Source organism: Lepeophtheirus salmonis, chromosome 7, assembly GCF_016086655.4.
Source record: "Lepeophtheirus salmonis chromosome 7, UVic_Lsal_1.4, whole genome shotgun sequence".
NCBI classification, from domain to species: domain Eukaryota; kingdom Metazoa; phylum Arthropoda; class Copepoda; order Siphonostomatoida; family Caligidae; genus Lepeophtheirus; species Lepeophtheirus salmonis.
In genome coordinates, this window is record NC_052137.2 from 27,895,376 (window position 1) to 28,183,733 (window position 288,358).

A 288,358-nucleotide genomic window follows, 5' to 3' on the forward strand; every position below is an offset into this window, starting at 1 on the left:
GAAGCTAGAGGACACCTGGGATGTTGATGCCACCATCAAGAGGGCACCCAAGGAGGAGGGCGCTGACTTTGTCAACAAGGCGAAGAAGATGGTTGGGGATGACCCTACCAGGTCCATGAAGGCCATGGCGAGGGATCTGGGCTGCCATGAGAAAACAATAAGGACTCAGCACCCTGCCAACCAAGGATTTGTGGCCTCCTAACTCTCCCAACCTTATTCCTTTGGACTATTTTGTCTGTGGCTATGTCTCTCGACATAGCCACAGACATCCCCATAGAACCAAGGCCAGCCTGATGGACTCCATCAAGGAGGTATTCGGCAACATGGACAATGAGATGGTCAGAAGAGCCTGCGGCCGGTTCAGAGGCTGTATTGAGGTCGTTATTGATGCCAACGGTGATTATATCGAATTAATGGCTACTCTATACCTATATGCTCGTCATAGCTTTGATTTTCAATAAAAAAGTTAAAAAATGTATATTTTGTGTTGTTTCTTGTAGAAAAATATTTTGGCGACAATTTGATCCCCGCTTCCTGTATTCATAATACTGCTTCATAATTTTTTTTTTTTTTTTTTTTTTTTTTTTTTTTTTTTTGCGAAATGTTAAGGGGACGGAGTCAAAAAAAGTTATGTATATATACAAAATCAAGAAATATAAGTTTCATATATATATATTGGTCAATGTTTAGAGGTAAGACAGAGTCTTACAGTCCGAAGCTTGCACCCAAAAGAGTTATCTAAACCCGAAAGAACGTCTTCATATATTATATTTAAAAGAGGACATTCCCACAAGAAATGATTGGCAGTCTCCATTAAACAGCAAAAATGAAATTATCCACGTTTGTCTTTATAAAATTAATTAAAAGATTGATAAAATATCTTTATATCAGTTATAAAATAATTTCTCCTTAAATTTATAGTGAAAAAACGGCAATTAAATTTTCCCTGTACCACGTACAACCTGTACTTTTTTTGTCCATTATATACAACTAAAGCTTTTAAAATACATATTTTAGAAAGTTAGAGCGGCTTTTTCTAATTGGTAATCTGAAAATGACTTTTTATTTTCAAAAATAGTTTCCATTATTTGCTTAATAATGAGAAGGGAACATCGAAATAAAAAGTAATAACTAGTGTGATTGCTCATCAATGACAAAGCGTAACAATCAGGGGTTGCTCCTTGTGTTTTATATGTGTTAGTCCTTGTTGGACTCGGATCAGATTTGAAGATCGACATCAGAGTTATTATTGTAATTACTACCTTTGTATGTTATTGCCGTATAGAGAGTGGGATTTTTTGTTTTTTTCCTTCCTCTCACAGCTGATTGCAGCTGATCCGATAAAACGTCATTACAGATCAGCTGCTTTCTCTCTCAAAGTGAGTATGATAATTTTCTGTTTTGTTTATTTTGGCATACCCGTGGGACATATATTTTGTATCAATGTGTATAACCTAAGATCTATACTTTTTTTAAGCGTTTGCTCATATTTTTTGTGAAGAGGATAGTAATACTTGTTCTTGTCATCTTACGTGTAAAACATAATGTATCTAGAATGGGCACTCTGTAGAGCGCAATCCTTAGTCTAAAAGCATTTATAAAGTTATATATCTTTTTTTTTCCAAAGTTAGTGTCGATTATGCGCTTTTAACGTTTTCTGTTACTTGCTACAATTTTGTACCAAAACAGGGACTTAAATTTGTTTGTAATCCTCCATACAAAAAACAACCCGAGGCAAAAAAATAACCTGCGTTGGTGGAGGTATTTATAGAGGAATTTTTGATAAATTAAAGAATGCATTAAATCAAACTGAAGATAAGTACTTTTTCTGTAATATACGTTAACGAAGACGGTCCCAGAAGTACCCTTCCTGACAAAGAAAACAAAAAAAATATTAGGATTTTGTTTATTTTTTTCAACATAATCTCCTTACAGATTACATTTAAAAAAAAAAGTAATTTTCTAGTGAAACTTCACTAAACACTCATTTAAACTTCTTCACAGTACTGTTTTTGCTCAAGGATGAAGAAACAATTTTTCTATATCCAAATTTCCTAATACGTGTTGTACCACACTTTTTGAAGCATGACAAATTTTCTCCATTTGCAACCATTCATTCACAAAGTTCAGTATTGATGGCTGCGAAACAAATACAAAATAACAGGGCTTCTTCAAATTTGAAACACATGCTTCATAGATTGTGTACTTTCCTATATAGTGATCTTTTAAACAACTTCCGCCATCTCTTAGTCAGGCTGGGTACTTCCGATACCACCCTTGTAAGTTTTGATTTTAACCAATCATCCCTCCAATCAAGTCATAGTGAAAGGTTAAGCTCAAGTCGACGACGACTCTTATTGTGCCGTAGGATAGTCAAATGTGCAAATATATTTTGGTTGAATTGTTACTGTTTTCATATATATATATTTTTCATATTTATTTGTTTGTACCTCCAATAACCTGTTGGTTATTTTAAGCATGATTATTCAATTTAAATAGATTCTGAAGTGTACATTTCCATTGTAGCATTTGATTACTTTTAGTATCAAATAATTTGATTAAAATGGGTCAATATGCAACGTATTATGTACAATACATGATGGGTTGGTATTATAAGTTTAGTGCTTTCAATCAACAAAGGGATTGTTTGAAGAAGGATTTGAAGCCGACAAATGGGCAAGAGATTAGATATTTGGCTTGTCAGAAAAAAGCAAGATATAAAGATAAATTGCATTTGTTTTGAAGGGGGCCGTATTGGGTAGATATAACAATATTACAACATGTATTATATTTACACTTAACAAAATGGTCACGGCTCCAAGACTGATAATAATTTTTACAACAATGAGGTGGTTGTGTTATAATCGCAATTTGAAGCTTTTTTCATGAAATTCAAGTCAAAAATGACTTAAAAGGACCAAATTTTCCGAAAAAACTCCAAACTTCCTGTATTTATTTAGAAATTCATCTTTTAATCATCAAATATAATATCATTTGCAATTGTTTTTTTAAATACTATCATATCTTCAAAGACGACAAAATGGAAGCCAAAATAATTCTGGAGCTGGAAATTCTTGCGCGCCAGAGGACCAAATCCGAGATTGCCAATGACCTCAGGATCAGCTGAGCGGCCATGTATGTTATTAAAAAGCGACTTGAAACCCAAAAATAGTCGTCAGAACGCCTGGGCAAGTTTGGAAACGACCAATAAGAACAAAAACATTGTAAGTCAAATCCGCCTCAGGTCACCTCTGAAGTCTATATCGCACGTTTCGGAAACACTTTGTTCCTTGAATCAAGAAGGAATAAAAGGGGGTTCGAATAGTGTTCGAACAGAATGGAGCTCAAACAGACAAAAAAAAGACTAAGAAATGTCTGAAAGGAAACCTTAAGGCTTTTTGGTCCAAGAACATGTGGCTTCCCAGCTCCCCGGACTTCATCCTGCAGGTTATTCCATTTAAGAAATGGTCGAGGGAGCACCCTGCAATAAGCCTCACAGGTCTCTGAGATATTGGGAGTTCGCCATCAAGAACGTATAGGCTGCCTTGTCAGAAGAGTACATCGTTAAGTTTTATGCATCCTTCAGGAAGAGGATGGAGGCCATCATTGAGGCTGAGGGAGGCCATATTGAATCAAAAATGTCCATTTAAGTTTTAAGACACTACAAATAAACTTTGTTCTCAGCGTCTTCACTAACTAGTTTTTAATCAAGTTTGAAAAATAATATTTAGTGTAAACTTAAATATGACGCATGGGGTCTATTTAATCAAATCAAATAAACAAACAATAACAATAAATTTGTTTGTACCTTAAGTCATCCCACAAATGTCATTAAAAAGCTTATAAATGACTCAAATATTTCTATAAAATATTGAGGTCTACGTAACAGGTCTGCTGAAATGTTTATAGGTTTAACATATTAAAACAAATCGGTCATTTTGCCTCGTTTAAATTTAACAAACCATTTTTCAATAGTTAATAGAATAATTTTTAGTTGGCCGAGCTTTTTCTTTGCACCTCAAAGTAATGCTTCATTAAAACACAAAATTATTTTTTATTCATTTTTTTAACAATTTACAAAAAGTTACCTCCCTCACAATACTGTATCTCACGAACCATTATCCGACATCTGACAAACTTGTACACGTATTGTTTGAAGGTTGATACTAACTAAAAATCATATGATTTAATTCTGGTGCTGCCATCTATGAGTCAATATATGAACTTTTATTATGATCTAACATATATGAAGTAAAAAATAAATTTAGACTTCAACTTATTCTGGATTTTTGTTCAAGATTGTTTTAATGTTGACACACCATAGGTATGATTATACACAAAAAGAGCAAAAGATTTTTGCCAAAATTACAGTATAAAGTCTATTAATTATAGTATTCGGACTGTACAACAGAGGGTCCATGGCCACCACACTTATTGAGAATTTACAACTATCATATAAGTTAGCTGTCCATATTTTGATTTTTTTTAAAGTCAAGTGGCCGTATTAGTATTGGTTTTAGGGGGAAGAAGGTAAATGTTTTAAAATTAGTTTTAAACTTAAGGTTCATTTTGATTCTTGTTAATTATTTAAAATGGATTCAAACTGGACTTTTTATTCGTATTTTTTTATTTCTACAAAAATCCCTATTGCATATTGGATTATTGGAGATTAAATGCTTACTTTTTTTAAAAGAACACGTACTCTTTTCATATTATTCTAAAAATCTACTTAACCCATACAAAGCCAGAAAGTTCATGAATTTATAAAATATCCCCCAAATGCTATGGACAGAATGTAAAAATAGGGCGTTTCAGGGTAAATAAGAACAGTTGGTACTAGTAAAAAACATTTCTTTATTTTAAATTACAACTAGTTGGCCCTTTACCTTTCAAAACGGTTTTTTACTCAAGATATTTTTTTATTTTTGTCCTTCTTTTATCTAAATCATATATTTAAACGTAAGTCGATTTTGATGTCATGTATAAGAGACAGAAGTCAACCTTTGGTTTGGACAAGAGCCGAATCAAGCAAGCGATTTTACTCCAGCCCTAGGCTCAACGTCTTGGACTACTCCTTGTGATCCTTCTTCCTTGAAAATACTTGTAAGGTCTTTTACAAGTCTGTTGATGTTATCAAGTCTGATCTAGTCAGTTTCAATCCATAAGGAAACAATCTATGTGGTTCATTTCTCTAATAGTTGTCCAATGTGTACGTCAATTATGTTATGGTGACACATTATTTGTAACTTATCTATGAAAAATTAACTAAGCATTTAATTGAAAACCTTATCAATTTTTAGTATCGTATTTAATAAAATATATTTAATATTACTTTTAAAACTTCTAATATAACCATTAATTGACAGATTGCTAGATGCACAGATGTGGACATAATTATTTATTTCCTTATTCGGCAAAAAATTTTTTAACAATAATAATTGGCAGGAACCACTTCTAGACTCTTGCTACTAGATATGGTCGTCATAAGCTTTAATTACGGAGTCCAGACTCCAGACGACGATGGAAAGCAGAGAACTCAAAATACTTCCCAAGGAATGTGATGGACTTCTTGGGCATATGAGCAGTGTCATAAATCCACATGAATTTGGATTACCGAAAGTACAGCGAGGCAAAAAATGATTCTTGAAGAACTCAACGTCCCATTTCGTGTTCCACCTTGCCTTTGGGAAGAAGTCAGGTGGAATTATCTTCACGTTGCTGTTGAGTAGCCAAAAGACCATGACTTTGAATGGACTCTTGGTTTTCATCACCAGAGGGATTGAAGAAAATCAGACTGCCACCGATCGTTTTGTGGATTGTTGCTACAATCAAATGTGCAGTTAGACTCATCGGAAATTAAAAAATGGTGTTTGAATTGACATTGATGATAGTGGTAGCGGTGGCCTTTGATATAGAACTTCAGGTTTTGGTCCTCTTTGACCGCTCGGCCCAAAGTCCTCCTGCACACTCCTCTGCATAGTGGTTGGTAACTCCTGCTCTAAGTCATGCAAATATTCATTTTTTAGATTCATTTGTTTTGTGTAAATACAAAAATCTATCTTGGACTTTTATCTGATTAAAACAACAGATGTAATTTAACAAAAAATAGGTAGTTCTACACCTTCTATTGTATTTGTAAGTAGCGGATTCTACCTCCCTAAAAAAACATAAACAAAAATAGTTTTGTTTGAAAAATAATATCTCATTTAAGGTATAAATACAAAGACAAATGCAAATCCATTTCCATGTGGGTTGATGGAGCAAAAAAATATGGATTAAAAAAGTCATCTGTGGGATCCATAAAACCAAAATATGTACAGAACAAAGTATCACATAAAAATATTATTGTGCCAATGACAAGTACCCGTCATTGCTCGGAGTTATTTGTAAGAATGTCCCCTTTGTAATGATCAAAACCAAGTTTAGAAATTACAAATGGAAAAACGATCGTTGCATGTGCTCTATCTTCTTTTTTTGTGGCAACGAGTCCCTATTTATCCATTCTATTTCAGTCCAAACTTAGGATAGGTCCTTCAAATTGTCGGCCCTTTCGTCAGTCAGTACCAGAACACATTAAAAAAAAGTAATAAAAATGATTTACGTCATCAAACTTTATCAATTTTAGAACTGATATATTGGACTATACCGAGTCTGAAATGGATACATGTACTGTATATTCTTTATATTGATGTTCCAGGTACGAGTCCATGGGTAAAGCATTTCATAGACCTATCCCTATACAATTTAATATGTCAAATAGAGGCACAACTTTTGTCAAATGCAACTTTCCACAGAAGAAGCTCGTCTTTTGGAGTGTTCAAACATTGCATAATAGTAATTCTTTTGAATTCATTAATAAGTAAAGAATATCGTGAATATCTTTTTTTTTTTTCCAAGTAATGCATGTCTATTTAATAAAAAATATATATTTAATGTTAATATGTCTTGCATTCAAAAATACAGTCAAAGCTTGTTTTCAGAGACGAATTAATACATGATGTTTGGTACCCACAAAATACAGTAAGTGAAATACAAATGCCAATAAAAGAAGACTATAAACAAGAACATGAGCTATTTTGATCATGCTTCAAACGCCTGTAAAATAAACGGACGAAATCTTGAAATTAATAACTTTTGTAGTTGGTATTTCTAAATGTTTTTGTCTTTTTGTAAGTTTCGACTAAAACACACAAAAGTGCGTCAATAAGTCAAATGGTTTCCTATTTTCGTAAATAAAGGGGGAAGTGATGGGATCAACTAAGGGCCTGATAACTCGAGACAATAATATACTATGCAATGAAAGGAAACAAAATTGTACCATCCTTCGTTACTGTTAATGTATCAAGCAACCTCTTCTTAGAAAAGAAAAAGGTAAAATGTGGCTCAAAATTACTTGATAGTTAGCTAATTCTAGCTCACTTTTGAAGTACATATATAATATTTAGGACTTAACTAGATTCGAATTGGACCAATCAACGTTCAGAACACTGTTAATATCCAGAAATATCAACATCTGATAAAACAAAATACAGAGTAAGTAATACAGGTAATCCCGTGAGAAATAGCTAATAAGAAAAAAAAATTCTTGTGATTTTGCTCCAAATACATATAAACAACGGTCAAAAATGAGTCAATAAGTCAATGATTTTTCTAGTTTCGTAAAGATTTGGTCGACTAAGGCCCTTATAACACAAAATAATAGTGTACAATGCAATGAAGGAAAACAAAATTCTAACACACGTCCTTTCTTTTAATGTATCTTGCAACCTTGCCTTAAAAAAGAAATAGAAATTTGGGCCAAAATATGTTCGTAGTCTGCCAATTTTTCCCACCTATTGAGTTATATGATATACACAGATCAGCTAGAGCTCATCCCAATTCAACCAATCAACGTTCCGAAAACTGATAAGGGGAGAGAGCCAGAAAATTCAACGGCTGATAAAACAAAATACAGTGTAACATGTGGGTCAATGTGGTAACACCGTATTCAATAGATAACAATAACTGTATTTGTTTGGATTTAGCTCCAATCAACATTCAGGAGGGACAGTATATCCAGGAAAATATTTCCAAGAATCAATTGGAAACTCATCTGGTAATTGGTAGCATTGTATTAGGATTTGGACCCCTTCATAATTTGGACGTTACTGCCTGACTACATTATACATATAAAGGTATGTAAATGTGAGGCTCAACTGTATATCTTTATTTAATATTTGAAACAAAGAGATTGACATGCACGGAGTCAGAATCCATGACTTTTAAACAGGCAAAGGAAAAGAAAAATCTAATTTCATTATTCATACAAAAAAAGTTTTTGAAATTGTAAATACAATTTCGGTAAAATTATTTTGCAATTTTTTTTTATGCCAAAATATTATATATCTTAGGGCATTTTTTGCGAGATACAGGCCATTTTAGTTTGGAAAAATGTTATTTTGTGGGTAAAATGGGCTATGTTTAGTCCTCTTGTACTGTGTCATTACATTTTATTTTATGTACCTTGTTCGTAATCATTTACTTGGTCCAAGGCCCCGTCCACCAGGAAACATTTCTGGCCAACGCAAAAAAAAAATTTAATATTTCAGATTGCATCCATACGAAGCTGGTGTTAAAACTATATTTTTTGAAAACGGCTTCTAGAGTGGAATAATTTAAGGACGCTGTTCAACTAGTACAAGTTCTAATTATACAAGTTGCAACTTGTATAAGCCAATTGTACTAGTTAAGAGGAGGAATTAAATTTTACACCACAAATGCAATCATTTTCCCTTCTCTAATAACGATACCCCTTTTGATATATCGTTCATCAACATACATACTTAACCGGTTCAAACTAAGCCAATTTCTTTCACATGCGGACGTGCATTTTTTGAATCCAAACAAAAGAAATATAACCTCGTTTAAAACGTTACCTTGTGAACGGGTTTAAGATGTGCTCAAGAATTTGCAGCTTCTGTGTTTTATCAAACATAAGACAAGATATATGTTTTCATTTTTGTGCAACAACTATCACTTGAACTAGAGTTAAATTTAGATGCACTATGTTTGATAAAAGAGGGAAAAACTACAAAATATTGGACATATCTTAAGCCTCTTAAACTATTAAAAACAAAGTGCACAATATTTTTAACTGATAAATTAAATACTAAACTAGAATAATCACTTGATAGGGTACAAGACCTCCGCTTAAAATCAAATATAATTATGTATATCAATTTGTTTCAAAGTTATGGTCGATTACGTACTTTTTTGTTGTATGTTACATTGACCTTTGACCTTGATCTCTCAAAATTAAATAGCCTCTTACTGTGGTCATTAAGGTGTCCCATAGAAACAAAATTGTTTGGTATAATGAAATCTGTGCTTTTTTATTATGAGGTTTTTCAATATATGGTTAACATAATAAAAATCTTACAAATATCTAGAAAATTCAGCCACTCCTGGAGGTTTAAAGATTTACTCGATTTTGAAGAGGAAAATTACTACAAATTTGATAGTTTCAGCACATGAAAAACTTATATTTCAGTGAATATGACTAATTGTGTAAATTATATTATTTTATTTGACCTATATTTTCATTCTGATACAACTAAAAATCAATATTTTACCTTATGGTATTGTAAACTATATATTTTCGCTTAATTTTTACTTAATTTAGGCATTTTCTACATAAATATACTTATATATAATTAGAATTATTTTTAGCAACTTTAAAGTACATTATGGCTAAAGTTAAACCTACTACTAGAAGCTGTACGCTGAATAAAGCTAACACAACCATCCCTTCTGTAAGGAACCATTTGTGTCTTAAAAATGCATCGGCTGTTGCAATCTGAATGATTTTTGTTATGTTAGTTATATATTGAAAAATCTCATAATAAAACAGCACAGGTATCATGATACCAAAGCATTTTGTTTTTTTGGGATACCATTGTTGGCCCTGTATAATACCAAGTTTGATCAAATCGATTTTTAACTTTTGCCGTAATCCAGGTGACTAACAGATAAAATAACAAAGGCTAAAACTACACCTCTGTTCAACTTGGTTGTGGAGGTAAAATTATAAAAAGAACAAGGGGCTACAAATTATCAATTTACACCTAAAAATACTCTTTTTTAATACTAAAATAGTTTAAGGCCCTCAAACTTCACCAAAGTCAGTTATTTGATTGTGCCCAGCAGAAAATGGTCTTTGAGTAGGAGGAGAAAATTATTATTACAAATATAGATAGGTATAAGTAGGTATACTATTAAAATTGGGCTATACTTTTCTATTGTACACTACTTAGGAACAACTATAAATTGTTGGAATGACTTGCAATTAGTAGTGTTGAGGGGGGAAATATACATATTTTCTTATTATTCAGTTATAGCATCTCTATGGCCTTTATTCAAAGCGTGACTCAGTATTTTTTATTTGTATTTATTTATAATCAAAGTGTAGAAAGGGAAAGCTTTAACAACAAGCGAGAATGATGAATGATTAAGACTCAAAATCTTAAAAGATTATGTATTATTTTGTCAAAATATTACATAAATATTGGAAATTTTTATACATTGTTTTATTTCAATGAAAACACTTCAAAAGAGTCTTAAAAATGCGAGAAAATATTAAATTGCGTTTTCTTTTATTGAAAAGAAGATTTGAAGTACTTAAGAAGCAGATTGTATTAAATCAATAAGAGGATTTCCATAACTATGAACGTATTTATACCTGTGCTGGAGATATTTAATGGAATAATAAATATTAGTGTTGGGGTTCATTATGGAAATCTGAAACCGCTCTAAGAATGTAATTCTTTTTGCAAGATTGAAATAATTTGTGTCAAATTTGTTCAACACGGTTATTAATCCTTTTTGAATAACACTTGGTACTTCAAATATTATGTATATATCAATTTCTTAACTGGATTATTATTAAGAGAATGCCTTTAAATCTTAGACAATGTGTCTTGCTTCCTTCCTGCAAAAGATAGTTCATCCACCCAAGACTTAAAGTAGTAGATGATTACTTAAGCCTAGGAATTTACATTTCTCCTATTTTGAGATTTAAGAGAAGCATATTAATACGCTATATATACTATAAAGGTTGGTTAATCTAAACGTTCGCAAGCCGGGGTGAAAAAAGTATAACGCTTTTGTAACATAATTTCCAACCGATTTTGTTTAAACTTTTACAAAAATCACATCAAATTCACAGAATCCAAAAAAAAAATCGATTGGTATTTTACTGGTGTGACACAGTGCCCTGTCTTGCAGCCAGATCCAAAGTCGATTTTTCATGATGCAGCGAATCCAGGGGAAGACTTTGGTGTGCAGAACACTAATGTAGACCTTGGTGTTGACCTTCAGGGCCTACTTGAAGATGAAGGGCGTCATAACGTAACCTTCGCTGCTTATAACGCCAGGAACCATAATTTGGTGTGGGTACTTAGCCTTTATGATCCACGGACGTTATAAGGACTTTTTCCATACACCTATTGTTCCTGGAGTCATTTATCTGGGTTTGACAAAAACTTTTCTCCTCTGAGAAGAACCAGACAAGATTATTTAGGGGTGGCTCTGCTTTAGCTTGATCAAAACCTTGGTTCCTGTGACCCTTTTCCCCTTGTTTGACGGTGTTAGAAGCTGTCCCTCGCTACGTGTATAGCTGTAATTTCGTAGGTCTTTATTGATAAATTTGCAAAAAATTCACGTAAGTGCACAATGTTTTTGTTCCTGATTAAAAAAAGACAGACTATGTTGTCGTAAGAAAGCATATTGAGCGGCTAACGTGTTAGAGTGACATTCGTACCGGACTTACTCTTCATTTGTATTAAGCCCGGTTTCTATGAGGATGGGATGAGGAAAGTGAAAATTACAAGCGTTAGAAGAACTACCCTTTTTATAAGGAAAGCCAATCGAAAGTTGGGAATCATTAAAATAAGTTTCAAAACATGTGACCTTTCCTTCATGGCAAAATTTTACAAACTTTATGTTCTACTAATCTTAATGTACGGATCAGAGATCGTAAATTCTTGTAGAATCTATTTAATGAAGTCCCTGGAAAAAGTAGTAGTTTGATTTGTGTCGAATTTTCTTTCATTGGTAGATAATGACAACTATTCATGCAAAATCAAAAGACTTGGCCTCATCATGGACAAGAATAGCCCCTAGGGCGCCCACCATCTAATCAAAATCTCATAGGATATCAGATTTAAAGACTAAATAGAACTAAAATAAATCATATTACTTCGGGGGTATCATTTTCTTATGATATATTTTTGCTTTGAGCTTGTATTTTGTACTTCTCAACATTGTTTTCAGTCATAATAACAGTTTAAAGTCCTATTGAGTTTTGCTGGGATAATATTGCCGTGCATCTGCAGACAAGTCGTACCGGACGTTAAACAGTCCCTATATAGATAAATTTTAAAAGTGTGGACTCCACCAAGTAGGCCTCGAGGCCGAGTGAGAAACAAATGGTCCCGAAGCCTGGAACTTTTCCCCAGAAAGACAGCCTGTCGACAATCTTCTAGCATGTGTTGCAGATTGATAAGTATCAGTGGGCTGGTTAAACTAGAAAAAAAGAGGAATTAGTGATAGAGGAATGGAGAAAATTAGTGGACTAGAGGTGCTTACCTCTGACAATCATATTTTATTGGAAAATTTAAAAATTAAATATCAGATCTATAACACAATCCAGCTCTAAGTTGCTCTCGAACAAATTATCAACAATAATATCAGTACTGTAAAATATTGCGTATTTTCTCTACGCTGTTGTCCATCATTGACGCCCACTCAAACAATCACAAAGCTGTCTAAGTAGTTTTTTTATTTATGAAATCTTATCTTTCCAACACCAAATAGTGTAAATTGATCGCACTTATATAACGAGAGATGCACATTACTAGATCCATCTACTGGAAAAATAATGGATTTCATTCTACTACACCTATTAAATACAATTATAAGATAATGACGATAATTATTGTATCTATGAATGATGATGATATCAATGATTATTTACATGATTTTGAATCAAGTCCTTCCAACGCTAACACGAAAATATCCTATGTATGTTGTTGATACGTATTTCATAATGTCTTTTGTTGATAAATAAACGAAACAATAAGTTATACAGTAGTATACATATGCTCCGTTTTCAAAGTGACATGAATTCAATTTATTGTTGATCCCTCGTAGTATGTATATATAAATATTCGCCATTTTATTATTTATATGAATAAAATTTGGCTATCATATATGTACCTATACACATATTCAATGCAATATTATAATACAGTATGGAATGAAATACTATGTAAGATTTTGATATTATGAAATATATGGTATATGCAATTCATTTTAAAAATTCTCTATAAATAAAATGACAATGAAAGTCTGGGATTACTTACTTGGTATGGTTGACTTATTTGGCTAACTACCAGATGATTTCAGGCCTTTTTTTTGTTTCTTTTGGGAGGAAAGTTTGCGTAATATAAATAAAAGTATCGAACTGGAATATAACGGGATGTTTGTAACAGGAATGACAGTTATTTGGAGTTTTAAACTACACCTTTTTGCTTGGCTTGAATTTAATAAATATTCTGAGTCCATTATAAGAATGACATAAGATAAACTACTTGCAACTCAAAGACAATTGCTTCATTATATATGTACAGGAAGATATTTATATTTAATAAATGTTAGACTTATAAGTCTAAGTGAAGGATACAAAAGTTATTATTTATATGTATATGGGTAGTAGATCATTACATAATATATATGCAACAGTGTCCTGACATACAGTAGAAGTCAATAAAAGTCTTAAATGCAATCTTTTAAAGATGTAGGATTTGTAAATCTCTTTGAATGGGATGGATCTCTTGTATATAGCAGACTCGAAAACTCAGTAATGATTCAAAATAATTGCAAATAACAGTAAAAATACCAAAAACCGCTATTCAGAACCCTGGTTTTGAACTGAAATACTCTATATATTTGGATCCGACCCCAAAAATTGTAAAACCCGTTTAAAAAAATGCTGTATTGAGTTGTGAGTCAGTTTTTTTAAGCCGAGTTCTGAGGTATAAGATAAAACCTCAAGTCTATCATTGTCAATCTATAAATTTTTAACACCAATCAATTTGAAAGAGGAATGTAAAAAAAGAATTCGCTTTTTGCACCAAAAACCAAGAAATTATGCAAATTACACAAAAAAATTTATATACAGAACCAAAACTACTCATATCTAAAATGAGGATCCGAAATCCATCGTTGAATACGAGGATTTTCTAAAAAGTGTCCGACCTAACAAAGATACTACACATTTTTTCTGAATTTTTTTAAGGATGACTTAATGATGATAAAATGTATGTATCATTAGCATATCAGTATATATAGTGTACATAAATGAGCAGATTGTATAAGGTATCTTATGTTTCATCACACCTTATTTACCCAATTATCATATTAGTCATTTTAATGACAGTCTAATATCTATAATTGGAACGATTAGTTCATTTTGATCATCTCAAATTAATGATAGAGCGTTCTCATTTTACGTCATCATTCCAGGAGTTAAATTAATATTCAATTCTTCTTTTTTTTTGGTCTGGGAAAAATAATATTTGTGAATATATATTTTTTGTACATAAAAACAAACTAAATTTTTGAGGGGAATATCAATTCAATGTTTAGAAGGCCTCAATGCAGTTTATTTTTCTAAAAAATTAAAATTGTTGTTTTTAAAAATGAACCAATTAATTGTGAAGGGACGTCAATTTTATAAATTAGTTGTTGTCTAGGAAGGGGGATATTTACACAAAGCCACTTCCCGCTACGAAAGTTGAACCAAACTGTTACTATCACTATAAGGTTATTCTTGTTTTAATAGGCCGACTTATGTATAACTTATGTTTTGCAATGATTATGAAAAAATTTTATCACAAGATTTTAAGAAAATTACAATGTTCTACAAGGTTTATTAAATACATCAGTAATCAATATAAAATAACACTAAGTAAGGCTCCGGAACTACGAAAAACAGTTTATTATTTTTGTTCAAAATTTTACTTTATTCAACAACAGACTCTCCTTCAAGTGTGACTCATTCATTCCAATATTCCTCTCACTTTTGATATATATTTTTAAATATACATTTTACAAGTGTATTTTCCTGGTACAGAGTCTCCAAAATGATTATAAATCCACTGTTTGGCTTCAAGAGTATTTGTACCTAACAAAAAAAGTGCTTAATCAACAACCAAAATTCCTTTCTATCCATTGTCTTAAAAATTACAAATCTGGAGTCAATAAAACAACTTTAGCTTTTAAACTAACGGTCAGAGTGGCATAAAGTTATGACACATACTGTTTGAAGGTAATTATTAACCGGAAATTACGCGGGTCTGTCAACCATGTTCCCATACATTTGTCAGACTTATTGAGATAAGTCATATGCGCTATATTTTGTAATATAGAAACGAAGTTGAATTCACGAGTATATTCATAAACCAGTATTTAATTATATTAGGAAATGTATAGTTTGTTATACCAAATATGTTATGTACCTAGAAGTTGCAATCGAAAATTAAAAGGGGCCCTTATAACTAAGAATTTACAATACTTGAGTATACATATATAAATGTTGTCATATAAATAGATAAACGTGATTTTTTTTAATTATGAGGACAAAATCTGTTCATAAACGTTGTATGATGTCATGACAATTAAAGCATATCTACACTATTTATAATGTCAAATATTTAAACAAAAAAAATATTGTATATTGGTATTATCTAGTGTTGAGGCTGATTTTTGTTCCACTTTGGTCATGATTTTTTCTAGGGCAATTTGTACCAATATTTTGGTTCATACTGCGATCTTAGACTTTAAATTGAAATTTAATACGGTTTTCTTTAGTTTCAATATATCCACGGGGTTTTTTCGGCCTCAGTAGATGAATCAATTTTCTCCCCATCCAGATTTATGAGTTGTACAAATGTGAGTTATGTAACAAGTTTAAATTCATATTGTAAGTCGATGATCACAATTTTGAAACACAAATGACGTCATCCATAATTCATTTGTAGAATAGGCCTTAGACCTAATGAAAATAATGCAGACCGAATTTTTCTTTGACACGGTTCCAGACCAAACTACTTTAAAGGACGGAATTAGTTTGTTCCACCAAAAATCTTCAAGGTTTTAGATAGATCTAGGATTTTTGGACAGAAATCCGACAAAAAACATTTAAATGGGTAACAATTGATATACGAGTTATACAAATGGTGACTAATGGTAATATGCAAAAGCTTTGGAAATTATACATTCATTATTATTAGAGGAGGGGGCATTCAAATTTAAGGTAATATTTTTTATTACGTAGATTATATTTAATTAAAGCCTTCTTTTTTAAACTTGAACAAATACCTACTTTGTCGTTTCAGAAAGAATAAGAAATAATTACGGTTTCATGGCATTTTTTTAGTATTTCCTTGACGCTTTTTAAAACTATTTTAAACCTTTCTTTCAATACCATTTTACTAATATTTTCACAGCTGACATTTTTTAAAGGAAAGATTCTCTTTTTAAAATGACCTTTTTTTTGTTAAAAGGTCAATACTTGAACAGTTTTATATGGTTTTTTTATATTTAAAAAACAAACAAACATGGAAACCCCCAGTGCAACTCTCCTTAATTGGCCTGCTACTTGCCGAATAGTGAGAAGAGGTTCATTTTTCTACGCAATCGTATTATGTATTTATTTAAATATTGATTATGTATTGATAAAATATGATAATCCAAAATTCCCTATGGAGAATAATTCAATCATATAAAAAACAACAAAATTTCTTAAATCTGAGAACAAATTCAAGGAGCAACCTTGTTTTCTCGGTAATAATCAACGACTTCTACATACTTACAATTACAATCAAATACAGATATAAGAAATTTGGTTATAATAATAATACGCTTTATACTGGGTGAGTCAAACTAACTTCCTTTTTTCAAAGGTCAATAAAACAAGCTGTGTAATTCAGAAAGGTTTTATTTTTGTTTTATAATGGAAATAAATCTTTAAAGTTTTGTTTTACATAGTTTTAAAGATCACACCAGTTAAACGGCGTCCTACAGAATCCTCACACTCGACAAACCGTTTTCTGGTACTTTCTATAACCCTCACTAGCGTATCGCCGGCTATACTGGTCACTTCGTCTGTGATATTGGTCTTCAAATCTGCCAGGCTTCTTGGGTGGTTTGCATAATCTTTGGATTTCAAGTAACACCACAAATAAAAATCACAGGTAGTTAAATTCGGTGAACGGGCTGGCCATTCCAAATCTTCTTGAAATCAGGCGTCCCGGAAAGTGTTCTTGCAAAAAATTCGTTGAAGCCCTTGAAGTTTGCGCCGTTGCTCTGTCCTACTGAAACCAAATCTCCCTGAGGTCTAATTCTTCAATTTGCGCGACAAAAAAATCAAGGACAACTGAACATAACAGTCTAAATTTACTGTAGCTGGGACCTCATTCTCTTCGAAAAACCAAGGGCCAATAATTCCAGCTGAGGAAATTACACAGCACACAGTAACCTTTAGTGACTGCAATGGTCTTTGCTGTAATTCTTGCAGATTGGTATCAGACTAGTGGCGTATGTTTTGTCTATTGACGCTTCCCGCCGCATTGAAATGACAGAAATTAAATGACTGCATTCCCAAGAAAAAATTACGCCTGCTTCTTTGAAATGAGACCACGCGCACTCCTCCCCTTCAACTACACACCAAATGCCACAAATTATAAAAAAGGAAGTTAGTTTGACTCACCCTGTATTAATTTTCCTCTCAGATACCAATTTTTTACTACATAAAATAAACGTAAAGTCCACGTTTTTTTCACTTTTTTGTTACCCACTTCATTGGAATTGAACGAATGAAAATGAACCATTCCAAAGAAAGAGTTTTATTTTTTATAGGAACAAATCGTAAACAGACGACAACATTTTATTCTGTTTCTATTTAAATTCATTTAACATTTATCTTCAATGAATACGGATACATATCAAGAGTGCCCTTAAAAAACACTTTTCTGAAAGATAAGCTAAAAATACTCGATAATTTGACAAAAACAGGATCTAATCAAACACTGATTGCCAAAAATGGGAGTTACAAAAGTTAATTTATTTACATATGTAACACAAAGTTGTGGTTCTTTTATATATAACGTATATAAGAAAAATCCGGATATAATCGACTTTTATCTATTAAAAATAGCCTTTTCCTTTATCCCAATTTGACAATATTAGGCTTTTATTATTATTCTTTAAAAAAAGAGGACATTAAGCCTTAATAGTGTCGGTAAGAATAAGGTATTTATACATTTTAATTCCTGCTTTTTTAAATTAATTTTTGTTTCTCTAAATTATTAATTTTCATTATAAGTCGATTTTTACACAGACTTTTAATAAATTTATTTAAAAAAGTCATCTCGGTGGGTGGAAATATGTAAAAAGGAGACATATCCTTAGAAAGAAGGACGGTTGATCACATTAACAATTTTAAGTAAGAGATCAATTTCTTAGCCAAATCAAAATAGACCATTCGGCCAAATACTCAATTACCGTTATTTATCAAATACTGTCCTAATAACATCAAGTATAAATGTAAAACTTAATGTCCATGACTTACCGGGTGATACTAATTCAATAATTCATCAAAGTTGCGTGCTTGAAATTAATTCATATTGTGGTATATTAAAGCATAAACAATCGGTTATAAAACAAAACAAACATGAGATATCTAGCTTAGGTACAAGTCGAGAAAATGACACTTGAACGTCATTGGCGAATTTAATTGCTCACTTTAAGCAGTTGGACGTCTTCTTCAGGACCACCGTCTACACCATCAGCAAGTCGGGAACGTTGGAAAAGAAAACAGCCAGGTCACCCCCTCAAGTCCACGAGGGTCCATGCAAGAGATCCTGGGGTTTCACACCAGACTCTGCAGAGAGATATAAAAAAATGGATGAAACGAGCTTTGTCAGTGTGAAGAGGCCTTTTATACCAGTAATGAGAGAGAAACCCATCTCCTCTGTTGCAAGACTCTTTTGAATGAGTTTTTGAGTTTCTTTGAACTCTATTTTGACACTTCCGCCCTGATGCCAACCCCCTCGACTACATCTAATGGGTACATGTGGAGATGAAGGCCGGCTGTGTCCTTCATCCAAACACTGATATCCTCATAGCCACTGTCAGCCAGAACTGGATGCCATGACAGAGGATAACATCCGCTGCGATAATAAGATTTCAGTTATTCAAACTAAAAATTGAACCAAATTAAATATGACTCTGATATGTATGGTAAAATAAAATATACACTTTAAATATATGTGTAGTACTATGTTATTTTGTTGCTCAATATGCTTTAAAAATGATGTAATAATAGTTGTACATACTATGACGTCATATGCTCATCATAAAGAATAATTGTATCCACACGGATATGTATATTTGGTAGAATTCCTTTTTTTTTTTTTTAAAGTTATGGAAATAGAATTTAACAGATACCTAATTCAGACTCAGTGGGGGGCTTCATAGCACTCTATTTCCAAGGATCCTGGTGTAGGACCCCCTGATGAAGTATTTAAATGCATTGCTTTAATTATATTTTTTAAAAAGAAAATATCCATATGGAAATACAACTATATTTGATGGTGGAATTGAGTCCTATAACTTGGCTTGAAGTAGTTTAAGTCATAGTAAAAGGTAAATCAAATACTTTGGTACAAGAAGCATGAATGAATTATGTAGGCTTATATATTTTCTGCATTTTTTAGTGTGTAAGGTTTTTGTTGTTGTTAACAGGGCTATGGAATCGGATTCAGGCTCGCGGGATTCTTAGGAAATGCACTTGTCTAAGTTTAGTATGAGTTTGCAGTCCTGTATTATTCATAAAAGTTTATTCAGGAAGCCCTCAGTTTAGAGACGAATAATTATTGTTTTATAAAGCAACTGCGGACTTTGTAAAGTAAAGGATAGTTGCATAGGTAATGAATGCGATTGTTTCATTCTTTATTCATAAATTTTCCCCTAGCTCCAGAAGTACAGCATTGAAGGATGCAATCATGAAAAAAAAAGCCTTTGATCCCATAAACAAAGATCGTTCCATGTATTCCTCGGATCTCTGTGTCCTTCTGTCCCCATTAGTATCAATGCTATTGTCATAAGTTGGAGTTATATTTTGAATAAAAGAGATTTTCCCTATTTTGAATTCAAAATTTTATAATTTTTTTCTCTTATTATACTTTTGGCTTCGTCCTCAGATTTGATCAAATGACCTTTATAAATCCTCCTTTTTTCAACTTAAAAATTTTAAATTTGTGTCTTGCCCTTTTAAAAAAAAATATCCTTACCGTTCTCAATTTCAATATTTTAAGTTTTTATTTCTACATTAACATTTCTTCTTCTAAATTGATAATTTTTTATTTGCCATGATCAAAAACTTCTTCATTTCATTTATTTGTGAGGAAAATGATATGTATTATTATAAATGACCAGGTCACCAAGAAAAGAAGGATCTTCAGAGTATAATCCTTTTATCAAGAAGAAACTGGCGTGTGTAAACACTTGTTGGTTGTATTTCTAAATATACATAATTGAAACGAAAATGTTTAGTTTTGAAGATAATATTTACTTTCCGTTAATAGGAAATCAAAACTATATTCTTTCAGTTTTTATTACTCATACACTATATGAAGACCACTTTCCATAGTAGGAGAATGTTATTTCTTCGTTTTTTTGTAATGTTCATCAAGATTGGTAGACAGATTGCAATATGCATATCAATATATCTATCCAAGTGTGTGACATAACAAATTCAGGACTCAGACTTGAATTTCCCGTTGGACTCGGGACTTGATCTTGAATTTCAATGCAAACTCATGACTCTATCTTGAAATTCAAGTCGGTTTCAGGACTCGCCTTGAGATTTCAGCGAATCCACAGACATGGTTGGCAACCTAAACAGCCCTTTTATCTGCTTAAGTTATTGTGATTATTATTTATTTCTTGAGGAGATAACATTGAAGTATAAAGTGTACTCATGAGTGTGTGTGCTCATGAATCATGGGTGGACTATTGCCTTTAAATATTGCAGACAAATAAAATTTTGCCGGATATATGTATATTTAATGTTTATGTATGGTTGTAAAATTTTAATTTAATTGAAAATGATGGTGAGATAAATAGCTATTGTTCCTATGCTATATATGTCATAATGGTAAGTAGCTAATGAGTGCTTTTTTGGCGAAAAATATTTATTTATATTCATTAATTATCCTTATATAAACACAACAGAAACATTTGCCTGTTATTAAGCTTGTTGGTTATTCAATGAGTAATTTCCAATATGAGTAATCTGTCACGTAAAATGAGAATTAATAGATAACGAAGAAGTGATTAACACTACTTCCATTCGAATCGCTGTCGTGTTTTGATTATTTTTTAATTTATTTAAAGTACTACAACGGTAAAGCTTCGAATCAGATACTTCTATGTTGTTTTTATATTATGATCATTTTTGAATATAATTAATAAAAATATTTTAAACAAAAGAATAAAATAAATTTACCTACCCATATAATATATACATCATGCCGTCATCATATGAGGAGATAAAGAGCTATAAGTGGAACGAGGAGCTTTCGAGGTCCGCCGTAGTCATGGCATTGGTTAATAATGGAGGTGAAATCTCCAATTCAACGATTGTTTCAACCTTAGAAGTGAATTTACGGACTGTTCAGCGTATCCGTAAGAAGCTAGAGGACACCTGGGATGTTGATGCCACCATAAAGAGGGCACCCAAGGTGGAGGGCGCCGACAGGAAGGTCAGGGACACCGACTTTGTCGACAAGGTGAAGAATGTGGTTGAGGATGACCCTATCAGGTCCATGAAGGCCATGGCGAGGGATCTGGGCTGCAATGAGAAAACAATAAGGGACTGTGTATCTGAGGATTTAAGGACAACAGGCTGATGAAGTCAACAAAATTGCTCAACAAGCTCAAGCACCCAAAGCAGCTCGGGATGCTGTGGTTTTTCTCTGATGAAAAGAATTTCTCTCAAGATCAGAAGGTCAACAAGCAGAACAGCAGGTGGATAGCCACCTGCACCAGCCATGTGAGGAAGGTAATGAAGATCAAGTTCCCTGCAATGGTTATGGTGTTCGGGGTGGTCAGCAGTGAAGGTCATATTATGCCTCCCCACATGTTTGAAACGGGTCTACAGGTCAATACAGAGGTCTACCTGGATGTTATGGAGAAGGTGGTTCTGCCCTGGATCCAAGCTGTGGTCGGAGACAGGCCCTGGGTGTGACAACAGGACTCAGCACCATGCCATGTGTCCAAAATCTCCATGCAGTGGTTAACCGAGAACTGTTATGACGTCGTAACCAAGGATTTGTGGCCTCCTAACTCTCCCGACCTTAATCCTTTGGACTATTTTGTCTGGGGCTATGTCGAGAGACATACCAACAGACATCCCCATAGCACCAAGGCCAGCCTGATGGACTCCATCAAGGAGGTATTCGGCAACATGGACAATGAGATGGTCAGAAGATCCTGCAGCCGGTTCAGAGGCCGTATTGAGGCTGTTATTGATGCCAACGGTGATTATATCGAATGAATGGCTACTCTATACCTATATGCTCGTCATAGTTTTGATTTTCAATAAAAAAGTTAAAAAATGTATATTTTGTTTTGTTTTTTGAAGAAAAATATTTTGGCGACAATTTGATCCCCGCTCCCAGTATCTATTTATCACACTATATTTCTTAATTGAATTAAAATATACAACCTTACATATATATATATCAATATTTGAAAAATATTTTTTCGGCAAAATGTCCCTAATGGTCCGTTCGGAAAAATATAGATTCGACAAATTATCCTTCGGCGAAATTTCATTTTGTAAATTGACCTAGAACCTAACCCTTCATAAATGACGAAGAATAACGCTGAGGATTTGTTGGTGAGTTATATCTGTAAGTCCTTTGTTGGACTAACAATAGAATTGCAGGATCGAAAACAAAGCAATTCCCGCCAATAATCTTGCTTGATACAGAGTGAGAATTATTTTTATTTCCTTCCTCTCATAGCTGCTTGGAGATGATCTAATATTACATCATGACAGTTAAGCTGTATTCCTCCCAACCATTATTCAAATTATCAGGGTTACCAAGTTCATTATCGGTTTCTTTTTCTTTTCTTTTTTTTCAAAAAATTCTTATAATTTACAACCCTAGGTATTAGATAACTTCCTTTATTAATGAAGATCAGACCTCAAAAGTCTTTTACTTTTTTCCTATAATTTTCTGAGTGGGTGGAATTTATGGTGTCAAAATATGTAAGTAATTGTGTTCATGGAATAATGAAAGACAAAAGATGGTATTGAGATGGGCTGGGTTGAGCTTTGCTCAATTATCTTATCGTGTACCTAATACATATTATATAAAAATCAATTCTTTATTGAAGAAAATTTATTATATATTTTTAGCAGGTTAATGAGGGGTGGGTCATGTTTCGTCACGATAGGTAAAAGTAGAGCTGGAAGCATTCGTACTTGTAACTCGAACTTTAATTACAGTTAAGCCTCATGGCGACTCGCTTTTTTTAAATACAAATATGGGTGTTCTTTTGAGTTACATAATGGTAGAAAACGACGATTTTCATTATTTTAGTTACATTTCCGACAATCGGCCTTCCAGAGCATGGTGCATTTTTTACTGGAATTACTGGAACGGAATCGACTAAACCAAAAATGCACGTAATTGACTGTTACAGTAACAAGGCCTTAAACAATATTCAAGTTTTCAGCCGCCTGGTTTGCATTCCACCTTTATCGAAGAAAAAATGTAAAATATGGTGTTCTTTCTCTTTGGTGGTGTCTATCTTTGAGCACACTCAAACACCTTGAAAGTTTTTTTAGAACGAAATTTTACCTTTATAACGCCAATTGGCGTAACACTAACACACTTATAAAACTTATGTTGTCGCACCCTGTATATGCATAAGTAGTCAAAAGTATTTCACTCTCAGAATCCCTCCAGGATGTAAACCTATAAGAAATACCCATGAAAAATAAATTTCTATGGAAATTTACAAGTAAATTACTTCATAATTTAAGCTTCCTTAAAGTAATTAATTATACAAAATATAATTTGAATATTCACTTAAGATTAAGTTTGTAATAATGTATGTCCAAAGAAAACACTTGTAACAAATCTACTAATGGATATCTAATTGTAATTTCATCTTCTAATGAAAAAAAAGCTTGAATAATTTTGGGTCTCTCAGGAATTGTATGCAGAGACCAGCCTAAAAAAGCAATAACTATGAGCTGTACTACCTGGCATTGGACAGAGTAATTAGGGGTCGGTTAAAAGAAATTTTTTGCTTTAATAATATAGAAGATAACTCCACTTGAAGCCCTCAATATCACTCTCCGTCTTTCATGAGAACACTCACACGTAACTACTGAATACTTATACCAGTTGAGTTCTCTGCTCAAGACTGAGAAATAAGAATAAATGTTTCAAAAAAGAAGTTAATATGTCGCCTCATCATTTAGGTGCCTGTTACCAAACTAAGCCTTTATGAATAAGAACCGAGATCTAAGACCGGAACCGAGACCGATAAGGCTGAATCGACACCGAAACCGTAGAAATGAAAGAACTGAGACCGGGACGAATAGAACTGCCGAACATGAACTAGGCACGACCTTATACATGGGCTAAAAAGTCCCAGACTTAATGAAGAAAACACGTTTTATGCGTTCAAAATTGGCAGTTTTTTTGTTATATGAAACAGAGTCCCCATAAAACTTTTCAAGCAATTACTTAGCATAAACAGTATTTTCACATCAAGAATTGTGCAAAATTAAAACAATAAATTGTTTTAGATCTATTGTTTTGCAAATAATAAAAGTAGCGTATCACTTTGCTCAATAACTCACAAACTAAGGAACAGATTGACATGAAATTATGAAAGCTGTTTTTTGAAGGTAAGTACTAACTGAAAATGAGGTGAATTGAAAAAAAGTACCATCTATTTGTGAATACCGGCACTTTTTAGTTATTGTATTTTAAAGGCATTCATACAGATAGATAGACGAGCTTTGATTTATTAATGTAGACTTCATCCATGAATCTTCTCGCATCTCACTTAAGGACAATTTCCCAGAAATTGAGAAACTCTATAAGGAACATTCTACAATTTCATTCCTTGTTGTTGCTTTTTTTGTTTTTTAAAGAAGATTTATCAGCCTTGACATCACACACTTCATTAAAAATGAATTCATAGATGATAATTTCCTCCCTCGTTAACTTTTATCATAACTCAATTTCAAACTAACTTATTTAAGGCACAATTCAAACTTTTAAAACCTTCATTATTCATCATTATTCAAACAAAAATTACATTCTTATAAAATGTACGTATATACATATTATACATGCTATGTAATATTTCAAATGCATTTTTTTAAAAGCTAAAGCTTTAGGCCCAAAAAGTTAAATCACCTCACTTGTTACCTATAATAATGCATTTCTGGTGTTTGTGTAAATTACAGGTAATTTCATTTACATTTCTATGATACATGAAAAAGTTGAACGTATACTCGAATGTACTTAATGTATGCATAGATTACTCATAAATTAAATAGGTGTAATTATTTTTATTTTGTTTAACCTACCTAGTAAGTACATACATATATTAGTGTTGAGACTCTGTCCAAGGCCGATTTTTTATTTCGAATTGGCCTTAAGTAATTTTTTAAACTAATTTGCACCTACGTATATTTCTGTGTACAAACTACGATCTTTGACCATAGAACAATATGTAATCATTTTCAAATCGTTCAGTAATTTGTTCGCTCTCAATAAATGAACTGATTTTATTCTCTATCCTCATTTACGAGTTGTACAAATATATATGCTCAGAATTTTGAAACATGTCGTTAACAATTCATCCATAGAATTGGTTTGGACTGAATTTTAAATGAGACTTCTTTTTTTTTAAGACTGATCCATCTAGACCTAATTTTTTTGTTTTTTTTTGGGGACAACTCAAACCCAATTTGTGAAATGTTATAACAGCCTGAACACAGTGGCGATGAAGGCTGTCTCCATGGCATACCACAGTATTAATATGGCAGCTCAGAGTATTTAGATCGGAGATGCAATGGACATTATTCTCCAATACGCCTCAGACTGCAAAGTCCAGGAGGTTAAGGTCAGGTCTGGAGGAGGAGATATGCGTAATGAAACCTAATACCAAAAATAACGAGGACAATTGGAATTAAAATCCTTCTACAAGTTTTGTGGATTTAACCTCATATGAGGTCATTGTAGATCAATATTCACAATTTTGAGTGACACATCACTTCATCAACAATTCATCTATAGAATCTATTTGGCCCATTCTAACGGATTTTTTTCTTTAGGAACAATCTAAATCGATTTTCTCTTCCAGACCGAACTTATTTAAAGAACCGAACTAACTCAGTCCACTGAAAATCATAACGGCCTTAGACCAGTGTAGTATTTTCAGACAGGAACCCAACCCTAGGAGTTATGTGTATTTATAGTTATCTAAAGCTGTTCCCTACATAAACACGAAGGCTTTAATGTATTTTGAATGAACAAAGAAAACGATACAAAATTATGTTATCTACACATTTTATAAAATGGGATTTATTACAATTAAGAAATGGGGAAATCAATTCTACACACGTACAATCGGAAATGTCTTTATGATACCTGTATGATGCAGCTATGTTTCTACATTATACATTTTATTTCTTCTTAAAAAGGTGATTTAATAACCTCTCCCAGCCCCCCCAATGAATCATATTTCTTTAATGAGCTATATCAAGCTAATAAAACACGCAAGTCCTTTAAAATGATTTTTTTTGCAATCTTTTGTTAACTATTCACACCTTTATTGTATCATCCAACTTTTCATTAAAAAAGAAAAAGAAAAGAGGCCCGAAATTATTGGGTAATTAGCCAAATAAGTCAATCATACCAACTTATTATAACTTATTACTTCGTTTTAACACATTTTTTGTTAGTGAGGTAACACCATGTTGAACTTAAAGGTAGGTCAAACAACCGACAATGCATTGTATTCGTTCCAATGGCTTCCAACACCTCTTGCTCAAGGCCAAGATCAATCATGAAAACTAAATCAATAATAACTTGATTGAACAAACTTCCTATGCAGTCTGCAAGTCAACGATTGGACAAACTGTCTCGAGCCAGTAAGTTACATAGATGTTGTGAGAAACACAATTTTATTATCATGACGTCAATTCAAAAACTTTTAGAGACCAGTGCAGTTCCACACATCCAGAATTACTAAAAAAAATTAGATTAACAACATCTTTTAATATTAAGAAAGGATTTTGGTAACTTTTAGCCCTCCATACGTTCGTCAATCCCCAACTTTGCTTTATCTTTTATAGGATGTGTTACAAATTATACCACGTGTACAGGCTTGGACCCATTTACACTATTTTTATTCGTCCGATCACTTTTTTTTTAAATTCTGTTTTGTTCATAACAAAGATCCCTACGTGTACCAAATAAACTATAGAAAGATTTTTGATATTTTGAAAACTTATAAGGAAATAAGATCATTAATTAGGTTGATGATTATTTGTTGTAAATTAACAAATATAAATGACTGGGAAAAAAAATTAATAAAAACAAATTTACTAAATACTATTAAACTTATATTTCAGATACTAAAAAATATTTATGACATACTATTCCATTTGGCCATGTTTTTTTGATCAGTGTTACAATATTTCATATCAAAATCATTTCGTTTATTACTTTACAAAACCTTGATCCCTTGTTTCTAGATCAAAATTTCTTATAAATAAAGAGAGATACCTATCAATGATGTTTGGTTTGTTACGGAAACTATGACCAAATTGGCTTTCATATTTGACATTATACAGGGTTGATCTTACCTTGTGGTACACATTTTATCATTATAAATTTTTCAGGAGTAAAATGTAAACAAGGGGTTTTTTGAGGACATCTATTTAACAAAATCATCAGAAAATAGTACAACTTTTATTCAATATGTGAGCCTGCAGCTCTAATAATTGCCTCAATAAGAGGCCTAAATCCCTTGCATACCTTGACAATGTAGTCATACTCAAGCATAGTCGACATCCTCTGCTGCAGGCGTCCCTAGATAGAGTAATCCAAGGGATTCTTATCTGGAGAGGAGGGTGGACACATGTTGGTGTTCCAAAAGTCAGTAAAGTTGTCTCTCAGGAAGGCCTGGGTCTTAACGGAGCTCCGTCTTCATTAAAGACAAAATTCTCCCCTACCTTTTCTCTGGTCCAAGGTAGTAGTTTCTTAACCACAAGTTCGATGTAAGCATTTGCATTGAGCCACTCCTTCCTCTTGACAAAAATGGGAGCATAGACTCCCCCAGACCATGGTACAGGCTGATTTTTTTGTTCTGAAGACATGTCTCATTCAAGCTCCTTGAATATGGCCTAGAGGGACAAGTCACGCGAGAGAACCTTTAAAATTGCATTCATGGGTTGAATGTTATAACGACTAATGTTTAGCTCGCAAAAATATATTTTATCTTTTATAATCCATGATGCTACATAATATAATGACCTTTAATATATTAACCTTTCAACTAGGAGATGATTTTGCATGAAATATAAAGAGTTGGTTTATGAATATTATCTAAGTAATCTCACTTTTAAATGAATCATGCAATAGGGATTGGTATTATTTGTTTCCAACTTGCAAAACTTGACGTCCTAAGATACTCGGCATAAAACACATTTCGGAATAAATTATTGAGTCCTACTTTTCGTATACGTGTGTTGTCTATATACATAGGCTAAATTGAGTAAAAATAATTAAAAAAGTTATGAAGAAAATGATACTTAATCAAGGCACTGTTTTTTTGTAGCTCTCTTAAGAAATATATATTAAAAAGAAACTATAAGCAAATTAAATTTCCTTTTAATATACTTTTTTTAAAGAATAATAATAAAAATAAATAAATAAAGGTTTAAAAGCCAAGTTTGTGTACTATACTAACTATGCACATCGGGGTATTGTCTTTTTGACTTTTTTTTCAAAAATGATTTCCTGTAAACCCAATGAATGAACTCGTACTTACATATGGCATTAATTTCCTTTATTTAATTATAATTTTAGAAAAAATCACCCATAAAACGTTTTAAAGGTCCTTGTTATAAATGTCGTAATATTTAGAACCCCTAGTTTTTTATACTTTTGGGCCCCCCAAAAAACCAATTTTTTTTTTTCAATTTGATATTTTCATAAAAAAATAGTCCTTACATCAATATTGTTCGATTTTTTTTTTTTTAGGTCATTTGTTTAAATTTAGAATCTTCCTAAAAATTTTAGCAATAATTTTTTCATAAATGTTCATTATCTTTTCTAAAAAATAAATAATTATTTGTCAAAAACAGATAGCACACTCTGGATGACGTCAGCATCATATTAACCTCCCTTCCCCCGCTCGAACAAATTCATTCCGACGCCGCTGGTATAATCACATATTTATTGGTAGTTATGTAAAGATCGAGAGTAACCTTGAGGGTTTGTTTCAGAGTTATAATTGTAAGTTCTTGTTGGACTGAGAGTAGAATTGAGGATCGTCATCGGTGTAATTTTTTTCCATCTCCTTTTTTATTTCCTTCTCCCCCTCCTCCCTTGTCACAGCTGATTGTAGCTGATCAAATGAAACCTCATGAAATCTATGGTTCTCTCCTCCAGATCATTATTCAAATAGTCAGGGGTTCCATGTCGATTTTCAGGTTCTTGTTTTTTTTAATAAAAGATTTGTAGGAATTTTTTGTTAAAAAAAAGATGGATCATACCTGAGATTCATTCTATCCAATGACTATATTACTGCTATTTTGATCCCTGAAAGGTTTAAAAATTAGGATTTATTTTTGTATTTATGTATGTGATTCTTATGTTTGAAATGAAATAATTATAATTTAATCTATATTCAAAACTATAAATATATAAGTTTATAACATAAATTTAAAACTCATTTTATGTGTGACATTTTTTGCTCAAATAACTTCAAACATTAAATTTGAATGAAACTTTAGATAAGTTGCATTCAAAAATTGTTCAAAGATTTGATATTGGAAAAAAAACATTACCCTACATTGTACATACACGCATGCACAAAGGTTAATAAAAACTATTTTAAAAAGACGTGCAATTTTGCAAAAATATAAGAAAATAGTACAAAGTTCAATGTGCATCAAAATATCATTTTGTTGTATGAAATTACAAGCAACAATGGATGTGAAGAGATAAAAGTTAATACTTTATTAGTAATATATAATACATGGTAAGTATATACGTGGCCAACGGTATTTATTTAATCATCTGTATTATGCAAATTTTGAGAGGTTAAGAGGGATTATTTTACAATTTTCCTAGGAGGTTTGTTGTAGAACACATAAATGGCTTTCGATTGCATAGAAAACATGTTCTAATCATCATCATGATCATACAATACGACAAGGAGAATGTGGTTGGAGCGCTCTTCTGTGCGGAATTACCCCAGAAGGACATCGGGAAGCCGACTGGGGCCTCAAACAAGTCGATTTACAATACCTCCAATATTGGTAGATGTTATAAATCGTCGTGCTCGAGGCCCCAGTTTGCTCCCCGAGGATCCTCTTCACGTACTATGTGCTCATAGTGACGACTAGGATCATGTTGTTCTTAGCAATTAACAGCTAATTCTGTGTTCTAGAAGATTGGTCATAGAGTGTGAATGAGCGAACATATTTGGTGTATATGTTTTTTGATGAATTACCTCCGTAATAATGTTGAACAGAGGCTATGTCTTGACTCTGTTTCTTTGTTTATTGGTTCGTCACGAGCAAAAGTTACACATAGATTTTATTCAAACTTTGTACAAAGATTATAAATGATCAAAGAAAGAGGCCAATAAAATTTTGAGAGGTCAAGGTAACAAAAAGTGTGAAAAAAATACATAATCGATCATAACTTTGGAATTAATTGAAATACATTGCTCAATTTAACTTTAGGATGAGGTTTTTCGCTCTGTCGAGGTTCCACACTAGTTATTAGTTAAATTAGTGTGTCGCCTATTTTCTTAGAGTTAATTTTGTATTGGTCCTTATTTAGGAGCAAGGACGGCCATCCAGTCCCACTTATTGGTCCGCAAAGTAGGTAAAATTGATTCCTTCTGACCTCATTGAGAGTATTTTTCCTTGTTTTAATAACTCCGTTACAATAAAGAATAAATTATATAACTAAGTAAAAACACTAAAATATGTTCGTTAAATATTGCATTATAATGAAAACATGAATACTATATTTTGCAAAATATGTGCACTGCTCTTAATACATATCACATATATCATATGTGGCTTTAAAAAAACCATCTACATTAGTAGGAAAAATTACATGGATGGACAGTTAAGTACCGTTCTTAAGACTAGACGTGACCAGACCGGCCGACGAAAAAAGGATCCACACGGTACACACTACATAAAGTATCTTCAGTGTGTCAACTATGATGGCACACCCTGTACTCTGTATATATTTATTAATTAAGCTGCTGATCTTTCTACATTTGCAAACTATTAGTGAGATGAACTTTGATCTGTAGAATTCAAATCTATGCTGATTATACTAGTACTATTCAATAACATATAAATAGAAGTTTAAAATTTGGAGTTAATGAGATATCGTCAGTGAAGAGATTTTGCCCATATTTCTTGTGAAGAAAATGTTGAGAGATGCAATGCATATAATATCCTTGTGATAAATTTATTTGAAACACTTTTATAGTGACTAAATTACTTTATTAGTACAAAATTAGTTTTTATTTGTTTTTTCTTTCTCTGTAATGAAGAAATTTAATAGAGACGATTAGAAAAATGACAAGGATATTAAATTACAAAGAAATTAGTTTGTAGCTTCAACAAAGTATTCGACTAAATAAAACAATTTACACATTGATAAATTCCTTTTGAAACCCATTTAGCTCTTTTTATTCATTATCTCGGCCTCAGCTTGTTTGTTTGCCTGTTTGTAAGAAAGATTAAGGAAAAAGTTATAAACCTAATTTGTGAAAATTTGTATAAAGATTATCAATCTTAACAGTAAGAGAGCATAAAATTTAGATAAGTCAACCTAACACAAAACGTTAAAACCTCATAATGGACCATAAATTTAGTAGAAACTAAGATATCTAAGTCAAACTAGTGTCATTTTTAAGGTATAATAAAGGTCATAATTCATAAGGTCAAAGATCAAGGTAAACAATATTCAACATTGCAAAGTTTTGACTAACAACATAACATTAATTTTAATTTGTATGGGGAAATGGTTTTAGTTGGAGGTTTTCACTCTACTGAATGCACCATTTTAGTTTATCGTTAATACCATAGCTTTACAGAGTGCACAGCAAGAAATTGAGGGTCAAATAATGAAATATTGAAGTGTTATTAATTTTTTGATAAATTAATTTTTTTCAATCAAACCTTTTCTAAATTGTACATATGCCTATGAACGTTCAAAATACAATAAAAGATTGATTTTCCATCAATCACAGCTTCAACACGGCGTAGGAAACTATTATATTTGACTCGCTCATGATGACTGCCTTCAACGAGTCTTGGTTGGTGCGGATAATAGGATTGACCTTATTCTTAAGAACGGCCACAAAAATATGTCCAACGGACTCAGATTTTTAGTGTGGCACGTAATTCTTTATAATTCATGGCCTCAACTTCTTTGCTTGCTCCAGCCTTTGGATTTCTATGCTGCTAAATTTCTTTCTAATATAATATTTATAGTTTATACCATTCAAAGATCTTCAAACTGTGCTCTGTGACACTTTCGTCTCGCGGGAGTGCTGTCTGGTCGACATTTTGGGGATGGTGCGGATCTTTAGCCTTAAATTTTCCTTAAAATGTTTACTTAAAAATAAAAAAAGAAGGTTTTACCATTTCTGCACAAGTGCTTGGTGTCATTGCCATCGCTTTTCTTGGCTACAATCACTTAGAAGAAGAGCGTACACACGGTACACACAATTCTTGAAACCAACCCCTTTTTTTTGTACTCCTGTACAAATACTAATTTTTACAAAATATTAGGTTGGAAAAAACTAATTTCGTATTTCCCGCCTCTTTTTTTAACTAAGTACATCTTGTTCATTATGGGTCACATCGGATCATTCGATAAAGTGTTGTAAATTGGGAGTATATAATTTCAACGCTTTTTGGACACTATTACACAAAGCCAGTTCAGTCGTGAATTATCTAGCGTCAAGTATGGTGGTCTCAAGGACTGACATTTTCAATATTTTACATTTTTACTATCTGAAAGGGGAAAAAACGCGTCGAAAGTGACCAAGAAAATTCCCCATGTATAAGGGGGCAATACTTTTATGGTTTCTTTTGCACGACAGGGGTTCAAGTGATATTTTTCCAATAAATTCTAAGAACAACTCCACCGTTTGAATCTGGCAATCAAACAGAAGAATACAGCACTGTTGAATAGGAGACACCAAGACAACGACAGGCCGTAGAAGCTTTGAAAGCACGGATGGGAAGTTCTTATAGATCAATCCGACAGTCCAGACCTAGCACCAACTATTGTACTGACAAATATCAAATTTGGCAACTATGTTTAATTTATATTAAATGTTAATTTTTAATAACCATGGGCTTATTTCATTTTTTAAAATCAACCTTATATCACTTACAATAAGAGAGTACAGATACTTCATGCAATCCTCAATTTTGACACCCTGTAGATATATATCTTTTAAAATAATATATACCTAATAATTTGAAAGTCAGCAATAAATTACTCACATAGGAAGTTTGGAAAATAACCGTTGTAACCTCAGTATTTTATGTAAAACGAAAGATCAATTAAAAAAACGTAGTCCTTGAAATAAAATCATATTTTATTACATTAAAATAAGATCATGGAATTAGTAGCTCTCAACATGATTCAAGGTTGATTTACATTATTTTCTTACTTCAGTAAGAGTCATTATTTTCCTTAAAGTCTTCAAATAGGTAATTAATTTATCCCCTTTTTTATAGGTATGTAGAGAAGATGAGGTATTGTATTTCTTATCCTTGGTTCAATACTTTCATAAATAAAGGATTATTTACCCCTAAATATATTTAGTAATAACTAACCAGGAAGGTGAATCAAAAAAGGCAAAAAGGAAATAAGTGTACACAGTTTTTGACGAAAATATATTCGTTGTTTTGAATGAAAGGCTATGAGTCATATTGACATTTTTGCTACAAGAGGATTTAACTACTGCCAATAAACATCTTTGGAGATGGTCTTCGAGTACCATAATTGTTTTACGAGTGAAGTTAGTCCTAATAAAACCTGTATACTAACAATAATACAAGGTTACACCATAACGCTTTTTCGACTGATGTTTGACTTCCACCATGTTTTTAATAGTGATGTTATAGAGTATAACTGTTAACAAGAGTAGCTGTATATCGCCTTCCTTGACCGTTACTGTAAGAGTACCACTGTTATACTCTATGACATCAAAACTTGTGTGTTTCTTTCCCAGCAGTCGGTACGGTACAACAAATTGACCATTCTAGCAGGACTACAGATTCTACATGATGGACTAATCTTCCATTTCTATCAATCTGGTTGTATACGACAATTTAAAAACAAAATTAAATGAACTCGTTGCTCAAAAATATGACAATGTAGACGACAAATATAGGTCCTTGGTTAGCAAAGTTACCACCGTAGCTTCGTTTTATCGAAGGAAGTATTTTTAAAAAAAAAGTTCATACTTTCAGATACCAGATGACATTTTTTACACACTCCGGATTTATTCTTCTTAGAACTATGAGCCACCGAATAAAATACACCGATTTTCAATCTTAAACTAAGATAAATTGAGGTTTAAACATGATAAAGACATTTCAGAAATGGTTTTGAAATCTTTTAAAACTATACTTTAGAATAAATATTAGCCATATATCTTTATTTTCAATAAAGGCTTAATCTTAAAACTATTTTACAATAAAAAAAACTTCATGACCTTTTTCTGAATGCCATGAGGCTAATAGAGAAAAACTAAAGTAATATTTAGTATCAAAATGTCAAAACCTACTCAGCTCAGTAAATTTTGTTCTTGTGGCATTTTTGATGTTGAACAATGCACTTAACTAGGATAGTTTTTTTTTTTAAATATTATTATTATTCAATAAATATAAGCATCTGACTACAAAGTACAAAAGAAAATTTACTTTTATAAAACTATTTAAAATGATTAGCATAATAAAGAATTAGTTAAACAACAATTTATTAATTAAATAAATAAAAAATTTGCTGTAAAAGGGCTATAGTTGAATATAAAATTATTAAAATTTTAATTTTCCTACCTTGTTAAAAGACATAATAAAGTTTATATTTTCATTGTCTCTTGAGTTCATGGAACGCACAATCATCCACTCCAGTCTAACAGAGAAAAAGTAAGTTTCTTTCCATACTTTTCTAAGATGAGATTAAGAACCATTTTTATAATCGGATTCCCTTTTCGACAGGAGTAGAGAAGATGAAATGAGATTTCTACTGAGGTCTTACAAAAGAAGAAAATAATATTTCATTTGTTCGTATATAGGTTAATGTTTGTTAAAATGATAAACATTTCTTACAAATAAACAAAAATGTAAAATTAAATATTTTTGATTTATAACCTATTTGGATCTTCTAATAAAGATATTTTATAGAGCATATGTCATCCCTCTAAAAACAATCATGTATTTCAAGTACTATCTCAAAAGGTGTGTGTCATATTCAGGTACTGCTTGAAACATCCTGACTTTTGTAGAAGGAGGAAACATAACATATTCTCTGAGTGTTTTATATGAACAACATACCCCACTCAGCACTCCTTTATAAAAATATGTTCACGTCATCATATTTAATCCGTTTCTTTAAAGAATGACTCTGAATTTCATTTGAATTTCTTGAATTGCATTCCATTAGAAAAAAAGTATCATGAGTTTTTCTCTTTTGAACACTAGCTGTATATATTTACATTCAAATCATGACACATCTCTTAGATCCTTGGGTACCCATATGTACCAGGTGGTCCATTGAAATCTGAACACTTACTATTTCAATAATTTATTTATTTTGAGTGATCAAAATTAATTCATACACAATTAGTTAGAAGAAGAAGAAAATTGAGCTCCTTAGCTTAGATATATATCGAGCAAATTAAGCATTAACGTGATCGATGAATTTTTATGCCCACACTCCTAGAAGTTGGCGTCTCTAGGACGTAGGCCCCGTCAGCATGACCGTAACGTTGAACAGGAAGAAGGGATCTGTCAAAAAGGCTAAACTGGACCCGGAGAAGTAAAAGAAAGTAGGCCAGAACCTACAATCCATGAGGATCCATGTAGAGATCTCTGGTTTTCACAGCAGACTGTCCACAATGCCATCAAAAACAAGAGTGGAGAAGCCATTTTTGACACCAGCAATGAAATAAGCCCATCTCCTCCGTTGAATGAGTCTTATGAGTTCTTCTGAACTCTATTTTACACTTTCGGCCCACACACAACCCTGATGCCAACCCCCTCAACTACACCTTTTGGGTGCTTGTCGTGGAAAAGGCCTGTAGTGTCCGTCATCCAAACATCGAGGCCCTCAAAGCCACTTTCAGCCAGCACTGGGACACCATAACAGAGAACAACATCTGGATTAGGTGCTAGGCTATCCGCAGCCACCTAAAAGCCATCATTGCCGCTGAGGGCGGCTACATTAATAATTACGTGACCTCGGGCTCACATCTATTTATATAATTAATTTTGCTGAAATTATGCTGTCAATTAAAATATCTCTTGTTGAACTTTAAAATTCAGGGTGTTCAAATTTTAAAGCACCACTCGATATGTAAGTTGTAGTCACGTTGTTACATAAATGTGGCCTATCAACACACGAAAAAAAACTAGAATGATTTTTCTTAAAATTAAGTGTGAATTGCATGTGATTTCTTCGTCGAATATTCGTTCATTTCTATTAGTAAATTATTATAATCAACCCTTTATTTCTGTCTCAAGTTACACTTAATGTAACCAAAATTGATCGTCAGAATAAAAGAATGAGAAACGGATAGTTATTATGTATTTGAAAGGTCATATCGGGGCCAAAACAAGACTCTTAAATCGAATATAGGTTCTAAGCTATGATTAAAATTCTTGTGTATTTTAATTCATCCCACAAATTTTAATATAAAGCCTTTGATTGACTAAAATATCTCCACGGAATATTGGGTTGTATTTATGTATGAAGTAAAAAGAAAAATTGGGATTTTATTGATTTCTTGAATTTTGTTCCAGATTGTTTATATGTTGATACACAACAAATATAGATGTTCATTAGGATGGGTAGCTTTGAGTGGGTTCGATTAACTTTTTTGAAAATTTGAGTATCGGGATAAGTTGGACATTGATATACTCATCATTTATGTAAAATATGAACTCGAGGAAGTGGGTTTTAGAAATTTCCCAATATACCAGTATATAACTACACTTTTAAAATTTGTATTTATAATTGATTTATTTGTTGAGGAAAGTACACTTTGTTGCAAATACAAGATCAGACTACTTTTTTTTTATTAAATTGAAGTATTATTATTTTGCTCTTAAGGCATTAAATTGAAAATAAAAAAATTGATTTCTGCAACATTATAATTTTCTCAGTAAGAAAAAAAACTTGAACCATTTTAAAACACTAGGGTAAGGAAAAATAACAGACAATGCTCTGCAAGAATCAAATTTCATGCAAATAATTTACTAAATATGTATAAATAAAGCTTCAACTTAATTTGAAAACCTTCAAAATACGTTCAATCGTCTTGAAATTTGGTATGGAAACATCTTTTATGATATTACAAGTTTAGTAATAGACGATCTTTTCAATTCACTCAATAATTCAAATCAATTCAATCAATTTATGTGTATGGGGTCTGTTGTAGGAGAATAATACTAAAAAAGATTTGATTACCACTCAGAGGGTGTAAAAAAAAGGCAGTTTTTTTAATCGTGTTACTGAGTCTAAGTCTAATTCAATATTAGAATAAACGTACCGTAGAGCGAGCTCTATATTTTTTTCAATTTTCGTATTTGTCCTTAATATGGGATTTAAAATCCCTCCCGTCCAATCAAGTCCCGTCTTGTATCTGTTATGGGTCCTTCAAAAACGTCCCAAATTTCAAAGCACTCTCTACAAATCATAGTTTGTACTAACATTTCACTTAAGTATCTCAGTTAATCATTTGAATTACTTGAGTAAAACTATAAGCATTTTGAACACGTCTGAATATTTTGCCAATACTTAAATCTAAGCCTTATTTAGACTAATGATAAAAGATTTATTTATTATGGTGTTAAATAACATCACTTATCAAAGTTATGTTATTTATGTTTTGCGTCTGATTTTGAAGATTTCTTGAAATTTAGGAGAGGACCGGCTGCTAGGTCTGGGGGTTTATATATCATTTTAGGTTGTTGGGTTTTAGTTCAGAAAATGTATATAATCTTGGGTTCTTTCGTATATAATAAGGTAATTACGAACAATGACAATGTTATTTTATATACTTTTTTGATTCAAACATATATACTAGTGGATACAGTCTTGTGCTATATATCACATACACATTTGAAACACTTTTAAAAGCGTATATTTTAATCCATTACGTTATTGGTGGAGTTTTCAAAACGTCAAGGAATTGTAGGAACCCTATTTCACAATTTATGAGGTAAGTTTTGCAAAGGGTAAGGAATGTTAATGTTGAATTTCAGTCAGAGCATTATTGGTTGCAAGCTTCTTTGTTTAAGATCAAATACAGTAGTCAACTGAACTCTTAGAAATCGGAATCATTAATCAAAGTAGCTATAACAAGTATTAATGAAGTTAATCTTACAGAAAGGGATTCATCAAATTTGGTGAATAATCTGTTTAATTAAATTACTTATGAAAATTTTAAACATGGTTTTTTTAAAGTTCTCAATAGAGCTATGTAATCAAACGTGAAGGGTATATAAATGTCTTAGAAAAAATGGGAAAATGGCAACGCTATGGTTATTAGATTTAAAAGTTAAAAAAAAACATTATTTCAGCGCCATCTATTATCCAACAGTCCTCCATTTCCCATTACTTGCACCGAAACATACTTACTTTCAGTCTTATTTTCTGTTTTTCATAAGCACCCTCGCACGTAAATACTCAATAAAATAATACTTATATCAATTCATATGACGTATTCTCTCCTCAAGAACAAAAGGATCATAATTAATAAGAGTTTGATAAACATATAGTAGGATGACTAATGAGTACCTACTTTACTCTCTAGAGTGCCCATTAATGAAAACAAAAGAAAAACATTTAAAAATGTCAGCTTTCATATTTAATTCAAATCTTATCATATGCCGAAAATCCACATGAATTATGATAAATAGGGTTGGCATTAAAATGTGGACTGTTAATTAATGTTAATTTTCTCATTAATTTAGGAAGGTTTAGTGAATATTTTTGACATTCTGTTTTAGCCATTCTTTGTACATAAATAAACTATAAGAAACATTGCGTCATCTCGTCATCATGAGTGAGCAAAAAGCCAAAAGGACGTGCATCTCAGATCTCCCGGGTGCTGAAGCTGAGGTGGCTAGGGTTTAGGACATTGCTAAGGTCTCTAGGAGCCTAGTTTTCAATGTGATCAATATAAAGGATGAGATGAAAAAGAGCTCTCCAGGAAAGCAGAAAGTGAAATATCATTGAAAGGGGGTCCAGAGTTCCTGTCCAGCATAGAAAAGAAGATGAAAGAAGCATCCCACCAAATTGATTAATCTCCTCGCTGACGGATTCTACTTAACTGCCGGGACTTTTTTTATTTTTTTAATACAAACACCTAAAAGTCCGAATTAACGATCATTGTCGGAGAAATTTGCTAAAGCATAGAGTTCTTTATCGATTATATCTTCCAAATTTGTTGGAATGGGTTTCTTGTTGCATGTGCTGGACATGCACTTTACTGATGATGGCCTCTGCCATCAAAGCCCTAGGAAAATTCAGATCTGTGGCCACTATCCAATCGGGTTTTGACGTCAAGACTAGTAAATTTTTTATTATTTTTAGTTCACACATTAGTACCAGAGGACTTATTTTATCACATGTGTACCGACGTTTCTATTTTCTGGCTACAGAACGTGCAATTTATACTCCCATCCTCATTATTCAACTTATTCATATAAATTGATTAGGTAGTAATCATGTAGCAGGAGTTATTTCTGCTTTGATGGGGTAAAAGGGTTTCCAAGCAGTGTTTTTCTATCGATGCCAGACCTGAGGAGACCTAATCTGTCCAACTGTTTGGTTACCAGTTTTTCCGCTGAGGTTTCTCCACCACATTGTAGTTCCATTATTATCCGTTTATTTTTAATTGAGTCCACAGCTATGAAAAAAGGAGTTGATGGTCAAAAACACATAGTATATTTGTTCTTGTGAACAAGTGAAGTAGTCCTTTTGGAGGTTGTAAAGCTTGGAAGCAAAACATGAGTTAGATTAATATTTTGTTATATTAAAAATATTTATCTGATTTATATATAAAAACATGATATACAGTTCGACGAAATATTCACACGCCTGCAATATTTCATTAATACGACAAACACATATATACTTTCCATAATTAGTATTGCATATTACTTTAATTATACCCAAATCTATTCTACCTCTTTGTGGCCATACAATGTATACAAAATAATGTCCTTAAAGAAATTGTCGATATAGTCTAAATAAGTAAAACGTTTATCACCTCTTGGCATTCATCTTTTGCTTTTTTTTCTTCTTCTTCTTCTTAATCTCATTAATTTCCTTTATTATATTTTTTTTATGCTGATGAGTTTTTGTACACTGAATATTCTTTTGTGTAGCATGTGGAGAAACATGCCATCTTAGACATCCTCGACAAATATACAGTGAAGCCTATATAAAGAAAAACTATGCTTAGCGATGAGAAAAGGAAAAACAGTTGTTGCGCCTACTCTTCCTTCTTTTTTATTCATTATTTCATGGGTCGTCGTCGTGTTAACTTCTTCCTCTGAAGTAAGCATTCTCGACAACCTTTGGTGTAAACTGTTTTGAAAAGGCGCAAAAAAATAATTATGTATAAGTTTAAATATTGCTTTAATATTTTACCATCACTAATGCTATTTTAAATGTAGAAGGTTCTACTCTTTATAGAAGTAATTCATTTTCTCCGACCAAAATCATATATGAGGCAGCTGATATTAACAAGAGTCTTCATTTAGGAGTAATGCATGTCTCTCTCGAACCTTCTTCTCGCACGAAAATCCCCTCTCCAGACTCATAAGGCAATAGTAACGGAAGAAATGACCGCTTAGTGCATATTATCTCTTAAACTAGGTTAGATATTTTGTAACAATTCTAAATGCAAAAACTGGATATGGCTCCTTGGTGCATTAACATGCTCAAAACAGGTTGTCGTTATACCAGGTTTTACTTTATTTATATAATTGTTGCTTACATATTCTAGACCAAGGATGTCCAACACGTAGCCCATGGGCCGCATTGTAGCCGGCTGAATGTTTAATTACGGCCCACTACTCATTCTCACTTGAAATAGTATTTTTGGAAAAATTATCGCTCTAGGGAAAAAAAATTAATAAGGAAACATCAAAAAATCCAAAAAAATTTAAGGATTTCAAAAAAATACTGCAGATGCCCCTGAACAGGGTTACCAGATTAGCCTTTTTTAAGCAGTTTGGCTATGAAAAATTTAATTTGTCCCTAATTTAAAATAAACATATATTTAACAGTTTAAAAGCCATTTTTCATGAAATTTAACTTAATAGGCATATTAAAATATTTCAAGTGGCAATACGGCCCATTATATTAAAAGTTTGCACATCCTTGTCGTAGACTTAAGTGAGTGTGGGTTACTTTTTTAGAGTGACTAAGGACACTTACATGAGGAAACAAAAAGTTATTTTCCAGGTCAAAAGCGTTTTCAGAAGCTATTTTCAAAAAATATGTGTTAAGGTGACGTGTGCATAAATGTATTGTGTTTCCCTCAGAAAACGTTTCCGTGTGGGGAGGACCAACTTTCTATCTTTCATGAGTACAGAACCAAATGATAATTGTATACTTTGAGGTTCTCTCTTCAAGAACTAAAGAATAATGAACATAACATTTTGAGATTAAAAAATACTGGTCAGATTACAAACTATGTAGAAGAAAATATCACGTCCAAACAAAGATTCATATGGAAGAGAGGGATTAATAGAAATGCGATGCAGGGATTTCGTAACTAAAAAAAGTATTTGTTCTTTGTTGATGGAGGATTATAAATATTTAATCAAATTTTAAGGCTTCAATATTTAAAATTTTTATTTATTTATTTGGTTAATCCTGCTTGCATTTTTAGTGATGGGATTGTAGAGAAAAGGGGACCAATAACTTAGACAAGCATTTAGTTACGACTTTATTAGGTCATTTTAAATTACAAGGATTCATTACGCAACGAAATGACAGTTAAATCAGAAGTAAACAAGTTTTGTTTTTATGCATGTCTCTAATTGTAAAATGTTGGAGCAACAAAAAACAGTAATAAGGCAACGCATGTGTGATTTCCTCCACGTCAGTGTCAGTGCCGACCAGGCTTCAGAGATCGTAGATATCTCCGTTCAACCTGCATACAATATCAAGAAGTCCATTAACCATTAAATGCATTTTTTTGCTTGAAAATATTTTTTTCTAATGTGAAACGTTTCACAGAAGTAATATAATAAAAAAAAATGATTCTTGGATTTTTTTTTTCTAATTAATAATTACTTACTTTGTGTAACTGCTGATGCAAAATCATACTAATAATATCTGTTCGCACTTACCAATAGGATTGTTTCAGATATAAAAGAAGTTGCCATTTGACACATTTTCTTTAAATAATATATAAAAATGCGGTTTTTTTTAGCAATGTTGTATTTGTTACATTTAAGGGTTATGGATAGGAAAAGTGTTGAAAGCCAAGAAGAAAGAAAACTTCTACAGTAACATCATGGCAGACTTCTGGCCTGCCTCCATACGGTCCTCCTCCAGCTTTGACCTCAAACCTTGCAATTTGTGGTGTCATAGAGTATAATGACTGCCGCATCTCTCATCCAAGTTTGGATTCGTTCCGAGCTGCCATCATGATAGAATGGAACGCCATAGACCGGCCTTGATTGTTGAAATCTGCTGATCTGTTCACCAGGAAGTAGAGGCTGTTATTAATTGTGAAGGAAGATATATTGAATAAAAGTATAAACGTTGAATTTAAACAATTCACAAATCATTTTTGACTATCTTTTCTTGATTTCCATAATGACAATGTTTTCATAATTTATTCATGGATCTGCAAGTTTCGGGTCCCTGCTCAGTATATACTCCCCATTCTTTAATGCTACTAAACCTTAATTTAAATTTGTTACCTTGTTTTTTGACATTTATTTGCAGTGGATATTGATACATAAAAAGTTTCTTGTCCATTTTCACGTCGAAGCTTTAAAATGGATGGGATCACTGATCAATCAACAAACGAAAATGTTATGTATATATTTTCACTTCCACGTTTTCATCCCTTGCCAATTTATTTATGATTGCATGTACATTGCACATGCATACACACGAGAGCCATCATCATAGTATAAATAGTCAAAATTGTATGTATACTAGACTGTCTTGTTTTGGGTCTAATATATTTATCCTTTGCACAAAGACATTTTCTACTGGAGACAATTAAAAAAACTGACTTTACGAAAGTTTGAGACATCCCAGAACATTTTTGGAGTGGTACAGACCATTACAGTTTGGGAAAAATGTATTTTTAATCAAAATTGGCCATTTTTAAACATATTTTACCACGATGCAAAAATTGTTATCTGTATATTTTTAATATTCGGTTTATCAGTTTAAAATATTATGCAAATAGTTTGTAATCATTTAAGGGGTCAAAGATGTGCTCAATTATTTGACGTCTCCGTCATTTATTAAAAGATAATATTCTTCTATTTCATTCAACAAATATTACTTCAATTAGAGTTAAAATTAAAAAGGTTGTCCCCTCAACACAAAACCCAGCTAGAATGATTTTTTACGGCTTACCATATTTTCATGATGACAGCTCAGAGCAAATCCAAAGTTGGATGAGAAGTGCGACACACATTCTTCTCCCAGACGCTCATAACTGCAAAGTCCATGTATCTAGGTCAGGGGTGGAGAAGGGCCACATGGAGGTAGGCTAGAAGTCAGCCATATTGTTGCTACAGAAGCTTTTGTTGTAAGTACTCCGGACAGAGATGCAAACAGTCTCCGCCGTCTTCCAGGGACAGCCACTAGGGCGGAAGAGATTGCACACGTATTGCAAAAAACTATTTTCTTTATATTTAAGCTGTCGTTTGGTTTCGTAATAAAATCTCGTCATTTAAAAAAATTAGGATAAAAATATCCCCATCAACATAAAATAAATCTCAAAACAAAATCAAGAAAAGGAGAAAATCCCAATTTATTTATTACTTTATACCTAACCAGAGGTATTTGAGTAATTTATAGACTTTGTATTCAAATTTGTGGGAATTTTAGCAATAGTTTAGAACCTTTATTTGATTTAAGCGCCCCCTCAAACCCCATGGCCCTTTTTCAAATCAAATTTATATATTTATCATGTTTTTATTGTGACAATCAACTTTGTCTTCTTTTTGTGCAAATTGACGCACGCCCAAAAGGTTTAATAATTAGAATAATTTGATGATATAAATTGGTAATAAGTTGTGGAAGAATACAAATGTAATCTAGACTCAATTTTGAAAAAAAAACAACATTCTGGCTTACTTTTGTTTAGACATTCTATTCATGTATATTTAAATATGATTATTTATGGATCATAAGTGGGGGAAATTCATCTTAGGAAAATGTTTTCTGTAAATATCTTTTGATCTAAAGGCTGTCCTATTCTTGATTTTTGTTCAAGATTGCTTTTATATTCACGCACCACATATGTGACATTTTATAAAACAAGGAATCCGCTAATTATTTAGTGCATCTTAGATACTTTTTTTACTCAACCCATAATGGCCTTTAACACAGTATAAATCGCGTGAGAGGTCTGTAAGTTTCCCAAGGACCTTTTTATGATTGTCCTCAGCAAAAAAGTGTTTTTATGCATATGGAGAAAATAGTTCCCTGAAATTTGGGACAGTCTAATAGACATTGTACACCATCAGACACTAAATCATACAAACAAGAGGATCATTTGCATTAAATTTATTTATGTATAGGACTTGATTTAATGCTAAGTAATTACTTCGACAATTATTTGACGAATAATGTTTGTAGAAATCCATTAAAACGTTGTATAAATAGAAAAAGAGGTGAAATACAAGCATGGTCTAATGATGAAACTGAAACTTGATTCAGGCATAATTGAGCAATAGATTTTTAAGAGCCATTAATCAAATACACTAATACATGGAATTGCAAGTTTTTGTACTATTGGCAGATTCATTTTCTAATTTGGAAGAAAACCTGAGTAAAAAAACAAAAAAAACTTGTAAACTTGTGAATTGGGATCAAGATTGAATTGCAAAAAATATAGCTCCAATAATCATTCGGAAAATGCAAGGCCCTTTTTTTGCCTTTATGTGGAAGGTAAAAAGAATATTTTCAATGTGCCCTTCGTTTAAATTTATTAAATATCGTTTTTTTAAAGAATATTTTATATGATTATGATGTTTTTATGGTCTTTTTGAACGAATTTCATTTAATAATGTTTTTTAATAAATTATTTATATTTTTCAACTGACTCTTTTTCTAGAAAGGGTCACCTTTTTCCAAAAAGATCGACCCTTTTAATTTGAAAATGTAACTGGTGTGAATTGGTTAGAAAAATATATCGGCTGTATTCAAAAACATAGGCAGCCATTTATTTATAAAAAACATGGGGGACTAACATTTATCATATTCAAAGATGAATAAGAAACATTTTTCGAATAGAAATGCATTTGTTCCTCAAAGTAATTTAAGCCCACCTAATGGTCCAGAAGATTTCGCGAATCGATTTTGGCCAAAGCCTTTTCATCTATCTTGTCCAAAACTAAAAACGCTTTTTACCGTCCTCGTCCTGATTCAGATCATCTACGATGCCCTGCCATTTTGTTTGTTTGATGATGAAACGACTGAATAATTAATGTAGTTTATTGATATTAAAAGGATGGTGGAAACAGAATATCAAAAAATAATTACGAAACCTTTTTATGGTAGCGAGAAAATAAACATTAACTAATAGTCCAACTATTGCTTATATATTATTAAAATATATATAATATATATATATTAATTAATATATATATATACTATTGGATATAATAAAAGAAAAAATGGCGTCTTTATTCCAGGTATCTAGAGTTCCATGCCCGAATTCAATAAAAACTTACACTTATAACTAGTGATGTAAATCGTGTATACTTTTTAAAAGGTCGCCCGCTTTTTTGGAATATGTAATCAGAAGAAGAATTTTCCTTTCTTGTTTGTTATTATTATTTAACTCCTGAGTATTGAACTTCGTTTCTTACTTCTTTCAAATATATTCAAACCCCAATTGACCGATGTATGCTCATAAAAGACGGGAAGTTATAATTGTAAGTCCTTCTTGGACTCCGATTATAATTGAGGATCGACATTGGAGTAATTCTTGCCAATGTCATTTTTCCCATACCTCTCTTGTCACAGCTGATTGTAGCTGATCTAATGAAACGTCATGATATCTAAGTTGCTCTCCTTCAAAACATTTTTAAAATTGTCAGTGTGATCATGTTGATTTTCGGTTCATTTTTTGTAACACGCCCAAAATACACACGATTTTCATCACTGCTTATTACCAGAGCTCGACGGTCATAAAATGATCCACTAGCCAACATGGCTAGTCATATATTTGTTTATTTTTTTGGTAGCCATGTACTTTGTATATATAGAGAGATATTTGAATGGCTTGGATTCGAAGGAAACCCCCTATACAATACCGTTTTGTCCAATCAGATGCTAGGAGAAAAAACGATATACAGAATATATGGAATTGCAACTTTGATCAGTGCTTAGAATACCAGTTTGTTTAAAAGCATTTCCAAACTACACAGGAAGTGAAATATTGCAAAATTTGTCTTTTAACAATATAAATTTTACTTAAGAATCACTCTTAATATTTGTTTTCAATGTCTCTTCGACGTATAAGACGTTGACTTCAAATAATACTCATTTATTTTAACACAAAATTGCCTGTGTGTATGCAGCTTTAAGGTACAACAATACGAAGCTAAACAGGCTATATACATGTCACACTGCCCTAGCCAATTAGTTTTTTATTAGCAACAGGCTAGTGTGTCTGTCGAGCCCTGCTTATAACTCCTACGTAAATCCTCAGAGTTACTCTGCGTCTTTCATGGACTCTTCAAGAATAATGATAACAGCTTTGGTATATAAAAACTATGTATAAGTAGCAATTACAAAAAGAGAGTGATCTTCAAATTTCATATTATTTTAACCTCTGGATATTTCACAACAAAGACAAGTTCTTGATTGGCGGGAAGCACTCCTCCCCAATACGGATGTTGCTTGTAATTTGAGATATGAATGTATCATTTTTGTCCATGTAATAATATTACTCTTTCTTTACAACTCTTTCACCTGATTATTTTCTACCTACATAGGTATATTTTGATGAGAAAATAATAAAAGTTTTTATTATCATAGGGTGAACAAGGTAAAATATTTTATATTTTATAATTGGCATCCCTCATGATGATGTCGCGAGTTACTTCTTCATAAAATAGATAAAATATAAAAGAAATATTATTTTCATTTTTTCATCATTATTATTTCGTCAAAAAGGAAAAAAAACTGATTTTCTTTTCACATTTTATCATAATTGAAGACTCTCAATTAAATATCTTACACCTTACAAAGATGCTTATCAAGTCAAATATAGCTTCATATCATATTTGATGTTATAGAAGTTAATTGGTCTATTATACGTATGATATCAATCCTTCATCGTCTACATAATGGGTTATTCCATGTCACTTTATCGGATGTTTAATTATATATAATTATATTTATATCCCAAGGACTGATAAGACCGGTCCTAAGACTAAACTGGACCGAATAAATATGGACTGACACAACACTAAAAATAGTGAAATATTGAATGTCAAATTGAGCCACCTAATAAAAATCTTACTGTTACTACATATCAAAAATATAGACCTCCAATGCCTAGTCTTAATATATACCTTGTGTTAAAATATATTAAAATTTGTAATTATATCGTTACATGCACAGTCTCTTTTCATAGTGTAGATAAACGGGATATGGCCGTTTAATGCAGTGACAAAACTTAAATAATGTGGCTGTTAGACCATGTTTGACTGCGTTTTCATGGTACGTCAGAATTGTTGATGTTGGTTATTGGAGGCCTAAACAACCAAATTATATTTTACAATGTTGAGGAAAAGGCTGAACTTTTGCTGCATATTTTGATGTCAAAATGGAACCAACAAATAAAAGAACGTAAACCTTACTGTCTATTAAAAATTTATGCCCCTATTCCCTAGTTTATTTATATATTTTCCCTTAAATTGATTTAAAAATATGTTATTACATCGTTATACCATCTTATTTCCATACTAAAGGTAGTACCCCCACATTCCCTTGAGTTTTTAGGGGTCGACAAACAGATAAACTTTGCTCTAATAAAATAAATGATGACTCCGACACAAATCTTCAGTGTTAATATCCGTTTTTCATGAGGACACTTACACGTAATTACTCTATACTGAGATGTTCTTTCTTTTAAAAAATATAATAACAGTCCACGAGTTCAAATGAGGAAGAAGTCTGAAGGACTATCTTACAAATAATGAAGACTAAAATAAAATCCACTGTGGAGAGGGGTGTTAGACGTCTTAACCGAGTTTTAGGTCTTTAACAATAGACATTTCTGTGTCTCTAATTGTATTTTGGTCAAAGCGAGTGAAGCGTACTCTCGTACCAAGAGGGAAAATACTTGCAATTCCACTTGGATCCAAAGTTAAAAGATTCGAACTCAAAGTTTGAGACTCACAAATACCCTTTATATGATATTATTATTTAAAACACAATTTTTCTTTGAATTTGATTGAGCTATATAATTTACTGAATCAGAGCTGGCAACTAGGACTCAATTTGCACTTAATTCGGACTCAAAGTAAAAAGACTCACAACTCGGATTGTACTCCAGATCAACTACTCGGAACTTGACTCAGACTCATAAAAAAATATTGTTTGAACAGAATTTCAAGTCCCTATATATAAAAAGGACGTAGATATGAATATGTGTTCTCACGTCCAATTCCTAGACTAAACCTTTCAATATCGTTTATTTTATCAAATATACATTTGAAAATACATATAATATTTGTGTATGATTAAATGTTGTTTACTCTTTTAGGCCATTATTTTTAGCATACATATGATTAAAAAATATGTTACGTATTCAGTTATTTTAAATAAAAAATTCCATTGTTTCCCAGCTTGTATATGATTATATCGATTATAAGATTATACTTTAAGCACACGAAAAGTAAAATTTTGATATTTGTCAAAAAGGAGTATGGTTCCATGAAGAAAATTAAAAAAAATATTTTTCAGAGATAATGTATAAACAAAATGGTCGTTCCTCCATTAATCAATCAATGAACCATGCATCATCAGTTGTGCTCTGTCAATATAAATAAAATATTCAAATAAAAGAGAAAATCCTAATATATTTTTTTACATCATACAAATAGACCCACAGCCCAATATTTCATAGACATATTTGAGTCAATAATAGGCTTACTATTCAAATTTTTAGGATGAGTTAAGATACCCATAAATGTGAAATATAGTTTAGAAACTTTTTTTGATTAAAGAAACTTATTACGTACCCGATATGACTCTTTTTAAATAAAACCAATCAATTTATGATTCTTTTATTGCGACGATCAAGTTGTTTAAGCCTCTATATAGGACGGAATACTGTAGTCCCGTCCGGTTAAAGAATACAAACATTGAACAATATACAGCTTATAATCTGACTTATTCTTGCGTCTGAAATTTGGCATTGCTACTCGAGATTGCAATTTGTTTCTAATCAGAGCATCTTTATAACTAGAGTTAGTTACACTAGGTGAACACATCTTGAAACCTGTTGAAACAGCTTGAGATATTCCATTCAAATACTTTCGATCTGTACTTGGTTGAACAACTCCATTCTTTAGCAAGTTAGGGAAATTATCAGCAACTCCACAAAAGGCACAATAGTTTCATTTTCACAATAAACTAATAGTTTTCTAATATGCCCGAAATACTATTAGCTCTAATTTGCTTTTTTATTTTTCTATGTTTTGTATTATTAAACTTAATAAAAAGTTAACTTTTCAAATTCATTTTTGTACCACGGTTTAAATCTGTGAAAACATACATAGATTCTTACAAAACTCCATATGATTAAAATTTTTAGCTTAGCTTCTATATTTATAATTTGTGTAAAAGAACACAAATTTTGACAACTTTCACGTTTGCCTAGCTCAAAAATAAATTATGGGCGGGGCACCCTAATGTGTATTCATGCTTTTATAAACTACTATGTAATTCTTGCTATAAATATCCTGACATGAGGCTCACTGTCAGGTTAGTATGACTTCTATGTATTTATATAATCACATAAATTCACAGTTGTAGTACCCAGCAATGCCACGAGTTATTAGATCTCGACGAGCATACCAATTTTGCTTTAATAATATAAAAGATAACTCCTCAACATATCCATGACGTTACTCTTCCTGTTTCATGACGTCATTCACATGTAGCTACTCACTCAATATTAAAATGTTCTCTCTTCAAGAATAATAAAGTAATATTAGCAGCTTGAGAAACAAAAATGATATGATTTGATGATCCAGGGAGTACTTGAACTCGTTGATAAACTCCATTTAAAATTCATTTTTTTTAAATTTTATGTAAAGTACTTTCCGATATTTTTTTTTCTTTTTTAATATGAGTTGAACTAAAAGCCTTCGAGATTGAATACATTCTGTTGACTCGTTTCCATACATACATTCATATATACATAAATTATTTTTTACTCACTAGGTGACTCTTAAGTTGAATGAATGTTACTTTTTACAGACTTTTTCAAGAGTATTTGCTAGAATTTCTTGAAAAAGAACAGATGTTTCACTCAATTCAGTCAAATTATATCAACTCACTGAATACTCAAATTGTATATCATGGAGACATAATGAAATGCCTTTATTACCTTAATAGAACATCCTTCTAGATTGAAGGAAGCAAGAGTTGATATTATTATTAATACCCAGGAGTGATTTGATGTGCCATTATAGTTATTATGCATCCACTTCCTTCGTTAATTCTTTGAATAATTCTGGAGCCTCTTTTATGATTCATGTTGAGTTCATCTAATCAGACATAACATCCAACAAATCCTAAGCGATATGGAAAGAATTAGCCAAATCGATAACGCGATTGGGAGTAATTATTCATCTGAACTTAATATCCACAAGTTTGCGCCTCGGTCGTTCCTAGAGAAGGAAATATACTTAGTGTATATGGAGTTCAACGACAATTCCTTTGTCAAATAGAGTAATTGTAATACTATAATGTTTACTTATACTTTATTAGTGCAACTTCATCTTACCAATTACAGAAACTTTAAAAAATATTGAATACAAGTGATTACTTTATACTTAGATATTATCTCTTTTTCAAGCATAAAATAATAATGATAACAGCTTTGGAAAATAAAGATTAAACCCTGTTCAGGTATGAATAACATAAAGTCCAATGTCATACTTTTGGGTACTCCAATGAAATTACAGCACAATGGCAGACTCATTCACAAACAGATATGACGCTATTTTACCCTTCTTCCTCCATATAAAAAAAAGGTAGCCCTAAAACAAAGTCATTAACATATTTTTTGTGTTGTTTTTTAATGGTCAATACTCAGCTCTTTCATCCTCTGATCCTTGCAAGCTCATTGTTTTTCCATCAAGACAAGGGAAGACAACTATTTTGTTATTTGTTTTCTTTTTTTTCAAAAAATATCTAAAAAATACTTTGTTTCTTTTGTGTTATCTCTCTGTCATCTCAAACGCAAGTCGTTTGACCCTTCATTAACACTTCAATCTTCACTTTTACTAACTCTCTGTTCTTTTGTCTTTGAAATATTCATTGTCGGCTGAGTAAAAGTGGCTTTTCGGATTATAAACAAAAGTCCAAATACTTTTGTTCAAGAATCTTCCCTTGATGCAGCAGTATTAAAGTAATTGACTTGAATGCCTAGAAGCTGCTCTTTCACGTTAATCAAGTCAGTTCATAGACACACTATCATAGATCAATAGATTATAATTTTTTAAGCATGTTACTAAGTAGAAGTGAAAATTGTATCTTTTTTATTAGGTCCAGAGCGGAAAAAACTCATTAGTTTGGATGTATGTGTAAATACGTAAATATGTTGGTTTTTCGTATTGTATAAATAAAGGTGAGAGGTCGCCAATCCAAAATGAACCCAATTTTGATAATAAAAAAAGTAGAAAACGGGACCAAAACTTGCAGTAGTATGACAAAATGACAATAACGTGATCTTTATGCAATCAAGATAAGACAAATCAAAACTAATTTGTGATATGTTTAAATACTATATTTAGCTATATTTTTTGTTCAATATGTCCTCCTTCACAAGCAATAGCAGCATCGACACCCAGCGAACAGATTGCAAGCTCTGGGCAATGAAGTACATGTCCATGCCGTACCCCGCTGTCATGTTGGCAGTTCAGAGGAAATCCAAATTTGGATGAGAGATGCAGCAGATATTCTTCTACAAGTCGCCTAAAACATTAAAGTTTGAGGTCAGGCTGAAGGAGAGCCACATGGTCAGAAGTTACCCATACTGTTGCTGCAGAAGTTGTTGTTTTTTATTGGCTGTATGGAGTTGTAATGGACTTTTTGTTGTAGTAGTCAGTCTTAGTTGAGAGGCTAACGTTCTCTGCAGCTTTCTCGGCTCTGACACAGCGCTGAGGAGATGGCATGCGCGTTGGCTTTTTTGTTGTTGCTAAGATATTTTACACTAAGATGCATGCTATAAAAACAAAGAGATTTTCTAAAAACAGCATAACTCTCCAAACCCACAGGATACCAACCCGGGAGTCTGAAATTTTTTATGGCTTAGCTAAAAACAACTTGTTTCGGTAAGCTAACTACAGTTTATTTTTTTCTTAAGGCTGACTAGAGTCATTATGGACGACTTATCATCAATTAGCCGAGCAGTTCACCTACAGTATGTCCAAAAATTGATGGTGGTATTAAAAATATCTGTTTTATAGTTTTAAAAAAATATGTTTTCGGAGTAAAACGAAATTTGGCTGATACAATCATTAGGCAATATTGAATTTTTCTGATGCAATAATGTTCGATGGTTGCATCATACATCAGTATGAAAGGGCTAAGAAAATACAAAAGGATGTTAGTTGAAATTCAATATCCGAAATGGAGCACACATTGGAGACCATGGCCAAGGCTGTTGGGATGATAGAGGGTGGATCAAGTCAGAGAGACGTTGCTCAAAGCTTATAGATTCCTCTCAGGACCATTTTTGAATTGGTATAAAAATGTGAAGGACTGACAAACACTTGCAAATCAGAAGGGTTGAGGAAGGAAAATAAAGATTAGCAAAGTTCCCACACTGGTGATTTTGAATTTTTTACCAAAAAGAGGCAATTCACAAGGAAACTTGCAGCAAGATTGACTGCAAAGAGCTATCCAATATCCAAGTCATCTGTCCACAACTACCTTAGGCACTATTTGAATGTTTTGCCATACAAACCTCGTCTGCACCCCAAACTTTCAGAAAACCAAAGAAAGGCCCGGCTTCAATTTTGTAGTGAACGGAAACACTCGACTGCAGATGACTGGAAATGTATCTTCTTCAGTTATGAAAGTCCATTTAGTCTATTTCATGCTCCAAATCCCCAAACAGATCGGTTTTGGGCAAGAGATAAGGGAGATGTGGACACACTCTAACTGTGAAATTTCCTCTGAAAATTCAGGTTTGGGCCGTTATCAGCCACTAGACAGTGTCAGATCTTCACCAGATTCCACGAAACCAAACTGTGACGGCCGAGTACTACGTAACAGAGATCCTCAGCAAGTCTCTGATGTCAGCTTTGCCTCGTACTGAAGAAACTGGACCTCCTTTGGAGAGGAAAATGTTGTTTGACACATCAAGAGCCATTTTCCAGCAGAATAGTGCCCGTGCTCACCACTCCAAAAAGGCACAAAAGTGGTGCTCAGACAACTAGGATTCTTTCTGGGGCATAGTTCTGCCAATAGTCCTGATTTGTCTCCCATTGAAAATTTGTGAGGCTTGTTCCAGAGGGAACTCAATAAAATGCGCCAGCAACTTCAGAGGGTGGATTAAAAAAAAACATAAAAGCTTGGGAAATTTTTTTTCCAAATACTTTGAATAATCTGTATGAAGGCATGCCGAAACGCATAAAAAATTCCGTCGTCATAAAAAAATAAATTTTTCCGCCAAAAAAAATCACTTGTTTATGTTATTTCATGATTTTTTTAAAAACCACCATCAATTTTTGTACAAATTGTGGGTGTATTACAACATATTAGAAGGGTTCTCTCTGGCATGTATCTTAATCATTCAATAGTCTTATGGTCCAAATATAATATAAATTGCAATAAAATTACACACGATAATATTGTCTTGTAATTAAGTTACTCACAATCATATTGCTTAAAATGATGTTGTTTCACGAGGATATTACCCACAACTAATTTGTCTCACAATGATAATGTACAAAACGATTTTACCACCCAATGATATTACTCCAATGTTTGTTGAACACTAGATGGCTCTGAATGGAGAAGGACGGACGCTGGAATAAGGGCAGAGGGAGAAATGCCATTGGGCAATTTCGACAGTATGTTTAAAAACGGACAAAAAACTTTTTGAAAAATTATTGAGTTAAAATTTTTTGAAAGGGATAAAATTTTAATGAATAACCTTTTGTTTATTTAAAAAAAATGATTATTAGTCTTGTTTCCAAGGATTTTGAGAAACTTCTTTCATCGATTCCAGATATTTTTTTGGCAATTCCCCGGAAATTTATAGACTTTAGTATTCTAGTTATCCTCAATCTATAATAAGTTGATTATCATCTAATACACATAGTAATAAGACGTCAACTCAGCCAGTTTTATCATGATTTTATTATTTTTCATTCTATTGGTGCTCAGTTCTAAACAAAATGTTAGACATTGTGGATGTGCGCAATACTCATTGTTGTAAAGTTCGGATTTATTTTACAAAAAATGGAAAACACAGTAGGGCAAATGTAATTATTGTGGCAAAAATTTAATATCTATAGGCTCAAATACAACTGGACTTTGTGAACATTCAAAGAGAAAACCTGTAATCAACGTAGTTGAAGATGAAACATCACAGAAGAAAACAAAAGTTATTAAAAAATATTTCAACCAAATAACAAACCCTAAAAAATATCTTAATCAAAAAATTGTTAAGATGTGTTCTAATGATAAAATGTCATTTAATTATATTCCTTTTAGTGAAACTTTGCAATTTGTGTCCCAGAAATCTAGTTATATTTTATCCAAGTGTGAATCTGAAATTAGAAAAAAAATTATTGAGTAGGCAAAGACGACACAATTCTATCAAACAAGAGATTTTAGCAATAATAAAATTGAATAAGAACTGGGCAATATCATTCAACGAATACACACAAGTATTCGAAATCAGCAAGTCACGACTTTGCATTAAAATTAAAGGAAAATGTTGATTTTTGTTCGCATAGGCATTCATATTATTTAATCTAAGAAAATTAAAATTTTGATTTTCCTTTCTACAGACGTTAAATGAAAATTAATCTCCTACTAAGCTTCACAATAGACTGAAAGATGATGTTCTTCAGGTTTTATTTTGTTTAAATAATCGATTTTGTTTGTTTTTCTTAAGTGACAATTTTTAAATTGTGACATTTTAACTTTTTATGACAACACACACTTGTTTTATTTCGATATATATAAAAATTCAAGAAATATGTGGGACAAACAATGAACTTTTTGACCCATTTGTTCTGCCGCCACTGCGGGGAGGGCATGTTTCCCTCCTCTACTTATATTTTCATTTTCTGTAACACCGATACGTCCAAGGGGGGGGACTACTCACATCCCTGACTAGAATATTGTTGTTCAACAGGATTGTGTTATTTGCTGTGAAAAAAGGAAAATATATTATTTTCAAAATTAGGACTTTTCTGTCAGAATTTGAAATTAAGCATAACATCTAAAACTCCTACTAACGCCCCAGGATCTCACCCAAATTGACTACAAATTAACCGTAAAATATATTTCTATATTCTTCATAAGTTTAAAAATAATGTATATGCCACTTGTAAAGGGAATTGTAATGATTTAAATTGTGTAATAATATTTTTACTAATTTGATCTTATTAAAAGAAGAAATTTATTTTGTCTCTATAAAAAAAAAATAGAATGGGCACTCGTTAGAGCATAAACCTCTGCTCAAAAAAATTGTTTTTCCTAAAGGACTCAAAAGAAAGACTCGGTAGAAGGAAAGCATAGTTTTTCCTTCTCGCTACTGATTGCCTTAAAATTGTCAGCTACCTTCAGATCTATTTGAAAGGTCTTGTATGGGTTTTATTTATTATTTTGTTGGTAAATAATTTATTATTTGTTATTAGTACCCAATAATTGCAATATATTTTTCATAATTTTAATGTCAAATGTGCAGTGCTACAGATCAGCTACAGATCAAAAGTCTCTAAGCTTCTTGTTCATGAAAAAGTTAATCAAGTTAGAATTGCAACTATTTATTTTAGAATCCATGGATTGCGACTAATTTCAAATTTATTCCATCACTTGTTTGAATGTTATAAAATTATATATCATTAGGGAGAATGATATCTACGTTATTTTTGATTGGTACAATATGCATACAATTTCATCATTTAGGAAGATGAAGTGCATTAGAAAAGTGATGATGAGGAGTCCAACAGTTCCTCAAATATTTTATAAAAGATATGGATCGGACCCTTTATCAACTTAAGATTGAGAGTGATAATGAGAATTTTAATGATATCAATCTTTAAATAATTATTATATTTATAATTTTCCTATGTCAAAAAAACAACCTATTGTTCGTTCATATTGTATATTCAGAAAATCGTCCACTCTCTATGTATATAATAATTAGTGTTGGGTGTCAGTCTAAAAAATCCTAGACCGGTCTGAGACAGTTATATTTTTTGTTGGACCGAACTAATAGAGAGTACTCTATTAATCTGTAAATGAGAAGCTTATTTGTTCCCCTTGTATTTAAGTCGTTGTTGTTGATTTTTTGTCTGTCCACTTTTTCCTAAATTTCTTTGATTTTTTGTAACAATTAACAACAAATGAAACTATTTTGAGTTATGTATTTCGATTTGTTGGCGGAGATAATTACCAATACTTGGACTAACTTTCTCTTTTTATTAATATATTCAATATTACATGATCTAATTTGTATCAAACATAATTATGCAAAAATTATATGAATATGACAATATTAAATCTAATTTTTGAAGCATAATTTAAACATTGTCATTATGAAATTCAAGAGAAATTTTTTTTCTATCTGTCGTTTTCAAACACGCTATCAAATACTTATAATTATTATTAAATAATTTCAGTTATAAAATAAACTATCGTAAAAACTTATGTACGTTTCCAAAGTCTTCTAATTAACATTTAACGACTGTTGAAACGGCTTCAAAAAAAAATATGGCTTCCCAGTTCCCACATACACAGCAAAATTATGTACAATAATAATTAAAAAAGAATAATTGCTCGAGTAATTAGTCAATAAACTGATGACTCAATTGTTTTCATAGTGCAATGTTTATTCAAATTTAAATGCATGATTAAGAGCCTTCATGTGAGTATTTTTATAAATTCGGTATGAACTTGAATCTAGTCTCTCTAGGGGCTGTGTAACAGGGGAAGCTATGGGCATTTTTTTTTTTTTTTTTTTTTTTTTTTTGAGAATTTATAATGGTCATATAGCTAGGTTGTCCATTTCCCACAAAAAGGACATGTGACCCATTTAGTGGTATATGTATATCTACCTATAATCTTTATATCTGTAATACGCCCTGGCCCACAGGTTGCGTAGGAGAACTGCTGGACTCCAAGGCAAATCGAATTTATACACCGCCGCATCCCTGAGCACCAATGTACCCTTCTAATATGCCAAAATATACCCCGTCCTACAGATTATACAGGTGAAGTGCTGGCCCTCGAGGGAGTTTAAACTATACTGCCGCAACTTATACAGCCTGTGAGCCAGGGAGTATTATAGATTATAAGGGTTCCATCCTGGTACGTTTTCTACAATTTGAGTAGAACATTTTTTCAACTCAAATTTATTTCCTACAAAAAAAGGATGTTGAACCGGATCAAGTTCGATTTTTTTTTATTTTTATGTACAACTAATTTTACAACAAGACCGGTCCAGACCGAAATGGAACCGAATGATTTAAAATTATTACGGTCTTAGACATAGGCATAGTTTGCAGGAGAGTCGGGGGATAGTTAAAATTCTTGAATTCAACTTAATGGTTTGCATCTTATTAATTGTTCGCATATCGACCTGGAACACTGGAAATATCAGGATACCTACCCATCAAATAACCCTAATTGTTATTCCTGCAATTCAGAAAGAGAAACCGCTCCGCACCTTCAGTAGGAGTGTCCAGTTTCAAAACTTGTTTACTCTACTCTTGGACAGCTGATAAAGGAACACTTCGGAGACTCAATAAGTGGAAAAGACTTTTTCACACTAACTTCCAATGACAAAATATATCATCGCGCAAAAATCATAAAAATTCAATTCCACATCTACGCCATTAAACTTATTTTCAGAAACTTAATTGGTATTTTAAATACAGTTAAACATAGGTTTTGAATATTTTTGTGTGTTTTCTTAAATGTTTTAATTACGATATTATGGTATTCTGTAACATTTCCAGTAAATCAAAATCTTTGAAATAAATTCTTGAGATGAAAAAAAAAAAGTTGTTTGCAATAGTAATGGAACAAAAATACTCAGAATTTGCTTGATTTGGCAGACCACTGATTGAAAAATTATTACTTATAAACTAGATTAGTAGGTTGGCTTAAAATTTCGTAAGGCAACATTGTAAAACACATTAATTTAGTAAAATTCGACTTAATTATTCTATGTAGTTACCTTTGAGGGCAATACAACGGTTATTGCGGTCATAACATTTTCTTTTAGTCTCAAAATAGGCCTCAGTTTTAGCAATTACCTCTGAGTTTGTTCCAGTGAGTATTTTTTTTAGGTCTACAAAGTCACTGAAAATCAGATTTGGAGAATACAGTGTATGAGGGAAGTAATTCAGTTGTATAATCCATGCAATTTTGCCATCGTTTTCAGTTATTTGTGACACCGTGCATTAACTTGATTAACTTCATTCTTCAAATGGTCCCTTTTTTGTGATTTCATACTTCAAACGCTCCAACATTACATTCAAAGTAATCAATGAATATAATACCATGCTCATCCCAGAATATAGAAGCAATAGCCTTCCCAGCCAAGTTTTCTTTCCACGCTTTGGAGTTTGTTAATCACGATCAATTCACTTGGCTGACTGTCGGTTGGACTTCAGAGTGTACATAGTGATAAGGCCACATTTTGTCTATAAAATTAATATTTACTGCAGTTGAATTTCGCTAGAAATTACTCTGAATCATGAACACGTTGATGGTTTTGATTGATTGTGAGCTCTCCCGCCAAAAACATTGCATTCAGATTTGACATGTTCAAATATTCATACACAATATGTCCGTCAAGTTCCTTTGATATCTGTCGAGTCTCAGATTTGTAGATTTGATTTCGGTGGGATTTTGCGGTAGAGTACTTTAGCGGGAAAAAAAATCAAGATTCAAAATTATTTTATATTTATAAAAACAAGTAATTCCTTAAATTCAAATTTAATAATAGAAAAAAAAGGCCTCCAAATTTATTTTTTCCTTAATACAGGTTCCTACTCGTTTAATTAATATTTTAATTTCAACCATATAAAAAGATAAATGATGCTCAAATGCTCAAATTATTTGTGAGTTTTTGTAAGTATAAGGTCGGATCTCCTTCATAAAATTCATTTTTGGCGTGGTCATAAATCCCCAATCATAAACAACAACTTCAAAAACAATTTCAAAATAAATTAGGTATAAACATAATGTATGAAACAAACATTGCTACATTACTCAATGTCAAGAACAGGCCTGATAATAATCATATATTTACAATTACATATCAAAAATTATTAATAACCCAGTATTTCTACGAATTACAGGTAGCATTCGTGTTAAAGAGATTACCTACGTTATAAAAATTGATTGTATCTACATAAATAATAGCTGTCTATCAACTTGCTTCAAAAAATAAACTGAATATTTTTTCTATAAAAATGATAAATTAGTCTATTTACAAGGAGCTGAATGGTTCTTGTCTCAGTAGAGTTGTAGAAAATATGACCTCCCGGTACGCTAAAAAACTCAAAAATTACAATTTGTTTTCCAAAGCTGTTATCATTAATTATTATTCCTTAAAAGTCTAGATTTAGTATAAACTAATCACTAGTATATGTGCCCATGAAAGATGGGGGGGAGTAACAATGATAATTTCTTAGGGATTTATAAGTGTAAGCCCTTATTGTTCTGAGAGTAGAATTGAGGGTCGACATCAAAGTAATTCCTGCGAATGTCCTAGATAGATATGAATTGCAATTCTCCCGAACATTCTTTCAATAGTCAGTGTTACCATGTCATTTTTTTAAACATGCCTGAAGGTTATATTTTTTATAACTCTATACATCAGTGTGCCAGTCTAGGAGTAAATCAAGAAGCATTTTTTGGGTGACTAAATTTAAAAGAAAACTTGATCCCAATCCACTAATTTATTCCTTAGAAAAGGACTCCACAAGTCAGAGATGGGGGGACTCAAACTTGGAATTGAGTTACACCTAAGTCTCATCACGTCGTTATTTTATTGGTTCTTGCAATCTTTCACCTAAAAAGGAACAGAAAAAGGCCCTAAATCAATTAGTAATTAGAAATTAACTATACTCAACTACAGAACTATTATTATTCAATAACTCGTGGAAATAGTTCACGCCTGAACAGGAGCTAATTCGAATTCAAACGATCAAAGTTCAACACACAATTTGGGGGGAAATAAGTATAACCATCGACAGCTAACAAGAATATATATTGTAAGTATTTATGATAGTGGTAACTGCAACTTCGACTACCATTAAAGAAAGGTTGGATCTTCATTTTCTTGGATCCGAGTAGGTTTGGATATTTAGACGTGAATATTCGCCTAAATTTTGGATACTTGAACTTTCAGATCAATATCCAGAACGAACATTAGAGGGATCCTTCTCTCGAACGTTATAATAACTGTACCAAAAGTTTGAAAAAGATTCAAATTCGAACCGGACTAAGGATACAGTTTTTCTGACTCCGAAAGAATGAATAACTCAATGCTATTACTATTAGAACCTAATTATTAGTTATTGTAAGACAACCTGTCTCCCAAATAGAAACAGAATTAAGTCCAAAATCATTTGGTAGTTAAGCTGTTCATTCAACTGTAGAATTATTATCCAATAGTTTTAGATGATTGTTCACAGCTTACTAAAAACTAATTCGAATACAACCAATCAATATTAAGAAAACTAATAAAAGGTAAAGAAGAAGAAACATCGACAGCTGACATCCAAATACAGTCTAAAATTTTGTGTTATTGAGGTAATGTCATGTGGAATAACTACGGGCACTGTGGTACATCGCTCATAAACTCAAGAACACATTATTATTGTACAATAAATTTACTCATTGATTTTTAACGAAAAGAAAACCACGTGATCAATTTTTGTACAAAGCGACCCTTTCTCAACAGGTGTCAAAAAGAGATCAGAGGAACTCAAAAGATTCATTCATAAAAGTCCTTCAACGGAAAGAGATGGGTTTCTTTCATTGCTGTTGTCAAAAGTGGCCTCTCTACCCTAACAAGGCTCTTTTCATACACTTTTTTATAGCTCTATGAAGAGTCTGGTTCCTTATGGACTTGAGGGAATTTAACTAGACTGTTTTCTTTAACTTCTCTGGGTCCAGTTTGGCCTTTATGATAGAGCTCTTCTTCCTCTCCAACATTTCGGACTTGCTGACGGCGTAGGCAGTGGTCCTGGAGACCCCCAACTACTTGTAGCTAGAGAGTTTTGGTTTGTCCTGTAACTAATTGTTTATCCTTTAATATATTGAAAAAAGAATTAATTTTAATCACTCAACCTTAATTAATTATTGAATTAGTAAATATTCATATTTCCATGGATCACCCGGTACTAACAAGATATTTATATGCACAAATCATTTCCTAGTCTTATATGTATACTCAGAGACTGAAATACAGTCAAGAAATAAAGTCAAGTGACATGAAAAACCAGTACCATTATTATTCATAGTTGAACTTTAAAATATAATAGTTAAATATATCCAGAATTTGTCAAATAAAAATAGATGAAACATGACTATTATATATTAGGTATTAAACGACTTGATTGCATGATACATTCTTAATTTACTCATAAATTAGAATAGAAAACAAGTTTTTTTTTTCATAATGTCTAAAACAGGTCCTACCCCAACAATTGCCTTTGAACAATAATAAGATCTAAGTTGCAGTGTCCTGGTAGTAATTCAATGATTAGTTATTTTAGAGGATTTATGAAATAATACGTAGACGTAAAAGATGTGTGTCTTGCCTTAAATTAGATTTGTTTGTTATTATATAACTGTTGTGCGTCTCTATTTGGATGGAAGCCATTATGCAACGTTTAAGCTGACTTTGAACACAGGTATGTCAACAAATCATACTTATTGCTCACAAATAAGTCACTAAAATGCATTTCTTGGAAGAGAACGTCCCACTTCTTACTCAAGATATACCTATCTAGGTAGTTTTGATTAAGGGACTCTAGATATCTGTATTTCTATTCCCATAAAAGTCAATTTTTCATTTATATGTACAGCCTATATTAATAAAACAAAGTTTATCTTAGAGAAAATTAAAAGAGATAATATAAGCAGGGGAGTCCGGAGGGTGAGGGCTGGAGGGGATATACCGCCCCCCCAAAAAAAAGGAATTTTTTATTCTTACAAGAAAATTTAATAAAAATAATTTTTCACTAAATTTGAAAACAAAAATGTATTTTTTGAAATTCAATTAAATTTTTAAAAAAATTCCCAAAAATTTAATTGTCAGTGAATACCTTTGAAGGTTTGAAATTTTTATTCGAAAAATTTAATATTTGAAAAAATTTTGCAGAAAATTTTATATATAAATTTTTTTTTCTATAGATTTTACATCTGAAATTTAATTGTAGAAATTTTTTTCATAAACATTTTTTGAAAATAGGTGTGGATTATTAAAATTATTTTCCCAAAAATTTAATTTCTTGACAATGGCTTTGAAGTTTTGAAATTTTTATCCAAAAAATTTAACTGATTTTTTTTCTAAAAATCCAACCCCCTCCCCCTTGAAAAAAAAAAAAAGAAGAAGTTATTTATATAAGCCTCTGGGCACCCCTCCAGAAAGAGGATTTTTGACAATGATATTAAAGTTGAGCGAACAGTTCAACTTTAATATTTTTTCTTCTCGGAACCTTTTACTTAATACCTTTAAAAAAAGATACAAACCTACATGCAGCAAAAATAATTTTTAGAATTATTCGGTCATTATTCTTAGTTTTATATGTAGCAGAAGAGTTGAAAATTAATTTTTAATTTCTTAATATCCCGGGCAAAGCCGGACAACCCTACTCCAAATGATTGATTAAATTAGAATACGTACTCTTGTTAAGCTGTAAACAATTCCTAACAAAGATTCAATAATAACAAGATAGTTCAAGAGTACGTGAAACGGTGTAGTGAGTACCTTGAAGTTAAATGTTACTATCATTCAATAAAAGAAAAAGAATGAACCAAGGCTAAAAACCACAACTTGTTACAAAGTAAAATCGAAAAGTTTAAGGGATAAGATTAAGTGAATCCTACTTAAACTCCCCCCCCCCCCGTAGTAACAGACTAACCTCACTTGGGAAGAGTAATGCCCTCCCTTGGGCTCTCCTTATTTAACCACCATTGCTCCTTGGACAGAAATGAATTGATTAGAAAAGGTTATATTATATGAGTCAAACAGCCTTGTAAAAGTCAATTTAATTCGACAAACTTCTGCTCCAAGGGATTAAGGAAATCCATGTCATCAAAAAAAAAAAAGCATGGGCGTAATTATTACATTTCAAATACAGTCTTGATGGAACTGTTTTCGATAATTATCCAAGAAATCTTAATTACATATATAGAGATTTTAGATAAATTTGATGATATCATCAATGAGTCTTGCCCCATTCGAAATTATAAATATCCATTCCGTTCATTAAACATTCGTGGAGACATACGTACATATACATTCAAATGTATTTAAGGGAATACCTAAAACTGATTAGGTTCTTAAGGCAGAAATAATAATTAATTTTTACTAAAGTAGATATATGTGGTGAATCATCATAAAAACAATCTTGAACAAAAATCAAGTAAAGGAGAAAATCCTACTCTTTTTTTACTTCATATAAACATACACAAAGACATATTTGAGTTAATTATAGCCTTATTATTCAAATTTGTGGGATAAGTCAGAATAACCAAGAATTTTAGCTCTAGCTTAGAGCCTTTGTTTGATTTAAGAGACTTTCACAGGCTCCGATATACCCTTTTAGCTATAACCTATCAATTTTTCATTCTTTTAATGTCTTGATCAATTTTGAGTACTTTAAGTGCAATTTGAGGCACACTCAAAGGGTTAATAAGAATAATTTGTTGATAGAAATGGACGATAGTTTCGTCGAAGACTACGAATATTATCTAAAGCCAATTTTGAGAAAAATCCTTCTATCTTATTTTTGTGTTAAGGGGCCACATATGGAGATTTTATTGTTTCTAGGTATGACATGAAATACAATGAGCTCTAAGTTACTAAGAAACTAATTGCACTTCAAATAATTAGTATTCTTTGAGTAATTGAAAATTGAATTTTTTGGGCATGTAGGATTTTTAAGTCACGAAGGCAAGTGCTTTAAAATAAGTTGATTCCCCTCCAAGAAATAATAAAAAAAGATAATAAAAAAGTATACAGCTTCGAAGTGAGGCACACCTTTTCACACTATGTTTAAGAATCACATGACGATTTAAGTAACTCACGTATTACATCTTGAAAAAAAAAACAGTTAAGGGATTCCTGGAATTTTCCTCAAGAAGTTCATCAAAATATCTTATGTATAAGCATTATTTTTCATATTAAATAATCGGCTCCGATTCACTAGTTACACAATATTATACCACAGCGTAATCCCACTCATTTCTGCTGGATTTTTGAGCGTGTAGAACTAGTTTCTGCGGGTCCAGGATAGATCGTTGCGGATTTCTATTTAAAAATAAATTGTCCGAGGCCCAAATTACAAGCTGGGTAGAAACAGGATAATAACTTACGCCAAGGTTGATTTTAGAGTATGCTAATATAATACTAGACACCTTTAAGCCAAGGCTCAAGTTCACCTGCTACTATTGGGGTAAAAGAAGTGAAAAATTGATACATTGTCACAAAAATAAGTCTATAAGGTCATATTTTGTCATATTTTTATGAAAAAAACCACCCATTTATTAGATTGAAATAGTCAAATATATACCTACATCTATAAAAGAGGCCTGTGATTGATATGATATTGGACTTAAATATATTTCAGAGGCTTGCTTTTTATATTGGTATATACATATTTCACTATTTAAGTCTATTAAATACTTTTTTTTCCAATAAAAATAGACAATTTTTTTTTTAAATTTATGTTATGTCATAGAAATAACTTCTCAGTTTTTTTGCCTCATTTGTAAGAGGTGCGTTTGAGGCTTTGCTTACAAGGATCTAGTATAATATGGGCAAATTGACCAAAATAAATAAAAATATAATATTAAAAAAAAAAAAAAAAAGAGTAAAAATGTACAAATATATTAGGTATTTTTTAAATTATATTATTGATAAAATAATAGTCCATAAGCCTTCACTGATCGGACCATGTGTCCTCTATTCTAGAAATCAAAGTATGGTCATCATATAACAAATATATACATAGTAGTTAAAAATATTATATATAAAAAAAAACAAGAGTAAAAATGTACAAATATATTAGGTATTTTTTAAATTATATTATTGATAAAATAATAATCCAGTGATCGGAACATGTGTCCTCTATTCTAGAAATCAAAATATGGTCATCATATAACATATATACATAGTAGTGGGAATACCTGGGATTACTAGGAATTATTAGACGTCCACATACAAATAGACAAACTTTGCTTCAAAAATAAACACTTCATTATCTTTATTATATCACGCAACCTTTCATCCGAAGATGGAAAAAAATACAAGTCCAAAATCAATAAGTAGGTAGGCAACTCTTCCCAGCTATGGAACTATAGTTCAATAGGTATTGAGAATTGTTAACAGCTTAACAAGAGCTAGTTCTTATTCAACCAATCAACGATTAAATCACTGATTAGGAGAAAAGAAGGAAACACATTCCGGAAATAGGAAGGAAAGGTCATTGTTTCCACTCAGGTCCACCCAAAAAAATGTAATTACTAAGCTACCCTTTAATGAAATATTCCGGACACCACTGAAATCAACAGCTGCTGTGTTAGCTAGGTAACACTGCAAGATACAAAATCAATCCTTTGTTGTTTTTTTCTTATTTAATTCGATGCACCTAAGCTTTAGCTACACACGCTCGTTGCTACCGTTTGAAACGCAATGTCTTTTTTATTTTATTTTTATATGAAAATGGTAAATTGTTTTGCTAAAATAGTTATAAAATTTAAAAAAATATTCAATTGCAAAACCGGGACAGATCTAATTCTGAATAAACTGGATATTGTTCTTATATGCAAGTATAAAATTAATAAATAAATTTTTACCTTTCGATTGAGATGGTGTGATCCTGATTTCTTTTTAAATCTAGAAAAATGAAAACAACCTTTACGGGTAAAAAAAATTTTATAGTCCACAGAGAATAAAATTTAATTTACTTCAATAAGCATTGATAGCTGAATAAATAGACAAAATATATATTGATTAACAAACCTTAACAACCTTTATAAATATTGATTTTTTTAAGGGCCTATTTTTTTTTTTAATTAAGAAGTTTTATGTATTCACTTTACGACAAACTATGATTTTTATCATTTTTATCAAAAGGGATAAAAATAGTTTTTAATAGTTTTATCGTACATTTTTTGTACCTACAAGCCATTTTGTTTCACTAAAAAAAAGATATACATATAAATAATTTATATTTATTAAATCTGGAAACATGTAACTACTAAATATATTTTATGGTTTTATAGATTATATAGATCTTACAAGGCAAAAAATAGCACAAAATCATATAAATGATGGAAATAGTGTTGGGACAATTAATCAGAATCGAAGAATCGGGTGTATTTCAAGGAATCAGTTATTGGAAAATAATGTTGAATTTAAGATTCCGATGCTTTTTTACTATTATTTATTACTTTTCTTAGTTATGAAGTTAAGAAATTTTTGCATTTTACTAGAAAATGTAATATTTGACATTTAATTTTTCAAATTAAAATTCGAAAAAATCTAATATTCGATTTTTCCCCCTGGTTCCAACTGATTGCATAGTGTGCTTTCAATAGACGTATGTATACATCGAAATTTTGGAGCATAACTTCATCATTATTCCAACAGAAAACCCCAATTAAATGCGTTTTATAGCAATAAAAATTGCATATTTTGATTAACAAAGTTCAATGGAAACATTAATTTTAAAGAAAAACAAGTAATCTCGACGTATACAGGGTTGAGCAGCAAAATGTGGACACTAGAGATTCCCTTAATAATATTTCATTATTTTTTTAATTTTCAATAATAACAAAAAAAAAATTTATAATACATGTAAACAAGGCCTTTGCAAAGTTGATGATTCAATGTGGCCACCTTCAGCATCAATCACAGCCTTTACACACCGCCGGAAGTCTTTAAAGGAGTTGATGACAAACACTTCAGACAAGTTGTCCCACGGTGGCTGCCTTCAGTTTATGTGGAGTTTTGTTGGTTTCCCTCTCCAAAGTACCTGACACAGCAAAGTCCAGCAGGTTCAAATCTGGCGAGGAAGGTGGCCACATTTTAGCATCCTTTAATAACACCTCTAGCTAGTCAGTTTTTGTGCCTGACAAAGAGGTTGCAAACCCTACCGTTTTTGAACCCCCTTTACGCGAGGCAGATGCGGTATCGCTGTTCCCAAAATTCTTAGCAAAAAAAGAGTGAGGCTGTCTGTAACGGACAATGGCCATGCCTCTTCCTCAAAAAGGCAGGTTAGGAACGGGGAGGTCTTCTTATTTAAGGACAGGTCTCCTCCCCCCGTCCCTCCAAAATTAAACCCTGCTAGTAAGAGTGACATCACCGTTAATCAGCGGATCTTTGAAACCTCGGATGGTCCAGAGGGTGCTGAGGCGGTGGAGGGGCCAATGGATATAGCCACTAGCCCAACCCCAGCGGGCCCCCTACAGAATGATGTCACACCCGTTGAAAATGTTCCTACACCCCAGCTTGTTTCACAGTCTCCTACCCCACAGGAAGTTAGGGTTGAGAGTTTAGAATTTACTGGAACACATAAAAGTGATGAAGAAAATGATGGGCAGGCAATCTTCAACATGAGTTAGATTAATTAATTAAACCTTTAATGATTAATGAGTAAATTCAAATTAATTAACCATCCACGTTTTGTTGCCCATTCCTGTAAACAGCATTTATTTATATTGTAAGGCAAGGTGAAATATCGTAAGGAAAAATAGATTAGACAAAAGTACCCAATAACCCACGTTTCATTGCCATCATAGTTCATAATAACTTTCCCCACGAGGAATCTCCTGTTTCAACGGTAGAAATCAATGAAAAAGGCGGGAATATTTATTATTTTTGTACTTCTTCCTCCTTTTCTGAGTCCTTCAAATGTTATGTTATGTTACATAACTTATGTAAGTCACAACGATTACTCTTGAAGCAAGCAAACATTTCCCTTCATCTGATGAAGATCATATTAAGTTTCCAACAAGTTATTTCTTGTTATAACTTTAACTACATACATATTTACTATGTACAGACATAATACATCGCGGAGAGACAAAGTAATTTGACTCTTTATATTATGAAAATAGTATAAATTATATTCCTTATACAAATATTTTATATATTAGCTATATAAAAATAAATCATCAAGAAATAGTTTATAATAGGACACTTCAATCCACTTAATATCATAATTCATATTATATATCAATAGAATGTTTTCACACGGGGTTCAGGCTCCATTTTGGGAGTCTAAACAACCTATTTTACAATAATGAAACCCCTTTTTTCCTTCTGGAAAATAGTAAACTATTGGATGTCAAAATGAGAGAAACAAATAAACCTTAGACCTTACTATCAAAATTTTATCCTTCTATTGCGTAATTTAATTATTGGTTTTTGGAATTAAAAAAAAATCCATATCTATTCACAAAAATTTAATGTTTAAGAAAAAATATCAGAAATTAAATTTCAAATATTGAACTTCTTAGAAAGAAATTTCAAAAATTACCAGTTGTTCAAAAAAAATTATATTTTTTGGAAAAAAGATTCAAAAATTCATATCTATTCGCAGAAAATTGAATTTTTGGCAAAAAAAGTTGAAAAATTAAATTTTTTCGGAATTTTTTTGGAAAATTATGTTAAACTTTTTGAAAAATTCTCAGTTGTTCACAAAAAGATTAAATTTTTCGGGAAAAAATTTCAAAAATCCATAGCCATTCACAGAAAATTAATTTTTTTGGAAAAAAAATTGAAAAATTAAATTTTTAGAAAACTTTTTTTGGAAAATTATAATAAAATTCAAATATTTTATTTTTGGAAAAAAAAAATCAAATGATAAATTTCTTATATAAGCAAAAGTTCCTTAATTTTTTTTTTTGAGGGGGACGGCTACGGCTCCTCCAACCCATCCTCTGAGGACGCCCCTGCATTTGCAAACATTCTATGGAAATTATGGAGAGGAATGGAGGAACATCATTTAACAAACTATTCTCGAAACATTTCATTTACATAAAATTATGTAGATGAAATATTAAAAGGTTATAAATATACCGAAAAATACAACAAACAAAAATAAACACAAGAACTGAGACCGATGAGCAGTACATTGCAGTCTCGGTTCGACTTTATTGGTTCCAGTTCTATCAGTTCAAGAACCGGAACTGCTTGATCTATAAGATATTACCTGTCTATCTGTATTAAAAATATGTCAATATATCTTTATACCTTTTTATTTCCATGTTGTAGATAAAAATTAACTATCATATTGGAAACAGTAAGATATTTTCCTCTAATTATCCTATTTTTCTTGTTCATAATCGATCAAAAAAAAAATTGCCATTTTTAGTACTAATTACTTTGATTTAATTCAATTATCCGTGTTTATCATTACGATCAAGTATCAAATCCAAGTATTAAATCTATTTTTATTCTTGAAGCCATTTGATGAAGTCTCATCAATATTTATAATATTAAATCAAGTAAAAGTAGATATCATGTACCAGTTCCCAAGAGGACGTATCCTTCAAATATGATGTAGTTTATGACGTCAGTGAAAATACTTGATTGAACCTTGTCATTTATTGCATCACAGTTGAACAAGACACTATCTTATAAGTTATAGGCTCGAAGTTGATATTTAAATTGTTAAAATTTATAATAAATTCGGAATAAACTCCATCAAATGGCTTTATGAATAAAAAAAACTTAATACTTGCTTTGAATACTAATTGGAAGTGATAAAAATCCTGTGTATAATGGCATGTCAAAAAAGAACAAAATCAACAGGTATCCCTCAAAATTTGAAGAATATTTTGGAGGAGGTCAGCTACAATCAGCTTGACCAGAGCCATATAAGTAGAGTTACATTACCAAGCTATCTGCTTTGACGATAGCTGACTTTCTCATGTGTTTGAATCACGGAACAAAACATTCAAAATGTAATACTATATTTTAGGCGAAGAACACTACAAATAATTTTGTTAAAACACCCTTCTTATGCCCTCTGGTGGTGCCGTGGATTGCAATAATCGTTCTGGAGCTGAGGGAATTAAACTTTTTTCATTTCCAAGTGACGAATTCCTTGGAAGGCAATGGGTACTAAAAATGAAATGAAATCTTTGGAAACCAACTGATAATTCTTGATTGTGCGCTAAGCATTTTGAAACAAATTAATTCATAAAGAATTCGAACTCTCAATCTATTCCAACATTGTTTAAACATACAAAACCTAAATTTCCAAGGCCCACCAAAAACTCCAACAAACCCATTTTCATTCCGGAGAACAATGGTGCAGTTAAGCAAATTTAATAATTAAGGAAATCTGAAGCAACTTTTTTAGATCAAATTTCAGATAAAAAAGATCTCCATAGTTTCAGGATCATACATACTTTACTCCTTATTTGGAACCTCCTACTTCCGAAAATGGAGAAATAAACTTAGTGGAAATAATTCTAATTTCATCAACAATAGAAAATGAAACTTCTTATAATGATAATTTTGTTTTTGCATTAGTTACTTTATCTTTAAACAATAATAATTGCGTGATATGGTTTGTAGATATCTATCCAGAGGTAAAATATCTAAAGGATATTAATACCAACCTACAAATCTAACTTAAATTCTATGGAACAGAAATAAAGGAATTAAACGAGATTAATAGAAATACAAGGTTATACCATAACGCATGTACGACTGAGATGTAAGACTTCCACCACGCTTTTTAATATTGACGTCATAGTCTATGAATGGTTGCAGATTTTTCCAAGATCTGTTTTTCGTGCCCAGTAGTCGGTACGATACATCAAATTGAAAATTCTAGCAAGCCCGATTGTATGATGGTCTAACCTTGTAGTTCTATTAACCTTGGCAATTAAAAAAGAAGTTGAAGGAAAAGATCTCAAAATTTGGGACGCAGAATCAAAGTTTAAGTCATTACAATTGCGCATCTCTTCGCTATTTAATTTAGAATTTAAGTTGCAAATCTTCATATTCCAGAATCCCCCTTGGTATAATAAAACCATGGAGAATTCACTTCAGTTAAGATTAATTGAGAAACTATGTGTCGTCCAATTAATCTATTGTGCCAATAACTGTTTGGATGAATTTGCGAAAATAGAGGTTTAATTCAAAGTAATGTTTACAAAAATCCCTATGAAATGTTTAAATGTGTCCAATTTTGTTCTTGGTCATCAAGAGGGCGAAGACTCAAAAATTAGAATCCTCTTGGAGGCCATCTAGCCTCAGTTCTAAAAGTATGACAATTTCGTACTTGGCGCCATTCAAAAGAACTGACAAAATACTATAGTTTGATGTTTGTTTTGTTTATGTGGGATCAAAAGTAACCTAGCAACAAGCAAATGGCAAAGGGTGCATGATCTCCTAGAGGCACAAATATGTTCTGAACAGGGAAATGATCACTTCTTGGCTGAATCAGGAGCTCAGGCCAAGGGAACCTTCAGGACCAAATATCCATCTCAGGTCATGGGTTACGACGTCGTTGCGTCTGACGACAGCAAGATGCCTCCCTACTCCTTTAAGGTCAAAGATAAAGTTAAAATAGACGTCTACTTCAAGGTCCTCTGGTACCATGTCTCGACCAAGGTTAAAGAGCACGTTTCCCGAGAGACAACTATGTGGTTACCCAAGATGGAGCCCCGGCACACACGTCCAAGAAGGTTCAATATTTCTGCAGGGGGAACATAATTACCTTCTGCCCAGTAAACTCTAAGTATACGTCCTCATCCTACGTGAATCCCCTGGAATTCGCTGTTTGGTGCGTCTTGGAGGGGAAAACGAACAAGACTTAACACCCGAATGTCGAGGAGTGGAATAATTTGTCCTCGGACTTCATCAAGGTTAGCTGTGCTACTGTTCATCCAGAATGGAGGGTGACAATTTGAATAAAAAGTGTAGAAAATTGTTGAATTGCCAACTTTGAAATTAAAAGTTTACTATCAAAATGGCACAAAATAAAAATACGGATAAGTGAAAACGGCATTTTAATTTTTGAGTCCACGCCCTGTTAGTAGGATAACTAGAGAAAAATATCCTGTTTTTCCATTGTAGTAGTTAATTTTTATCCATAATATGGAAATAGTAGTGAATAATGATATAATAACATATATTCAATACATTTTAAATTAATATACATGATAAAACTAGGCATTATAGAGATATATTTTTGATACAGGATCAGGTAATCCCTATTATTTGTTGGTCCGATTTTAACTTCCAATAACTCCCTACTTTTCTTTAACAATAATAAAAAAGGGTTTATTATAATAAAACTTCCTTGTTTAGGCCCCAAATTGCCAACATCAACAATGCAAACGTCACATGAAAACGCTCTATTGTAAATACAATTTTTATTTACTGTGGCTGATAAATTGCAAACCAACAATTTTAACTGTTGCCTTTATAAACATAATTTATATTTTTTCAAACTTGAGTCTGGAGAAGAAATAAAAGCCAGCCCGCATTTTTCTTTCGTTTTCTTTCCCCCTTCTTCTTCTTTTTTTGTTTGATGCTCCTCTGCAATGGACTACAGAGGCAGGTTGTTATTATTGTAATAATAAAACGCTTGCCTACGAAAATAAAGAGAGAATTTACTTTAGTCGTGTTTATCACGTCGTTAATCGCGGGTGTGGATGTCCGCTCGGTGAATCCTTTTGTACATTTGACTATGGCGATATTGAATTTGAAATAATTTTGAATATTTATTATAAAGTACATCATACATTATTCCATTGTTGATTTGTTTTTCCCGCCTACTCTGTCATCATGCTTCTCATGTGTTGTTTCCGTGAATCCTCTTCGAAGAAAAAGAATGAGGAAGGGATCTATAGTAAGAAGGAGGAACAGAAGTCGATTCAGAAGCAACAGCAGTCCTCGAACATAACTGAGGAGGATTCCTCGACATGGAATCCTTGCTCCAGTCTTTTAACGTCGAAGGACCCCATTCTTATCGATAAAAAGAGGCTTTCAATCTACTCTTCCTCTTCCACCTCTTCTTCTTCGGATTTCGGATTCAAATCCGGATCCATTAAAACTGGAAGAGCATATGAAAGACATCCAGGAGCCAAAAAGCTCTTGAAACAGAAAAGTAGTGATTGTGTTGGTATTCCAAAGGCCATTTATGATAGTACGCCACTGCCGCCGAATCAGCCTCCTGCGTACTCCTCACAAGGTTCAACTCCACAGCATAAAGGTTGGTCTCTTTATAATATTCCTTCTATTCAAGTCCTGGTCATATTTACGTGCTACTCAATTATCATCATCATGTCATTGATGTATGGTTATTTTTTTCTCGGTGGTTGTATACAGAATTAAATATATGTGGTGCGTCAACTTAAAAACAACCTTTTTCAAAAATCTAGAATAACGGGAAATCCACAATTATTTTTTTAATTAATACATAAAAGTTGTAACTTGTGTAATTTAATTGTACAAGTTACAAAACATAAATGAGATGAATAATTTTAAATTAATGATGTACCTGTATGAGGATCATGCAATCATTGAATATTCTAATGGATGTTCGATCATTAATGGTGTGTAATTTTTGTCTATTTTAATATTTAAATTATTCAAATATAAGTATTTTTTGGAACATTATGAAGTTCAAATGCCCACATGACTCATAAATACATAATAACCATGTAATTTGAGCAGATCAAAATGAAATGATAGTAACAATTAGTAGTTAGTGATTAGAGTTACCTATATTGTAATTACAAAATTCATTTTAAGGTGAAGAAATTGTGACTTCTAAAGGTTTGCTTGACTAGTTGCAACTATTTCATAGATATATTTGAGTCGATTATTGACGTATTATTCCAATTTGTGGTACGATTTAAGATAGTCTAGAATTTTAATTATAGTTTAGAGCCTTTATTTGATTTCAGACACTTATTTTGGCTCCGAATGGCCTCTTTCATATAAAATCCATTAATTTCTACTTCTTTTATTGTGACAGATCAATGTTGGATACTTTAAGTGCAATTTGCGTACATACAAAGGGGTAATAAAAATAATGTGTTGATCGAAATTGACAAATATTCATGGAAGAATACAATTGTAATACACACTCAATTTTAAGAAAAGTCATTCTAGTTTGTTTTTGTGTTGACATACCATAATTTTCCATCAAGAAGCCGCATTTCTTTCCACAGAAGCGACCTACATATGTATATCAAAATATCTAGACCTACTTCTATATATTTTTTTAAATAACTAGTCTATGAAACCTTAGCAAATATCGTAAGTGCGTAGCAGATATTTCTATTAATAAAGACAATTGCATCTTTTAACCACGAAAGGGTCAATGTATTTTTTTGCGTGCCATATTCTGAGGTAATTCTACTCAAAATGGGTTTACCTGTTGTTTTTGATTTTTTAATGTAGGTACATAGCGAAGTGGTTGTCGCAGTTATTGTTTTTGAGTCTGCGAAATATCTACAATGTATAGCAGAGATCATCACTTGGCGGATCGCAATACTTTATGCACGCGAACTTTTTAAAGAAAATATTAATATTGATTCTCATTTATACTGTGTGAGACCTTTGTCTTACTGGACCTCTTTGAATTCTAATTGAAAACCAATTTTAATTCCTGCTTACTTAAAGTATCATCAGTCCTACCCATAGAGGCGACAAGGTATTTCCTTGTCAGTTTGGCAATCTGAGGCAGTAGCATATTAAAATCTTTAGTCTTCTCTAATGAACAGTAGCTTGAGGAAGTGGTATCTTATTTTGAACGTAGGCTAGAGGAAAGCAGTTGATTGGTTAACTTTTTATTACGTCATCAGATTTGAATATAATTTATTCAGTTGGGAATCCAAATGGTTAATCAACCAAGTTCTTAAACTGTGGCGTTAAACTAAGAAGTATTCTATTCAAATATGATTTATTTTACACATCATAGAACTAATAATTAATTTATGTGTATTATGTATTTGTTCATAACAGGATTCGCAAATGTCACCCATGACCCGGGTTTAACCCGTGCAGTATAATATACATTTTGCTCAAGATTTTGCCATGTTTGTGTAAAATATATTTTCACTATTTTAAATAAAATATATTTGATTGAAACTATTTACAACACAATTTTTTATAAAAAAACTAATTATCAATAATCTATTTCCTGTGATTCTCACAGCATTCGATGGCAATATTTTAACATTACTTAATCGTTTGGGGAGTTTGTAATGTACCAGTTCATAAGTACTGAAGACTTTTCAATGGAGCTGAAGGAAGGAATAATAGTGGGTGATTGCTGCATCAGTTCAATGAAACCGTTAGGCAAAGAGCATCTTTTATTCAGAGCTTTCCACGAGCTTAAAAGATGAGTGTTCATGGCATTAGCTCCAAAAAAGGATGATGGTAGTGGTGGACCTTGTGCCTCGAATGAAATTAAGACGCTGATAAATGAGGAATCCTTCTTATTTAGCCAAGTCTAGGCTTCTTCCACCTGTTTGCCATTTAAAAGCTGAGCTTGATATTAGGTTTTACCTAGGGTTTTTGCCAACCTTGGTTTATATGTAAGGGATAGTTAAGACTGAACTTTTACTCAAATGTTAAAATATTGTGTTGCGTAAGGTTGCTCTCATTTGGACTCATTCTTCATCTGTACGTGGGTTTGTAAAGATCCAGTTGAATCCTCTTACCTTAGAGTCACTGTAGAGTGTCCTATTGATTTATGCTTTTGCCAGGCCCGTGACTAAAGGCCGGAGAATGAGGAATATAAAATCTGGTCGTCATATTTGTCGAAAGACCGTGTTATTTGTCAAATTTCTGCTTTTGAATTTAAGAAAAAAATCAAATTTTGTTTTTTTCCTCAAAAAAACGTCATTTGTCAAAAAATTATTACATAGATTTTTTCAAAAAGCCCCTTGACACGGCCCTGGATTTGTTTAACATATATCTACCATCTCCTTTATGATTTATGAAGTATTGCAAATGGTTTGTTTTATATTAGGTATGCCAACATATTATTTTGGTTGGTTTTACATTGTTGGCATTTAATTTGCATAACCATTCATAATTAAATGAATGGTTATGTCATACTAGGTGTACACTATACTTATATATTATCTCTTCTTTTCCTCGAGGGCTTTTTGCATAAATTAAAAGATTGTGATCCGCTCTCTGGCTGTTTTTACAACTCGAATGATAAAAAGAAACATAAATACACACATATACAATACATAAAAGATGTATGAAAAACAAATCCGATTTTTGTATGTTATATTTATTATTATTATGACTTGACTTTACAATAAATACAAAATCATATCAAACTTTGATATATACATACAAATATAATAATATTTATTGCATTTACTATAACGTACATCTTGGAATGGAATGAGTATTTTGTTTGAAGTCCAAAACCTGTTTATGTACAATGTATGTACATATTTGATGCTGCTAAGTCATACATACGTATCAATACAAGTTATATACTTACATCAATGCCTTAAACTGCAAGAACTTCACATATATGTACATTTCCTTGAGAAAAACATGCAAATTGTTTTTTATTGGAATTACATGAATGTACCTTTGCTAGAATTTAGCTGGTATACACTGGTGTTGTTCGATATACCGGCACTATAATTGTAGCAGATCTCATTCCCTGGAAAATCCCAGTATTCCGTTAGTAAATAAAAAATACCGTCAACTTTCAGTTTTTATTATTATATTTTAAGAAACATTAATTAATTTTATGCTAGCCCTAATCATATAACCGCAGAGCCCTTTGCCAACACTCTCGACATGTACCCAAAAGGTGTAGTCGAGAGGAAGGCCTGTTGTGTACGTCATCTAAACACCAAAGCCCTTAGAACCATTGTCAGTTAGCAATGGGACTTCATGATAGAGTATAACATCCGCAGGGGGTGTTAATTAAAAAATTATATCGTGTTGAAGTTTAAAATTCAAAGTATTCAGATTTTAATGGACCACTTGGTATATGTATTTTCAATGGTCATGTTCTCCATTTTAATAATAACATCACCAATAGTGTGTGGGTTGTTTTTTAGAGCCGTTTTTTAAATTCTGTTTCCCCTAACCAAAAATAAATAAATAGTAAGTGAAGAACAAGCTAATTTTTGGTGAATTATATATAACTGAATGAAACTTAGATTTTGGAATAATTAAATGTTCTTTTCTTTTCTGGAGAATTATATTTTGGTAGGGGGGTTTTGTTTTGGGAATTTTTTCGAAAAAATTAAATCCAAAAATTAAATTTTTTAGGAAAAAAATATGAAAATTAATATTTCAAATATTAATTTTTTTGAAAATAAATTTCATAAAATCCAGTCATTCACAAAATATAAAAAATTTCGGATTTTTTTCCCAAAAATCTATAGTTATTCTCAAAAATTTAAATTTTTTACTAAAAATTCAAAAATGAAACTTCATATTTACAGAAAATTAAATTTTTCTCAAAAAAATTTCATAAATTAAATAAAATTTTAAATATTGAATTTTCTTGTATAATGGAAAAAATCTTTAATTTGAGGTAAGGGTTACAGCCCACCCCCGTGCACACCCTTGGTAACAATATTCTTTGTCTTGTTTTGGCCAAAAGTGCACTTGGGACTCCCTTGCGATTTTTTGTAAGAATACCTCATTCAGCATTACTTACAGGTAAATGTGTGTTCTATAAAACCCTACCTCCTTATTAAATACAACTAAAAATTTAAGATCCCCATTTGTTGTAGTGGGTTGTAGCTTTAATGAAACAAAACTGTTTTAATTTATACATGCGTTCATCACCTACTCAAAGCCATGATAAACTATTACTTACTTCAATGAAGGTGCTTTGTATATTATTTATTTAGGTGTGTGGTGTAGGCTCTCATTAGTACTGATCCTCCTTTCATAGTCAACATTAACTAACAATTAAATTATTAATGTGTTTTTATATCGATTCTTCTCCTTATTAAGGCTCTGTCTAGATATATTAAGCTCTTTAAATGCTTACTGTTGTTTTGTAGAGTACATATTGTCAAGTTACCGTACCAGTCCTTAGATTTTTCTTAACACATGTGCTGGAAAGTTATGGGTCTAACATAGGAAACACGTTTGTTTTTACGTTCACAATTGGCTTTTTTGAATATTTGTTTTATGAAGTGGAGTCCCCAAAACACTTTTCAAGCCATGACTTAGCTTGAACTGTATTGTCCCCATCAAGAAGCAGTATAAAGTTAAAGCACGAAATAGTTTTTGATCCATTGTTTTGGAAATAAAAGGAGTATCGTATCACTTAGCACAATAACACAGAAACTAATGATCAGATTGTCAGAAAATTTTGACAGCTGCCGTTTGAATGTTGGTACGCACTGAAAATGAGATGAATAAAAAATTGCCTTATCTATGTGCGAAGCCCGGGAAGCACAGCCCATGTGTTATATAGAGTCGTTGAGATAAAATCTGCGCTTGCGTGCACCTACAATTTTTTTATGATGCGGCTCTCTGTTGGTGTGTCTTTTTTTTGCGGTCAGAAACGTTGTTGTGTCAACAAACATTGTTAAAGTTTTGGGAATAATGACGACAGCTACTTCTGGTATCAAGGAAATTTAATTTACAGAAGAGCAACGCTGTGACGATGATTTTTGTACCCAACAGGCCTGAATTGTGACTGGCGCCCCAATCTTGTCATAGATTTGTAAGGCTCTTTTGTATACTGATAATCCCAGAAAAGTTGCTAAAATGGCTGAGATGGGATGGAAATATGTCCCTCTAGCAGTCCGTATCTTAATCCGATTGATTATTTTGTCTGGAGCTACGTTGAATTTAAAACATATCGAACGTTGCATACACTCAAGGACTTTCTGATTGCCTCCATCAAGGAGGACCAACATACCAAGGAACTACCTCGTCAACACCTGTTCATCCTTACGGGCCCTGATTTTATGATTGATACTAGAGGTAGATAAATTAAATGAGCTCCTTTTCAACATTCATATGTACAATTCAAGCGAATTTTGAAGTAAATCCACCGAAAAAAGTGGCCTCAATGACAATTTAAAGATTTTGGAAAAATCCACCGATTTGATCTAAACACACTGTATATTAAAGAGATAGGGTCTCCTTAATGATTTAAGATACTTTGTATTAAACCTATTTAATCAAATTAGGATTTGTACAATATCTTTCTTTCTATTAGAATGTTGCGTTTATCTATAGTGTATCTAAAACATTACTTTTTTAAATGAAGAAGTAGTTGTTCACGTGTAGACATGGATATGTATTTAATTTGTTCATCATTGAATTATAACTGTGTTATTTAGTCTATAAAATCTGTTTTTTTTATAATTTATTTATGTTTTTATTAATAAAGTATAGGGTAGTTGTAAGATTTGTCTGTTTATCTTATCCAAAAACTGGGATATTTTGAAGTTCATCTTCGTGGTTATTATGAAGAGAGTAGATGGGATGGATTCATAACAGGAATATCCTCTTACCATTAGCTATTTTTTTCACACAGATTCGTGAATTTGATGATTTTTCTATGTAGGGCGAGCGGCAGTTATTTAACAACGAACTTTGACCGCATGCGACAGCAATGCATGCGCAAGTAGGGCAATTTTTGTTGTTTTAATGGCTAGCCAGGGGTGTTTGAGGTCAGTTAAAAAAAGGGCATGGATCATCAAAGTATTTATTCCACAGTCGTAGAATGCAGAGTTTCCTTGTTGTCGAACTGCGCACGAAGACAACGTTGATATTGTAAACTTCTTAAACCAGAACAAATGCTTTATCTGCAGAGTCAGGAAGGAACCGAAAAAGTATGTAGGTGATAAATAATCAACAGCAAGGCTTCTGATCACAAGTTGAGGTCACAGGGTTTTTTTTTTTTTGACTTTGTTGACCCCAATGTTTAGCCTCCAAGCTCACCGGACATCAACCCCCTAGACTTTATTGTATGGTGCACAGTTGAGTGACACACCAAAAGATCCTCCTGCAACACAAAATCCGAGCTGATGTTCATGATCTGGGAGGAGTTCCGGAATCTGACAAGTGGGACTGTCATCAATACTTGCTCCCGTTTCCCTTGGTCTAATCGAGGCTATTGTTGTTGCCAAATGCAATTATATTGAATAATATATAATTTTATCTATTCAGATTTCCTTTAGCAATTTTTTTATATTATTAAAGTCGGAAGAGTGAGTATAGGAAAAAATCATGAAAAAGGAAAAATTGTATTGGTTGTTAAATAGAGGTCGCACCCTATACATCGATATTTTTGAAAGCAATTTGTGATATCATAAGTTATACTAATATTGCTGTGTTATATGTGAAAAGCGTTGACTGAGTAAAAAAAGTTGATCATGAGAAATGTTAATGTTTTCCTAAGATACATACAGTTAAATCTGTATTATATAAGAATAAAAACTCTTTTTTTCTTTCAAATGAAGGAAAATAGTGACCTATTGGATGTCAAAATGGGACAAACAAATAAACCTTAGACCTTACTGTCTATCAAAAATCTTTCCCTCCAATGACCAATTTTATTATATATCTCTGACCTTAAAATGTATTAAAAATACAGTATATAATATTAGAAAATCTTATTTCTATGTTGTACACAATAAATTAAATATTGCAATGTAAAAAATAAGATTACTAATCTACTTTTCTCGTCACAAATTAATCAAAAAAAAAAGAAAAAAAGTGCACAAATTAAGCTATTTCATGCAGATTTTCAGTATATATTACTTTGATTATATTTAAGTATCATTGTTTATCATTGTATCAAGTAGAATTCAATCAAAGTCTCCAGTTTTTTTATATATTCATAAAGCCATTTGATGTATTTTGATGAAGATAAACTTGAAATTTGTTCATTTTATGTAGTAAAAATACCAACACCCGAGATGTCGTACCATTCAATTATGATACAATGTATGAAGTCAATGAAAATGCTCTATAGTTCGGAATTGTTTATAGCTTAACACAGGACTGTTGCAATTGAGGGTGAAGGGGACAAATGTATCACCACTATTCACCTGCGGAATAATTGAATAAATCAAGCCATTTCTTCGAGATTTTCATAATAATTGGATTCCGTTCATTTATCAGTGTTTATTAATAGCATCAGGTAGTGTTGAGTACCCAGGGGTTAAGTTTACATCTATTTGATGAGTTTTTATTTAGATTAATAGGAAATTTGTATTTTAATATGTAGTTAAAATACTACCTATGTGACCTTCAATAATGATGCGATTTATGACGTCAGTGAAAACAATTTTTTTAGGTGTTTTCACTACATAAAATTGACACATTTGCAATAAATACTTATGAAACTTTATTAAGTGGCTTTAAGGACTTAACATCTGCATTGAATACTACTTGATGCCAATGATAAACTGTGGTATTAAAATAAAATAAAAAAAATATGCATAGAAAATCCTTTTTAAATGTATATGTTTGTGCAAGTAATTATAATTGTTTAGCGTCCCAAAATGGCCGACTTCTACAATACTGACGTCACGTGAAAATAATATATGATTGTGTATCAATATTTGAACCCGGATTGCATTGTCTCATACAGAGGGACAGCTCTGCGTGTATCTCCTTTTTTTCTTCAAATGTGTATCTATTTGTTAGTCATGTAGATACAATATAGACATTTTACACCTGTGAAAAGGGTTAGCCTATTTAGTCTATGATGATGATTGAATATATATACATTGTGGTGCAGGGAAAGCCTTTAAATCCTTATAACAAACGAACTAGATGGCGTAGAACCAAAAACAAAATTTGAAAGCTACATTTAATAACATTCAAATATTTATAATGAGATACGCCTTTCTTCATAACCGTGGCTAAACGGCGCCCGAAGCTTTGGTATGCCTGGGTGACCTTGTGCAGATTCATCTTTGCCATTGTACTGTTAATTGACTTCTTCAGGGCCTCCACAGATGAATGATACTTAGCACAGTCTCATGTTAAACCCACTCTTATAGATAAAAATCGCATGGGTTTCAGGCCCAGGCTCTTCGTTGGCCCAAAATCTGAAGGATTTTAATGAAAAAAGATCGGAGTTCGCCCTGTTGGATCTATTAGTTTCACAAGCCAGAGTGAGTGATGGTATAAAGTGACATCAGCTAATCCAGTAGGATGTTCATTATCTTTGTATCATTGGGGGTCAAAACTACCAGAATTGAAATGTCTCCGGCTATGAGCCAATTCCCAATTGAGGTAAGAGACTGCAAAAGGTGTATGAGACTCATTTCCTTCCCTGTCGGAGCAACAACTTGTAGCCTTTATCCAGTCCGAATTTGAATCCAATGGATTTTGAAATCTGCTCCTTTATGGCAGATACACTCTGTAAGAATCCCCATCCTAATTTGGATGTACTGAAAGTCTCCATAAACGGAGGTGGCCCGTGCCTACTGTGATGTCTTGCCTAATAGACTTAAGGCTGTAATGTATGCATAAGGCAAACATTTGGAATGATGTTTTTGTCACCTATCTTCTATATATTAAATGCGAATGTCTGTTTCCGGTAATTGCAGCAAAGGAATAGATTTTGCTGAAATTATTCATGTAGATTTTAAGGCTCAAGAGATGGTTCTGGTTACCCTTTTTTGGCCTTGAAGACCATGGCGGCTTTAAAATAGCATTTTCCAAAAAAACGAATTTTTTGACTAACAAACAACTACATCATATAAAACAAAAAATAAAAACCTTAGAATTTGAAGAATAGTTCTCGCTGCTATGCACAATTTTTTTTTATATAGGAAACATTTACGGTTACAAACTATAGAAATAAAAAAGATACATGCAAGTATTCATTTTACAGTATTTAAGGTCCACCTTGTATGGCCTTACTACATTCAACATCAGATGACTGTTAATGGAGAAGAGAAGATAATAAGTTATATTAAAAAAAAATGTGTACATTTATTACTCACACAGATGTGTGTTGCCTTTAAAGATTTTTTTTTTTACTCACAACTTGATGTATGTATGTAGATTTTATTTATGTTAGTAGCTCAGGTGTATATCTACTTTGTACAATATTTTCATACTATGTGCATATCCTTGAATCCTATGTACAATATACATATAAATCTTTCCATTTTAGAAAGTTAATGATATTTTATTATAATTTAAATCAGTATTATTTTATATCATCATCACTTAAACATATATTTTATACATATGAAACTACTAAGACTAACGATGAGAGACGATTTCTTTGATGCCTTATAAATATATATATATGTGAATGCATCCATCAATAAAGTAGCCACCTACGTACTCTTATGCCCGTGTATACTAGTGATGAGACTCGGTTCGAGACCGATTACATTCATGCATGTTTTTAGCCTTTTTTTCTGATTCATATGTGACAGAGATTTGAATCTTTCGAGGGAAATTCCGAATTCCACTTTGTCTTCAGAATTTGATATCCTTTGAGTTTTAGCAAATTGATTGCACAGTGTGCACCATGGTTGCTATTCTAGTACGTCAATTAGTCCCTATAGCTAACTGAGAAAGGAGAAATAGGTGTACAAATTAACAGCTGGCAAAACATTTCATCTAAATCCGCTCACACTAAATAAATAAATACTAGAAAGCTGAATATTTTTTTCTCAATTAAGTTTTTCTATATAAATTACTACTATTTATATAATTTTGCTCTGTTTTTAAAATTATATCCCGTGCGCTGTACAGAGTGGCCACAAAACTTACAGAAGCACGACCTATTTAAGAAACACGTGATTTTTATGGAATTAAGAAAAAACAACTCAAACCTAGTTTGGGATATGTTTATATATTTACCTATACTTTTTATTCAAAATGCCCTCCTTCACAAGGAATAGGAGCCTCTATACGCTGGTGAATAGATTGACGGGTCTTGACAACAAAGGCCGTATCACGCTGTCATGATGGCAGCTTGGAGCTAATCAAAATTTGGATGAGAGGTGCGGCAAACCTTTTTCTCCAAGACGATCTAAACTGCTAAGTCCATAAAGTTGAGGTCAGGGCCGGAGGAGGTCCGCATAGAGGCAGACCAGAAGTCACCCATATTGTTACCGCAGAAGTTTTGGTTCTTCTTGGCTTTGTGGAACTTAAATGGAATTTCCACGTTGTTGGCAGTCTTGATAGAGATGTCAAAGGTCTCTGTAGCCTTCTCAGTACTTATATTGGCGAGAAAAGATTGCACACGCGTCGCCTTTTTGTTCTGGCTCCGACATTTTTATATTTAGAAACATGGGGTACAAACAAAACTTGTTACTGTTTTGTCGGATGTCGTTTGGTTGCGTAATGAAACCTCGTAATTTAAAATAACTGTATTAGAATCCTAATTAAATACTAATACAAGTTTTGTGTCCCCACTTTGTACACAAATGAAACACATCAAACGGCATTTGACGTCATTGTACAGATGTTCACAATTTGGAAGCACACTAGATGTAATCAACATATCACTTATGAAGTCGGTCAAGACCGAATCTTAATTGAGACCGTGCATTTTGGCGGGGACGTATATATAACACTCTCAGCCGGGTCTTATGATTTTCAAACCGAATCCCAACACTAATATATACCTACCTATTGTAAATCAGTTCCTTCCTGCCATAATTTAATTTTAATTAGATATAGCAATGTTTTCTTCTAAAGATGTGTTGTTATATTTATGTACATTAACTCTAGTAGTGGGTGTGTAGGTAACAGTTTGTAATAATGAAAGAACATGCATCACTTGATAACCTATAGGAAGAGGGGTTTAATTGTATGTATATACAATATATAGATGGATGGATATCACGTTGTTGTTAATGAAGAAGAAAAAGTAGAGACTGAATCAATTTCAAAACTTTTGTTTCGTTGTTGTTGATAGACGTCTTTGAATCATAGTTTATGAAATATGAGAGTAAGTAGTAGTACTACCTTTCATGATGATGTCTGCTGTCTATGGGGAAGAAAAAAAATAAAGGCTTTATCAGATTGAATAAACTAGGAGTCTCTCTTTTATTTCCGTATCAAATTTCAAATCAGATGTATCAGTCTTCTGTAAGTATTCTTAAAAATGTCTCGAGTAAAATGTAAATGGTTTTGAGAGTCCCTTGATCATGTCACAGGTCTCAAATACACAACATCTCTAAGAAGACAAGACTCACTTCCTCATTTGTATGTTCCTATAAGAAATATCCTATATGGGAAACATATTTTATTGTACTTATATGTACTTGCCCTTGACAACTGCATTTTAAGTTATTTCAAAATATATATTTTAAATTGCAGTTTTTTTTATAGATAAAAATATGTCCAAATATGCAATAACTAAAAACGTTTACGGAATGACTTTGTTTTGATAGCCATATGAAAAACGTTTATGTAGATATTAGTGACCTCCTCATACGTCTTCCTTAACGATTTTTCCTACCTGCCAATCAATATACGACATTTATGTTGATGTGTTGTACAACTTGCGATTCCATCCTTTAAAACATTATCTTAGGTTTACAAAAGTAAGCATGAGTAAAGTTGTAAATTCAAAACATTTCCCCTAGGCTAGTTTTTTTTTTTTTTTTTTTTTTTTTTTTTTTTTAGTTGGCTATATGAAGAATGTTTTATTTGATTATCTAAACCTATCATTATATTATTTAATTCTTGGGGAAGGGAGAGGGGATTTTGTGTTCTTAAATAACACACTAGAAATATATATATATTTAATAAAACAAAACTTATTTTGACATAATTCTATATTTAATCAACGATAAAAAAAAGAATATATCTTACAATGATGATTTTGTTAGGGGGGTAGATGTTTAAGTAAAATTAATTGTTAGATTATACTTCAGGGTGTACAACGGAGTCCTTGCTAGATACGTAGTGGGGGCTTTATGTATATTTACTTCATCTTATTCCTGTTTGTTTCTAATCTAATGAAATATCACGACAACTTAGCTGATTTCCTCCAAAATATTCTTCAAATGGTCAGGTTTACCTTTTTTACTTAGAATTTACAACTCTAATCATGTTGTAGGGATAATCACTGGTTATTTTTCTTTTGTTTGTTTTTATATACGTTGTAATTTGTTTGAACAAATTGTACCTGTTACAACTGGAAAAGGAGATGAATAATTTAGAGTGGCTTTGATGAAGTGAATGCAATAATTGAAGATTATGATTAATTATTAAGTACTCGTATGTTTCATCATAAACATCTATAAATATTAAATACATAATAGGGATGTTACATTAATATTTATTAACAGGAAGTGACAGCCTCTGGGTCGTAACTCGTAACCCTGACCATTTTCTGTATTCTAAAATGTGGAAATGATAAATAAAAACAAACATTTTCTTGGCAAAAAAAAAAAATTTGTTAAAATGTTAACCAAAATGTTTTCAAAAATTATGTGAAAAAGTATTTTTTCTTACTCTCGTAAAATTGGGAATTTATAAAAAAAGAAATATCCTAAGCAAGTCCCATCATTGAATATTCGGTAATTAAAATGACTCGTGTACATTGTTGGGTAGCAAAATGTGTGTGTGGACCATTAATTAAGATTAATTTTCTCTTTAATATAGGAAGGTTTAGTTATTCATTTTTGACATTCTGGTGTAGCCATCTTTTGTGTATTAACAAACTTTAATAAACATTTTGTCATGATGAGTGAGCCAAAAACCATAAGGGAGCACATCACAGATCTTCTAATCAAGATGTAGAATGATGAAGTAGACCTCTCCAGGAAAGCAGAGGGCACAATTTAAAGAGGGCTCCGGATTTTCTTCTCCAGCTTGGAGAAGAAAATCAAGGAGTAACCCACCAAATCCTGGATTGACCTCGCTCACTACTTCTCTGTTGCTTCTACGACCATCAGGAGGCTCATGAAGGACGACTTGGGATTGCCCACATATACGAGGACACCGTGTCACCTTCTAATAGATGTCATGAAGGTCAGGAGGCTCGAGAGTCCACGTTTTGCTTCCAACCCTGTTCTGTAATGAGGCTTTACATGTCGTCCAAATTGTAACTTGTACAGTCACTTATACAAGTTGTAACTCGTACATTATAATATACATATGCTAACGAAGGCGTCGATGAAACATACATACAAAGAAATGATGCTAACTAATGTTGAGAGTCTATTATCGATTTTCTTTTATATTTTATGTTGGTTTTTTTTCCTATGTGTAAGATTTATAAATATCGATTAATTTACTCAACCAAAGTCTTTCTTTCATATGTTTTTATGTATGTACATACAACTCTGTTCCTCAAACAAAAGGGACGTCTTTCACATCAATTTTTATTAAAGGGGGAGTCCAGGAAGGGGATTAGGTAGTTTGGGAGAGAGGATGTTAAGAGCTTCAATGGTGACTGAAACCGGGAAAAGGTTTCATTCATATTTGTCTAGCGTGTTTTTATTATTGCATTTAGTAGGTATTCAAACTAGGACTTGATCGATATATCTGCCAGCAGCTGTATAACCCTCACCAGTGGCCCCAGAAACATAGGTACCTCCACTTTTCCAAAAATTTGTTCAAATTGAGTCTCTTCCCAAAAATTAAAACTATAATTCTTTTAATTATTTGTTAACTTTGCATTTATATTTTTTTTAAAAAAACCAATATGTTTACGAAGTTGTCAAAAAAAAACAAAAAACAGTATCCCCCCTCCAAAGAAAAAACAACTAATAATTTAGGTTACTCAGATGATGTCACCATTATATAATTTAAACACCCACTCTCAAATACAGTCCGGGGCAGGTGTCCTCGACCATGGAGTAACTGGTGAGGGAAAAAATCATATTTACCTCTTGAGTTTATTATTATTATTATTTTGACAGTAAATTAAAATAAATATACCTTTTTTATTTAATATTTCTTTCTAATAAAAAACAGCCATTAAAATAAATATCAAAACTGTCTGGGAAAAAGAGATCCCATAAAAGTAATTAAAAAAAAGTTATTCGAATGAGAATGTAGAAATTATTAAACAAGAGTCTTATGAGGAAAAATGAAAAGGCCCAAACCTTTTTTCAAAAAAAAAAAAAAGTTATTTGATATCGGAATCGGAAAATTTGACAGCTATTTTTCCCCTCACCCTCCTTAACAAAAATTCCAAGTTTCGGACTCTGTATGCAAGCTCATTAAATCGGCTTATTTTAGGCAGTTTTTGATAGATCCAGAGTGATCTGAGTGATTATTATAAACAACTTTCACCAATAATTACAAAAAACACAACAGAAATAACCAATCGGCCTCAGACCAAGTCTCAAGACTAGTATCAATGTTATTTAAGGCACTTTTAACTATAATATTTTCCATTAACATTTATTTATTGTCAAATGAAGAAATATTGCTCCCAAAGTCTACATGCAATACAGCAATTTATCCACTTTGGACATCAACAAAAAGTTGAAATTAAATACAACAATTTAAAATTCCAAGAAGAAAATTTATGGGATATAATTTATCAAAAATCTTGGCAAGGGATCTTTTTTACTACTCTGATGAGAGAAAAATATTCAGTTGCCAAAAATGACCCTGATTGAGTTTTTCTTTCATTATTTTTTACTGGAACCTCAAAGATTAAATATGAGAAGCAATTATCGATTAATTGATTTTTAATATGGGCTCTAAACTTCATATCAGTTGGGTCCTAATTAAAACACTTTGCTTCCTTTTTAAAGGATATTGCAATAACTCCCTTCAGTTATTGCAATATATTTTTGATTGTATGTTCCTTATCTTATCTTGTACGAGTATTATTTATATCTATATATGCATGTATGAGGGGTTATCTCTCTTTTCCTCGGGATTTCTTGGGGTTTTACATCTATGGAAAATTCCCGGGATATAATTATTTCCCTGGGTAATGCTGCATTCAATTATTTCATATTAATTTATTAAATTAAACAATAAACGCATATGGAAGAAGAATCACTCACTCTATGATGCATCAATAATAAATGATGCTCAATAAGCATCAAAATGTTCGTAGGAACTACAACAATCTTAAACGTTCCTAGTCCCTTTTTTAACCGATACATACAGTATAATATTGTTGTGGGTCGTATCGGGATACGGAATTCCAAAAAACGTGTCCCGTGGGCTCTAAAAGACCAATTCGATCGGAAAAAATCGTCTATTTATATAAATAATTATGAATAAAAGCCGTGCTGTTGAGGAGAAGAAAAAAACTCGGATCATAATTATTAATAATGATAAAATGAAGAACATGAAAATTGATAATCTAGTCAAACTCGGTCTAACAGTCACCAGTTTTCAAATTTAGAATTTCTACTGAAAAAAACTTGATAGTTTCACATTGAATATTTAAACTTTTAGCCCAAAAGGTGAAGAAAAAAGGCCCAAATTTATCTGGTGGTTATCCAACGATGACGTTCTTCTCAACTCTTTTAATTTCACTCAATATGGTCTTCTGGCCACTTTTTTAAATCCGGTCATAGTACTAAGTGTCATATTCAGTTTTCAAATTTAGAATTATTACTGAACATTTAATAATATTACATTGAACCTCTTAATCTCTCCTTGAGATCCTGTACTTCCCCGTAATCCTGCACAACGACAGTTTCCCGAGAAAAAAGAAACATAGTACATGGTTTAATATCAGTTTTGTAATTTACAATTACTCTTTTCGTGATGGATTGTCTACAAATCATATATGTATGCAGATAAATGCATTTCGACGATCATTACATTATCTTAACTAGGTACATGGTTACTAGATAGATAAAATATGACCTGACAGTATATAAAAATGAATGTAGCTATCCTGACAATTAGAATAATTTTTGGGAGAAGAGTGGCTCAGCTGTGTTGACGTTCTATTAGATCAGCTGCAAGTAGCCATAAGAGAACGAACGTAAACATAAATCCCACTCTCTATGTAGTAAGGAAATATAAAACGGAATTACTCCGATGACAATCCCTGATTCTACCCTGATTCCAACAGGCACTTAAAATTATACTTCCCGAACAAATCTTCATTGTTACTCTCTGTCTTTCATGAGTACACTCACTCGTTATTACTTTATACTTCAATGTTCCCTTTTCAATAATTAAATCAAAAAATGAATATAAAAGCTTAAGAAAATAAAGTTGTAATTTCAAACTTCCGGATTGTGGAGGCTAAATGTAGTTATTCCAAAAAGTGAGGGTTTTTTGCACCACTTCGCGTCATATTGAGCGCCTGAAGGGGAGAGCCCCACCCATATTTTTGAAAAGTGTTTTTCCAAACTTGGAAATTGGCCAATGGTGGAAATTCATGACACTCAATATTTTTCATTTTGACTTCCGAGGGATCAAAGATAATGTGCGATTTTCTAGACCATCACTGACTTTTCTTATGTATATTGTATATATTGTCTGAAATTACTCTGATGTTGAGCTTCAATGTCCTGCAACGACTTAAGGCTGATAACTCCCTAACAAATCGTCAATGTTATTCTCCGTCTTATATTATGAACCATGCAATAGTTACTACTTTATTCATAGATTTTCCATCTTCAAAAATTAAATAATATGGACAACAGCTTTGGGGGAAAAAACAACAAACAAAAAAAAAAAACATGCTCAGATTACCAACCAGAAATATCAGCTCCCGCTTTCTAGTCATATTTTATACACATCTATATAGGTATACATAGTTTGTTTATACACATAATAAATACGTTGATGTCAATAATGAAGTTTTTTTTTTAAATTGATGTCTACATATACTTAATATTTATACCCTTGAGGGCCCTTCTAAAAAAAAGAGAATATTAACATCAAGAACCTATGTAGATGTAATTTTTTTGTTTCTCCATGTACATACATTAATTTGATACGTAAAAGAAAATAATATTACTTATTTAAAAAAAAATTTTAATTCATATATTTAAACAAAGTAGGTATGTTTTGGGTCAGTCCATGTCTTCATTTATATTTTCTTTTAAATACATTATTCTTTGATGATATTATTTTTAGGGAAAATCCACCTGCAAAAGCCCTCCTACATTAGGTTGTCTTTTTGGAGGTAAAACTATGTACATATATGATGCAATACGGGTTATGATTACATGATCGGATATATGAGAGAGATTTCGAGAATTAGAAGAAGGAGAAATTTGGTATTTAAAAAAAAAGAAAAATTAACATAATAACCATAACAATTTTTAAAATGTTTTGGAGGGGAGCAGCTGTTACTAAAGGGATAAATACATTGCTAAGAATAACTCAGATGTCGATCCCCAATTCTGCTGTCGAGTCCAACAATGACTTAAAATTATAACTCCACAACAAATCGTCAGGCGGGGTACTCTCCCCGTCTTGTATGAGCAGACGTGAATGTTTAGTCAGGTTTTGAATATAATTGAATTTAGTAGAGAAGGAAGCTCAGTACTCTGGAGATAAGTCATAATGCCAAATCCAAAATTAATCCTTCAGCTTTGTCAATTCAAAAAAAAGCCTAAAAAATACACAAGATTCTCATCACTAGAGCGAAACAACACTACAAACGTTTCATTATTTCCTATTCACCAATCAAAAGTCATTTCGAATAAACGCCATTTGCATTTTCTTTATTTCTAATTCTCAGCCTTCATCAATATATTAATAAATAGATGTTGGGCCTTGATTCTACTTCAAAATTGTCATGGCTCTTATTATTTTGTTTATACGTACATATATGTCATTCCCACGCTAATTTCTTATTCCTCCTTCTTGTCTTAATATGATTCCCCCCTCATCTCTCTCCTCTTTGAGTGTTTAGAGTCTATGCACTATTTTAAGTAGCTCTAGTTTTTGTTTTTACAATCAGATTGTAGTCAGAGTAGGGGGATGAAGTGAAGTACCACCACCTTACCTCCCTCCTATTTACTACCCCTCAAGTTCCTTCATAAAGAAAATGATTTCTCTTCCTTCCTCATTACTAATATTGAAGAAACATTTATATGTAATTTCTCGTATGTTAGTGCTGTGTAATGACCATCATTTAATAAAATAACTTATATTTGTATTTTATAAGGATCATAAAACAAACTGTTCTTAAAGTAGTTTATTATTTTATTAATACGACGCGGATTGCAGGCATGAAGTTGTTGATGATGATGATAACTTAAAGAGTTCTTTAACCCCTCTACTAATTAGCTTTACATGTAATCATTATCCGTAACTCGAACGAACATTTTACCTCCATACCAAAAGGGATCTCTGTCCTTTTTACATTTATGTTATATGTATGCTTATAACTGTAGATTTTCTTTCTGAAAATCCAAGACCGGAATGAATTCTAGTAGACCAAACTAATTTTGTCCTTACAAGAAATTCCTCCTGAGCAGGTCACAAAGAAAAATTCGGTCTAGATTAACTAACGGTGTTATGTCGCTAGGATTAAAAACATACATTTTTTCTGTTTATTTCATAGGAAAGGGATTCTATAGATCACATCAAGAGTATGTTAAAATAGTAAAGAAGTACATACAGGGTGCAGAAGCAAATTTGTCAAGTATATTTTGATCGGATGATTAATATATTTCCTGATGAAAAGTCCACATGCTCTTTGCTCTCGCTTCATGCAAGAACTTTTTCTTGCATTGAAAAATGAGTGCAATGCAAGCAAAAAAGTAATGAGCTCTTGATTTCCTTATCTCGGGAAAATTTGTTATGGATCGGTCTCATTTAAAATTCGGTCTAGACCGATTATCTGGGTTACCTTGCTAACACAAAAATATAGAATGTATTCTGTTCTCAGCTGTCCATGTTTCTACTACTTTTCTCCTTATCAGTATTCTGAACGTTGATTGGTTGAATTAGAATTTGCTCTGGTGAAACTGTAGACATATCTTAACAATTATTGAATAATTCTTCCATATTTTGGAAGTCAATTTTCGTTTTGTTTTGTCCCAGAGAATAGTGTCCGTAACACAATAAAGTTAACGACGTTTATTCTATAGATGGACTGTTGATGACATCATGTGTGTTTTAAAATAGTAAAAAATGCATACATTGACGTCATACGAAGTTAAATGGTTTGCATAAATCATAATTGTACTGCTCACAATATATTATGACCAAAAAATAGGTCTGCGATTCGAAAATGATTTTGGTCTGATATCACGTGGTAAAAATTGGTCTGGAACAATAACCACAGACCAAACCAAAAAAACTAATCGATCTTAGACAGAGTCTTATCTCTACAGTATTTATATATTTTAAATAATAATGAACTTTTATAATTCTTTTTCGTTAAATGGAAAAGTTAATTTTATAAGTAGAGATTTGCATTCATTTCTTCTTCATTCTCCCTTCAGCCTTAGAAAATTATGTAAATTTCCTATATTCATAAGATGACGTGTATAATGGAGAAAGAAAATTCATTGTAATAATAATATTCGAAAATGTAATTTAAAAAAATAAATGTATTCCGTTCTCCTTTTAAAGTGATTCTAATTGATTTGTACAAGACTAATAGACATATATATTTTATCATTAAATATATGTAAGTATATGCAGTATCTAACTATCTTAGCGGTTTTCTATTAGATTAATTATACGAGGTGGGCATTTTAAATACAGAACAAGTTTAGTCATCAACATCTCTGCAATACTAAAATCTATTTTTATGAAAGTATGCTCATCAGATTCAGCTGACGATTTTGTATTATAAAAATACAAAATCTTGTAGATGTACTCCGAATACGAACACCGTTCGGCTATTGCGTGCTTCTGTCCCGGGGACACGGCCCAAGAGAGTATTGTGTTTACCAACCATCCAAATCAACTGTTTACAATGTTTAAGAACTATTGTTCTGAAAGTTATAAACCCAGTCCAGACTTTCTGAAGCAAAATTGCAAAGTAAATCTGAACCACTTGAACTATTATGTTTGAGGCTTCATGGAGAGATAATCCAATTAACGTGCACATAACATTGTTGACTCATTGCGGGCTTCCATTCTCGAGGCAGTCGTCAACATGGAGTTCATCGTCAAGGCCAGTGAAAGACTTAGGGCGTGAATGGAGGCTGTGATTGACGATGATGGTGGTTAGTTTGTGTGATTGACTTCACTATGAACACTTTTATGTAATAGCAAAAGAATTGTTTAATTAATTTTGGGAAAATAGTTGTAATATACATTATCCTTAAATTTTCCGGATTTAAAATCCCCACCCTGTAAATATTATATAACCCTCCTGTGGTTGTGAAGTCATATTTCGCTACTCAAAAATAATTATTGATATATCTAGGTACTATTTGAAGGTATGCCATTCTTGACAACTAATTATATTTCATAGGTAATTGAAAACTCGTTCTCTGATAAGGATCTAATTTCATTTTCTTCTCGTTTCTACCGCAATGAGACCTCACAATGTACTTATATAAATATATATATATATATGCTGTTTATTTTTTTCTATCATGTTTTACAAGATAAAAATCCTTGTTACATACATATCTTCAAATGCAATTCACGCCCTTACGATGAAAGTCCTAGAAGTACTTGGGCTGACTATAGATAGCTGTAGTTGTTCAACAAAAGTAACTGTATTAGAAAGTACAATATATATATAAAGAATATGTTTCAAGTTTGAAGGAACATGTTTGTTTGGCAGCCATCAAAAGTGGATGTTGGTTGTGAATTTGGGAAAATTGAAAGCATTGCTCATCGTTATGTGACACAATACTTATACTTGAAAGGCATCAACCCAACCAATGTAAAAGCTGGACTGGATTCTACTTTGGATGGGTCTGCTTCTTCGTTTAAGAAAGTAAAATTGTCAGTAGCTGAGTTTTAACGAGAGCGTACAAGTTGCCAAGAACTGCGTCGCAGTGGTCAACCAAATGCGGTGACGACTCCAGATATTGTTCAGAAAATCCACTAAGGCACACTGATGAATCGTCGACTGACAGTGCGCGAGTTAGCAGACATTGTAGACATTTCACAAAGTGTGGGTCATCGTATATTTTATGAAAATTTGGATATGAAAAGGCTGAGTTCAATGTGAGGTCCGGGTTCGCTTAGAATCGAGGAAAAACAGAGTTAAAAAAAATGTATAGAGCTGAAATAAGATAAAAAAAGAACCTAAATCATTTTTTTCCACCAAAATTTTTGTATTTTCTTTGTTGGGGCGGGTACATCTGGGACCGCCCTTGTACCTTTATTGCATCTCACAAATAAAAAATGCCCAATATCAGTTGGCTAATTTTGAACCGGACATGAGTAATATTTTCTTGGACTTGAATTGAACTCTGAAACCAGAAAGACTTTTTACTGAGACTCGAAATAGTTGGATTCGTATGTACAGCTATGAGTCCGACTCCATCGCTTATCCATCTCCAAATGATGTGATTAAGTAAATAAATATTGCTCGTTTTGCTTTCAAATAAATGCATGACGTCATTTTAATTTGAGAATAATTTAGGTGGGAAATTGACGTCACAAAGTATTAAATCAAAATGAAAGAGGTCTGATTTTCTAAGCGATAGCTTAGTTTTACGTAATACATATTCAAAGTCAGGATAGCAATATCTATTGATTAATGCCAACTTCTCGGAGTATGCGAGGATGGCTTGTAGAACATTGCATAAGGGATTTTTCCTTTTTTTTAATGACCGAGAAGTGGGGCTAGACTGCGCAGTCCTTTGTCTTATATAAACACCGAAACAACACTCAATTTCTTTATTCAAAAAGATAGTCTAGTAATACAGAAAAAATAATTGCTCCTGAATCCTTAATAAAAATAGTTAATACGTACAAATTATCTATATTTACATTACGTGGCTTAGCTATGGATACACATGAAAATGATCAGATGTTATTAACAAGTCTTTAATTATTGTCTTTCTCTCATACATGAAACTGTCAGAGGGATAATTGCTCTTGGTTACATCACTTTTTTATAAATTATTATTATCGACAATGCGCTCTCCAAAACACAAAAACGTTCACAAAGAATTAATTGACTTGCGTTAATGATTGAGCTATCCTTTATTATTGCTTTGATAATTGGTGTATTTAAGACCACAAAATTTCTTCTACTTGGAAACATTTTAATTTTTGAAAATGACTAGTGAACTGTCAACATAAAAGGAAGCTTGAATGTTTGTTCTCAAAATTTAGTTGTGGATTACACTTTTATTCTTTGTTGAATTATCCGTCCAATTTTTATCAACAAATAATTCTTATTAATCCTTGGGAGGCATTGAAAATTGCACTTAAAGTATGCAAAATTAATCGTCACTATAAAAAAATAGAGATTGATGTATTTGATTTAAAAAGGGCCATATTGGAGCAATTGGTTCAGTTTCATTCCTGCCGAAGGTGTATAGAATGGATGGGTTCATCAATTTGGAAAAAAAAAAAAAAAAAAAAAAAAATGCAAATATTGCTAGACTGTAAATCGAGTTGATTGGCCTGCAATTAAATGATGAATTGAAGAACGTGTTCAAGTCATCATCTTTTACTAAAGAATTTTTGATTGGATTACCACCAGGATCTGAGCATCTATCTAAATCATTTAGATATTTGTGTTTATTAATGTTGGGGTTCAGGCTAGAAATCCTAGACATGTTTGAGACCGTTATATTTTTTGTTGGACCGAATTAGTTCGCTCCAACAAAAAGCTCGGTCTGGACCGGTCTCATATAAAAATTCGGTCTAAATCGGTCCATAGGAAAAATTTGATCTAGTTCTATTGCAAAAAATTGGACTAGACCGATTTTACATATAAATTGCGTATAACATGGCATCCTTTATTTTTTCAAGTATAATAAAGTTATAGGAAGTTTAAACAGAGATAGCTTGGATTAATTTTGATCCTGCCGTCTCTTATATGTATGTATAAAGTATTTGTTCAAGAACATATAGTGTACTTTTGAGATTTAAATAAAAATGAATAACAGTTGATCTAGAAAAAAAAAGGTCTCTCATAATATATGGGGCCGGAAAAAATCAGTCCATAAATTGAGACTAAAAAAAATCGTTTCATAGAGTGAGACTGCATCAAATCGGTCTGCAAAGTCATACCCAAAAAAAAAAAAAAAAAGGTCTCTGTCTGGACCGAAAAATCGGTCTAGAAAAAATCACTGAAGACCGAACCGGAAAAAAAAATTCGGTGCTGGACCGAGATCTCAACACTAGTGTTTGTAGAATGTTTGGATCAATATGGTGGTGACTCTATTTTCTCTGAGATGAATGTGGCGAAAAATAAATATCTTACTAAAGTTACTCATGAGCACTAAGGTGAGAACTCTACGAACTTTAAAAAGATAGCGTAGAATTCATGTGCAAATTACTGTCATTAAATTTCTAATATTTATTAATAAAAATATTTAAACATCAATGATTTTTATCGAAATTACGGACAATATTTCATTACTTGGCTCCCAAAATAATCTCTTTATCTCATTTTGAAGAACATCCAAAAGCTATTTGGAATGAACGAAATAAATGCTCAAAACTATAGATAAAATTTCTGAGGTATCTTTGCTCCAAATTTGAATAATGACGCTATAATTGGCTCAAATAAGTCTCTGAAATATTGGTTTGTAGGAATACATGCAGTATATAAATAATTTGTCATTTTCTAGAGCTTTTTTCTTAAAGACTGTTTTTATGTTGACGCATCACACTTGTCTCTACTCAAAAATTATCAAAGGACGAAATTAAAATTGTTTTTTATTATTAGTAGGAAAGAGGCATGCGCAATCCTAGAAATACTATGTCTACTTTCTTTATAATAATTATTTAGAAGGAGAATGTCGTGAGAGTTACTCATGTGAGAAATATCCTTCCACTAAGACGTTTTCATGTCTCTGTGTCTTTTAGTTAAAAGAGTTTATTGTATGTATACATATATGTTAATCCCTTATACGTACAACAAGAATCGATTCTCTATCCCTTCCTTTTTGTGTGGTTCTGATGGTTTCTTCCCAGTCAAAAACAAAACAATGATTGATATATATGTATATATTTTTATGACATAATGTACGCCTGTAACGTCATTTTTAGGGCATGAGATTCTACACATTCTTAAATGGAATTCAATGCCCAATCTAATGATTACTTAATATATATAAGAGGTTAAGTAAAAAGTTCTGCTTGTTTTTTTGCTTAATTTGGACAATAAAATAAACAAGGTTAGGCTTATCCGGTACAACTCGCTGATTTTTATTATTTTATCCACATTTTCGACGTCCATATTACTAGAACGGAATCGTTGGAAACACCGCTTTGCTGTTGCATTCGATAGTGTATTAGGTCTATAAGGAGCCCAATTTTTTTTGCCCGCTTTAGTCGTAGTGGTAATAAAGAATTTATCGATTTTTCTCTTTTTTTACTTCCACTTTTGAAAAGCTTTTACACACCAACTGGCTTCAACAAACACAAAAATATAAGTGATTTTTTTAAGTGTATGCTTAACCTTCAAACATATTGTCAGCTTTTTTTAATGCAATGTATAAATCGTTACATATAGCCAGCCTACTAAAGACATCTAGCGAAAAATGCTCAGAACTTCTTACTTAACTTAGTATGTATATAAAAGATTGGCCTCGTCTATATCACTGTGTGCATGCACAATCGATATCTTTTGCCATTTGACGTATCTTGACGTCTGACATATTAGAATGAAATTTATGGTAGAGAAGGGATTATATCTTTTAAGATAATACCTTTAAAAAAGATATTTATTATGATTATTTATGAGCCCCAAAAATAGTGTATAGAAAAGGGAGAAAGAACTACATAGCTAATCTAACTAGACGTTATGACAGCATAGCTTTTTTTGGTTTTATTTTAAGGCGCGGAAAGTTCTTAAAATGTATAACTCAAAATATGATGAAAGGGGAATCATTGTTTCGTTTTGTGTGTGTTTTAACTTCTTTAGAGGTACTTACATAATATACATAATTACGGTTTTTGTGTATAGTAGATAATCCTTATAGAAGTTGTGTATACCTTGCTCCTTCTTGCAGGCTTACCACCCACACAAATGACAAAAATACATTTATTCCTTAAAGTAACTTTGGTCCTTTAAAAAAATAATAATAATATTTAGATTGACTTCCTTAATGTTAATTCCTATCTTATCATTTGTTTATATATGAATTAATATTAAATTTAATGAATAGAATGGGCATGAATTTTGTATATACTGTAACATCTGTTCCATTATGAAGAAGGACATTGAGCTATAAATGTACTTAACTTTTTATTATATAAAGGTAGAAACGAGGTTTGAGCTCCCACGAGTTTTTTCATTTCGTTGCAAATAAAAGGGATATAAATATGTTATACTGGTTTTTAAAATGTGTGTGGTTTTTTGGAAATGTCAAAAGAAGAAAAAAGAAAGGGGTTTTGTTTGGTAAAAACGAAGAAATGCACATGACAACCCGATAGTAACCCTGAGGATTTGTTGAAGCTTGAGATATATTGATCGATGTTTAGAATGGTTTTAATTGATAAGAGCTTGAGTACATAGAAATAGGAGGAGGAACAGATTGAACCTTTTACACTCATCTCTCTTTTGAAGTTTTTCTCTCTGGGGCTTCTGTAGATTTTACAATTTTTTCTCTTCATCTATTTAGAGCGTCATCTTTGTTCGGGGTTGTCAAATTTAGTAGAACTACTAGCAATAGTACTTGCCATTGTCCGAAATAATTAGGAGCCGGCTAAAAGACAAAATTTTGCTTTTATTATATGTAAAAGATAACTTCCCACAAAATCAATTCATATGACGTAATAAGTCCTCAAGAATAAAGGAATAATAATAAGATTTTGAGAAGACATATTTTATATGTTGAAATGACTTATGAGTACTTTAGTCTTTAGAGCACTTATTAACAAAAATAAACAAAATTCATTTTGACATACAGGGGTTTATATTTTATTCAAATCTGAACATATACTGTAACAAAAAAGGAACAGAAACAATGATCTTGTTATACAGGCACACGTCTGTAATATTCTATGTTCTGCCGGTAAAAATGCAAAAGTCTTTAAATCTTCTGTTGTTGACACTCTTTCGTTGTTTCAGCTACAAAATGAAACGTTTAAAATGTTAATTTTACCACAAACAAACCATTGTTTTGGATTTTATTATCATATATGCCGGAGAACCGAAGACCCGGATTCCTAGATCAGGTAGCGTAAGTGTTGTAATATAATGTTTAGTTATACTAAACTTCATCTGACCAATTAAAGGAACATTGAAAAAAAAAAAAAAAAAATCCGGAAGTATGTAGCTCCGGATTTATTTTTTATACCCTGTACTAAATACCTTTTATTTGCAACAGAATTAAACAACTTGGAGGGTACTCAAACTATAAGTACCTATATAATAAATTGTTTTGTATCTTAAAAAATATAAGAAGTTATAAGATATCTACAAACAAACAATTAACTATAATATATATATATATATATGTGTAGTTATAATCATTAAAAAAATTACTAAAATAACACAATGCCCATTTCCAGTAGTAAAATATCTTGAAGGAAATTTATTTTATTTTTTAATAAATGTATTTTCTCTTTTAATACATTAAATATAACCTGTTCCAAAAGTCAATCTTTTAAAATGACTTTGCCTTAAAGCTCTGTCTTGTCTCTTTTTCTCTCTCTATAGGTACATAAGTGTATACAGTCCTTACTATCATTACATGTTGGATATTAGATAGAAAAATAGTAACTTACAAAGGAAGTCATTAGAAATAAGCCGCGAATCTAAAGTATATAGCAGAACCCAAAAATTCGTTGTGGTTCTATATAATTGTGAAAACCCGAACTCTCGCTTTAAAACAGAGAATTTAGCTCCAAATTAACTAGATCCGGACATGTAAAATGATAATAACCTTTTTTTTTAAATATATAAAAAAGTTTTTGATCGAGAGTCAGTCTGAAGTTTCCAAGACGAGTTGCGAGTCATAAATTAGAAGATATATAGCAACAGTCAATTTCAATGGGAAACGTAAGAATAATTAACAATCTAAAATTAAGATCCGAAATCAATCAGTATTATAAAGACAACCTCAAGTCTATTCCTAGTTACTTGATTGATCTTTGACACATGTCAAATTGAAAGGGGAACCTTTGAATAGAACTGTGAGTAATTATAAATATACAACTATTCTCAGTCCCAGCACCGAAAACCGAAACATGCAAATTACCCTAATAATATAAGAACAGTCTCTACCCAGATCTAAAATCAACACTCGAAATCTATCATTACATAAAAAATAACCTCAAGTGTAGTCCTAGTCAATTGGTTGATCTTGAACACGTGTTAATTTGAAAGGAGAACCTTTTACTAGAGCCTAAAATAATTATAAAAATAATATTTTTTCTCAGTTCTAGCACCGATAAACGAAAAATTATGCAAATAACTCAAATAATTTTAGAAAAAGAACACAACCCGGATCTAAAATTAACACTCGAAATCCATCAGTCCATTAAAAAAACCCTCACGTTTAGTTCAAGTCATTTTTTTGATATTTAACACAGTCAATGTGAAGGGGGAACCTTTGAATAGAACCGATAATGGTAATATTATTTTTATGTGAAAACCGAAAGACTAAATAAACGAATATTTTTTCAAAAATTGAGCCGACATTACCTGTATCTAAAATTAAGATCTATGTTCATCAGTACTTAAAAGGCAACCTCAAGTCTTGTCGTAGTCAATTGGTTGGTCTTAGACACGTGGCAATTTGAAAGGGGAACCTTCGAATAGAACCGAGAATAATTACACAAATATTATTTTTCTTAGTTACAGCACCGAAAACCATAAAATTATGTAACTTACTTAAATAATTTAAAAAAAGAAAGCTATTTGGATCTAAAATTAGGATTCAAAATGTATTATTACATCAAAGACGACCTCAAATATAGTTGTAGTCAATTTGTAATCTTTGACAGACAATTTGAAAGGGGAACCGTAATAATTATAAACCAATTATTTTTCATCAATAAATGAAAAAATATGCAAAATAATTAAATATTTTTTTATTATAAAGAACAGAAAATCTCCGGATCTAAAATTAGAAGCTAAAATATATCACTATTAAAAGTATGTGTTATGATAAATTCAATTTTTTTAATTAAAGTAGTATTACTATGTATTTGAGATCTTAAATTTTTGTAAGTGGAATAAGTGAGGATGGAAGGCGTGTGTCTGGATCATTTGTTTGGCAAAGGTGCGGGAACAAATGTGTAGGATGTCGTCGCATTTGTATCTTGTTGTACATAAATGATACTATCAAAGCCATTTTTTTAAATATATGTATATACATATCTTTAAAATATATACAGTGTATATAAGTGTTTTTAGGGAAATTAAAATTTTACAGAGTGTTCTATAGCATAGTGTTGTAGCCATCTGTTCTCATACTCACTCCCTCTTATTAGCCTTTCTTTGTTGTCGTCATTGCCGTCGAATGTTCTTCATTGTCTAAGGCAGATGCTCTATAGTCCATTTTATTCAATAAAAAGGATTCTCTCCGTCTATCCCAGTCTAACCCATAGTTACAATAAGAGATTGGTCTAGATAGAATTGAACCACAAGTCTATAATTATGTATAGACCTATAAATAGCGGCTTGTTCTATTTTTTGTTCAAATACGAACAAAAAGAGCAGCTTGTTTATTACTTAAATGTCAAATCTTCAATTGACCATAACGTTGCTCCGACTTAAAGGTCAGCTATAGTTAAATTGGACCGGAAATGGGTTTACTAATTAAATGGAGTACATGTAACTAGATAAACTGAAATACTATTAATTATTATAGAGAGTACAAGAGAGAAAGGCAAGGTTGTCAAAACATGTACGAATTCTACTTTACACTATGTACTCGTCAATACAAAAACATGCTTTAATTATTTATTTTTTCTAAAATTGAGTGTGATTATATTTTCCTTACACTTTTTATCTTCAATTTCTATCAAAAATTATAATTAATAACCCTTTGGGTGTGTCGCAAATTGCACTTAAAGTCGCTAAAATTGATCGTTGCAATATAAGAAAGTGATAAATTATATTTGAAAGGGGCCAAATCGGAGCCAATATAAGTCTTTTAAATAGAATAATTATTTTAAACTATAGCCTAAATTCTTGGGTATCTTAACTCATTCCACAAATTTTAATAATACTCATTTAATTGACATAAACATGTCTTTGAAATATTGGTTTGTATGAAGGAAAAAAATATTTAGGAATTTCTCCTTTTCTAGAATGTTTTTATGTTGACGCACCACATATATCAAATGCAGAAATTAAATGGAATTGAAATGTGTAACACTGGATACTTTTTTACAGGTTTTTATTGTGTCCTATAATTAACCAATATATAATTCAATCTGAGAAACCCTTGTTTTAGAACAACTCGGCGGATTAGTAGGTACAAAATCTTGAGGAATTTTTGACAAACCTGCTTAAGGAATACAAAATATGTCTTATATGAAAAAAGTTGCCTTTTATTAAGATAGAACGATATTTTCTCTCTTTTCTTGTCCATGATAGTTATATAATTATTAAAGTTTTTGATGCATGAGTCGTCTATTTTTTCCCCCTGCTGCTTTCTGATATCATCCTTTTTATTTTTGGAAAGCTGCAAAATGAAGGTATTCTTCACATGGTAGGACATTTAATATTTACCTGTCATGAGAGACCTTTTTATTTACTTACATACGTAGGAACATAATATATGTAAGTAGAAATTAGTCATTTCAGGGTGGTAGGAAAGTTGTTGTTTCCCAACCGTTTATTTTGTTTTTTTATTAAAAAGGTAATCAATTAATACCTTTATTTCTAGAGAAGATACAACATACGTACATATTGTGTTTTATATTCAAGTGTATGGTGAAGGAGGAATTGTATGTAGATTTAAAAAACATACCTTTATCATAAAAACACCGCCTTTGAGTGACAAATGTCAACAAAATGGCAAATATATATTTCAAACCCAGCAATCTTACTGAGCACTAAAATGCCTATATGGTAACGTCATTTAGCAAAGATTGCTCCATGGGACGACTTCGACGTCCGAAGGTTTATAATGAGACGTCAAAATTTTGAAACTGCCATATCACTAGTTTTAGTGTATTCATTTTATATCTTTGCTTTAAATATATAAATAAATTTCATGCATGGCTTCATCAAATGGGTATTCTACTAATATATGTAATAGTTTATTATTTTCTTTTATTTATGTTAAATAATATATTTATTTTCAAGTCTCATAATTTGCTCAAATGCCCGGAAATTATATCATTTACTATAAAATATATCTTATACTTTTCAAATATGAGTCGATTCTGGGTGTGTACGATATATGTACATGTAAAAAGTGTATTTATATAATATCTACTAGCAATACAATGTCTATAATTACTCCTACAATCTTATTTATGATTGAAGGTATGAAAATATTTTATACCTAAATACTAAAAAGAGGAGATTATAATACCTTTTAAAGAAATTAGAATTGAATTTGGCGTTTCTAAATATTTATACATATCAAAATATTAAGGCAAAATTGCAATTTTTTTAAGGGATGGTTCATATATATAATTTAATATATAAATAGCATGGTCCAAAAAGCATATGCATGTGATAGACATACAACTAAACTAAGTGGTATTTAAATACATACATACATATGTCGTGTACAAGCTTACAATTGTAGGTTAAGGGTAAAAATAAAAGCAATATTGAAAAGAAAGAAAAAATCACAATTGATTTTTTAAAATTCATATATACATACCGGTAGTTGCATAAATACGCGGACTATTTGTGGCAAATAATTAAATGTGTAATAAAATTCGTATGACGTATTTTTTTTGAGAATTATATAATAGAGAATTTATTCTGCTATAAAATTTAATATAATTACTGAATATAACCGCCATCAGCTGCTATGACACCCTCCAAGCGCCTGCAGAAGGCCTTGCACACATTGATGATGTAATGGTCTTCCATGGCTACCCATTGCTCATTCACGCTGGCCTTCAATGAGTCCAAATTCGGGTGGCGGGTAGCACAGGCCTTCTTCTCAATTTGCCAACACAAACTGTAGTCAAGGGGATTCAAATTAGGTGATTGAGGTGCCCAAATATTTTTGTAGAGGCTTGCTTCACCTCATCCACATTGATTTTCCGTGGTCTGCCGATCCGAACACCCTCCTTCAGATCTTTTCCCTCCTTGACAAGTTTCTGGACCTTGAACACTGTAGTCCTGGATAGTCGAGTGTCCTTGATTATCTCCTTGACATACCTATCGGTGCGGAGGAGAGTGGCAACCATATGACGTTTGACCTCGTCATTCATCGTAAACGACTTTGTTTGATGCGAGTAAGAAAAACAAAAACAAAGCCAACAGATTTACCGAGATTCTTGTGGTGGAATTTTTTATTTCCGGTCACGGAACCTCGAGATGTAAGTGTTTAAAAATTAAGTCTGCGTATTTATGCAACTACCAGTACACCTCAATACTCAATTGACATACTTGAGTCAATTATGAGCGTATTATTCAAATTTGTCGTATAAGTTAAGATACTTAATCAATTTAGCTATAGTGTATAGCCTTTATTTGATTTAAGAGACTCATATCCGGCACTTTTAATTAATTGTGACCTTTATAAACCTTCCTACTCAAAGTACAATTTGCGTCCAACTATAAGGTATAATAAGAGTTATTTGTTGATAAAAATTGACGATAATTATTCGCCAGAGAATACAAATATAATCCACACTCATGTTTGAGGGGTGGATCATTCCAGCTTGCTTTTCTGTTGACGGGTCACATATGTTCTTAAGATACTCTTTAAAAAAACACGACACCCTGTTAATAGGGAAAACAGGTATCTTCTTGAATGATTATAGCTTTAATTTTGTGTAATATTTACATCTTTGTGATTTTGTCATCGTTAAGGATGGGATTTTGGTAGAGAAGTATAACAGTTGTATTCTCTTGTGCTCTTCAAAAGTCCCTATCCCTTGTCATTTTTTGATTTAGTGTGTGTGAATGAGTCAACATAATTTATATAAATGTTTTTTTGCTTCATTATTATTATTTTAACTGTCGAGTATCCTCAGTAATTCAAGTATGCCAACCCCTCATATAAATAACTACTACATAACCTTACAAATACACTTAGCAAAGCTTTTACCTGACTCTAAAGACTTCAAAAGTAAGATTTGTACTGCAAAATTTGATGAAATAAGCAATTTGACAACCACCTAGTATGACAAGATCTTTTATGATCATTATGTAAGTAATAGGTTATTAATAGATGATTTTTATATTAAAACGAAAATACTCGTTCTTGGGATTTTCTAACCTTAATCATGGCGAATACACATTCTTCTCAAACGTAAGCAATATGTAAAATAAAGAAGTTATAGTACATGTTGTAAAATGTTATTATTGAAAGGCCATGGGATGGTTGTCGATTTATTAAAGAAGATGAAAAAAAAAACTAATGGATATGTAATTTGTGGCCTATTAAGGCTTTTTCACTCATAAAATATATGTCACAATAAAATATATTAGTCGATCAATGTGAAATAATAGTGCATTAATCGACTGCCTTTTTACTCTGTTTGTCTGTGGGGCATTACAGAAAAATTAACAACTCAATTTTTGTCAAACTCCGTATATATGCTCAGAGTAAGAGGCCATTTAATTTTGAGAGGTCAAGGTAGCACAAAACGTTAGAAATACATAATCCACCATAACATTGGAACATATTGAGGTAGAGAGCTCAAATTTGTGTCATTAAGTACTTTGATTAAAGATGCTTAATATCACAAAAACATCCATTTTTTGAAAAATAACCATAGACGTAGGTTTGCACTCTACCGAGTGCCTTTTCTAGTAAGTAAATTAAATATCTAGTTTTACACATAATCAGACATTGTAAAAAAGGTTCAACTGATAGACTCCACTTATTTGTAGAAAAGTTTGTTCTGTATCAATTAACAAAGAAATGAATTTTATAATATAATTTTTCTCTATTTTTCTTGCAGGTAAGAACCATTTTAAACCATGATGTACTAAAGAAAGAAAGAAATGGATGATTTTCTAATGAAAACCATCACCACTACCACTAAAAAATAAAATAACGGGGTGAGGTCAAGTTTGTTTTTTCTTCTTCTTAAAAAAAGGGAATTTAAATGTTCATTTCCTTTATGTCCAACATGAAAACAATTCTCTGTACAAAATTGTTTTCATTCTTCATCTACCTATTTATAGAATATAAGCTTTTATGTACATATTTATTAGTGTTGGGTTGAGGTCTGAAAAATATAGACCGGTCTGAGACCATTAGGATTTTTAGTGGACCGAACTAATTTGGTCCTTTAAAGAAGTTCGATCTGGATCGGTTCAATCGATCGGTCGGTCGAGCAGGACTAACTTTATGAAATAAACAAAGATATATGTTTTTACAGCTGACTCTACATGTTACAAAGTGAATTACCGAGTTCTAACTTAAAATTCGAACACTTTCAATTTTAAACTTCAATAAAATATAATTTAGTTATTAACAATAAAATTTCAACAAAATTAAATTAATAAATAGATTTGTGGCTGAGCTATAATCATTATTATAGACTCTGTTAGATTAGATAGCTTCGAAGGGTGGCAGAAGGTCTGGAGTTCACTATGAATGTAGACCTCTGGTTGACTGTGGCTTTGAGAGCCTCGGTGTGTGGGTGATGGAAACTGCAGACCTTTCCCTCGACATGCACAAAAAAGGTGTAGTCAAGGGTGTTGGCATCAGGGCTGTAGGGGCCCCACAGTTTCAAAAAAGAAAAAAAAAAGAGTCTTGGAACGGAGGAGATGGGGTTTTTCATTGTTGGCATCAAAATTGGACTCTCCACCATCTCAAAGCTCTTTCCATCCACTTTTTGGATAGATTTCTGGACAGTCGTGTATGAAACACCGAGATCTCTTGGATGCCCCTCATGGACTTTAGGGGATTGGCATGGGATTTTTCCTTTATATCATCCGCGTCCCGTTTGGTATTTTTAAAAGACCCCTTTTTCCTCTCCAACGTTTGGACTTGTTGACAGCATAGACGTCATTGAGACGCACAACTGCTCGGAGTGCGCGAATGGTAAATCGTTCATCACGTTCAAGTGTCATTTTCTCGACTTGTACGTAAGCTGGATGGCTCAGATTTCCACAATTAAATTTTGGTCTAAAATCGCGATTTGGATCGAACTATCGGTCCTAATCGGTCTTGAAAAAATCACTTAAGATCAAACCGAAAAAAAATCGATATTGAAACGAGTCTCAACACTAATATTCCTCATATTTGAAACTTTCCAAAACAAATAGGACATTATGATTGGATTAAAGATTATTTGAGTAGGTTGTGACTCAAATTAAGTTATTTTGTTAAAAATCTTTTCTTTTGCACGCTAATTACCTTATACACATTTTTCATACATAAACATTTTTTTAAATTAATGTACTCATTTGACTTGCATGGAAAATACATTAGTGCAGGTCGAAAATTAGAATTTGAGAAATAAGCGTCTATTTGGAAGTTTTTAATACTAAGAAAAACTATTCCATGCCAAATTTCAGAACGATTGAACGTATTTTGAACGTTTTCCAATTTAATTGTAATTTTATTTATAAATATTTTTTCCCTTATTACCAAGTATGGTCAGTAATTGGATTCCATGAGAAACCTAACTGTTTGTTTATAATAGATTAAAAATGCCAGTCGAGTTTTGTTCAAATATTGTTTTATTTTCATCTTAATGCATTTAGAACGACACAATTAATATTTCCCATTTTTTCTACCATATTAATTATAATTATTAATCATTATCAATAACTTGTAAATAGTTACTTTTCTTAAAAATAAGTATATTAATCTTGTCTTTAAATTGGAATTAATAGGGTGAATGAATCATTCTCATAAAAGAAAGGGAGAAATTGTTATCTTGAACTCAATGTGCGTAGGTTTGCGTCCCGGTCATTCCTAGATAAATAAATATACTTTATGTCATGGACTTTGAGTAAATGTAATACTATAATGTTTTACTTATACTCAATCAGTGCAACTCCATCTAACCTATTAAAGGGATATTAAAAAAAAAAAGTTTTGTAATGCATCCAATGTCTCTAAGTGTACAGATGTTGGAGTCACAAAAAAAAAAGGCAACACGTGTGCAATTTTCTCCATATCAGTATCAATGCCGAGGAGTCTTCAGAAACCCTTGGCATCTCCATCCAGACTTCCTACAACATCAAGAAGCCCATTACAGCCTCATACTGCCAAGAAAAACCAAAACTTTTTCAGCGAAAATATGTTACACTTCGAACCTAGCTCCATTTGGTCCTCCTCCAGCCCTGAACTCAACCCCCCGGACTTAACAGTTAAGGGTGTCATGGAGAAGAATGTCGGCCGCACTTCTCATCCAAATTTGGATTCACTCCGAGCTGCTATCATAACAGCGTGGTATGCCATAGACACGGCTTTTATCGCCAAGAGCTGCCAATTTGTTTGTCGACATGTCGAGGCTGGTATTGCTTGTGAAGGAGGACATATTGAATAAAAATTAAAGCTAAATAAGAGGGTGGTCTGAAGAGATTCCAACCTAACGAAAATACAAGACATTTCTTCTTATATTTATATTTTTCAACATAGTCTCCGTGTAACTCTATACACTTAAATGGTCTCATCTTTGTAACCCGTCGAAATAGTACTCTGATGAATCTATTCCTACAAAATAATTGTTTACGAGACCATTTTTGTTTTCGGCTCAATTACACCAAGTTGGATTGACTTAGACGCGTCAAATTTGAACACAACAAGCCTGTATATGTCTGCCCTTGTTTGAATTTATCTAAAGGTTACACTTTGGGAGAAATGTATTTAATAACAGCTCGATACTTGATTTTATCCATTTTCACAAAAACACTTTTATCACCTCACCTAAACGACTGTTAGATAACAACTGTTCTTCCAAAATGGCTGAAACTGTGGGGAGTAACTGTCAGCAGATACTAGATATATGTGACTAATTTGTATTCACGAGTGCTTCCATCTTCGCATACCTATTTGTTTAGTAATACACAACTTTTCCCAATGTCCCGTTTTCAAAATTCTAAAAAAATTATTATCAACCCCTCACCAAACGACCCGCCCTAAGATATCTAATATTAATATGTATACAACGAGCCCATTCTTTGACATTCTTGTTCATGTTGTTATATAAAATGCAATTAGGCAGGCATGTATATTTTTAGTGCATACGCCATGCACTTGACTCAACTATGTCATAAGTGTAAATTGAGTTATAAAATACCTATTTTTAGATGTTTGTGATTGGATACTATTACATAACGTGATGGGTAGGCTAATTTTCCTTAGCTAAGAGAGGTAATATAGGTTGTGCATACATAGGGTGTGCGGTGGCTAACATGCTGTGCCATACATATATGGCGTTTAGGTAGTTTTTTTATATTATCTATTTACGATTGTTGTTGATGAATAGGATTGATGTTGTTTTTCCTTCGTATACGTTGTTATTGTAGTAGTGGTAGTCGGTTTCTCCTTTAGAATGTACATACATGATTCCGGATTCATTTTAATGGCTAATCCATTAAAACTCAATGATGATGGATTCTTTCTTCTTCCCCCCCTCTTTTTAAATGTCTAGCTCATACTTTTTATAACAAGATTGAATGAGGCTTGCCGAGTTAGAAGTAGCAGGAGTAATTATAAGGGCCTTAAATGGTCCTTATAATAGAAATAGTCTTTTATACACGTGGTGCGTCAGTAGACGTTGAACACATTGTGTATAAAATTCATTTTATTCAATATTAACCTTTGCTCGGAGTTATTAGGCAAACGTTGTTTAAAAAATATAGAGAATAACTACACAAGAAATCTTCAATGTTACTCTCCGTTTTTCATTTGAACACTCAGACGTAGCTACTCCATACTTTGATGTTCTCTCCTCAAGAATGAAATAATAATAATAGTAACAGCTTGAGAAAGAAGGAAATGTTTTGACGCTATGACTGATGCGCCAAGGAGTATTTTAGGGCCTATCGGTCTTAGCTATACAGGCTTGATACAACATGCTGAGTGCTTGTGATATTTCATTAATGTGACTACATTGTTATTTCTTTGATCAAAAATATGAAAAGATTTACATGAGGGAGCACTATATACAGTACGATCTATGTTACATACAAAGAAACTGTGATTACTACATGAATATCACTACATTGTTATTTCTTATATCTAAAATATGAATGTGATATGCATCAAGGAGCACAATATACAGTGCACCCGGTATATCTAGGCTCGATGCCCCATGTAAAACGTATGCAAAATTTCTTTGACCACATAGTTATTTCTTAAATAAAAATTTTTTTTTTGGCTTAAAATATTGCTTTGTTTATTACTACAAGCCTTAATTTGCATTCATAAATACTAGTAGAGCGGGTATTGGTTGTCCTCTCCAATCTTTTCTCTATGTATGTGGTTTAATATTGTAAAGACTGAACCGGCACAACAACTCTCCTCTTCATTAGCCAGTCTTTGGGTTACATGCCTCATCAATGCATCCTTGAATACATTTAGTATCTTATATTTGACATACGTAACAAGGGCCTCTGATTGTGCAGGTATTAGCCTCCCTTTACGTTGCTATACTCATTAAACAGAAGCAGCTTGCAATGTCAATGTCTATCTAAAATCTTTCCTGTAGTTCCGTCATTTTAAAATTTTGGCATTAATGTTTATTTTATTAGCAAAAATATTCTCAAAATATGAATAATTTATATTTATGACGCATAACCTCTCAACCTTTCTATAAAGATATAAATTAAAATTTAAAATTGAATGAAGCACCCGGTATAAGTATATATTCCCTCTTTTTTATCAATTATTGATCTACTAGTCGTTCGTCCATCATTATTTTTATCATGATCAATTTGAGTCAAATCAAATTCATTTTTCTATTTGATACCATAATATATCTGGCAAATCACGTATAGGTAAGTAACTCTTAAGTGAATATATATTGTACATTGCAAGGGCATATAGCTTGTATTCATGCATACATATGTAAATATTCTTCCGGGTATAAAGAAAGGTCAAACTTATACAAATATAAGTTTTCAGGCATTTTCATGATGGACAACAAACTTCCCCTCTCAAACTGTATACACTTTCAAAACTATTTGCGTACGGAATTTGTTGATTAGGATTGGATACTTCTGTTTTATCAGGTCTTTTATTAGGAATTCATAGGTTGAACAATGAATGCTTTACAGTTACTGATAGCTACTCCACTAATTGATTTTTTCTCTTCTGAACTATGTTTCTTCTTTATTATATGTTCATGTGGTTTTAGCAACAACTGAAAGAAAATGACTGGTGGTTTAATATAATGAACTATAATTTTTATGCAATAAAATTAACCAAAAATCTATACGAATTCTATAATTAATGTGCATAATTAAAGCAAATAATACCTGTAGTATCTACCTACACAACAAATACAATTATAGGTATACACAATATGACTTTGAAGGGGGAAAATCTGCAAAAATGAATTCACAAATCAGTGTGGGTATTTATTGCAATGAAAAACTTCTTCAATTGTCAAGATAAAGTTTTTACACGTTCAATGAAATTTTTGTCAATAGTTTGGATTATATCAAAGAAGAAAAAAAGTATACAATATTTATTTTTCTTTAATACATAATAGATATCCGTTTTATGTTGAAGTAGTACCACAAAAGTATATATAATATGTTTGGAAAAAAGTAATTTCGTATTTTTGGCTTTATTATACTGTTTTAACGTTGTGTTACAATCAACTCTGATTTAAGTCAAGTATGCCTGATCTGTTAATTAAGGGGGGGATGAATGAAACTTTTTATTTTAATAAATTAAATATTTTATTTATTTTTATACATGTTTAGAAACTTCCAAGTGAAAACATGAATGAATTTGTAAAAAACCCTATTATTATATTCAATTTCTATGTGTTTATGAGTATTTCATTATTTATACGGACTTATCTATTGATGGTATGCCCCTCTGATCAATAGATTTTTACAACGAGAATCTGACATTAGAATACCCTTCTCTATTGGCAAAAAAACTCTGACAACCAATTTTCACAAGCTCTATTGAGGCCAAATTTGTACCCCAAAGCGCGTTAGCCATAGACAGCAACAGGTGGTAGTCACTTAGTGTCATGTTGGGACTGTAGGGTGGTTGTATAAGAACTTCCAATCCCAGAGCCTGGAGCTTCTTGTGCGTCATCAAGGATGTGTGCGGCCTGGTGTTGTCTTGATGATGTGATGGTGTCTCCTATTCACCAATACTGGCCGCTTCAATTCGATCGCCAGCTTCAAACGATCGAATTGTTCAAGATAAAAGAAGAATTGAGCGGAGGAACAAAATAATAATAGATAAAATCGCTCAAACCACGGTTGTGCAACACAAACCAAAAGAGTATCGGCCCCATATATATTATAAATTTTGTTGGTGGCTTTCGTCGGGTCACTTGTGGATTGTTGTCTCACCAATAACGCATATTTTGCTTATTAACAAGGCCATTGAGCCAAACAAGAGCTTCATCACAGCAGATGAGATTGCGATGAAAATCAACATGACCATGATGAAATGTATACTAATGAAGTTTCTAAATGTTAACAGAAGAAAATAAATATGGTGTTGTTTTTTCCATAACGGAAAAAAAATGAAGCGGCCCTAATGAAAGAGCCTTTATATAGGCAATTTGTTATATAACAAGTACAAATGATATCTTATAGTAGGTAGTATAAATATATATATCTGATAGCTTTGAACAAAATAAATGTATCTATGTAATTGTAGGACTATAGCAAATTAACAAGTTATTGTGATAAATGATTCCTAATAAAAAGAAGGCTAAGCCTTGTATGTATGTATTTATATCATAATCATACGTCGTATTAATTATGATTTAACAATAACACTGTAGGTTGATGATGATTGTCACTTTTTGTATTTATGAGTATGCACATATAGATAGTCCTTTAATCCAGTGGTTCTCAAACTACGGAGGCTTAAGTAGATGGTTTTAAATATAAAAAAGTTCATGCAAAAGTATGTTTTTTTATATTATTTTTAAAAGGTTTTTTTGGTTATTATACTGTTGAAAAAAGGTCAACAGGAAAAAATGTCTTTTTATGAGTAAAAGAGTCATTCAAATTTTTAGAGAAAATGTAAGCCAATGGTATATTATTAGAGGGTACCCAATGGACCAACTTAGTTCAAATATGGATGTATAGTTGGTAATTAAAATGACTTATGTTGTAGTTGTATAGTGCATTTTAAGACAAAGAAACTGCAATTTCATAAAATTTGCTTCTAGAATGTTTAACTTGTACAAACATTGTAACTTGTATACAACAGTTATATACCTACATATGTTAATAAATCAAAGTTTATCTGTTTGTATGAATGTTTTATAGAGTGTACAACAATCATTTTTGATCTAGGAAAAAAGAATATAGTTTGAAGTGATGCTAACGAAATCTAACAGGCGATTGGTTGTAAAATCGATTATGTTGTAGCTAAAGTTCAGCCAGGTAGTGCACTAGAGACTAAAATACTCCCTGGACCATCACGTCATAATAGGTTAAGTAAAATGTTCCGAGCGTTTTTTTGCTGGATGTCTTGTGAGCTCATAAAAAAAGCTTTTGTTATGCTTAAAGGTTATGCGTACACTTAACAAAAAGTTTATATACAGTTTTGTCTTTGGTTAAGCCATTTGTGTGTTACAGCCTTCCAAAATGGAATAAAAAAAGAGAAAACTAGATACGTAATTCAGTATCACTACGACCAAGATGAAAAGACCGAGCAGGCGGTCATTTTTTTCCCTTCTGTTTATGGACCCAATATAGCATCGAATGCAACAGACAAGCAGTGGTTCCAACGATTCCGTTCTGGTAATATGGACTCGAAAATGTCGATAAAATAATGGAAATCGTCGAGTTGGACTTGCATGTAAGCACTTATTCCATTGAACAGGAACTGAGAATTTATTGTGGTTTTATCTTCTATAGTATTAAAGCAAAGTGTGTCTGTTCGCCGACGCTTAATAATACTTTGCAATGCAGGGTACTACTGCTAGTATTGAATACATCTTTTTTTTATGTCTACCATCTCTGAGCTCATTTAATTTCATTCAGATTACAATGAAGTACGGCATTTTAGGAGGTGCAAGACTTATTCACTACTCAGTAGAGTTCAGTGTTTCTGATGGTAAATTAAAATCAAATTTCCATTGGAACAACTTGATTTCATCGTGGATTCACTTTATGTCCCCCCTCCCCTCCTCGTCATTTGATCAATCTTTTTAATTGATGAATTCATACTTTGTATAGAGAGTTTTTTTGATACATGACTACCTACCTCTAGTTAGTGAGTTATTTCCGTGGAGTATTTAATAATATAAAATATCATAGTGAGTAAGTACTACTACTATACGTGTTGTTTACGTATAATAGTTACTTACATCACGTCGTTTTCTTCTTCCTTCATCATAATCACATTCATGCTGATGCGCAGAATCCTGAAATGTGAGTGCATGAGAGAATGAATCAACAAATAAAAACTACACTTACAAGCGTCATAATATGTTATGATCATATATTGAATTACATGGATTTAAATTATTTGCAATCATCATCATAATAGACTATCATATGGGGCACGTCAACACAAAAACAGGCTAGAATGATTTTTACTAAAATTGAATGTACATTACATTTGTAGTATACAACGATGAATATTTGTCATTTTTTCAACAAATTATTATTACTAAATGTCACAAATATTTTTATATTTTACTTGAAAGGGTCATATTCGAATGATGAAAGTGTCATGAAATGCTCAAGAGCTATTAAAGGAAGGTTCAAGTGAGTGAGTTTGCAAATCCCTGGTCTTAAGTTAGATGGATATAACAATTCGAAGTAATTACTCCTCAAGGAACCATGTGGCCCTTCAACAACAAAGCAAGTTAGTATGATGACTGTGGACTACATTTGTATTCTTCAACGAATATTTGTCAATTTCATTCACCAAATCATTCTTAATTAACCCACTGGAGAACCTGCAAATTGCATTAAAAGTCGCTAAAAGTGATTGTTATATTTAAAGAATAAGAAATTGATAAATTATTATTGAAAGTGCCCTATCGAGGCCAATATAAGTCTCTTAAATCCAATAAAGGATTTAAACTAAAGTTTAAATCGATGAATATCTTAATTCACCACACAAATGTGAATATGAAGCTTATAATTGACTCAAATATGTCTATAAATATTGTGTCTTATATATATATATATATCCAGGAGAGTTCCCTGATATAGGCTATGTGGAAAAACCACTCACGGGGGCTTTAAAAATAAAGTACCAGCTTCCAGGGGTGTCCGTAGAGAAGGATAATTTCATTCGTTGGGGGACACCCAAAAAAAATAGTATTAATTTCCTCTGCTTTTTGTATCTTTCATTTGCACGTCAAGTCAACGTTATTATATTCATCATTTATCTCTGTGTGTTTGGCTTTCATTAATCATTTATTTTGATTTTTTAAGTGAATTTTACTTTTATTTGTAACGAGTCACTGGTGGTGTTCGAGTAGGTTGTTATAATAGTTAGGGGTATCACTGTATATTATAAAAAGTACAAAAAAGACTAAGGATTTCTTCCTTTTCTTGACAGTTGTTATTGTTTTTTGGTTTTTTTTTGACACACCACGTATACAAGTTATGTGTTTGAGTCCAAAAATCCTATACCTGTCTGAAATTGTTATAGTTTGAACTAATTCGGTCCAAGTTCGGTCAGAACTACTCGTTTCGTAGGTTAATTCAGTCTATATAAAAAATTGGCCACAATCTGGTCTCCTATCAATTTTAGAAAAATAAATTTGGGTCCAAATCGGTCTACTAAAAATCGTTTCAACCTATTCGGCGGGTCAACAATTTGGTCTCGGACCGAGTCTCAACACTACTGTATACCTACTGCTCTAATGTGCTAAGCTTTGTATTTGGTTCAATGATGCAGACAAATAGGGAACGAAAAAATAACAATTTATTTTCAATTTAAAATACATATTTTCCTCCTTATTTTATGAGCAGAAAGAAAACCAAATTCAATTCAGAGCACGTTTTGAAGAAAGAAAAACAAAAACGAATTAAAGTTCTTCTCTCTTCCTCTTAATGGATTTCGTATCATGAGTCCATGGATGCTGTCTGCCTTCACAATTATTCCTAATATACCTACTTTGTATTAAAAACAGTAATCTTTTAAAATATGACGTAGATTATGAGTAGAAATTTGAATTTACTCATGAATCTCTTAAATTTACCTAAATGATATTAACTCGTCAAAAGTTGGTGATAGGACGGGAAATTTGCTTAAACCCTGATGTTATGATAAATAACTTTGACATACAGCTTTGGAGTATCAAGCAAAGAAAAATAGTTTTCCATATTTATTTAGTAAACGGCACCTCAGTAAGGCAGTCAAAAAAACTAGGCGCAATTTAAACTAAAGAAAAATTCTGTAGACAAAAATATGACAAAGTTATTTATAAGGAGTTACTCAATAATAAAGTTGAAACAAATGGATATCTGATAATTATTTCGATTTTTGATCATTTGAGTTCGATTTAAGTCAATTTTTCAAATAATATCTCGGGGGCAAGTTTGAGTAGTTTTCAAAAAATTCTTGAGTTTCGAGTTCGAGTAAAACTCGAGTCTAGCACTAGTAAATACAGATAAGATAGTAATAATTAAAACTCATTACCGTCAACAGATGTTACTGATCAAATACTCATGTCTTCGTTGTCAACTGTTTATTTACTATGTAGTATTTGTATTGAATTAAACTGCTTCCGGTTCTCTTCTGTCTCGTCGTTCATATTATGTAACTGGAAAGAATTTGATTCCTTCATTACATGCATTTATTTTAGAATAAGCCGGCATATGTACATTGTACATAATATACCATAGTATATCTATATGTAGCTTTGATATAATGAATAACCTTGATGCATAGATATAATTTACTATTCATATTAATTACTTGGTGGATCACAATAAGGAATATTATTGTTCTCCCTCTCACATAGCTCATACTGGATCTGATTCAAATTTAGCTAAAATCCCTATTATTGGGTATATGTGATGCGTCAACATTAAAACAATCTGAAAAATCCCTTTTTTTTAGTTCATATATACATACATCCTAATATTTTTATAGACATATTTAAGTTCATTATAGGCTTATTATTCAAATTAATGGAATGCTTTAAGATACCCATGCATTCTAACTATAGTTTAAAAACTTTATTTTATTTAATAGTCTTGTTTTTGCCCCAATATGCCTCCTTAAAAAAACCATCAATTGTTAATTATTTTACTGTGACGATTGCTTTAAGCTACTTAAAGTACAATTTTCAACGCACATAAAAAGAATAATCTTTTGATAGAAATAGATCATATTTGAGTCAATTATAAGTTTATTATTCAAATTTCTGACATAGGTTAAGATACCCAAGAATTTGTTATTATTGTTAAGAGCCTTTGATTGATTTAAGAAATGCATATTGGCCACGATATGTCCCTTTCAAATATATAAAATATGTCAATTTCTATTCTTTTATTGGGAGGATGGTTTTTGTAGATAGAAATTGAGGATAATTTGTCGAAGAATACCATTTCAATCCACACACGATATGTACTTACAGTAATTTCCCATTTAGTCCGGATACAATTAGTCTGGTTGGTATCGCTATCTATCCTACGACGATTTTCACTTCATGCCCTTTTTTTAGTAATAAAATCCACCAATAACGTGCAAAATGAAGGTTAAGAGTGATTTCGTAGAACTAACAAACTGTATCATAAGAGTTCGGATTCTAATAGTACGGTTGAACCAACTACCCAGACTCTTCAAGGTGTTTCTATAAATAATTATGCATTTCAAAATAGGCTCTATTAAGTGTTTCTCAAACTGTGCTCCTCGATAATAGCCATATTCACTGCCATTTTTATTGTTATCTATAAGTAAACAAGACCAAATAATTGGTCCTGTAAAGGGCTTCACGGATTTATTAATGTCATTTAATATCTCTCTGAGAAAAGTAAGTTTAAAAAGAACTGCTCTAATGGATTAGTTGTGTACAAATTGCGACAAAAATAAAATATGATGAAGGATTGAATGTACTTGATCTGAGGATGTTACATTACTCATAAATACTTGATAACCAAGTAATTTTAATAGACCCGAATCACTAATTTTGTAATTAAATAATACATTTTAAGACGAAGAAATTGTTACACAAATATATTCTGTCATAATTGTTGGATTGTTTGTAAGGGGATAATAGATTAGATTACATTGAGACATTGTTTGGTTTAGCCATTTAAAAAATAGTCATAGTTCTGTTGCTCGGCTTCTTGAGCTACTTTTTGTATAAAACTTTATATTCGGGTGATTAATTGACCAATTTATCCTCGCACGACAAAAAATAAGTTGGTCTTTATTCTGAATCTCTGCGAGTTTAAGCTGGATTTGATGCCTATATGGCAAGACCTTCATCTATTACTTCATGTGCTTCCAGACAGTCTCATGTGAGACTGGACGAACATTTGACGTCAATCTGGTCGCTAATTTCCTCAACGATTATAGATTTTTCGTAAGATTTTTTGCAATGGTTATTTTTGCAACTCTTGAAAGTTTTTTCTTCCTTCCACATGCACCCTTGTTCTCTAGGCTCTCCCCGGAAAGGTGACAGTTCCACCACCTTCGATTGGTTCGGACCGAAACACCAAGATCCAGTTCCATCTCAACCTGCCTTTTTCCGGCCTCAAGTTGGCCTACGGCCCTGCTTCGGGTGCTTAAGGGGTCACCATTTTTTGTGAAATAATATTTTTTAATATTTATGTATTTAAAAAATGCATAAAGGTTGTTTGCTTACCTTAAAATTAGGACGAGACAGATTTTTAAGTCTCTCTAAGCCCACGTGCTTTTGTTCTTATTTTTTTTCCCCTTCATTTTTGAACTTCTTTTTAGAGAAGCGGCAAATTAAAAAAGAGAACATCAATTTCTTGACACACTGTATGTATACAACGAGGGATCAAGAAGAAAAAGTAATCCTGTCCTTTTGGAAACGAAGTAATAAGTATATAATAACTTATTACTTCGTTTATTTATCAAAAATAATAAATTATGAAATAACCATGGCGTATCCAGTGAGACGAGAGAATCGACAGCTGACAACAAAATACATAGGTTTTCCTTTTGTGTGCATTGATGAGGTAACGCCGTGTAGAGCACTAAAAAAAGCTTCAGAAACAATACTTTTAGTTATACATAGAAATGACGCAAAAAGATTTTATTTCTTTTGATTCATTCATATTCAATAATACATTTGTGTTGCGTAAAAATAATCAAATTATCTCTATGTAGCTTCATATTATATTAATTCTTGGACACGTGTGTTCCTTATGGCAACAATACTATTTATTGAATATGATATGTAATATCCACTTCATTTCCTCTACATCCTTATATTTACATTAAATAAAGGCTCGTAGTTAATTATATATTTCACAATATCGGACAAAAACTTGAACAAAAAGAGCAACTACCAATTTTATACATATGTTTTTCATATACAGGGTGACACTTTGAAATGTTCCTTTGCGTTTTTAATATTTTGAAGGCGGTATTATAGGTTATTGAAAATGATGCTATATGATCACTGAAGATAAAGGTACAGTTTGCTTTATTCGACCTCGAGATGAAGAAGTAAGAATGATGTTGGCAAAGAATCATTGATGAAATCTACGCCCTTTTGTTACTTTGCTGAAGCAAATCCGGGCTGTGAGGCATAAAACAATACAAGGAATTGGTAATCGACTCAATGAGATGGAAGTATGTGTAACGGAGGTCTTTGGATGAAAAGAAAAGTCGGAAAGTACAGGATAATTAGGTATGAGATAAACGAAGAAACATTGAATGGTGCTAAAATTGAGCTCCAATTTCTACATATAGAAAATAATCCAACACTGTCCACATCTCCAGGCAAAGTAAAAACCTATCTTTTGGCAACATTGAAAAGTTTTGGTCTACAAACTTGTGCCCGCGCTCAATCCCCATAATTATTCATTTGAATAATATCCAGTAATCGATAAGAAGCTTTGTCAAGTGCGCCATCTCAATAGTAACACCTTCAATACCCCCATTGGGCATGAGTGACGGTGAATTAATCCACAATAAATACGTCGACTATGTTTGAGCTTTAGTCGTCGCCAGATGTTGCTCAAACTTTGAACGATTAGTCTTCAATATCTCCGCCTACGAAGTTGTATGTTTTTGCATCCTTTTGTTTGCATCCGGGATAACAGAAAAAGTTAGAGATCGATTTTGATCCAACTTGATGCGAAGGTTATATACGGTCACAGTAAGAGGTCATAATATTTTGCGAGGTTACGATAACACAAATCGTAAAAAATGGATAATCGACCATAGTTTTAGAACAAATTGAGACTCATAACTCAATTAGATTTTAGGAGGGGGTTTTACACTCTACCGAGTGCCCATTCTAGTTAATATATTAATAACACTTTCGGATATTTTGATTATATATCCAAATTATATTGCCCTTTTCTTAAAAAGTAGAAAAGTAAAATTTTAAACGCAACTCTGTATCATGTTTGATAATAACTATAATTTTATTATCAACTTATATAATTAATGAAGGGATATTTGAGGTATATGCACGTCACTGGTATGCTATTATGTATGATACGTGTGTAGGGGCGTCTGGAGGGATTTATTTGTGAGGAGGCTTATTTTAAGAAGATACAAAAAAATTGAAACATATTTTTAATTTTTTTAGGAAGAGTCTGAATTTGATGAATAATAACATTATCGGATATTTTGATCGAATTTTCAAAAGTGTCACCCTGTATATATATATATATATGTAATTTATATATTGTGCAGAATCATCCTACTAATTGAATTTATGTGCTTATTTTACATCCAATCAAGCATCCTTTTCTCTATTATTATTATATATTGTATTACATACAGAGAGAAATAAATATGAATCTAGGGCAGTCGCCCCTTGTACGTAATATGTGGATTTATTGTCAAATATAAATTATAAGCAATCAAATGAATACTATTACTAATAACTAATTCATAATAAGAGTCTGTAATGTAAATCTGACGATTTTTGGCACAGGTGTTGGTCGGATATTTGTTGTTAGTAGTTGTCGATGGTTTATTTATTTATTTTCTTGATTGTGACTCATTAGTGTTTTAATGGCTGGCAATTATCTGTATATAACAAATTATATGCAACATGTTATGATTACCTGCATTATCAGAAGAGGATTTCTAAGACGTTTAAATAACAGGATGACTCTCGTAAAACTAACGGATGTGTCTCTTTCTATGGCTCTCAACTGTTTTTGTGTTTTGTACATTCGTACAAGGGAATTTATATGGTGTTGTCCTAATAATAACATGGATATTTATTCTTGACACTCTTCTCAGCTGTCGATTTGTCTACTATACGTAATAGTGTTTGACTGTGGTTGGTTGAATTAGTATCTGATTTCAGGCCTTTTTTTTATTTCGATTTTTGTAAGTAGAAAAATGGAGGAGATATACTGTAATGATCAGAATACACTAAAACGGGCACTCTGTAAACCGCAAACCCTCTGCCTAATATTCAATTAAGTTATATATCTCAATTTGTTCCATAGGTATTACCCATGATGCATTTTTTGATTAGGTTTTGTCTTATATTGACATCTCAAAGTTTAATGGTATGTTACTTTGAACATGTATAATCTTCGTACTAAATTTGATCAAAATCCATCTGTAACTTTTGCTGTGACCCTGGTGACTGGCAAACAAAGTAACAGAGGCAAAAATATAACCTCTGTTCAAATTCTTTGGTTTAATTAATTAAAGGGTACGGCGAAATCGTTCAAAGTTGTAACGAATTTGGCCTGGACCGGTCTTGTAGAAAAATTTGGTATACACTAAATATATTTTCTTGATTTCTTCAATAGAGAATAAAACCTTTTTTTTTTTTTTTTTTTTTTTTTTGGAAAATAAAATTTAGGTACAAGGTTTGAAGTTCAATTTCGACCGATATTTCGATCCAGATCGATCTATAAATAATTACTTAATGGACAATATTTATCTGTTTGGAGGCTTGTATCCACACGAGGCCAGTGTTTTGTTTAACCTATAACGATATTTTTTTAAACGACTTCTGGAGTGGGAAAAGTCTAACAACGCCGTTTATGCAACAAATAATTGCAACCAAAAAATTGGATGATTCAATTTAAATGAAGGTTTTACAGTACTTTCAATGAGGATAGTGAATAATTTAATATTACATGCATGATGGATGGATTAATTGTGTCATTTTTGGCCATTTTCATACTAATTACAAAAGTAAAAGATAATAAAATAATAAAGTTACAAAACCAATAGATTAGTCATAAATATGTAATAAATAATCATGTAATTTTAATAGATCAAAATGAAATGATACATCCGAATGACCAATGTTGTCATTTAATAATTCATTTCAAGACAAAGAAATTGCAAATTGTAGAATTTGCTTATACAAGTAGCAACTTGTATAAAATAAAAGACTAACTACGTACATGTCTAGCCCTCTGAAGAAAAAAAAAAAAAAAGTATCCGGAACAATTTGCTAACGGTTTTTGTGTTTACCTCGGCTTATGCCGATCATAAGTTTGGCTGTATTTTTTGTCTATGCAATTACAATAAAACGTGATTTTATCTATCGGTGGTCATGCTAATACTATACTTGCTTTGTTAGATACTATGCTATAAGCATTGTAATTAAATACGTGTTTCTAACGAGGAAAAAGGCAGTCTGTCAACTAACGTAACTTTCACAACAACCCATTGTTACGTCAGAAACGTCTTGGAAACAAGAGAAGAAAAGGTTTTATACAGACAAGTAAAGGCATGTCATTTTTTTGATAAAAAAAAGAACAAGATTGTGTAAAATATGTTATCCTACTATTAACAACAGCAAGTTAATAGTTTTTGGGTTTGATATACCCCCAGCATTAAATCCCGAGGTATATCAAGATATGATTGGCATTTTTGTCGGGATTTGCCGACTCCCGACGTGACTTCAGAGGGCTGCATGTCAATCTTTAAAAGACATATTTGAGTCAGTTATTGGCTTTGTATTCAAATTTGTGGGTTGTGTTAAGATACCTGATAATTTTAGCTTTAGTTTAGTACCTTTATTTGATTTAAGAAGCTTATATTAGCCCCGATAACAATCAATTTTGTCTAGTTTAAGATCAATTTGCGACACATTCTAAGGGTCAATAAAAATAATTTGTTTGATATAAATTGAGTTAAATTCACATAACAATACAAGTATAATCCGCAATAAATTTTGAGAAAAATCCTTCATAGGATATGTGTTTTGTACAAATTAATCAGATTTCTTCCTTGAGTGAACGCAAAATTTTTTGAATCCGAATAAAAGAAATACATCCTCGTTTTGCAAGCGTGGCCGTGTGGATCCTAAGAAAGAACATATAAATGATTTCAGTATCTGACCGAGTCTCAACACCTATGCAAGGAACAGTTCATTTTATTTTATATCCAGGATTATTAATTGTATGAATAAACATATATATTATATTTATGTGTGACTTTAAATGTTTTTAAAAGTGAGAGTGCCAAATGTTTAATTTATGTATTTGCCTATTTGCTTTGCCTATTTGGGCTCCCTTCTAAACAAATAAAAGAAGATTACATAAATTATAATAGTTTGAAAATCTCTTTGAAGTAAAGTGGCTTACACGGAAAGTAGTTGTTTATATCTACGTATTTAATATATACATTCATTCATTGGCTGGTAAAGAAGCTCAAAATGGGCCCTCTATTTGAAAAGCGTCTTGTCCATGAATGATGAATCATTTTCATATGGTTATAAATACCTAAGCATGTTCTAACAACCACCTGTTTTAAGCGTGTCATTGCACAAGCAAGGTATTTGTACGCTTTATACATAGAGTAGTTAGATAAATTCATATGTTATTGACATATTAAGTATTTCTTCAAAAGAAAGCTCCACAAAGTTTGCCCCCATCTCTATGAGCATAGGTAAAAAAATAAATACAAGAAAAAACTTATCCATTATCAGGGCTATTCAAGTTTGTATTCCATAAAAATGCTCTTTATTTTAAACGGTCATTTTGACAACATTATCAAACTGGGATCAAATTGATGACTCTGTACTTCATGAAAAAAAATATTTTTTATTCAAATAAATTTGTCTCTCACGAATCAGCTGTCACTAAAAATATTTAGTGTTGATTTTTTTTTAAAACTTTATCCTTATAATATGAATTTGTTGGCAAAGGAAACATGTGAATAGGGCATGATCGTTGTTTACGTATATAAGTTTGTACATAAGGCGACAGAGAGTGCTGCCATATTGTGACCAAATAAAACAACTCCCTCAATTATAATTATTATTGTCACATGGAGGCAATCTAAACTTCTAATAGCCGTGCGGATAATATATATTTTTTAGTTGGCTATACCTTATTATGGTAAAACAATTTCTAAAAAGATCAAGGATATATGGGTACATCATATCATTTGTAAAACAATGGATCCGAAAATATTTTTTATATAATACATTTAATAATATTTTGATATCAGCCCGTGACTAGTTTGACTGTATTTAGAAGAAGAAAAAAGCGAGCTAGTCTGGAGACAATAGCTTCTTGAAATGTTGATATTGGCTAAAGGAGGTAAAAAGATCAAGAACCACGGTTTTATACTGAAATTTTAGTCAAACCTGGTTAAACAGCCCCCTGTTTAAGCGTACACCGCCATTAGCGGTCATTTCCAGTGTTCTAATTTAGAAGTGTTACAAAATAGAAAATTGACTTTATAGGTTATTTGCATTTACACTTGTTCAGTTTTTCTTGGCTGGCCGTTAAATTAAGGTTTGACTGTAATTAAGCTTGAAACGATTTAACGTCACATCTATCGTGCGTGTACACTGTACATATATATTTATTATTAACTCTTATTAGTTGATTAAAGGAAGTTTTTTTTTTCTTTGAGTAACTCTTCTCCCGATATTTATTTATATATGTATATACACACATTTAGTGTACACGTACGATAGATGTGGTAATCCCCGATTAGGGTGTTTGGTTAGAGCAGAAGTTAAAGGCGTATTTAAGGAAACAATTAAATAAGTAAGGATTATTTTTTGAATAAGTCCGTCACTGAACTACTTTTTGAATTTTCCTTTTTCGTTTGATGAAAAACATTTTAAGAAGTGGTGGTGACGTCATAACCAATAATTACTCGACTGGAATTACTATGGAGACATAATTTCTAACTTTGTCTCTAAGTATCCTATCCAAAGAACAAAAACGCAAGTGATAAAAACATATATAGTTCTAGTTACATTGAAATCAATCAATTTAAATTGAGTCCATCATTGTAAATGTATGTACATATTTCGTGATGAATCATATGAATTGTGCTCTATTGTCTCTTTGAAGTATCTTCTAGTGATGGGACGATTTCAAAGAAAATCTAAATGCCGATTCCAATGCGATTCAAGTAAATATTAGTGATGCTGATTCAGATTTATTTAATATTTTAAATAATAGTTAAAAAATACAATTTTGAGATCAGAGGCGTCCATAGGATTATATTTTAGGTGGGTTGGGAGGTTGGTTTTGGGAAAAACAAATTATATATATATATATTTTTTTTTTGAAAATAATTTCAAAAATATACAATTTGATATATAAATTTTTTTCAAAAATCCACAACTATTCACAAAAAAAAAAATCAAAACCCCAAGGCGATTTTGGAAAAAAAATCCAAAATCCACTGCTGTTAAAAATTTGAGGGGAAAAAATCTCAAAAATTAAATTTCTAAAATAAAATTTTTTGAAAAAAAAACAATGAAATATTAAATTTTTTGGAGAAAAATTTCAAAAATACATAGTTATTCACGGAAAATTAAATTATTTCGAAAAAGTGAATTAAATTTCTAATATTAAATGTTTTAGTAAAAAAAAAAATTCCTAAATTTGGGGGGGGGGGGGGTTCATTACTTTTAAAAGTAATGAATAGTTAAATAGCAGTAATAAATAAGAATTGGAATTGCAAATTAAATATAATTTTCCAGATTAATCGTCCCATCACTATGTATCTACATTAACTTAACGTTTCATGCTGACCTTGTAATAATTAGCCATAGCTGGTGATTTAATTATCCCTAGCAACCGTGTTAGTATGCGTTGTATGTATGTTTATGTTTTCAAATTATCGATTAAATGGTTATATATAAAAATATGTATGAGAGAAAGAAGAAAAAGAGAGGGGAGAGAGCCCCCGTTCCCCTCTTATTATTTTTATTTTCTTGAAAGAACTTTTATTACGATTGAAGAATGAGAAAATTTACATTATATGTACATATATTTTTTTTTCAAGAAGAATCGTGGACAGATTTTCTGTGAGTGACGCACTCGAAATTCACATTACAATCTCTGAATATGGTCGCTTAAACTCAACTCCCCCTCCCTTGTATTGAAATGTTGTGTTCCTGATTAATTATACTCCTAAAAGCATGAAAACGATCCTTACAAACCCAAAATTTCTTGTTTTGGAGCCTTGAGGGAATTATTGAATATTTTTTTCTATTCCTATTTTTCACATTAAAAGATCTAAATATAAGAAAAAAACATATATATATGTATATATATATCATAACGAAAAATGAACCCTTTCTTTGAAAGTCTAATAAACTCCTCATTTTTGATCACATTCATAAAAATCATAGTTTTCATAAAAAACAATTTAAATCATCATTTTATTAAAAATATTGATATTTTTTTATATTAAATAAAATATCGTTCTTACCACAAAAACATAAACTTTTTGGGGTTTTTTTTTCTTTTCTTTTGACAATCACATATTTAAACTTACATCAAATTAATTTCACAATTTATCATTTTCTTGATAGCTAAAAATATAATATCTGACAATAGGGTTTTGTATATCTTAACTTAAAGAAAATAATTTGCAATTTTGTAATGATAAAATTAATAACTCCCCTTTATTGGCCTGTATATATAAAATAAAAACGCTTCATGGAACGACGTAGCTGAATAGACAATGCACCGGGAGTAATTATTATCGACAACTCAATTTACGTACATACCGATGCCAAGCGTTCCAATATACATTATGCATATGCCACTTGAAACCTGTAAGCGAAGGCTCAAGTGCGCCCACTATAAATGAGATAATTTATTGATAAATTACTACAATGACATAACATACGTTCTTAAGGCCATTTGTCATACTTTTCTGATGAAAAAAACAATCCAATTATTAGATTCAAATAGTCGAATGTATACCTAAACCTAAAAAATAGGTCTTGTGATAGACTTGAAATTGGAATTAAATAATTTTATAAAAACTGTGATTTATGAATTGAACAGGGTTTTTTTTATATGGGTTCATGTTTGACTATTTATGTCCAATAAACACTTTTTACCATAAAATTATGACGAAAGTTCGACAAATGACTTCTTCTATCTCATTTTAGTAATTTCTGAGTTCATTTACCTCATTTGTAACGGGGCGCTAAAGCCTTTGCGTAAGGGTTTTAAATATTTTATGTATATGGACTTTGAAGGCAATTATTTGTATAAATGGAGTAGATGTAATGCTATATGTTGAGGTATACTTAATCAGTGCAACTCCATCTGACAAATTAAAGGACCATTTAAAAAAAAAAAAACTTCAATGTAAAAATCATTTTATTTTTCACAAATATTACTTGGATCAAGTGGTGCCATATTTTGCCTGTCTCGCTGCAACCTTATAAAAAAGAATATTTTGTGGTCCCTGGTTCCCTTTTCAGAAAAAACAACAACCAGATCCTTTCGTCATAAATTTTGCCTTGTATATTTCCGAGAGAATAAGTGTCCGGTAATGAAGGTTATTTTCACGTTTCTTGAGGGGAAAACAATCAGGAATGCATTATCTCAATACAAGTTCAAAAATTTGTTGACTTGTGTTATATTTAAATATATAATAATAATAATATATTTAAAAATATATAATATTTTTTTCATTTAATGCCGATGGAGGAAGAGGAAAAAATAAAAACATCAAGCATCATCAACTTGGAACTCTGTTTCTATATTCTACATATGAGCTTTGTTGATTCATACAAGCTCCCTCATTCCCCCTAGTTAGTTCGTTAGTTAAATGATATATTACATTAATAAATTTGAGAGAAAGCTTGACTTGAAAAAAGGCAAATAGTCGACAAATATTAATATTTTCTTCCAACACTCAAGGCTATGTTCATATATACTTTAAACTTGATTGGATACTGATACCTCATTCAATATTGACATTGATTTCATTTTTTTTCTCCACTTTTCAAACATACTTTAAACCTTGTCTCTCTCTCTCTTTTGCTTGTGTAACTAAAGTATGTATGTGAGTTAGAATGTCCCATTTTCGGGTTTATATCCTCTCCTCAAACCAAACAACTCTTTCTATACTTTATCAAAGGCTAGCGGTGGTACGCAATTAGGCAACATTTCCCGGAGTAATTAGACGTTGGCTACAAAGAAATTTTTTTATTTTATAATATAGGAAATAACTCCTCACAAAATACTCAGCTTTACTCTCCGTTTTTCATAAGCACACTCACACGTAGCTACTCAATACCTACCTATATAAATTCATATATGTTATCTCCTCAAGAATTTAAAGATTAATAATAATAAGAGTTTGAAGGGGGGTAATTACATGATGGGATGAGCAGGGACTACTTTAGTCTCTAGAGCGCTCACTGGCTGTGATTTACCTACACACCCTCGTTGCTAAAACTTATTACATTCCGTACTTAGTATTGTCATATAACAAAAACAGTGCTCCCTATAAACACGTTCGATGCTACATGCAAAACACCTGCGAAATTCCATGAATACAACTATATTGCTATTTCTTAGATCAAAAATATGTACTTGAATACTTCAGGGAGCACTATTGTACTGCACCCTGTATACTCGCTCGATGCTACATGTGAAACGACTGAAACAATTAATCAACATAACTACTTTGCTGTTTATTTGATCAAAAGTGTGTAGTTTTTATTCATAGAGAGGTACTTTGCTTCATTAATATATACAAAAGCAAAATGTAACCTTAGTTGAAGTGGATTCTAGGCTGTAAAATTTTCGCCCTTATTTATAAATCATTTCAAAAAAATATATTCTCACCGGAAGTAACACAAAAAGGTGAAGTATACATGCTTGTCCTATTACGGCAGTTATTGTAAAAGCTGATGATTGGAATATACGTGGCCAGCATTTGAAAGTTCTGTTGCCAGCCCAATGCTTGTAATTAACGAGGTCGAAAATCTCACTTTCTGCTTTCAAAATTAATATACGATCCTCATTGAGTTACCCACTGTCGCATAGCAAGAAGTTATCTCCATTGCATTGGCTAGCAATGTATATTTGAGATGAATTATATATGAAAACCGTCCAGTAGAACGGGTTTTTTAATTTTTTTGCACTTTATTTTTACTGATATTTTCCAAATACTAAAAAATTTAAGGTACAATTTTTGACTCATGGAATCAAATTTGTAACAGTGAAAGAAATCTAAAAAAGGCCAATTTCCAAACAAAAATCAAATGTTGTTCAAATTAAAATAGCTTGTACTAACCTAAAAATGGCTTGAGAGGCTTCAAACTTTACCCAAGTCCGTTTTTGTTATTTCCTGCAAGTTTTTGTACAGGAAAAAAATATAGATCCAAAAAACCGGAGCAGTCTATTGCACATTGCACAAGTCTTATCTATTTGTTTTGATAAAAGATTATAAAAAGAAAACTCTGCGCCCTTGACACACCAACCGAACAATTTCTTAAAAGAAACTAAAATAGCCCGACCACGACTTTTTTACCAACCAGTATAACCTTATAATATTTAACGTACTACTAGAAACTATTTACACACTTGTGTTCCAACCAATAATATATATTTGGTTCTTAATCATTTTCATCTGAAAATTCATTTCGTACAAATCAACTGTTGATGGAATAAACAAACATCAAAACAATGTCATAATACGAAATTTTATGAGTGAAATCAATTCTGAACGGTTGTAATGTAATTTTTCGTTAAGAGTCTCTTTTTTATAGCCCGACTTTCAACCTTTTCATTAAGATTTTGAGGACCATTTATGCAAAATACTTAGGACCAGATCGGGGAAAGAAAAAAAAAGTCTCAAACAAGTTGCAATATTATTATTATAACACACTAAGAGGGACAAAAATATATTTTACTCTAATTCATATATGTAGCCTGTCAACACCAAAGCAAGCTAGAATGAATTTTCTCGAGATTGAGTCTGAATTACATTTGTAATCATCGACGAATTATCGTCGATTTCTCTCAAAAAATTATTCTAATTAACTTTTGAGTGTGTTACAAATTGCACGTAAAGTAGCCAAGATTCATTGCCACAATAAATAATTATTGATTTATTGTTTTTACGCTTCGGAGACTCAGTAAGCAGAAATGATTTTTTCAGACTAGCTTCCAATGGATAAATATATCATTACGTAGTGATCAAGAAAATCCAATTCTGTATCTACGCCATGAAAGAAACTATATTAACATTTTAAATACAATTCAGCTTAGGTCTTGATTATTTTAATGAATATTTGTTTGTGTTCTTTATGTTTTTTATTGCCCTATTGTAGCATTCTGTAATATGTTTCCAGTATTTCAAAATCTTTGAAATATATTCTGTTTATGAAAAAAATTAAAAAAATATTTACTTTTTTTATTTGAGGGCCCATATCGGAGGCAATATAAGTCTCTTAAATCAAAGCTAAGATCTAAAATACATATATATTTCTTAAAAATCATTAACTCATCTAATAAATTTGAATCAAAGCCTATAATTGACTTAAATATGTCTATCAAATATTACCCTGTATGTATATATTAACTAAAAAATAGATTTGGGTTTTCTACTTTTTTGATTTATGATCATGATTGTTTTTATTGTGACGCACAACATATTGACTCAAATTATTTTCAATTTTGATGAACAAATTAAACTTATTAACACTTTGGGTCTGTCCTAAATTCCAATTAAAGTGTCCTAAATATATCATCACCATAAATTGACAGATTTTATTTGAAAAAAATTGAATACAGAAAAAAAATAGTAATTTTTTCATATTCTTGATTTATGTTCAAGATTTTTTTTTATGCTAACGTACCACATGTATAGGTCCCTATTACGTACATGATAATATGTACCTATTATAAATTGTCGGACGATTAAAAACAATATCTAGCCTCTTGAAGATATTAAAAATAAGAAGAAAGTGTCTCTGAATGCCTTCCATGTAGGTCCCTTTTTATGTAGTTTATGACTTTTATAGCCAACATGTTCGTTCATCATAAATTACCCACAGATGAAGGTAATATTTTTATTTGTCTCATTACAAAAAAAAATACAGCCTTATCATTGTTGTAAACTCTTGGAGGGAAACATCATCAAGTCACGCAGATAGTACATTAAAAGGGCGATGGTGAATGTTAGGTAGGTAGGTCTAGCATATGAAGATCTTGGTCCAGAGCCCATTCTACAAATGTGAATCCCATTTATATTACTACATAGTTCCTGTATGTACGAGAGTGGTCTGAAAAGTTTCTGACCAAACAAAGATACGATACATTTTTCTTCATTTTTATTTTTCAACATAGTCTCCTTATAACTCACCACACTTCTTCGAGACATACTTCCATCACTGTAGCCCGTCCAAATAGTACTAGGCGTTTTTCTTTGCAAAATAATTGCCTCCTCATTTGACGAAAATCTGTCTTCAACCTGTCAGCTAATGATGAAAGGTATGCTCATGTAATATTCTTTCCTTTTTGAAGATAATCGATTAGAATGAGCCCATGACTATCGAAAAAAACAGTCTCCATCACTTTCTCTGCCCATAAAAACAAAATAGTACATATTCACATAAACACTCACTTCAACTAACTCAAACGATTGTTAAACAACTGCGTGTCCAAAATGGCTGAAACTTTGGTGAGTAACTATCGACAAATGCTAGATAGATATGATTAGCTTATATTTACGAGTGCTGCCATCTTCAGAGGTAGTTGAATTGAGGTAGAAAACTTATCAGACATTCCTTGTATATGTAACAGGAAAACAATCATGGAAAAAAAAATTAAGGAAATTAGAAATTCCTGATTTATTATTCTACTTCCTAAATGGCCAATTATTTAATTGACTTTTGTGGATCAATTATGGGCTTTATATTATAATTTGTGAGATGGATTGAGATACCTAGGATTATTGACTATAGCTTAGAGTAGGAATTCTCAACAGTTTTTGGGTCATAGCCAAAATTAAATGAAATATCCATTTCAATGGCCACACTATTGAAACATGGGCATTAATTTAATATTTATCTCCGATTTTGGACTATCTCGCCATCTGTCGAAATATATGCCGAGAATCTCCACACAGTGGATAGTGGAGCCTCAAGACGCCGGCAAACAGATTAACAGCTCTCGACGATGAAGACTTATCTCCATGCTGTGTACCACGCTGTCATACTTGCAGCAGAAGTTTTGATTATTCTTGGCTGTATAGGAGGGGCCACTCCTAATGGACTTATTGATGGGCTAGGCAGTCCGGATGGAGATTCCAACGATACCGGTGCAGAGGAGATTGCAAACGTGTTACCTTTTTTGTTGATGCTCAGACATTATATCACTTAGATTTATGGAATAGGAACAAAACTTGTTTATTAGGTCCCCACTCTGGTTACGGTACTCCAAAAGACTAGAGCCGCTGGCTCTAAAAAAAATAATACAACTCTTGTAGTGAAAATGATAGAAATGAAGAACATGAGATTAGTCTGGCAGAACTAGCTTAAAATCTAGTATTTCTTCTTTAAATATAAAAAGAAACTCTTAAATTCCGCAGTATGAATTATTTACAAACGGTATCCCCATATTTTCTGGAAATTTCCAAAATTTAAAAAAAAAGTATTCCAAAGAAACATTCTCAATTATACATACATTGCACATACATAAAATTTCTATGAAGCCAGCTTTTAAAGTTTGTAAATTATTCTAAAATTCGCGAATGTGAGTATTCGATATATCTCTAATATGGAAAGTGTTTTTTATATAAAGAATATTAGTGATAAATAGTTGCAATGATAAATGATGTTGGAACATAAATATGGAGAGAGAAAAGATGTGTGTAGATTAGTGATGCCCGTAAATTGATTAAGCCTCAAAATTATATGAAATGGAGCACTAATTTCATTGTACTATAGGTGGTCTCATGTTTACCCACACGAAATTAATGAGTACCTACTTGGTTTAGTCTATTTTCTTTCTTCCTATTTCTGATTTTGGCTAAAATTCATGTACATATATTAGTAATATTTATGCACGATGGAGTAGTATGGTATTAGTACATATTATATATGTATTGAGCATGAGTGAAGCAAATGGTTCTCGCAACGATTTTGAGTCATGATTTGTTTTTGTCAGGTGAAGAAAGGCGTTTCAAATCCCTTCTTTTATTTTCAAAAAAAAAAAAAAAATCAAGGCTTCAAAAATTGCATATATTTAAAATTATTTACTAATATTTTGAAATTGTTTTTTAGGAGGAGTAGGAAGTCCTTATTATTAAGGTTTTTTAATGGGGTTTCTGACCATTTGTCATTCATTTTACTAACGCATTATCAATAAAATAATTATATCCTGAAATATATCTACCTGTGTTGCACATAGGTGTAGTTATTTACATTTCCTTGAACATAATAGATCGAGAATTGAATTCATTATTTCCAAAGACTTTCTAAAAAAAGAAGTTAATTTTAAAAATAGAATAAAATATTGATCTTTAAAATATATTTATCTTCTAATAAAGGATATTTCAATAAAAAAAGGAAAAAAAGATTTATTTTTTTTTCAAACCAAACTTTCAGATTGGGATTTAGACCTTGTGCCTTTTGCATAACACTATGCATTAGCTAAGGCTGTCCCTGAGAATAATGTCTTGCAATTGGCTATCTACCAGGTCATCTTGGGCCTTTTTTATTTCTGTTTTTGTAGGAAAGTCCTTGAAATTCAATCAAAATTATTATGTTATAATATTAAATACATTCAAACCCGTATTAAGCGGTCAGGCTAAGTTAAATGAAAAGGTGACCGCTAAGTACAGGTGCCCAATTGATCAAATTTTTCTATTTTCTTACTATTTTAAATTTGAAAACTCAATATGACCCCTTAATGCAATGACGCGTATGAAACGGCTGGCCGTTATACCACGTTTGACGTATATTCCAAGTGTTGGGGTAAATGCCATTTCTGGTTGATAATTTGGGGCCTTTTTCTTGATTTTTTTTTTGGAGGAAAGGTTAGATATTATATGAAGATTGCTCTGTGATACTATTAAATATTCATTGAGTCGTTGAGAATTACGTAATTGTCAAACCACTAGATAAAATTTAGTGCAATATTTTCTTATCCTTTTTGGTGTGGAGGTTGAAAGAAGCAATCATGATAATGAATTACTAATATGAAGAAGGAATGATAACTTATTATTTCTTGAGGTAAATCTCTTCCAACATTGAATTCTTGCTTCATCTATCTACAACATAAAAAGGAACACGGATTAAATTGATACTCTTGTGTGTTTGTGTAAGTGCGTTGGTTAAGTGAAGGTCACGTACTATCTTATTTGTAGTCAGAATGAGTCATGGAATGGCTTATTTCTATGAATTATATTTAAAAATAGGGGTTTCAAATTATGTATATAATATATACATTGTACATGTTACCAAAGAGAATTGAATAATATAACAGAAACTGTATTTATTCACCTTTTTATATTAAACTGTTGTTTTGATTTTCTGTATGTAATACATACAGGATTACTACAATTGGGGGGGGGGAATATTTTTAATAATAAAAAAATTTAGAAAAAAGTATTGAAAAATTAAAATTTTGGTGGATAAAAAAGAAATAGCAAAAAATTTAAAAATCTACAGCTATTCACAAAAAATGGAAAAAATCCATATCTATTTTCCTAAAATTAATTTTTTAGAAAAATAATTGAATCAATATCAAAAAATAAATTTGAAATATATATTTTTTTTTTTTTTTTGGAAAAACATTTAAAAAATTGAGTTCAAATTTTAAACTTTTCTCCAAAAATTCAAATATAAAATTTTTTTGGAAAAAAATTCATAGCTATTTATAAAAAAATTAATTTTTGGAAAAAAAAAATTCAAAAATCCATACGTATTCTGCAAAAATTACTTTATTTTTTCAAAAAAAAAAAAAAATTCAAAAATCAAGAGCTGTTCACAAATAAATAAACACACAAATACATTTTTAGAAAAAAATCAAATATTTAATTTTCTAGTGAAAGGCAAGAATTCCTTAATTTTTCGGGGGGGGGGGCCACAGGACGCCCCTTATGTATGCATAAGTTATTGTTATATTGTATTTATATATCAAGGTTGAAGATGTATGCAAGGTCTGTACAGTTTGGTAATATTTGGGTATCCTCTGTTAAATAACCTTGTCCTTCACAAAAACACAAAATTTACAATAAATCTTCAATCTAGTAAATATTTTAAATGAGCGAAACTGGATGTAAAAATTTTGGACCCTATTTCACCACCCTAACTTTTTTTATAAGATTTTTTGACTATTTCATTTGTTCGAATGATGGAAAATAAAATCCTCAAAGTTGACTCTATACGAAGCCTCAAGTCAAGTAGTTTGAGAGTCACTGTTCTATAGTTAGATTAATATGACCGTTTGAATTGTGAATTGACAAGGAAATATGTGGTCAGTCAACACAAAAGCAATTTATAATTATTTTTCTCAAAATGGAGTGTAGATTACATTTGTATTCTTCCACAACTTATTGTCAATTTCTATTTATAAATTATTCTTATTAGCCCTTTGGGCGTACTGAAAATTGTACTTCAAGTACCCAAAATACATTGTCACTATAAAAAAATGAAAAAAATGATGGACTTAATTTAAAAAGGGCCATATTGGGGCCAATATATGGCTTATGAATCAAATAAATGTCTTAAACTTTAGATAAAATTCATAGGTATCTTACCTCATCCCACAATTTTGAATAATAACACTAATATTGACTCAAATATGCCTATGAAATAATTGACTGTATGTATAAATGAAAGATAAATATTTTTGTTCAAGATTGTTTTTATATTCACGCACCACATATACTTGTAATCCATGAACATTATTTGTTCTCCAAATTAAAAATAGACTCTTGTAATCCAATGGGTGCAATATTAATATAGTAATTTCATTCATTCTGTCCTTCCATTGGAGATCAACTCCCATTAATTACCATCAATATATGTATCTAAAGGCATTAGTTAGTTAGTATTCTAAACCGCTTAACTAAATGCAATTATGCATTTATTAGCTTTAATAAATGCATAGTTTGCCGGTCATTTAAAAGTAAAGTATCGTTTCATAATCCTATTAGAGATTATATTATTCATTGTTCAGCTGTTATTGCTGTTGTTATTGTTGCTACTTGAATAGGAATGTTTATGTGACAGAAGGCTCATTGGGGAGTTGGATATTGTGCATACAGACATTATAGACTATGTAGAACAGACCACTCGTAAAAGGATTTCTGCGTTACATACATATGTATATACTCCCATTCCATTAATATCTCTGGTAAATCCTCCTGTATTTTTGTATACATATATGGTTGTGCGGATTACTTTTATGAGTATCTCTCTCTAGTACCTATTATTGAAAGGAACTTTTATTTTTATGTATGTATTTCTGATTATTACCATTTCTATGACTCTGCATACATACAGGATAGAACAATGGGTTCCCGCGTTTTTGATCTATCTACTTTAAATTAACATAAAATGGTCTTTTTTAAAAAGATTTATTCGAAAAACACAAACTGAGATCCAGATACAATCATTGAAAATATATATAATTCAATAAGGCTCTGTTGGCCTCAATAACAGACTCGAATCAGGTTCTAAACCATGTGCAGACCCTGAAAAACTACAGCTCAATCTAAATTATTGCATTCCAGGACGATGGAGTCGATCAGGGACATTTTAGTGATGTGGAGACCTCTATTGACCTTTGATTCAAGGTAGCCCTCAACAAAATAATCCATCCGATTCAGGTCGAGTGATCTAGGAGGGCAAATATCCGTGGACACCCAGTCGTAGCAGTGCTCCTGGAGCCCATCTTGAGCCGTTTTAGAGGTTAAGTGTTTTCGTTTATCCTTGTCATCTTTGAGACATGTAAATTGCTAATATTCAAATCGTTGTGCCCCAAAATCATCACAACAGCACCCCTCGCTCTGCCTATGAAAATGTAATAGGATTGAAATCTTTTGTTGTTGACTCCATGACGGTGTTTTGGCTACTAAGTGACACTTTACCCCCCCCCCAAATAAAAAACTGCAATTTCTTCATCATGTATGGCAGAAAAATTCAGAATTCTGAAGCACAAGATTTCGTTGTTACATCCTGTATATAGATATGTAAATCCATGTTCGTTTTTCTTTTATGGAGTAGTTTATTGGGATAGAGAGTGGCATCACATATTGTGAGACATTTGATTAGAGAGAGGTTTTTGACAATGAATACTCCTTTCAAATTTGAAGGATGTATTCGTGTGCTGTTCACAAGTAAACGTTTTCCGAACTAAACACAAAATATATATCCGTTTTGGGCTTGCATCCACAGGAAGCCAGCGTTCCGATTAATTTAAAATAATATTTATTTGAAAACGGCTTCTAGAGTAGAAAAATCTGACAATATTGTTTAGGCGGTAAATAAGTCGTAACTTGTACAAATAGATTTTATGTTCATGAAAAACGTAGAGTAACAAGTATGATTTCTTAGGGAGCTATTTTATATATTATTAAGTAAAATTGGTCTTTTAGCCGACGCCTAAATACTCCGGGAATGCTGAATACCACTACTAATAATTAACTACCTATATAATAACTGATTGCTCAACCTTTTGAATAAAAAGGAAAAAAGAGCAACTCGTCTTTCAGCTGTTGACTACTACATAAATACTTCTTTTACTTGGTTTTTTTATTAAATAAATTTAGCATAAAATATCAACAGATGGTTGACTCTCCTATTCTTTGAGTATCCGGTTATTATATAGGTCGGTGCTAATAGTTAATAAGATTCCTATTATGTACATAAGCATTTTTAACCGGCTCGGATTAAGCAAATTTATTTGCCCTTCCCAAATATGATTGTACTTTTTGTATTTCTTAGTATTTGGTTAAAGATGTACTCAATAATGACTTGCAGTTTCCTTATGGTTTATCAAATATAATATATCAAAACTTTACCCAGGTTGAACTGATAGTTGCGGAATAAAAAGGAGGATCTTGTGTTATCTTTGATAAAACAGGGAAACCGCATATCAGTGATCATATCTTAGATCCCTTCAATTATTAAAAGTAAGATTCACTTTACTATTTACTTATAAATCAAATACTAAAATATATAAAAAGTTTAATTCTTAAGATAATAATTAGGACTCTACAAGGGGTCTAAATATGGGTATTTTCAACCCAAAAATCACATGTTTTGTATAAGTTAAAATGTTGCGTCAATCCAGTCCAGCTGTCAGTCATCAAAGAAGTTTAAAGATTGTTTTGAAAATAACAACAGAAGATTCAGAAATAGCACAATAACACACAAACTAGTGAACAGATTGTCATTAAATTTTGACAGCTGTTATTTGACTTAATGGAAATTAATTTAAAAAGCGCCATCTATATGTGAAGCATGGTACTCTTTTCAGCCCATGTGTTATATGAGTAACATTTCAGTGGCGACCGTAGGGGTGGGCTGTAGGGACTTCCAAATTAAGGAAGTTTTTAATTTTTTATGGTCAGTTCAAAAATATTTTACGTGAAAATAGGGATAAAGCTTTCTCTTTGAAAGACTTATTTTCTTAAAAAAGGTAATTCGGGCAAATTATATTGCTAACCAAAACCTAAGCCCCCCCCTCCCTAAAAAAGTATATATATATAATCCTACTGATGCCCGTCCATTTACTTAGCCATAATCACACAAATTATGTGTAAATATTTTACTACACATTTTTTGGGTAATGTTGACGTAGTTCTTTTTTCCAACAAAAATAAAAAGGTCATTGTTATTCATAGGCCATGTTTTAATGGATGCATCAAACTATAACTTAATCGCAAAAGGAAACCATAATTTATTCATTTCTTTTCTTCAAAGTGTGTCATAATCATACCTTAGCTAGTACATACATATTGTATGCATGGTTTTTTTTTCTCCATGTCTTGTAATTTTCTTTTTCCAAGGTATATAGTATCTATCTTTATGTACAATTTTTGTTTGAGTCACAAATCCTGCAAAATGTTCCTCTTTTTATCTTGACAGTCTCATTTGTCGTCGACGTCGTTTTCTTAGCTTACTCTCTTCATATTATTTTAACGATAACTTATATAATTCTTTATCTTAAATATGTGGCTCGTCAGCACAAAAACAAACTAGAATAATTTTTCTCAAAATGAAGAGTGTATTACATTTGTATCCTTCCATGAATACTCGTCGATTTCTATCAGCTAATAACTCTTATTAAGCCTCTGAGTGTGTTGTAAATTCCACTTTAATTAGCCATAATGGATCGTCACAGCATAATAATGAGAAATTTATAATTTTTATGTAGTTGATGAGCCTTATTGGCGCCAATATAAGTCTCTCAAATCAAATAAATGTTCTACACTATAGCCATATATCAGTATTATCTCCTTTTCCGATTTATGACCCAGTTTATTTTTAAGTTGACTTAACACATATATATTTGTGTAGAAGTTGCAATTTTGTACGAGTCGTAACCTGAAGAAACAGATTGTACAAGTTACTAATAAAAAATGACTAATTATATTACTTTGGCCCCATGTTGTCCACTGTAGAGCAATAATTGAATTTTATATAGAAATAATTTTTGTCACATTATAAAGTTCAAATGCTCACAGTTATATTATTAATAAATACGTAATAAATAAATAATTTTAATTGGACTAACTGAAATTATAACATCAAGCAATATTTGTTATTAAAGTAGGTTGCTGTTATAATTATGAAAGGCATTTTAAGATGAAACAGTTGTAACTTGTAGAATCTCCTAATACAAGTTGTAGAATTTTCAATTTGATGTATCGTACGATTGCTGGGTAAGACACACAGATTTTGACAAAACACGAAACCAATCATAGTCCATGATGTCAATATTAAAAAGCGTGGTAGAAGTCAAACATCAGTCGTACACACATTATGATATAACCTTGTGTTTCTATTAAACTTTGTACAATACATGTCTACATTATAATACATATGTACGTTATATATAATATACATTGTATACAAGTGCAGGGCGGCCGCTTTGCAGGAATGAATAGATGGAAATAGAAACAAAGAATTAATGTGGAAGAAAAGATAGAGATAGGGATGTAGAATGAGACACGTGAAGAAGAAAAGAGTGGAGAGTCTTTAAAGTTAAAGTTTTTAAATTTTTTATTATTATTTTATTGTTGAAGATAGAACAAATAAGTATTGAGTAACTACGTGTGAGTGTACTCAAGAAAATCGGAGAGTAAGACCAATGATTTCTCGGGGAGTTATATTCTATATAATTTAATCAAATTTTGTCTGTTTGTCGACGCATAATCACTCTAGGCACTCTATGTACTACTGCTAGTAAATAAATAGTTTTAATTTGTGAAGCTGGCATGAAAAATCAGTAGATATTTGGTATTTAATACAGTTCGTGTTAAAACAAAAAATGCATTTTATGATGAAGAAATTTCAACTTGTACAAGTTATAACTTTTTAAATACCTTCCTATATTGTATAAACATAGACGATCCATGAACCACATATACAACTCCGAAAATAAATTAGTATGAACCGAATAATTATTGTTTGTTCTAGTTCCCTTGTTTTGATTTTTAAACACATTGATAAAATAAGGCATAAATGCATGGATGCATTTCTACAAAGCAACGTCAACAACAAAAGGAATTAATAAGTATCCCAGTTTTATTGTGTATATGTATATGTGTGTACAATAGAGAGCTGGGATGTTTTGATCAAGGTTGCACACTTCAAAGTATTGTGCGTAGACATTTAAGACCCCATGTCAAATTAGAAACGGATCCATTAAGGCTCAGTTGAAAGAGGGGACAAATCTATATTATGTGAAAAATTATCACCTTGAAATTGTGAAAGTGTACTTATTAATTTTTTAACTCGTGGCGTTCTTATGGATGAGATATTCGTAGAGAAAAATAACAGTTTTATTTTCCTTGCGCTCTACAAAAGCCCTGTTTCTATTCATTTTCTGATGGAATGTATGGAAACGATTTAAAATGATTTACATAGTTGTTTTTTTGCTCCACTATAATTTCAACCGGATTGTCTCCTCTTCCCTTAGTCTCTAGAGTATCTACTTCATATAGATTGTAAAAATTAGCACCAATCATTCAGATGAAGCATTTTTATAAGTTGTTGACTATGGAAGATTTTATACTGACCCTCATTAAAATAACTTCTGCATAACCTTACAAATACACTTGGAAAATAATTTAACTTTACCAAAGTTTTTACATACATCAAGAGTAAGATTTGCAAGCCAAAATTTGATCAGATAAGCAATTTAACGTCCACTTAGTATTGTAAGATCTTCTTCTTTTTATCATTATGTGAGTAAAATCTTATTTATATGATACTTGTACATTAAAACGAGAATAGTTGTGGTTGGCATTTTCTAAAATTTAGTTATGACGAAAATACATTTTTTTTATAAGTAGACAACATGTTAAACAAAGAATTTACAGCTCATGTTATAAGAATAAAACAATTATTGAAGGCCCATTAGATGGTTGTCAATTTATGAACGAATATGAAAATGACTAATGGATTAGTATTTGGTGGCCTATGAAAAGGCCAACGGTTCTGTCATTCATAAAATATATGTAGGAGCAGTCATTAAATAAAATACTTTGTGTCATCTATATTAATAAAGCAAATTTGGTCAGGTTGTTTGACTGTCTGATGAGGACTCATTTTAACAACGAGTGTGTGTAGCTATAGCTCTGCACGCCATATTAAAAAAGAAAGAAAAATGGGATTACATACATAAAATAATAAATGTGCCTTTAAATGAGGTTTAACAGTCATTGTGTGTTTATCCAAAGCTCAGCGCTTTAAAAAGAACAAAAAATATATGTACATAAATATAGGGTTGTAAATCTTAAGCACTTATTTGAGTGCGATTTTTGTTGATGTTGGCAATTTGAAGATTTTTTTTTTTGTCCAGCTTTTGTCATTCTTCTTTCATTCTTGAAGAGAGACATGAGTATTGAGTAATTGTGTTAAAAGATAACTTTTGGGAGTTATCTTCTATATTATTCAATCAATGTTTGTCTGTTTGTCGACGCTTAGTAATCCGATCAGTACAAGTCACAATATATTTACATATGTGTAAAACTTAATTATATAATATTAATAGTCTCTATTTTTCTTATAGGTAAGAAACATTTTAAACCATGATGTATGAAAGAAAGAACAAAATAATTGGAGGATGTTCTAACAGAACCACGATAACTACAAAAAAATATATTTGAGTAGTAAGGTCATTTTTTTTCTTTATAGAGTTAAAGTCTCTCTACTTATGTCGAACGAAAAAGAAACGTAGTAATCAAAAAAAAGTCTTACAACTGCTAATTTCTAAGGTCTTGATAGATTTGAAGTAGAGCAAATCTATGCTGTTTTTTGTTTTTTTAAATATAAATGTATACAATGAAGTAGTGGGGAGTAAGGGGGGATGTACTTGGAGGTTTTCTTCCCCTATTTGCCTTGAAATTATAGAAAGAAAGAAGCACTTTTTTATTTACATTTAACGCTACATACTTTTTTTTTAAGTATGTGTGCCTTTATTTATTTTACATACATTTATGCAAATTGAAAGAAGTTGATTATACTATTCAGTAATGTTAGGTACAGACTACAGAATAGAGAAAAAGTTGGATAGAGAAAAATATATAATTTGCTTTTTGGCTCCCCTTCTATCAACGTGTGTCGTACATAAATTATAATATTTGCACCATGACGCACCAAGGTGTAGATATTGTGGATAATATATCATTAGAATAGGCTAATATCATATTAGGTGTGCAAGAATTCCAATTAATTTTAGGAGGTTTTTTTGTTTTTTTCGAAGACCAACTATATTTCAACTTATATCATGAAACACATACGACGTGGAGATAAACTCACACCTAAAACATAAGAAACAAAAAAGGAAATCATATTGCTCTAATAATCAAATTATATATCTATCCATAATTTGGAGATAATTTTTTATTGTTCTAAGTGCATCTATATTATGATGAATAAATTCCTTTGTTCAAAAAAGAAGAGAAAAAATTAGAGTTTAAGGGACGTCTCTTATGTTGCATGGAAAAAATCTTCCAATTTATTTATTTTTGGTAGTACATTGATAGGAGGGGTTTTAAATTTGCGAACGCAAGCTATAATAAAGTACTTAGATTATATGTAGCAAATGCGAAGAGGAGGTTAATATTATGGAAAAAACATGTCTAGAAGCTTTATACATGGTCTTTAAGCATAACTTCTTTTTTCTTTTTTTTCCAATTTGGATTTTATTAAAATTAACAATATACATATATATAATTGATATAATTATTTAATTTTCCCGCTAGAGAGATTGCTATAAAATTAATCAATAATAAACGTTATAGTTTAAAATTAACCCTCTAGATCTAAGCCCATCCCCTCAATATTAACACATATGCTTTACAGACTAAGTAAAAATATATATTCAAGTCTTATCTACTACAATATATGTGTACATAAAATATAAAAATAATATTTATTTTTAATAGACAAATAAAAATCAACAACTAAATCATTGAAGGCTGCATACTGTGTATTCAGAAGCAATCAAGTGTTTCCTCAGAGAATGAAAGTTTATTAGAGACCCAGAAGTGAGCAATGTTATGCAATGTATCCTTTAGTGCTAAGTAAAGCAAAACAGAAAGCCTTAGTTTAGTTCAAAATACCAATTTATATTTGCCCTTTAAGCATAATCTTTATTCTAAACCTCCAATAAGTAGAAAGAAGGTAAATATCTCATTTCAAAAATGATGTCTTTAGAATAGTTTCAAAAAATTATAATGCTTGTCGAAAATGTGTAGGCACAAGCCTTAGTATAATTATAGTGGGTATCCATTTCGTGCTTCATTGTTCCAACTGCCTAATTTTAATGCCTCAATGAGGAGTAATGCCAAAAAGAATATGACTACATTGGAATAGTTCCTTTTTTTATTTATTCAAGTTTTATTACTGTAAATGTTTGATCTACTTAGAACAAGATACTTATTCATGTTACTGAACTATATTGTAATTAAAGCAGAGAGAGAGAGTTGGAAATAAGTTTAATGAGCGTTTAATAGAGTAGCTTGAAGTAGGATATTGATGCTTTATGTTGATCCAACTGCGGTATTTATAATAATAAATATTAATTACATAAATCAAGTCAATGCTGTTATGGTTTGAAAATACAGTCAAACCTGTATCAAGTGGCCAGGGAAGAGAAACTGAAAAAGGTACCGCTTAGTGCAAGGGATCTTTTACACCAGGCTTGATATTTTGAAACAATCTAAAGGTAGAAAATAATGGATAAAAGCATACAATAAATAAGTGTTCGGGAACATGGGTAATGGGAGTGGATGTTTTAAGTATCAGCACTTCCTAGTGTTGATATGTACTTAATCAAACAAATACACATCATTCAACTAGTTTTGGATGAATTATTTTTTCAACAACGTCTTTTGGGGGTAACGCTTAAAAAAGTTACCCAACCCCTGCAATAAAGGATGAAATTACGGCGTGGGCAGTAATGGGCAAGGATGCCATTTTTGTAGAGAAAAAATGAGCGTGAGTAGAAAACGCGAGCGAGACTTGTAGTAGTATTGAATTAAGGCCCTTGTTACATTCAGCTGCTTCTTATATTATTTGAGAGGGGGGAGAAAAAATGAATTAATGCTCAGGCAACAGCTGTTTTTCCTAAACTTAGTTTTTTCCTTCCAAAATTGGCATCCTTAGAAATGGGATAGCATTCCTTTTCATATATAGAGGTAGGATAAAACCGAAATGTCAATTGGCATTCATTTATGGGCATGTATAATAGTATAGTGTTCGGTCCCTAGCGAAATATCTGTGCAAATCATTCTTGAAAAAATCACTCAAGTCACGCTAATGCATATATATTTTATTTATTAACTCGTCAAGAGATACTTTATTCTCAGTTCATTCTTTTGTCGATTGGTACTTAACAGTCTATGTAAGTTTAAACAGTGACCGTTATAAGCAGGTTCGTCTATGAACCCTTGTTGTAGTTATGCAGTAAAACTAGTAACCATTGTCTGGAAATTGCTAGAACACGCTTAATACAGGTTTATATATATTATGAAATAACATGTGTGATAACTGGATATGACCGCTTATTGGGGTGACATGATTTAAGGAAGGTGAGCGTTAGACCAGGTTTGACTGTAATTCTTCTTTTTAAAGAAAAAAATATGGGGTAAATAATATCTCTTAATTAACCCCTGGTGAATTTTTGTACATTGTTCATAATATTGGTTTTTTTTGCAATAAATGTAATTAGTATTATATATCCATGTTCGTTATTTTTTTATTTGGGTTGCTGGATGATGAAGAAGGAGCAATAAAGAACAAAAATTGGGTTTCTTAATGTAATGATAATAATTTATGTACATTAAAAGTGTACGTACATATAAATATACAAAAACAGACTTGCTTTTGAAGTGTACAGTCCATAGTTGGATACATACATACTAGGGTTTCTCATTTACCGGGAAATTGTATTTGAGAAGGATCCGAAGAAATATATAAATATTTTTTAAATTAGCCTTTAATTGATTAGATGGTTAAATTAAGCACAAGGAATTGTCTTGATGTACATAATCTATTTCTTGGAGGAACCATGGAATGATCACGTAGAATTTGTATTCCTAAATGAGGAGAATTTTTAAGGAGTGATAAAAGAAAGGAAAAAACAGTCAATTGCCTGATTATTCCATGTATCTAGAATTCCATGGAGCGACCGAGTATCGAACATACACACTCATCCAATGAACTAATTCGCCCAAATAATTATTTTAATTGCGGGATTTATTTATTAATAAATTGAATCATATCACGACACCTTGCAGATAAAATTTATTTTTAGTTTGTTCATGCCAAATTATGTTTGGGTACCTCCACCTGGTCATGTCACAGCCTCTGTCCACTACAATGTGAGCGTCGTCACATCACAACAGTATTAAGGTCATGGAGTGGCCTTGTCAGTATCCGGATCACAACCCCATAGAAAATATTGAATGAGCGACGTAACTCAATGGACAACGACCGAGGGAGAAATTTTTCTCTTAAACTCAATGTGCGTAGGTTCGTGCCTTGGTCATTCCTAGAGAAGGAAATATACTTTATGTATAATGACTTTAAAGAAGATATTCCTATGTCAGATAGAATAAATGTATTACTATAGGTAATGTTTACTTGTACTTAATCAATGCAACTCCATCTGACCAATCAAAGGGACATTAAAGGAAGAATGTTTAGCAGTGGGCAAACTTGCAAAATCGGCAAGGGGTCAAATAATTCTTTCCTCCACTCTATAATCTGATGAAGCTTTTAATATGAAATAATATATGTAAAATCTGGAGTAATCCCGGGAAAACGGGATACTGGGAGACATAAGTCCGGATATATGTATATTAATGTATGTATATTGTATACGGCTCTACCAACATTTATGTGAATAAAGAAATGAAATTATGTTATAATAAAATAATATAAAATTGTGTTAAATAATGTTCCATATTTTTCACATTAAATTAAATTATGACTATATATATATATCTACATTCATATGTGTATGTATATATGTTATAACTCCAAATGTAATATACAATCATCAATGCCTTGAAATGTACATAGATTGTACCTCTGTATGTTGCCATTTATATTCTGTGCGTGGCACTGAACCAGACTTGTTCTGTTATGTGAGTACTTACATACAAATACCATAAGTTTAGTGAGTTCAATTGAAAAGTTCCACTCACTATAAGAGATCCTGACAATTTGAAGAATATTTGGGAGGAGAGTAGCTTTGCTCTAAAGACGTTTTATTAGATCAGCTGCAAGTAGCCATGAGAAGAAGAAAATAAACACAAAACCCACTGGCTGTAATTACTCAGATGTCGATTCTCAATTATACTCCAAGTCCAGTGAGGACCAACACATTTAACTCTTGTGTAAACCCTCACTGTTACTCTCCGTCTTTCATGAGTATTAGATATTACTTTCTACCTAGATGTTCTCTCTTTAAGGATGAAATAATAAAGCTTTAAAAAAAATCTTTAGATTCAAATCTAGAAAAAAAACCTCGCAGTCATTAAGGTCATATTTTATACAACTATGTATGATCAGTAGGGATGTGAAGGTTGTCTAACTCTTTGTGAGTGTAAATCAAAATGACAATTATATGTTGGCAACTTTGATAGACGACATATATGTTGACGGAGATCCCTTTTAATACTATAGTGCTCTTTTCTTGCTCATACGCAGTGACGGATAAAACATGTCCTACGATATTTAAAAATAAAAGAAAACCGAAAATGAACGTGTTACTCCGGCTCCGGAAAATGTGAAAGATGTTTGATAGGAGAACCGAAACGATATAATGGCGTTTTATTAGATCAGCTGATAGCAAAAGAATCAACACAATCTGCACTTTGTATCTAGCAATGATATAGTTACTCCATTTTCGATCCTCAATTCTATTACTAATATAGTCCAAAAAACTTAATTTATGCCTATCGGCCAACCCCTCATTGATATTCTCTGTCTTTCATGAACACGTGTTCTAATTATTATTTCATATTTAAGCTCCGTTTTCTTCAGAAGAAAACGCGAAATATTTATCCGTTTTGGGCTTGCAATCACACGTGGCTGGTGTTTTTGTTTCACCTAATGCTGTTTACTTGTACAGTCTGTTTGTACAAGTTGTAACTTGAACAAATTAAGATGAATAATTAATTTTTACACACTTTATAGACTTAAGTATTCTTGTCTCATCATCAGTCATCACATCATACTATTTTTTTTTCTGAAACTCTTATTATTAACGTGTCATTATTGGGAAGAGAACATATGTACATGAATAGATATAGGCATTGAGTAGTTACGTGTTAGTGTACTCATGAAAAAAGGATTCTTGGGGAGTAATCTTCTATAGTATGAAAGTAAAATTTGTCGTTTAGCCGAGGCCTAATTACTCTGGGCAATACGGGATACTACAGATTGCAACTGATCTTATCAACATCATGACAGCTAAGTTGCTCTTTGCTCAAACATTATATTATAATTCATACATTAGTTTGCTAAATTAAGGGGTTTATCCAATTAGTCCCAAAAACACTTTAAAAACGTTTTTGATATTCGTTTAGTCAAAGTGATTTCTTACGTTGAAGCATGATTGACCATTTGAGAGGAATAATATTAAATTAAATTATGGGTTCTTGGGATTATGTTAGATTGCAGCTCTGATGTCGGGCGATTTATCAACCACTAAATCCTCTTTTTTTTTTAAATAAAAAAAAGCTTCAAAAATACTTAATCTGTGTAAGAAGGAATCATTTATCAAAGCACAAGCAAGCACACCCTCCCTTGAGTCTCCTTATAAAGATAGATGAACATTTGTAGGGTTTTTCATTTCCCGGGAAATTGTCTTTGAGTGGGACTCGGGGAAACAAAATTAAATTACTGGATTTACTAATAAATAAATACAGTGAAATTAAATATTTATTTTTTATTATTTTAAGAAGAAATAAATCATTTTAAGCAAGTCTTAAATACATATATTCACAATTTTCATTTTTATCCTTATCACAATTAGTGTGTGGGTTGTTTTTTACAGTTTTTTTCAGGCTTTAAAAAACTTAAATAGTGAATGATTTAAGAGCTAGTTTTTGAATAGAAAAGAGAAGGAGACAGTATAATTATATAATACAGAACCCAACCCGAGTGCTAAACGCCAACTGAGTATGCATAAATAATATATATCATCATAATAATTAAAGGGAGCTTATATTATGAAATAATCGAATGCTGGATTCCTCGGGAATTTCCCCTAGGTATAAAACCCGAAAGAAAACCCCTAGATAACCTGTTCATAACCTTGTTGGAGATATTAAACCCTATCAGTCTCATTTATGATGTCATCCAAGGACTTTAAAATGACACGGTCTATTAAAATCAACACCAATATGCTGCGTTAATAATTCTTAAAATTTTACGGTCATTAATTTTTGTTTTATATTAAGCAGAATATCTCAATTAATTTTGATTTCTTAATATCCCGGGCAAACTTAGTCTATTTCTTATGAAAAGTTCCAAGGCCGATAGGGAAAAACAGATAGGAACGGTCAGGCTGTTCCGAATAAATAAGAGCCACTTACGACGATAAAATGCAGACGATAATTCTTTCTTATTGAAGGTCAGTTTTGATGATGGTATAAAGAAGACAAGAGAAAAGAGGAGAGACGGTTTTTTTTTCTGATTCCAACAGATGCATGAACAATGAATGACGTCAGATGTACAATACACAATAGTTATTTATAAACTTCCTTGAAGTTGATGTTTATTTTTTCTTTCTTTAAAAAAGATGAACATATCTATAGGATATATTTTTGAATAGTTTGAGAAAGAAAAAGTACCGTTTATATATAATAAATATTGAGACGAAGAGGATATTATTATTCATAATCATCCCTGCAGGCCAAGGAGTAGAGGTACTTTGATCTTTCTTGTATTTACATACATATATCTATAAGTACTGTGTACCATTCATACTCCTCTATGAGAGTATAATAATATATAGAGAGGGAGATCAAAGAATTAAAAGTATTTCCCATCATTTACATATTAATGAATGATGAATAATCGTTTGAAGATGATGTCCTTTTACAAGGTAAGGTACTTCCTTTTTTGGGTTCATCTTAGAGATGCTCAAGTTTCTTGGAAATTATGTCAGTCTCTATCATGTGTTGCACACAGGCAAGGAACCTATGTACTTTTGACATCGAAAATTAATGTTGCCAAGAAATGATTTAACAGAATACATTTTTCCTCGAAATCATCTAGTAGTTGGAAAAATAAGTCAGTCATACCAACTTCTATTTATCTCTTATGAACTCTATGACTGGCATATTGTTTCTCCACAATTTTTAAAATGAATTAAATATGTCTATCTTATAATACAGGGTTTTCTAATAACAGGTGTTATTTTGATATTCAAAGAAAGAAGAAGTCTCAAGGTGTTAAATCCCAAGAGCATCTCGGTGGCCAATTGCAATCACTTCTTCAAGAGATATCAGGATCTTGAAACTTTTCTTGTAAAAGAACGATGGTTTCGTTACTTGTGTGGTACATAGCGCCATATTGTTGGAAGTAAACGGTGTCCAGATCAATACCATCCAATTCTGGTGATAAAAAAAATCATTAATCAACTCTCGATAGCCCAATCCATTCACCGTAACTGTTGCTCCATCCTCATTTTCGAAAAAGTAAGGTCCAATGACTTCGCCGGACCATAAACCACACTAAACAGTTATACGTTCAGGATGGAGGAGAGGCTTTTCAACAATAAATCGTGGGGTTTCCGAGCCCCAGAAGCAACGGTTTTGCTTCTTGACGTAGCTATCAAGGTGGTAATTCATCAGTCAAGATGATTTTTTAATAAAATTATGGATCCTTTTCATGCATTTCAAGGACCCAATCAGTAAAGACATGATATTGTTGATTATCAGCCGGCTTGAGTTCTTGTATTAACTGAACTTTATTAGCCTTAAGACTCAAATCTTTATGCAAAATACGGTGTAATTACGTTTGTGGAATTCACAATTCCAATATCGACGAGGAATGGACAAACCTGGGTTTTCTTCAACACTTTGGGCTACATCAGCAATAATCTCAGTTGTTCTTGAGCGACGTGCACAGATTTTATTCTTCACATCATTACCCGCTCCCAACAACTCCAATCTTTCCACCAATTTATGTATTGCGGCCCGATAAGTGTCTCCACGACAACCCAAAAATGTTTTAGTTTTACGAGCCGTCTCTACCAGGTTTCCCCCATTTATATAGTGAATTATAATATTTCCAATGCGTTGTTGAAGTGTATACTGGGACGCCATGACAGAGGACTACATCCTCAGGGAATGCCAGGCCTTCCACAGCCGTCTGGAATCCATTATTGTCGCCAAGGGCGGCTACATTAATGAGTAAGAGAGCTCAGATACACATCTATTTTTAGTATTGATTTTGTTGAAATTCAATTCTTAACTAATAAATGATACTTTTAAAATTAATTTGATAAGATAAGGCCGTGTTATGGATTCCTCATTTGAAGAAATAACATTTTTTGATACAAATTATTGTACCCCACTTGACATGAAAATAATTATGCTCTGAAGTAAATCAGCTCTGATATTTGATAAATCTCCCTATTGATTATTTAAACTGAATATCCACTATTTATATTTCAATTTTATCATACAAAATTGACTCTTTCCCCCTTGAAGTTTGAGATAGATACATACGACTTCTTCTGTAGTATTACATTATCTTGTGAAAATAAAAGATTTATTGATCAACACAGCAATTTAAAGTCCCATTTATCTTAGTAAAAAAGACAAAATAAATAAGTACTTTGTTTTCTGTAGATTATTATTGATTGTAAAGAAGTTAAAGGAAGAGGCTTCCTATAGCGACTAGTATAAAGTATTGTTCCATCAAGTATTGCTAAATTACATATGTACAAAGTGTGGCCCCCAATGCTTGCTGTAGTATGACTAAGTTATGGAAAGGGTGAAGTTGATGGAATCAACAAAAGACAACTCACTGGCAAACAGATTGGTAGATCTTAACGATGAAGAATGTGTCCATGGCGTACCACCCTGTCATGATGGTCGCTCGGATTGAATCCAAATTGGGATAACCTTCTTCTTCAAGACGCCCCAACCAACAAAGTCTAGAGGGTTGAGGCTGGAGGAGGACCACATGGAGAAGTCAGCCATATTATTACTGCATAAATTTTGACTAGGGTATCTCCTTTTTTTGGGGGTGGAATTTTCTTTGAGTTGGGTCTCCTGAAACATATTTTTAAATTAGGGGATCGCATTAAATTAATAGTAAATCTTCTAACGGCCATTTGTTCAAACATATTATTAATATCCATTCATAAGGGTCTGATCCTCCTTCCTTCCTAACATTGGTCTTACTTACTATAAAGTGCTTGCAGCTGATTAAATATAACGTTTGTACGACTACGTTGCTCTTCTATAATTTTTTTTTTAAATATATACAATAGTTATAAACACGTAAATATGGTAACAACAAGGTAATCATCACGAATCTCTAATTAATATATCGTATAAAAATTGATTTTAAATCATTGTCAATTATAATTTTTTTTTTGTATATTGACCCTTTTGTAGGTTTGACCCAACTTTTTATTATTGAAAAAAATCAATAATTGATATAAAAAAATTATTTATGCAACATTTAATGATAATTTCAAAAATGTGTTCATATTTGATATAGATGATAAAATCTTGAAAAAATCCAATTTAAAGGTTAAAATACCAATTTATATTTAGAGTTTTTTATAAAATCTTTTATAAATCATTTGTCAAATTGTCTTGAGTTACCAGATTAATTTCCGGTTTCTTTTCTTTTATAATTCCGGGGTTTCTTATTTTATACAACTTTATAAACCAGGATTTCTGGCTTATTGGGTAAATGTCGTTGAGCAGGATCATGTTAGTTAATAATAAATACTGTGAGATTCAAGTGTTTATTTTTATATTTAAAGAAAAAATAAAACATTTGAAGCTAATAAGCTAACATACAATGATCTTGTCATTTTTCATTTCTATCATTATGACTAATATTGGTTGCTTTTTAAAGTCCACAAGTCCCTCTTTCTTGTAAGTTTTAATCAGATCCGACGCGTCAAAAAAAAAAAAAATTAAATAGTAAGTGTTAAGTGACGAAGCAGCTTATTTTTGAAAGATTATCTATATTAAATAAAAATTATAGTATGAAATAATACAATGCTGAAATCCTCGTAGTTGTAAAAAAACCCTAAACACTAGGAAAACGGGATCCTGGAGAGAAAATCCCCTTGTAAGTACACTATTTTGTAAATCTCATATTTGGAGAGTAGATGTTCTTAATTATTTTATAAGTTCCTTGAATATATCCAAGTAAGGAAAATAAATTATTAAAACTATAAGTGCATTGAATGAAGGAAGTGTATCCCTGATGAACTAATGCATCCATCTTTTTAGTGGCAATGTATGCGTTGTGATTACTGGCCATTGGTCCATAAAATATTATATTATATAATATAGGTAGCCAAATGCATCATTTAATGAATAATAAGCAAAAAGGACTCCCTGCTGCCGCCTACTATGTCCTTGAATCAGCTTCTCCATCCCATGATTATAAGGAATACAATGTCATGTTTCATGTTTATAGGTATGTGAAAAGATAAGATACTCTTGTGGAGACTAGGGTTTCTCAACTCCAGGGAAATTATCATTGAGTTTGCCCAGTTTTTTTTTTTATTTTATTTAAATTTCGGGATCTCGTTAGGAAGTATACAAACCCCTTTTCTGAGTTTCTGAATGAAACTTCATTTCCCTTCTATATCTCTCTTCTCCCTGTCTTTTTCTAAATACTTATCTATCTCTTTCTACATCCCTCTCTCTCTCTCTTTTCTTCCAGCTTCATTCTTTGTTTTTACTCCTCTTTATTTAGCCCTACACAGCGAAAACTCTCCACTAGTATATATATATATATAAAATAAGTTCATTTATTTAAGTAATTACATAACGGTGTTCATAACTTTTGGGGATATCCCCCCCCCAAATAATGAAAGCTAGCTACGCCCTGATTATCACTATAAGTGTGCAAGTTATTTGGTTTCCCCCTCTTTTTTGTATTCCTTAACCTGATCCAACCCTTCATAAAAAAAGAAATTTATGACATGGATTTTTTTGGTGGATTTGAAGGTAGTATAATTGTCAAATACACGACCCGACCTAAGGCCTAAAAGTCATGTAAATATAAACAGATTGTACAGATCCCATTCATATATGGATATAATAAACAAGTGAAGCGTATATTACGGAATAACTAAATGCCGTATTTTCCAAGAAAATAAATATCTCGGTAGAGAAATCTTTAATGGATGTTGTTTTCGGTCTTACACATGTGAAAGACTTTAAATTTCCTCTGATGTCATTTTACCGAAGATCACAACTTTAAAAAAACAGATTGGTCATTAACCATTCGTCTAAAAAACTGTTCTAGACTTAACTTTAAATGAGACCGACATTTTCTTTGAGATGGGTCCACACCAAACTCCAACACTAACAGATCTCTTAATCAACTCTAAGATGCAGACAAAATATCATCATTAAATCAATAGTTCTCAATGTTTTTTTTTATCTCCTTCTTTTTAAACTAATATTTCAATATCACGATTTCGAAATGTCGATTCAATAATTTTTGAGGAGGAGAAGAAGGTAAAAGAGTCAAGGACGGATAAGTTGTTAGTATCTTAGTTAGTTGGAAAAGGCGGGAGGGGTTTCATCCTCAGTTTGCACCACGACTTAAATTACCATGTCAATTGTATTGTGTTAAAAAGTCGTGACTTATTGAAGAATTGTTTTTCGTTTCTTCTCTTATTGCTTTATCCATCCGAGGCAAGAAATGATATGGTAATTTTTTTATTTGCCTGTACAAGTTGCTACTTGTACAGGCAAATGTATCATATGTATATGGAATGAATATACAATTCCAAGGTCCAATGGAGTTATTATAATTTTTACTTATACTTAATCAATCCAACTCCGTCAGACCAATCCAAGGAATTTTTTTTTTCCAAACATCAAGAAATTCCGGTAAAATACGGAGCTCAGTGCGACCTCATCTCCATTGAATGAACAGGAAAGTAATCTTAAGTTCAATCTACGACCAAGTCTCAAAATTAATAAATAGTTATTACGTTCGTTAACGAGGTTTCACTGTGCAAACAGAATATGTATTTATTTTAAAGGATATTTACTTGCAAAATGAAATAATCATAATTACATCATTAAAGACATGATTATTAACCATAATTAGAACCTCATTTCAGAAATATCTGCAAAGATTTGTGGTAACTTGCTAAATATATTAGTAATGAGACTCGGTACAGGACTGATTTTTTTCGGTCCGGTCTTATGTTGTTGTTTTTTTCTTTCAAAACAGATTTAGATCCATATCTCGGTTCAGACAGTAGACCGAAATTAAATCGATTTCTCTTCGGTCTAAATAAACAGTATGCTCATGTAAAAGGGAGTGTAACACCGAAGATTTCTCCGGGAGTTATTTTTTATATTATTTAAGCAACAAGTAAAACGGCAGAGGGGGGTGCAATCTCCGAGAAGAAGATCTTCACAATGCACGTTGTTCTGAACAGGGGAAATGATCACTTCTTGGCGGAATCAAGAGAAAATAATCTCGTAATCAGAATAAGGAAAAGAAAATGGATTCTTCGGATTACCAATTCCAAAAAAAGAGGCAGCTCAAAGATACAGCGGATTTACATCACTGTGAATAATAATCAAAGCACACTAAATGAGGAAATGAACTGTTTTCTCTTTCGATAAAAATCTCTGAGTAGAAGATCGTCTTATTATTATTATTGACTCTATTAAAGCCAATTAGTCCCAAATCAATTACGTATTTGTAGATCAAGAGGAAAGGGGGGTGTATCATTAAACCAAAAATGGTACTTTTTTATTTTTTTATTGATAAGTTTTTGGTAGGAGGGGGGGAGATCTGTGACCCTCCTTGCTCTACTTATTTTTTTAATAGGTAGATATATCTTCAATATTTGTACATTAAAAGGCTTCCAAATTGCTGAACAGATTAGGAAGAAGAAAATATAGAAATGTACTGTATATATATGTGTGTACAATAAATTGTTCTATGGCGGCACTACAACATAAAATCAACCTGGGAAATGTAAGAATGTTTATATTATATTAAAGTAAAGAAAAGGGGGAGTATATCTAGTGGTCCCCAGCCTCTGACCCAAAATGTGGTCGAGATACCAATGCCAAGAGGTATTTAATTGATTTTGAACCGAATTTGTATATCATATAAAACACGGTGAAAACAAATTAAAACAGTTAGCTGGAAAGTACCTTACTTCAACCTGAAGATGGGAGCTCTTTTAAATAAAAGCTAATCATATCTATCTAGCATCTACTGACAGTTACCCAGTAAAGTTTCATCCATTTTGGATGCACAGTTATTGTGTAAATGTAGTTTGAGTGAGTTGATGTGAGTGTTGTTGTAAAAATGGACAAAATCGAGATTGAAGCTGTCATTAAATATTTTCTTTTGAAGTGTAACCTTTAGATAGATTCAAACAATAGGAGATATATAAAAGTTTGTTGAGTTAAAATTTGACGGCAGTTTGTCAATCCAACTCGGAGTAATTGAACTAAAAACAAAAAGTGACTCGTAAACAATTATTTTGGAGAGAAAAACGCGGAGTAATATTTGGACAGTTGTGGGATCATGGCTTGGAGAGGTTTGCAGAGTAGCAAGGAGAATATGTTGAAAAATGAAATCAGACTTTTTAGACTACCCTTGTCTAAGTTCACCCTATGAAACTAAATTTAATAGTTCCCTAAGTCACACAACACAACGTCTGAGCGAGTATTGTACATGTTTGGTTTCTGTTTTTGTATCAGTAGCACCATTACTGTCTCTCTTCTCAATTTTCCCAAGTTAGCCAAATTTGGGCATCTAGCTGTGTTTTTTTTTCCCCCATTTAGTGGTTAGATTTTTTGTAAGAAATGTTGGAATACCGTGTCAATGGTGGCCAAAGCTGCTGACCATTATTGACTCAAAATCATCAACAATGAGCAATGAAGCGTTTTAAGAGTCTTCTTCCTGACCTCAAACAAAGTGGCAACTGGGTAATTTTCTTCTCAGATGAATAATTTATGGCATTTATTGTGACTTCCACGAATAATCAATAATCTATAGTTCCTTTTCGCAATATATGTATGGCAGTTTCTCGTAGAAAAAAATGACTGTATATACATAAAAGATTTGGAGTCATATCCTGATTCCTTCTTCTTAAATGGGTCGCTATATTTGAAGTGTTGGGAACCAATTATCCACATAAATGTTATAAGTAACTAAACAGGAATAATTTTTACACAATGGAAAAAGTGGCACCTTTATTTTATCGGGTTTTGTATTTGAAAGGGGGGCTCAAGAGTTTCTTAATTAAAAGTAAAAGAAGGACAATCTCTCTTTGCAAGTGTCATAGCGTCAACCTTGGTTCGTACATTATAGTTAGAATGTTTTTGTTAGCCTTATTTGTTTTTCATAATTGACCTCCTCCAAGGAATTCTTATTCGTGTGTGACCCCCTTACTTGTTTGTTTTATTTTTATTTTTTGTAGGCTTCTTTCACGAAATGAATCGCAATTTTGTTGAGTGATGTCATCAAATAATATCGATTTCTATCAATATATGTGGTGCGTCAATATAAAAACAATGTTGAACAGAAATTAGGAGAATGAGAAAATCATAATCTATATATCATATATACATACGACCCAATGTTTTGTTGACATATTTGAATCCATTATAGTAGTAGGGTCCAACCCTCGGTCTGCGGATCAAGCTGCACAAGAATTAATTAGTTCATTATAAAAGATAATTAACTGTGTGAAGTATTATGCATTTCTTATTCTCCTAAAAACTGTAGACTGAGTAGTAAGTCTCCCTCTATTATAATCTTTAGTCTAAGTCGAGACGGTCTTTTATTTTGTAACGACCGTATTTTCCACACTTGTGCACCAAAATTTAACTCGGCTAGCAGAACGAGTAGGAAACATGCGTCCCCAGATGGTACCATGTAGTTGCCCGATACAAGCCTGCAACTATTTATTTAGCGTTACAGACAGTTTTTGATTTTTTAATAGAGTTTGTAATAAGAATATCCTCATAAAGTCCCATAAAATTACACAGTGGATTCTTGTCTACTATAGTTGATCCGAGTAAAATTGTCAACTGTTGACTTGTCCGTAGTTAAGCCTGGGGACCACTGCATTGTAGAATTATTATTTTATTTTGTGGGACAAGTTAAGATACACAAAAATTTAAGCTATAGTTTCTCATTATTATTATTTTTTTTTTTTGACGACTAATTTCGGGTACTTGAAGTTCAAATTGCGGCACTGCGGCACACCCAAAACGTTAATAGTAATATATTTGTTGATAGAAATTAACGATAAAGCGTCAAAGAATACAAATGTAATTCACACTCCATTTTGAGAACAATTCTTTTAGCTGGCATATCTTTGTCGAGAGGACACATATGTACTCGTAGTTATCTGCTCTGTAAAATAGGCAATTTACTGCATCTGTTTTTAATCATCTCTGAATAAAAATTCAACACAATTCTAGGACATTCAAAAAAGTGTTCATTAATGCCCAATAAATATTCTTGTACTTCACTATTATTTGTAATTTTTGAGTCAGGACAATTTGGCACTCTATTTTGAGAGCAAAATTAATCAGCTTGCTTTTGTGTTGACGGTCCACATAATATGTTCATACATTGTTCACAGATGTATTTAGAATCATTCCTAGGATATAACATTTAACCCCATTTGTTGTCCGTCCCTCTGTTTCGTCTTCCTTCCTTACAACATTTTGATTCAATTTTCTCCTCTTATGTATGTAATACAATCTTTGCTTTATTATTGATATTTAATAATATATCAATAAAGAACAAGACTATTAGTCACGTTTTACTGACGTAGTATGTAAAAAAAAAAAAATAATAAGGAAATAACGTTCATTTTCGATCCTTTAGTATAGATATTTTTATATACTGTATGTTAGCACATTAGGCTGTTCCGGCTTAATAATAGGTGTAGTATATGGAAATCCATTATTTTTTACAAAAGATGGGTTTAGTAATGTGTCACTTGCATTGTACAAGTGTGATTGTTCACGGCGTTAGAAAGACACCATTTTGTAATAAAAAACTTTTTAACAGTTTTATGATTATTTGATGTATTCAAAGATGGACACCAGGAAAGAAAAAATACCCTAGTTTTTACAGTTTTTCTTCAAGCAAGGCAAAAAATGCAAGTCAGTCACATGAAAATATGAATAATGTTGTTAGTTCTTCTTACTGTAACAGCCAATTAGGGGTTTTGTGTATTCCGTTCCGGTGATTTTAATGTCAACGATGCACCACGCTCTGGAAGGTCAATTGTTGAAAAGTGTGCATAAAATAATGATAATCGACGAGTCAAACTGTCTTGGAAGTATTGTTTCTGTTACCAAAGAGACAAACATTTATGAAAAAAAATTAATAATAATAGATTTCTTTTTAATACACCTTATTTTTCTCTGTACAAAAACCTTTTCTACTGGAGAGAGTAAAAAAAAATTAACTTTAGCTAAGTTTAAGGCCCCTTAGCCCCATTTTTGGAGTAATGCCAGCCATTTGAAAAATATAAAAATAAATGGGATTTTTGAGGTAGAAATGGGGCATTTTTAGGCTTCTTGTACAGTCCCAAATATGATGATATGAGTCAAAATTTGGTTTATAGGTGAATTACCATATAGGCATATAGTGCGTGTATTGACAATTTGATTTAAAAAAATATTCATTTTCAACAATTATCCCTTCAAAAAAATAAAGAGGTTCTGTGATTTATAATTTTGATTCTTTTTGGGGGAGATGAAATGGACAATTTGTGGAATGGACAGAGTAATAAAAGTATAGATTAATATTTGATATTTTAAAGAAAAAGAATATAATTAAATGGGCAGAAAAAGTAATAGTGGATTGGCGACGACTGAGGTAGGGGTTTCTCGAAACACGGCTGCCTTAGCTACTGAGAGAGGCATGGCTGACCAGACTCTGAGGACAAGTAAGATTGTACGACCAGAATACAAAACATGGGAAAACGAGGGTCTATGGACTCCGAGCAGCTATATAATGAGGGTAATAAACACAGACCCCGCACTAGCAATGATATAGGCAGGAATTACAACGATGTCAAGTACAACACGGGCTTACACTTATAACTTCACAACAAATCTTCATTGTTACTTTTCGTCTTTTACGCACTAGTGATTATCATATACTTATTGCTTTTTCTACAAGAATATTGATGGCAGCTTTTGAAAATAAAAATACACTCAAACAGTTGCAGCAACACAAAGAGCTCAATATTAAAATTTCATATTTCTTTTTTAACTCTGAGCATATACTACTTTGTTTTTCGATCCATGCCCAGGAGGACCATTTTCACATCCCTACTAATCAGTTAAAAATATTGTTGTGTACACTGCTCTTTAGAATTTACAAGGGTCAAAGATGTCCTCAATGACTTGCAATTTCCCTGTTTTATCAAAGATAAAATGCCTTGAGAGGCCTATAATTTTTGTCAAAGTCTATTTTTTAATTGTCTATAGTATAAAAAGTCCATGTTCCGAGGATACAAAATAATAACTCCACATCGGGACAGTCTAATTCACATATATGACTTGGGAACATTATAATGGCCATTAGGTATACTATGGATCCATTTATATATACCTATGTATAACATAAATATAAAGCATTTATTTTTCAATTATACCCTTTTTTACCCCTCTTCACATCATCATTAACAAAAAGGGTCAATATTGATTTTTCTCATCCAATGACTTGTATTTCTATTATTAATATATAGCTATCTATTCAACCCACAAATTAAAATAGATATTTTATCGAGGATCTAATAATAACTCTCCTGAGGATTCCAGTTAACATAATATTAATATCCATCATTACTTTATAGGGTTGTAAATGATAAGCATTTTTAACGTTCTATTTTTATTTTTTGTTATTGCCATTCTGAAGAGTCCTTTTTTTCTTTTTACAATTTTAGGGAGATAACATCTAAGTAGGCTTGTAAGCGTTCCACTATTTTGGTGTTCTGTTCAATTATTTCTTCTTTGTTCAGCCATTATTTCCGTCCGTTTCACGTTCGAATCATAAGGTATTCCCATATACACTGTACAGTATACTGTTCTGTTCATTGAATGCACGTTGAATTTTGTGCAGGCTTTTACAAGCCTGCATCGAAGTATACAGTGTAACTAGGAGTGTGTGTGCACTGCTCAAAATGATGGAGAGTAACACTAAGGATTTATTGGGGAGTTATAAATATTGATGAAAATCTCTGGCGTTTTGGGCATGTTAAAAAAAAAAAAGAAGCCGAAAATAACATAATAACACCTGACAATTCGAATAATGTTTTTAAGGGAAGTTGCATAGCTGTTGTGAAGTTTCATTCGATGAGATAGATATAGGTGTAACGAGGGGTAGAAGGAGTTAAACAAGAATAACCCTGATGTCGATCCTCAATTCTACTCTGAGTACAAGAAAGACTTACAATTATAACTCTCCATCGAATCTTCAAGGTTGTTCTCTTGTATGTATATAATTGAATGTTGTGGAAAAGGAAGTCATCTCCTTAGGAATTAAATAATAATCAAAACAGTTGAGGAAAAGAAAAGACACTCATCAGTTTTCCCGCTCAAAAAGACAAAGCAAAAAACTTGCTAGCTGAAAAATGCAACCAACTTACATCACTGCTTACAACTGTAAATAAACTCAAAATAGAATTGGGAATCGGAAGGAGAGTAATTTCTACCCATGTCATTGCTTGATAAGTAGTGGAACTTCTGTTGATTTCCTTCATCTCATAGCTCCCTACAGCTATAATCTAATTAAACATTATAAAAGCTTTAAGTCTGCTCTCCTCTTCAAATCCCCATCTAAATCTTCATATTTATGTTACATACCTAAAATGCTTATGATTTACAATCCTATTTCTTATCATATTATATTAATAGAAAAATATGATATCAAAGTTTCAAAGCCTTATAAAAGGCTTTTTCTTACTTTATTGCTATTTTATGCATTGTAGAGTATCATATTAATATTTTGAAAAGTATGTCGGCCTTAAATGATTCATGGGAGGAGGATATTTTAAGCATCAGTCAATTTATTTCTTTTTTGTGTGTGTTTGTGTACGTTTTTGAGAGAGTTTGAATAAAATGGAACATTTCAAGTTGACTTTAAGCCGATTATTTTATTGTTATTGTAAGATGCGATGTTATCTTTAAAATGACTACATGTACAATCTATGTCATCTACATAAAAGTGTTGTGGGATAAGTCGTTCTAAATAAGGACTTCATAACTGGAATAGTTCTTTTTTTTTTTTCATTTTGAGAGATTATACAATATATGTATTCACTAAATACGTCATTGTTATAAAACCATAACAGGCAACATTTTCTTACTATTTATGCTTAAATTAATAACTGATTGTCATGTATTCCGGTTTAATTTCATCACATTTCGTCCTGTTAACGTCAAAATTAGCCCCATCTATATTTTGTCAAGAAAAGACGAAACACTCAAAGATATTGCTGTCTTTCCTCTTCCTCTCGTAATTGTCATGCATAATTTCAATGATGGGTTTTTGAAATCAGGGACGTCCGCAAGGGATGGGCTGGAAGTGTCTATATATATATATATTATTTATTTATTTTTCAAAAATTTAATATTTGATTGTTGTTTGGTTTTTTGAATAGCTAGATAGCAGTTGATAGTTGAAAATTTAGTGAGGAACTAAGTAATTTAATTAGGTAAGTAAATAATCAAATTTTAAAAGCACTTTGTTTTTGTCAGATGATTGATATTTGAATTTGGAGTAACTTCTCGTTAAACAAGGTAAATACTTTACAAAAATCAAACATATATCAGTTGTCCATTAATAATTGATTGCAAGATATCCTAAAAATATTGAAATTAGTGTTGGGACTCGGTTTAAAAATCTTAGACCGGTCCAATATTGTTATGATCTTTAGCGGAGCGAACTTATTCGGTCATTTAAAGAATTTTGACCAAAGAAAAAATTGGTCTAGAAGGATTCTATAGATAAATTGTTGATGACATAAGCTGTATTTATTGTAAATAAAAGCTAATCATATCAATCTAGCATCTGTTAACAGTTACTCAGTTAAGTTTCATCCATTTTGGATGCACAATTGTTATGTAAGTGTCGTTTGAGTGAGTTGATGTGAGAGATGGGAAAATGTTGTAAAGTTACAAGGAGACGATGTTAAAAAATGAAATGAAAAAATTAGAAAAAATTACTTGTATCTTTGCTAGTTCGGGCCACCCTCCTATAAGTCATATTTCTACAACTCAGTATAGAGAAGCAAATCCGTCAATGGATTGAGATCGAGGAAAAAAGTCCATCTATAAGGTGTCCGGATATAAACTTTAAAAAATTCAAGGAATGGCTTCATGAACATAACTTTATTATTAGGAAAACTTTAGAATTAAAAATTGAGATTACTGTAACTGATATTTGTGGTATTCAAAGTGTTACCCTCCAGCTGCAATGCGATGCTCGACACGTTTCCGAAATGAGGAGCAAGGTGATTCAATCTCTTCCATAACTCATAGGTGGCTGACTTATGGGAGTTAATGCTGTTGTGGTGAGTGCTGTTAGACTTACTCTCAATGTTACTCTACTCATAACAGTCTAGAGATGCGAGGTTGGGAGATGATGGGTACCAGGAGTCCAAGATTTGTAAATTTGGACTTCAAAAAAGCATGGTTATTATTTGCTGTTTGGTATGAACTCCATTTTCTTGGTACAAATGATAATCCTTGGGATAATTGGCCTTCAACCCAGGCAAAACATGTTACTCAAGCACCTTGTAATAAGCCTCCATGTCGATAGACTATCCTTGTTATAAAAGAAGGGACGGCCCTCTTTCTCTTCCTGCCACCTCTTGGAGCTCTGGAGAAGGGCTGGTTATCCTTCATTGTCTTTTTTACGGCATAGATAGTGACCAGGGACACCCCCAACAATGGCTGCAATCTCTTTTGGGTACTTTAGGGTTGGAATGAGAGTGGCAATGATTTTCCAATTTGATTCTTTGAACTCATTTTCCAAGTTATTGGTCCACGATTAAATTAAGGTTAACCGAAATATTGGTCCAAATTGGTCATTAAAAAAATCACTTAAGACCGAACTTGGAGAAAATTCGTTCTTGGACTGCATCTCAGCACTAGTTGTCACCTTAGAAATGATTACGATAATTTGTATGACGTGATGGACGTCCTATGCATGAACGCTTTATCTCTCTCTGTTTCTCTTTTTCCACTTCAATTATGAAGCCCTGTTTCTATTTTTCTTTTCTTATGCATATATAATATACATACACTCGTAGGAATAAGGAAATTAAGTTTCAAGAAGAAGAAAAAGAAGAAAGGATTTATGTTTCTTCATTTGTGTTGGTAAAACTTGTTATTTATGAGGTTTTTCTTCTGGACTTAGTGGTCCGTAAAAAGTTAATATCTATGTACATTGTACAAATAAATATAGTTTGTTATGGTAGAGGAGGGAATGGAATCTCATCATTGGAATCCGGAAGACTTTATTTTGCACTAATTGAAGTACCTTTGGTTGACATGTTAAATGTATCCTTCTTGGTTTGTCATTTAGCTACTTGTATTTGCATCCGTGGATTATTTGTATTTTAGAAGGATCTGAATGTGACGGTTATTGCACGGTAATACACTCAAACCTGTATAAAGTTGGGTTACAACATCGGTCATGTTTGTATAGACAATTTATTTCTAAGAAATTTGCATATTAGAGAGTGCAGCAAAATAACTCCTTTGTTTCCAAAATGCAATAAAACAAGTTTTGTTTTACGAAGTTTAGAATGATAAGTGATGCTCCCTTTCGACCAAACACTGAGTAGACCGAATTTCGGTTTTGTAGTACCCCGTGATTTATGTCCTTTAAATGACTTTTCATTGAGAGATTTTATAGGGATAGTTGTTTTATAAAAAAAGATGTCAACTTTAGTTGCCAACATATCTTATTTTATAGCTTTGAATGACTTGTTTATTAGGGAATTAGTTATTGGCGATTCCGAAAAGGTCTTAAAAATCTTGGGGTTTTTTTTTAGTAAATCCGGTTCTAACTACCAACTTTGGTCACATTGCAACAATTTAAAATTCTTGTATGACAGCAAATATGATAATACGACTTTTAGCTCCCTAACATCCATCCATTATCCGTTGAGTTATTGGGGTTCAAAGAATTATGCAAATTTCAAATAATCAAAATGAATTTAAAAAATCGTTGTTTTTATATTAGAAATGGGAGCAATTAACTATTTTTCACATATCCAACCAATGAAAACTTAAAAGCTAAATTATAATTAGTTTTATTTTATAAAAGATTCTGCCAAACCATACTTTAGAATCTCTTCTCTAGATAGAAAACATACCCACCCTACAATTAATTCTACAACCAGATTGTCACAGGAAAGGAAACTATGTTGCCGGACCTTGTATGGTTTATAATCTTCACAACTATATTTAATAAGAAAAGAGATTATTTGATTTAAAATTTGTCTTGTTTTAGTGGAAAGAAAATGTAATTTTTGTGCTTCCAAAATATGATTTGCACAATTACTGGGCCTTCAGAAAGTCTTGACGTAATGAGCGTTGAACAATTAATTACACCGAGCGCCTTTAAATGAAATTCTAGAGATTATTTTTTTTTTATTGGAACTTATTTTAGAATATTATTTATGAATTTGAGCACCTTCAGCCTCAATCACACGCGACCCAGAACTGTTTGCACACGTTGACAACGTAGTGCTTCTACATTGATCCCCACTCTTTCCCAACCAATTGCTCTAGAGACTAATTACTGCTGTGACGTTGTCTACAGGGTTTGTATTCAATTTACCACCAGATTTTGTAATCAAGAGGATTCAGGTCGAAACTCTGCAGTGGCTAGAATTCCTTGGACCAGAACTTCAATTTTTTGGCCATCCAATCTTGCACGGTTTTTCCCATATGTGCAGGAACCCCGTCCTGTTGAAAGCAATGATCGGATTCTTTGATTGCTTTGTGATTTTGCTAACCTAGGGAAGCACTTTTGTTTGCAAATCATCAAATAATCCTTGCTAGTCAATCTGTATTCAACGGGGAACCAAATCGTCTTCATTTTGTGACCTTCATATGAAAAAATGGTGAGCATCATTACTGAGGCCAGATGTTTGGTGGTGGACACTTCAAGGAGGTTGTAGTTGACTTCTCCAAAACATAAGACCCGATCATTTTGCCTATTGTATATGGGATCCACTGTAAATCTTTTTCCACTGATCTATTCGTAATAGTTGTTGTTATTCAGTTGGCAATGGTCGTTCAATATGTCAGAGAGACTTGCCACCAGCTTTTTACGGCATTGGAAACTGTTTAACGGCTCAAAAGACCGCTTCTTCACCAAGTCCGTCATCTTTATGTTTGAATTTTTCATATAAGCTTTTTTGCCGTATCAGGCTTTAATTTGATCGGCGTTCTGCTTCTATGACGATCACTGATGTCTTAAGCTTTGTTGACCTTAACTCTGACCCTCCATACAGTGGTTCTACAGATATTTAGGGTCTTTACAATATCAGAATTTGCTAAATCCAGCTCGGACTGAACGAACAACTTTTTGCCTTTTTTGCTCCATTTTTGTTAATACTTATCCTTCAAACTTGGTAAATAAGGTGTTTAAAAGGTAAATAATCAGTTGGTTTTTTTTTTGTGTGTGTAAACGTAACTTTTGCATAAAATTAACCAATACATCTCAAAATGTAATCAAAGTTATGTTCCAAAACTTTTTAACGCCCCGATAATTATCATAGTCAACAAATTTTTGCACTTGGATTGAGATGGTGTTTTCCTGAAACGTGAAAATAACATATAAGGTCCAAAATTTCTGTTTTGTGGTTTACAGAGAGCAACATTTTACTTAAATGCTTAAAAAAAGTACAAAAATACTTGTTCTAGCAACTCTTAAATAACCTTTAAAATATTGGTTATTTATAGAGACTCTTTTTTTTACTTTGAAGTTACCGATAAAATAATTTTGTTATTGTGATTAAAAATGATGAATTAAATATACTTTGAAAGAAAAGGTTCCTTTTGCAGTCATTTTTTTTTTGTACTTACAAGGTATGTTCTCCGATTCAGTAAAACATCTGGAAACAAATTCCGGATTTTTTGAATTCGGAGACATGTTGCGGCAAACTATATTTTAGATTTTTTCTTTTATTTATATCTTTTAAGGCCAAAAAAAAAAAAAAACACACACACTTAATCATCTTAATGTTGGTTAAAAAAATATTGTTCCACAAATGTAACGTATCCAAAAAATCTCATTTTATACAATATTCAACGAACATGTGTCAAGGTACAACTTTTTTAAATATTTTGGGGAGTTTGAGAAGATGTTATTATTTCCTTCTAAATAACACATGTCCAACACAATAGGCCCAACTTCGAGCGGGCCAAGAACGGCCCTGGTGAGTCATAGAACCCTAATATTTCACAAACTCTCTTATTTTAAATAGAAAATCCAGCTCACCAAGGATCATCAAAATAGGAGATGGTCATACCGTAAATTGCAAAAAAAGTGTGTACACTTGACGTGGAATGACCCAGCTAAATAACACTTTTATGCCACAAGACCAGAAATCTTGGATTATAAGGGTATTTTTCATGTTTGTAGGCGTAAAAGAACACACCAATTCAATCCAAAGGGGGTGGGGAGTTAAAATTGAGTTCAATGTGGGTTATGGATTTATTAGGAAGGACGGAAGGAAGAGAATGCTCTTAATACCTACTCCTTGTCCGTTATCCTATCCTTTATTTCATGATTTTTCATGTATAAAATAACATATTGGAGTGGAGGAAATGTATTATTTTAGAAAATTTAATTTAACTTTTGGAGCCCCCCCTCAAAATATGTACTGAGGTCTTGTTATTTCAAAAATGTAATTTTTTCTTTAATCAATCAACAATAACTCCCCTAGACATGCCCCCAATGTTTGCCTCTCCTCGATCCTTTATAAACAACACTTGATTTCTCGTTGTATACTTTCCTACGCATATAATTCCCTTATGCACAATTAGCTATTCATTGGATTAATTCAATTACTGTCTAAGAAAATTGAATTTGTCTTAACAGATCCGACGGCTCACAATTTCAATGTGAATGAATTGGAACCCAGTTGTGTAAACTCTGAGCACAACCCTGCCCACTTTTTCTACATTGTCCAATCGTGTTATCACAGGACAATGATCTGAAGTAGAAAGATGGATTGGTAGGAATAAAATATATTCCGAATACCTTTTCAATTGAACAGCATCAGCATTAAGTGTCAGTGAACAAGTCATAGACTGTTTGACTCGCTTAATGATATCCTTGTAGCAACTATATTAAATAGTATAATTTATTTATTACCCAAAGGGGAAATAAAAGTTGCAGTTTTGTATATTACACTACTTAAACGTTAATGTGCTTAGTTGAGCTGTTTATCTTGTGGAAATTCGTTCAGGGTCATTTAACTATTATATAGTTAATATATTATTGCATTCTTTTTTTTTTTCGGAATTATTCTTCCGTGTTTATTTATAAAAACTATTATTTCTAATGGATACTTCTGTTCTTTTAGCAGGTAAGATGTTGCAAAAAGGGATTTGGATGTAACTACTACTAAGAAAGCCAATCAATTTAGAAAGGTGTTCTATCAATAAGGATTCTTTATTTAAAGGAAAGGATAGGCGACGTTCTCTCAGTTACCATTTAAAAAAAATATATATATATATGTAGGTAAATCTTCGCATTGAAGAAACATAAAACAAAAAATCCCGATAAAAGCAACTGTTTCTTCCGTTTTTTTATATCAACAACTTCCGGGAAATTCATAAGATCTTGAGTAGTCCGGGAAATAAAGAATTTAAAATTAATTTAAAACTCTTCTGCTTAATATAAAACAAAATAAAGACGCTAAAATCCTAAGAATTATTCTCGCTGCACGTTGATGTTAGTATGTTTCTTTGCATCCCTTTTTATAAGGAGATAGAGTAGGTTTGCCCGGTGTTGCCTGGGACATACAGAAATTAAAATTAATTCTAAACTCTTCTACTTTTTAAAGAAAGATTATATAAGGTACAGAGAAGAAAGAGTATTCAAGTAGAATTATCGTTCGATCCACTATAATATTATTGTCAAAAATCCTTTGTCTTATTAAATCTTCTTTTTTTCCCCTAAATCTTATAATCTCCTTTAAAAAAGTGTGCAAAGATACATTCCGACATGCAGTAAGAATCGTTCTTAACCCTTCACGCCCGTATGTGAGAAATTCGTCACATCATAATTTTTGTACAAACAAATTAAAAATCAATAGCTATTCCCAGAAAATTAATTTTTTTGAAAAAAAAAAAAATCAAAAGTTTAATTGTTAAATTGTTCAAAAATTTAATATTTTTTTAAATTTTTAATTCAAATATTAATTATCCACATCCTAACATTCATGTCTAATTTTGTTTTGTTTTTTAATTCCATTTAAAACTTTAAATCAGGTCGTAAAGGGTTAAAAAATTTGGTTTTTTTAATATGAAAAATGCTAGTTGAAGGCCAAAAAAAATCATCATTAAGAACTTCCTTGAAAAATTTCAGGATTTTTTTCTCGATTGGCTTAGCCGTGATTCCAGTACTCACACACATGCACATTTGCATTTCATATACCTATTGATGAAGAATCCACATGATGATTTTTTCCTTTCTTATAGGTACGAATAGTAAGCTGACGCCAACTTTTTTTTCTGTATGTTTATTTATAAATTTATTTCACGTATTTGTCAATCAATACGGACACATATCAAGAGTGCTCTTAAAAAAACACTTTTTCTGAAAGATAAGCTTAAAATCCTCGAGGAACAGTCACAAACAGGATCTAATCGAACACTGGTTGACTTGAAATGAAAAGTTTCAAAGTTATTTATTTACAAAAATATCCTTAAATTGTGTTTTTTAATATACTTCGGATATAAGACAAAAATCTGTATATAGTTTACTTTTCATCTGCAGTCCTTTACCCGGATTTGACGACCTCACATGGGTATTTAAGACTAGCATAAAAAATATTCTTAACCCTTCATTAGTGAACTGGGATTTTCTGCACCCTAATTTGATATAATTGCATTAAATATGTTTAAAATTGATTTTAATGTTGATAACAGCATTATTATTCTCTTGAAACTTCTTCAAGAATAAATGCAACTTTTTGTTTGCTATTCGCTAAATGTTTCTTTGTCAATATAAGCTATACGCATTGGTACTAATATAATATCAGCTATGATCCCATCTATCACACTCAATCTCATCAAAGTTAATGAGTATATTTTTAGTAACAAAAGTTCGTTAAAAGTTATAAATATTCCATAGAAGATTTTATCGAAAATGAAATTAAAATATTTAAATTTTAATCATCACAAATTATATCTTGTTAATTCCTAAATCTAATGTAGTAATGCTTAATTAGCGTAATTTTGAGTCTATGTCAACGGTGTTTCAAGAAATATAATTAGCTTAATATTTGAGTTAACGTACGGTCCAAGTTTTTAACTACGTCAAAAAAAGGATGTTGAATAACGGAGGATTAAAATATAAAAAGAATCATTTCAATTTCAATGTATTCCTTATTTACTAACGGAATCCTGCTCAACAATAATTTCCTGGAAAATGAAATACCTTAAAGTTGGGCATTGCTTAAGTTATCTCAAACTATCCCATTTATTTGAGTATAAAGTTCATTAATGACCGGAATATGTCTATGAAATATTGGACCATTTATGTAATAAAAAATTATAAGTTGGGTATCTCTGTTTAAGAGTACTTTTTACCCTTTTTTCGATTAAAATAGGAAAAGAACAGGAGAAAAATTAGTTGCTCTGATAAAGTCATGTCTAAAATTTCTGGTGTTGTTTTTAAAAACAAGCATTTATGTATGCACAAAGCTATGTTGTAATTCAGTATAATTCAACATAGATCAAGTTACTTATTAATGTAAAGAAAAAAAAAAGAAGTAACATTTTCTCATATTCCAACAATGATGAACAAATAGCTTCCTTATGAATGACTTACGTATGTCTTATTTTTAACACATACATCATCTTATTATTAGTCGTAAATGTAGTCTTTTCCTTGATGATAAAAATCTGACTATGACTGACACTTGAAAGAATTACACGATTAATAATTTATTCAATTAGAAGTTTTATTTCATATCATTTTTATGATGATTACCCTAATCATGAGAGTTGAATCATCTCTTGATTATTATTGTATTTATATAATGTACAACTAGGGATACTTTCTCCAAACAAACTTTACCTTTTTTTGGTAATGTGTATAGTCCTAATGAGCATATTCATATACATATATTAATTACTAATTTGTAGTACCTGGGATTGCTCGGAGTTAAGAGGCGCATCGATGAAAATACAGGTTTTACTTAAATAATATATAAGATAAGTCCTCTAGAAATAAACTCTCTGTTTTTCATGAGCACACTCGCTCGTAGTTACTCCATACATTGATATGTTCTCTCCTCAAGAATAATAATAACAGCTTGAGAAAATGTACTTAAGCTCCTTGTTCAACCTCATCTAAAGTCAAAAATCATTTTTTTCTTAATTTATCTGAAGTACATCTCATTTTTTCTTTTTTAATTTGAGTTGACCTAAACGCCTGTGAGATATCATTCATTTTGATATACCGTTTTTATATAAATAATCTCTTTCTTTTAATATGACGGGCACACTCCATTGTCTTCTTATTTCTTTGATCAAGTGTCTACTCTTAAAAAGAACTTATTTTCTGTATAGATACAGACAGGCTTTGCTGTATTAATATTGATAAATTACCAATGAAATACATTATCAGTGCCATTTATTAAAGCTTTTTCTTAATAAATAGACATTCTTCGACATAGTTAAATATATACATTCTAATTATTGTATCTTAATCAAAGTTAGATATTTTGTGGAAAGAAAAAAAATTCTAGATACATTCAAAATCTCGAAAATGAGATTTTTATAGTTTTTTGTAACTTTTTCTCAAACTTTTTTGTTCTCATGTTAAATTTGTATATATGTATATATTTCCGTCATAGTAGACAAATGTCTTGATTAGTTTCATAGTTTATCAAAAGAACTCTCGAAAGCTAGGATGATGCTACCATTATTCAAAATTACATTCCGGGAGTAGGACACACCTTATTTATTTGGCCCAGGACCGCCGGACTATCAGTACTAGAGCTGATATATAGTTGAGTGAACTCATCAAGGACCAAACTCTATAAGTTTTTAGGAATTAATTGGATCGTACCGAGGCCGAAATGGACGGAACTGCAGTTGTCAGCCCTTAATAAGGATCGACACAACACTAGTAAATACTAAGCGTTGTTCGTCAAAATCTATTAATTTGTTGTGTATCAGAAAATTGTACATATATATGGGGCCATCTTGTAGGAAACTGGATAGTTTAATGTACATCAGATAGCATTTCCTATTTGGGACATTGATCGATTTTACTTTCCTTAAGGACCTACAAACTGGATTAGAGCCCAGTTCCTGGATACGAACGGACGCAACAAAATACATTAAGGAAGCTCTTTTTTACGTATAGGCATATATAAATAATTGGCACTGCATTGATATGAATTTCCTTCTATATAGAAAGAGGTGCATAAGTATAACTATATTAGATTCATGCAGAAGGTCTCAAAAATATACATATTTAATAGATAAAATTACTGCAGTATAAAGTTTTCTCAATATTTATTATTATCTTACTTATTTTTTACCTTATCTACAATATCCATATTTATATATGTAGAAGGGTATCTCATTTCCCGGGATATTGTCTTTGTGTAGGACCCGGGAAATATTTCGGGAGAAATTATGTTCAAATGCCCTGAGTTATATTACTATTAAATACATAATAACCAAGTAGTTTAAGTAGATTTAAATGAAATGAACGACTTGTTTAATAGTTTGTCATGAGAAGGATTGATATTGTAATTGAATAATGCATTTTAAGATGAAGAAATTACAATTTGTACGATTTGCTTATACAAGTTGTAAGATATGTATTACGTATATGGACTTCAACCAATATTACTAGGTCCAATGGAGTAATTGTAATACTATAATGTTTACTTATACTCAGTGATTAAAATCCAGTGGGATTTTTAGCTGACCATTTTTTTGTAATTGGTAATCTGAGGAATTAATTTGATTTTCCTCAGCAGTTGTTATTATTATTTAATTCCTGAGTAGTAAACATCCTTTCCAAAATAGATTCAATTATATTCAAAACCTGATTGAACATGCGTGTGTGCTCATAAAAGATGGAGCTTAACCCTGAGGATTTGTGGCGGAGTTATAATTGTAGGTCCTTGTTGGACTCAGAGTAGAATTGGGGATCGTCATCGGACTAACTCTAGCAAATCTCCTTGTCTATGTACTTTTCTCCTTCATAGCTTATTCACAGCTGATTGTAGCTGATCTAATGAAACGTCACGAGCATTATTCTTTCTCCCTTTGTGTTACACAAGACATCCCGGGAAATGCGTGTTGCGGAGAAACTCTTCTCTTATACTCAATGTCCGTAGGTTTGGTTTACGGTTGCTCCTAAAGAACGAAATAAACATTATGGTTATGAACTTCTCAGATGGAGTAAATCTATAATGTTTACTTATATTTAATCAGTGCAACTCCATCTCACAAATTAAAGGAGCATTTATACGAATAGTTAATAACCGGGGAAACGAGATCCCGGGATTCTGGAAGATAAGTCCTAATATGTATGTGTTTAAAAAGATAGGCATTGTTATATTGTGTAGGTATATTTACACATAGAAGGTGCAGCATCATGCTTCCAGAGGAGAAAGAGTCACTCCTTGTAGCTTATTGTATGCTTCTAAGAAGTAAGACAATACATATTATTTGCTTTTGTCAGATTTATCCTTTTTATTTTTTTCAAAAATAAGACATCTTTCTATTTAATCATAGTCAGGAAGACGGAAAAAGCAACTGCTTCGTGCATGTGACTTAAAAAAATCTAAAGTTGAAAAAATGTGATGTGCACTTTGTCGGGGGATACGCTTAAAACATGTGGCTGTTAGACCAGGTTTGACTGTATTTTGTATAGATCATTTTCATGTGACGGCATAATTTTTGATGTTTGTAATTTGAAAGCCTAAACAACCATGTTGTATAACACTAAAAACCTTCTTTTTTTCATTAATATGAAAGAAAATGGTGAACTTTTGCTATATAAGGAATTGAAAATTTAAAAAAAAATCATTTTAAAAGGAAAACGTGTTTTCTTTGTTAAGGCCGGGACTTTCAGCTTATTAGTTAGTTGATAATTTTTTATTTATTCTTCAAGCCATTTGATGAAGTTTCATCCAAATTTAATGGAAATATGTCAATTCGAAGTAGTAAAAATATCATATTTCATTTCCCAAGATGACGTCGCTTCAAAATGATGATGCAATTTATGACGTCAGTACAAAAACCTCTATTGTACTTATTTATAAAAAGGCAATCCGCTTATATTCGATTTTTTGTGCATTACTTCAAAGGTTGTTTATTTTCTTAACTTTTTCTATAAATAAGTAATTAACCTTATACTTATTGTGCATTAAAAGAATTCGTGTAAAACGATAATCAAGTTTTTTGTTTGCCTATTCCTTTTTATTTTAATTAATTGCTTCATCTTTCTTACAGTTATTATAGATACTTTTTTCCTTTTAAAAGCGAATAATAAATTGCAATTTCCTTACTTGGTTACTTACGAGTAGATAACCAATATAAATATTTAATGAGAAACTTTACAATATGACGGTGTAATCCATTGATTATTTGTAAAAGTCTCATACAGGCATTAATTTAGTAATAAACTATGTATGTACTTGATAAGTTGTGAGACTCTGTGTACTAGGGGTTATATTCCGGGATTTTAAACGTACAGGAAATCTTGTATTTAGTTATTATATTTATAGATGGTGCGATCGCTATTAACACTGGTAGAAAAAGATACGTTATCTACCTTTGAAAGTTGACGGCCAGCTGATTTTTTGGTACCAGCTGATTGTACATAAAATGGGTTTTCGCAGGACAATTTCATTTGATTCGTAACTATGAATGGGTGCTTACAGGACACTCAAAGATGAACTATGGTAGCTTGGTTTCACGTAGGAAAGACCAATTTAGAGATTGCAGAGTTTAACAACATCCATCAAGAACTAAAAACAAGTTTAAGCGAAGTATCTCGAGAGTGGGCAACACGTCCACGTCTTTGTGTCCGGCCATAGAGTGAACACTTATGTCTACATCGTCGTCATGAAGAACGTTGTGAGGTCCTGGATTGATCAAGTAACCAGGGGAGACCCATAGATTGTCAGCAAGACGGTTCCCCAGTCCACATCTTGAAGAAGCCCCAGAATTGTCTCTCCCTTTACTTTTTTATGGTGTGTGGCTGAGAGAGATACTAATAGGTCCCTTATGCATCAAGAATGAGTCTTATTGCCTCCATAGTGGGCGTGTTCAGCAAAATCCCAAGGGAGGACGTCGTGTAAGCATGCGCTTATGCTTAGTTCCCCCTGGAAGAGATTGTGGGTACTAAATGCATTTTTAGCACTTAAATCTAGACAATACATATTAATAAATATCCTCAGAAAATGTCAAGTATATACCATTATACATCCCGGAGAAATGTAGAGTTTTTTTAAAATATTAAAAACCGGCGTCAATAGCGATCATACCCTGTATGTCGAGTTGACTTACAGCCCACGAATAAGGTTTTGTATATTTCCTTTACCATATACAAACTCTATCTCTACTAAAAATTAGTTATTTCATCAGTTACTACATATTAATTTAAGCTTTTTATTGCAAATGGGTTCAGTAAGACAAGCCAATAATTAATTCATTTTTCAAAAAATATTTTCTGATATCCCGCTCAAACACAAATTTCCCGGGAAATGAGAAACCCTACTGTGTAAATATTATATAAAGTGCCACTTTGATCTGATAGTTACACTTCTAGTCCATACTTCTTAATACAATTGATTTCCACGTTAAATTGAGCAATTTTCAATTATGTTGTTTTAAAGGAGAGGGGAGAGATACAAAAATACGGAATTGAAGTTATAAAATGTAGTTCAATTATCTCTTTACAATACGTATGAAATTACTCATTATAACTTATATCTATTATTATTCAAGATTCGAGAGATTTGAGTCACTTCTCTTTCTTGACTATTTTAGTGCCCTTGATCTATTAGCAATAATAAATAATAACAACATCAAAGTGTTGCTCCTCTTTGGGAAAAATAAGTAGATAGTGTCTCTAGTGAAAATTGGATTTATTCACTGATTTTATCATCATAGATGAAAATAATATGATAATAGAAGAGAGAGCGGTTTTTTGTAGTTGCTACCCGAGTATATGCCTAGATTGTGGTGTGTGTTTATTTCCATTAACTTATAGCTGCTCACAGATAATTCAATGAAACGTTATGACAGCCAAACTGATATCATCCTAAACATTCTTTTTTTTAACATACCATTGGATAGTATTGTTAGCATTAGTATAGTGCCGATCCTTATTTAGAATTCGAGCTTGGTCCACTCCTTCTTGATGGAAGCTTCTAGAGACAGGACAATCCTGTGAGGTGTAGCTCACACCTTCTCCTCCAGACGCGCCTAGATAGAGAGACCAAGGGGTTTTACGTCTGGAGAGAAGGGAGACCACATGTTGAAGTCCCAAAAGTCCGGAAAGTGGTACCTCAGGAAGGTCTTGATCTTAACAGAGCAATGACACGGAGTGAAAACAAAGTTGTCCCCGAACTTATCTCTGACCCAAGACTGCACTTTCTTAACCAGAAGTTCAATGTAAGCATCTCCATTGAGCCACTCCCTCCTCTCCAAAAAATGAGAGAGCAGACTCCACAACGCTCAAAACCATGGTTCTGGCGTGATTTTTTGTTCTGAAGAGATGTCTCTGTGAAGCTGAGACATTCTCTGGATATTCGATTGTGATGTAGTGGCTATTCTGTTTATTCACAGTGGCATATAAGGTGAAAAAAAAAAAATTATCAGAAAAGAGCAAAACTTTTGTTTTGTTGGCCTTGAGCAAATTTTAGAATCTTATTTGTTCATCCAACCGTCTCAACTTGCTCTGTTCAGAGATTAGATGTCTTGTTGTCCTCCTCCGTGATTTTACACCAATGTCATTCCGGATTGAAAATAATAAATTATGTACCCATTAGATAAGATCAACCCTGTAGTTATCATCTATGGCTCCGTCCGACAGACACATTCTCATATATATTTATCTAACAGAAAAAATACAAACTATACATATAACATAAATGCTGATTTATATAAATTAACTTGAAGGCCGCAAAGGCACGTTTTTCGTCTGGCATGTCTCGTATTTTTGATTTACAAAACCCTTCCTTTCCAAGTGATCAGAATAATGGATTTTGTGAGAATAACAGTTATTTATTATTTTTTTTATTTCTAAGGAAACAATCAAAAAAAGGAAATGTTTTCAATTTCTTCATTTTTGGGGCTCATTTACAAAATAAAAAATGATTGGTTCATTGAAATTTATACTATAGCAAGTACACATGACATTGAATTTTTTTATTAAGGCATTCCCACAGGCCATGTTAGAATAGTGGTAGTGATGACCTCAATTTCATTCAATAACAAGTGAAATTGGAGGTTGACTGGTTATTTTTGTTATATAGTTACATGTTATATATAAAAAATATATAAGGACTTGCGGTGCAGACCCTGAAAAAAGTAAATCATTTGCATATTTTACTCCTTTTGTTTCAAATATGGAAAATGATACATACTAGTAGTGTTGGATGTGAGTTATAAGTATCAAGTTCGAGTTTCTGACATTGTAGTTCAACAATTAAAACGGGAGTCTAATTATAATTAATCAAACAAAAATATTACTTTGCATCAGAGGAAATTATTTTAAAAGCTGTTTTTATATCATCACAACAAATCATGAATTAATTGGATTTAAGTCACTTTGTACAAATAGGCCTTCAAATTATAGTGATTAATTGTACGAGAATTCACTTTTTTCTGAAGCTTAATTTTGCTATTGAATAAAAAGACCCTGGAACAAGGAATATATTTCAAGATGCTAAAAGATTTATAAATAAATATTATTCGCCATTAATTAAAGTATCAATATTTTAAATTTGAAAAATCATAATATTTATTGGAGGCGAGAAGAAAGTATTTACAATGTATTTCACTATGAGTTGTTAATATTAATAATGATCATTTCACTACTCATCACTACCAATTATATATTTTATTTTCGACATAATTTGTCCACCAGTAGAAAAAAAGACCCTTAGTTAATGGATAAGTATATATGGAGATATATATGTATATATTTTTGTAAAATTAACAAAGCAGAAAATCTAGGGGGCAATTAAACAAAAGAAAGAATATCCTTAAAAAAATTGTGCACGAAATTTGTCTTATAAGGAATTACTCAATAAAAATGTGGAAACAACTGGAAAGGAGATTAATCTACACTAGAATATTTCGAGTTTTGATTATTCGAGTTCAGTCGAGTTTTTCAAATAATAGAGTTATATTGGTCCTTTACCCTATGCAACATATATATATATATTGTGGGTTGACCTAAATGCCTGCTGACGTTTAGGAGAAGTTATATATTATACAACTCTTAACATATACTGTACAGGGTGGTCAATCAGTCTTAGGATAGCAACTTCAACGTAATATTTATCCTAGAAAGATGTATATTTTTTAATTATACCTACGGCATATGATTAATGTAACCTCCTCTTTCCTTGTTTGTCGTAATAAAACTTTTTCCCCCAAAACGTGTTCAACATAACAATTGCTCGAACTCTGTGCATTGTGCCCAGTCATTGTGCAGACGACATTACCAGGACACGGTATGGTGTTTGGGTTGCTAGCTCCAAAGGCCACGTCATGCCTCCTCATGTGTCCCCCTAAGGCCTCAAGGTCAACACTGATCCCTACCTGGACATACTAGAGACCATGGAGAATCCCTGGATCGACATGGTTGCCAATGCTAGGCCCTATTTGTGCCACCAGGACTCAGCTCCCTGCCATACCTAAAAAAAATCTTAAATGGCTCCAAGACAATTTTGACTACTTCATCTCCCCGGACTTTTGGCCTCCAAACTTGCCGGATCTGAACTGATGTTGTATTTGTGTGTGTGTGTAGAGATCGAACAATAAACCAACCGAACCTCCTCCAACACCAAAGACGGAGTTATCAGTCGAATCAAGAAAGAATTCTAGGCCTTATAAGGGACCAAGGTCTACTCGCGCTTTTGGCCTCGTATTGAGGCTGGAGGGTATTTTATTGAATAAAATAAATCAGAATCGATCAAGCTTTAAGAATTTGAGTTCATTTTTTTTAATTTGATAACTGGTTGGAGAAAAATTGCGTTTGAAAAAAAAAATCATTTTCGCTGCACAAATGACTTGCCCATCCCGTACTTCCGTTTAGTTCGATGCTACTGCCATAATCCCTCCGAGATTTCTTTAATCTATTGTTATCTCTTAGATCAAAAATGTCTTACAGATTTCATACAGACGTGCAGAAAGACAGACAAATTTGTTTTATTATTAAAGACAAGTACATACATGAATTGTTTTCTTTTGTTTGTTTTTATTTCAGCTATTAGGTTAGAAGGAAGAAATGAAATGTATGTAAAATATATTTTATAATAATACATTACTCTACTCTGGTAGCATAAAATTTCATTTTTCGTCGTCTTGATGTGCAATAAATCTCTTTTTTTCCTTTCTTTCTAGAAGGAATTTATTATTTGCAATTTATTTTTTAATCTAATGTGTTCAAATTTCTTCTTTTTTATATGAAGAAGGTTACAACATTAGGGATTTTAATATTGTATCTATAAAAGGAGTCTTCTTAAATCGATTTTATTTTTTGGCAAAACTTTAAGCCTGAGTTTCAACCCATACTAATTATCTCTAATTCCATTAATTGATTAGCATGGGTAGAGGTAATGAATGGGCTCTCTCGTTTTCTTACTTTTTGTAAAAATATTTTTTATTCATTAGGAAATTTCTCGAGGCAATTATAATTCATTTTTATTTATACAGGGTGTGTGAAGATAACTTCCTTTTTTTTAAAAGGAAATAAAATAAGTTTTATAAATCAAAATAAATTTATTTCTATTTTGAAAGACATAATAGATTTTCATTTTTTTGGCGTCTTCGTAAATAATTTTTCATTAATAGGTTTTAAAGGGATAGTTAATTTATACAAAAGATCAAAATCTAATAGGTAATATACCTTATTTTATACTTGTGGAGGATTAAGTAATTAGATATTTGCGATTACACAAAAGTATTTAAATTGTTGGTTATCTGAAATATATCCGGCTCCCATAACTGGATTTGAACAAAACCCACAAATTTAATATTCTTAACATACAGTAACATCTTGTATTGCGAATACTTTGAAATACGAGTTATTAATCCTTTAGTTTACGACTATATTCTGGATTGTTAGTAAATTTTCTTAACTCTTTGCAAATGCTAACAACCTATGCAATGCATATCACTGCTACAATAATAGAATATATCTTTCGTGTGACTAGACACATAGTTAATTATCTTGAACTGATGGTGAATTTAGGCTTAAGAAACTAGTATTCGGTTAGTTATTTAGTCAAGTTACTTATTTTTGACCCATTTAGGCTCTTGTGCCTATGCCCTCGAATAGTAGTGAGCTTAGGCCTACAATATCAACTATTAGTTATGGTTTTCGGTTCTAGGTTATTGCTGCTTGTCTTCAATAATATGAATACTATCGAATGGATTGGTCGCAACTTTCCTTACTTTTGTCACTTCACAGCTAGATTTGGATGTATAATATTAGAATCATTTAGCCTCTGACAACATTAATGCTTTGATAAACGTAATCGCTATTTTCTTAATAAGCAGGCACCCAGCCAGAATATGATCATTGATATTCTTCGTAATTCAATGTATGACTGTACATAAATTTATATATATTTAAAGAAATTTTAACTTTTTGCAAAAACAAATGCCCTTAATTTCTTGGACCCGTGCCATTGAAAATATCTTTTAATATTTTGTCTTCACATTTCACTTTTCTGAATGTGTGTGTGTGCATTAGTGATGAAACTCTGTTCAAGACCGAATTTTTCCCCGGTTCGGGCTTAAGTGATTTTTATCTAGACACTGATCGGTCCGAAATTTAATTGCTAATTCAATAATTAATGTTGATCGAACGAGGGATTGGAATTAATTCATATTTAGATTTATTAAAGAATAAACCATTAGTTACTAAACAAAACAAACATTAGCTCTCCAGGTTCCGCACAAGTCGGGAACATGACACTTGAACGTGTTATACGAATTTCCATTTGCGCATTCGAAGCACTTGGGATCTCCAGGACCACTGTCTACTGTCTAAGGCCAAACTGGACCAAGGGGAGTTAAAGAAAACAGGTCTTTTGAACTCTTTTTTGCCAAACTTTTGGCCCTCTACAATCCTGATGCCAACTCCCTACACTACACATGTTGTGTGCATGTCAAGGGGGAGGCCTGCAATGTCCGTCATCCAAACACCGAGGCCCTCAAAGCAACTATCAGCCGGCACTGGGACTCTATGATGGAGAACTAACTAAACAGCTGGTATCAGGCCTCCCGCCGCCACCTGGAAGACCTCCTTGTAGCTAAGAGTGGCTATATTAATGATTAACAGAGCTCTCACACAAATCTATTTATAGCATTAATTATATTGAAATTCTATTGTTCATTAATGAATTATACATTTTTGAAATTTACAAAGCAAAGGTTTCAGATTTTAATGAAATACTCGCTATAGGAATAGGAGTTGACCGAATTTTAATTGAGACCGATTTTTTCTCTGATACTGGTCCAGACCGAACTCACCGATCTATGATTTTCAGACCGAAACATAACACTAGTATGTAAGTTCATTGTACATTCATTTGCTATCAACGCCTTATCTGCAAATTATGTTATTTATACTTATTCTTGATTAGTCATGCCTCTTGCTTTAATTAGTTCCCAAATGTATCAACTATCCATCTTTCCTATTTGTGTATATACAATGTATAAAAAAATAATGTTCTTAAAGACATTGTCATCTTGGTCTACATACATAAGTAAAACGTTTATCACCTCTTGGCATGCATCTTCTACTTTCTTTTCTTCTTCTTAATGTCATTAATTTCCTTTAGTATATTATTTTGATGCTGATGAATATTAGTCTAATGAATATGCACAGGGTGCAACCTCTATATAACAACCAACAAATTGTTGTTAAACAACGGCCGTACGCTGTAGAATAAACTCGACTCTTGTTCTTTTGTGTGAGAAACACACAATCTTTGATATCCTTTGTCGAATATACAGTCAATATAGTATTTATCCCAGACAATAAACTTCGTACACGGTTTTTTGCCTTCTCATTCTGCACTTTGAATGGATGGATGAGATATTATCAAGTTATGATGCCAGTCATTCAAAGGGTAGTTCTCATGGAAATAACTTGAAGGTTGATGGATCGTGGGGATGAGAGAAGGATGATTTTTTATTTTATTAATTTTATAAATTTAGGAATATCTTATCCCTTTACAGACATGTGTCGATGTGTGAAAGATATTTATTTTCCATTTGCGTACAAAATTCCTTCTACAAAAAACTGTGGCTCTTTTCTTTAACCCATTAGCGCCTACTATATGAACACGGCAGTTCTCTATACACGTAAATCAATGCCAGACTAAAATATTACATGTTAAAAAATTTATATTATTCAAAGAATATCTCTGATAAATTTAAACAGTTTATCATAAACTTTTGAATGTTCCCTACTCCATCTTTTTGGGGGTTTTTTCCCCCCAAATTAGAAGATGCGTTATTCTTGACTATAAATTGAATTATTCACCTTAGACACAGCCTTTTTCTCAGCCAAAGGACGTCCCTTTTAGTGATTTGTATGTCTCTTATTTACATATAAGCAAAATTAAAAATTGTCCTTCAAAAATCTATTTCAAAAATACCTATTTCATGGTGTGACTCAAAGCGGAGCAATGATTAATGTGACTGACGATATATGAATATTGACCTAAATCTACAATCCTTCTCTTAAATTACATATATGCTGTGCGTCAACATAAAAACAATCTACAATATAAATTAAGAAAAGAAGAAAGTCCCCATTTTCTCCTTTACTTCTTATATACAGCCCAATATTTCATTGACATATTTATTGACTTATTATTCAAATTTGGTGGGAATAGTTCTGATATGCAAGAATTTGGAACTTTTATTGTGTTTAAGAGACTTAGATTGGCCTAGAGATTGTAAGGGTCTAGGACTCGTGTTCGGGGTATTTAAACCTGTATTATCCGAAAATATTGGAGAACCGAACCGGTTTCGGGTATTTAAACATTGACGGATCTTAAAAAAAGATCCGATGGACTTTCCAGAGCTTAAAAAGCCTACAATATTTCCTAATAAAGATTGGACGGCTCTTGGATCCGAAATACTTTGGTCACGGTTTAGGTAAATTTGTATTATCCAAAATCTGGGATACAAACAGGATTCGAATGTTCGAACTTTTATGGATATTTAAAAGAATCTGGCGGATTTTTCGGATCTTAACCCCTAATGCATATAAATATGTTTTATTTTAGTTCAATGCATACAAAAATCATCCACTTTTACCATGAATCAACATCTGAAACGTTTGGAGTCTGTTAAAAAAAAACACTTTGGTTATTTATTTTTTAGGTGGGAGTGTTAAAGGGTTCAAAAGCTGATAGTATTGCTTAATACTTAATCTTAGTTTAAAAAAAGAAGTGAAGTAAAAATTTCCGTTCGTTTTTTCGCCTTATTTTGACAATAAAATCCAGATCCGTTCTAACTTTAATTTGGCCCCCTTAAATCAAATTAATTTTGGCTACTTCAAGTGCCCTTTGTGGCAACTCCAAGGGGTAAATTATAATCATTATTTGATAAAAATTGACGAGTATACCCCTCGAATAATATAGAAATACAATGGAATCTCAATTTTGAGAAAAATCATTCTAGTTTGCTTTTGTATTGACGGGCCACATATATGTATACTTTACGAATAACATTGACATAATACACATATACGTATGTCTATTTCCTTTTGGTATAATAATGATTTATGTTTTTCTATTTTGTGTGAGTCTTATTACCTTTGCTTTTAATATGCAATATACATATTATATGTATCATATCTAGGTAAGGATATAAATGCAGACATAGACACATTATTTATAAATTTAAAAAAATTCTGACCTTCATAGGTACATCATAGAGATTGGCCAATATGGAAATAAGTTATTATGCAGTTATTTCCGCGAGGCAATAAAACAAGTTTTATAAATGATAAAAAGTTTTATTTTTGTTTAATAATGATAGTATATACATATATTTAAAGTTATGTTTTCCACAGGTTTGAAAATCATATTAGATAAGTGGCGTCCCACTTTGTACATAGACCCAGTTATTTTTCTCTGGTTTTAGCTTCTTTTTAATACTTATTTGATACAAAATTATTCCTAATTTATTTTACAAAATATTTTATTAAATAGATCTGGATCATTAGACGATTAGCTAATTAGTTATTGGCAATTTCGCAAAGGTCTTAAAATGGTGTTTTTCCTGCAATAAATCTAGTTTCAATTGCCAAATTTGCCTAAACTGCAACAATTTAAAGTTCTTGCCTGGAATTGGATCTGATAACACCAATTTTAGCTCTCTATCATCACTATTTCTGAATATGCTCACCCCTTTAAATAGTTTTGCAAATTTCAAATTAGGAAAATTAATGGAAAAAGTCGTTGTTGTTTTTTTTAATATTAGAATTTGAAGCAATTAACGGATTTTATGCATCACACGAGTATAAGCTCAGAAGCTTAACTGCAATATGATGTCAAACCATATATTTGCAACATTTATTGTTGACAGCAAACACACGTTCCTTACTACTCTAACGCATGGTAGTGACTGACTGTACTTCCAGTAAAACTCAAGAATGATACCACTCCTATACTCGCTACTACTTTTTCAGCCAGATTGCTTTGCATTATAAAAAAAGGAAGTTATTTGCTGCACCCTGTACATAATTAGGAAGGGAAAAAAACAAGAATGGCACGTGCCTTTTATAAAGAGATAACGCATTAATAGGATTGAGAAAAAGTTCACAAGGCATTCAAATAATATGATTTTGATGAATGACCTTTTTCCTAATACTTATAATTATTTGAAATATTATTTCAAATCCTTTATTGATATCCATTCATTAGGGTTTGACCCTTCTTCCTTCCTAATATTTGTCTTACTTACTCTAAAATAGATATATAGTACACACTTGGGTTTCATTTCCCGGGAATTGTCGTTGAGTAGGATCCCGGGGAATATTGAATCCCATTAGTAAATAATAAAATCTATGCAATTTAAATGTTTCTTATTATACAGTCAAATCCGGATAAAAGAAACTGCTATTTTTAAAATGAAAATGGTTGACTATATCCGGATTTTCTTATATCCAACAATATCCCAATTTTTGGATACTTATGTCAATTAGTAGTTTTAAAACTCCGCATTTTGAAGCAACCAGAGTTAGATACGATCCTATTTCTTCGGGGTTTTTAGCACATCTTTCAGCTAAAGTGTTTTTCTGGAGGCACTCATGATATGTATCTGTTTTGATCGAAAAACAATGTGAAATGAATTTAATAATATACAACTAGAACAAAACATGATGAAAAATATATGTTGACTTTGTATGACTTTTGAAAGGTTACTTTGACCAAAATACTTAATGTGATAATATTCGAAAAAAATAGAATTGAAACTGATTTGATTGTATTCTCATTTTTATTGTTATCACTAATAGTGCGCAAGTTTTTTTCTTGGTTTTTGAAACCCATAGATATACCTTCTTTTAAATTCCGAAAATCCTATCTCTGACACACAGCAGAAAAAAAACTTAAATAATAAGCGATTTACATGTTAATTTTGATGGAATTTGGGATTGCACCTATAATTTTATAATACAGAACTTGTCTCAAGGGGCTAAAAGTCAACTGTGTACATCACTAGAATCCATTTTCTATAAAAAATATATTGCAAATGAATTTTCATCTCATGCGGCTTCCAAAATTTGAAAGAATATTAATTGATTAAATGGGGGTTTCCTGAAAAAAGAAAAAAATCCTTGAAATTTACTGTAGGTGTATAATCCCGAGAAAATCCGGAAAAACAATATTCCCAGAAAGAAAATCGAATACAAACCCAATGATGCAAATATTGAATTTTTGAAACATATGAAATGTCAACTTCAAACCAAGGGATTCTTCTATATGTTTTATGAAGCTATTATTATAAAATAATTAAATGGGGGAGAGATGTAATGCCGGGAAAACGGGATCCTCTGAGAGAAACCCTAATATAAACTATATAATTAACAAGATATTAAATTGATTTTTTTTTGTGTGTATCGATATAATTTGATCTGCAATCTAATAAAGGAATTGTAATAATTTTTATAGACTGATATGTAAGTGGCTTCTCTCCTTCTTATTTTTTTATAATACAAACACACACATTATTTGTACCTAGTTGTTCAAAGTAACTAAAAGTGAAATAACGTACAAAGGTTGGCTATGATTGTACTTAGTGTCATAATGTACTCTGATTTTTTTAATCTTCGACTATCTCTTCGGAAATATTCGCGTGAGTAATTTTTGTGTGGGTAAATGTCAGAGCTGAGATGATTCAGAATTCCTTATTCATCCTACTTAAGTTAAATAAAATCGATTCCAGAAGCTATGACTCCATGATTTACTCCTGTATACCTCAGTGTCAAATTTCCATTCTTCTGATTTTAAAAATCAAGGAATTCTAGACAGATGGAATAATCACGAATACAGCCTAGCTTGTGTTTCTTTTCTTTTTTCCTCATGAAGGAATGGAGTAAAAAATTGTGTTGACTCGTTATTATTGGGGTTTTCTACCAATAACAGGAGCGTCCACAGGGATTGGTTGGAGGGACTGTAGCCTCCCCCATCAAATTAAGGAACTTTTTCTATTTATAAGAATTTTTTTTAGTCAGGATAAAAAAATAGGGTAATTTTTTTAGCATTTCTTTTCTTTAAAATAAGGTCATTTGGGCAATTATGCAACAGAGAAGAAAAATTTAATATTAGAAGTTATTTCCCAAAAAGTTTAATTCCAAAACCGATATATTTATATATAATCCTAGAACACCCCTGAATCGCTCCTTTCATATTCCCCTCATGTGGGAATTAAAAGTCTGCTTGATTTTTGCAGTTCCATCATGTAGGATTAAGTTTGATTAAGGGATGTATTTTAATTAGCCCTTAAAATACTCGACAATTTACTACGTGTATAATGATTGTCTAATCCTACGTCGAAACTTATTCGAGCAATTGTGTGCGTCGAGTCCTTTCTTCTCCTACTCTAATAATATATTCTTCGCTTTGCGAAGTTACTTCTTTTTTATCAAAAGTTTGCAATAATTGAATTTTAACTATCCACTGTTGCTGTCTTCAATTTCGACATAGAAAGAGAAAAAATGACGTGGGGGCAAACTTATAAAATGTACCAGTGTTTTTGTTTAACATTACCCATAACGTCCATTAAAAACATTACTAAAAATATTTTTTTATATAGTTTGCTCTAAGGCGCCTAACTCCAACCGTCTAAATGGTTACATTTTTCCATGCCCATTTTTAGCACTAGTATGTATAGTGCTTGTCCTTGAAGAGAAGGAATGAAATCATACATCACTAAAGGTCAAGAGTTATATGGATTTAAAAAATGACGGGGTAATTGAATGATTCTAATATACGTATTATATATTAATAGACAACCTTCTTCTAGATTAGGGATGTTGTTGTTGTTTTTTTGTGTAGGGAGCTTGAATCATGTCAAGGATCATTAGCTTAATTCCCCTTCTTGCAAATACATAATTGTATTATATATATATATATATACCCATGTCATCTTACTTATAATAATTTTTGCAAATATCACTACTAATTGGTATCAGTTATTTAATGCTTTCAAAATCAATAAATTGCTCGCGAGACAGGTAAACATTTGAACGTGAATATAATTATATATAAAGTATACTCTTCTTGCAAATATATATATATATATATACACGGGTTGAAATCTGGATGGACACTAATAAAAAAAATGAAGATGAAAAAAATCATCTAATCCCCTCCAAAAAAGTTAACACAATCAATCGAAAAATGACGTAGTTACTATCCACGTCATTTCAGCCCTTGAAGTTGAATCATAACTTCTTTCAAAGAGAGAAAATGTGAAGTTTAAAGTTGAATAGATAAATGATGAAAAAGACCTGGTCGATTAAAAAAAAAAAGACTAATGCAACACTATTCTTAATCGATTTATTCTAGACCGATTTGCACCGATATTTCGGTCTAGAGCGCGATTTCAAATCAAAATATAATCATCTTCAAATCGTTTTCTTTTTGTTTTCGGACTCAATCCATCTGATTGTACAAACATCATTTAACTTCATATGATGTTATTGTGGGTCAATGTTCACAATGTCAAAACACAAATCACGTCATCAAGAGTTCAACTACAGAATCAGTCCTGATCGATTTTTTAATGAGTCCATTCAAACCAAACTTCTTTTAAGGACCGTATTAGATTTTGGTATACTAAAAATCATAATGGTTTCAAAACGGTCTGACCGAAAACTAACAAAATTGGTAACTCTGACAATTTGAATAATGTATAGCAACGTTTATAGAAATACAAAGTAATGCCATCATGTAATCGGGTTTGCTAGAATTTTCAATTTGACTGCTGAGTAAGACAGAGAGATGACGTCATAGTGTATAACAGGTATACTCTAACAGCAACTGTCCAAGAAGGCGATATATAGTACTCTTGGTAACAGTTTACTCTTTGACGTACCTATTAAAAAGTTTGGTGGAGGTCAAACATTTGTAGGAAAAGTGTTGTAGTGTAACCTTGTATTTTTATTAACCTTTATATAGTGAAGAAGAGCATCTTCGCTTCATGATATTCAATTAAATTATCTACAACTAGTTCTGACAAGAAGCGAATACACACAAATCCCTCTCCATATCTAAAAAGAGGATATGCAGGAATTACTCGTATGCCGATCTTCAATTCTACTTTTGAGTCCAACAAGTACCGATTTTCTCTTTATTCCTGAGTTATGAGTTGTACTAATATAATGTATGCAACACATTTACCTTCATATGACGTTATTGCAGGCCAATGTTCACAATGTTGAAATACAATTGACGTCATAGACAATTCATCTATAAAATCGATCTATACCAAATTTTAAATGAGAGATAAACTTCCATTAAATATCATTGTTCGGACCAGATTTTCGGACGGAAGCCCAACACTAGAGTATCCATGCAATATTCAAGGCTTTTGTGTGGTATTTTAAAGCCGAGCCTCTTCTTTTATGCATGAGGTGAGCCTTTTTATACAATTTGTCAATCTTTAGAGGCCAGTGAACTCTCTAAAAAACTGCTTTACAACGAGAGGATTATAAATATGATGATGCATATTAATAAAGGAAGGAGATCGTGTCTTTGTCGTGCTGTGTTCTATTCTTAAGTTACCTTAACTTAAGTATAGTTGAGATGGATGAGAGTTATATAATGATGAAGATACAAAAAGTTTTTGTTTGTTTTTTTCATTTTCTTCTCTGATATCACCTGTTACTTTTCTTATTCTTTATAAACTACTTCTACATATATATATATGTGGAACGATGTAACATTTTTTTTAATTAAGAGAGTTTTTTTGTTTTCATGTTTGTGTATTCTTGGGAGTAAAGACCATTTAAAATAAGATAATTATCCAAGAGAGAATGTACCTATTTTTACTCGTATTATGAAGTAGTAGATTACATACAAAGTTGTACATATATACTTTTTAAGAAAAAGTTTTGTTCAAGACAGATAAGGTCCTACTCTATTTTTCTTCTCCATCTCAAATATACTCTCTTATAATAAAATATGTGGCCCGTCAACATAAAAGCATGCTGGAATTTCTACTCTTTGTTGAATATTAGTCGAATTCTATGATCAAGGATTATTCTTATGAACCCTTAAGCTGTGCTGCACTTAAATTGCACTTACTTGCACATACTTGAAGTGAAGGGGCTAGTGAATTGACTTAAAATCCATCGTTATTGCCGATATACCATCTTATAAGTCTACTCTATATTAATGAAGCAAAGTTTGTCTCTCTGTAGGATAAACAGTCACAAGATGCTCTGAATATACCGGGTGCGGGGAAAAAATCTTTACACTTTCAATCTAGATCTTAGTCAAGATGTATTTCAGCAACTAGTTGTAATAGGGTATGCCAACAATATAAATAATACCTTAATATACCTTAATCATCGATGTAGCCCCTTTGGCAGCGATGAGTGTTTCCAGGCAGATATGGAAGGTCGTGCCCCCATTGCGGATATAGTCCTCAGACATGGTTGCTGGTTGACAGTGTCCTTGAGGTTGTTGATATTTGGATGACGGACGGTACAAGCTTGAACTCAAACCCCCAAAAAGTGATCTCCAATGAGTTGGCATCTGATGAGTAGGGGGCACTTTTTTTTTTGCTAGAAATGCAAGTTGTCCTCCCACCACTTCTGGGCTTTTTTGGAGGTGTATGCAGGCGCACCATTCTACTGGAACGCTTCTCCTCCGTTGGTTTCTTGCCAGCGTCCAAAATTGCGGGTACCGAAATTCGTTGGTCAGGTTCAAATGGTATTTTCTCGTCTTCTAAGACACTTAGGAAGATTTACTTTATTTGTTTATTTTTAGTGTTTGATCGGAACAATTTAACTGCATTCACAAAAACCTTGATTTATGTAGCAAAAACGACGAGTGAAGATTTTTTCCGCACCCAGTAGTATCCCTGGTTTATATCCTAAACGTATTTGATTTAAGAAATAACAATTTAGTCTTACTAATGAACTATGCAGGCGTGTGTACTGTGCATATAGACTCAAACGTATATATAGAGAGCACTGTATATTTAGTGATCTTAATGTATATACTGTCTTAATACAAATGCATTTACTGTATATGTTAAGATCTGAATAAAATATAAACACTGGTAGGTAAGAATGAATTAACTCTCATTCTGGATGTAGCATCTTGTTTTTATTAGTATTGCTCTAGAGACTAAAGTACCCTCATCATATTATGATATTATTTTTCTGTCTCCAACTTTTATATTATTCTTTCATTCTTGAGGAGAGAACACATATTAATTGATATATGTATTAAGTAGTTATGTATTGAGCAGATACGTGAGAGTGTGCTCACGAAAAACGGAGAGTAACAATAAGCAAAACAAAATTTGTCTTTTTGCTGACGTTTAATTACACTGAGCAATGAATTTCAAAGATCTATTCGATGATACAAATAGGAAATAGCATGATTATTTATAAAAGAATGGACTTTCTAACAATGATTCTGCAAAGTAAAAATTTGAGGGTTGACAATTTGGCATTCACCCTACCATTTATCGTTGATTTCTATCAACAAATTATTGTTGTTGAACCTTTAGAGCCGCTTTAAATTACACTGAAAGTAACCAAAATTCATCGTCAAAATAAAAGTATAAGAAATTGATTCGATTGTATGGTTTAAAGAGGCAATATTGAGCCCAAAATAAGTCTTTTAAATCAAATAAAGGTTTTAAATATAATTAAAATTCTTTGCTAGCTTAACTCATTCCACAAATTTGATTAATAAGCCTATAATTGAATCAAATATTGGGCTTTTCTTCATTTTTTTTTTTTTTCAAGATTGTTTTTATGTTGATGCGCCGCATATTTATGTGGGAGTTTGCTTTTTCCCTTCTTCCGAAAGTTGAATCAATAAATCTTAATATACATAATCATGAAATAAAAGGTTCAACTTTTACGAAAGTGCATTAGAGTTTCTCTCTTGGGATCCTGTTTTTATACTAAAAAAAAGTAAAGCTAGAATGATTATTCTTAAAATTGAGAGTGGATGTGGATTATATTTGTATTATTCGACAAACAATAGTCAATTTCTATAAGAAAAAATATTCTTATTAATCCTTTGATTGAGTGCAAATTACATTAAGAAATTACCATATGGAGACAAATGTAGGTCTCATAAATCTAATAAAGTTTATAAGCTATAGCGCAAATTATTGCGTATCTTAACTCATACCGTAAAATTGAATACAAGGCCTATAATTAACTCGAATATATCTAAGAAATATTAGGGCGTATGTATATATGAAGTAAAAACATTATTGAATTTATTTTTCTCTTGATATTGTTCAAGATTATTTTTGTGTTGACTCATTGATACTTTCATTCATTAAAACCAAATATAAGTAACTCTTTTCCGTTTTGTTCATTTCAGGATTCAGCTCCAACAAAGCAGCACATTCAGTACCGAATTTAAGTCATAGCTCACCGATTCGCCAGTCTTCTTTTCAACCCCCTTTCTCACCTCCAACATCATACCTTGTCGGATTCAACAATGTTTCTTCTTCATCGCCACCGCCCCTGCTACCCCCTTCAGGAAAAGGAGGACTTGTCTCTCCATCTCTCAAGCCCAATTCTCCCTCACTCCCACCTCTTCTACCCACAAGAGGATCCAATACTCAATTGGAAAAAGTAGAGGAGCGGATTCAAGGACGAGGGATGTGTCGAAGCAATGCAAGCTATGGTATACAGTCCCTGCTTCAAACACAAGTAAGTGGAGCATTGTTTACAACTAGGTAAAAGTCATGATTCCTACAATCACGATCGTTGGTAAATGTCTACCCTGATACTATTTTTACAAGAATGACTATATATGGCGGTAGAGCTGATCCAGTCCTTATTTAGGTCATTCCAACTGTCAGTACGTGAACTGATTAAAAAAGACAGAAATGAAGTTGAGTGACGTCATCAAGGACCTAACTTATGTACATATTTGTAGAACTGATATGCAGGACTCTTTGTTGTCGATCCTCAATTTTAGATCCTTAGTTAGTACTCTATTATTTCCACGACATAAACTTTAATATTTAGACGAATAAGTTATAAACAAAAATAAAAGATTATCGATTAATTTAAAACTGTTTAAATTGACATATGACTCTGTGAAACCAAACTATGAACTATTTCCTTTTTTTTTTCTTCCAGATTGAAAATGATTCGTTGAAGCGTGAGGCAGAGCTGGCTCGTAAGGAGATGGAAATGAAAAATGCCATAAATAAGCTGACTCAAAGCTATGAAGAAAAAATCAAGGCTTTGAATGAGATACACAGTCACAAGGTTCAAGAATGTAAGGAAAAAAAACACACTTCTTCTCCTCCTCCCATTTCATTTCCATTCTATTTGCCCCTCTTATCATCCTTTCATTTTCAAGATATAAATATTTAAAAAAAATATTGATAGGTTTTTATTTATAATATATATATACGTATACGGGGTGTGTAATTGAAAACTAGAAGTTTTGAATTTGAACAAGTTTAATATCAGAAACTAAACTTTGTACATATGTCCAAACATGTGTTAAACCAATTTTTATCTTCAATGCAGCAGCCTCCATCTTGGAGATTCGATTCCCTTGTCCGGAAGGCACTAGCTTCGACCTGCGGTCAGAATTAAAAGTTGAGCGGGTTGACATCTGGCAAGTATGGAGCTCACTTTCTTTTCGGTCAGAATGAAATGCTGTTTGTTCTGCGATAAGTTGAGACGCAATCTCGATTATGTTGTCTTTATGAAGCCAGCCATTTTTCGATTGATTGTGTTCACTGTTTTGGAGGGGGAGGGGGTGTCAATAGACACAGTTTGTTACCTGATGGGACGAATGATCAATTCCTTCCATGTGGTTTTCTTATTCCTCTTTTCTATACCTAGGATGGCCTGAAAAGTTTTCGACCTAACAAAGATAAAAGAAATTGTTTATTTTATCTTTCAACATAGTCTCCTTGCAAACACTTCTCCCAGGGATAATCCCATCTCTGTAACCCGACCAAATCGTACTGAACGTTTTTCTCTGCAAAACAATTGTTCACGAGATATTTTTTTTTTTGTCTAAATTACACCGAGTTGGATTGACTTAAGCACGTCAAATTTTAACAAAACAAGGCTTTATATGTCTGCTGTTTTTTTTTAAATCTATTTAAAAGTTACATCTCCAAAAAACAAATGTTCAATGACAGCTTCATACTCGATTTTCTCCATTTTCACAAAAACATATAAATCAACTCTCTCAAACGACACTTACGTAACAACTGTGCATCCAAAATGTCTGAAACTTTACAGAGTACCTGTCAGTAGATGCTAGATAGATGTGATTAGCTTTTATTTAAAAGTGCTGCCATCTTCAGATTGTTGATCTGAGAAACTTTTCAGACCAACTTTGTAAGTGTTCAGATTTCAACTACGCACTCAGTAAATGTATAACCAAGTTAAATCCATTTTCTTTCAAATGGTTCCCCCCTCCTCCGTATCTTTTTAATTTTATTCAATTTTTTCTACATGATTTATTCTACATTTGATTTCAATATTTTTCATAATAAAATACCTTAGATGTAGAACTATGAAAGAAAGGAATGAAATTATATTTTTTGATAATATTACAATTCACACACGTATAATATTGAATAGTGATGTAATTTGCCTGACTCATCCCTTTATTAATTTTATGAATGGCGAATGAAACCATTCAGGGTGACGCTTTGAAATGGTCCCCTTTCAATTTTTTAATACAAATTCAATATAATTAGACATGAGCGTTGTTTACTTGTTTGGTTTGTTTACTAAACTTTCGAGAGTAGCGTCATCTTGTAGTTAAATGTCAGAACACCCTGAATGATAATATTATTCATTAGATATTTGTAAATTCAAATTAAAAAAGAGTCTCCCTTTTTATTTATTCATTAATTTAATTGTGTTGCACCGACAAACTACCACCACATCATTACATTTATTGTGTCACGTTACCTTTCATACAATAAGAAACCGGGGATAATGGCCCGAAATCATCTGGTAGTATTTCTATTTCATAATGTTAAAATCCTACATAGCGTGTTATTTGATACTGTATTATAATATTGCTATGTAATATTTTATTAAAAGCGTAGCTATAGCATTATATTTTTAAATGATAGCCAAAATTAACTTCATAGAAATAATAAAATGGCCAATATATATATATATACGATATACGACGATTGAACAGCCTTTTAGAAACGGAGTTAATGCATAGGATAATTTTAAAAAAAAAGAATAAATTATCAAATAGCCAAGACGTATTAAGTGAGACGAAGGAATCGACAGCTGACAACAAATGGGTATTTTGGTGTCCCTGTAGGATATTTAATCCAAATATCCGATATTGTTCTTCATTAACACATATATACATATATATATGTTAATGAAGAGTGATAGGTCAAATTTTGAGCTTCCGGCTCGAACATAATTGATACATTTCTTCCTAATTAATTAACCCCCACTCATGCATAATAAAGTCCTTGAGGACGTCAATATTGGGGTGGCGGACTTGGCAAGCCTTCTTATCAATTACACCCCAAGAATAATCATTATGGGGTTTAAAAGAAGGTAGCCAAAACTCTTTTGCCTCGAATTCCTTTGATCCAGGGAAATTCGACTTCTTTCAGGACCCATATGATGGTGCTCTGAATTTTAAATCTTCTGCTATCAAATAACATTTTCAATTATGTTTGATAATTCTATTGTGTTTAAAAACAAAGAAACCCCAATGGGAAATTTTCAAAGTGTCACCCTATTGGTTTATCGTAGTGTGTGATTCTATTTATAACAATCAACAGTCAATAATAAGACAAAGAAGAGAAACCCCTTCGACGGATCAGTGAGTCATAGCTGATCGTCATGAATTTGGATTCTATCCAAGGAATTCCCCCATTATTTTCTTTCTTTCTTTCTTTTCTGTAAATAAGGTCTTACCGTTATTTAGTTTTAAATCTTTGTTTTTTCCTTTGCCTACTTATTTGTTATTTAGGAAAGCATTTAATATGCCGTCTGCTAAAATACTTTTGATGCGTATACATATGTTATGATTTATGTAAGTATATAATCAATACTGAAGAAAAAAAAAACATTTTTGGAGACGAGACAAAATTGAGTCATTGGCTTCACTTGTATGATACTATTTCAGAGATGCTCAATGGATGGTGTCACATTTGTTTTAAATTATATTTAGTTATTTATGTTTGAATACATATTACCTCGTTACCTCTATTTTATCACGCAACCTACAAACCAGTTGGTAGTTCTACAATTTTTCCCGACTAAATGATTATTATTCAATAATTATTGGGAATTATTCACAGTTTAGTTTATTTTAGTCCAACCAATTAATATTAAGAATACTTATTACGAGAAAAGAAGGAGAAACATTGACAGCTGACAAAAAAATACACTGTACATATATTTTGATGTTAGCTAGGTAACGCTCTGATATACGACAAACTTTGATTTGATCAGTCCAAATTTTGAATTAATACGATTTTTTATTTTTCAAAACCCTTTAAATACTACATAAAACCCACACATTAATATGATAAATATATAAAATGCTTGTTTTTATTACAGACAGTCTCAAACAGTCCGGGATTATTGTCACGATACCAATCTTTTGGTTCCGATTTTGGTATCGATATTTACAACTTAAAATATGATACCAAAATTTCGCTTTTAAAGGCGGTTCACATGCTCTTGCAATGGCGTTCCAAGATTTTTCTTGGAAAAAATTTCAAGAATTTAATGACTTAAAAAAAATCATTATGGTTATAAGTTAATAGTTTTGACGATAACGTCATCAGCAGACCAATGTTTTATTACAAAATGGCGCTACTAGTATCGTTGTGTCGGCCCTTATTTAGATCCAAGGATTGACGTTCAGTCCAGTTATACTTATTGATCCTAAAAGAAGGTAAAATCGATCGATGCTTGAGGGCATTATTGAGTACGTTCTTTTTTTTTTTTAAATTACTCTGATATATAGTTGAACAAATTTTAAAACTAAGTAAAAATAAATTCATTTTTATATTATAATGAACAAATGAATTCTTCAATGCTCTTAGTGTATTAAACCAACGATATTTTAAAGAAAAATTCAAGGACCGGTTCTAAGACTGGACTGGACCATGTAAATAAGCACTAGCTGCAAGTACCGTACCAATTTAGTAACGGTTTATATGTGTTGGTATCCGGGTGTCACTATGGTTAACCCCTATACCGAAAAACTCTATACTCGGGTATATCCGTGAGTTCAATACCTGAAACTTTTTGGGGTACCTTTACAATTATAATTATTCCCCCTTTTCCTAGCTGAATTTATGGTGCAGACAAGATTTTAAATCTACTCCAATCATGCCGAACTCCTTGTTTCCTCTTATTTAAGCGTTTTCACGTGACGCCGGCATTGCTGATTTCTGTATTTTGAGAGCTTATACAACCAAGTTTGATAACAAAGAAAATATATCCTCAATTGCCTATTTTGATTATATATTTTACTCTAAAATATGTTATTACATCGTTATATAATCTGATTTCTATATTGTAGGTAATAAATTAACTATTATAATGTAAAGAAAAATATATTTTTCTATTGTTATCCTTTACTCAAATCCATAAAAAAGTATACAAATTTAGATATTTATTAAGGATCTTTGGTATATATTACTTTGATTTAATTCAAACATCACTGTTTATCATTGACATCAAGTAGTATTCAAAGCAAGTGTTAAGTCCCTTTTTATTTATAAACCCATTAGATAATGTTTCATCTAGACCTATTGGAAATTTGTCCATTTTATGTTAATGAAATATTAACTTTGAGCCCCAAAGATGACTTCTCCTATTCAATTATGATGCAATTACTAACATCAGTAAAAACAATCTTTCTCTATGATATATATTTTATAAATGACATTTATCATTAAATTCAAAATAAAACTCTCAAAATGCAAATTAAAGTATATATTAATTAATTGTGTCTTTTTTGTAATGTTTCTTATTACAAAGCTGTTGAAACTAAGCGGTTTTTCATTAGGTAAATGTCAATTATATATTATTTAGATTTTAATACTGACGATGAAGGTGGATTTATTCCATCACCTTAAGCAATTTACAATTTAATGGTTCGCCTTGAGGCTTTATATTTTTTTAATATTTAAGCTTCATTTCATCTCCATAAGTACTGGAGGGGCCTTTCAGCCTATAAATATGTATTGTTAATAAGGAAATGTCAATCAAGGATCATTAGTATTTAAATTCTTTTTAAAACGACGTTGTTTTTTTTTGTTTTTTTATAGTGAATGATGCTAAACAAACAAGCTTGATCAACGCAAAGAATATTCATGAAACGGATTTGAAGCATCTTTCGAGTACATATGAGGCAAGGATATTGGACATGAAACGAGTTCACAAGGTTGAGGTGGAGTCTCTTAAAAGTGATTATGAGAAAAAAATACAGGCACAAAAATTGGACTATGAAAACAGCATATCCAGCTATAAAGAAAGGGATGATGCTTGGCAACTTGAGAAGCAGGTAATTGATTATACTTTGGTGTGTACATTACATAGATATATAAGCTAAACTAATTCTTAATAGGATGTATTCTCTGAGATTCAACGATTAAAGGATGAAGCAAATCGATTTATTGCCATTCTAAGTCAAGAAGAGGATCGCTATGAGGATGAAGAAAAAATGAGTCCACAAAAAAAGCAAATCCTTCAACGAGAGATTGAGTCATTACAGGTTGAGAATCACTGCATTACTATTCTTTAAAACTATCTCATATGTTCCTTCTATTTGTTCTCTTCATAGTTGGTAATTGATATGCGTACATCAGAGATCCACAAACTTCGTGAGGAACAAACTCGGCATTTACAACAATTGGAGGAATTTGAGAAGACTCGGAGTCTGCTTTCTAAGATGCAAGCAAAAGTCGAGGATCTTCAGGCTCAACTTGAAAACAAAAATGTGTTGCAAAGGTGCGGTATAGGTTCTACATATTTTTTTCATGGTGTGATGTGTAGAGTTGTAGAAATTATGTGCTACCGGTATACTAAATATATATATAAAAAAACATGTTAACAACTTATTTTCAAAGCTGTTATCTTTATTCTTTCAGTCGTGAGGATAGAACATCCAAGTATTATAAAATAATAATTTAGCATATGCCCATGAAATACTGGGAATAACTAAGAAGATCTGTTGAGAAGTTTAAATATAAGGGCAATTATCCCTGCATTTTTAGTGGAACGAAATAATTCGGTCCTTAAAAGAAGTTCAGAAGGATCAGTCTCATTTAGAATGTCATATGAACTTAAATCCGTCTAGAAAAATTACTTAAGGCCGAACCGGTCTCTCTTGTACTGAGTTTCAAGACTAATTATCAGCAAGGTTAATAGAAATACAAAGTAAGATTATCATATAATCTGGCTTGCTAGCATTTGACTGTTGGGAAAACAGACAGATTTTGACGTCATAGAGTATAACAACGGTATATTAATAGCAATTAATACTAGAAATTATATAATTTACAGTATATTATACTCTTTGACGTCACTATTAAAAAGCATGGTGAAAGTCAAAGATCAATAATCTTGTATTTCTATAAACCTTGGTTAACCCTCCGTCATTTTATGTATATTTTAATACCGACATGTCATATTTTTTTTGAATGATTCTTATTATTTTTCTTGCAGACAATTATCATTAGAGAAATCAAAATTGGAGAATAGCTATGAAGAAGAGACAAAGAAGAAAGCCAGGATGTCCATGCAGGTAAAACATGCCTTTCCATCAAGACTATTAATTTTGTATACATAATATTAATTCTTTGCTTTCTAAGGCAACTGTCATTAATTTATCATCACTTTTGCCTTTTATTTTTTGTGCAAATCCTATTCATTATTTTTTTGCTTCATTTATTCATATATGAATTATGTCTTGCAATGTACGTAAGAGACAATATGTTATTATTATGCTTATTCTTTTCCTTCATGCTCATAATTCAGAGCAATTCAGAGGAAAGTACTCAAGAGGATGTAAGTAACATTGCTTGTTTCTAACTTTTTCAGATTATTATTGTTGTATATCCATATTATTTCTTCCAACAACATCACTCCTTCCTTTTTGTCTTGAATCATAATGGGATCGTAAATTCTTCCATATTTCAAATTCAAATGAATAGTATATATTAGAGTATATGTATCGGTTCCTAAAATTTTGGCACTCGGGTCCTCTCTTAAATCTGGAAGACATGATCTATGAAACAAACGTTGCTTAATCGCGTAATCATCAATCCATCTTGACAATCTTTAAAAGTCCAATTTTTATAAGAATGTTAAATATTAAATATTTACAGGGTGCAGCCATATAACTTCCTTTGTCCAAAAGACAATAAAACAAGTTTTATAAATGAGAAAATGTTTTTTTTTTATATTGATAATACACAATTAAAATTAGTTTTACTCAGTTTTAAAAATCATATTGTATATATGACGTCCCTTATTGTCCAAACACCGAACTTTGGTATTTTAATATCCGGTGATTTTTTTGTTTTTATTTTTTTTTTTAAATATATATATTGAGAAGTTTTAAAGGGAATGTTATTTTATACAAAAGGAAGTCAACTTTAGTTGCCAACATATCTTATCTTATGACACTAAATCTGATAGCACCAATTTTAGCTATCTAGCATAATTATTTGTGGAGTTATTTACCTTATAGGAATTTTGCTAATTACAAATTATGGAAATGAACTGAAAAAATTGTTTGTTGTTTATTAGAAATTGAAGCAATGAACTTATTTTATAAATTGCATATCATATATATATAAATTAAATGGTATTCACTGTTTAAAATATCCTCCTTATTGTCATTTGTTTAGATTGAATGACAATAAAAATCTGGGGCGTCTGCAGTATTCTATTTTGGCAGGAGCTTGGTTTTTGAATTTTTTTTTCAAAAAAAATTCAAAAACCATAGCTATTGACAAAAAAAAAATTAAATTTTTGAAGAAAAAAAATTCAAAAATCCATAGCTGTTCAAAATAAAAAATTCAAATATAATTTTTTTTGCTCTGCTGCATGATTTGCCTGAATGGCGTAAAAATTTTTTTTATTGAAAAGGGAAAATTCCTTAATTAGGAGTTGATAGTCATGAAATTTGCGTTTCAGTGTCTGACTAGTTGAGAGATCCTGATATCTGTCAAATGATGCCTTGTAGAGGGTGTTTAAAAATTTGAAACGTCTTTTATGAATCGATAATGTAGAGGGGACGGTGCAGATTAAGTTCCATATTTAGGACAGGACCGATACAACCGCAATATATATTATTATTACGAATCACTTTATACATACCCAGTATACCTTTTCTTAATTAACAATTACAGAGTGCATTCATTTGAGTAGTGTTATTTTCTGGGAGTGTCATCTCGGTGACATTCATTTGGGCGAACTTATTTTCAGACCCATGTTTATATAATAAACATTGCAAGATGAATGACGTCATTATTAGACAAAAAAAAAGGGCCAATTAATCAAAGATATCAATGTTCATAACATTGATAACGAGAAGAATCGTAGATCCTTTTTCAATATCCTATACCACAAAGACCCATCGATCGAATTTATTGACCACCATTACACTCAATGAGTTTTTTAAATTATTACCATCACCAAAACTTAGGAAGTTGACAAGAAATCTGACAAGGTCTTCAGTTAATCCTTCTAGACTTTTCCCACTTAATTTTTAACACCACTTTGGTGAGGAATGACGTATACCAGTGACGTCATTTATCTTGTAATGGTTATACGAATACCTTTAGTGATGAAAATCGTGTTTAATTTTGTATGTTAAAATAAAGAAACAGAAAATCAACATCAGGGGCGTCCGCAGGTGGTGGGCTGGAGGGGCTGTATTTTTCCATTAAAAAAAAATATTTTTTTGTGATCAGCTGTGGGTTTTGAAATTTTTCGAAAATAATTCAAGGATTTTTGAATTTTTTTAGTGAAAAAAATCAAAAAACCAAGCCCCACCCAAAAAAAAAAAATATATATAAATAAACCTGTCAATTTCAATAGTGTTTTTGAGGAGAGCAGCTTAGCTGTTGTGACGTTTCGTTGGATTACTACAATTAGCTGTAACAAGGAAGTAGGGGGGAGAAGGAAATAAACAAGGACATGCACTAATTACTCTGATGACGATCCTCAATTCTGCTCAGAGTGCAACAAGGACTTACAAATTATAACACTGCAACAAATTCTTAAGGTTATGAGCATACACAAACGTTCCATGAGATTGCAAATATAATTGAATCTATTAAGTAAAGCATGTTTACTACTCTGTAATGGAATATTAATGACAACAGCTAACGAAAAGAAAAATTCATTCTTCAGATTACAAATTACAAAAAAACGGCAAACTAAAAAAATCATACGATTTACATCACTAAATATCTCGATAAAATTAACCTTGCCGAAAAGAAGCTCACTCAAATGAATATCTCTATAATGACACCCACGGAACATAACCTTGCTCAAATGAGCGGGCACACATTTATTTATGTGCGCTTAAATATCATTTCTAAATGTCCTCCTCCATATGCTATGTTCCATATTAGTTAAATATATGTCAATAGTATATACATTTTACATATTTATATTAAAATTCCTTTTTAAATTGAAAAAAATCTCATTATTTTTTGGTATTTTTTTTTTTTTTTTTGGCATGTCATCACTGTGTTCACCACCCTACAATCTACTTACATTTTTTCTCCTCTTCAAAGGAATTATACATTAGGGTGGGTCGGTTTAAGGGAGTTTGATCAAATTTTTTGAAGTTTGAAATCGGGGTGCTCAAAAAAATTTTTGAATTGGTATAAAAGCAAATAATATGAGCTCAAGAGAATGCGTTTTAGAGGTTCTTCAATACATATTTATACTTTTAAAATATGTACTTCATCACATAATTGATTTATTTTGTGAGGGTCAATCCCTCTAATGTTAAGACAAAATGACTCTACATATCTTTATGAGGAGTAACTACAGATTATAATTAACTATTAGGGTATAAAAAGTTCACTCTGGATGCATAAGGATGATATAAGAAAACAATTGAAGGAATATATAAAATTTCATTTGTGGAATATTATTTTTTTTTTTAATATTAACTTGAACCAATTGATTAATATGCATTAAAGATACTAGTCATGATTCTCCCGAAAGTGAAATTTCTGACCATTATTCAGGGACGTTCACAGGGGGTGGGCTTGAGAGGATGTTGCGTACCCCACACAAATATCTAAATCTCTAAAAAAAATTGATTCTTAAAATATTTTTTCGAAAAAATTTAATTTTTCAAAAAAATAAATTTTGTGAATAGCTACGGATTTTGAAATTATTTTCCAATAATTTAATATTTGAAATTTCATTTTTTCAAAAAAAAAATATTTTTTAAACGTCTTGTAGTGTAATATGGAAACATCTTTACTGTCATTGCAAATTTCCCAATACCCGCATCATTGATTTCTCACATTCTGATTTCCGACACACCCTATTATACATACTCTTAACGGTTATCGTTTGATTAGAGGAATCTGTAGACTAGTTATAATTTATATATTTTTTAATGCATAAATCATTTATCGTTCTTATTCATGCATATAATTCTTATTTTCTTCCATTCAAAAGATTGGTTTTTTTATTACTTTTAAAACCCTTTGAAAATGGTATTTGGACTGCTTTCACATAGTATGTTCAAAGCAAGGATTTTGCACTGTCTTTTTTTATTATTATTTGATTATTTTAAATGCATTTGACAAAAAAGAATTGAGGAACAAACAAAACCAAATGATTATCAACTAAAAGAAGAAAAAGGCATACAGTCAAACCTGCATTAAACGGTTAGGCAGGGAATCTGAAAAAGTGACCCCTTTGAAATAGTGGATAATCGAATAAAATAATTAAATGTATGTCTGGGCAGTAATAGAGAGGGAGGAAAAGACATAAATTTTATGGGAAAACATTCATTGATGCCATAGCAATTATTAAAAAAAATGACATTAAAAAAAAGGAAAAGTGATTAAGTGGATAAAATGGCACCATTCTTTTAAGCTGATTTCTATAAGATGATTATAAGGACACACACTCTTTATCGAGACACCTCTATAAAAAATAATAACACATGGGCTGACAAGTCCCGGGCTTCATACATAGATGACGCTATTTTGTTATTCACCTCATTTTCAGTGCGTACCAACTTCAAAAGATAGCTGTCAAAATTGTATGACAATCTGTTCTTTATTTTTTGAGCTATTGTGCTATGTCTGACGCTTCTTTTGCTATTTCCAAAACAATGGATCAAAAACAATTTCCTATTTTAATTTTACACTGTTTCTTAATGGGAAAAAATACCATTCAAGCTAAGGATTGGCTTGAAAGGGGGCACTCCACTCCATAAAACAATAATAATAATTTAAAAAAAAACAAACATGGTTTCTTTGTTAAGCCTGATCAATCTTTAAAAAAAAAACCCTATATTTCTAGTAAGGCGGGTTTTGACACCCATAAACATGGCCCTTGTTCTTACTGTTTGTTCCTGACCATCTCCATAATTTCTAACGCAGCCCATTTGTTATGTGTGTATTTACATATGAGGTCTGATGAAAAAGAAAACGTAATTATCTAATTTGAAATTCAATTCTCACATTTATTTAGAGATTATGGTGGTATATTTGTTTACAACTTTTGTATTATTAGTTTTTTTTTTACATATACAAAATTCCCCTAAATTTTCGGATATTGGAAAAAATAGAAGGAAAAAATCAAATTAAGGGGAAAATTCTTTTAACGCTTTTTAAAGATTATTTATTCTCCTAAATTTAGCATTTTGTATAAAATAACTATTTTTGAAAAATAAACAGTCTTTCAAAAAGTTATCTAATTTTCCACTTAATTTATTTTTCTTTGCAATTTTTTATATATATATAGTAGAAAATCGCAGAGCACACCAAAAGTCGCCTAACATTTTTATCCCTCAAAAACAAAATAACAATCCAAAATGGCTGATATTGTAAACAAACGTTATGGACATTTATCACATCATAATTGATAATTGAATTTGGAATGAGAGAAGAACGGTTTCTTTTTGATCAGAGGGGTACATACATAATAGAATGTACATTTTTAATCATAAATAAAACCAGGTATGTGGGGAAATTTATTTATATCTACATCAGTTGTCCTGTAATACGGGTAGCTTGTCGTCAACACATCTGTTATCTTATCATGAGATAAGGTTCACATGATTATTTTATACTGGAATTAACATTTTTAATAGTTTTTGTTTTTTTTTAATCTACCAATTTACAAAATTTGTGTAGTACTCTGGCTCAATTTAATACCTGTACGCAGCTTATACTTAAACCCAAGGTCCAGGAGCAAAAATAAAGCTGGCTACATCTATCTTTGTTATATCAAAGTTTTATCTTAAGGTGTTGGCTTAAAAGAATTGTGCGACTTTGTCACTTTTCCTTGTTCTTATATTTTCAATTTTTTTTAGACCTGACCCATTTTATATATTAACTCGCCAAGAGAGTGTCTATAATTAAGTCTATAGCCGAGCACTCCTTTGTTTTGTACTCAACAGTCTATATATGTTTTAAAAAAGTGATCTTTAAATGCTGGTGCATCAATAAACCTATATAATAATTTGTGTGACCACTGTCCGGAGATTGCAGGGACACGCTTAATACAGTTTTTTATGTTATGAAATTCCTATGTGGAAACACTGGATATTCAGTCATGAAAATCGTGTATATTTTGGGCATGTTAAAAAAATGAAAATCAACATGGTAACCCTGACAATTTGAAGAATGTTTTTAGGGGAGCAGCTACATTCAGCTGTGACGAGAGAAGAGGGGGAGAAGGAAATAAACAAGGACATTGGCAAGAATGTCTCCAATGTCGATCCCCAATACTGCTCTAATTCCAAAGAGGACATACTTTTCATCTAAGTTACTCACCCTCTTTTATGAGTACACACGAATGTTCAATCAGGCTTTTGAATCTTTTTAGGAAATGAAGTTCACTACTCAGGAATGAAATAATAATGACAAAAGCTGAGGAAAAGAAAATACATTCTTGAAATGACCAATTTAAAAAAAAGGGGTCCAATTAAAAAATACATACGATTAACATTACTATGGATATGACCACTTAGTGCGGTGAAGCACTTAAATCAAGTGACTGTTAGACCAGGTTTGACGCTATCTGTATTTTTCCTCCTTCCATTTTATAATAACAAACCCAAGATTTCAATACTCTATTACTAAATTGAATTTTTAAGGGAAAAAAATAATATTAGGTATATGTAATGTGATAGCGAATCAGTCCCTCATAGAACGTATGCAGGTTTATATTTTGAAGGGGGCTTGGTTTTTGGATTTTTTTGGGAAAAAATTCCAAAAATTAAATTTTTGAAAAAAATTTCATGTGATAAATTTTTTCTAAAAACTATAGCTAGTCACAAAAAATTACAAAAGTCCACAGCTAGTCATAAAAAAAAATTCAAAAATTATATTTGAAATAATAAATTTTTTGGAGAAAAATTTCAAACCTGAAATTAAGTTTTCTAGTAAAAAAATTATTTTGGGGCGGGAGGGGATCACCCCCTGTGGACACTCTTGCTTAAATTCATATTTATCGGGATATTTTCATGGTTTTGTAAAACCCTAATTATCGGAGTCCGAAGTTAGTTAATCAAAAAAAAAAATAATATATAAAGTAAAGATAAAGGATTTAGCGTAGCTTTCTTAATTTTGAGAGAGCAAAGTGGGTGGGGGGGGCTCGGATTATTGCTAATTTTATACATACTTGTTCCTTTTATATTTATTTAGAATCTTTATATATATATATAATTGCATTATTGAAGGAGTAAGTAAGAGTCTTTAACCCAAGGGATGTGTTCCCTCAAGGAAAGTTTACTGATTCGTTTGTTTATTTTATTTATTTATTTTTCAAAAGGGCCTCTCCTTTTTCTTCTCTTTCGAAATCAACTTAATCCGACCAACCGTCTTCTTCTCTACTTTCACTCCCCTCATTGCATATTATTTATTAGAAAGCCTTTTCTATGCACTCACTTATCAAAGAGTTGCATTGGTAATATTTAATAAATACATTCATTGGCTATTATCAAAAATACTTGCCTACAAACTATTAATTAATTATAGGCATTCATTATAAAAAAAGATAAATTTTGTGTGTGTTCTTATCTCACTATTAATTCTTAAATTAGATCTCTACGACACATCTAAATAGCTATTAATTAGTATTAGTTTTAACTTAAAAGGGAGGGGGAAATAATTACATATGATCTATACATTTATGGGTGATGTTATTCCTATTATAACGGTTGACATTTTTGTAATGACAAAACAACGCTGAGAAGATAGAAAAGGGTGCATTATTTAATCGGTCCTGGTTTTTGTTAACTTCTCCCTCTGATGTTAAGCATTCTCGCCTATCTTTAATGTTAATTGATTTAAAAATGCATAATCAAATATTAATTCAAATAAATCTAGAATGAGCAGCATAGCGCAAACCTCCATCTAAAATGAAATTGAGTTATGTATATCAATTTGTTCAAAAGTTATGGTCGATTATGCATTTTGTACGTTTTGTGGTACATTGACTACTCAAAATTTAATGGCGTCTTACTGTGACCATATATAATGTTTGTACCAAGTTTGATCAAAATCGATCAGTAACTTTTGCCGTAATCCTGGCGATTAACAAGCAAACAAACAAACAGAGCTGAAGTCATAACCTCCGTTCAACTTCATTACGGAGGTAATTATAATATTTTTCCTAAACTAATGCTATTTTAAATGTAAAAAGGTTCTTTTCTATAGAGAAATAATTCATTTTCAAATAGCCAGCTGATATTAACTAAGGTGTTAATTCAGTAACACCATATATACACTCTTTTTATCCTTACAAAAATGTCAACTCAACATATCATAAATAGAAAGTTAGATGATCCTGCATGTCTCAATGTCCTTAAATGACTTCGTATATTTAATTAATGTTTGCTTGAATTGTACTTCCTTTCTTTCTTTTATTAAGATTATTTTTCTCACTCTTAGGTGGAAGAACTCCAATGGCGTATTCGGAATCAATATGAATTGCCTCCAACAAAGATACTTTCACCCTCTACTGAGCAAGGAGGCTTCCTTGTCTACAACGATAATGACAACAACAATAATATTAATCGGAGTAACAACATCAACAATAACTCTGTGGACTCGAACGATAACACAACGCCATCAAAGAGGATCACAACTTCTCCCAATAAGAGAGTGATACTCCATCATGCAGACAATAATAATGCCAAGAGCAACAGAAACAACTCCACTGGACACGCACCCCTTGTGTCCTCTTCTTCACAGCATCGTCGCTATTCATCTCCTCCTGTCTCATCCAGTCATGGAGGAGAAGGAAGTCGTGGTGTGTGTCTCTCCCCATCCTCTAAAGTGGCGGGAAGTTCCCCAGCTCGTCCCTCCACCATACGACTCGACTCCACGGGATCTTCTCTTGCTCCCTCTCCTCGTGCTGATGAAGAAGACGATGACGACGAAATATTAGTCATTGAGAAAGGAGAAGAGGATGATGAGGGACTCGGGGACATATCAAGTGAGGCCTCCTCTCCACAACCCTCATCCTCTAACAACAAGGAACGAGAGGAATCTCATCACAACAAAAATAATAATAATAATTCTAATTCTTCTTCCAACGGTAAGAATGATGAGCGCGTTCCATCTCGGATTCCCCTATCCCTCGAAACAAATCTATAAAATAAGGATCATGATTGTCCCCTTTTATCTTATTGATGAAGCCACGATGGATCTGGGCCAATGGAATAAGAGAAAGGAATCCCTAACTTTATGTACGTCACTTTAATAAATAATTATTTTTTCATCTCTCTCTTTCTACATCTTTTGCCATACTTACTATTTGAATTCTATATAATTAGATATTATTATTATTTAAATACACATTAATTAAATATAAAATAGATAGATGAAGATTTTTTAACTGGGAACAAAATGAAATAATATGATTATATTAATAATAATGTAATCTTATTATTAATTAATTAATTATACATATTATATGAATATATATTATTAATAAAACGAAATATACACCCACCATTTATGTACCTACGTCTTAATTATTTAATTGTGTTTTATTAAGTACTACTAATGAACCCCTGAACTTTGTAGTCCGATCAGAATCTTTGTTATGAAAAAAATGTTTACTCATGTATTTCCATGCAAAAGTATTTAATTTTGCAACTACTGGATCGAATTTAACGTTCCGTATCACTACCACGACTCATATCTTCCTTTAAGTAAGATATTTCAAGAAAACGTCAATGTGTTACAGTTTACTTGTGGGCCTGAAATGATCCTTCGATTTTTTTTTTGTTGGATGAAAAATATCTAGCGTTGTGCCAGTCCTAATTTAACTGAAACCGGTCTTTCTGTCCTTCGGATAGTACAGATTTAATAAAAAAAAAAAATCTAACTAAGAACTGAACTTTATAAGTTTTAGTACTGATATGGAGGACAGAACTGGTCGAGTCTGCTCTCCTAAATGACACAATACTACTCCTATCCATCAAATAGTTTTCCTAAGTTTTAGTTGCACTAGTCAATGACAATTACCAGGTCTTCAATCATGGAAGTTTAATGAAGATTTAATGACAGAACTTCATCTTCCTTCAGCGAACGGTGTTTCATAGGTTTGTCTGAACATATTTGCAAAATTCTTCGTCATTGACACGAAAGGAAAAAATAAATTTGTTTTTACTATCAACTAATTTTCCTTCTAAAAATATTACAAAAATTGGTCTTTTAAAATGTATTTAACAAAATATTAGTAAAATATAATTTTGAAAACATTTTATTTTAGCAAATAAGTTGATTCCAAGTTCATAGTTAAATACAAATTAATTATAGTCATAATGTCTTTTAAATTTTTAATGTAGTTATTTCAAGTAAACTTAGTTTTTTTAAGTACAATTCGATTCCATGTTCGAGTGTAATTCTATTTATTAGAAAATTAAGAGAAGTATCGAAATAGACTTAATACGCATCTAATTACGAGGTATGATATATTTCCATTTTTCTAAAAGTTCTCCATTTTTGTTAGGAAATCGATGAAAAGAAGCTTCTTTATTTATATCTTTTCCAGCAACTTTTCCAAATGAAACTACGCATATAAACGGCATTTATATTTTTAATAAAAAAATACAGTTATAAAATTGAGTGAATTTAGAAGATTTATACGGATACTTATGGTCAGTTATATTTATATTGCTTATAAACATTTACATTAATTTTTTTAAATCCAAAAATTTCCAATCTAAGACTTGTAGCTATTTAAAAATTCATATACAACTCTTTATTTATATCCTCATTCAATTTATTTATGAAGGACTACTAAAGAGTTTAAATATTTCTCCTTTATTATTATTTATAGAATAAAGTGAGCTTCTATGGTTTCGTTGACTTTTAAAATTTCGACTCATCCATATATATTCAGTATTTCATGTTAAAACTCACGCATCGGACTCATAGATTCTTTCCGAGGGTACGGAATTATTAAACTCCAGAAGGAAGTTTATTATCTCATTAGAGCCTCTATTTGCCTCTACATAATGCTATACAAAACAGCTTTCGATATTATTATTCATGTTCAAGAATGTCAAGTTAGATAAATATTCGTTTATAATTTGCTTTTCCAAAATAGAATTTGGGAGCTAGAAAGATATTCTACATTAGATCAAACCATATGGCCACTACTTTTGAATCCAGTTTATCAGTAATAATATTTTGAGATAATTTTTCATACTATTAGTTTTAATAATAAAATTGGTAGATTGAACAATTTGACTTTAACTTATTAAAATTTTCCAGAGATTAAACACAACATGGAGTTCAATTTTTTTTTTTTTAATCATTCTAGCTTGCTTTTGTGTTGACTAAATTTGTTTAAAGTAAGCGAAATGGTTGCATAGAGCTACGAATGGTTGTCATAAGACGGCAATTGAAAATTTTATTTTGTAGCATTTCTATTTGTTACGACCAAGGAAATGTACTTCTATTAACCATGGTTACTACTAAATAAAATTAACGGAAAATTTCCCTATGTTATATAACTCACAAAACCTTTCAAAGCAAAGTATCTGCTGACGTCAGAGATGTTTACCACGTTTTTACTTTCTTTAGTCCTGCAACAGAATTCAAATCGACTGCATTCAATTTGATAACTTAGACAAATTCGTTGGAGAGGGAGGATCGTATCTAATCAAAATATGGAAGATGATGATGGATTGATCAACGAGGTCAAAGCAGGTATTACAGAGTATTTATCGTCGGACGTTCCGGGATTTCGGGGTGTGCTCAAACATCGCTATTCGGACTTTAACGTAAACGAAATCGGTTTGGATGGGGAAGTCATACACATTAAAACAACGACGATCTCTACTCGCAATGTAGAAGCTTGTCCCGAAAATCCTCTTGAGTCTCCTTCATATGGAGAATTGTCCCAAGAGGTCAAGGATTTGTTTAGTCCTTTGTCCTGGGCACGGATGATGCAAATTAGCAAAAAATACGCAGGTACTACTTAAAGAGCATCGTACTTGAAGGAAACGACATCTTTAGGGCTCAAAGTTGGTATTTCTACTACTTAATATGGAATCATTTCCAATAAATCAATAATAAACTTCATCAAGTGGATTTAATAATATTAAAAGACTACTTGATGCAAATGAAAAAAACCCACTGATAATTGAATTAAATCCTAGGGATATGTACTGAAAACCCCATTGAAATGGCTAAATGAGTACTTTTTTTATCGATTAGAGGTGTGAAAAATAGGATAATTAGATAAAAATATCTTACTTTTTCTATTCTTAAAGTTAATTATGGTCCACAATATGGAAATTAGGTTGTATAACGACGTAATAACATATTATTAATACATTTTAATGTCTGATATATTTGTAATAAAACTAGGCATTAGAAGGATTGACTGTATTATAGAAGGTTTTTGAGAGGATTTCGGCCATTTTAGAGGCCACAAAAGTCAAGTTTTATTATAAAACAATGAATTTCCTTTTTTTCTTTCTAATTAAGGAAAATAGTGAACTATTGTATATCAAAATGGGACCAAGAAATAAAAGGACTTCAACCCTTGTCCTCTATCAAAAATATGTATATCTCTTATGCCTAATTTTATTTGTATATCTGACTCTAAAATGTGTTAAAGAAATGTTATTACAATTAAAGGAATAAGACATTTTTCTCTAATAATCTTACTTTTTTGGTCCCGAATCGATAAATATATATATATTTGTAACTAACCATTTTTAAACATTGCTCTGATTTAAATAAAATATCAGTGTTTTTTATTGGGTTCAAGTGGTATTCAGTACAAAGTTAAGTCTTTTTTTATTCATAAAGCCATTTGATGAAGTTTCTTGTATATTTATAGGAAATGTGTCCATTTTATGTGGTACATTTATAAACTATGACATTGGCTTGCCTTCATTTATGATGCAATTTATCACGTCAGTGAAAACACTCTATACATTTCCCACTTCCTTCAATTCTAACTATTTATTTCCTTATTCATTGTAGTAGATACGACGAAACCCTCCGAAAAGGAATCCATACGCATTGACGTTACCTCTAAGGAAAAAGATGAAAGACGTCTCATTCATCAATGCATCAAAAAACATTTTCCTAATCTGAATTCCAATACTATAGATGAGGGAGATAAGAAGTACATCACAGTTTCTTACATTCAATTGAAAAGTGACCGAAGGTTAGATTGGCCCAAGGATAGGCCAGAATTCCTTCATTTTACTCTATATAAAGAAAACTTGGACACATTTGCCGCTCTATCAATCCTCGCTAAAGGTCTTAACAAAACTGCTAGCTTTTTTTCTTTTTCTGGATCTAAGGACAAACGAGCCAGAACGACACAGCGTATATCTGCACGCTACCTCACTGCAGAAAGGATGTCTAAAGTTGCCAATAATCTCCATGGTTTCAAAATAGTTATTGGAGACTACGACTATAAGGGACAAAGGCTTCGTCTTGGAGATCTTAAAGGAAATCATTTTAAAATCGTACTCAGAGATGTCACAAAGCCATTAGAGGAATTTAAACACGCATTGGAGATGCTTCGAAATGTGGGATTTATTAATTATTTTGGACTCCAGAGATTTGGAACGTCCTCTGTACCAACTTCTTCCATTGGTCTACAAGCTATTAAACAAAATTGGGAGAATGTAGTTGAATTAATATTGAAGCCGAGACCGAACGAAAAAGAGATGTTGACAAAGGCTCGAAAGACATGGCAAGAATCAAATAACGCGTTTGAGGCAATGAAATTGATGCCCCGGAACTTAAAATCTAGCATTGAGTATGCTGTTTTTAAAGGACTGTCTAGAAATAACAAAGATTTTGTTGGTGCTCTAGGACATTTGGGTAAAAACACAAAGTCAATTTACACTCATGCATATCAGTCTCTCGTCTGGAATGAAATGGTATCGAAACGAATAAAAAAATATGGAACGAAAGTTATCATTGGAGATTTAGTTCAGGTTGGAGAGCCCTCAAAGAATGTCAATAATGGTAAATCCACCAAAACTGAGGATGAATCTTCAGAAGGAACAAATGAAGAGTCAGAGCCATTTAATTATAATTCGCATATTAAAGTTGTTGACGAGGCCAATATTCAAGACTTTACTATTTATGATGTAGTTATGACGGTGCCAGGCCATGATGTTATTTTTCCAGATAATGAAATCAAATCCTGGTATGAAGAGCGTCTCTCTCAGGATGATTTGAAAAAAGAGGACTTTAAAAATCGTGTCAAAGACTTTGATCTTCCTGGGAGCTACCGTAAAATCATCGTGCGCCCTGATGCCGTAAAATGGCAAATGATGGGCTACTCCGATGAGAATATATGTCTCACTTTATCTGATTATGATATCATAAAGGGAAATGCTCCTTTTCAGGATGAAGGAGATGAGGGGAAGTATAAGGCTCTCATCTTGGAGTTGAGTTTACCTGTTTGTTGCTATGCCACAATGGCATTGAGGGAAATTACGAAAGAGGATACTGCGGTATCTGTTCAGTCCAAACTAACTAATAGTATCAATGGCAAAAGAGCTGCAACTGAGCCAATTGGTGACGTCGAAACGGCGGAGAATGAGGCCTCTAAAAAAATAAAAACTGAACAATGATTCATTAATTAATAAGAGGTTGCACGTATGTTCAATGTTTAAGCTCAGCACTCATTTAATTTTAAGATACAGTTACGTTTCTTGTTTTAGTTCTTATATATTTCAAAAGGAATGAGAAGTTGAAATTCTTGAAATGTTAATTTATACATATTCTGTTTAATCGTTATTTTATTTATGCTCGATATAATTATTAAAAAATTAATTATGTAGCTGGAATAATGTTTTTTTATTTGAGTTCCCTTGATGGTTTTATATTTTTCATCAAATTTGAAGAAAACTTCAAAATGAAATTTTAGAACTATAACTCGTTGTGGAAGGTTTAAATTGTGCACATATTTTTTTTTTCACATTTAATGGTCTTCTAGAGGAATAATGCTTATATTGTATCGTCAATCTTTAAATTATATTTCATGAATTGTTCAGCTATTAAAATGCTTAGTTGAGTTATTTATCGGTTTCGTAATATTAATACAACCAATGGTTTAGTTAAACCATTTGTTTTGGCTAAGTAATACACTCTAATACCAACCGTTTATGAGAATGAATATTATGCGTAAATTGGTTTAATATACATATGTTGTGTTCTAGTTGCGATGTTTTTACAAGTTGTAACTTGTATATGCAAATTGTACAAGTTGCAATTTTTCGTCACAAAATGTATTATTTAATTACAATATTGGTCGTTAATTTACCAACTATTAATTGATACAATCATTTCAATTTGATCAATTAAAATAACATAGCTATTATGTCCCTTGGAAGTTTTGCCATCATACATATAGTATAGTATAAATGTACCTTACACATATAATTTAAGGTCTTCTTTTACTTCAACTTGAAGTCCTTTGTAATTAATTATGAAATAATGGCTTGTTCAAGCCTCTCAAGAGGGAGAAAAACAATTTCTTTTTCATATATTGGTTGCTTCTAAACATAAAAAAATCCTCTCCTATTTCAATCTGCATTTTTTTCCAAGTTCCAAATATTTGCTTAAGTTTAGAGGAAATTTCAAACGTTCTTCTAACTTCCATCTTATCGAAATAAATGACCACAAGAACGAGTATTTCGGAATACTCATTTTTTCAGAGATAATTTTATTGCTATCTTCGAGGAGGCCAGGTTCACACAAAATCTTGTAGACAGATTTCCTGAGTCTGGCGACTGGGCAGTGGAAGAAGTTTCCTGGAACGTAAATATTTAAAGGCTCGAGAACTAATCCTTCGTAAGATGATGGTAGTGGTTACAGACTCTTTTGAGTATCCTGGATCGAAATTCTTTAAAGGGTCTATAATTCTTCTTACTTGGATTTTGAAGTGACTCTTTTCTTGAAAGGTCCTTATTAAATTTTGTTTAAAATTCTTTGAGTTTAGTAACTTGTACTTAGTTTGGTACCAACGGAATTCCCTTTTCGCCAAAGGAAGTTTTTTTTTTGCATTTGCACTTCCAAAACAAAGTCCCATTTGCTTCATCGCACTGGATTCCAATTTTCGAATTTGTAAGCGTGAATCGGAGTACTTTGCATCTTGGTCAAAGGCTCTTGTTGCGACTCAGTGATCCTGAAACAAATTTCCATGAGCCCTTCATTTTCAGTCTCTGTTTTCGAGTCCATATTGGTTTCCTGGACCTTACTTGCTTCCAATAGCTGTTTCACAAACTCTTTCCTTTCGCGAGTTTCCTTACGAATATTTCTGGAGGATTTGGGTTAATCTGAACTAGGAGAATCAAATGGAATCTGGAGTGAGGAGACTGAAACACTATTTAATTTCTTCCTGGCTTTTAATTCAAGAAGCTCAGCCTCGACATTCCCCTCAAAATCATTGGATGTAAAATGCCTATCACAAATCTTGGCATTATTAATATTAATTGAGTATTTTCTCCTATAGACTGAGATCCAATTTTTCTAAGGAAATTCAAAATACTGGGTAGATTCGGACAGCGGGTCATGGCACAAACACGCTCTGAACCTCGAAATGATGCCATTTTTGCTAAACCGGTCCAAATTAGTGCACTTCAATGAAATTATCTGAACTGCCGCAACAGTGACGTCACTACGTCAGCTGAGTCAGCTAACGCCAACCATACTTCCTATGAAGATCCTTGTTGTCTCTTTTTATATATAGTCTATTTGGTTTCATCAACAATATTGGCTGTCTGGCCCATCCACGTCATTTCTGGTGTGTCTTGACCAGGTTGTTAGACACCATGCATACATTCTACACTGACATCTACAATACTGACAGGGTATTTATACTAAGAATTATTAAGTTAAAGTTAGTACCTTACATATATACATAACACTTATCAAATAATTTCCGGGAGAGGCGAAAAAATCTTAACACTTTCGATATAGAACTTTATCAAGATGTATTTCAGCACCCAGTTGTAATAGGGTATGCAAATAAAATAAGAATATCTAATATAATGGTTTAGCTAACCTAATCATCGATTTAGCCCCTTGGAAACAATGATGGCGGCCACGGAAGTGCTGGTTGACAGTGTCCTTGAGGTTGTTGATATTTGGGTGACAGACGTTGCAGGCATTGGACTCAACATGCACCCACAAAGCTAAGTCCAATGAGTGGACATCTGTTGAGTAGGGGCCCACATTTTCTTTGACCAGAGAGGCAAGTTGTCCTCCAATCACTCCTGGGCCTTTTTGGTTGTGTGTGCTGGTGCACTATCCTGCTGGAATACCACGCTCATTTCTGGGTTGTTGGTATGGACCCATGCCAACTATTTTTCCTCCAAGGCCTGTACTTAATCGGCCCCCGTGAGCCTGTAACCGGCCGGGAACCAGATGAGGGGAATGTGCTTGCCATCTGAGACTGCAAAGCCCAGGGACATCACAGATGCAGTGCGCTTTGGAGTAGTCCGGAGAAACTCATCAACCTCCTCAAAGGACAAATACCTGTCATTTTGGCGTTTTTGCAGGGGGTCCATGTCTTCTCATCACTGAAGATCATAACTCGACTGGCCTTGGCCTTCTTGAGGTCATTCAACAGAGCTTTGTAATGTTGGAGATGGGGCTCTTTCATGACTAGTGTTACGAGGGGCCTCTCCACCCCAGCCTTTTGATGGTCCTGCGGACTGTTGGGTCTGAAACGCCAAAGTCCTTGGCGTTCTCCCGCATCGACTTCAAAGAGTTGCCCTGGGCAGCCTCCTTGACCTCTTTTAGATTCAACTTCATTTTCCTTCCCCACCCAAGCTTCCTATCCACCCTCTCCGACATCATAATGGTATTAAACGTTGGCCTTGAGATCCCGAATTGCTTTGCAATTTCGGTTGGTTTCTTGCCAGCGTCCAAAAGAGCGCGGACCGAAATTCGTTGGTCACGTTTAGATGGGATTTTCTCTGCTTCTAAGACACTTAGGAAGATCTAGTTTTTTTTCGTTTATTTCATTTTTTTTATAGTATTTGTCCGGAGCAATTTTACCGCATTCACAAAAACCTTGATTTATTTAGCAAAAACAAAGTTGAAATATTTTTATGCCGCATACGGCACAAGAAAAAAAGGAGGGAGGAAGAAGTTTGCCAAAAATTGCCGTTAAGTAAGTATTTATATTACAACCTGGAGCCAACAAAGGATTCAGACCCTGTATGTACTGAATCTATGTAAACATATACTAATATTAAATCACGTATTTCCCAGAAAATTGGATAAATTTATATATATATATATATATATTGAATATGGCAGTAATATGTATCCACGAATAAATAAGCCGGTCTGCAAAGGGCAATGAGTAAAATTTAATATGTTCAATCCTTCTTTCGAGTAACGACCCTGAAGTTAGTTCCCATTTGCTGTAAGACAATCATTCAGTATAATAAACAACAAAATAAGCAGCAATAGATAATAATGTACTTTAGGCCTGAGTTTGTAGAAATAAAAAGATTATTGAAAGAGATGCACTGACCTCCTTTTAGATATTCTTGGCTGAGATCAACTATATGTTTTATATTAGTTGCATAGATCAATAGCTATAAAATGATATTATCTGCATTCATATGAGAAGTGGGCTACAAACTACAATCCAAAATGCAAAGGCCTTCAGGATGATTTTTGATCATATTCATCATGAAAAGGAGTTCAGAACTAAGAGCTGGAATGAGTTTCAGATCTGAAAGTTCATTTTTCAGTTTTAAAATAATAGGTACCAAATTTTATAATAATTGGATGGAAAAAAAAAATGAAATATTAAATTTTCTAGTAAAAAGCAAAAATTCTTTTTTTTTTTGGGGGGCTCCTCTGCGGACGACCCTTCCCATATAGGTTATGAGGAAGTTGCAATTTCTTCTTCTTGAAATGCCTCGTTTAATAGTTCTATAATTACTTTCAAATTTGCATGGAGGTAATCATTTCATTTTGATCTACTGAAATTACCTGTATATTATGTATTTACGAGCAATATAACTATGAGCCTCTGTACTTTATAGTGGGACACATAATTTGATCTTACCAATTAGTAATGTTAACTGAAAAGTCAAAAATAACATCATTAATAGATTGACCATCTATAAAATATTCAATTATTGCATTATCTTCCTCACAAGTACTCTAAATTGTTCATCTCTTTTTTGAATTGCAACTTGTACACGACATAATATATACTCCAATATATTTTCACGCAACCTCTTACTACTTTTTTATACATACCGAGGTTACATACATAATATATTCATAACAGGGCCGCTGATAAGATTTTTCTTGGGGGGGGGAATATTTGGGAAATTTGTTTCCAATTTCTATCAAGTCATTGCATAAATATTTCAAACTTTCAGACGGAAATAATCCATTGCCTAATAAGTACCAATCCAAATCTAAAAAGCACAATAATTTAGAGCTATGATTAATTTTGTCACTCACGGCTTTACTTCATCCTTGATATTCTTAGTAGCAGGAATCATATACTCTTTTTCAGGAACTCGACATATTATCTTAAACAAAGAGATAATTACCGTTACCCCTATACTCGTTATAGTGCGATTTTTAAGGTGCCTACTTAATGCAGGAGGACTTCCCACCATAAACTTACTATCTGAGATTTTATCTACTATTTCAATAATTATCCCATCCCAGTATCAGGCGCCCAACTTTCCGTACATAAGTGGGGGTCCTGCATAAACGGTCTTTTTAACATATGTCTATATGCACAGGGATTATCAACCTTTTTCCAGTGGCTTACTACTTGTAAAATATTTTCCCAGCCAAGCTAGATGTGGATTGGGTCATAAATTATCGGGCTACGAGGTGTTGGGTTTATAAGAGAATTTATACGTTAAAAGTATTCCAATATAAACTCATGAAAGCTAAATATATTGCGCCTATTTTTTTCATTTCTAATATTGGAGTTTCGTTGATTATACATTTTAAGTGTTTAATGTTTGTCGGTACGAGATCAATCATAAAATTAGGATCTAAAAAGGATATTTGTATGTATGACACTTAGAAATAATCAATAGCGTCAATTTCAGCTTATTTTTCATTGGGTGTCAAATCGAAAATGACGTCACCGATTAGTTGTAATGGAATTATTTTATATAAAAAATAAATGTCAGACTGGAAGGTTCGGACTACGGGCTTTAGGGCTCGGTCTTAGACCAAATCCACCTCTGGGTCAAGTACCCCTTAACCAGTACATGCAATTTAGTTTTTAAAAAAGACGTAAAAGAATTTCTGCTTTGTTAAACTGTATTCATTCTCATTTAAAAAAATAAAATATATCTTTTTTTAGAAATAAATAAAAATATTACCTTGTAAAAATAATTTCAATTAAATTAATATTTACACAGTCTAAGAAAAATGTAAGTTGTATTTTATCGCAGCTTGTGCTCGCAGTTTCAAAACCCCTCCTACCTGCGTACGTACTTTGTAGATAGCCCCTTAGACATTTTGAAGCCTGAGTAATTTTCCTTGTCATCGTAGCAGAGAAGATTAGTTGCCATTTTTTTGAGAGATTAAATCCTATAATTTTGATAACTTTTTAAATTTTTTCAGATTAAATTTTATTTAATTGAATCCCAGTGAGTCACAAATTGTCCTAAAAATAATAAAAATTAGGATAGTTCAATGTTAAATGGATTGGCCATACCTTTAACGTTATTGATTGTAAGCAAGGGCGTCCCCAGGTGTGGGCTGGAGGGGCTCCCCTCAAATAAAATTTTTAATCCTCAACTCTATATAAAATTATTGTTTTTTGTCTGTTCTAAAAAAGCCCTTTTTAAGGTCAAAGATTAGTTAAAATGATTCAGCAAATAAATATTTTTATAGTTTTTTATAGTAATAATTATTGTATGTTATGTTTTAATGAAATAAAATATAAATTAATAAGTAATTAATCTGCAACTATGTCCAATTGATATAAAACAGTCAATATAGGCCAATTTAAATCCCTTGTCGATTTATCAGTGGGCCTCTAAAAATTGTTTCTGTTCAGACCTCTATCCGGTTACACTCCATATCATTTATGATTAGCTACAAGTTCTTTCTCAATGGGAATTTACGTCTTGAATAAATCTCTATTAAATCTCCTCCGATCTTCATTCCTTTTGAATAAGTTAAATTTTTAACATTTCCAATTGTTCGAATGGATTGCTCAATTAATTACTACCATAGAATTTCATTGTAATTTGAAAATAAAACCACGTTTTTATAAGCTTTCATTCCCTCGTCCTATGATCATCGTCCCTCTCAACTGACCAAAATGTATTCAAATCGAGTATAATTGATATTTTAGAATTGCTATAATCCCAATGAAGGGGTTGAATTAATCCCTCATTCATAAATAATCAAGGACATCGTAGGAAAGTTTGTTTGAGAGATTCATAGTAATTAAATGTTTGATATGTTATGAACAATTTGTACATCTTACAAAATTCTAGAAAATTCATTTATTTTTATTAGTGGAGGTTCGAAAGGTCTAGAACCAAATGTTGGGACAAAGTGCTTTGCTGAAGTGGCAAAAACAGCATAAATTCACAACTTTTAACGGTCACATTTTAATATTTTTAGTACTATTGGAGAAGAAAGTGCCCTTTCTTTAAGACAATCCTGCTTGGAGGATCGCTCTGATCTCAATCCTCTTCTCGTACTATGTATTCAAGGTGGCGGCTAGGACAATGTTTTTCTTAACAATCGAAGGCTAATTATGTGTTCTACAACATTACTTATCGGAACATTGTAAAAAATTACTCTTAACCCCTCAAAGTTTGCATAATACCTAGAGATAAATAATAAAAGTTGACCCGGTATGAGTGAAGCCCTGGACTTTTCACCCTATGTGTTAACTAATCACCTAATCATGTTGAATCATAAAATAACATATGTTTTCAGTTACATTTTTCATCTTTTTGTATAAATGTATCATACTTCTGAAATCTCTAAATGAAAAGTTATTTAAAGAGAAACAAGAAAAATGAAAAAAGTCAGTGGTCATTAAAATACTGAAGTTCGGTGTTTGGACAATAAAGGACGTCCTATATCGTCAAGGATTTAGAAAACAGTATAAAACAAAACTTTAAATGTGTACTATCATTATGAAACAAAAATAAAACTTCCCTAATTTATAAAACTTGTTATATTGCAATTTAGAAAAAGGAAGTTATCTAGCTGCACCCTGTATATACGAGTGAAAGAACTGTTTGCCCTTGAATGTGTCATCGATTATAATACTAATAAATTAGTTATATCATTCAGAAAAATCAAAAATAACAACATAAATTGCAATAATGGCATTATACTAATAGGACAAACTATTCAAAATAATTATTATTTGATTACACAAGGTTTCACATCGTCTGTTCACCATGAGTAAAACTAACATTTGGGAAATTTTATTTTATTTTTAATATTAAAAAAGAATTATCATCCATGCAGATTTTCATAAAAGAGTTAATTAATTATTAATAATGAATAAAACAAAATTGTTGAAATAATTAATAAGAATAAAAAATATATCCTATGCATGAAATTTAAATTCATTATTAAAACCCTGTTCCAAATCTTAGTTATACTCACATTGAACTTTTCTCAAGGAGAGGGTTCCTCTTGGGAAAAGTCCTCCAGGTGAACATTTTCGACGTTGATCTTTCCGCAAGTAGAAAGAGTCCGGTGAACTTTCTGCAAACGAAATTATTCACGTACGCATTTCAATCACGTCTAGGGGAAGTAGTTGAACAAGGAGGCAGTTATATTGAATAATTTATAGAATATGGAATAAAATTTAATAAATTTTCTAAAATATTTAGTTAAAAGGGTTTTTATCTACGATCAACCTAACCTAACTGCACATCAATTCTTCGCCGTTTTCTTTCATCTTAATGAAAGGAAAAAGGTTTTCATTATTATGCTGACATCACGTGAAAACACTCTATTTTTATTCCTGTGGAGTGTAGGTTTTGTATGAAGGAAAATAATTTTGATAACTTGCCTTCATAGCCAACATGGAGATTGGGTTTATGGAATCTGTAAACTAATGATATCATCGATTTAAAATAACAATGGATCTTATGATCATACGAAACTTGAGTCAAATTATTCTAATAAATTGTTATCAAAGGCCTCTATGACCAACGCATTAAGGATTAGTAGGGACATCCTGAGAGAACAATTTGATCGTAGATCATAAGTGTGACATAATTCTCTTTAAAGGAAACAGTCTTTCATTGGGTTACATCAAGAATTTCACACTGTCATTTTTATGGACATTTTAAATACATGCGCTGCCTTACCCCACAAACACAAAAGTGTAGACTGTATTTTGTGGTCAACTCTCGATTTTTCTGCTTCTTTTGCCCTAGTCTGTATTCTGAGCAACGTTGATTGGTTGAATTAGAATGAGCTTTCGTTCAGCTGGGAATATTTCCCAACAATTATTGAATAATTATTCCAATTCTGTCCAATTCAGTCTTGCATATATAAAATTCGGTATTTGATGACGTCACTCAACTTTTAGTCGTCAAAACATTCAATTATTCTTTTCAATAACTGAATATATGAACTTACTCCCTTGAATTTATGATGAATGGGAAAGTTGATTAATTATTTTTAGAAATGTTTCACTCTTATAAGTTATTAAACTTCAAACTTTGATTTGGATGAAGATACCAGTCCGTTTTATTGTCCTGGGATGTTAAACAAGTCATTAAGGATATATAAAAAACAGAGAATATAAGTTCCCATCAAATCTCAAGGATAAATTGATAAATACCATCAAGTTAGAAGCGATTAGACTTATCCTTCAAATAGTAAACAGCCACCAATCCTAAATTCCACCATGAGAAATGTTATCTTTGTATATTGTTTTATCATATTTATACTTTAACTAGCATAAGCTTACCCGGTGTTGCTCAGGACAAGGATGGAGCAGGAAATCACATCGTCAATGGTCAATATTTTTTCTTGTTAATGCTTAGACACACTTGTGTGAAGGGAAGCATCCTAATATATGTTTATAATGAATTTAAAGAACAATTTCTTTTATAAACTTTTAAAAAAATATTAGGATATATGTATGAAAAAATTTGAGTCGATGAGGAGTCCATTTTTATTTTTGTCAAAACATTGCCAAATCGAATTTTTAAAGAAAATTGAAAAAACTTTTTTTGCACCAATTCTAAGAAAAAGTAGTAAAAAACATTTGTTGGAATTTTAATGAGGAACGCAAACCTACCAAGATTGTTTTCCTTACATGCACAACCAAGAAAGTTATGGAGAAGAATGTCATCGAAAAAAATATTTTCTATTAATATTATTTATCAAGGTTTTCCCCGTAATTTATAGTTTATAAAATTATTATGACCTTGATAACTGGTACATTTGTGCAAATATTGCATAAAGCATTTAATAAAATGTACCGTGCATTGAAAATATCATATTTTTGGAATGCTAAAGTTTCGAATTTGATGTCCAGAATGGATGGTCTTGTAGCATTTCGTCTTAAAAATTGAAAAATTATTTAGAAAATGACAGATATTACAGATGAACATCAATTTGTATGTGTCGAATTTGTATGCAAACGAATTTCCAGACAAATTTCTACAAACTATATTTAATCTAAAAACCCAATATTCCATTGGAAATTAATTTTTTTGCTCCTGAAAAAGGAAAAAAAAACTAAAGTGGAATTTTCATAGATTTCTTATTTTGATTTTTAATAAATTTAGAAAACGTGTATATTCATGTAGTTGTTTTTTGAGACGCCAATAATTTTTTGATTTGAATTCTACTCGGCCCCCTATCTAGTCTCCTTCAGCTGAAAAAACAACTTTTGAGTATCGAGTAAGTCTCCCTTATATGAGCCATCCTCTAAATATATATAAACGATATCCTCCAAAAAAATAATTATATGTAAATTCGAAAAGCAATCAATCTTTATTTGCTGTTGTTGCTACTCTTCAAATTGATGTATAAGACTGAATAAATTTAATTATCAAAGAAGAATACATATTGGTAAGGGTTTCTATAAAAAAGCAAGTATCATCGCTAAAAAAATATTCTCTATATTTTAAAGAAATACACTTAAATACACTTACAGGAAAGAGGGATCATGTACAGCAAATTTATAAGCAGCAAAACTTTGATAAGAAAGGTTGTACTCCTAATCAAAGAAAAATATCAAAATTGAATGACCCATTCTAAATATTTATTAGTCCATAATATATTAAGGATAAATCTAATATTATGATATAAAATATTTTCTATTAATGTTATTTATCCAGGTTTTTCCCCATAATTGATAGTCTCTAAAATCATTATGACCTTATTACTGAACTCATTTTCCAAAGTTCAATAAAAAATCTATGATTTATTTAGTGCACTTAACTGTGTTTGTTCACGGCATTACCTCACCAAAATGTACTTTGCTATCAGCTGTCGATATTTATCCTTATTTTCCCATTATCAGTGGTTAGAATGCAGATTTTATAAATTAGAATGAGCTGTTGTTTAGTTGTGAACAATTTCCACCAGTAATGATTGAATAATAATTCCACAGTTGGTATTTATAAGCAAACTACCTATTGATTTTGGCCTTTTTTAAAGTTTATTTTCGGAGGAAAGGCTGTGTGATACAATAAAGGTGAGGACGTGTGTTGTGACGACTAATGTATTTTTTTACATTTTTTTATTCATTGTTATTGTGTCCGATGTAATGCCATTATTCCACTATAATAAATATTTACGTTCATTCGTATTTCGAACTTTTTAAAGATTGTTTATTTATTTTAATAAATAATAGTAGTAATATATTATGACATGGTGTATTTTAACTTATGTTCACGTTTTTGAGGGACTTGTCTATCTGAATTTATAATTATTTTTCAGAGAATATGGTTTTTTTAAATGTCTTCATAGAAATTGCTTACAAATAAAACTACTATAAATAACATTTCTGGTGATGCAAAGGGACTTCCCACCTCTAATACATATTTTAAGGAATTCAGAATTAAAGATTTCTTGGTGTTTGAAGACTGAGTCTATTGGTCCTAAATTTTTTAAAGAACTTTATGAATTAATGTATAATATGTTAACCGTTTTTTTATACCCCAGATGACTTGGTTTACATCCCGGGCTGATACAAAGATTTAGCATTATCAGAAAATTAAAATAGAAAAACAGCTCATGGAAATAAAATATTAACATATCCATTCATTGTACATTCAAGGATGTAAGTATACTTAGTAATGGAGAAAAAAAAAGAATGTTATAAGGTCTAGCACGCAGAAAAATATCATTTTCTCTTGTTCCAATCCTTATCTCATGTAATCCAAGGATATATATAAGCTTGTTAGTTTTGTAATTTAATTTTATGCTAAGAATATTTAATTTTCCTCTTGTATTCTGTCCAAAGAATTAATGCTCTAAAATAATAATCACGCAATTTTTCTCGTTTATTTAGGCAAAAGTATAAGTTTAAAGGCTTTTAGATTAAAATCATGATATAATTAATGCTTCTTTTATGAGCTTCCTTAAAGTTCAAAATCAAAAATGCTAAACCCTAATTAGGTCATATCTATCAGCAAGAACTATGGATGACAATTGATGAATAATTTATGTAATTTTGCTAATAAAATGTGGAGATATTTTTCCTGTTTTGATCGAATGTCATTCTATTTTTGTCCTTGAAACAATTAATGCAAACTTCATGCAAAATATATATATATATATATTCAATAATGTAAATTGTTCTCCATTTAAATAAAAAAAATAATATTAAATAGCTTATTATTAATAAGGATATTTTTTTGAGGTTCTTCAAAAGAATCATAGAGCCATGTTGGAGGTATATAATTGATATTTCTATATATTCAAGTACACAAATTTAAAAAAAGGAAGAAAAAAAACTTTAATATTTCTATTGAGTACGACTTGATCCGTGCAACTTCGTGTGTCAGTCCTCATTTAGTAATGAAGATTGTAATCCCATCCAGTTCAGTCTTGTATATAAATCCTAAAACTTATAAAGTTCGTCCCTTGATGATGTCATTCTACTTTATGACTTTTTTTTAATCAGTCCAAGTACTGACAATTAGAAGGACCTGTACAATGGACTGATTAGTGCCGGTTTTAAGAGTGTCTAATTTCAAAAGTTACATAAGTTTTAGCCATTTTTGGATAATACATCACTGTTGTGTTATTCAAAACAAAACATGCCTCAAAAGTAGATAGTCTCACGGTTCAGGCTGTGTTACAAAATCGAATATCGGATTACAAATGATGAACTCGAAGCGGAATCAGAAGAGTTAAAAGGATTTGCTTCGTGTCGTAGTTTCTACAGACAAGATATGCGAAATTGTTAAGGTTATGACAATGACCGTAAAATGCCTCAGAGGATTGGAGGACGAGAAGGATATGCAATAGCGTCAAGGGTATTGCGAATAGAAATGGGATGATGCTCTTTAATGTTTTGGTAGAAGTTTTTGACCCGCCATCCAAGTTGTCATCTCAGAGAAAGGGGTCAAAATCGAGACGGATATAGTAATTCGGGTATGTTGGAGTTTCCGTGCCGTCTGGAAAAATGCATTGCAGCAGAAAGTGGACTTACATCTATTGTTTATATATAGATTTATTTTTTCGATATCATTAATTTAATTATAATAATATTATAAAAATGTACGATCTAAAAGTAGCCAGCAGGTATATGGTAATTTTTTTTTTTTTAAGTGGGAAAAATACTTACTTTGAAGCCTCGTTTTTTTCCCACAACCTGAAGCTTAAATTAATTATAGTTTACCAATAAGACGAAAATTGTATTAAATGAAATAGAATAATTATTTCGAATAATTTATATACTATTATGTTTAAAACACTTATATACTCAAAAACCGCAAAAGCATGTTTTGAATGGAGAGAAAAACTACTTAAATATGCAGGTATTGGGATTTATATCCCGGGAAATTTTGAGAAATTTCCCGGGAAAGCCTGCATTTAATTACTCCATATTATGAACTCCATTCAATAATTATAATTATACTCACTAAAGATGTCTGGAATGAAGGTAGAAGAAAAGAGGGAGAGAGAGGGATGTAGAAGGAGAGACAATGGACGAAGAGAAGAAAGAGAGAGAAAGAAAGAAATACCGAGTGGTTCATCAAAATTGGAACAAATTGAAAAGGGTCTTGCTACGTAGGAGATGGGTTTCTCTCATAGCTCGTGTAATTGCTTGCAGGGACCCTCATGGACTTTAGGAGATTGGATTGTGCTATTTTCTTCGGATCCAGTTTGGCATTTTTGACGAATATTTTCTTCCTCTTCAACGTTTTGGACTTGCTGACGGCGTAAACGGTGGTCCTGGACACGCCAAACTGCTTGAGTGGGCGGATAGAAATTAGTCGATCATGCTCAAGTGTCATTTTCTCGACTTGTACATAAACTGGAGAGCTCTGGTTTGTTTTATTTTGTAACTAATTAAATACTTCACTGAAATATTAATTAATTTCAATGACTCAAGCTTAATTAATTATTGAATGTGTAAGTGTTCAGATTTTAATAGACCACCTGGAAGAAAGAAAGAAGGGTATGACTTTTTATTACTTGTTAAATTTAAGACTGATCTGTTCCCCCGTTTTGGATTCCATGGTTGATAACACCAAAAATAGACTTATATATATCCATACGGAATTGACTTTTACCCCACGGGTCAGGTTTGTATTTTTAACAATTATACAACCCTCAGTTATATCAAAAATAAGCTTTTTTATCACTTACTATTTAAATTTTTTATTGTAGGTGCGAATCGGGCTACGGAATATAAAAAAAAAGCAGGACCCTTGATTTCTATAAATAAACAACCTACCTACCTTGCTAAAAATGAGGTTTAATAATAGCAATTATTTCTTTAAAAAATATACACTTAAATTTCACTATATATGTCATTTACTATAAGGACCCCCATATTTTCCGGTATCCCGCACAAAGACAATTTCCCGGATGAATGAGAAAGCCTATTAGGTATAAAGTAAGATATAACACAGATCGACAACAAGAAAACCACTGTTTCAGGTATATACTCAGGAAAGAATCTTATTTTATTTTTTTATTGTTTCATTTCCGTTATTTTTACAATCACGCCGAAGAGGACTGACAAGGCTCTTATAACAGGTATGTGTATTAGGGTGAGGATAATGATACCCCAATTTTGTACAAACAAGCTTCATCTTTTTTTGGTAATGTGTATTGGCTTATGACTAGTGATGCGCCACAATCAAGGCTAGTTAATTGGATCCAGGGTTTTATCAAGTAAACAAAAATAGACAACAAAAATGGGTTAGTATACTTATATCGCGAGTAATTACTCGGAACTCGTTAAAAACTCCACAAAACATGGAATTTCTTGATGGCTGATTATTTGCTTAAAATCTAGAATTGATGCTACCCTTCAGGGATTGTATCCATTGTAGAAGTATGTTGATGATTATTTAATGTGCTGTTCTCTGCCAGGGATATCCAATCTGTATACCGAGGGCCACATTGTGGCTCACTTAATGTTTAAGAGCGGACAATTACTCATTCTCACATCATGTAGCAATTTTTTTTTGTTTGCTAAATTGTCACAATATCATCAAAACGCATAGGAGGCCCATAATAAGGTCAAACATTAACAAATATTTCCCGAATAAAGGAATTTCTGAAAAAATATCGCTGGGGTAAAATTTTTTAATGAGAAAACAAAGAAAACCCATAAAAAACAACCCCCACCCCCTGTATAAGCCTGCAGAAGCCCCTGATAGGGGTTGTCAGATGAGCGTCTATTTAATAGTTTTGTTTATGAAGCTTAATTTTCATGAAATTTAATTTATGTGGCCAATTAAAATATTTCAAGTTGGAATGTGGCCTATTGCATTGAAAAAGTTGGACATCCCTGTTCTAGGCCCTCGCCACTTGGCAAGGGGTTCAAAAATTGTTACAAATGTTAGTCTTATTATTAGTTACTATGAAGGGGTTTCTTCATTAAATTTTTCCTCTCTAAGAATGAATATGTAAATTCTAAAGGTTAGCTGTTTAAATTTTTTTTTGTTCTACAAATCATTAATATAAATTCATATTAATAAACATCAAGTCCTTAAAAATAGTTTGGTTACAAACCTGACTATAGTCAAATATTGATATGCTGGTTACATATATAAATTGTTTAATTACGCTTATCACCAAGATTGAAGCAAGTTAAATCAATTTTGAATTTAAGTTATTGAACATCCATTACTTAATAACTTTTTAAATAACAAGTTTTCTTTGAGAAATATGAGAAAATTGAAAAAACTCGAGGATATAATTCAGTTCGCGGCACATTACTACTAATGAACACATCCCTAGAATTCTATTATAATATATTAATATTTACCTTGAGAACAAGGGCGATGAAATTTTGGAAAAATATAAGAATCCCAATTTGAGGTTTTTGAATGTGTCTAATAATTTTATTAACTTATTTTTATATAAGATATAAATTTAAAATTCGCTCTTAAAATAGTGCATAAATGAAGTAAAGAATATTATATTATTATGTACAAATCATATATAGCCAGTGGTGTTGCTCAAGTCCTATTTATATAGCCAGTAAACTACATAAATATTGACCTTTTTTTTTAAACTTACATCCATTTTTTTGGGTAGGAAAGAGTAAGTTTTCGAAAAAACGATATTAATATTTTTTAATTACTGTAATTTAATCTAAAGTATATATTAAACTAAAAAAATATTAAGGCCAATCAAAAACCTAAAAATAGTATTTTTATGGTGTTTTTTTTTGTTTTTTTTTTCCAACTTTTCCAAAACTTAATCGACTATGAGTTTAAACTAAAAATTAATATATTTAATGACATTCCTCTGATCTGTTCATTAGGTTCTTAATCAGTACCAAAAAAAAAAAAATTAAGGGCTATCGGTTTAAAATTGAAGAATGTGTTAGTCAATAGCCTCACCCTAATTTATACCCTGTATGCATGTATTCTATGTATATATACATACTTACATTTCATGAATTTTAATAAGTTTTTCCTCATTTGAAACTCTTACATACTTATGAGTAGAATCATTGTGGGGATTATATTTATGTTACTTTTTCCCCGATTTATGGTTTCAAACTGTCAGAATGATTTGTTTCGTATATAACTAGGGATTCAATGATTATTTTCATGTCCTAAATGTATTTATCCTTTTGTGGATATTACTGAAACTTTAGGGTTTGATAACCAGTCGATAACATTCAGAAAGCGATGTGCTTCAGGCACAAATTACCCTTTTTAAAATGTTTTTCATACTCAAAAAGATTTCTTAAACATATTTACGAAAGGATTCTTAAATTATACTACTAAAAATGAATTAAATTAGATTGAGCACCCTTACCCCCTACCTCCCTGATCGAGAAACTGTTGTTTTATCAATCAAAAAAGGTAAAATGGTAGAACAGGTGAAGTCTAAAAAAAGATCATTTGTTATTCAGGCAAAAGGAAAAAATTATTATGAGTCTTCTAAAATTTAAAAAAAAAAAAAACCCTACCCCCCCCTCCCAAAAAAAAAAAAAAAAAATCCTATCCTGGCAACGCCCCTGATCGGAGTAATTCAGGTTATTTGGCAGTCCTATATAGCTTGTGGGGTTTTCTTTATTTTCTTCCTCTTACAACTGCTTGCAGCTGTTCTAATACAACGTCATACAAGTCTTTAATTTTATTTGTATCTCGCAGTTTTTCCTCCGAAAAGAAAGAAAAAAGACCCAAAATCAGCTGTTAGTCAGCCGATTCATCTTCCCATATATGGATTGATTATTCAATCATGGCTAATACCAGGTGATCCATTAAAATCTGAACACTTACTAATTGAATAATTTATTCAAGTTGAGTAATTGAAATTGATTCATTTTCGGTATATTAAACCATTAACATTTAGTTCTAAAAAAAATACACTCTCTAGCTTACGTACCAGTCGAGAAAATGACATTTGAACGTGAACGACGAATTTCAATTCAGGTACTCCAACCAGATTGGCATCTCCAGGACCACCGTCTACTCCGTCAGCAAGTCCGAAACGTTGGAGAGGAAGAATAGCTCTGTTGAATAGGCTAAACTGAACCCGGAGGTCTTAAAGAAAACAGCCCAGGCCAATCTCCTAAAGTCCATGAGGGCCCTTCCCAGAAATCTTTAGTGCCACACCAAACTGTCCAGAGAACTATAACAAAAGTGGGTGGAAATTGTCTTGTGAGGGTGGATTGACCACTTTTGACTCCAGCAATGCAAGAAACTCATCTTCTTTGTTGCTTGACTATTTTAAGTGAGTCTTTTGAATACTTTTTTGCCACTATTGCCCCCCCCCCTTACAGCCCGTATGCCAATTCCTCCAAATATACCTTTTGGAAACCCTCATACCCGCTAAGGACGGTTACATTAATGATTAAGATAGGTTCGACACGATTTATATTATTAATTTTGTTGAAATTCTATTGTTAATTAATAGATTTATATCTTGTTAAAGTTTAAAATACCAAAGTGTTCAGATTTTAATAGACCACTCGGTAATTGTTCTCAACTGAAAAGAAGGTAATTCTAATTCAACCAATCAACGTTCAGAACACTAAATAGGAGAAAAAATATACAGTGTATATTTTTGTGTTATTGAGTTAACACAGCAGCATGACAGCTAAGCGTCTCTCCTCCCAAACATTCTTCAAATTGTCAGGATGAGCATGTTTATTTTCGGTTTCTTTTATTTTAAGTACATCACAGATCATATTTTATACAATTGAGTACATCATACACAAACCATAGATAGTGATCATAATATAAATGGATTAATCTTTAAAGATTAACTTCCTTTACGTCTGTCATAAAGGATTGCGAGTAGAACATAATTATTATTCAATTCATCACTTTTCCCGCGTTTTTTCTACGTATGAACAATGTAAAACACAATGCAAGCTTTGATATATTTTGGTGATAATGTGGGAAATTCCTACATTATTAAATATACTGTCCCAGTTGTGCAATATACATATTTAATTTATGAACCATGGGTAATTCAATATTTGAATATGTACTAATAACAATGTACATTGTTCATTAGGGTGGTTCATTTTTTCTTTTTTAGGGGGGGATGTTGGATCAACTTTTTTGGATTTGGGTAATTGTTGTGTAAAATTAATTTGTTTCAAATATGAGCCCGAGGGTGTAGATTTCAGAGAGTAATACAACCTATACCAATTAAAACAATATTTTTTTCATATAATTGATTTCTTTTCAGGGATGTCCGCAGTTTTATACATATATAATTTTTTTAAGGGGGGGAAATTGGTTTTAAAAAAAAATTCAAAATTATACTTTTTAGATTCTTTTTTAAATCTACAACTATCCATAAAATATTTCAAAAATCCATAGCCATTTTCAAAAAATTTAAATATTTTTGAAAAAAACGTAAAAAAATCTATGGCTGTTTAAAAAAAAATTCAAAAATTACATTTCAAATATAAAAATTTTTTGAAAAATTTTAAAATTCTATATCTGTTCTCAAAAAAATTGAAAAATTCACAGCTGTTGACAAAAAGTTACTTTTTTTGGGAAAAAATTTCAAAAATGAGTTTAAATATAAAAAATTTTGAAGAGAAATTTCAAATTTTTGATTTTTTGGATAAAAATTTTAAAAATCCATAGCTATTTACAGAAAATTAAATTTTTTGGAAAAAAGATTAAAAAATTGAATTAAATTCTAAATAAATAAAAAATATATATATTAAATTTTCTAGTAAAGAAATTAAAAATTCTTTAATTTGGAGGTGGCTATATTCCTCCAGCCCATCCTTGTGGACGCACCTGCTTTTGTGTTGATGATTCACTCACCCATTCACTCTATCGTACAGACAGGTCCACCCTACCTATTTTTATTAGGAGTGACAATTTATTAGGTATTTGACAAAAATTATAATTATTATTGTTTTGGAACAATATTGTTATTATTTATTAGCTAAATTATGATGATCATAGGTTTAAAATGTATATATACCGGTAGTTGGATAAATACGCGGACTATTTGTGGCAAATAATTGAATCTGTAATAAAATTCGTATGCCGTATTTTTTTCAAGAATTTATTCTGGTATAAAATTTAATATAATTACTGAATATAACCACCATCAGCTGCTATGACACTCTCCAAGCGCCCGCGGAAGGCCTTGCATACATTGATGATGTAATGGTCTTCCATGGCTGCCCATTGCTCATTGACGCTGGCCTTCAATGAGTCCAAATTTGGGTGGCGGGTAGCACAGGACTTCTTCTCAATTTGCCACCACAACCTATAGTCAAGGGGATACAAATCCGCTGATTGAGGTGGCCAAATGTTTTTGTTCCAAAATGGCATGTTGGTAGCTAGCCAATCCTGATTCATTCCAGAGGTATGAGCAGGTCTTTCAGATTTTTTCCCTCCTTGACAAGCTTCTGGACCTTGAACACAGTAGTTCTGGATAGTCCAATGTCCTTGATTATCTCCTTGACAGACCTACCGGTGCGGAGGAGAGTGGCAACCATATGACGTTTGGCCTCGTCATTCATCGTAAACGACTTTGTTTGATGCGAGTAAGAAAAACAAAAACAAAGCCAAAAGATTTAACGAGTTACTTGTGCGGGAATTTTTTATTTCCGGTCACGGAACCTCGAAATATAAGCGTTTAAAAATTAGTCCGCGTATTTATGTAACTACCGGTATATGTATGTATGTTGGTAAGAGGAAAATATGATTGTCTTATTAATTAAGTCTTCCTTATTTTGAAAATTCTAACGTATTTCTGATCAATGAGCTGCATAGTGTATATCCAGTGATTTAAATAGTGTATATTTTTTACTTGGCCATTTTTTTGGAATTGGTAGTCGGAAGAATTAATTTTACATTCTTTAACAATTGCCTTAATTATTTAATTATTGAGTAGTGAACTTCTTATCCTAAATAGATTCAATTATATTCAAAACATGATTGAAAATTCGTGCGTACTCATAAAAGACGGGGGAGTAACCTAGAGGATTTGTTGTGGAGATATAATTTTAAGTCCTTGTTGAACTCAGAGTAGAATTAAGGATCGACATCGAAGTCATTTTTGCAAATGTCCTTGTTTATTTCCTTCCCCTTCCTCCCTTGTCACTGATGATTGTAGCTGATCTCCTCCGAAACATTCTTCAAATTATCAAGATGGCCATGTTGATTTTCGGTTTCTTTTTTTATATCCCCTTTGTACACACGATTTTCATCATTTTTTAAAAATAAAAATCGAAAATTAACGTGGCCACCCTGAGTATTTGTAAGAATGTTTTGGAGTTGAGCAGCTTAGCTCTCAATAAGTTTTGGAAAGGAAATATAGACAAATCCTACTCCGTATATAGTAATTATATAGGGAGGATATAGGGAGTCGATCCTCAATACTACTATGAGTCCAATGAAAGTTCCCAAACAAATTCAACTTCAATGGCATCTGGCATCTGGGATAATATTTTGAGGAAAAAAAAAAAAAAATCAAAAATCCATAGCTATTCACAAAAAAAAATTCAAAATTCAATTTTTCAAAAAAAAAAATCAAAAATTAAATTTCAAATATTTTTGGAAAACAAATTCCACAATAAAGTTTCAAATATTAATTTTTTTGCAAAAAAAAAATTAAAATATTAAATTTTTGGAAAAAAATTTCAAAAATCCATAGATACGTAGAAAAAATTAAATTTTTTGAAAAAAAATTTCAAAAATCCATAGATACGAAGAAAAAATTAAGTTTTTCAGAAAAAAATTAGAAAAATAAAATTTTTTGTAAAATAAATTTGGAGAATAAATTTTTTTAGAACAAATTAGAAAAATTTGATTTTGTAGAATGATTTTTTTTTTTTTTTTTTTGAAATTTGGATATTGGGTGAAGGGAGAGATACAGTCCCTATAGATCATCGCCTGCGGACACCTATGTACTTTATAATTAGAAATCCTGTGTTCAAGGATTAAAGAATAATGAGAAAAACTTTTTGAAAATCAACAATCCTTTTCAGATAATCAGGTGGAAAAAGTTGTCTCTCAATGTTAGCATATTTTTATGACATTTTTTTACCACTAACAACAATTTAGCCAATATTCGCATCCCTGATTTTGGTAGAAAAAATTGAAATATTATTCTTTGGCTCTTGGCGCATAAAGATACAAGCAGTATAATATGTAACAGAAAATACCGAATTTGATTTGTGGTACCAATAAAATTTGAGCCATTTGATTATAATAGGTTAAAAATACCAGTGAAGTTCATAGTCAGGAATCAAATTTATGAACGTAATTGGTAATACCTAATGTAAGAAATATTTAAAAAATCTACAAAATATTTATAAATAAAGTTTCAACTGACATGGAAAGGTCTTAGATAGTATTACAATTTTCCTAATATCCCTCATGATCGATTTCTCAAATGTTCATTTTCGGTCAAACTATTATTCATTGTAAATACCTTTCCAACAAAAATCCTATCCTGGAAGTTATTGTATTTTTGCTATCAATGTTAACCAAACTATTTGATTAATTTAAAGTTTCTTTTTGACCATTGAGAGTGATTTATGTCATTTCTATTATCCAATAACAAACTAAAAAGAAAAAAACAGCCTAATAAAATTTGTATTTTTTAATGAGGAACGTGGAATATTATAGTGTATTTGTTTTTAAATAAATGTGCTCACCAGATGGAAACCATTTTCCATACAGTGAGAAATGATTCTACATAGTTCAACAATTCTATGTTTTAAATCCGTCCAATTATAGATCTATGATTGTATTTAAGGGAACTATTTTTATTTAGAATCACTGTTTATAAACACTAGAGTGTCTTATTTCTCGAGAAATTGCTTTGAGCAGTATCTCAGTTTAAGTACATCTTATTAAAAAATTTAAGCTATAGTCTTAACTAATGTTGTGAAAGTCCTAATTAATTCGGTCAAATCCAGTCTGAGTACCTGTCCTATCACAGGGGTGTCTGCAGGGGTAGGGCGGAGGAGTTGTATCCCCAAAAAAAATAAGAAGTATGAAAAAATTTGACGCGAAAATAAGGATAAAAATCTCTTTTTTCAAAGATGAATTATCTTTAAAAAGGTCATTCAGGCAAATTATGCAGCGAACCAAAAATTAAATATTTGATTTTTTTGTTGTTATAGCTGAAGAATTTTTAAATTTTTTTCCGAAAAATTTAATTTGCTGAGAAAAGCTATAGATATTACAAATTTTTTTACAAAAAATTTAACTTTGCAAATTTTTTTGTGAATAGCTATGGATTTCTGAACTTTTTTACAAAAAATTTTAACTTTTGATTTTTTTTTCATTCCAAAAAGTGTTTAAATTTTACGCTCCCCTTTTTGATGGGGAAAAAAATAACGTTCAAGTGTTGTGGGGACTCCACTCTATAAAGTTAATAAAAAAATAATAATAAATTAATAAAAGCCAATTTTGAATGGAAAAAAAAACCCGCGTTTTCTTTGTAAGGCCCTGGACTTTTCAGTCCATGTATTACATTAATATTAAATTTTGCTATTTTTGGACTTTTTATTCTTTATAATTATATGGAGAGCTTGGGAAGATATTCATATAGTCGAATTTAATACTATACAATTCAAATACAGGTATTTAATCCTATCATCTTTTGTACAATACTGTACTCTGTAAAATGTCATTCAATTTTCATGATGTTTAAAGAAATTTTTGTTGTTTTATTGAAATATCCTATTTTATTAGATCATCAGATTAAATCCTTTGCGTTTATATTTATGCATTAAAAACCTGGAAACGAACTAAAAGGTTACTTTTCAAATTAATATCAAAATAAAAATACTAAACAAAATCCATTTGTGGAAAAATGCATTTAAATTTTTAGGAAAATAAAATTACAAAAAAAAAAACAACTAATAAATCCGCTGCATATTATATATAACTTAAAAGTATCGTATTAAAGCCACTATAAATTTCAGTATTTCACTCCCTCTATAGGCCTCAAAAAGATCCTAAAAGTACTCAATTATTCAAAATTTTCATGAGGAAATTTACAAGGGGCCCAAAACTCCCCAGCTGTAATGTATCAGAACACCCATGAATAATTGTTACCATCTGCTACTGCTTAAATTATTGAAAACAATGTATACAATATATTTTACCGGTAAAGCAAATACTAAAAAAATATCAAAAGTACAATTTTCGTCTCATAACATCATATTTGGGACGGTATAGGAGACATAAAAATGACCGATTTCGACCTAAAAAGTCCCATTTTTAAAATGAACTCAATATGCTGAACTAGATGTCTTAAACCAAACACTCTATTGTAAATTAAAACTTTTTTTTTTACGCTTCTATACACTTCTTTGACGAAAGCAATTCAAAAACCGTGGTGTTATGCCTTTTCAAACTAAACCCTTGAATTATGGTTATTTTTCAACTTTGAATTTTAGTTTTTCAGGATTTCATGATCCCATATAAAGTGTAAACACTTATTTGAAGTCAATATTAAATCTTGCAAAAAGTATACTAATTTTCAGGTGGATTATGAATTTTTTCACGTACTCCAAAGTAATCTCAAACAGTAAAATAAAATTCTCAAAAATCAGATTTGATATGAATAAACTAGTTGTATAGTCGTGATCAGTGCGTCAAGTATTTGAATAATTATATAGTTGAAAATGTAACCTACAACAATATTTTTCTGTTAAATTTTCTTATGTTTGATAAACATAAATCATAAAAAAAAAAAAATAGATACCCAATGATAAGATAGTCTAATTAATATATTATTAATAGATCAATGCTTTATGATCACTAAATACGACGGTACCTCGCTAAAACAAAAATATACAGAGATTTTTTTTTATCAGCTGTCAATTTTTCTCCTTCTTTTCTTCAAATCAGTGTTCTGAATAACCTTGATTACTTGAATTAAATTAGCTACTGTGAAGCTCCTTACAACTTCCAAAAGAATAGTTGAATATTTGGAAGAATTTGCTAACTACTATTAACTAATTTTGGACCTTTTTCTGTTTGTTTTCGGAGGACTTTTCGTGGAAAAAATAAAGGTAACGACGAACAGTGTTCGATTTAACAAGAAAAAACGGCCAATACCCTAAACATTTATTTATGTTTTTTTTGTATTCATCCACTAAAAATAAGTCTATATTTTTTTGTTCAGGCATTAAAAAACATTATAATGAACAGTAAAATTTTCTTTTTACAACTTAATTCGTAAGTATATTCTACGTATGAGTATTCTTACGTTATAAAATACATAAATATCCTGTAATCTAATCGAATTTTAAGTGTAAAGGCTATTCCGAAATTTGTACAGATTTTAAATAAAAATATATCAATGCATAAGTTAAAGGCAACTATTTTAATGTAATTTTTCGTATTATATTGTCAATGTCAATAAAATATATTCATATTTTATTTTTACAAATTTTACTATTTTAATGATTTAAATACACAAAATTATAAATATAACTAATTTTTTAGTATAGTGTGCACTGAGGGTAATTCAATACATCATTAATGAAGAGTATACCCTTGTATGTATAACATAACACGTTGTTACGTATAGAAGAGGTATTTGGCTAACTAAATAAATTATTATATAATTCTTGAGAAGGGAATATCTAAATATTATATGTATATTGTAATCACGAGTATGCGTGCTCATGAATGACAAAGATAACGCTGAGGATTTGTTAAATGTGTAAGTCACTCTTGAACGTGAATTAAGGATCGAAAAATGAGTAATTTCTATCTATATTCTTACTATATAAGGATAGACTATACACTTATTTTCATCATTTCATAGGTGGTTGCATCTAATTTAATGAGGCTTCATGACAGCCAAACTGTTCTCCTCTCAAACATTATTCAAATTCCCAGCGTTAACATATTCATTTTGTTTTCTTTTAATTTAAAATACCGAAAATCCTTACAATTTATACTATTAAAGAAAAGTTTGTCTGTATATATGTCTGTTCATGTACGCCAAATAACTCCAAGTTGCTGCTAGTCCAAAATAAAACAGGAAAACTGCAAATAATCAGAAATCAAAAATTATTAACTTAAAATTGGGACGTTCTAATGAATATATTATTTGAAGAGCGATGCTTGATGATCACTAAAAGATGTTTTTGAAAAAGTAAATAAATAAGTTAGATACTTACTTAAGAGGCACTCCTGTTTTTATTTTGAGAACAATCTTTATTTTACATCATTCAAATCTCTATGAATGATCCCTCCATTCACAACGCCCATAAACTACTTTTATGTTATATGTATACACAAAGGACTTACAGCAGGATAATTATCATAGGTATAATTAAGTATGAAATGGATTTGCTCTATAAGAGAATAGAGTCAATCCCTATTCGTCCAAATTGGAGTCAAATTGTCCACATATCTTACTTGTCACAGTAATTCAATATAATGTTTGAAGTTACGAAAGGATATCACAAATATATTTCAAGGATTGGGGACGGTTATATTTTTCCTGTTCATATTTTTATATTAAACGCCGACCAGGAGATCAATTTTTGCCATAATTTAGCGTGCTAATAACCTTTTTCCCTCAAGAGATGTCCTTTTTGACACAAAACAGATCACTTTACTTAATCATATAATGTATGCAATTTTTTTTCATGATACCCACAACGCCCCTGGCGAACAAAAAAGTATTGTCAAAGGTAACAATATTTGGACAAAAGTTAAACACTTGCCTGTCGTTTGGCCACTTGGTTTTAGCTTTTGTCCTTGCGTAAAAGGTGTCTATGGAGAACAAATAATAATGGAGGGAACAAATGAACGACTAAATCTGTGGTTTCCAATCTGTGGGCCTTGACTTCGAATGGGTTCGCGATACCAATGTCTTAGGGTCGTTAATTGATTTTGAGACAAACATGAATATTATATATAACAAGGCGATCAACACATTAAGTCATACTTAACATAACAGTTCTCCAAGTTACTTAAAACAACTTCTGAGCCAGCTCTTGAGCATGTTTAGTTTCTGTAATGTTTGGATTGTACACCAGCTGTTGTTATTCCCACCAGTATTCCCAAATTAGCTAAGTTCCAACTAGATTAGAAAAATTTCACCGCATCTGTGCATTTTTTTTTTTTTTTTTTATTAAGCCGTTATATATTTTTTAAGAAAAGTGAAAGGTTGGCTTTAATGATGGGCAAGGTTGCTGAGCGGAAGTACAAGAGGCTTGAAGAGAGGTAATACTTGACTCAAAAGTAACAACAATTCCCAATGAAACATTGTAAGAGTCTTCTTAATGACCTCAAACATTATGACGACAGGGGGATTTTCCTTTTCCACGAAGGATTTAGGCAATGTATAGCTACTTCACAAATAAATCATCTTTAATTCATAATCGCAAAATATAGCCCAGCTTCTTGTACAAAAAATGAATATATATATAAGATATTTTAAAAATTGGGTTCGTTTACTGATTGATTATTCCAAAATGTGTCGCTATAGGTATTTGAAAGGTTGGGATTTACTGGTCTAAATGCACGCCCTCCAAAGAATTTTTCCCACTTAAGCATTCAAAAATGAATAGAAAATCATTAACGGTACTTATTTTTTCGCTCAAAGGCCAGGCCAAACCGGCATATTCCTCAATGATCATTTCAATATATGGTAAACATTTTCTCAAACAATATGTAAGCATTTTATAACTATATTTAATAATATTTTTCATATCGATCAACCTTTCTAGGTGTGGCTGGAGGGGTGTAGCCCCCTCACAAATTAATGAATTTTTGCTTTTTCCCAGAAAATTTAATATTTCCAATTTTTTTTCATAAAATTTAATATGTTAAATTTTTTTCATAACATTTTATTTAATTTTTTGTAATCCACCCTTGTTTTTTTAAATTTTTTTTCTAGATAATGTAATATTTAATTTTTTCTTTTTAACTTATTTTTTTGTGAAGTGTGGGCTTTTGAAAAAAAAAAATTCCAGAATATATTTTTAATTTTATCTATAAATTAATATTTGATTTTTTTTGCAAAATATGTATTATTATTATTACTTTTTTCAAAAATTACAATTTTTGGATTATTTTTTATAAAAATTCCTAAATCCCCAAATAAAATCCTTTCTAAGCCTACTTTATTTTAAAAAAACAACAAAAACAAAATGATGGACCCGAAATGATATGAGAGACAGTAGCCAATTACATGATATTCTTCCCATCTATTAAATTACCTATACCCTTATTAAGCAGTATGGTTATTTACTACTTCAAAGGATATAATTCGAGTTCAACAGATCCATTCTCAGAAAACAGATAAGACGACAAAACAATAGTTAGGCCTATAGTTAGTAAAAATTGACTATTTAGGTCTTATCTTCATTATTTCTTGCAACTTTACCTCCAAAAAGAAGGCCGTTAACGTCCTGCTACTAAAGAATTATGAGCCTTTTTAGAGGAAAGATTGAGAAATACCTAATAAATGTAACTTTAGGAATGAATACCATTGTAATGGAGGATATTCATATGACGTCATTACTCTGGAAGTAGTCCATTTTGGAGACGATAACAACCAAATTGTATAATAATAAAATCACTTGCTCTTATAACTAAACAGCTTAATATTTTATTTTTTGATTTCATAATCATTAAAAAGTACACAACATTACACAATCAATAATGCATATTTTTCATGTTTGAAGGCGCCATGTTGTAAATTTATTTGTTTTGCAGCTATCAATAGTGAACGGTGTCAGTGAATTTATGAAAATTGAGATCGTTATGTGATACAATGAAAAATATTTTTTCCCAAGAATCTTATTCCTAACCCTTCAATCATAAAATAAGGAGAATGATTCTCCACTCATGATGCATAATAAATATTATTTAAATACTTAAATACGTCAAAAAAAAAGCAAGCCAGAATGTGTTTTTTTTTCCAAATTTAGTGTGGATTGCATATGTACTCTTGACGAACATTCGTAATTTCTATCCACTAATTATTAATTAAAATGGATCCTCAAAATAAGAACATGAGAAATATATAGATTTGAATTGAAAAGGCCCATAGTGATGCCAATATAAGTCTCTTAAATAAAAGATTTAAACTGTAGCAAAAATTCTAAATGTCTATATTATTTGAAGTAAAAAATAACTTGGGATTTTCTCATTTTCTGGACTTTGGTTTAAGTTAAATTTTGTTTTAATGGGCATATTTTTAGGTATTTATGAATATAAGTTTATATATACTTCCACTTATTATTTTAGGCTGTTATTGTTTTTAAAGGAGAACATATTGAATAAAAATATAGCTAAATATAGTATTTAAACACATTACAAATTGGTTTTGATTTATCCTTTCTTCATTTCATAACAATCAGGTTATTCGTAACTTAGTCATAGTTTTGGGTCCCCACTCAGTAGAAATATTTATTTACTAAGAAACTAAAAACATTGTTTAGATGTCAGAACATAATATTTATGATGAAAGGATTTGTAATCTTATAATATTAGTGTTTTAGTTGAGAGTTATAAATTATAGTATATTTTTATCTTAAGAACAACTCTTAAATCACAATATATAGAAATCCTGCGCTTGGGAAATATTATATGTATATGTACTTATTAAAGAATTAAAAGAAAAACATCGAATGAGGTCAAATATGTCTATGAAATATTGGGGCTGTATGTAGATATTAAGTAAGAGATAAATTGGGATTTTTTTCCTTTTCTTGATTTTTGTTTAACATTGTTTTCATATTTACGCATTACTAAAGCTTAAAATAAAAGTACTTCTATGACTATGAAACACCTCCCATTTGACCGACAGATGGGAGGTGTCTCGTTCTTTCTTGCGTTCACTGATGTGTGTAGTTGTATCAAATGGTTATAATCTGTATTGATAAGGTAATTAATTAAAAAACATTATCCAAACTATTTTTTTCCCTATACATTTATTTGAAATCCCAAAGTATTTCTCATGTTAAATGAATTTGAAATTTAATTTTTTGATGAATGACACAAAAAAGAAAATAACAAGTGTTCAAATATTTTTGCCTTCTTTTGTAACATTAGCACGAGAACCATAGATCCCATTTGCTCCACCCCCCTCCCTTTTGCAGAATTTTTATATTTCTCAGTATAAAAATTTTATCCTTGTCTAAAGAAAATTAAATGTCATAGTTTTTGTGAAAAAAACAAATCAATTTCCCATTTTTTTAAAAGATTTTTTTAAAAGTTTTTTTATTTTTTCATTCAAATTTAGTCTTTTCTTGAAATTTTTTTAATCCAAAACTAAAAGAAAAGTTTATTGTCTCTTCTAAAAGAAATTATTTGACAAAAAAAAAAAAAAAAAAAAAAACTTTAGTATTTTGGTACTTTTCGATACAATTTCTACTAAAAATATGAATTAACTAGAATGGGCACTCAGTAGAGCATAAACCTCCGCCTAAGGTTATTTTCCATAAATGAAATATGATTTCTCCTCTATGATAAAGTCAAAAATGTACAATATTGAATATAATTAAATTGATTATCTATTACCTTCATACTTTAATATGTGCCTCAAAGAGATAATTCCAACTCTGTATCTCATTTTGTTCAAAAATGATGGTCAATTATGCGTTTTTGACATTTTTTGTGACTTTGACCTTAAATCTTAACCTTGGATTTTTTATTATAATAAGCATATTTATTAAACACACATAATGAGACCAATTTGAGCTCTGTGTCTTAATATATTCAAAAGTTATTGTCGATTATGTATTTTTAACGTTTTGTGTTCCCTTAAACTTTAACTTTAATCTCTCAAAATTTTAATTTACGCAAACTGTGACTATATATAATCTTCGCACCAAGTTATATCAAACTCAATCTGCAGCTGTTACTCTAATCTTGGTAACCAACTGATAAACAAAAAGAGGCAAAAGCAAATTTCTGTTCAACTTCGTTGGTGGAGGTAAAAATGACGTTAAAGGCAATTGATATAGATTTATAGGGACGGAATTATTTTATCTGGTGGGGCACCAGGTAAAATACTTGATTACTTTTTTTTTTAATTAAGGGAAAATTTTATTCTTTCTTATTTTATAAAGGACAATTTTATCATAAATTTGAGGGGTTACGTCATTACTGGGCCAATTTTTATATAACGAATTGACATTGAAAATACCGGTTCCAATATCAGTTTAGTATAGTACCGTTTTGGATGCTTCAATATCCAAGTACCGGGAGGGTCCCAGAGTATATTTGCGTTAGTGGTGGTGGTGGTGGGGACTATATAATATTACCTCATAGTCACACATTACGTTACAATTTTAAATCTCATTTATTCTAAAAAAGTAGAGGCCAATGGTCCCTAGGCCCAGATGGTTCCGACACCATGAATTTCCACTAGTATAAATACTTCAAAAATTATCAAAATTGTGCTGATTGAGTAATTTATTTAATGCACACTAAAATACACTTGCTCAGTAATGATGGGAGTTTCTCTCCTTCTGTTTATTATATAGTGATGCTAATTAGGAGCATTTTGGGCATGTTAAAAAAGAAACCGAAAATCAACATGGGAACACTTTTATGAATTCACACAAATGTTCAACCAGGTGGTTTTAAATATAATTTAATGTGGCGGAAAAGTAAGGTGTACTCCTCAGAAATTATGTAATAATGAAAAAAATGAGGAAAAGAAAATCCATTCTTCAATTTACCAAATACAAAAAACAGGAGAGCTAAAAAAAATACACCGGGTTTTCATCACTATGTATCTATTTCGAACTTATTCAATCAACAACTTTTTTTTTTGGCTATCGATTTCTTCATAGACTTGCCTCTTATAAGTATCTTAAACTTTGGTCGGTTAAACTCTTTAGACTGTGAACATTGTTCTAATATTAAATGAATAATTGCTCCATAAGTTGTTAGAAATTGGCTGACGGAAAAATTAGAGTGACGGTCAATGCTCCCGATTTTAGTTAATCCGTCGTTTATAAATTAGTTTATTTGGGTTTTTATCCTGCATATTATCTAATGTCGAGGTTTATTAGTAAAATATATTTGTTTAATATGAAATAACCTATATACCCGACATGTATAGTCAAAAGATTTTAAATGTCCCGCATATGTTATATGAGATAATTAAGCCATTTATAACTCTTTTTTTTTTTTAGGGGGGTAATTTTTAAGAGTTACATTAAAGATAATCAGGGTTGTAAATCCTGAGCATTTTTTTTTAATTTAGTGTTTGAATTTTGAGATTGTTGGTATCATGAAGAGTGTTTTTATTTTCCAAAACTGTTATCATTATTCGTTAATTCTTGAGAAGGAAACATTAAGTATAAGGTGTAAGGACAAATGTTTTTGCTTATGAAAGACAGAGAGTGGCAATTTGTGTTAGCTCAGGAGTTAAAAGTGTACAGCTTTGCTGGACTTGGATTAGAATGGATGATCGACTATGGAGTTATTTCCTACGTATGTCTTTCCATCATACAAAATGGGACTCGTGTTTATTTCCTTCATCTCACAGCTCTTTTCATCTAATATAAATAAATGTCATGACAGCTAAGCTGTTTTTCTCGCAAACAATCCTCAAATAGTCAGCGTTACCGGTTTAATTTTCGATGTCTGTACTTTTTACTTAGGAAAATTTACAGCCTTAGTAATGTATACCTAACGATGACGCCGGACTGTATTTATAAGTAGGAGGGAGGTAAACTGTTAATTGTTACGTCATCAGGGGAGAGGGATTTGTATTTATTTCCCATCTAATTTAATGAAAAATCACGACAGTTAAGCTAATCTCATCTCAAACTCATCTCTTCAAATTGTCAGGGTAAGTATTTTCTTTTCTTTTTAAACATTGAGAATCCTTCAAACTAGAGCTAAAAATCACATCCATCCCTCATTATCAATATCCTTCTTGAGTACACATTAATTCATTAAATATTACAAAGCAATCAGTTGAAATTCCTTATACTTTTGTAATTTGATACAAATATTTTCAAAATATTTAAGGGACGGATACTGAAGAAGTATTGAAACCTGGATTTAATAAAATGTTTTTCTACTTTTCAAATCCTTTAGATATTTGCATGTGGCTAGTAAACTATGTATGTACATATGTCAGATGGAAGGAATTTCAACCTATTTCACAATATGTCCACTATAATGGAAATTTCTCTTTCCAAGAGCCTATTTAGAAATATCTACCATCTTTAAAATTATTTCCGTAACAAATACATAGTTTTCTTAGCCTATGCGAATATTCCATATATATATGACAGCTTGCTGTTATTTCTATTCTGCAGAAAGACTTGATGTAGTTGACTGCAATTTGATAAATATAATAAATTAACCAATAAGTAAACAATTTAAATGATTTTGATTCAGGATGATTTTGATGTGGAAACACAACAAAATATTATTGGAGCAAATACAAACGCATCCCCAGCACCTGTATTTTTAAAAATCCTTAAATACATTTGCATATCGTTAGATAACTTCTTTCTCTAAACAGAGTCACAATTATAAAAGTTTGGGGATAAGATAATTTCTTATTTGTTGCTTTATTTCAATGATTTATAAGAAAGATTATAATCATCCAAATTAAGCCAAGTACAGCCCCTTCTGTTTGATAACTTGTTTTTAAATGTTACCTTAATTGGTCAGACGGAGTTGCACTGATTAATTATAAGTAAACATTATAGTATTACAGTAAACAATTACTTTCATTTGATTTATGTATTTACTTTAAAAATGTATGCAGTATCGAGTGGTCCATTCAAATATGAACACTTACTAACTCAATAATTAATGCAGAATGACTAATTAAAATTAATTCATATTTCAATTAAATAAAGCATAAACAATTAGTTAGTAAACAAAACAAATTTGAGCTCTCTTGCTTACGTAAAATTTGAGAAAATGACACTTGAATGTGATCCCCACACTCGAAGCAGTCGGGTGTCTCCAGATTTAGCGTCTCCGTAATCTGCAAGTCTGCAAAATGGATCCGGAAATGTTAAAGAAAACAGCAATGGTAAATCCCATCAAGTCCATGAGGTCCTATACAAGAGATAGTACGGTTTCACACCAGACAGCATAAACAGCTATTAGATAAGGATCCGTTATCCAAACGCCGAGGACTTCAAAGCTACTATCAGCCAACACTGAGACACCAAAACGGAGGAATATATTCGCAGCGGGTGCCAGCCCTTCCGCCGACTCCTGGAAGCCATCATTGCTGCTAAGGGCAGCTACATTAATGACTAAGAAAGCACAGGTACATATTTATTTATAGTATTCATCTAATGTTAATTAATAAATTATTTATTGTCTAATTAAAAAAAAAAATCAAAGTTATCTTATATATAATTACAGCAAAACGTGATTGTTAGTCGACGTCTTATAACTCCGGGAAATGTCGGCTTCTATCGTCGGTTAAAAACAAAATGGAGAGAAAAACAGAATCATACATAATATGTCTCATGTATTTGTTAAATAATACATTCTTCGCCAGCTCCTGGAATTAGATAGATTAAAAGCAAAGATATCAACTGCTTTAAATTGAGGGAAACGTAAAATTCCCAAGGCTTTTAAAAGAAGAACATAATTTTATAAGTTGTAGAAACAGAGACAACTTCAAAACACGTTTTTTTAGCATACAGGCTGATTCACTCCGTGTAACAACACTCCAATGAGAACGAGCTACCTGTAATTAAGTTGACATTTGATCCCTTCATTTATCAAATGAGCTTTAAAGAGGATTTTTACACATCCTGTCAAGGATGTGTGAAATTATACATATTACATAGTTAATGATAATAATTGGTGATAGTTTAGATTTGAATGATAAAGAAGGGTAATTTATACTTTCTCTCTTTTTCTCGTTTCTCCCATTTTCTTCTTTCCTATTCTTCCTATGACCAGATTAATGTGGTGTGGCAATAGGGAAATTATGGAGTTTTGGCTCAGTACTAGAAAATTTAATTTTTCGATTTTTTTTTCAAAAAATGAAATTTTCAGTGAATAGCAATAGATTTTTCAAATTTGTCTTCAAAATATTTAATTTTTCAATTTTTTTGTATAAAGCATTCCATTTTTTGTGAATAGCAATGGATTTGGAAACTATTCTCAAAAAAAAAAAAAAAAAAAAATTTTTAGGGAATAGGTATAGATTTTTGAAGTTTTTACGTAAAAAAATTTAATATTTAAACTATTTATCAATCCATTTTATTAAAAGCTGTGGATTTTTGAAATTTTTTGAGAATAGCTATGCAATTTTTAAATTTTTTTACAAAAAATTTATATTTTAATTATTTTTCCGAAGAAATTAATATTTTTTTTTTTTTCCAAAAGATCTTCTGAATAATATGTATATTTTTGAACTTTTTTTCCAAAAAAAATAATATTAGAAACTTAATAAATGAAATATATTTCCAATAAATTAAATTTTTCATATTTTTTTCCAAAAACCAAGCCCCCTCTAAAAAAAAAGTACAAATATATATATATTCTCCTGCAGACGCCCCCGGTAAACAAAATAATTATTATCAAGAAAAGGAGAATATAACAATTAATTTTTTTACTTGATATATAAAGATTCTAGGATTTGTTGGACAAAAACTTTATTGCTGAAGGACATTTTGCCTAAAATAATTTTAAAATAATTCATGATGATTTATCCAGCAAGACAAAGTAATTATTATGACAAATTGAAAAAAAAAATCCTCAAATAGTGACATTTTAATATTTTAGCAAAGAATTTTTATTTTTAAATTTCAATCACTATAAAAATTCCGCAAAATTTAGATGTCAATGGGCCCTTGGCTCCTATAATTCCGTTGACACTGCATGCAGTGTAATATTGCATGATGACTTTTATTCCTGGGGATTTCATTCCTAGTAATTCCATTCCCAGTAAATTAATTCCCTGTAAAATGTATTCCCAGCTTGAAGAGGAAGATTTTGTGATGTCATACGGTTTATGTTTCTAAACCAGTTAGTAGTTTTTGTGTAGAGCTGTAGAAGGAGGCCTTGGCAGTGGGAAGTCGGTAATGTGCGATGACTAGTGATGGAAGGGAGACGGACATGAATGATTTAATATGTTTATGAATTAGAAATGACGTCATGATAAATCTTTAATATTGAGTAGGAATCAAATCCCTATTCATGAATATTATTTAAACCTTGGAAAGTAGATGTAAAACCCGTCATTAGTCATCATCTTCTTCATCGTCTATCAATACTCGCTTATACTCCATCTTATCAGTCCACAATCCTCCATTTCTTCATATCCTTTTGTCTTACTTTCCTCTTTTCACAATTTAAATTTGATTAAATAATAAGCTAGTTGCTTAGACCCCTCACTCACTTCTCCAGGGTCACTTTTTCTCCCCTGTATCAAGTTCAGCTCTGGATTGAATCCACCAACAAGCATCATCATTCATAGGATCATGCTGGGACTCCTTCTACAGCCCTACACAAAAATGTCTAACTACTTTAAAACATAAACCATACGACATCACTAAATATCCCCTTTGAAAGTGGGAATGGAATGTCTGGAGATGAATTTTACAGGGAATGAATTTAACTGGAAAGAAATCACCTGTTACGATATTATATAAACTTTTTATTCAAATTTGTGGGATAAGTTAAGATACCCAAGAATTATAGCCATCTTTTTTGAGTTATAAGACTTTTATCGAGCCCAATTCGGCTCCTTTCAATATAAAATCCATCAATTTGTTATTATTTTATGTTAGCGATCAATTTTGGCTATTTTATGCTCAATTTGCAGCACAAAGAGTTAATGCGAATAATTTAATGACAAAAATTGACAATAATTTGTCGAAGAATACAATTGTAATTCACACTCAATTTTGAGAAACATCACTCTAGCTTGCTTCTGTGTTGACGGGGCACATATACACTTTTCTTACAATATCAAGTCAAACGGAAGTTTTATCCTTGAAATATGGTGTGGCCATATCTCAAATTGACAATTATATAGAGGGTTTTTGAGGAATAATGTTTTTCAAATTAAATTTCAGACTTTCAACTATCAAATAAGATATCTTTAAATTATCTGGATATATTCTTCTTGGACCTATAAGCCTTGTAACAGAACGGAACAGAACGTGTAACGGAAATAATAGCTGAACGAAGGAAAAAAAATTGAACGGAAGGCCAAAATAGGAGAACGCTTACAAGCCTATGAAATAAAAGAATATATTTGGATTTTCTCATTTTTTGGATTGGTGTTCATAATTGTTTGAATCTTGACAAACCATATATTTCGTGTAATTTTGTTGGATAGTGTAATTAGTGATCGTTTAGATTTGAATTACTCAAAAGTGTACATGTCCATAGAACCAGATTCGAAGTCCATTTTCAATTTATAATGAGTCACTCTTTCGTCTTATAATTGGGATCAATTGCTGAATATTAAAGAAACGAACAACTTATATACTATTAAAGACAATAATACATAGCCCATAAGTGTCTGTGTTCCATGATCCTTTTTCTTTTCTATTGTGAGTCTGTACATCTTAATTGAAGTTAAATAGAGATGATTTATCTTAAATCGATAAGAGTGTGTATCTAATTGGTCAATTCATGCTTTATTCCATAAAATGTATCCTTTTAAATCATTTATAATGTTGCAGCAGGGAAAATTCGTCAAAGAAACATTTAAAGATAAGTGAGAGTGGTCCATTCATAGATTCAAATAATATGTTAAAAATAAATCCAAAATAAACGTGGTCATCCCCACTTTTCGGAAAATGTTTGGGAGAAAAGGAGTTTAGCTATGATGAGTAGGTTTCATAAGATTAGCTGACAGCCGCTTTGAAATGAGGGAAATAATCACAAATCCCATTCCCTATCTATATAGACTGTAATTACTCTCTTTTCGATACCCCATTCTACTCCGAGACCCAAAAATGACTTACACTTATACTTCCGCAACAAATCTTCATAGTTGTTTTTTGTCAAGAATGATAACAGCTTTGGCAAATCAAAAATAATCTATTGATTACAATTACAAAAAGAGTGCGATCTTCTATTTTCATATTTTTATAACTTCTAAGAATGTTACTCACATTTTTCCCGGTATATACTTTTTTTTTTTAAATATCTAGTTTAAACAAAAATCTATAGACTGTCGATCTACCTTGCGGATAATATATTTTTCTTTGTTTGAACCTCGCAACCTCTCCTTATAAAGGAGAAAGAAGAAAAGGTCGAAATTTATCTGGACTGGGCACAACGGAAATATTAACTTCAATTAATTTCCCTCCTTTTGGATAATGGGATTAGCTTGATAACCCGGTTATTACTTATTTTATGTGCACTTCACAACTCTGCGCTATTTGTGTTTTATTACGTTCATAGAACCAAGTAGTGTGTTAATGGATTTTATGAGTTTATTGTTCACATTTTTTTTTTTTTTTTTTCTGCAGATTTTGAAGCTATATTAGAAATCAAAAAGTCATAGAAAATTATCGTAACAAGCCCAAAACAGAATAAAAGACTCGTGTTTTCACCCTATAGTAGCAAGGAGTAAAAGTAAGGATGATAGCTGTCGAACTAAAGAACAGCCGGAAACAATTTTCAACATCAAAAAACTGATCCCCTTTCTCTCCTAAACTTTAGAACTTGGACATTGTATGTAATGACTAGAAACGTGTTTCTCGTAGGATAAACGCGCCTCTCCTGCCTACCACCAAAATACCTATTTCAAATGAACACGGTTTCTTCTCCCACAATTTATTTATTTACTTAGTTGATAGGTTGAGCGATTTTGACCATAAGGAAAAACTAGCCCTGACCTTTCGAAATATATACATATTATATATTTTTATAGTTAGGCACCCATCAATAAATTGGCCTTAAATTTACACCAAGATAAAAACCAGGCTCTGGAGGCAATAAGAATCTTCATTGAATGTAAAGTAATGTAAGCTTAAAGAAATTTTTAAAATTCACAAAGCTAACAATTCCATTGCACAGCCCATTTCTGTGATCCTTATTATTTTTACTATTCTTCAACGACATCTTTTACCCAAGGATCAAGGCTAAAATACAGTGGGGAAATAACGTTCAGATGCTCAATTTTTCTTCCAACATTTAATTGTCTACAAGAATACATTTTGTCGCCATAGGCACTCTGAGAGTATCATGAGTTACTCAATTACTAGGTAATGAGTATATATGATTAAGTGATATCATCTGTGGAATCTTAAAATGAACTCGTAAAACAAGTTTTTTCCTCGACAGCTAAATTTCGACGAAAATTGAACAAATCATCGTCGTTTTGTTTAAAAAAATTAACGAATTCACAGGAAAATGAACATCTATTATTTTCCAATAAAAAACGACTGAATGAATGAATCAAAATTTTGAGTGTGAACGGGTGGGCCTGCAATTATCTCGTTCTCTACACCAAGGGAGCTGGTGTATCAGGGTTTGAGAACCACTAGTTTAGAACATTAATAAGGAGCAAGTACAGACCAAAAATCAACATATAAAAAATACAACTTCATGTTAACAGGATAACGCTGTTAGATACGTAACATAGGAAGATTTAGCAGGGCTATGCACTTCAAAATTGATTAAAAAAGCTCCTACAAATATTTCTTTTTTTTAATCTTTTCAGATAAATAAAATAAATTGGATAAGATTAACACTTTTTAAAGCACCCTTCCCTCAAATTTTGATTGATACTTGATAAAATAAATTGAATTTGAGAGTGAATTAAATTGTTTTTTGTAGCCTAATGCATTAAATATGTATTGTATAGATATATTGTAATAAAATTAGTTAGGTGCAAATTTGATTGGATATATTTATTTAGAAAGGGATACAATTAAAATATTATTAATCAAACACATTGTTTAAGAAAATCAATTTAGATGAATATTGATTATAATTAATCACTACATCACAACTAAATTACAACACTATCCAAAAAAATCACACTTTTTTTATGCACAAGAACAGCGTATGCTTAACTTAGTACATTTTGATCCCCTGATTCCAAATATGGCCTTATTTTTTGTCTCATAGCCTTGTGACCTTCAGAAAGAGGCCATACATTTTTTGTTATTTTTGACTATTTTTATTATTCAAAGTAGTTTTAAGCCCTCGGTGTTAAAGAAGGTGTGCAAGGCTCACAACATGAAAAGTGACCGAATCCTCACTCCCCGCTTCCTTGAAGGCCTCCGGAAGTCCATCAAGGCTTCGCCGGGGACTTCCTTGTCCAGGTTGGTCAAGAACCGTGGAGTGAGCAAGCAGCTGGTCTCCAAGGCTGTGAATGAGGTCCTCGGGTACAGGTCATACCGAATGGTCAAACAACACATCCTCACGGCATCCATAAAGGCCACCAGGCTCGGCTCACCAACGGTAAGCGTCTCCTCAATGACCTGAAGAGCCATGGAGGAAGAATCATCTTCTTTTCCGACGAGAAGAACTGGACTGTCGATAGAAGCTACAACGTCCAGAATGACAGGTGGCTTGCCAAGGAGAGAGAAGAGGTCCCTGCGGTTTTCACCACAAAGTTCCCGGCCTCCGTGATGCCCCTGGGTGTAATCTGCAGCACCGGTGCGGTGATGCCTCCTTTCTTCTTCTATCGAATGCTAAAAAATTCTAAAACCATTTTTAAAATGTCTGCATCATACTTTTAACTCGAGTTGTCTTTGTTTAAAGTGGAAAATAGATGTTTTTTATTCCGAGGCTCATAGCTTCAAGACGATAGAGATAGAAACAAAGAGAGAGAAGAAGAAATGAGATAGAAACAAAGAGAGAGAAAATGAAAATGGATTTGCTCCAAGGACTCCCTCAAATGTCCATTTTATGGAATCCCTCACTCACTACGGGTATGCTACGAGTCATCTTGTTTACACGAAGCTTGAAATAATTTATTTATACAGTTTGAGACTAATTAATTAATGTTAGAACAAATTGTATAATATATATTTTTTTCTCCTTTTTTTTTCTCTCTTTTTTTCTCTCTCTTTGTTTCTATCTCATTTCTTCTTCTCTCTCTTTGTTTCTATCTCTTGTAGTTGGGACATACGTATAGTTATTGACTTTTATCAATTCAAAAATGAGTTTTATGCTTGAAATATTGTCGTGGCCTTATCTTACATTGACAACGATATAGAGCTTTTTTGGAGGGCCTCTTTTTTTTAAATTAAAGTTCATACTTTCAGTTATCCATGCAATACTTTTAAACTTTTTATATCAATTTGTCTTGAAGCTATGAGCCTCTTAATAAAAAGCATCTATTTTCCACTTTAAAGAAAGATAATTCGAGTTAAAAGTATGATGCAGACATTTTCAAAATGGGTTTATAATTTTTTAACATTCGGCTTTAAAATATATTTATATAATTTATCCTTATCTTCAACAATGAGGGTTAAAAACAACTTTGAAGCTTAAAAATAGTCAAAAATAACAAAAAATGTATGGCCTGTTTCTGAAGGCCACGAGGCTATGAGAGAAAAAATAAGGCCATATTTGTAATCAAGGGATCAAATTCTATTAAATAAAGCATATACTGTTTTTTACCATTTTTGCTGTTGGACAGTGTTATTGAAGAGTTTTTGCAAATATTAGTTAATGATTACTTTCAATTAAAGATTCTGATTAATTGATCCATATTTTCAAGTTTCATTCAATTAATTAGCCTTAACTTTTTATTGTGTTTTTTTTAGAGCAATATTTGAAAGAAAGGGATTTGTATAATATTTATAAACTCTCAACCTTTCCTCCAAAAAGAGAGCAAAAAACTGCCAAATGACTTTGCAGAGTGTCAATTACACCTTATTTTCTCTAATGTTGTACTATTATTTTTGGAATAATAGGGATATGTTCACTACTATTAAAGGATTCATTAGACTATGATTTAAAACACAATAAATGGAGACCTGACAAAAAAAAAATAAACCATAAATTTTCAACCCTCCCTGTTGATATTCCCACATCAACAATTCCAATCAATACTTTTGTCTACTATCGATTTATTGAGTCTATCTTGGCTCTTAATATTGGAGCTCTATGAAGTCAATGTAATAGATCTTTTGTAGGAGGTGAGTTAAATATGTAACGTCCTCAACTTATTCTCAAACTTTAAATACTTGAGAAGTGATACTTGCTTAAGTTAAGACTTACTTTTTCTCATCGGCATGCCTAGTGGGTTATTTTTATTAAACAGAATTGCTGCAGTCGGATGAATCAAACGTTGGTTTAAAGTGCATCAGTAAACGTTCATCAGATACCATTAAGTTCTTGATTGCTCTAGAAAGAAGGACGTCGGAAAAGGAAGACGGAATTCGCTAAGAAATGCGTAATTCCTCAACTGCTGAAGCAAATAGCTCTTAAAATGGATTCTAAAGCGTTTCACTCAAATCTAACCCTGAAACACTGAATTTATTTCTTTATTATGTTTCAACGAGTAGGAAGTTTTCAGAAGTGATGACAAGGTAAATGATACGACATACTTGTGTTCAATGGCTGCTCACACGAAATCTTTTTCCATATCTTGAGTATTTGCTACTATCACCAAGATATATTTCAGAGGAGGGTCCTGTCAAACCACTTCCCTAATTTAAGCAATACGTTCTATCCACGATATTCAAACGCACATTTATTTTGTATAAATACTACGTGGGTTTAAAGACGCGATATTGAGTAAAATGCTTTGTTCCGGGACGGATATTACTATTTTTTCAAAAAAAAACAAGTCCCCATATTGTTGGACAACAATCGATTATGGAATTTTGAAATTTTGTTTCAAAAATTTAATATTATCTAAATAATTGGTAGATTTTTGAATTATATTTAGATTTTTTTCAATCAGTACCCCGGTACAACCATAGTGCCGAACAACACCGCTACAAAATATTGTGAGGAGATACATTTTGGATTCATACATCAAGTATAAATAACAAGTACACTCATAAATGAAATGCCTGTGTGTTCTATGCAATAGGATTTCTCATTACCTGGGAAATTGTTTTTTGATCGAGATCCCAGAAAAATGTGTAAATGAATAATTAATAATATGACATTTAGGTATTTTTTTGTAAATTTTAAGAAGAATTAATTAATTTGAAGATAGTTTTACTTATTGGGACACTAAGAAAAGACGTGACAAGCCGGTTGTAATAATAATGAAACAAAAAAACAGGTACAATGTAAATTATGTCACGCAACTTTGATCAAAAATTAATAGGGATGGGATATTTGTAGAATGTGAGGAGAATCAAAATGTAATATTTATCTATAAAAAAAAACCCATCAATAATAATGAGGAGAGTCAACTCACATTTAGACCAATTTAAACCATTAAGAATTGAAGGAGATAATTTTTAACACTATAAATATATATTATATATTGGTTCTTCCCTTGGTTTTTTAGATAGAGCCCGCCAATCTCTCTTTTTTATAACTATTTCGTAACCAGATCAGAGAAAACACGTGACGTTATATTTAATTAATTATAAAATTATATGAAACTTTTATTATGAAATCCCACATATGCAGGTAATTTCCTCTAAGTGTCAAATCCAGGAAAACAGGATCCTGGGAGAGCAACCCTAATAGGTATCTATTATTTAGAATGGAGGTGCATCGATTAGATATAAGTAACATTTGATTACAACAATTAATTTATCTGGCATAGGAAATTAAAGTATATATTGTGGGTATTGAATAAATCCAGCAGGATCATGGATGATGTACCTCATTTTATTCTGAATGAAGTTAAATGAACTTCACATGATGGACTTCAAAGGCAGATTTACTCAATATATATACAGAAACATTATTTGTGAACTTTGCTGCCATTGGTGGCAATGGTAGCCTCCAAGTGGGCAGAATTTGTGCATTAGAGGACTAAGTAGACTTTGGACTTCACTTGCCACCAAATGCTGTAGCCTCTGAGGGACCCCAAAGTTGAGAAATTTTAAAAAATCACTTCCTTGGAGAAAAAAAAAATTACATTTTTCTAAAAAAAAAATTTTTTAGGATTTCTTTTCTAAAAAAAAATTTTTTAGATTTCTTTTCTAAAAAAGGTCATTTGTAGTGGGGAAAACATAGCCCGTCGGAGCTTTAAGTTAGTCATAAGTTCATTAATACGGGATTTATTATGCTTTTGAGTCAAGAATGGCCTTTCCTTAAATATTCTTTGATCCCCCCCCGCTTTGAACTCCTTTGACACGATAGACTGGTCTATAGTGTTCTTTTTTGCAAATTGGTCTAAAGATATGGTCGTGTGGATCTCAAAAGATGATTTATAAGCTTTGGGGGTTAACATGACTGATATACAGCTTCAAGGACGATTTTTTAGGCCGGATCCATCTTTCAGACGCTTGCAATCGTGTTACATGGTGTGGCGATTGACCCAAAAGAGCTTGACAATGTCCAAAGTGTCATAGTCGGTGCTGATCAAAGTTGCAATCTCCAACTTTTTGCCTTCCATCTTTGTCCAGAAGTGAGATATACATATTTGTTAAAAAAACACTACCCACAGCATTTTATTAATGTGCCTAATTTTATTATTAAAACTCACTACACATCTTAGAATACGGTTAAATAGGTGGTGCAAGACTTATTTCCTACTCAGTATATACTATATGCCTATTTTTTTTCTCTATGAACGACTGGGTTTCGAATCTGTGCCTATTTTTTTATATATTTTTTTCAATGGTTGCCTTTCTTCTCCAGATACCCAGAAGTTTTCCCCTCTATCAACTGCTTTCTTCTCCAAAACTAATCGATATGAACGGAAATGATTCTAAATGGAATTCAAATATAGGGTTGTAATAGAATTGTAGGTCATATCAAGAAAAAATCGATTTATTCTGCCACTACTCTCCCATAGAGGATTGTACAGATAATGTATGTACATTCTGTTTTGACATTTATATTATATATTATCCATTCTTTATGGTCCTTAGTATATAAAAACAAACGATTGTTTGAAGCGGTTCAACCCAGAAAATATATGTGTACACATAAAAGGTTCTTCTTATCTCACTATACCACAAACTGTGACACTCTTTTCTGTGTCTCTTTCTTGGCCGAGTATTTTATGACTAATTATCAATTTATATGTAGGGTTGTAAAAATATATCCACATTATAAAAATCTATTTAAAGAGTCTCTTCTACTTTTTAACTTCTTCATTGATCTCAAGCATGATCTTTTCCATGAGCAAAGAATTAAAGTATTTAGATGACATTGCATAATTACTTTGTTTTTGTGTTTATAGTCAGAGCTCATAATGAAAAAAGTTAGCAAGGAATTACATATATATGAGGTTAATAAGAAACGTTTTACAACCATCATTGCTCCGTTATACAGGGTGCGTCAACATAACTTCCCTATTTATAATGTGTGGTAATCATGTTATACAAACAGTAGCGAAGTTGATGTATTTTTATTCTAGAGACAATATTTTAAAGTTTTCTTGGAAATACAAGTACAGGAGTGTTCAACCCAGTGGGGGGGGGCAGAGGAGTTTTAGCCGTCTCCCAAATCAAGAAACTTTTTTCTTGGAAAGCAAAAATGTAAATATATATAATCTGGCCGAGGCTCTTGCATTCACTATCATGGGTTGGAGTAGTGAAGAACGTGCGTTTGCCGTAGAAAAAATATATATCTTAAAAAATACAACCAATACATCCAAGGAACTTCTCTAATATCCAAAACTAGTTCAGAGTCCTTGGGTAGCCGGGATCTAGGGGGTTGTGTGGGATATTTAAAACCCACAACCAAAACATCACAGACATCCAAAGAAACTCTTTAATTTCACAAAACAGTTTCAAGCTCTCTGGTTGTGCGGGTTACTTGAGGCTACCCCTGGATCCTTAAAAACCACCACTAATTAGTCCAATACATACAAGGAACTTAGTTTTAAACAGTAACAAGACGACCCAAGGGCTTGTAACTATTTTTTGGTATTAGAGGGGTTCCTTGGATGTATGTGATCCTTCGGTAAGGGTTTTGAAGTATCCAGTTGTAACTGTAAGTACCCTGCGCAATCCAGGGCTTGGAAATATTTTTTGATATTTTAGGGGTTCCTTGGATTTTTGTGATGCTTTGGTAATATTTTTTACATTTCCCACACTACTCTTGGTACCCTAGCCAAGTCCAAGGCTCTGAACTAGTTTTTTTTACATAAGAGGGGTTCTTTCGATGTATTGGATGGCGGTTGTTTTTAGTAATCCCTCCCAACTCCGGGCCAATCCAAGGGCGGAGGGTCTTCAACCATATTTTAAGTGGGCCTGAGCTATTTATCCCTCACATTTAAAGATACTCCCTTGGGGATGGAATATACACAAATATGTTTAGATATTTGTCATTAATAATATTAAGGGAATTTATAATGTGTTATTATTTATCAGGAAGTTTGAACAAAATACGGGCTATTTCCCTCCATGTCATTTTTCTTCATGGCAATCTTCTATAGCCAATTTTTGCGCAGGACATTTTTCTGCGCATGTTTATTCACATCATATAAAGCAAAAAAAAAAAGTATTACAGTATAAAATTTCAATAGTATATTAAATGGAATTTTTGAATAGAGTTTTTTTCACATGACGTCAGCATTGTTGATGTCGCCATTTTGGGAGCCTAAACAACCAAGTTCTATAAAATGAAAGACTCTTTTTTTTTTAAATATGAAGGAAAAATAGTCAACAATAATTGGGTGTCCCAAAATAGGACCAACAAAAAAAAATCTTGAACCATTAGCATGTATCAAAAGTATATCCCTCCAATGCCCAGTTTTATTTTATATCAGTGTCTAATATCTATATAAAATATCGTTATAAATCTTATTTCTATATTATAGCAGTAAATTAACCTATACAATGGAAAGAAACATATGTTTTTCACTTATTATCCATCTTTTTTGTCCATGATTCATTTTTCAAAAAGTATAAATTGAGACACTTCATCGGGATTTTCAGTACATTTAGTTTTGTTTTAATTCAAATATCATTGTTTATTATTGGCATCAACTTCTATTCAATACAGATATCAAAAGGTTTTTTATTCTTAGATCCATTGGATAGAGTTTAATCGAAATCTATTATATTTAAAGTAATAAAAAAACCCAATTAGACGCTCATTTGATTGTTAATTTCGTCATGTAGAGTTTGCTAGAACCATAAGGTTCAAAACACCATTGGCACCCTTAACTTTGAAGATTTTTTTATAGTAATCGGAATAAAAATATTTTGTGCTGAGAAAAAAATTTTAAATGTTTTTATTTTGGAGAAAATAAATTCAATTTTCTGAAATATAAAAGAAAGATATTCGTTCAAATAGTATCATCCTAAAAAAATTTAAAAAAAAGTTGTGTATCTCCCCCCCTCCCCCTGTAATCCACACTTGTCTTTATCACATTTCATCTCTTCTTTAATTCCTCCATAAAAAAAGATGTGTACATGGCCCTAAGACTTTATTATAGACCTCTACCCTCCTATCTGCCATACTTTGTACATAAGAGGGTGGTCTGAAAGGTCTCCAACCTCAACGAAAAGAAGATGGCAGCACTAGAAAATAAAAGGTCGTCACATCTATCTAACATCTGTTGATAGTTACTCCACAAAGTTTCAGCCATTTTGTACCTGCACTTGTTAGCTAAGTATCGTTTGAGTGAGTGGATATGGGTGAGTTTGTGAAAATGTACAAAATCAATTATCGATATGTCATATATGAATATGTCATAAAATATTTGTTGTGCAAAATGACTGAAACAGTTAGTCACGGCTATCTAACATCTTTTGACAATTATTTATCAAAATTTAAGAGTTTTTAAGAGTCGTTTGAGTGAATTCGATAAATTATATAAATTGAAGTTTTGCCGGTAATTAATTACCGTAAATGAAACTTGGATACACCATTAGTCCAAACATTGGACTGCAAAAATTATCATTAAATGAAGGGGCAATCACCTTTGTGAACAATTATTTTGCCGAATAAAATATCGAGTACTATTTGGATGGGTTAAAGAGATGGGACCCTCGCTGGGAGAAGTTTGTAGAGTTACAATGAGACTATATTGTAAAATTAAAAAATGTCTTGTATCTTTGTTGGGTAGGAAACTTTTTTGACAACCCTCATAGTCCCTAAGTCAAACGAAACATTCATTAAAATGGTTTCGTCTTTTTCTCGTTCTGTCATGCACACAACATTCATTCACAAATAGTTTTCTTCATAGCTGACGAAATTATCAGTACTCTCTAATGTGCAATTTTGCTTTAAATGTGACGACAAACAATGTTCTTAACTCCTATTTATTTAATCTAACCAACGGAGCCTAGAATTGGTGAATCAAAAAGCCTCTAATAAATTTTAAAGAGCAATATCTGAAGAGTAAGGATCCGTAGGACACTTAATTTTGAGGAAAGGGGAAATTATAACTTTTTTATATTTGTTGCTCACATAATATACATTTACACGCTCCTTAAATTTAGGGCACATAAAGTTATTATGTGACTATATAGTTGTCCTAAAGAGGGGTTCTATTAAAATGGGATATCCTGCCATAGATAAATTGTCATTATACAATTGCCATGGTTTACAAATCGTAAAATGAAGAACGATTTGTGACAAAGTTAAAAATATTTTACAATTAATTATTCATGAGTTTAAAGTATATGTCTAATTAGAGTTGTTTAAAATATGACATACCTGTATGTAAAAATAAAAGAAACCCCAAAATGAAGGTAGTGGTCCTGACAATTTGAAAAATGTTTTCCTGCGGGCTTTCCTCCACACACGTTACTATAACTACATATGTAGTTGATTAGTGATGGAAATCCTGTGTAAAATGGGAATGTTAAAATTAAAAAATAATAGAATTGTAACCCTGACAACTTTAAGAATGTTTTAGAGGAGAAAGAATATTACTCATAACGTTTGATTAGATCAGCTATACTCAGCTAGGACAAAAGAGGAAGGAGAAAAGGATATACACAAAGGCATTCGCAAGATTTACTCTGATGTCCATCCCCAAATGCTACTCTAAGTACAACAAGGCCTTAAACACATAACTCTGCAACAAATCTTCAGGTTTATGTTCTGTCTTTTATGAGCAAACACGTATGTAGCGAGGTAACACCGTGCTCGAGCACAGAAAGTATAGCATTTATTTTATACAGCTGACTAAAAAGGATGTGGCCATTCGTTGTCAGAGTCACTTTTGTCAATGCGGAGTAAATGGCCTTTTCAGTACTGTTTCTGGACCTACGTTAAATTAATTATAAGATACTAGATTTACTGTAGCACCTTTTAACAATCAAACTATCACTGTCCGACCACTGAGAGCCTCATTGTGTTGATCTTGGGTTAGTTAAGTTATCACAATTTGAATTTGAGTTATTGAAAGATAAGGTAGAAGTCCCCTTTACAAAATAAAAATATAAAATGTGTAACAGTCCATATATCTCAAGATTGTCGTGTTCAGACCTGCAGGAAGAGGAGTTCTTTTTGATCTGATTGCATAAATTATTGTGGTAGTTATAGCCTCTACTTTAAAGTCCTTTTCTCCTCTCATTGTAAGAACAATGAGCCAATTGGACGCCTTGAAACATATGCCAAACCACTCGTTAATGTTACTCTTCACCATGGATACTAGAGGTCTCACTTCATCACAAAAATAAAACTAATGGAAGAAAGTTTCTACACCTAACAATCAACAGTCTTTATTCACTTCTTTTGCCCTTCTATTTGTGAATGGATACACGCGCTAGCTGTCACATCCATCGAAAGAATCAACTGAGCTTTATATCCATTATTATTTAGCAGTGTGTGCCTTTTGTATTTCATTTACGATACGAGTATAAAATGTATTGTGAGGATTGCAGTAGCAAGACTCGTATCAAATTGATTTTTGTTATTATTCTTCCTGTTTTTATTTTCAACTTTTGAGAAAGATACCAATTAGATGGTCCTTTTATGGGAGGGATTGACGACGCCAGTGTGAGGCTAGAGGGCCATAAACTGTAGATGTTTTATCTTAATTATAATTTTATCAGTGCTTCCAGATACAACAAAGAATGTTCATAGTGGAATGTGGGGCGAGAAAACCATTATGTGTTGTTTCTAAATGTCTTGGTTTTATGACCCACAGAGTATGTATGTATGTACAAATGACGTGAGGTCTGCAGGTCCAAAAGAATGATAGTCCACTCAGTGAGTCCTTATCTCTCCTTAGTTAAACACACCATAAAATATATTGTTAAGAAGTACGTTCAAGATTAATGTTATCACAGGAATTTTCTTTTTGTTTTGTTTTAACATCGGGGATTCATGTTTTTTCAAACCACAGTTTATACACTTTGCGAATCTTCAAATTTGACCCTCTCTTTTTTGGGTTAATATTTTTAATAAATAAAAAAAACAATTTTGCCAATTTAAATTGAAAAAATGGATTTTGGATCAATTTGCCCATTATCATGTCTTTTATATCCTCTCAAATATGAAGCCATGGGTCAAAAGTTGTACTTTTTTTATTTTTTAGTATCTGGTTTATCAGTTAAAAACAGAAAATACTTTGTTTTTAATAATATAAGGGCTTTAAGAAAGGCTCAATTATATTATAGGAGATCCCCTGTTTTATCAAACATATCATAGTAAAATTTATCCTCTGTGACGTGTTACATTTATTATATCACGCAACCTTTCCTCCGAAAAAAAAGAGTAGAAAGCCCCGAAATTAGTTGGTAATGAGCAAATAAGTTAATCATACCAAATTGCTATTTATCTTCTTAATTACTCCCAGACTATCATTATCATGATATTCCTCCATTTAGTGAAAAACTCTAAAATGAACTACATATACAGCCTATGTAAGCTATATGTGCCCAAAAAAGTATTATTATAAAATACAATTTTCTCTCCATCCAATTATCACATTATAAAATCAAACTAAATTCTGAAAGCTTGAGAAATTCTTACTAATTTTATTAAATAAAATCCCCCCAGTCTCTATAGAGACTCTAACAGCAAGAAGTTCTTCGCCAATAGGTACCTTGGCAAATCCTGGAATTCCTTCCTGATTCGACTGATAAGTTCATCCTTGGTGTCACAGAGGCTTCGGTTGGTTTGTCGTTCAATCCCACCCCAAACATAAAAAGTGATATCGGATTCAGAACCGGAGAGTTTGGAGGCTCTTTTACACTTATTTGGAACAACGAATTTGTTAATTGGGATTCTTTTTTTCAACTTGTGCAAGATTGAACGAAATATCTAACTTTAGATGAGGTTATCAACGGACTAAATTACTCCCTGGCTCATCAAATTATATTATTATTTTATTTATCAACCTCTAGCCTCTATATTTTATTGTTGAAGAGAGAACATTTAAGTATTGAGTGAGTAGCTATGTGTAATTCTGCTCACGAAAAACGAAAAGTAAAACGTAGGATTTGTAGGAGAGTTATCTTCTATACTATTAAAACAAAATTTGTATGTTAATCGACCCCTAATAACTCCAGATAATGCAAGTCACTACCGCTAGTATTCGATAAAATAGTAAAAAGACAAATCATTGAGCACATCTTAGGCAGCAACCTTCGTTGGATTGTCTGGATACAATTGTATCCATTCTAATATTAAAGTATGTATAACTTTTTTCTAGATATCTTAGACCTCTAAAATTTCTGGACATGCACACTAATTTTAGGGCAGAAATATTGACAAGTTACCGAGACAGGGGCTAAAGTTTTTTTTTCACAACCTTAAGATGCGGCATGGGTACAATTGTACCTTTGTATCTCTTAGCGAAATACCGTCTAAATGTACCAATATTTTTTAAATATCTTTTAAAGTGATTAATGAAATGAAAAGTTAATGACAAAAAAAAAACATATATTATAAAGTTTTTCTGGTAAATTTAGAGAGTTTTACAATTCATTCACATAGCTTTTGTTTCTGAATGTCCGTCACAAAGAGGCGCTAAACACAAGTAATGCAGCTTTTCCTACTCTTACGGCTATTTTGTTTCTGATCATGGGAAATATAACAACTCCCAACAATTGGGGTAGCTCCACCACATCTATGGAGCACTTTTGGCTAAGCTACTGCCCCTTCTGGTGCTATGTTAGGTTACCTCCCTAAGATCATTTCCACTGCAGCTTGAAGATAAGAGTTTCTCATAACTATCCGGTTATTATAACCAGATTCCATTGCAAGATCTTTTAGAAACTTTTTCCTTTATACTTTTTTTCTTACGCCTTGGTTGTTTTTCCTGTAGAGATAAACGACGCTAAGGCAGTGATGTCGTTCATTTTATACAAAAATGCCAAAGGCCAGTCGTTTTACAGCGAACTCACTCATCATATTGTCAATCGTGTCTACAGTGGCTTTGGCCTCAAATTCTGTAATAATATGCATAGATGACAGAACTACAACTGATTTGTTCATCCTAAGTTGTCATGAAAATATAATAGCTTTCTCTTTATGGTAGGCATAATTGGTCGAGTAAACTACCTTTACTTTTCTGGATTGCATATTACTTTGCAGGAATCTTTTGTTTTTTCTGACTGTTCTGTTTATCGGCGGTTCCAGAGCCTTTATACAATATACAAATATACTTATCCATCTACTAGTTTTCCAGTATAGAGTTTACCTTGTAGATGGTAAGCGTGGGATGCATCACAAGCCCATAAAGTCTTAATATCATCACTAGTAGTGATGATATTAATGCCCTGCGAATAGAAATAATTGTTCATCAATGGTGATCCATTCATGTGATTTGTAGGGTCTATCCAAATTTTTATTTATCAGAAGCCATAAATCTCTTATTGGTGCAGCTTCATCCGTTTGAGCACGCTCTGCACGGGGTTTTTTGTTGTCAACTACAATAGCTCTGAGTGTCATCATGAAGCGGTAACAAGACATAGCTACACGTATTATAGGTAGAGCATCTATTTTGCAAATATCTTCAAGATTCTCTTTCAATCTACACCAGCAGCAATGAGAATGGCCAAAAATGTATTGAGCTCAACATTGGTAAATGACTGGGATGGTATTAGTGTTGCCCGTTCAGAAGCATTGGGATATCTTAGGAATAGGCTATTGGTAAAAGCTTCACAAATTATTCGAACTTTTCGTTTTTTTTCTCTCAATATGTTGTCACTCATCTCTGGAATGATTATAGACATAAAGAGCTCTTCTCTGTAAATAAATCGGTGTTAGGTGCAGGTCCAAAGTATGTTAAGCGATATTGTTTGCACCTTAGGAACTGTATTTTTACACCATTCAGTATCATATTTGGGGATTCCAGTTGTCATTTGATTTTGACATACAGCATTGCCAAGTGCAACACTTTCCTCCGAGTCATATTTTTTCTTCATGTTCTATTGAACATCTAAGGGAGTAAAAACTAATATTTTTCAAAAAAAAAAACTTAATTTAGTATTGAAAAAAAGACCAACAATTTGAACCAAAATAAATGTGGGTATAATTGTACCAATGCTGTCTGTTAAAGATACAAAATTACGCAGTTTGACTAAGGTTAAATCATTAAACTGAATACTACAACAATTTAAAAATACAACTTTTGACACATTTAGGACGGACAAGTGGTCAAAAAATTGCCTATTTCGACCCAAAAATGTTTTTTTGTATGTTTTTTAAAATGAGCGGAAGGTCTCAAACCTGGACTAAATGATTTTTATTTCATGTTCAAAGCAGACTTTTCTTTTTAATCATTTATAGTACTTATTGTCCGAAGGACCGCTCCTAATACTCTAGGACTATATTATGGTGAGAGCCAAGTTTTTGATATATTTTTTTTTTTGTAAAAAAAATCCAAAATTAAAATTTTCTGAAAAAAATTTCAAAAATCCTTGGCTATTCACAAAAATTAAATTTTTGGAAAAAAAATTCAAAAATCCAGTTATTCATAGAAAATGTAATTTTTTGGTTTTTTTTTTTTTAAATGTAAGAAATAAAATCCAAATTTCCAATTTTTTTGAAAATAAATTTAAAAACCTATAGGAAATAACAAAAAATTCAAAAAAGTGGAAAAGTTACATTTTTTGGAAAAAAATTAAAAAACTAAACTTTTTTGAAAAAAATTTAAATAATAAAATTTTCTATATCTTGTTTTAAAAAAAAATTAAAACCCCATACTTACTCAGAGAAAATTACATTTTTGAGAAAAAATAATTTTTAGGAAAAAAAAATTTAAGAACAAAATTTCAAATATTATATTTTTTGGAAAAAAATTTTAAAAAATTCACATCTATTTAGAAAAAATTAATTTTTTTGGGAAAAAAATACCTAGTAAAAACCACAAATTCCTGAATTTGTGGACATTTGTAATAAAAGACTGGACTATACCAAATACATAGGCACCGACACAACACTACAGAGAACTATATATCTGTAAAAACAGAAGGATTAAGCTTCATATGGGCAATTACATTGTGGATTCAATTGCCATTAATGGATTAAGCGCCTCTTTTGTAGATAGGTAGATAAAACTAATACAATTATAACATAATATTTGACAAAATAGATACATAAATCTAATTCAATCCTGGATAAAGACTAATTTACGTCAATCCCTCTGTGTAAGAACGTTTGTACATACTTGGAAGCTGGAAGTACCTATCAAGATTGATGGATTATTTTAATATTTTCATAGACAAGTAACTTGTTATAATCATATCAATTACAATCCCTTCACCCCCCCTCCTACTCATGCCTACTTGAATCCACGTATTGCTAACATTAGTATGTATAATCATTCTTAAAAGTTTGTAAGCTTATGACAGTACGCTTCCAATTATACATACAATATTCAACTATGCACACAATACCGGGTGTTAATTTAATAATGAAACACTTTTTTGCATGATTCTATTTTTAGAGGTATGAAGAATGATAATCCAAAAATTCCAATAAATATGTAATACATTATCAGGGGGGGTCTGGAGGGTGGAGGGCTGTAGAAATTTACAAATTTATTTTCCCTTTTACCACATTAAAGTATGCAGCAAATTAGAGTGTCCTCAAGGAACGAATAAGTGAGAAATGTACTAAATTTGTGCAAATCTATATTACTAAGGCATGCTCTTAAATTCGAAGGCAATTGACCACGTACCTTGAGGGTATTATATAGATATGTCAAAATATATCAATTGTCTAGTAATACATGCTTAAAAGGTCAGTACAAAAAAATAAGAATTTTGTCGGAATTAAATTGACACTCGGTACAGAAATATGTATCTACGATGTACGATTATACTTTTCTTATAAATCTTTGAAATTAAGGATACGAGACTCGTTTCAATTAGACAATAACCAGGGAATTTGTGGATTAAAATCAAATTTAAATGCAGTACAATATAGTCAACACATCTTAAAACCTTAGAGGTTGCTGATGAGATATCCCAAGTGACAAAACACGTTGATCTTAGTCTTTGAATCTTCCTCTATAGAATACTAACACTTCACTTTAACGGATGTTGCTTCTAATTCATGGCTCATGTCGTTACTTTTATTATATCCCGCAACCTTTCATACAAAAAGAAACATGGGAAAAAGAACGAAAATAAGTTGATAACAAGCCAATTTTTCCCAACGATGGAGCTATTATTCAGTAGTTGTTGGGAACTCATCACAGCTTAACAGGAGCTTTAGTCAAATTCAATTAAACAACGTTGGAGGAAAAGAAGGAGAAACATCGACAGTTGACAACATGAATATTTTTGTCTGAGTGAAGAAAGGTGTACATAATCCCTCATAGACATCATGCAATCTCTTCTTACTAAAATTATATGTATTACATATTCGTAATATGTTGACTAGACGCACACTTGCCCCTGCGTCGAGTAGATCAAACCTTTCCGTGTTAGGAGTTTGTGCAATATTAAAGCATATATATTGTGAGGATTTGTAAGATTAGATTCACTCAGTGTTAGTATGGTTATGGAACGAATTCAACTCGTGATATGAAGACATATAACGCCTAAATATCAGGTTTATGACTCATTATCTCTATAGATTTTACAATTTATTATGAGCGACTCCTTGTTGGTTGGTTGTGGTTAATGTCTGACTCAGCACGCTCTAGGAGAGTCCACTTTTTGAGATTTTTTTTTATAAGAACAAAGAACAATCTTGAATCCACGACTCTTCATATCACAAAGATGTCCGTAAAGGAGGGTCTGTGGGCATTTTGAAAATTTAATTTTTCAATTTTTTTTTTTCAAAAAATTTAATTTTTTTGTTAACAAGTGTGTATTTGCGAAATGTTTTTACAAAAAATATTTTTTTTTTTAAACAATTGTGAATTTATGAAATTTTTCTACAAAAATTTAATTTTTGAAAAAAAAATTCTAAAAAATTAGTTTTTTGTTAGCAAATGTGAATTTTTGAAATTTTTCTTCAAAAAAATTAATTTTAAGTGAATAGCAATTAATTTTGGAAATTTTTTTTAAAAAAATTTAATTTTTCATTTATTTTTTTAGAAAAATTAATTTTTTCTGATTCACTGTGAATTTTTGAAATTTCTCTAGAAAAAATTTAATTTTTTGTGAATAGCCATGGATTTTCATATTTTTTTCAAACAACTTTAATTTTTCAAATTTTTTTTCTAAAAAATGAGTTTTTTATGAACAACTGTGAATTTTTGAAATTTTTCTTCAAAAAAAATTTCAAAACTGCATAGCCATTCACAAGCGATTAATTTTTTTTTTTTTAATTTATTTTTTTGTGAACAACTGTGCATTTTTGAATTTATTTGTAAATTTCAAACAAATTACACTTTAACAGCCCCCCATAACTCTGTGGACACCCCTTTGTCAATCATTCTTTTTTTGAGAGACCTACTTTAGTAGTTAATATAATTTTTATGGACTTCCGCTTTAAATGGATTCAATTCCAAATAAATGTCGAACATTTATTTGTTCATTCGACAGTATATTATCAGTTGTAGCTCATATAAAAACGGAGCTATCTATTGATCACTCCTGTTTAAATGGCATGGGGTAATACAACTAGGTTATGGATGGATTCATAGCAGATACTTACACGCTGTGAAGATCTCTATATCCACAAATGATCTATCTAATTATTATAGACATGATAGGTATAGTAGAAAAGAACTTTGGTCTAACAATTCTTTGTTAGAAACACATAAGAGGTCTATGGAATCAGACTCATTACTTTTATTTTTTTGGGAGGAGGTGGGTGGGGGAGTTTGAGTGGTCTTTTTGACAACTTTTGACAGAATATTTTTTTTTTTCCCAGCGATTTTTTTTAAATGTTTTTAAAAAACATATATATTTTAAAAATGAACTTTATAAATAAAAAAGATTGACAACGTTGAATATTATTATTTTCAAAAATCTGACACCATACTATATTTTTTGACAAAAAGTCGCTATGTTTTCCTCAAAATTTACAAGATTTTAATAAGGGAGAAGGTAACATACATAAACGGTCTTGTCAGCCCTACAAGAAGGTAAATTTGATCCTCGTGACGTAATTGAGTGTATTTTCCTTTTTCATTTTTTTTTATTATTCCGTTATATAATTATATAATAAGTCTGTAGGATATTATAAATTTTTTTTTGTGGGAGCTTGATTTTTGAAAACTTTATAAAAAAAAATTTCTACACTTTATAATTTGATCAAATGAATTTTTTATCAATGAAATCCATCCAAAAAAAGAAAAATGTACCCCTTATTTTTTCATTCAAAAAATTTTCGTTCATGCCAATATTTTTCTTAAACATTCCTTTAGTTAGGGGCTACTGTCCCTTCATACCACCCCCTATGGACGCCCCTGATAATAAAATAAGTTATATATAACTTATCAAAAATTTAATATGTTCCGAAGGGTTTTCCAGCGTTGTTCGAGGCAAAGAGGGAGTGGGAAATTATATTGGGAATGGTTAATGTTATTTTTTCTTAATGTTTAGACCCCTTCGGTGGGGTTGAGCATTATAGTATAGGTCCTGCATATTATATAAAATACATTATTATGAATTTAATAAAAACATTGCTTTATGAACTTCAAATAACATATAAGCATAAAAAAAGTTGTCGAGATTAAAATCCCATCTTTTATTTTTGTTAAAAGACTGTTTTGCACTAATTTTGAATAAAAAAGTATTTAATGGCATTGCTTAAGATTGTAATGAGGAACACAAATCTACAAAGATTTTTTTTGCTTACTTGCATTTACAAAAAAGTTATGAAGAATAATGTCGTCGAAAAAATAACCCTTTATAACTGATTCATTTTGGCAAATATTGCAACAATTATGTAATTAAATACTTTGTTGATTTAAAACTCAAACCCCTATCAAGTCTCTTTGAGTTCCAAAAAAACATTTTTTGTATTTTAAGTATAGAATATATGTAATTTCTTATATGACCCCCTAAAAATCAGCACCCTTGTCTTAGTCTGACGAGGTTTATAAGGGTACACATACAAACCTTCTGTCTCTTAGGACCAAAATTTTGGGCACTCATAAATGACACACACACACAAATTCTATCATATATACACAGATAATAAAAACATTTTTATATTTTTTCCAAGATATGTGCAATGCTCTTAATACATATTATGTATATATATATATTCTTTGGTTTAATGAACCAACGACATTTCTAAGAAAAATTCCAAGGACGCGCAGTTAAGGACCGTTCCTAAGATTGGACTAGACCTAAAAATAAAGACTGAAACAACACTACCCGTAGTAACGGACGGGCATGTACAAAATGAGCGGAGTAGATTGTGTTTTGGAGTTGTAGTATAGGACAATATTACTGACAAAGGCGTAGGAGGTGCTAATTTTGTAGGGCTTGTTTAAAAAGAAATTCTGTTGATGACCTAAATGAATAAAAAGATGCGTCCTTGAATATCTTTGTAACAAAGGACATTTTTTTTTAAACAAAACAATCTCTTGTTTTTTTTTACACTTCTCACATTTTGAAATATTACAAATAACCATCCTGAATCTGCCAAATTTAGGAGATACGTCCATGCTTACTGATCTAGAGAACAATTATGCTTTCTTCTGGATTCATATTAATTCATGTACTAAAGTTTTAAAGTTTATCCACATTTTAACAACCAGAAAAAATTCACTTCTCCATATTATATTTTCACTGTTAAGTGCTTTTAAAAAATATTAAAGATAGAATTGTTGACCTGTCATGAATTTACAATATTTAACCAATGAATGACTCTATATAGATTCAATTAACTTCATTCTGCAAATAACTCACTGTGCTGTAAACTTTTTTTGACAGAGAAACAGATTGTCTGCGTCAATGTTTTTTTGAGAAAGTTGCAATTTAAAGGGTTTTTTTGTACGTAAATGAGAGTATCAGACAGATTTGAGGGATTGTACTTGAGTCCTAGTTGTAATTATATGTCAACAACTACAGGCTTGAAGTTGTTTGTTCTCATGAATATTTCTGAACTCTCTGACGATTTCAAACGGCCCTTTCATAAGCCATAATTCATGTTTGAATCATTACTTACAAATTTCTAATATCCAGATGTCCCCCAACATTTTTTTTCTTCAAATCCTCTATCTAAGACGAAGTAGACAACTTATTTACAAGAGAAGAAGACAAAAACTTGTTCACGTTTATCTGCCAAGAAATTCTCTTACGCAATGTCTGAAGATATCTTCATTTGGTCTCTCATCATCATGATTAATGTGTTTATTTTTAAATCCTACTTGTTCCTCACTCAGCCTGTTACCCTTTCTCGCACAGCCATATACGACGTTAAACATTACTCACACATAGTGTTGGATCCCTTTAAAAAACTATAACGACTGCGGTCCAGTCCTAATTAATTTTGTCAGTCCTAGGAATGGATTTTTAGGTCTAGTTCTAGGGCTCCCCGTCATTATACCCCCTAGGGCTCCCCGTCATTATACCCCCTAGAATTTAACTGCCTGAAGTACTTACCCGAGCATTTTATCCCATACAGGGGCGTCAGAAGTGGGTGGAATAAAGGAACTGTAGCCCCCCTAATTTTGAAATTTAAAAAAAAAATAGTAAGAAGCTGTGGTTTTTTGAATTTTTTTCTTACAAATTTAATATCTTTAAAAAAAAATTTTAAATTTTTTTGTGAACAACTATAGATTTTTGAATTTTTTTTCTAAAAAATATTATTTTTTTTTTTTTTAATTATTTTTGTGAACATATATAGATTGTTGAAATTTTTAACAAAAATTTGAAAAAATATTTGTGAACAACTGTAGATTTTGAATTTTTTTTTTTCCCAAAAAAATTTAATATTTTTAAAAAAAAATTTTTAATTTTTGTGAACAACTATAGATTTTTGAACTTTTTTTCTTAAAAATTTAATATTTAGAATTTTTTTTTGAATTCTTTTTGTGAACAAATATAGATTGTTGAAATTTTTTTTCAAAAATTTGAAATTTTTTTTGTGAACAACTGTAGATTTTGAATTTTTTTTTCCAAAAAATTTAATATTATATATTATATAAATTTTATTTTTGAATTTTGTAATGTTGAAATAATACATGTATTTAAAAATTATATATAATGAACCTAACTGAGTGTTTATTTTTTACATTCATCACTCTTCTCCACCGTAAGAAGGGTGTTATTTGAAAATCCCTTCTTAGACATTTATAACAATAACATCATGTACGTAGTAGATACTCCTTCAAAATTCGATGCCTAAATTCATCGTATAAAATAATCGACTAAAACTTCCTTTTCTCCCAATTTTTTGTCATGGGATTGAGTAAAAAAGTTCATCGAAGCTTAAATGTTGGGCCTATGTCGAAACAATCAGGCTAACTTTTTATTTTCATTGAGGTTTTTTTGTTTTTCCGTATTAAAATTTTGATGAATTAAAGAACTCATAATTACTTTCCGATTTGCATTTGAAAGTTGCAATGTTCAATTACCACTCACAACAACTATATGTATAACATTCATTTATGATTTTTGCCCTCTATGAATTACTAACTGTACTTTTCAATAATAATTTTTCAAAAAAGGATGGGGGTGAAGGTTTTTTTTTTTTTTTTTGGGGGGGGGTAGATGGCTGGAGGTGTGAAATGCAGGGGGTAATGGCCGGGGAGTTAAAGGACGGTAAATAGATGCCCAGGGTGAGGATATCCTGTTCTCTTTTTATCTCTAAGTCATTTCAGCTGTTAAAAATCCATCAATAGGGACTGTTTAACGTCCGACACAGCTTGTCTTCAGAAATACGGGTCTAGTATCCCTACAAACCTCAATAGTATTATACCATAATGAAATATGAAAAATCCAATCTCAAGGAAAAATTTATGTAACAAGAAAATGATGCTACAAAGTCATTTGAATTTTGACACATTCCTCTAAGTGTTTAAAATTTGAAATTCCATCATTTTTTGACTTGTACTGATATCCTTTTTATAACGTTTGATGTCGCTTTTTATGATGCCACAGATGACCTCAGTTTTTCTTTTTCTGTCATAATGTATGCAACTTTTTCTTAGCCTTGCAGAATTCACTTTGTTAATTCAGATAAAAGGGTTAATTAATATTCAAGCAGTGGTGCCTTACTTAAATTATGACTCATTTTTACTTCAAGTTGTACTTTTTAAACCCCCCAAATAAAAGATTTTTGAAAAATGATCACTCTGTGAAAAAAAAAAATTATGTGAAAACAGAAAAAAAGAAATGAAAAGGTGGATCAAATTATGCAGAGGAGCTAAAATTCTAAATTTTTTTTAAATTAAAAAAATATATATATATAGATAATTCTACTGACGCTCCTGAACAGGGTTGCCAGATTGTTTTTTTTAACCAGTTTGGCCTTGAAAAAATAAATTTGGCTTTTTTTATGTTTGACCTAAATTTGAAATAAATAAGTATTTAACAGTTCTGTTTTATTTGGATTTTATTTTTCAACAAATTTAGTTTAATGAATTATCTGCCCCATTAGAGTATTTCAAGTAGCCATGTGTCCCAAATACAAAAATATATAGTGTATTTCGCAGTCGGCTGTCGATGTTTCTATTTTTCTCCTCATCATCAGTGTTCTAAACATTTATTGGTTGAATAAAAATGAGCTCCTTTAAAGTTGTGAAGAATTTGCCAAGGATGATTGAAGATTGAGAAGAATTGGCTGGTACATTTTATAAGTTTGTTTTAATTCATACTTTTTCTTTCTATCTCGAATGTAAACATTAAGGGGGGGGGCACAATACGGCGCGTGGAACACAGGTTGGATATCCCTGGATTAGACTAAAGACTGATAAGAAACGCAGTCCCAGGACCGATCCAACAGTACCCACAACCCCAATCCTTATTATTAGGTAATATTAAGAAAAAGAGAATGCAACAACAACAAGAAAAAAAACAATGTCAAACTGCATCATCCATCCGTGACATGAGTAATAAAAAACCTGTACTCAATCTCTGACTCCAACTTGAATAAATCATCAAAAGTATATATATATATTATATAGGACTGCAATCGTCATTGCTATTATATTTATCAATATGACTCATAACCATATCACGTGATCACCTCCTGTTTTTTATGTGCTCTCCGTATATTATAAAGTATGGATTTTTATAGAACGTGTATATTTTCCCCTTTTTTTATAGAAATATAAAACGTACTTCATTGAGATTAGATTTTACTCTTTGAATCCATCACATACACACACACACACGCATTTCTCTCTCCCTTTTTTTTCTTCTTCTTCTTTCCTTTCTTCTTTTTTTCCCTCTTCTCTTAGAACATACAGCGCCAAAAAAAAGGACGTAAAAACAACAACTCTTTCCCAAATTATAATTCTTTTTTTTTTAATATCAGAATTAAGTTTAGGACTCTTATTTATTTTTACATAATATTCCTTCCTTTTTCAATTTTTCTAAGGGAAGGGGGGTCAACTCTTTTCCTCGTTCTTTCTATTTCTCTCTTTTACATCCCCCCACCTCAACTACTCGTATGTAGGTACTTCTTATCCCACCCCCTCCAATAAGAAATTGCTCTTTTAGTCGGAAAAAATGGTGTATATATTTTTAAAAAAGGTGTTTTTTTTTAAATTACAGGAAATGCAACTTGAGTTTAACAATTTTTTTAATAACTATTTCATTCGACGATTTATTTCTTCAAGTGAGCAGTTTTTCTAAATTCGTTAATTGCAGCAAATTTATGGCAAGGCCATCTTGAGGGCTCATAGTTTTTATTTTTAATCATAAATTTGCAATACATCTCGATTAAACTCAATCAAAAGCCTATAAGAATAATAAAAGACTTTATATCTGCCTTGTAAACTACTTTAAACCAATGATAAACAGAGATATTTTTAATATTAGAGTCTTATTTCTAATAAAACTAGCTATTAGAGAGAATTATTTTCGATAATAGATAAAGGTTTAAATCCTTTTATTTGTTGGTATCATTTTGACATCCAATAGTCCACTATTTTCATTAATATTAATGAAAAAAAAGAGTTTTCATTGTTTTACAAACTTGGTTGCTTAGACCCCTCAAATGTCCGACATCAACAAGGTTGACGTCACATGAAAACACTCTATTAGGCCAGTATTTCTCAAAGTGATTGCCGTGGAACACTGGAATACCTGCTGACCATGTCAGGGATGCCGCCAAAAAAATACGTATTTTAACATCTAATTTAAAAAAAAAAGAAATCAGACATTTTATTTAACCGCGAAATAGCATTTGATTTCCCAACGAACAAGGAACCCCCAAAAGCATCGTTTTCTAAAAAAAAATTTGACAATGAAATTGAGTATCAGCTTACTTCATGCATATCATGAGGTAATTTCCTGTCCTATTTGTTGGGTAAATTGTGCTTCTTTATCACTTGGACAGATAAACAAGTTTGTAAAGCACATTGTAAACCCGTGACTTTAATGGATAAAGTTAATATTATATACAGCTTGTATATATTATGCTTTATTCTTCAGTATATTCCTCTAAACGGAAAATTTGCTTGTATTCTATGCAGTGTCATACTTAATAACATTTTACATTGGGTATCGAGTATTTTATGAACTTTTGAAAGGTGCTCTGCCTAAAAAAAAAAAGTTTGAGAAACGCTCAATTAGACACATATTTTTGCTAAAAGAAGGAAGTTTTTTTTATACGATCATTGTCAATATGCAAATCGTGCCAGTCCTTATTTATTCGGTACAATCGAGTTCAGTCTTAGTCCCGGTCGAATGAGTCCTATCGAACGTTCTTTAAGACCGTCGGTCCTTCAGACTGTCAGTATTGTAACGGATTAAAAAAAAGGAGAGATATTTAAGTTGTGTAACATTATCAAGGACTGCGTGTCGTTACCTTTATTGAAACACACAGCCTTTCATCAAAAAAAAAAAACCCGAAATCATCTGGTAGTTAGCCAAATAATTCAATAATACCAACAGCAATGTATCTATTATGACTATCACGGTCATATTATTTCTTCGCCTTTTTTAAAATGATATATATTTCATAATATTACAATCCTATATAGTATTTTCTTTGATACTGACGTCATATAATTAGCAAAGCGTATCTATACTTTTTTGTATTAATTACTAAATTTCTTCATGGATATATTAAGTTAGCCAACATATATATATATGACGTGGGCTCAACAAGAGATTGTATTCATGTCCTTTTGGAAACTGAGAATAAGAGTAAAACTACTTATTTCTTTGTTCATTTTTTCAAAAAGAATAAATTATGACATAGTCATGACGTATCAAATAAGATGAGTGAATCAACATCTGACAACAAAATGCATAGTGGGTTTTTGTGTTAGCTAGGTAAATCCGTGAACAAACTTTGTCCGTTTTAGGATTGATATGCAGGACTGGAACCGAGACTGAACTAGATCAAATACAGAGCCTGAATTGGACGGGACTAGAGTCTTCAGTCATAAATAAGGACCGATACAACACGAGTCCAACTACTTTATAAATAATATGCTTCATTGCAAATATATGTAGTTTGCAAAACGTTGCTTGAATTATAATGTCAAAAGTGTTGCATCAGCGTTTTATATTTAGTAGTTATTTGTGTTGTTGTTGTTTTTTTTACGATATCAAATGTATTTATAGAGAGTGAAAAAAAACAAGCTGACGTAATCACATTGTTAATTAAGGAAATTGCCATAATAATTCCTTCTGCGTCATTAGAACGTGTAAACGGTCAAAATATGCATTTCAACTCATTAAGAATCACCCAACGCCAAATAAAATCCTTATTTCTTGACAGCATTGACGGATCTCTGCCTAATTTATCAAGAAACTGTAATTTGTTACAACTCTCGAATGAAACTAATTGCTCGAATATAATTGAAGAGAATAAAAAGAGGTGATTTTATCCAAAAGGAATTTCCGTCTCAATGTACAACACTGAAAACATACTTTAATTTCTCATGTTCGACTAATAAAATATTATTATTCCCTGTAAACCGAAGCTTTCTTCCCTACTATCATGTAGCAACGGGGATTTTTGGAATTTGGAGCGTGTTTGACGAAGTACAGAGAACAAATGTCGCCCGTCAACATAAAAGTAAGTTAGAATTATTTATCTCAAAATTGAGTGTCGATTAAATTTTATGATATATTTTTCGACGAATGATCGTCAATTTATAGGAGGAAATTGTTTTTATTAGCCCTGTAGGTATGACGCAAGTTGTACTTGAAGTAGTTCAAATTGATCAGAACAACAAAAAAATGAAAAAATTGTTGGATTTTATTTTGAAAGGGCTCATATCGGGGTCAATAAGATTCTCATAAATCAAATAGAGCTTCTTAACTAGAGTTAATATTCTTGGATATCTTAAGTCATCCCAGAAATTTGATTGCGCAACCTATTATTGACTCAAATATGTATATGAAATATTTGGTTGTATGGATATATGAAGAAAAAAAAATTAATTGAGATTTTCTACTTTCCTTAATTTTTTTCCAAATTGTTTTTTATGATGACGCAGAGCATATTATCAATAAACACGTGGCTACCGGCAGTCAATACAAGTGGCTTAGATCCGTGATTTCCAACCGGGTGACAAGGGTTTCTGCAATGCATTGCAACTTTGTAAGGTTATCAAAAAATGTAAAGTGGTTATTGAAGTTAAATCATCCATAAATTGATTATCAAAAAAAATGTTTTTTGTTAAATTATAGATATAAATATTCAGGCAAAGTCTGCTTCTTCTACCCACTCCTGCCCTCCCCCCTTAGTATTTGTCGACTTATCTTACATTCATAAATGTACGTTTTGGAGGGAAGGGGGGTGTAATTTTCATTTAATATCGAATTACGCATTATGAAAAAGTCATACGTGACTCTTAACTTTTGATCGATATCCACTTCATTTATTTATGAAGATAAATGTTTTTTTGCGAGCAAGATTTTTCCTTGTAATATAATGGTTTTAAATGTTTATTTATTGATTATTCAGTTAGGGCTGAAATACTGAGTACATATAGATTTGACAAAAGTTAAATGAATCATAATTATTAACTTAAAACAGCGTTACTTCACAACCTCCCCCCCAAAAAAAAAAAAAAAAAAAAAATTAAGGATTTTTTGCATTTTTACTAGAATTTTGTTTCCAAATAAATTGAATATTTGAATTTTTTTGTGAATTATTGAATTTTTTTTACAAAAAATGTTATTTTAGAAATTTTTTCCCAAAAATTTACTAATTACAATTCATTTTATTAATTTTTTCCAAAAAAATTACTATTTTAAATTTCATTTTGTCAATTTTTTCCAAAAAATGTATTTTTTCAAATATTTAAAAAAAAAAATTTTAATTTTTTTTCCAAGAAATTTAATTTTATATAAATAGCTATGGATTTTTTGACGAAATATTACAAGAAATTTAATAGTTGAAATTAAATTTTATGTGAAGAACTATGGATTTTTCAAATTTTTTTCAAAAAATAATCTTTTTGGATTATTTTTTTTAATTCCAAAAACCAAGCTCTTCCAAAAATTTAATCATGTGGACGTCCCCGCACAAAAGTATACTGAATATTTATTGTCAACTGTGGATATTTCTTTTTCTTTTCCTTCAATTAGTGTTCTGAACGTTGATTGGTTGAATTATAATTATATTTTCCTAATCTATAAACAATACTCAATAATTATTAGTTATTTATACACTTATTACATCTGTAATATACTAGTAAAATTAAATTTAAGATACATATTACACTCCAAGAATCAGACAGCGTATTACACTGTTAATAAATAAGATAAATTTTACATGTAAAAATGTATAATATACAGAACATCAATCAAAACACTTTTTAAAAACAACTATTTGGAACTTAAATCAAAACTGTTAAAAAAAGAGGAAATGAACTATTCTGTATTTGACTATTATCAAATCTGCCCATGGTTGATATTTATCTTCTAATCATCGCCTTCTTCCCATGAGGTGTTACCCTCTTAATCGTTTTTGTCGTTTATTTTAACTATCAATGACCGACGCCAACAATATTTACCTCACTTATATAGAGGCTATTCTACGTCCGGCACGACTTGTATTCAGCGGCAGTACGCTAGTAAAACGGTAAAACTCAATAGGGTTTTAAAACATAACTATAATTGCAAAGTTTATGAAATGTGAAAAATCCAAACTCGAAAAAAAATTTATATCACAAGAAAATAGTGCCACGGAGTAATTTGAATTTTTTGACAGGAATTTAAGATTTGAGATCCAGTGAGATTCTGATTAGATAGAGGGCGCTGCTATGGGTATTATCGTACATCAAAAAGTCTTTATTATTATGAACTTCTCTGGGTGAATTGACACCGTTGTCACAAGCCAATCACACTTTGTGACCTCATACCGAAATTTAATCGTTTTTAAATTGTGGACCGATTTTTTTTTTTTTTTTTGACTACAATCTTTGAAGGGATTTTTAACATATCCTCATTCATTAATTTTGAAAGTATGATGGATAACGTTATGGTCCAGATGTTCCCCATTTTAAAACACATATGACGTCATAAGCAATTCATTTATAGAACTGGTCTAGACCAGCCCAGATCGAACTTCTTTAAAGAACCCAATTAGTTATATTCCACAAAAAAAAACATCACCAAACTTGAGTATAATATCCCTTGCCTTAAGTTACAAAAGAAAATTACAAATAAAACTTTAAAGAAGACGGACTTGACTCAACCAACACGTTAAAACATAGATGCTATCCCTCTCCAAAAAAAAAAAAAAAAGACCTACGGCCATATCAAAATTGTTCAGCAGTATTTTTTAGGTGTACAATGTCGGCTTGTCTCAATTTTCATAGAGGGAGCCTTGGGTACATGCTGCATCCTCATATTTATTTATTTTTAAATGAATTTTTTTGGTTAAGAATTTTGATCTTTTTTTATCAAAATAAATTTAATTTTTTGATATCTTTCTTTCAAATGTCAAAAAAAGTCTTGATTTTTATTTATCTTGCATAAAAATTTAATTTACCTCCTCTCCAAATATTAATCTCTGAGAAATCGACCCTATAAGTGACTACTGATTAGGGACATTTATCCTAGCCCTGAGATATTCGGACAATTAGCACATTGAAGGATCATGTTGAGAAGGTGGTTAGTTTGTCTTTAAAAAAATTTAACTTACTTTAATAAAATCATATAAATATATATATATAATAATTAATTCTAATCAAAATATCATACTGGGAAACATTTTAAAAATCAGTAAGAAAAATTAGTACCATGATTGTTTTGTAAATCTGGGACTGTACTTCCTTTCAAAATAGACAAAGTAACACTTGTCAACAATAAAACAATCTTGAACAAACATCAAGAAAACGAAAACCACATTTTTTTTATACTTTACAATACCTATACATATAGGCCAATACTTGTAGACATCTTTAAGTAAATTATAGCCTTTGTATTCAAATTTGTTGGATGAGTCAAGATACTCATCAACTATTTTTTACGCATTTAAAATGAAGATGTAACAATTTCAATGTCTTTACAATTAGTTAATTAATTATTTGTCAAAATTTGTATGTTTGAAAGGATTTTTTTTAAAAGTGTTTAGCTTTGATTTTAATGATTACAAAATCTGTCAAAATTCACATCGGTCTGCGCTTCATTACTCATCTATCCCAGGCTGTGAACTACCTTATTTTTTTTTTTCTCCGTTAAAAAACTTGGCTCCTGTAAAAAAGAAAAGAAAAAAAAGAAGAAAGATCCGATGATGTCGTTCAAAAATCTACCTGAAAATCTTTTTTTTTTTTTTTTTTTTGGTCTAAATTTTTTTTCCCCTATACTTTTCCTTCCCACTTGTGAGTTGATTACGGAATTAGGTAAATTGGATCTTTGCGGAGTCACTCAACGCAAAATAGTAGTAAATTGAGACAGGGTTATCCATTGTATCATTAATATTTTGAATTAGGGCTTAAACGTAATACTGTGGTTATGGGTCAACAAAGAAACAATATTTCACAAAAATCAAGAAAAGTATAAAATCCCAATTAATTTTTTACCTTCATAAATACAGCCCAACATTTCATAGTCAAATTTGAGTCGATTATAGTCATATTAACCAAATTACTGAGATGAGTTAAGATACACCAGAATATTAACTATAGTTTAGAGCCTTTATTTGATTTAAGAGACTCATATAGGCTCCGATATCACCCGTTTCAAAACAAATGTATCAATAGGGCATGAAGAATATATTATCTGCAAGGTGGTGAGCCCAAAGAAAATGATGCATGAAGAGAATAATTTTCACAGCCCCCTATATGCCAGGAACTTAGAACAATATTTTTCATTAAATCATATTATCATCTATAAGGGGGGACCTACAGTAGCTGAAGGGCTTTAAGTACTGATATTTATGCATTCTAAATGATTTTGGAAATTTCGTTGAATCTTATTTTTATTATATTCTAGCTTTAATGTTTCTGTTTCTTTTTTTTTCTTATCAATATTTCTAAAAGTTGATTAGTTGAATTTGAATCCATTTTCTTGAAGCCGTTAACAATTCTCAACCATTATTGAATAATAATTCTATAGGGACTGTTTGGCCCACAAGGGCGCACTCTATCCAATCAAAACCTGACAGAATCCCAAAATGTATTGACTAAGAGGAAGTTTTTAATTTCTGTCAAAAAGATCAAATTACTCCATGGCATACCTTTCCTGTGATATAAACTTTGCCTTGAGATTAGATTTTTTACATTTGAGAATGTTTTGAGTAATGATTCTCTCTTGAAATCATATTGAGTTTTACATTTGAAGAAGAGTTTTGTTGGACGTAAAAAAGTCCTTACAGTTGAATTGGATAAATAACAACAAGTTTTGGGGTTTTTTTTTTGTTCAGCTTCTTTCTGGAGGAAATATTGTGAGGTTGATGGGGTGGGCTATTCAAATCGTATAATGAAGGCTGAGTGATTGAAATTAATTCATATTGATATATTAAACCATAATCAATTAGTTACAAAACAAACATTAGCTCTCTAGCTTACGTACAAGTCGAGAAAATGAAACTTGAATGTGATCCACTTATTTCTATTCGCACGCTCCAAGCAGTTGGCCGTATCCAGAACCACCGTCTACGCCGTTAGCAAGTCCAAAACGTTGGAAGAGAGAAGGGCTCTATCAAAAAGGCTTAAATGGAACTGGAGGAGATAAAGAATACAGACTAGGCTAATCCCCTCAAGTCTATGAGGGCCTATGCAAGAGATCTTGGGATTTTACGCCAGATTGTCCAGAGAGCTATCAAAAAAAGAGGACGGAAAGAGCCTTGAGAGGGTAGAGAGGCCACTTTTAACGCCAGCATTGAAAGAATCCCATCTCCTCTTTTGAATGAGTCATTTGAGTTCTTTTGAACTCCTTTTGCACCCTCTCAGCTCTGATACCAACGCCAACGGCTACACTTTTTGGGTGGATGTCGAGGCGAACTCCTGCAGTCTCCTTCATCCAAACACCGAGGCATCCAAAGCCACTGTCAGCCATTATTGAGACGCCACAGCAGAGGACTACATCTGCACCCCCTGGAAGCCATCATTGCCACTAGGGACGGTTACATAAATGATTAAGAGAGTTTCGACAAACATCTATTTATTGTATTAAATTTTTTGGTATTCAATTTGTTAATTAATAAATAATATTTATTGAAGTTTAAAATTCAAAGTGTTGATATTTTAATGGACCACTCGGTAATATAGGTAACGACAGAAAACAGAATGATAATTTTGGAAAAATCGTCCTTTATTCCATCACACAAAAA

General features: G+C 31.6%; 2 protein-coding genes across 3 annotated transcripts; both read left to right on the top strand.

Moving 5' to 3' along the window:
* The first annotated feature begins 74,187 nt into the window (after positions 1-74,187).
* LOC121121242 (uncharacterized) lies at positions 74,188-212,497 on the top strand. 2 transcript variants are annotated; one of them, XM_071890200.1, is made up of 8 exons: positions 74,188-74,794; positions 195,644-195,978; positions 196,414-196,555; positions 201,579-201,814; positions 201,878-202,024; positions 202,094-202,260; positions 202,978-203,056; positions 211,422-212,497. In XM_071890200.1, the coding sequence occupies exons 1-8, from the start codon at positions 74,368-74,370 to the stop codon at positions 212,127-212,129; spliced, it is 2,241 nt and encodes a 746-aa protein (XP_071746301.1). In that variant the 5' UTR covers positions 74,188-74,367; the 3' UTR covers positions 212,130-212,497. The 2 variants fall into 2 exon arrangements, with proteins under 2 accessions (XP_071746301.1, XP_040572063.2); XM_040716129.2 differs by lacking the exon at positions 74,188-74,794 and adding an exon at positions 189,807-189,917.
* Positions 212,498-214,522: 2,025 nt separating this feature from the next.
* Positions 214,523-217,816, top strand: Pus7 (pseudouridine synthase 7). The gene is made up of 2 exons (XM_040716248.2): positions 214,523-214,961; positions 215,985-217,816. The coding sequence occupies exons 1-2, from the start codon at positions 214,658-214,660 to the stop codon at positions 217,598-217,600; spliced, it is 1,920 nt and encodes a 639-aa protein (XP_040572182.1). The 5' UTR covers positions 214,523-214,657; the 3' UTR covers positions 217,601-217,816.
* Positions 217,817-288,358: the final 70,542 nt, after the last annotated feature.

What these genes read in the sequence shown, in the direction of transcription:
- LOC121121242 (XM_071890200.1), top strand. Translation starts at nt 74,368, where the DNA reads ATGCTTCTCATGTGTTGTTTCCGTGAATCCTCTTCGAAGAAAAAGAAT. An exon ending in AGTCCCTGCTTCAAACACAA is followed by an intron (nt 195,979 to 196,413) that starts GTAAGTGGAGCA and finishes TTTTTCTTCCAG; the next exon opens with ATTGAAAATGATTCGTTGAA. An exon ending in AACAAAAATGTGTTGCAAAG is followed by an intron (nt 202,261 to 202,977) that starts GTGCGGTATAGG and finishes TTTTTCTTGCAG; the next exon opens with ACAATTATCATTAGAGAAAT.
- Pus7 (XM_040716248.2), top strand. Translation starts at nt 214,658, where the DNA reads ATGGAAGATGATGATGGATTGATCAACGAGGTCAAAGCAGGTATTACA. An exon ending in AATTAGCAAAAAATACGCAG is followed by an intron (nt 214,962 to 215,984) that starts GTACTACTTAAA and finishes TATTCATTGTAG; the next exon opens with TAGATACGACGAAACCCTCC.